General features: G+C 53.5%; 74 protein-coding genes and 1 non-coding gene across 75 annotated transcripts; 40 read left to right on the forward strand and 35 right to left on the reverse strand.

Moving 5' to 3' along the window:
- Window positions 1–837: 837 nt before the first annotated feature.
- On the forward strand, window positions 838–1,330 carry J4E90_006754 (uncharacterized protein; the record flags this gene model as incomplete). The annotated part of the gene is made up of 4 exons (XM_051436298.1): window positions 838–982; window positions 1,036–1,056; window positions 1,111–1,185; window positions 1,236–1,330. The coding sequence occupies 4 exons, from the start codon at window positions 838–840 to the stop codon at window positions 1,328–1,330; spliced, it is 336 nt and encodes a 111-aa protein (XP_051290092.1).
- Window positions 1,331–2,248: 918 nt separating this feature from the next.
- Window positions 2,249–3,752, forward strand: J4E90_006755 (uncharacterized protein; the record flags this gene model as incomplete). Its single annotated transcript, XM_051436299.1, has 3 exons — window positions 2,249–2,928; window positions 2,979–3,478; window positions 3,562–3,752. 3 exons carry the CDS (start codon window positions 2,249–2,251, stop codon window positions 3,750–3,752), a joined length of 1,371 nt encoding a protein of 456 aa, XP_051290093.1.
- A 279-nt stretch (window positions 3,753–4,031) lies between these two features.
- J4E90_006756 (uncharacterized protein) lies at window positions 4,032–7,269 on the reverse strand (the record flags this gene model as incomplete). The annotated part of the gene is made up of 3 exons (XM_051436300.1): window positions 4,032–5,182; window positions 5,239–6,187; window positions 6,964–7,269. The coding sequence occupies 3 exons, from the start codon at window positions 7,267–7,269 to the stop codon at window positions 4,032–4,034; spliced, it is 2,406 nt and encodes an 801-aa protein (XP_051290094.1).
- Window positions 7,270–7,610: 341 nt separating this feature from the next.
- Window positions 7,611–9,160, forward strand: J4E90_006757 (uncharacterized protein; the record flags this gene model as incomplete). The annotated part of the gene is made up of 2 exons (XM_051436301.1): window positions 7,611–8,027; window positions 8,078–9,160. The coding sequence occupies 2 exons, from the start codon at window positions 7,611–7,613 to the stop codon at window positions 9,158–9,160; spliced, it is 1,500 nt and encodes a 499-aa protein (XP_051290095.1).
- A 304-nt stretch (window positions 9,161–9,464) lies between these two features.
- Window positions 9,465–11,236, reverse strand: J4E90_006758 (uncharacterized protein; the record flags this gene model as incomplete). The annotated part of the gene is made up of 4 exons (XM_051436302.1): window positions 9,465–9,959; window positions 10,016–10,537; window positions 10,594–11,099; window positions 11,155–11,236. 4 exons carry the CDS (start codon window positions 11,234–11,236, stop codon window positions 9,465–9,467), a joined length of 1,605 nt encoding a protein of 534 aa, XP_051290096.1.
- Window positions 11,237–12,061: 825 nt separating this feature from the next.
- J4E90_006759 (uncharacterized protein) lies at window positions 12,062–14,844 on the reverse strand (the record flags this gene model as incomplete). Its single annotated transcript, XM_051436303.1, has 3 exons — window positions 12,062–13,589; window positions 13,647–14,615; window positions 14,840–14,844. The coding sequence occupies 3 exons, from the start codon at window positions 14,842–14,844 to the stop codon at window positions 12,062–12,064; spliced, it is 2,502 nt and encodes an 833-aa protein (XP_051290097.1).
- A 624-nt stretch (window positions 14,845–15,468) lies between these two features.
- Window positions 15,469–16,329, forward strand: J4E90_006760 (uncharacterized protein; the record flags this gene model as incomplete). Its single annotated transcript, XM_051436304.1, has 1 exon — window positions 15,469–16,329. One exon carries the CDS (start codon window positions 15,469–15,471, stop codon window positions 16,327–16,329), a length of 861 nt encoding a protein of 286 aa, XP_051290098.1.
- Window positions 16,330–16,589: 260 nt separating this feature from the next.
- Window positions 16,590–18,491, reverse strand: J4E90_006761 (uncharacterized protein; the record flags this gene model as incomplete). Its single annotated transcript, XM_051436305.1, has 3 exons — window positions 16,590–17,778; window positions 17,833–18,231; window positions 18,280–18,491. 3 exons carry the CDS (start codon window positions 18,489–18,491, stop codon window positions 16,590–16,592), a joined length of 1,800 nt encoding a protein of 599 aa, XP_051290099.1.
- Window positions 18,492–18,979: 488 nt separating this feature from the next.
- J4E90_006762 (uncharacterized protein) lies at window positions 18,980–19,540 on the reverse strand (the record flags this gene model as incomplete). The annotated part of the gene is made up of 1 exon (XM_051436306.1): window positions 18,980–19,540. The coding sequence occupies one exon, from the start codon at window positions 19,538–19,540 to the stop codon at window positions 18,980–18,982; it is 561 nt and encodes a 186-aa protein (XP_051290100.1).
- A 766-nt stretch (window positions 19,541–20,306) lies between these two features.
- On the forward strand, window positions 20,307–21,530 carry J4E90_006763 (uncharacterized protein; the record flags this gene model as incomplete). Its single annotated transcript, XM_051436307.1, has 1 exon — window positions 20,307–21,530. One exon carries the CDS (start codon window positions 20,307–20,309, stop codon window positions 21,528–21,530), a length of 1,224 nt encoding a protein of 407 aa, XP_051290101.1.
- Window positions 21,531–21,991: 461 nt separating this feature from the next.
- On the forward strand, window positions 21,992–26,618 carry J4E90_006764 (uncharacterized protein; the record flags this gene model as incomplete). The annotated part of the gene is made up of 7 exons (XM_051436308.1): window positions 21,992–21,999; window positions 22,066–23,786; window positions 23,838–24,134; window positions 24,186–24,247; window positions 24,838–24,854; window positions 24,926–26,555; window positions 26,607–26,618. 7 exons carry the CDS (start codon window positions 21,992–21,994, stop codon window positions 26,616–26,618), a joined length of 3,747 nt encoding a protein of 1,248 aa, XP_051290102.1.
- A 390-nt stretch (window positions 26,619–27,008) lies between these two features.
- On the forward strand, window positions 27,009–27,950 carry J4E90_006765 (uncharacterized protein; the record flags this gene model as incomplete). Its single annotated transcript, XM_051436309.1, has 2 exons — window positions 27,009–27,605; window positions 27,660–27,950. 2 exons carry the CDS (start codon window positions 27,009–27,011, stop codon window positions 27,948–27,950), a joined length of 888 nt encoding a protein of 295 aa, XP_051290103.1.
- A 203-nt stretch (window positions 27,951–28,153) lies between these two features.
- J4E90_006766 (uncharacterized protein) lies at window positions 28,154–29,856 on the reverse strand (the record flags this gene model as incomplete). Its single annotated transcript, XM_051436310.1, has 4 exons — window positions 28,154–29,076; window positions 29,124–29,635; window positions 29,701–29,727; window positions 29,777–29,856. The coding sequence occupies 4 exons, from the start codon at window positions 29,854–29,856 to the stop codon at window positions 28,154–28,156; spliced, it is 1,542 nt and encodes a 513-aa protein (XP_051290104.1).
- A 691-nt stretch (window positions 29,857–30,547) lies between these two features.
- J4E90_006767 (uncharacterized protein) lies at window positions 30,548–32,290 on the forward strand (the record flags this gene model as incomplete). The annotated part of the gene is made up of 2 exons (XM_051436311.1): window positions 30,548–31,007; window positions 31,329–32,290. The coding sequence occupies 2 exons, from the start codon at window positions 30,548–30,550 to the stop codon at window positions 32,288–32,290; spliced, it is 1,422 nt and encodes a 473-aa protein (XP_051290105.1).
- Window positions 32,291–32,481: 191 nt separating this feature from the next.
- J4E90_006768 (uncharacterized protein) lies at window positions 32,482–33,311 on the reverse strand (the record flags this gene model as incomplete). Its single annotated transcript, XM_051436312.1, has 3 exons — window positions 32,482–32,765; window positions 32,833–33,102; window positions 33,170–33,311. 3 exons carry the CDS (start codon window positions 33,309–33,311, stop codon window positions 32,482–32,484), a joined length of 696 nt encoding a protein of 231 aa, XP_051290106.1.
- A 781-nt stretch (window positions 33,312–34,092) lies between these two features.
- PFT1 (Protoheme IX farnesyltransferase, mitochondrial) lies at window positions 34,093–35,610 on the reverse strand (the record flags this gene model as incomplete). The annotated part of the gene is made up of 1 exon (XM_051436313.1): window positions 34,093–35,610. One exon carries the CDS (start codon window positions 35,608–35,610, stop codon window positions 34,093–34,095), a length of 1,518 nt encoding a protein of 505 aa, XP_051290107.1.
- Window positions 35,611–38,169: 2,559 nt separating this feature from the next.
- J4E90_006770 (uncharacterized protein) lies at window positions 38,170–39,685 on the forward strand (the record flags this gene model as incomplete). The annotated part of the gene is made up of 2 exons (XM_051436314.1): window positions 38,170–38,824; window positions 39,441–39,685. 2 exons carry the CDS (start codon window positions 38,170–38,172, stop codon window positions 39,683–39,685), a joined length of 900 nt encoding a protein of 299 aa, XP_051290108.1.
- An 832-nt stretch (window positions 39,686–40,517) lies between these two features.
- On the forward strand, window positions 40,518–41,471 carry J4E90_006771 (uncharacterized protein; the record flags this gene model as incomplete). The annotated part of the gene is made up of 1 exon (XM_051436315.1): window positions 40,518–41,471. One exon carries the CDS (start codon window positions 40,518–40,520, stop codon window positions 41,469–41,471), a length of 954 nt encoding a protein of 317 aa, XP_051290109.1.
- Window positions 41,472–41,739: 268 nt separating this feature from the next.
- J4E90_006772 (uncharacterized protein) lies at window positions 41,740–45,616 on the forward strand (the record flags this gene model as incomplete). The annotated part of the gene is made up of 4 exons (XM_051436316.1): window positions 41,740–41,931; window positions 41,978–42,065; window positions 42,119–44,893; window positions 44,943–45,616. 4 exons carry the CDS (start codon window positions 41,740–41,742, stop codon window positions 45,614–45,616), a joined length of 3,729 nt encoding a protein of 1,242 aa, XP_051290110.1.
- Window positions 45,617–46,112: 496 nt separating this feature from the next.
- Window positions 46,113–47,788, forward strand: J4E90_006773 (uncharacterized protein; the record flags this gene model as incomplete). The annotated part of the gene is made up of 2 exons (XM_051436317.1): window positions 46,113–47,480; window positions 47,534–47,788. 2 exons carry the CDS (start codon window positions 46,113–46,115, stop codon window positions 47,786–47,788), a joined length of 1,623 nt encoding a protein of 540 aa, XP_051290111.1.
- A 204-nt stretch (window positions 47,789–47,992) lies between these two features.
- J4E90_006774 (uncharacterized protein) lies at window positions 47,993–49,033 on the reverse strand (the record flags this gene model as incomplete). Its single annotated transcript, XM_051436318.1, has 1 exon — window positions 47,993–49,033. The coding sequence occupies one exon, from the start codon at window positions 49,031–49,033 to the stop codon at window positions 47,993–47,995; it is 1,041 nt and encodes a 346-aa protein (XP_051290112.1).
- A 6,517-nt stretch (window positions 49,034–55,550) lies between these two features.
- On the reverse strand, window positions 55,551–56,812 carry J4E90_006775 (uncharacterized protein; the record flags this gene model as incomplete). The annotated part of the gene is made up of 2 exons (XM_051436319.1): window positions 55,551–55,963; window positions 56,014–56,812. The coding sequence occupies 2 exons, from the start codon at window positions 56,810–56,812 to the stop codon at window positions 55,551–55,553; spliced, it is 1,212 nt and encodes a 403-aa protein (XP_051290113.1).
- A 1,741-nt stretch (window positions 56,813–58,553) lies between these two features.
- J4E90_006776 (uncharacterized protein) lies at window positions 58,554–60,255 on the forward strand (the record flags this gene model as incomplete). Its single annotated transcript, XM_051436320.1, has 3 exons — window positions 58,554–59,121; window positions 59,176–59,636; window positions 59,692–60,255. The coding sequence occupies 3 exons, from the start codon at window positions 58,554–58,556 to the stop codon at window positions 60,253–60,255; spliced, it is 1,593 nt and encodes a 530-aa protein (XP_051290114.1).
- Window positions 60,256–62,470: 2,215 nt separating this feature from the next.
- Window positions 62,471–65,380, forward strand: J4E90_006777 (uncharacterized protein; the record flags this gene model as incomplete). Its single annotated transcript, XM_051436321.1, has 2 exons — window positions 62,471–64,535; window positions 64,587–65,380. 2 exons carry the CDS (start codon window positions 62,471–62,473, stop codon window positions 65,378–65,380), a joined length of 2,859 nt encoding a protein of 952 aa, XP_051290115.1.
- Window positions 65,381–66,060: 680 nt separating this feature from the next.
- On the forward strand, window positions 66,061–69,404 carry J4E90_006778 (uncharacterized protein; the record flags this gene model as incomplete). Its single annotated transcript, XM_051436322.1, has 3 exons — window positions 66,061–66,221; window positions 66,272–68,886; window positions 68,941–69,404. The coding sequence occupies 3 exons, from the start codon at window positions 66,061–66,063 to the stop codon at window positions 69,402–69,404; spliced, it is 3,240 nt and encodes a 1,079-aa protein (XP_051290116.1).
- A 149-nt stretch (window positions 69,405–69,553) lies between these two features.
- On the reverse strand, window positions 69,554–69,922 carry J4E90_006779 (uncharacterized protein; the record flags this gene model as incomplete). Its single annotated transcript, XM_051436323.1, has 3 exons — window positions 69,554–69,733; window positions 69,786–69,866; window positions 69,920–69,922. 3 exons carry the CDS (start codon window positions 69,920–69,922, stop codon window positions 69,554–69,556), a joined length of 264 nt encoding a protein of 87 aa, XP_051290117.1.
- A 240-nt stretch (window positions 69,923–70,162) lies between these two features.
- Window positions 70,163–72,787, forward strand: J4E90_006780 (uncharacterized protein; the record flags this gene model as incomplete). Its single annotated transcript, XM_051436324.1, has 1 exon — window positions 70,163–72,787. One exon carries the CDS (start codon window positions 70,163–70,165, stop codon window positions 72,785–72,787), a length of 2,625 nt encoding a protein of 874 aa, XP_051290118.1.
- Window positions 72,788–73,692: 905 nt separating this feature from the next.
- On the forward strand, window positions 73,693–76,891 carry J4E90_006781 (uncharacterized protein; the record flags this gene model as incomplete). The annotated part of the gene is made up of 6 exons (XM_051436325.1): window positions 73,693–73,716; window positions 73,784–74,550; window positions 74,639–74,931; window positions 75,294–75,959; window positions 76,018–76,653; window positions 76,878–76,891. 6 exons carry the CDS (start codon window positions 73,693–73,695, stop codon window positions 76,889–76,891), a joined length of 2,400 nt encoding a protein of 799 aa, XP_051290119.1.
- A 1,747-nt stretch (window positions 76,892–78,638) lies between these two features.
- Window positions 78,639–80,183, forward strand: J4E90_006782 (uncharacterized protein; the record flags this gene model as incomplete). The annotated part of the gene is made up of 1 exon (XM_051436326.1): window positions 78,639–80,183. The coding sequence occupies one exon, from the start codon at window positions 78,639–78,641 to the stop codon at window positions 80,181–80,183; it is 1,545 nt and encodes a 514-aa protein (XP_051290120.1).
- Window positions 80,184–85,140: 4,957 nt separating this feature from the next.
- On the reverse strand, window positions 85,141–87,438 carry AMTR1 (Transcription activator amtr1; the record flags this gene model as incomplete). Its single annotated transcript, XM_051436327.1, has 3 exons — window positions 85,141–87,089; window positions 87,140–87,369; window positions 87,419–87,438. 3 exons carry the CDS (start codon window positions 87,436–87,438, stop codon window positions 85,141–85,143), a joined length of 2,199 nt encoding a protein of 732 aa, XP_051290121.1.
- An 844-nt stretch (window positions 87,439–88,282) lies between these two features.
- POB3 (FACT complex subunit) lies at window positions 88,283–90,945 on the reverse strand (the record flags this gene model as incomplete). Its single annotated transcript, XM_051436328.1, has 5 exons — window positions 88,283–88,552; window positions 88,603–88,675; window positions 88,722–89,327; window positions 89,378–90,106; window positions 90,899–90,945. 5 exons carry the CDS (start codon window positions 90,943–90,945, stop codon window positions 88,283–88,285), a joined length of 1,725 nt encoding a protein of 574 aa, XP_051290122.1.
- A 1,639-nt stretch (window positions 90,946–92,584) lies between these two features.
- Window positions 92,585–93,805, forward strand: J4E90_006785 (uncharacterized protein; the record flags this gene model as incomplete). Its single annotated transcript, XM_051436329.1, has 1 exon — window positions 92,585–93,805. One exon carries the CDS (start codon window positions 92,585–92,587, stop codon window positions 93,803–93,805), a length of 1,221 nt encoding a protein of 406 aa, XP_051290123.1.
- A 143-nt stretch (window positions 93,806–93,948) lies between these two features.
- J4E90_006786 (uncharacterized protein) lies at window positions 93,949–95,133 on the reverse strand (the record flags this gene model as incomplete). Its single annotated transcript, XM_051436330.1, has 4 exons — window positions 93,949–94,421; window positions 94,474–94,670; window positions 94,720–95,064; window positions 95,120–95,133. The coding sequence occupies 4 exons, from the start codon at window positions 95,131–95,133 to the stop codon at window positions 93,949–93,951; spliced, it is 1,029 nt and encodes a 342-aa protein (XP_051290124.1).
- A 3,675-nt stretch (window positions 95,134–98,808) lies between these two features.
- J4E90_006787 (uncharacterized protein) lies at window positions 98,809–99,340 on the forward strand (the record flags this gene model as incomplete). The annotated part of the gene is made up of 2 exons (XM_051436331.1): window positions 98,809–98,903; window positions 98,980–99,340. The coding sequence occupies 2 exons, from the start codon at window positions 98,809–98,811 to the stop codon at window positions 99,338–99,340; spliced, it is 456 nt and encodes a 151-aa protein (XP_051290125.1).
- A 4,205-nt stretch (window positions 99,341–103,545) lies between these two features.
- Window positions 103,546–106,011, forward strand: J4E90_006788 (uncharacterized protein; the record flags this gene model as incomplete). Its single annotated transcript, XM_051436332.1, has 1 exon — window positions 103,546–106,011. The coding sequence occupies one exon, from the start codon at window positions 103,546–103,548 to the stop codon at window positions 106,009–106,011; it is 2,466 nt and encodes an 821-aa protein (XP_051290126.1).
- Window positions 106,012–106,347: 336 nt separating this feature from the next.
- On the reverse strand, window positions 106,348–107,200 carry J4E90_006789 (uncharacterized protein; the record flags this gene model as incomplete). The annotated part of the gene is made up of 2 exons (XM_051436333.1): window positions 106,348–106,908; window positions 106,976–107,200. The coding sequence occupies 2 exons, from the start codon at window positions 107,198–107,200 to the stop codon at window positions 106,348–106,350; spliced, it is 786 nt and encodes a 261-aa protein (XP_051290127.1).
- Window positions 107,201–107,526: 326 nt separating this feature from the next.
- Window positions 107,527–108,897, reverse strand: J4E90_006790 (uncharacterized protein; the record flags this gene model as incomplete). The annotated part of the gene is made up of 3 exons (XM_051436334.1): window positions 107,527–108,474; window positions 108,527–108,753; window positions 108,831–108,897. The coding sequence occupies 3 exons, from the start codon at window positions 108,895–108,897 to the stop codon at window positions 107,527–107,529; spliced, it is 1,242 nt and encodes a 413-aa protein (XP_051290128.1).
- A 453-nt stretch (window positions 108,898–109,350) lies between these two features.
- Window positions 109,351–111,103, forward strand: J4E90_006791 (uncharacterized protein; the record flags this gene model as incomplete). Its single annotated transcript, XM_051436335.1, has 3 exons — window positions 109,351–109,365; window positions 109,411–110,256; window positions 110,306–111,103. The coding sequence occupies 3 exons, from the start codon at window positions 109,351–109,353 to the stop codon at window positions 111,101–111,103; spliced, it is 1,659 nt and encodes a 552-aa protein (XP_051290129.1).
- Window positions 111,104–111,478: 375 nt separating this feature from the next.
- On the reverse strand, window positions 111,479–112,615 carry J4E90_006792 (uncharacterized protein; the record flags this gene model as incomplete). The annotated part of the gene is made up of 1 exon (XM_051436336.1): window positions 111,479–112,615. One exon carries the CDS (start codon window positions 112,613–112,615, stop codon window positions 111,479–111,481), a length of 1,137 nt encoding a protein of 378 aa, XP_051290130.1.
- Window positions 112,616–113,873: 1,258 nt separating this feature from the next.
- Window positions 113,874–115,586, forward strand: J4E90_006793 (uncharacterized protein; the record flags this gene model as incomplete). Its single annotated transcript, XM_051436337.1, has 3 exons — window positions 113,874–114,230; window positions 114,281–114,569; window positions 114,622–115,586. 3 exons carry the CDS (start codon window positions 113,874–113,876, stop codon window positions 115,584–115,586), a joined length of 1,611 nt encoding a protein of 536 aa, XP_051290131.1.
- A 3,874-nt stretch (window positions 115,587–119,460) lies between these two features.
- On the reverse strand, window positions 119,461–120,299 carry J4E90_006794 (uncharacterized protein; the record flags this gene model as incomplete). The annotated part of the gene is made up of 2 exons (XM_051436338.1): window positions 119,461–120,165; window positions 120,246–120,299. The coding sequence occupies 2 exons, from the start codon at window positions 120,297–120,299 to the stop codon at window positions 119,461–119,463; spliced, it is 759 nt and encodes a 252-aa protein (XP_051290132.1).
- Window positions 120,300–121,775: 1,476 nt separating this feature from the next.
- Window positions 121,776–123,619, reverse strand: J4E90_006795 (uncharacterized protein; the record flags this gene model as incomplete). The annotated part of the gene is made up of 3 exons (XM_051436339.1): window positions 121,776–122,645; window positions 122,695–123,112; window positions 123,243–123,619. 3 exons carry the CDS (start codon window positions 123,617–123,619, stop codon window positions 121,776–121,778), a joined length of 1,665 nt encoding a protein of 554 aa, XP_051290133.1.
- A 594-nt stretch (window positions 123,620–124,213) lies between these two features.
- J4E90_006796 (uncharacterized protein) lies at window positions 124,214–125,086 on the reverse strand (the record flags this gene model as incomplete). Its single annotated transcript, XM_051436340.1, has 1 exon — window positions 124,214–125,086. The coding sequence occupies one exon, from the start codon at window positions 125,084–125,086 to the stop codon at window positions 124,214–124,216; it is 873 nt and encodes a 290-aa protein (XP_051290134.1).
- A 330-nt stretch (window positions 125,087–125,416) lies between these two features.
- Window positions 125,417–125,887, reverse strand: J4E90_006797 (uncharacterized protein; the record flags this gene model as incomplete). Its single annotated transcript, XM_051436341.1, has 4 exons — window positions 125,417–125,499; window positions 125,549–125,612; window positions 125,668–125,699; window positions 125,746–125,887. 4 exons carry the CDS (start codon window positions 125,885–125,887, stop codon window positions 125,417–125,419), a joined length of 321 nt encoding a protein of 106 aa, XP_051290135.1.
- Window positions 125,888–126,486: 599 nt separating this feature from the next.
- On the forward strand, window positions 126,487–127,472 carry J4E90_006798 (uncharacterized protein; the record flags this gene model as incomplete). The annotated part of the gene is made up of 2 exons (XM_051436342.1): window positions 126,487–127,117; window positions 127,174–127,472. 2 exons carry the CDS (start codon window positions 126,487–126,489, stop codon window positions 127,470–127,472), a joined length of 930 nt encoding a protein of 309 aa, XP_051290136.1.
- Window positions 127,473–128,502: 1,030 nt separating this feature from the next.
- On the reverse strand, window positions 128,503–130,416 carry J4E90_006799 (uncharacterized protein; the record flags this gene model as incomplete). Its single annotated transcript, XM_051436343.1, has 1 exon — window positions 128,503–130,416. One exon carries the CDS (start codon window positions 130,414–130,416, stop codon window positions 128,503–128,505), a length of 1,914 nt encoding a protein of 637 aa, XP_051290137.1.
- A 1,692-nt stretch (window positions 130,417–132,108) lies between these two features.
- J4E90_006800 (uncharacterized protein) lies at window positions 132,109–133,539 on the forward strand (the record flags this gene model as incomplete). The annotated part of the gene is made up of 1 exon (XM_051436344.1): window positions 132,109–133,539. One exon carries the CDS (start codon window positions 132,109–132,111, stop codon window positions 133,537–133,539), a length of 1,431 nt encoding a protein of 476 aa, XP_051290138.1.
- A 282-nt stretch (window positions 133,540–133,821) lies between these two features.
- Window positions 133,822–135,153, forward strand: J4E90_006801 (uncharacterized protein; the record flags this gene model as incomplete). Its single annotated transcript, XM_051436345.1, has 3 exons — window positions 133,822–133,826; window positions 133,909–133,916; window positions 134,063–135,153. The coding sequence occupies 3 exons, from the start codon at window positions 133,822–133,824 to the stop codon at window positions 135,151–135,153; spliced, it is 1,104 nt and encodes a 367-aa protein (XP_051290139.1).
- A 4,299-nt stretch (window positions 135,154–139,452) lies between these two features.
- Window positions 139,453–141,135, reverse strand: J4E90_006802 (uncharacterized protein; the record flags this gene model as incomplete). The annotated part of the gene is made up of 1 exon (XM_051436346.1): window positions 139,453–141,135. The coding sequence occupies one exon, from the start codon at window positions 141,133–141,135 to the stop codon at window positions 139,453–139,455; it is 1,683 nt and encodes a 560-aa protein (XP_051290140.1).
- A 386-nt stretch (window positions 141,136–141,521) lies between these two features.
- Window positions 141,522–142,812, reverse strand: J4E90_006803 (uncharacterized protein; the record flags this gene model as incomplete). Its single annotated transcript, XM_051436347.1, has 3 exons — window positions 141,522–142,040; window positions 142,106–142,437; window positions 142,761–142,812. 3 exons carry the CDS (start codon window positions 142,810–142,812, stop codon window positions 141,522–141,524), a joined length of 903 nt encoding a protein of 300 aa, XP_051290141.1.
- Window positions 142,813–143,429: 617 nt separating this feature from the next.
- J4E90_006804 (uncharacterized protein) lies at window positions 143,430–144,670 on the reverse strand (the record flags this gene model as incomplete). Its single annotated transcript, XM_051436348.1, has 5 exons — window positions 143,430–143,489; window positions 143,554–143,612; window positions 143,677–143,897; window positions 143,954–144,305; window positions 144,664–144,670. 5 exons carry the CDS (start codon window positions 144,668–144,670, stop codon window positions 143,430–143,432), a joined length of 699 nt encoding a protein of 232 aa, XP_051290142.1.
- Window positions 144,671–145,965: 1,295 nt separating this feature from the next.
- J4E90_006805 (uncharacterized protein) lies at window positions 145,966–147,801 on the forward strand (the record flags this gene model as incomplete). Its single annotated transcript, XM_051436349.1, has 2 exons — window positions 145,966–147,568; window positions 147,620–147,801. 2 exons carry the CDS (start codon window positions 145,966–145,968, stop codon window positions 147,799–147,801), a joined length of 1,785 nt encoding a protein of 594 aa, XP_051290143.1.
- A 911-nt stretch (window positions 147,802–148,712) lies between these two features.
- On the forward strand, window positions 148,713–150,692 carry J4E90_006806 (uncharacterized protein; the record flags this gene model as incomplete). Its single annotated transcript, XM_051436350.1, has 1 exon — window positions 148,713–150,692. One exon carries the CDS (start codon window positions 148,713–148,715, stop codon window positions 150,690–150,692), a length of 1,980 nt encoding a protein of 659 aa, XP_051290144.1.
- A 1,849-nt stretch (window positions 150,693–152,541) lies between these two features.
- On the reverse strand, window positions 152,542–154,121 carry J4E90_006807 (uncharacterized protein; the record flags this gene model as incomplete). Its single annotated transcript, XM_051436351.1, has 3 exons — window positions 152,542–153,045; window positions 153,099–153,744; window positions 153,808–154,121. 3 exons carry the CDS (start codon window positions 154,119–154,121, stop codon window positions 152,542–152,544), a joined length of 1,464 nt encoding a protein of 487 aa, XP_051290145.1.
- A 1,379-nt stretch (window positions 154,122–155,500) lies between these two features.
- J4E90_006808 (uncharacterized protein) lies at window positions 155,501–159,091 on the forward strand (the record flags this gene model as incomplete). Its single annotated transcript, XM_051436352.1, has 5 exons — window positions 155,501–156,644; window positions 156,697–156,980; window positions 157,030–157,197; window positions 157,250–158,079; window positions 158,128–159,091. 5 exons carry the CDS (start codon window positions 155,501–155,503, stop codon window positions 159,089–159,091), a joined length of 3,390 nt encoding a protein of 1,129 aa, XP_051290146.1.
- Window positions 159,092–159,857: 766 nt separating this feature from the next.
- On the forward strand, window positions 159,858–160,881 carry J4E90_006809 (uncharacterized protein; the record flags this gene model as incomplete). The annotated part of the gene is made up of 4 exons (XM_051436353.1): window positions 159,858–159,891; window positions 159,943–160,048; window positions 160,104–160,444; window positions 160,496–160,881. 4 exons carry the CDS (start codon window positions 159,858–159,860, stop codon window positions 160,879–160,881), a joined length of 867 nt encoding a protein of 288 aa, XP_051290147.1.
- Window positions 160,882–162,691: 1,810 nt separating this feature from the next.
- On the forward strand, window positions 162,692–163,948 carry J4E90_006810 (uncharacterized protein; the record flags this gene model as incomplete). The annotated part of the gene is made up of 1 exon (XM_051436354.1): window positions 162,692–163,948. The coding sequence occupies one exon, from the start codon at window positions 162,692–162,694 to the stop codon at window positions 163,946–163,948; it is 1,257 nt and encodes a 418-aa protein (XP_051290148.1).
- Window positions 163,949–164,779: 831 nt separating this feature from the next.
- Window positions 164,780–166,720, forward strand: J4E90_006811 (uncharacterized protein; the record flags this gene model as incomplete). The annotated part of the gene is made up of 2 exons (XM_051436355.1): window positions 164,780–166,057; window positions 166,115–166,720. 2 exons carry the CDS (start codon window positions 164,780–164,782, stop codon window positions 166,718–166,720), a joined length of 1,884 nt encoding a protein of 627 aa, XP_051290149.1.
- A 2,969-nt stretch (window positions 166,721–169,689) lies between these two features.
- Window positions 169,690–170,725, forward strand: J4E90_006812 (uncharacterized protein; the record flags this gene model as incomplete). Its single annotated transcript, XM_051436356.1, has 6 exons — window positions 169,690–169,777; window positions 169,841–169,905; window positions 169,951–170,123; window positions 170,186–170,513; window positions 170,572–170,638; window positions 170,694–170,725. 6 exons carry the CDS (start codon window positions 169,690–169,692, stop codon window positions 170,723–170,725), a joined length of 753 nt encoding a protein of 250 aa, XP_051290150.1.
- Window positions 170,726–172,610: 1,885 nt separating this feature from the next.
- J4E90_006813 (uncharacterized protein) lies at window positions 172,611–173,219 on the forward strand (the record flags this gene model as incomplete). The annotated part of the gene is made up of 2 exons (XM_051436357.1): window positions 172,611–172,652; window positions 172,875–173,219. The coding sequence occupies 2 exons, from the start codon at window positions 172,611–172,613 to the stop codon at window positions 173,217–173,219; spliced, it is 387 nt and encodes a 128-aa protein (XP_051290151.1).
- Window positions 173,220–174,709: 1,490 nt separating this feature from the next.
- Window positions 174,710–174,949, reverse strand: J4E90_006814 (uncharacterized protein; the record flags this gene model as incomplete). The annotated part of the gene is made up of 1 exon (XM_051436358.1): window positions 174,710–174,949. One exon carries the CDS (start codon window positions 174,947–174,949, stop codon window positions 174,710–174,712), a length of 240 nt encoding a protein of 79 aa, XP_051290152.1.
- A 1,089-nt stretch (window positions 174,950–176,038) lies between these two features.
- J4E90_006815 (uncharacterized protein) lies at window positions 176,039–176,785 on the forward strand (the record flags this gene model as incomplete). Its single annotated transcript, XM_051436359.1, has 1 exon — window positions 176,039–176,785. The coding sequence occupies one exon, from the start codon at window positions 176,039–176,041 to the stop codon at window positions 176,783–176,785; it is 747 nt and encodes a 248-aa protein (XP_051290153.1).
- A 202-nt stretch (window positions 176,786–176,987) lies between these two features.
- J4E90_006816 (uncharacterized protein) lies at window positions 176,988–178,295 on the reverse strand (the record flags this gene model as incomplete). Its single annotated transcript, XM_051436360.1, has 1 exon — window positions 176,988–178,295. One exon carries the CDS (start codon window positions 178,293–178,295, stop codon window positions 176,988–176,990), a length of 1,308 nt encoding a protein of 435 aa, XP_051290154.1.
- Window positions 178,296–178,618: 323 nt separating this feature from the next.
- Window positions 178,619–179,984, reverse strand: J4E90_006817 (uncharacterized protein; the record flags this gene model as incomplete). The annotated part of the gene is made up of 2 exons (XM_051436361.1): window positions 178,619–179,368; window positions 179,433–179,984. 2 exons carry the CDS (start codon window positions 179,982–179,984, stop codon window positions 178,619–178,621), a joined length of 1,302 nt encoding a protein of 433 aa, XP_051290155.1.
- Window positions 179,985–180,467: 483 nt separating this feature from the next.
- On the reverse strand, window positions 180,468–182,527 carry J4E90_006818 (uncharacterized protein; the record flags this gene model as incomplete). The annotated part of the gene is made up of 2 exons (XM_051436362.1): window positions 180,468–182,422; window positions 182,491–182,527. 2 exons carry the CDS (start codon window positions 182,525–182,527, stop codon window positions 180,468–180,470), a joined length of 1,992 nt encoding a protein of 663 aa, XP_051290156.1.
- A 1,141-nt stretch (window positions 182,528–183,668) lies between these two features.
- On the forward strand, window positions 183,669–184,970 carry J4E90_006819 (uncharacterized protein; the record flags this gene model as incomplete). Its single annotated transcript, XM_051436363.1, has 1 exon — window positions 183,669–184,970. The coding sequence occupies one exon, from the start codon at window positions 183,669–183,671 to the stop codon at window positions 184,968–184,970; it is 1,302 nt and encodes a 433-aa protein (XP_051290157.1).
- An 861-nt stretch (window positions 184,971–185,831) lies between these two features.
- On the forward strand, window positions 185,832–186,949 carry J4E90_006820 (uncharacterized protein; the record flags this gene model as incomplete). The annotated part of the gene is made up of 3 exons (XM_051436364.1): window positions 185,832–185,903; window positions 185,954–186,733; window positions 186,788–186,949. 3 exons carry the CDS (start codon window positions 185,832–185,834, stop codon window positions 186,947–186,949), a joined length of 1,014 nt encoding a protein of 337 aa, XP_051290158.1.
- A 510-nt stretch (window positions 186,950–187,459) lies between these two features.
- Window positions 187,460–188,191, forward strand: J4E90_006821 (uncharacterized protein; the record flags this gene model as incomplete). Its single annotated transcript, XM_051436365.1, has 1 exon — window positions 187,460–188,191. One exon carries the CDS (start codon window positions 187,460–187,462, stop codon window positions 188,189–188,191), a length of 732 nt encoding a protein of 243 aa, XP_051290159.1.
- Window positions 188,192–188,975: 784 nt separating this feature from the next.
- J4E90_006822 (uncharacterized protein) lies at window positions 188,976–190,790 on the forward strand (the record flags this gene model as incomplete). Its single annotated transcript, XM_051436366.1, has 1 exon — window positions 188,976–190,790. The coding sequence occupies one exon, from the start codon at window positions 188,976–188,978 to the stop codon at window positions 190,788–190,790; it is 1,815 nt and encodes a 604-aa protein (XP_051290160.1).
- Window positions 190,791–194,249: 3,459 nt separating this feature from the next.
- On the reverse strand, window positions 194,250–194,321 carry J4E90_006823. The gene has a single exon. It is a non-coding gene; the product is annotated as a tRNA-Met (tRNA).
- Window positions 194,322–194,685: 364 nt separating this feature from the next.
- On the reverse strand, window positions 194,686–196,901 carry J4E90_006824 (uncharacterized protein; the record flags this gene model as incomplete). The annotated part of the gene is made up of 6 exons (XM_051436367.1): window positions 194,686–195,287; window positions 195,338–195,457; window positions 195,511–195,637; window positions 195,740–195,940; window positions 195,994–196,415; window positions 196,466–196,901. 6 exons carry the CDS (start codon window positions 196,899–196,901, stop codon window positions 194,686–194,688), a joined length of 1,908 nt encoding a protein of 635 aa, XP_051290161.1.
- A 1,905-nt stretch (window positions 196,902–198,806) lies between these two features.
- Window positions 198,807–200,776, reverse strand: J4E90_006825 (uncharacterized protein; the record flags this gene model as incomplete). Its single annotated transcript, XM_051436368.1, has 3 exons — window positions 198,807–199,675; window positions 199,725–200,178; window positions 200,288–200,776. 3 exons carry the CDS (start codon window positions 200,774–200,776, stop codon window positions 198,807–198,809), a joined length of 1,812 nt encoding a protein of 603 aa, XP_051290162.1.
- Window positions 200,777–200,978: 202 nt separating this feature from the next.
- J4E90_006826 (uncharacterized protein) lies at window positions 200,979–203,975 on the forward strand (the record flags this gene model as incomplete). Its single annotated transcript, XM_051436369.1, has 3 exons — window positions 200,979–201,122; window positions 201,170–201,230; window positions 201,481–203,975. 3 exons carry the CDS (start codon window positions 200,979–200,981, stop codon window positions 203,973–203,975), a joined length of 2,700 nt encoding a protein of 899 aa, XP_051290163.1.
- Window positions 203,976–204,140: 165 nt separating this feature from the next.
- Window positions 204,141–205,012, reverse strand: J4E90_006827 (uncharacterized protein; the record flags this gene model as incomplete). Its single annotated transcript, XM_051436370.1, has 2 exons — window positions 204,141–204,893; window positions 205,004–205,012. 2 exons carry the CDS (start codon window positions 205,010–205,012, stop codon window positions 204,141–204,143), a joined length of 762 nt encoding a protein of 253 aa, XP_051290164.1.
- Window positions 205,013–206,681: 1,669 nt separating this feature from the next.
- On the reverse strand, window positions 206,682–208,337 carry J4E90_006828 (uncharacterized protein; the record flags this gene model as incomplete). The annotated part of the gene is made up of 2 exons (XM_051436371.1): window positions 206,682–207,715; window positions 207,767–208,337. The coding sequence occupies 2 exons, from the start codon at window positions 208,335–208,337 to the stop codon at window positions 206,682–206,684; spliced, it is 1,605 nt and encodes a 534-aa protein (XP_051290165.1).
- Window positions 208,338–212,270: the final 3,933 nt, after the last annotated feature.

Consider the following 212,270-nt stretch of genomic DNA (forward strand, 5'->3'; position numbering starts at 1 on the left):
GTACAATCCGAGGATATCAGTCTTTCCCAGTGTATGGAAACAGAGATAGTCCTGAACTGTCGCTAACAGAGGTTTTTCTGTCGGAGGTCCCAGGTCGAGGCATTCGTCACTTCCTACGTTGAGGCTCTGCAAACGTGAACGGGCTACCCTCGGCGATGAATGTTCGGGCTGATGACACAACATACCAGCCTCTTCCTTTCTCAAGCCGACCGACTCGATCCCGAGACGGGCCATGATCAATGACGGTGAGCAAAGATGGGAAACAAAGAACATGTTCGTCCATTAGGAGCCGTTGCCGTGGTTCATGCATGGATGGAGGCCTTGAGAACCCTGTAGCTAGCGTAGGCTGGACACGTCCGGTGGCTCCTGCCATTGGAGGACAGCACACGTGATGTACAACACATCGGCGCGGATTAGAAAGCTTCAAAAATTGCCATCCAGTCGTTGGATAATGGCTTTGAATAGTGTTGAAATAGGCCTGAAAGCGGCTAGCACTGGTGAGCTGGCCGAAAGAGGTCGCAGCTATAATATGTCATCGGGCGCCCATTGGTTTAGGCGTTGCAGCACAGACGCAGTTCGCGCGCTGCATGAGCGATTGGAGAGCTTCCACCATTTTATATCTTGACCCGACCCCTCCTCACATCCCACCGTTGCTCCATACCGAACATGAGTGGCCCGGGAGAAAATCGGTATGTCTGAGACAATGCGCACGCGAAGCTGTGGGAGCTCATGCATACTGACAACTGGTACAGCTGGCGGCGGCAGGGTCAAGCCAACCGCAACTCCAACTCGGGCGCAAACACCCCCACCAAGGACAATGCAGGCCGGCAGCAGGCCATGCCAGCGCCCACGGGGAACGTATGGGGAGCCAAACAGGGGAAAGGATCAGGCCCCGCGGCTGCACCAGCTCAAGCGCAGCCCGACCAGCACGTACCTGTGAAGGAATTCAATGCGAACGAGGTCAGGGACTTCCTCAAGAAGAGTACGTCTATGGCATTGCTGGTACACGATAGGGCATGAGCTAATCGATTGCAGAATACCTTGAGAGCACAGCTAGTATGAACCTCTCTATCACCCGTGCGTATGTCCAGAGGACTAACATGCATTCAGACCAACCCTCGGTATACCACAAGGTCCCCGGTGACTCTGTCCCGACCCGAAGCACTGGCGCATGGGGCAAAGGAGGTAAGGCGCCATCGAACCGCCACTGAGGCTGGCATACTGACAGAGATCAGGCACCATGACACACCTCATGCCGACCGGCCAGGACTTCTTCACACAGCTGAAGAAGCAGATCGCCAGTCTCGAGCAGACCAAACCCGCGCAATAATCGCATACACACCCGATATCTATTTCAGCGGCATTATGAGGGCATTACAGGAGTTCTGTGGGCATTGAATTGCATGGGCGCTATATGGCAGTACCTATAGCGGCATGAGTAAGGTCATGTTCAGGCGTCTTGGAGTTTGTGAGCGTGTTTCGGCCCAGCTTAGGATGATCGCACGCGATACCCATCTTGAAAGTGTTTGGGGTTCAGGTTACACAGCATTGGAGAGCGTTCGGATGTAAAAGGTCGTATTGTCTGACATGTGTCTGAGTCAAAACGTGCTATCAGCTATGAAGAATCCACAGTCGTTACTATATCAGACACAACTGCTGCATACTAGTATATGAGTGAAATACGACCGTCATCGTATCAAGGCCACCTGCTACCAGGATACCCATACCCCTTTCACTCGTGCAAAGAAGGGTCCACAAGCCTTCGCGCAAGCCACTAATTCCAAACAACCGGCAAGCGTCAACAAACACCAGGCTCGACGGCTGGACGGCAACCGAGGCTCCATCGTTGTCATTTTGCACGCCTTCACTGCACGCGCTCTATCGCTAAGCGGCACAAGCCACTTATCATCACGCATCATAGCACTTGGTACCTGAGGCGCATCTCCGCAGCCACAGCCAAGGCCGCACCATCGCTGAAGCTCTGAGGCCGTCAACACGCCGATACCCCGCCACAGGACCTCCTATCCCAGCGCAATTACATAGACTTTTGGCGGCTTGTTAGGGCAGAGCCGCGTCGTGCAGGTGCTGCGAGGCTGACGCGCATTGCGCGCCCTGGATCACGGTTCACTCCCGCGTAGATCTCCGACTGGGGACTCCTAATGCGGTCCGCCTTTGTTCATTTCCGCGACTTCACGAGCCTTCGACGTGTTCGGAACACCGGCGACTATCGCAATACCACGACAACGCCATGTCGTCCCCTCCCAGCACTCCCACCCAGCGGCCTGCATCTTCGCACCGCCGACACCCCTCCAGCCTAGACATGTCACACAACACCGCATCGAGACGGCAGTCCTTCACCCGCCGCAACTCTGGCTACTCGCCCATAACGCCGCGCTCATCGCATGAATTCGAACACAGCCCTGCGCACCAATTCGACGGCGGAGGAGACGGCAATGGCTTGGGCAACTTGGCCGACGAGCTCGGCGAGATGTACGACGATGATGACGAGGGCATGGAGGGCGAATACGGCGAGGAACTGGACGAGGCACAAGACGAGAACATCGGCACGGCTGTAGAACACGACGGCTCTTATGGAGTCGACAGCGCAGCTAGCCTCAACGGTGTACGGGATAGTGGGGTTGCCATGCAGGACTCGTCTCCGGCGCGCCTCAGTCCAGGGTCGGCCGTTAAGACGAAAAAGCACACAAGGCAACGGTCGCTGTACGATGGCTCCGACTACGGTGACGACTCTGACCTGGAAAATGAGGGCATCTCGCCCGCGCTCGACGCGCGGATGGCTGCTATCGAGAGTCTGGCACGGAGAGGCATGGAGGAGAATGGGAGCGCATCGGACGAGGTGGTGAAGAGGGTTACACAACAACTCCGAGATCTTGGCAGCCAGATTGCTATGGAGAACGGAGCGACGAGGTATGTTACAATTCGCAGACGTGTCCAGTCATATCGCTAACAACCCCCAGACTAAAGACTGCCCATGAGGCTCTGACAACGCATCTGACACACCAATCGCGTACCCTCACGTCCATCGCCGTATCCTTCTCAGGCCCGTTCGCCATCTTTCCCGACCCAGAGGACATCGACGAACTTCTCCCCATCATACAGACCACACTGGAGCTGCTACCCCACCCTTCCGCCGATCCGCTCGTTGCCATTTCCCACCTCACCCACTCCAGCCGCGAACTCATCCAACACCTCTCAAACGTCAGCGATACCCTACACATGTCACGGCAAACTACGGCGAATGCAGCCAGACGGCTCAAAGTCAGCAAAGAGCAACTGCAGGACTGGAAACGCGACAACGAAAAGACGCAAGAAGGACAGGAATACATTGAGCATGGGGACTGGGACCGACGGCTCAAAGAGAGGGAGGCGAAACGGGCTTGTGCAAACGTGCTGGATGGGTTTGAGGACGTCTGTGGACAATGGAGGAAGAGACTTTGTGAGGGTCTGGGCGTTGCGAGTGCGTAGAACCTCCCTGCGTGTCTCTCTGGGCTGTTCTACCTCAGCGAGTCTTTTGCAGGGCTCACGACTGACCCAGTACAGGCGCGGATGTCCCGGACGAGGACGCATACATTCGCCCTTATTGGCACCCTGCCTCCGCCAGCACAGTGCCGGAACCGCCGGCAGAGTCTGAGTGGTCAGACTGCACTCCGGTGAAGGCGGCGCCCAAGAAGCCGACTCAACAAACCAGCACAGACTCGATGTTTCCAAACTCTTCGGATGAGATGCATTGATCACCACTTCTTTTTCCTATGTTGTATTTGTTGCATTGATATGGCATGGCAGTAAGGTGTTTTTGGCGGCGGCAACTGATAGATGGAGAACCTGGTAATACCCCATTTATATCTATAGCTTCAGGACAAGCGCTTGTCTCATTTGTAGGAGTTGGGGGCCTTTTGATAGATGAAGAATGAAAGGCATTACAGTATTGCAGGTGGGAAGACGCTTTTGGAGTTGTACTTGGTGGGATTATGCTAACTATGAGATTTGATAACAGCTACAGACGATATAGCTCATGCTAGCTTCCGGATCGAGCTTACGTCGCTTACTCCGGTACCTTCGACGACCTTTGCCTCGATGACTTCATACACAGGCACCTCCTTAAGTCTCTCGACGATGTGATGCAGCGTTGGCAGCGCCTTCCAATCCAAAGCATCAAAAGAGATATCAGCCGAGCTCGCCTTCAACGTCCGCTCGACCTTCTTCTCCACCGTCTTCGCATCCTCCTCACCCGGCAGAAAAGCGGTGTACTCCACATCCGCCTGCCCGCGCTCCTTGCTACCCATGTTACCAGTAGCTGGTACATACTTGTGCAATAAGAGGCCCTCGTCTTTCGGAAGAGGAGGAGAGAGTCTTGGCGCTTCACCGTTCGTTGCAGAATGTTCCTGCAGCCCGGACAGTGACATGCTGCAGAACTTGGATGACATCCAGCCTGCGTCGAGCGTCCACTTGCCGTCGTCACTCTTCACATCGAGCTCTGCGAAAAGCTTGGGGAAGCCTAGTTCCTCCCTTCCACTCAGTATGGGATCAGCCAGGTTCTCGAAGAGGACAGGCAGGTATGTGCCCGTCACCGTCTCGCCATCCGCTTTCGTGTGCTGGATGCCATGGATGTACAGCCCGAAATGACTGTATCCTCTACCACCAAGCCACTCGAGATTGTCTAGCTGCGTCACCGCGAAACTCGCATAGCAAGCTGTATCGGCAGCCGCAAACTGCAACTTCTCCGTCGGCAAGAGGTTTTCCAACACAGTCCGGCTCGTCTTGAACTTGATACTAGCAGTCTTGAACGTAGCCTTCGACCCATCTCTCGGCCGTCCAGCGAAGTCTTGCCTCGGGCCCGGCATGGGACCAAAAGCAGTAGGCATCCGCCAGAACAGACCTTTCTTGTTCTCCCACTCCCATTTGCGGAGCATTTGGCTGGAGTAGTCCCATTCGTCGTGGCCGAAGTTGTAGTTTGTGAACTTGTGGGGGTCGACTGGTGGGCCGCTGCCGAGGTCTTTGCCTGCTACGCGAGAGTACTCTTGGATTGTGGAGGCGCGTTCGTATCTGCATTTTTCGTAGAGCTTGAGGCGTGCAGGGATGGAGTCGAGGGGTGTGTCTAGTGGGAGCATGACGGCGAGGGAGGCGGCGTCTTCGATGGCTTGGCCTGCGCCTTGTCCTTGGTCTGGGCTGTGGTCAGCTTGATTCTCGTTACGATGATGAAGCGAGGACTGAGCTTACGAGGTGTAAATGGATGTGCAGCGTCGCCGATAAGCACCAGCTTCTCATCTGTCCAGGTCGGCAGTTGGTCCATGTCCAGCAACTCCCACACCTTCAACGTCTCCTCGTCCGCCATACCCAGCAACTTGAGCACCGCAGGCTCGAAGTCCTTGTACACATCCAACATCTTGTTCAAGTTACCCTGGTTCTGCCAGTCACTGCTACCTGGCTCTTCCGGATCAATCTGACTCTCAGACGTCGGATGAATACAAACAAAGTTCAACAACGTGTTGTTCGACGTCGGGTACACCACCACTCTCCGATCCCGCGCAAAGATCATAATGAGATGACCCTCCTTCTCCGCAAACTTGCGCGTCGTCTCATCATCCAACGCCCGCTGCCTGGGAATCAGGAAACGGAACGCGCTCTTCCCACTCCCAAAAGTCTTGATGTTCTCCGCACCAGGGATACGCGGTCGAGTCTTGGAATGAACGCCATCTGCGCCAACAACAACGTCGCTCTGGATCTTCTCCCCATCTTCTAGTACAACAACACCCGCCTTAGCATCAACATCCACAACCTTCGCCCTCAATCTAAGAACAGCCGGCTTCCCCTCCCCCTCCTCACACGTAGCCAGCCTCTTCAACTCACTGTGCAGACTCACGCGATGCCCAAGCTGCCAGGGATGCTGCCACCGCGCTGCGTCATGCTCGAGCGGCACGGTAAAGAGTTCCTTGCCATTCGGCAGCATCTGCGTCATCAGACGACACGCTACAGCGCCTTGGGCTTCTGGGACCATGCCCATGCGGCGGAGGAGACCGTTAGCGTTGGGTGCGAGGTGCACGGCTGCACCGAGTTCGTTGGCGAAACGAGAGGCTTCGAGGAGGGTTACTGCGTGCCCGCGTTGACGCAGGAAGATGGCTGCGCTGAGCCCGCCGATGCCAGCGCCGCATATTGTTATCTTGAGGGGCTGTGTGGATGGGGGTGTGTGCCCGTTGGTACCGTTGGTACCGTTCGTGAAGTGCATGATGGGTGTGTATGAGAGAAGCGTTGCAAGATGCTTGAGGTTTGCAACAGCTCAGTATGAGAAGAGAGCAAAGAGTATGTCTCAAGCCCCAGAAGAAAGTTGTCTAGATAGCTCTGCCAACTAGATCCCCTCTACTTCTGCCGGTTCACAAATCGTGTTTGCCTTGATGATCGGTTCAAGATGGGGATGGGCCCTCCACTTCCCGGCGCTGTGGGTGGGCATACGGGTTAGTATGGGTGGGTTGGTGGTAGACTGATGCAGGGCACTGCGAAGGCACCTGTCGGAGTCCGAACGTGATTACTATCTGCGGAGTGAGCCGTCGCAGTTCGCAGGCTAAATGCGATATGGGTGGTGGTTGGTGGCGCATGCTGACTGAGCCGAGGATGCGCGTATGTGGTGTTGCTGCACGTATGTCATGAGGGACGCCTGAACGAGATCGACATGCGCTTTGGGTGATATACTCTGGAATGAAGCATAGAGCACTGCAGATATGATTTTGACGTTTCACGACAGATTGCAGCAGTATCATGGATGTAGAAAAGAATTGAGCATTGCGAGCGCCGGAAAAATGTTGGTCTATGTACACCAAGTCCCTCACCACTCCCCACCAATCTTGTATCCGACATTCCAGAATCGTCCCAGAGTATTCCGCCACGCTTTGGACATTGTCTGCGTGGTTATCAGCATGCATGCCCTTCTAACCAAGCTAAAATACTCACCGATTCCAAGAACACGCCTGTGAACATGACTCCGACAAATGCTTGTTCAATGCCGTTCAAATAAACTCTCCGCTCGCTCTGGTCGAGTTCGTGGTTGATCGGGCGGTACGCAGGCACACGGCGATGTTCCGTCGGCCAGTCGCTAGGATTCTGCTGCGATTGCGTTGACGACGAATTCGGTGCGGGATGCGCATTAAGGCTTGTGTCGAGTCCCTCAGTCTGTTCCCCGCTGTGATGGAGATCGTAGTCTGCGAGGGTGGCCTCGAGGTTGTAGTGGATCGGGTTGGTGGTGGTTGTTACAGACATGTTGACAGCGATAGCGAACTTGGTGGGACAAAGTTGGGCGACGACGTCTATGGTATCAATCAACAATATTACTACCCCGAGCGACGTGAGATGGAAGTACGCGTCCCTCGCGGTCCGAAAGTTGGAGACACGCGGAGAAGCTGGGGGCAGGGGTCGCAACCGTCGGAATGTGGGGGGTTCATCGCGCCCGCGTACTGTCGGCAGCATTGCCGGCGCAAATGGGCTGACTGCCGTGTCAGAACATCCGTACACCTCCTAGAGCTTACATTACATATCGCAGTCTGGAGGACACTTCTTCTGGAAAATCATCGTTGTTGTTCGGTCTGTTCCTGCCATTCGTAATGTCGTCGCCCATCACCCCCGAAGTTGCGCTGGCCAATCTCCAGGCGACTGCGCTTACTGCCCGCTGCCACAACGCTCTTTTCCGTCTCAAACAACTCAAATCGCTGCACGATGCGTTGCGCAACAACAGCAATGCAATCGCAGATGCTCTGAAGCAAGATACGCACGTGTCTGATGAAGAGGCGATCACCGAGGTTGCGCTTGCCCTAGATGTGGTCAAGGAGCATTATGGCTCGATTGATGCGGCCAAAGAGCTGGAAGCCGAGTACAGAATCACCAATGGCAAAGATGCTAGTGATAAGAGAGAACCTTGGGGTGTTGCGTATATCGAGCCTCAAAGAAGTCATACGCCATTCTTCTCGGTCATTGCACCTTTGAGCGCTGGTCTCGCAACCGGCAGCTGCATAGCACTGAAGGTCAGTTTGCTGCAGACTTCAATCCGGAACGTCATCTAACGATATTGCAGCTCGAAAACAACCTTCGCGCACTTCCTTCTCTGCTCCGAAAATTGCTTACCGAAGCCCTCGAATCAGATACCTTTGCTGTCATCGCCTCCGACCCTCCTTCAGACTCACTATCAGCCTGTCTACAGGTATTCCAAGAGACACAAGTCAGCTCGCCAACATACACACAACTCGTATCACCACGAAACAAGATCGTCGCAGTTGTGGACCGCACAGCAGATCTCGCATCAGCAGCCGAGCAACTAGTAACAGCACGCTTCGCATTCGGAGGAACATCACCATATGCACCCGACGTCGTCCTCGTTAACGAGTTTATCAAGAAAGAGTTCCTAGAGCACGTTCTTCGACACTCCCTCCCCTTCCTGGCTGGATCCAGTGGCGTGTCAAACGGCTCAACAAACACAAGAGAGCACAAGAAGTCTTCACGCGTAGCAGAAACCTTCCAAGGACTCACGGACAGCAAGTCATGGAAGCTGAACACCATAACACAAGGCGACAACGGCGCCGTCGTCGAGCTCTCCAACCTCTCCTCCCTACCATCCAAGTCCCCACAACCCGTCTTCTGCGTCTCAGCAATCACATCTTTGGAACATGCCATCAGCCTCGTCGAGGACGACCTAGACCCCCAACAGAGTCTGCTGGCTGCATACCACTTTGGCACCCCGTCTACGGGCAAGTACCTCTCACAGTTCGTCAACGCCGACGCGTCATTCACGAACAACATTCCCTTCCGTCTGCTTCTCGGCCCGGCTGCTCCGTCTTTCCAGCCCGTCGATGTGGAGAAGCGATACACAGCCCAGCACTTCACTCGTATCTCGCCTGCGTACATCGCAGCACCTGCTTCGCAAGCGACATTGTTAAAGGTTCTTTCGGGTAAGGACTCGAAGAAGGCGGCGGCAGAGCTTCTTAGCAAAGCGACGCAGGAGATTAGAGAGAAGAAGCGCGCTGAGTCAATCGCAATTGGTTACTTTGAGCAGGGTATCTTTATCGGGTTGGGTGTGTACGGTATTCCTATTCTGACATGTATTGGCTCGGCACTTTTCTTTGGTGTGCGGGCGGGCTTGAGGAGGTGGGCTTTTGTTTGAGGGTGGGGTGTAATATAGATTGAATGGTATTGCGCATTCTTACAGAGAGCTAGGTCATCGTGTTGCGTGATTGTCGTGATGCGCTAATTATGAAGTTGGCAGCGCGATGCTCGCTGGTCATCAAGAACAAGGGCGGCAGACTTAGGAGAAAGAGCTAGAATTACGGTTCACTTGTACACCACGAGGAAAATCAGAGAAGACACGCTCAATGAAGACATTAATCCGAGATTGCACACTACGGAATACAGTGAGCACTAACGGAGCTACTCAGCAATAATTACCCCAGGTCGGTCCGCATCTCTCACTACAAACCCGCGCCCTCAGGAACCCACTTAGCAGTCCAGATCCTCAACCGCTTCCCCCAGATTAACATGGGAATTGTCAACAACCCAAACACACCCATCAGCATACCAAAGATACCAAACGGCTCCGCAGCACCCTGATGCGTAACCCACTCGCCCACGAAGAACGTCCATGCGAAACTGATAATAGCCCGCACGCATGTGACAGCAACAAAGCAGTCGCCAGCGAGCACCCCGTAGGATTCAATCAGGTAGTTGAAGCCAACGGAGGGCGCTTGCATGAGCCCGAGAGCGACAAGTCCGAATCCGAATTGCAGACCAACCCAGCCTGTAGGCGAGGGGTTCTGCGCTACGAAGCCGAAGATCAGAGCGCCGATTGTGGCGAGAGCGAGAGCGGGCAGTGCGGTGACGAGACGAGACTCAGGCTCCGAGAAGCCGTGAAGGTCTTTCTTTGCGAGGCGCTTGGTTGCGAAGTCGGCGATGAGATAGGTGTAGACCTAGAGGTAACGTATTAGTAACCGCTGACCCTGATGGTAGGGTTGTAGGTACTTACGCATCCGAGAAGAGCACCAAAGATACCGCCGATGTTGATGAGTCCGACGTTCTTTCCCCATAGATAAGGCGGCGCGGCAACGAGTTGAGGTCCCACACTCGACATGGTGACGATGAGGCCGACGAGTCCGGCGTACCACCCTGATACTAGCCACACACCCGGTAATCTGAGAGTCTTGTATGGTGCGAGGAAGTTTTGCACGAGACCAGGGCGGTAGGACCAGAGTCGAAGAGACTTAGCGTAAGAGTAGGATGGGTAAGAAGATGGGGTAGCGGCATCTGCGACGACGACTCTCTCTTTGGTCTCAACGGTTTGCTTATCGGGATCGTCGGAGAAGGTGACGGTGGTTGATTTGCGGTCGTAGAGAGTTTCGGCTTGGAAGAAGAGGCAAAGGACGAAAGTGATAGCAGAGAGGAGCACGTTCATCCAATGGAGCCAAGAGAGGCCCATGTCTGCGACGATATAGCCACCCGCGACGGCGCCTACGAGGGAGCCGAAGGACAACATGACCGTGTATATGGCCTGTGGGCGTTCTGTTAGTGCCAGTATACTCGAAAGATGTGGAAAAAAAGACTTACCAAAGCACGTCCACGCTGATGGACAAAGAATATCTCGCCAACAACATCCGGGCTCACAGCATCAGCCGGCCCACCCCCGATACCCATGAAGATCCTCGCAGCCACCAGACTGTTGAAGCTAGTCGCAAGACCAGCCCACATACTCGAGAAAATCAGGAGCAACAAGCTGCCCAGCACGACCGGGCGACGACCGAATGTGTTCGCCAGCGGAACCCACCACAAGTTCGACGCGCCCAGCATGAGAATGTTGCACGCGATGAAGTACGTCAACTGCGAGAACGTCTTTGGCGGGAAGCCAAACACGCCGGTAGACGCGTAGATGGGCAATGCACTCGAGATGGAGGCACTGGTGAAGTTCACAACGAACGGATGTATCGACATGACGGCCAGAACTGCGAGCTTGCGCCACATGGGCAGGTTGAGAGGATCCGCTGGGTCGGCGGATGGCTGAGGCACGAGGCGGATTTCATCGTGACCTGTTTGCGACGCTGTCCATTCGAGATGTTCTGATGGTAGCTTCGTTAGCAAGAAAGACGTTCAGGGGAATTGGTGATGTCTTACCAACGAGCGTTGCGGTTCCTGGCGGTCGGGCATTCTTCACCTCCTCTTTCGAGATGCTGAACGCCTGCTTTAGAGAAGTCATCGCCATGAGTTAGTAACAATACGATGAATCAAAAAGTAAGCCCGAGAGCCACGGAGATGATTATGCGATGCCAAGGGTATACAACAACAGTGGTGTTTGTGGCCATAGTCCTCCAATCTAAATAGACCGCACGGTCGAACCGTTGAACAACACGCCTTTGCAAGGCACGTCGGTGTGTTACGCCTGGCATCTCGCCGTCGACAAATCAGACAGGCTTCATAGCGCCTCACAACACTCTCATTGGACGCTTGGACTCCATCGCATCCCCAGTCTGGGGTAAGTCGGGATGTGGAGGCGACCAAGACCATCTGGATACGGCCAAGATTTGCGGGGTTTGCATCTGGAGAAAGCTAGTTGCAGCGGATTGTGCAAGGGAGAAGCTAACATGACGGCGCGAGATCGAGTTTGGAATCCTTGGATTTGACCTTTTCCGCCTGTGCGGTGGAAGGATGCAGCGAGATGCATTGGCATGTGGAGAACGGGTGGGGAACGTGCGCGGCTTTGCTGCATGTGTACTGTGACAGTATTGCCTTGGCGTGATGAGCAAGCATTGGGTATTTACGGGCGTAAGAACCATCCAGAGCGCTGGGCTCGAGGTCGGCACCAAGGATTGATGGTCTTGATCGCTATTCACAGGCTTGAAGCGGGAGTCATCCATCCGCGTGGGCTGGCTCGCGGGCGCTTGAATTAAACCGAACATCCCATAGATGAGATATGATTATTACCAAATGTTGATGAAGTATAGCAATGCGCCGGCGCTTCATGAAATCCTACATATAGTCGTACATGCGCGAGTTTAAATTACCATCATACATACTGACTTGCTCATTTGATGGCAGATCGCAGGCCTTCCAGCAATTGCACCAAGTTGCCGACCAGCGGCGGAGAAGGTTCTGACGCGTCATGATGCGCTCGAAGCAGTTGCGTCAAACCGTCCATGACTCCGCAAACATCGCTCAAATGGGTGGGATGTTGTGATCCGGAATTCTTAATCGCTGGAATACCACGATCTAGAGTGATAAACTTGCGGGCGCTCAACGAGTCGTCCCCGTTGAGCACAACAGCCGTGTCGATCTGTTCGGTTGTTACAGATCGTCTGAGAAAGCCGTAGACCCATAGTATGAGCCCCGCGTGATACACAGCAATGGCGTTGAAGTTACTAAGCAGAGCTTTTGGTAGCACTTCAGCGGCGCGCAAGATCTGACCAGCGTGCCACAGTGCTTGACGCGCTGAGGGAGTCTTTGCCCAGTCTCGGAGGCCAGGGTACGCGCTGCGTGCTTCTTCTTGCCCTTCGATACCCGCGAAGAGCTGAATGTCATCGAGAGGTGCGTTGAGATGAACTAGCAACATCTCCAGTGTTATCTCAACGCTCTTAGTCATGGGAGGTGTGCTGAGCCTGAAATCTTCCAGCTGCTTTGTGAGCTCTTGGTAGCGCGATGACAGAATGAGGCTGTTGGTTGACAGCGACTGTGACCTAGATGTCAAGGCGCACATCTGACGATATTCCCATATTGGACCCCACATTAGATACAGATAAGTCGAACTGGCATAGTCATGCTGAGTGAGGTGTTCCAAATCAAGTAGGCATTCGGTCGCCGATGGTCGCTTCGCAGTTGCCGATGCATCATTCAGGTACGCCATTTTCCAGTTTGCAGCGGATTTGGCCTGCCATAATGAGTTCGAACTCGGCAAGGGTAATTGCATCTCCGCGTAGGAAAGCAGTGGTGGCTTAAGCAATGCCATCGACGACTGCCGATCGAACTCGAAGGCGCGATGAACCAAGCGAAGAAAGGACTCTTGGTTAACCCAACTCAGCCATTTGTCTTCCAAAACAGGGCCCTGATCGTCAGGAGACGGACTGATCTCTTTCCAAGTCGAACGACGAAAGCGACCACCACGGCGAAGCATCGTCATCAGCGGCTGGAGAAAGCTCTCTGCAATCTCCATCTTTCGGCTGATGCCACTCCACATGCCAACTTTGAGTTGCAGCAGGAACGTCTGCAAGTGCTGAAGATCCCTGATAGCTGTGTTGTCCTCTTCGAATGATTTGGACTGCCCTAATCTTGAAGCCTCATGCAGAGCGTAGCCCAGCTTTCGCAAAGATATGTCAGGAAGAGTGGCCGCTCCAGCAGACACGACAGAAGCAAGCAACTCCGGGTTCAACTTCGAGGGTGAAAAAGTAGGAAGGTGAAACCACGTTGGCGCGTCTATCGATGGCGATGAGAGGAAATACTGGATCAGACCGTCCAGTAGTTCCATACTAGGAAATGCCGATGCAATACGTTTGACGTTCTCTCGGCTACAGGTGTCGAGAACCAAAGCCATCAACCGGTCGCGGCTGGCACGTGGTAGTCTAGAAGGAACGTCAGTATAGATCTATTGTACGCCATAATCGCGGAGCTAAACATACTTCTCTGCCACGACGCGGCGGTGTGTGAAGTTTGAGCGTCTATAACCGTCCTTCTCTGTGTCCGGGACAGCCAGGTTGACTTGTTCCGCGGTGGGGTTCCTGGAACGTTGTGGAAGATAACGCCAGATGCTCTGCTTGAATGCTTCCGCCCTCACAGGAGCCGTATCAGTCTCAGGTACGGGTTGCTCAGCGCCATGAGCGTCCGTGGATGGTGTATCAGCAGCGAACGGGACCTGGAAGTTGTATTGATCAAGGAGACCGAGATCAAGGTCGGTCAAGCCAACATCCAGATCGAAACTGAGGTCCATAATACCCCGTGGAGTTGCCTGACCAGACAGGAACGCTTCAAATGGGGGCATGCTGCGGAAATAGTCTGGCAAGAAGGGATTGTGCCCTGGCGTGTTGTCAAAGTGCGCAATCGAATTATCGAAGAAAGGCATAGATGCGCTCGGGTCTTCGTAGTTTTGGTTCATCGCGACAAGGCCGCCGCCGTTGTTGGGCGGTGGTGGCTGCATGTCGCCCATACCTGCTGTCCTTGTCTCGAGATCGCCAGAAGCTACGGAGTGTCGGTGCATTGTATTCGCGTCGGTAACGACTAGGGTCGCGTGGTTGTGAAATGGTTCTGGAGTCTCTGAGGTCGTAGATGCAGATGTATTGACGCTGCCGCCGTGAGCCGGCAGCGATGAGGGGTAATCGAAGCCATTCGACAAATCGAGCAGATCCTGCGCCGCATGAACTGCATCAATCTCATGTATGTCGTTTTCGTCTGTAACCGGGACTTCAGGTACCCGGCAGGGTATCTTCTTCTTCTTGCATCGACTGCATGGCTTCTCGTCCTCGCAGCGGAGATGGCTTTGGGAGCAAGCTTCGCAGGCCTGAACGACTCTGGTATCGCGAGCGATCTCGCGCTTTTGTCGCTTGCTTGCAGGCTCTGTGTCGTGATTTGTTACATGTCTTTTGAGTAGATCTCTGTGACATGTCAGCGGAGTATAACCTTTTGCATGCAATGAAGCACTCACATTCGCGCAAAGCCTTTAGAACACACGGGGCAGATGTAAGGCTTAGATTTTGTATCTGTCAGTGCTGGATTAGCATGGCGAATGGGACATGATGAACATCATATGCGAACAAGATGTTCAAGACGCGAAAAAGCAGTTCTTTCGGCGCGAGTCAACGACGCGAACGCGTCTGACGCCATTATGACGGCCAACTAGCTTCAATTGCAAGTAGTCAGGCACACGGCTGACGGACCACATTGTTCACTAATTCTAAAAGCACTTACGCGCCCTCACGTGCCTCGTAAGGTGATCCGCTCTCGTGAAGGACCGTTTGCAGGTGCTACACTGGAATAGGCGTGGTGGTTCGGCTTCTGCACTGGCTAGCTGGACATTTGCTGATGTCGGGGCAGTCTGCATGCTGAGGTGCTATCGGGTGGCTTCGAAGAACGATGGCATCGGGACGGAGGGACAGAGGAAAGTGGAGGGAAGCTGGAGATAAGGTTGTGGGTGGAGAGGAATGCGGAGATCGACAGGACGCGGGCGTGCCTTCTTCCCCTCGGCTAGACGCTCGGCCTCTCCTCCAACCCTCCCCACATTACGACTTTTGCCGCCGTAAGCACCTGGGATTGCCTATACAGCGCTGATCATAATGGGTAAAGCTTCCAGTGAAGCCGCGTGTTGGATACGACGTTTGCCAATCTGGCCGTGTGATATCAATATCGCGACAAGTCCGCCACAACCTCGCGACACGGACATCTAACCTGATCATCTACTATCTTGGTCATCCCTTCCAACTCAGTCTACTGCTGAAACAACACACCGCAATGGCGCCACCCGTACACTTCTTCTCCCATGGCTCAACAATGATGCTGGGCGAGGAATCCCAATCCGCCACCTATTGGAAAGCCTGCGGCGACGAAGCCCTCTCCCACGGCTTTAAAGGCGTGATTATGATGGGCGCGCATTGGGACGCCCGCGGCGTGAACCGCATCGACGTAGCCATGAACCCCAAGCCCATCAAATCGCCCGTCGCATACGTCCACCCCCGCAAATACAAAGACTACGAGCTCGTCCCCGATCTCGAGAGCGGAAAGAAGTGCATAGCAGCGCTGAGGGAAAAGGGCATCGATGCGCGACCGAATGAGACCTTTGACTGGATCCACGACACATACTTGATTCTCATTAGGATGTTTCCTGAGAAATGCCCTCCAACAACGATCATCAGTATGAACTCGCGATTCGACCCACATCTGCACGCGCGTGTGGGTAACATCTTGGCCAAGTTCCGCGACGAGGGCTACCTGATCATCGGAACGGGTGGCGCGGTACACAACCTGTACAGGAATCACTGGGCACAGATGTTGAGGTATTCGGACAACTTTGCCCAGCCTTACCCACCAGAGGCTCCGATGCTGGAGTTCCGCCAGAGTGTTGAGGACGTCTTCGTTCGCTGCTGTAGGAAGGATGCGAAGAAGGGTAGTCTGACTCGTGGTATTACAAGGTTGATGAAACATCCCATGTTCAGGGATGCGCATGCCACCGACGATCACTATATGGCGGCGTGCTTTGTGGCTGGGGTTGTTGACGGAAGCAAGAGGGATGGCGACGAGTGTGTGCTTGGGGCTGAGGATTGGGAGTTGGTGAACATGTGCAACAGCCAGTTTACTGTCGGAAGATGGGAGTAGAAATTTTGAGTACTATATATATCCAATTCAATTCTTGTCGCATTATGACTATCACACAACATTGTTACTCCCAACGAGTTTGCGATCTCACGTCCTGCCATACTTGAAGACTTGGATCAACGCTGTTCTTCTTCGTTAGTGTTCCGCATCGTATGTTTGTGCTTATGCCACTTGCGTCAAACACATGATTCTGCGAAAACGGTGAAGACAAGTTGATGTAATAATATCTGAACTTCCATTGCAACAACATATCTACTGATCTATTGAGGTGGCACAATCGGCAGAGTGACATAGTTCACAGCCTTCTCGCTAAAATGCAAATGATTCCATCCCGCAAACTTCTCCTCGCTCCTGTCCTCCGGATGATTGTGTTGGAAGATACCACTACCTTGTGTATCACCGCTGCTGATCTCGAACACGATCTTGCCACCCTTCTCAACGATGACGTTGGTCGGCCAGACCTCCACATCCACGGCATATACGTCGCCGGGTATGACGGGCTGCACATCTGTGCTGAAGTAGTCTCTCCATGGGAGGTACTCGCGGTGCTTCGGATGGTCTGGATTGGTCTTGCGGAAGCTGACGCGCAGCCAACCCTTGGCGAGCGGAATAGGGTCGCCTGCTGTGCCGGTGTAGTAGACTTCTTTGCCTTCGGGCGAGATGTAGCGTAGTGTGAGAAAGAGGTCGATGTCGGATGGCGTTACACCGTTGGAGTGCGCTGAGAGGGAGACGTTCAGGTGTGCGACGATGTGGCCGGTGATCTCAGTGTCCTCCTCGAATGGCGCAGTGGTGAACTGGAGAAGCTTGGGGTTGTCGAGGGTGCCAAGCGCCTCGTACGACAGCTTCTGTGGCCTGTTGGTGATGGGCTGGACTTGCGTCAAAGTCTGGGATGGCGTAAGGTAGAACTTCGAATAACGTGTTCGTGCAATGGGCCACTCGTTCTCCGTTCGTCGTTCATACACCTTTTCTTTCTCGGCGTCGTTGAAGCCAATGTCGCCTTTACGCAGGACCATGTCAACAGGAGGAAGCTTGCCCTTGACAGACCACCCAACTCTGTCATCGCCCTTGAGGAAAGCATCGAGGAAGCTTCGCTGTATCTCCACTTCCTCCTTGTAGTAGAATGGCAAGTCGTGCCTTCCCGTGATCATCCGTAGGTACTTGAACTCAGAACCGGCATGTGCGTAGCCTTCGATGTTTCCGCGGAGATGGAGCAGAATGCCACCCCAGTTGCCGACCGAGAGCAGCGGTACTTCGATGTCGCTCATGTCGTACTCTTTGCTTGCATAGTATAATTCGTCGCGGTACTTGAATGCGGCGGTATCGATCGTCTGGTCTTGTCGGTTCTTTGCGCGCACTTCTTCCGAGAGGTTACCATCGACGGTGTCCGGTCCCCAATTGCGCTCGGCACGACCTGGGCGACCATATTGGTTCGTGATGACCTGGCGATTCCTGGTAAAAGTCAAGTTAGTATCTGAAGTATGGCAGATTGCGAGAAGTACTTACCACCAGAAATCGATGAACTTGTTACTCAAGATACCTCCATGGCGGCATCGATCACGGTAGTAATCGCTCATACCCTCCCAGGGAATAACCGCAGCCAATCCCTTGGGCTTGCGCGCTGCCACACGCCACTGGGATCCAGCATAGTAGCTGATACCGAGTAGGCCGACCTTTCCAGAAGACCATGGCTGCTCAGCGGCCCATTCGACGACATCGAAGAAAGCCTCGCTTGTTCCTCGCGACATGGTATCCAAGAAGCCTGGAGACTGGCCCAAGCCACGTTCGTCGGCGCGCACGATGATGTAGTCGTGCTTCGTCCAGAAACCTGGGTCTGGCGTTTCCCATGCTGAGTGATCGGAGTGATGTTCGGGGTTGACTTCGGCGAACGACTTTCCGTGAAAGCTGGTGATGTTAGCTGCTGCACGGCTGAGAACCTCCGTTTCGACTTACTCCTTGTAGTGGATGTCCTTTCCATACGGTCCGTACGTCACCAGCACAGGAAGCTTCGTGCCCTCCTTCGTGGACTTCGGCCGGTACACGTTGCATCGAATGATGCCTTTTGAGGATGTCTTCAGCGGCACTGCGACGTTCTGCTCGTACAGGTAGGGAAACGACGACTCGTCAATCGAGTAAGCATCTTTGATTTCTAGCTGGTCAGACATCTTGCGTATTTGGTACTTGGGAAGAAAGAAACATACTTCATAAAGCATTTGGATATATACATCATATTGCGACGCGTAGTGGATGCTTGTGCCGACAACGCGCCGCTGGTAAGGTGCGGCGGCAGTGTTCGAGGGGCACGTTCGGAATGTGGAGGTGCCACCTTCCAATTGGCGCTTCACCCACAGACACGCGAACAGATGGAACACGCCGTCTTACAGACCCAACATCTGGCACTCGATCTGAACTCGTACGAGCTCTTCACTTTTGTTTACCTCGGACAATTGATCGACCGGCGTCAGGTGAGCTTTCGCTATCTGTACTAGCAATGCCATTCTAATTTCGGTCATTAAGAACAATCGTATGTCGCCCTCATACGATGTCAGAAAATATATGGTTGAAGCTGTTTATGACACAGCACGGTTCAGAGTACGATGATGTATATGCGCGACGATGCGGTGGCTTCTTGTATCTACAAGTAGTACTGCGACTACGACGATGCTGGAACACCCTGCATGTTTCCGTAGTCCTCCTTCAGGGCCTCACCGCCGATCTCTACTGGTTTACATTCTTGTAGAACATACATCATGCGTCCCCAAGACGTGGTGCTGGTGTTTCTCCAAGCGTGCATTGTGCCCCTCTGAATCGCAACATCTCCTCTCTTCATCAACCTTGTCTCTCCCGAATCCAGCACCAACTCCATCTCACCTTCCAGCACGACACCGTAGTCAAGAGAGACTGTGCGATGCATAGGTGAAAGATGACCAGGTGCTACATCTACAAAGCGTAGCACTGTTCCTCCTCCAACGACCAGACCTGGAGACGACTCGAGGTAAGGCTTGTAAACCGCGAGGTCGGCGTCTTTGTTCAGATCGACGGGAAAGCCCTTGGTAACGTATCCAAGCCGGAAGTCGGCATTGGGAATGTGGTCGACCTTGGCTTCTTCTGGGACTGCATCGGAGAATATGGCTTTCTTGGTTGTGGGATCGTGGGTTGTGATGAAGCGGTTAACCTTAGGAAGGTCATTGGCGATTTGGGGTTTGGAGGCCATTTTCGGAGGTGATCTCGTGGTATAGAGGCAATTGATCGCCAAGATTCTCGGATTGTAGTGTATGAGTACAGACGCTTCGTGTGATTTGAAAGAAGATTCAAGACCTGATGATCATGAACATCTCAAACGCGTCGCGTGGAACCCGTCTAGTGAACTCATATACAGGATCCCGATGTGGAGGGCAGAGACCCTGCATCCGCCATCTGCCGGCCCAGGCTCGGTAAATCCCGTGCGGGGTTCTGCATAGTACGCAAGCTTCTCCAACTGTTTTGAATAGAGTTGTTAGATGGGTATGTACGAAAATCTTCGATTTGGAGTCAGGTGTAAGCAAGCAACACAGACTGCACTGCTTGGGAGCGAAGATGACGCGTGTCCTGCTTATCGATTGACGGACGCGCTTGCCCACTTCGGTACTAGACCGAACGCGTACGGCCGAAGGTTGAAGGTTGTCCCGCGAAGTTTGGACTGGACGCGATCAATAGCTGCATCAACGTCAGCCGGATAACCATGGAACGCTCAGTCTCCACTCTCGACCATTGCCGTGTTCAGCTCCGGACATATTAGCTTACAGGAGTTGATGGGATGTGGAGGAGCTGTATCCGAGATGGTAATCCCCACCTACACAATGTCTCGCGAGCTTAGGTTCGGGTTAATGTTGGTAACTGTAGTCTGGAATCTGAGTATTGCGAGTTGGATAACGTGTATCGCTCTTTGCTAACAAGTCGACCGAAATCTTGACACCAGAATACCTAAGACTCACGACACAATGGCAGACAATTACGCATCGCACTTCGGTGTCAACAACATCCCATACGGTATCGCAAGCTCTTCGAAGCGCTCTGCACCACAGTGTGCCACGCGCATCGGCGACGAGGTCATCTTCCTCGCAGAGCTCGCGGAGCATGATTCCCTCAAAACCATCTCAGCACCGCTATCCTCCGTCTTCCGCGAATCCAAGTTGAACACATTCGCTGCGCTGGGGAAAGACATACAAAGTCAAGTACGCTCTGCGATACAAGAAGCATACAAGAGCAGGTCACACGCCAATTGTTCAGAGAACATCAGCGATGTTACGCTCCACATGCCAGTCAGTGTCGGAGACTTCACAGACTACAGCGCTTCAGCGAACCATGTTCTGAATGCAGGAGAAGCGGTGCAAGGAGTTCGTGCCTATCCACCTGCTTTCATGAAATACCCCGTGGGCTATGCAGGCCGGTCGAGTTCAATCACAGTCTCAGGGGCACCCGTCACAAGACCTCTGGGTCAGTTCATCGAGGACTACACCGTTCCAGAGAAGAAGATCATATTTGGCCCGTCACGCGGCTTGGACTACGAGATGGAAATCGCGGCAGTCATCGGCAAACCCGTCCAGGCTGGGACGTATCTTAACGCAAAGGACGCGGATGACCATATCTTCGGACTGGTTCTGCTGAACGATTGGAGCGCGAGAGATATCCAAGGCTTAGAGATGAATCCGCTTGGGCCTTTCAACGGAAAGAACTTTATGACTTCAATCACCCCTTGGGTCGTTACGCTAGAAGCATTGAAGCCCCATGAGGTCTCGGCCCCGCCTCGTATAGAGCCTGTAGCTTCCTTCATGGACGATCCCAACAGCATCAACTACAACATCCAGCTTGAAGGTCAGATCATACGAAACGGTACTCAGACTACGACCTGCAAGGTTGGCTTCGAGACGATGTACTGGACCTTCAGGCATATGTTAGCGCACCACACTATCGGCGGCTGTGGACTCCGCACGGGAGATCTGGTAGCTAGCGGGACAGTGTCGGGCGAACAAGAACATGAACATGGATGTTTGCTCGAACTGACTAAGAACGGCAAGGCTCCAAGCAAACTGAGCGATGGATCTGAGCTACGCTACCTCAATGATGGGGACGAGGTGCGCTACACAGGCGTTGTTGGAGATGGAAGCACTGGTGTCGGGTTTGGAGTATGTGTTGGCACAGTGAAGCCCGCCCGGAAGGTTTAAGAGCTTTCGGATGCAAGTAGGCTGAGCAATCGTAGTCTATCCTCTGGGTGGGTGACCAGTGGTTGGGTAGCGCCCTGGTTAATAATTGGTCGGCAAGCGTGGTACAGATGCGAGTGGCTGCATACTACCACCGGAGAGATCATTGAATTCAAGCCTTCCAATGAATCTTCGGTCCTTTGGGCCTTGCACATTGGACCTTAAATATCTCTAGCCACACGAAGCCCAGCCTCGTGAGCTTTCTCGCACACAGCCCTTGAGTTTCAGCTTTCATCACACTCCTTGACGCTCTCAGATATTGCACTTTCAACTCTGCGTGAATTCTCCTCAACCCATTGCAGTTTCTCAACCATACGGAGGCCGGAAGAGACTGTTACACATGTGCTTCGCGCACAGCCTACCTAGGTAACCGTCTGCAGGGCTGAGCCAGCTTTGGACTCTGCGTAGACACAGCAACCACAACCATGGCAGAGTGAGTGCGATACAACCTTGCTCGAGATGTTGCATGTTTACAATCAAGTCTTAACATATCATCCAGATTCTCTCAGACTTACCTGCCGGATCGACCATCGAAGCTCGCGTTCGGGAAACGTCTTTCTCACAAGTTCAAGCCAAAGAAAGGGAGACCCAAACAGTCGATAACCGAGTCATCTTCCGTCACGCCTAATGCCAGTCATCCTCAAGTTGCACTGCCAGTGTCTTGCGCGCGAGAACCACCTATGGCTGACCACGTGCGCACGCGCCGGATTACGTCACAGCCCGCCCCACGATCGCTTCTGAAGACTCGTCCCCAAACACAACAAAGCGAAGCTGTCCAGCCTGGAAGAAGTCTCAGCATCGCTTCGCTTGTGCTGCCCGAGCCACACCTTGTATACCCAATCTCCGCGCAACCATCTTCGTACGATCCTTTACAGTCGGATGAACAAGGCGACGTGCCCCGGATACATAGGAAGGAACCTCCACAGTTGACAGTGAGAGACGCACTCACCGAGCAGTGGGGGAAGCTGCGACTGCCAAATGTGCCACTCGCACCTGCCGACTTGTCAACGTCTAGTAGTGCAACGAACTTCTCACTTCCCCTCCAATCTTCTACCTCAACCAAGACCGTAGCTGCCAAAGCAGCATGGAACAGAATGGCGGTCTCGAATCCCATCTTGCCGAGCTTTCGAGAGGAGCCGCTTTCACAAACGACACAGCCGGGTGTGAACCGCCCTCGTCAGGGCCAGACACATAGCGAACCCATAATGATCTACGATGACAGTGAACTTGATGCGACTGCAGGCTCGAACCGCCCTGGAGGCAATTTCGAAAACACAAACTTCTTCCAGTCAGGCGGATTATCACGACAGTCGCTGAATCGACGAAGAACTCGAAAGGCGAGGTTTCTACGAATGAGGCCTGACCATCGATGTCAAAGTCCTGATTCATCGAGCAGTGGCTCTGAAGATATGCTAACACCCGATAGCTCGGACAGCTCAGAGAGTTCGGAGTTTGACCTTGCAGCTCGTGTTGCGCAAATCGAGAACCAGAACCTAATCCGAGCCACTAGATGTACACAAGGGTGGGGGATTCCTCGGGGAGATACAGATTACGCAGCTCAGGAAGAGCAAGACCGTCTGTTGGCTGAGCATCTGCAACGGGAAGAGGATGCTACCTATCGAACTACAGCGTCGCGCATTGCGGAAGAGTCTGAACTACCCGCACCTCGAGCTGCGTCTCCTCGGGTACCGTCTCAAAAGAGTGGACGATTGGCCAGTTTGCGGCGGGCCATTACCAACATCGGCACACGAGAGCATCCTATCGATCTAGACCCGGAACCCGACGAGCCTAAAGTTATTATTCCCGAAAGGGCGCGAATCCAAGACTATGTGGCGCTATACGGAGAGCCTATGGATATTGATGGTGTATCGCCTTTCCATCAACACAACGCAAGGCCGGTCGATACACCACAGGCGACGAGCACCTACGTAGATGAGAGGACGCATCTGCGGAGTCGTGATTGCGTCGTCTGTGGCGATAGCGTTCATGTTGTCGACCTACCCTCTCTTGCTGAATGTGATCATCGACCGGAGACGTGTGCGGACTGTTACTCAGGATGGATATCCGCGCAGCTCCAAAGCAGTAGCTGGCGCGAAGCCAAATGTCCAGGAAACAAGTGCAAGACAGTGCTGTCATACCATGAGATCCGGCTATACGCGCAACCGGAGACCTTCCAGCAATACGACACATTCATCGCCCGAGCAGCTTTCAGCGAAGATCGTGAGTCGTAGCAAAAACACTTTTAGGTTTCAAAAGCTGACAATGGCACAGCCAACTTTCGATGGTGTCGAGCGTGTGACTCCGGTCAGATCCACATGAGCGGTGTCGAAGGCAACATCTTTACATGTGTAGCATGTGGACACAAAGTCTGTATCATCCACGAGAACACATGGCATGAAGGTGAAACTTGTGAGGAGTTTGAATATCGATCTTCTGGTCGCAAGGAGCGAGACCAGAGAGCACAAGAAGAAGCGAGTCTTCAAGCGATTGGGAAGCTGACCAAGAAGTGTCCCGGTCCCGGATGTACGTGGAATATTGAGAAGAACGATGGCTGCGACCACATGACGTGTAAGTTTCGCGTTGCTTTCGACTTCACTGATCGTTTGCTGACTTTCATAGGCTCGAAATGCCGCTTTGAGTTTTGCTGGATCTGTCTTTGCAACTACAACAACGTCAGGCGAGTGGGCAACTCGGCCCACACGACGACGTGCAAATACCACACAGGAAGACTGGTGTAGCGGTGATGGCGGAGAATTTCATTGTAGCGAACTTCGTACTTTCGCTAAGTACATGGCGGTCCTGGAAAACTTCTAGCATCATTTAGCATTTTAGGTATTTGCAACGATTACGACGTCATGTCACTCTCTCAGACTTCACGTCGCGACGTCAGGCACTGCAAAATTACATCCGTATAGACCGTAATTGCCAGTAGCGTCCCATGTTGATGTCACGGACTCGGGCCCTACGCGCTCCGATTGGCGCAAATTACCCCTAGCCCTGAGCAACTCCCCGAATTCATACTACTTGTCAACAAACACAAAGACTTCACCGCCGCTTTTTGTGCCATTGGTGATTCGCGCGGTGTACATAGCCTTTATGATCGTGCTGTGACGGCATTTGTACCTTTTTCAGCGGCAGTTCTTCCTCTTCATATCTTGTCATCTTTGCCAAAAATTCGGCTTCATCTTTTTCGCGTCTGAACCCCTTGAAACAGCGCGTCGCCACACCCGCACCTACATTAGCCATGTCAATGCGAGTGACACGGTCGCAGGCCGGCAAGACGCCCCAGTGAGTGAATGCCAGGTCGCGCGTGCATACTGTGCAGACATGTGCATTAGTTGCTGACATGCATAACGCAGAAAGCCTGACCGTCCTGGCTTTGTCGAGACCCCCGGGCGCAGAAAGTCGCAACGCAAATCGCTTGCGTCCGATGTCGACGACGGATACGAATCAACGCCCGAGCCAGAGAACTTCTTGAAGCCCCTCCGATCTGGCGACAGCGATGTGAAGCACGAAGTCGAGGAAAAGAGCAATGGCCATGCCAACGGAAACGGACACGCCAACGGCTACACGAATGGACATACGAATGGAAACGCAAACGGGCGTACAAAGAGCGAAAAGGAGATCGTCGAGCTGGACTACAAGATGGAGGCGGAAAAGTTCTTCTCGCCAAAGGACAAGTCCGGCCTGCACGAGTTCGGAGGCGCCATTGGTATGAGCAGCATGATGATCTGCTTCCCAGCGCTCATGTACTACATGTGGATTGGAGCGACCTTCTACGACGGCAAATTCCCTACACCGACCGCGGGTCAGAGCTACGGCGACTTCTTTGGACACATGTGGTATCTGGTAAAGACCGAGGCGTTCCCGAACAACAAAGCATGGCAGATCTACTGGTTCTTTGGACTCATGCAGATGGCCTTCTACATGCTCATGCCGGGTGTCTACCGCAAGGGCAAGGCTCTGCCTCATCTTGGTGGAAAGCAGTTGGACTACTACTGCTCGGCCATGTGGTCTTTCTACTCCAGCATTGTCATCATGTTGACCCTCCACTTCACTGGTGTCTTCAAGCTGTACACTCTGATTGACGAGTTCGGCCACATCATGAGCGTAGCCATCCTTTCAGGCTTCCTCTGCTCGACAATCGCATACGTTTCAGCTCGCGTCCGCGGCGCTGACCTTCGGATGACTGACAACCCCATTGTCGATTTCTTCCTTGGTGCGGAGCTCAACCCCAGGCTTTTCGGCATTCTGGACTTCAAGATGTTCCTCGAGGTCCGCATTCCGTGGTTCATCCTCTTCTTCCTTTCGCTCGGTACCTGCTTGAAGCAGTACGAACAGTATGGCTACGTATCCATAGAAGCCATCTTCCTGCTCTTTGCCCACTACCTGTATGCCGGCGCCTGCGCAAAGGGAGAGCACCTCATCATCACAACTTGGGACATGTACTACGAGAAACTCGGCTTCATGCTCATCTTCTGGAACATGGCTGGTGTGCCTCTGTCGTACTGCCACTGCACCCTGTTCATCGCCAACCACCACCCATCCGAATACCAACTCCCGACCTGGTTCACAGCCCTCCTCACCCTTGCCTACCTTGGCGTCTACTACATCTGGGACACGACCAACTCGCAGAAGAACCAGTTCCGTCAAGAGGAGCGTGGTGTTGTCGACGAGCGCACTACCTTCCCCTACTTCAAGTACGGACGCATCGCCAACCCCAAGACCATCCAGACATCGCACGGCAACAAGATTCTGGCTGATGGCTGGTACGGCAAGGCGCGTAAGATTCACTACACGTGCGATTTGTTCTTTGCAATCAGCTGGGGTCTTATTACTGGTTTCAGCAGCCCGTTCCCATGGTTCTACTCGGTGTTCTTTGCGGGTATGATCATCCACAGGGCGCTGAGAGATATTGAGAAGTGTCGGGAGAAGTACGGCGAGGCATGGAAGGAGTATGAGAGGCAGGTGCCTTATTTGTTCATTCCGGTAAGTTCAACATATCGCGTCTTGACTGAATCTTCGCTAATATATCTGCAGTACGTGTTTTAAGTACATACCGGACCGTCGCTTTGATCTTTTACCATCTCGCGAGTCTTCGGACACCTTTTGCGCGACGGACCATTTTGTAGTATACCATAGCATTCTTCTCGCATTTCGACGGTCGTGGCTAGGGTGGATAGCATTGTAATGGTTGTAATGGCTGTAATGGCAGTAGTAATGTATGATGTAGCAATTAGCTTGAGCAACAACTGATGTGACACGATGCGCCATCCAAGTGTCTGTCTAGACACGCGAACCCCTACGCCTGCCAAGCCTTGCGTCAGCGTGCGTGCGGGCCAAAAGTTCAGACCCTCACGCCTCGTATCCGCAAAGTGTCCTCCCCTCTCAGCCCAACCCAACAACCCGCCCAAGTCGCCCCCCAGCGCACCACCACCCACCATGGACGCCCTCAAATCCGCCATCCAACCCATAACGCACAACCTGCCCCAACCCATCGCCGACGTCGGCATCTCGCTCCTCGGCCCCAAATGCTACAAGACGCTCATCTACAACGTCGACATCACGGCCACGGAATGCGTCAAACTCGCCATCTCCAAGGGCCTCGGCATCGGCATCATCGGCGCCTCCTCCATCGTCAAGATCCCGCAGCTCCTCAAACTGCTCAACTCGCAGTCCGCCGACGGCCTCTCGTTCCTGTCCTACCTCCTCGAATCAAGCAGCTACCTCATTAGCCTTGCGTACAACGTGCGCCACGGATTCCCGTTTAGCACATATGGCGAGACGGCGCTTATTCTCGTGCAGAATATCGCTATTGCGAGTTTGGTGCTCAAGTACAGTGGACGGGGCGTGGGCGTTGCGGGATGGATTGGGGGGTTGGCGGCGGCGGGCGCGGCGCTGTTTAATGACCAGTGGGTTGATAATGAGAAGTTGAGCTTGTTTCAGGCGACGGCTGGTGTGTTGGGTGTTGCGAGCAAGGTGCCTCAGATTCTGACGGTGTGGAGTGAGGGTGGGACGGGCCAGTTGAGCGCTTTTGCTGTAAGTCTTCGTGTTTCTAGATTACGGGAGATGGTTTACTAATATGGTGACCAGGTCGTCAATTATCTCCTCGGATCCCTATCGCGCATCTTTACGACTCTCCAGGAAGTCGACGACCCGCTCATCCTCTACGGCTTCATCGCTGGCTTCGCCCTCAACGCTATCCTCTTCTGCCAGGTCGTATACTACTGGAACGCGCCCGCGTCCAAGAAGACGGAGTCGAAGAAATTGGAAAAGCCCATCGCGGCTGACAGGAAGGAAATGGCACGTGCCGTCTCCAGTGGTGCTACGCCGTCGTATGCGAATGCCGCGGGCAAGAGTCCAAGCACAAGACGCAGGGGATAAGCTCATTCCACTGTTGCTTCTTTCTTGGGGACGTGGCTGTTGAATTAGTAGTTGTAATACAGACTTCACTTGCGCGACGCCTTGACCATGCTTGGGTGAAGATTACACGTATATTCAATACACTAACATGCTAACATATGCTTAATCGCATGTCTAGAAAAAAACTCCGGGCGTTCTGCTAAATAAGGCTTTTCGATTTCCTATCAAATCTGCTGAGGCGCCGTACTTATAGCATGTGGCGGTGGCATCGGTGGAGCGCCTCTGCTATCCGCCAAATCTCCCGTAGGCGACATCGTCCTCTGCTGGTTTGGTATGATGGTGTTGACCGGAGGCGGTGGCGTAGGTACTGGGGAGAGACCCACTGGCGGGTGGTACCCAGTGTCTGTCAGCCTCCCAGATACTGGGTTGTAAACGCCAGTCCTTGCTTGCAACTCGTAGTTGTCGTCATCTTCTGAAGACGAATAGTCGTAAGTGTCCATTTGACGTTGACGCGCAACATCTACTGCGAAGGGATTCGTAGCTGGCAATTGATTCTGGTACGTGTGCACTTTCGACGTCATAGTGGACCCCATCGTGCCGGTTCGGTAGTTGCTTGATGCTGCTGTATCGCTGCGATCAACGCCATACTGCGATCCTGATTCCTGGCGTCTGCGTTGCGAATTGTGGATCTGTTGGCGGAAGACGTTGCCTGTGTGTTCGCCACTACCTTCAGGCACTGCCGTTGTGGAAGAGTAACCAGACGCCTCTCCGCGTTCCTCGTCCACCGGCTTGGCCATGCGCTGCAGCGGTTGTACATCGTCGTCGACCATGATCGTAGGCTGCGGCGGTGCGCGCGATGCCTGACCCCAGGCTCGGATTGGGTATGCGCGTCCCTTGCGCCATGTCTCGGAGACGGGAGGGAAGTATTGGCGGTAGGAGCCCCAGGACACGAGTATGCCGAGTAGGGCGCCGGACAGGACGTCGAATGGGTGGTGACGAGCATCCATGATACGGGTTCCTGTAATCAAAGCAGCTCCGAGGGCAGGAACCATAACAAGGAATGATCTCCAGACCTCGCCCTTTGCATCGAGGACGTGGAGCTTTCCGGCGAGGTAGATGGAGAGGTAGAAGAGACCGGCGAAGGAGACTGAGGGGCGTTAGTAGATGCTTTATTTGAGCGGTTATGTCGCATACCGCTGCTGTGCCCAGAGGGGAAGCTCTTGAAACCATCTTGCAGGATGTAATTGTCGGTCTGCTTGCAAATGTCGATGGTTTGTAATGCGTATTTCTCAAGGTTGAGCTTGGTTTCATCGACGATGCAGCGGCTGATCAGATCCGGCCGCGGCTTGCCGATGGCGTTCTTCAAGGCTCCTGTGATGGTGAAGGCGGCGCCAATGCTCAGGCCAAGGCCAAGGATGCCACAGTTCAATTCCCACAACCGATCCTTAAATCGATATCTCCCTGATAGGCGCTTGATGCCAGCCCTGCCTGCGGGCATTGTCGTCTGGTGTGAGAAGAGCCCATCGATGACCATGGTGTAGAGTGCGATGACCGCAGCGGGAGCGAGGATAACGTAGACGCATAGCCACGGGACGGGTACGCGCTCATGTTCGGCGAATGGGTAGTGCAGGGTGTAGTTTTCGAGGGCGAAGTGCTGGTGGAAGGGCGGGATCTTGTCGACAATGGTAAAGGTTATCATGAGAACACTATGGCTTTGTTAGCCGGATCGAGCTGGGAAGGAGGTCGTGTGACGCGGAGAGGGTGGGCTTGCAGTATGATGAGGTAGTCGCCAATATATCTGTGCTGGTCAGTTTCTACTACTCTTATGCATGCATAGTCGTACGCACGAGAAGATGACCTTCTTGGGAAGGCGCTTCTTGGAGAAGGGAAGGCGCTCAGGGAGCTGTTTCGAGGTCCAGTCGTCCATGATGCGCTACAGGACCCAGCCAATCGCGGATGCTTCGTTGCTGTCTCAGACTCAATGGCAGTCGACTGCTCTAGTATCGTAGTATTGAACTATGCGAAAGTGTAGGCGTGAATGTTCTCGGGGGTCCGCAAACGACGGCACCAGACATGCGACCCTCCTGGGGGATGGCGCAGGGGCGGAGAGGAGAAGGAAAGGGAAATGCAAGGTCAGCGAGAAGATAAAAGACAGTGGGGTTGGTCAGAATGCAGTGGTTGTCCCCGGGTCAGCAACGCCGTGGGCAGGGAGGATGTGTAGAAGTGCAGGGCCGACTACGCAGCGTCTCCGTGCTCAGCTTGTGGCTGTGAGGATTGAGCTGACGCGCTCCCAGACTTGGCTCAATCCACAACAGCAGGGCTAGCCGCCTCGAGATCAGCGCCAATTCAACTCGGCCTTGGTATGCGGAGCATTATTTCACGTTACGTCGCGATAAGGTTCGTGTGATATGCATGCGGCAGCGTCTCTAGTAGGGCCGGCCGCATGCACGGCAGGCGATGGCATCCGAACCGAGCTGTAAAAGAAATACGGTATGGCAATAATGGGCCTGTTCCATGTGGCGCATCCAGCGGAAGCGGCGATCGCTTAGCGCCATGGCGATCAGCTTATTCTTCCACCGCCTCAGGGTCCGACTCTCTACATCTATTCCTGTATCGCCATGTTTTCCTTATTCGCCAGCGAGAAGCCCCAGCCCAAAGCCGCCGAGGTTGCCATCCAGAGGGTCTCCAACATCACCGCCACCCAGCTGTCCCGCTTCGAGCGCCTTCCCAAGGTCCAGCGCTATGCCATCATAGGCGCTGCCTCTGTTGGCGGACTATCCATCCTGTGGGCTTTGACTTCATCTTCAAAGTCTGCCAGACGGCCTCCGGTTCCTTCTCCCAGGGATTCCCTGCTACCGGATCTGTCTCCCGAGGACGCTGCAGAACTTCCATACCATCCAGCTGCACTGCCCGGAGCCCGCGATGTCGATTCACCCTGGGGTACTATCCGCGTGTATGAGTTCGGCCCCAGAGATGGAGAAAAAGTTTTGCTCATCCATGGCATCTCGACTCCGAGCATTGCCTTGACTGACCTGGCACACAAACTGGTTGGCAGGGGCCGACGTGTCATGCTTTTTGGTGGGTCCTCCTTGCTGTCACTGCTAGTCTTTGCCCCATCACTTTCCTGTTTGCTGTTTCAAAGCCGTGAAACCAAACACCGTCTTCCTGAACATGGAGAAGATGGTTTTTCTGTGCAGCTTCTATGATCGCCACATCTGCATGCCCCACGTTGAACCGGGCGTACGACTGTGTCATGGGGTTCCTTGCTTTACCCGTTTCGGCAAGGGGCCCGCCAGCCCTACCAACGGTGAACCACGTGCACTACAGATGCGATTACCGAACTGCATCGTGGATAGTCCGTGCTATGCTACAAAATAATCATACTAACAATATCAACAGACCTCTTTGGTCGCGGCTACTCTGATGGCCCTAACCCGGACACAACCAACTATGACTCCAGCCTCTTCACCAGCCAGATCTTGCTCGCTCTACAATCTTCGCCCATCCACTGGTCAGTTTTCACCATAGTCGGCTACTCTCTGGGAGGTGCCATCGCCGCAGACTTCACATCGTACTTCCCCTCGCTGGTCCGCGGGCTCGTCCTCGTCGCTCCTAGTGGGCTCATCCGCAAAAACCACATTTCTATTTCCAGCAAAATGCTCTACAACAGCTCATGGATGCCGGAATGGATGGTACGCAAGTTTGTCGCAAGCAAACTATGGACAGGGCGCAAAGTGGTTGAGAGCGACCCTGAAGCAGTCGAGAATGCGGAGACTACCACGACTGCGAGCGAAGGAGACAAGACATATCTGAGCAGCAACCAAATGCTCTTGCCCGGCAACCCGCACTCTACCGTCTCTTCCGTCGTGGATTGGCAGATACAAAACCACAAGGGGTTCGTGCCAGCCTTCATATCGACCATCCGTCATGCGCCCATCCAGAATCAACAAGAGCGCTGGGCCGTCATCCGCGAAAACATCGAGAACCGCGCCGGCCCACTAAAGGAAGTCTGGCTCATCCTCGGCGAAACAGACCCCGTTATCAACGCCGACGAAGTCACCGAGGATGCAAGAGCAGTACTGGGTGAGGAAAACGTCAGGGTCAAGGTACTCGACGGTGTAGGCCACGAAGTCGCCATCGAGCGAGCAGATGACATCGTCAGGGCCGTAAGAAGGGTTGGTAGTAAGCCCGAGGAGGTCAGGGAGCAACAGGAAGTAGCACCTGAGGTGCCTGAAAAGGACCCGAAGCCTGAGAAGCCCGAGAAGGCTGAGAAAGAAAAGAAGGACAAGAAGGAGAAGGAGAAGAAGAGCTCGAGTCGGAGGAAGCACGGAAGCTCGCATGCTGGCTCTAGCGCGAAATAGGACTGAAGCCCAGTATTGAGATGGTTTACGAGGCCAAAGAATGGACAAGAATATATAACAAAAACAATTTCACAACGCTTACACGCGACACAAATTTCTCAACAAAGCTGAAAGTATCTGACGTGAAAGTTTCATTCTCAAGTATATACACGAAATAGAATCCTCCCCTTTCTTCCTCACCCCCAGTACATCTAACCACTCCACACAGCGGGGCCGGGAGGAGTGTAGCTAGTAGGAACCGGGTAGTAAATGTTGAGCTGAATGCCCTTGTCATCCGCCTTGTACGCACCGGGGAAAGCGACTTTGGGTCCCGGCGTTCCACTGCCACCGTTCTCAACCTTCAACTGCGCACACGAGATGTAGAACTGCGCACCGCCGATGGTGGACGCAGAGTGCACAGCAATGTGCTCAACGCGCATGAGGTATTCGCCCGAAGGAAGGGATTTGGGGAGTGTGACGTCGACTTCCTGTTTGCCTATTCGCACACTCATGTCAGCTTTCTATTCCGTACGAGTGCGAGGTAGAGATTAGGGAAGACATACCGTTGCTCGGCCAGTTCATCTGACCACCAGAAAAGGTAGCGCCCTGGCTGAAGATCTTGAACCACACATCGCCGCTTCCATCCCAGGTCGCAGCAGTCTTGCCCTCGGGGACTTTGGCGAGGTAAAATTGAAGGGGACCCGGGTGCGAGATGCTGGATGCGGCTGTGAAGCCGACGGAGTCGCCGGCGTTGACGGTGTAGGTCTTCGAGCCTGTGCCCGGGGCGAGCTCGTAGCAGCGGATGGCGTCGGCGGTTACGTCTGTTGTGGGACCTAGACGGGTGTTAGATGGGTCTTTGGAATGGGAAGTGATGGGATGGGTATGTATTGGGAGGCGTACCGTTGGACTGGTAGTTGGCGGTCTTGCGGACGTATTGCCACAGACCGGTCTTTTGGCCCTTGACGACGAGTTCGGGGAAGGTGTAGTGGGCGCTGGCCGTGCTGGCGACAGCGAGAAGGGTGGTGATGACGGAGCACTTCATGGTTGGTTACTGTGAAGAAGATGTGATGATGGGTATCTTGATGTCTATACGAAGTACCAAACCCCCCTCTATATATACGACCATCTTGCTGGCTTAGTAGTGGAGCCGTCACACATCCAGGTTACGCTATATTGCAGTACTATGCGCCCCAGACTCAGGCGTGTGGTACTTCATTTTTTCGCCGCCTTGCGCACGAGTAGGTCGATAATGTTCCGGCGGGTAAAAGAGATGGTAGGCAATGGGGCGTTGCCGAACCGAGGTGTTGAAACGCGAGACCCAGTACAATTAATTCATGGGAAACATATGGATGTTTAGATGAGGTTAGTGGCGCTAGCATGTAGTCATTGGTCGGCAGGCAGCGTCCCCCTGTCCGGTAGTCGAAACACATGACCCGGTTCCGATATTGCGACAGGCGGCTTTGCCATCCTGGTAGATTGAATGGCGTCTCTAGTTGCACCACAAGCGTACGTTGGATGGAGGCGTCTACTCGAAGCGATGCAGAGTGGCTGCTAGAATATATTGAGCGTGTGGATTGCAGTATCGTGGCGGCATGGAAGGACTTGAAGAAAACCCGGGACGAAGATGCGAAACACTATGGACATGAAGCTTGTTTTCGTTAAATCCGATCGCGACCTTCTAGATGCGTGATAATGACATATGATACAGTGGGGTATGGAAACATGTACCTGTTGATCGAGCGATCGTCAACGGGTGAGCGGGAACGGTGAATGTGCTTGCCTGACAGCGAGCATGCAATGTGGGTCTCCCAGGTACGCCAATCTCAGGCGTTTCGTCTGCTCTCGACGAGGGCCAATTGCTTCTGCTCCTCTGCCTCGAACTCGCCGGCTTCGTAGTACAGATCCTCTTCGTCAATGTCGGCATAGCCGAAAATGCTGCGGTAAATACGTTCTCCAAGTCCCTTCTTCTGGGCCATGGCGAGTACCATGACAATGGGAAGGTGCCAGATGCTAGCCCAGAACAGACCTCTAGCAGTTCCTTTCTGTCCCTCAGCCTTCCAGAACTGCCAGGCTTTGAGTGCCATCCAGCCGTTGACGACGCTACTCGTGGCTACGTAGCTCCAGTCGGTTACGCCGCAGTATGACAGACCGATACAGACAGGAAACATCAGAACAGAGTATCGCAGTGCGACACGTCCATTCATCCCAGGGTTCACCCAGGCTGTCATGCGGTAGCCCGCGTTCTTGTACTCGTCGCGGATGGCCCAGCTCAACGCATTGAAGTGGGGGAACTGCCAGGCGTACAACAACGCAGCGCACAGCCACCCTCCAGCCGAACCCTCACCAAACAGCAGTTCTTCCCAAGTTCCGTCATGGGCGTACTGACTCGCTGCAGCCGTCCAACCCATGAGCGGCGGAATGCCTCCCACGATGGCGCCAACCCAAGTGTTCAGTATGTGCATGCGCTTCATGGGTGTGTACACGGCCGCATAAAGGGCAATGTTGGCGGCGCCAAGGAACGCTGTCGTGGGGTTGACGCCATAGTAGAGGGCGCCGGTACCAAGCACCCCGCACGCGACTGCGAAGATGATGGCGCCTCGTGGGCTGATAAGCTTCCGGACGAGAGGCCGATTGCGCGTACGACTCATCTTGGCATCGTGTGCGGGCTCCATGATCATGTTGAAGGCGTTTGCGGATGCCGAGCACAGCGCAGTGCCGGATGTGAGGAAGAAGAGTGTGAGGGTCGAGAGGGACGGAGTGGCTGTTGCTGCGGGGGCGAGCAGACCTGGTACGGGGTATAGCGAGTATGCGGCCGTTGCACTGAGGACGACGAGGAAGGAGAGGCGCGGTTTCGATAGCGAGAGGTATGTAGTCATCATGCGCTTGAGCGATTGCTGCGGGAGGCTCGAGGATATGTGTGCCAGCTTGGACGACGCATCGTGTGGTATTGGGTATGCCGTCTCTGGGTTTTCTAATGCCTGCTCTTTTGCTTTCTTCCGCCGCCTATGTGGTAACACTTCTTCTGTGCCAGTTGTGCCATCCTCCTTCGCCGCTTGCTGCCCGCCTGCGTTCGCCGATTTGATAGACAGAATCGAGCTCTGTAACTCTGGCCCCGACCTCCAGAATGTGTCCTTTAGTAGTGGGTTCGCCCGGAAGTAGTCCTTGCCGAAAGCAGTACCGCCTCGTCCGGCTACTATGGCGTCGTCTCTATATGACGGATTGAAAGAAAATGGTCTCCGGGACTGCAGCGGCGCTTTTGCGAGTCTGCGCCAACATCGCAGACATAGTGAATTCGCATCCCGCGCTGCAATTGGCCGCGGCAGTATTGGTCGAAAGCTCATGGCGGCATGGGGTTGAGCTCCAGCGGGCAGTCGACTTGAGAGCGATAACTTTTGGATTGCACCTGCCAAGAGCCGAGGCGCGCTAGCCACTCAGACATCCCGCATTTCAACTCCACACTCGTCCCGTCTCCTTCTCAGCCTCACCGCGTCTTGATAAGCCACAATCATCAGTCTTATTCGCGCATCTCACCGGATATCGCAAGACTGCAGAAAACTTGAGTCGTCTGTTCATTTGCAACCATCCGATCAGCCATCAGCCAGTCGGCGTGAAGATCCATCGAGCTGGAGGCAGTAGCGAACAGCTCAACTGCTGGAAAACGCAATGCCTCGGGCGCTTCATGGTATCATTACGCCAAAAAAAAATATGTAGGCAGTGGTCAGCCTAGGGTTCCAGAATCAACTCAACTTTGAAGTAGTTCTGGGATCGGATCGGAGCTTCACACCAGTTTACATTTCAGGACTGTATGACATCGCTCATACCCATCCTAGCCGCATTGATGCCCCCGGTCCGTAGACGCAGTATGGCCCCCACATGTTCAGCTCGGAAGAGGCCAAATACCGCGTAGTCTGCATGGTTCCAGAAACCCATGGACGGTCGTCAGCCTGCAGCAAAGCGGCGAGGCTATGTAATTCGCTGAAGACGAGTTTCCTAGAGGCTGTGTAAGCCACAAGGCTACCTTCTCTGATGTCTTTTGCCAGCGCATCGCTCCTCGCATCCGCTGAACTGTCGTTCGCATCGTCTACTCTCAGATGGATCCTAATTCTGTCGTTGATTCGGCGTTTACCATCGGCGCAAGCGCAGCCCAGCTTTCGCTCGCTCTATTTGGAGTAGTTCAGACACTCAAAAATGCTCCCAATGAGATAGCGGAGATCGGTACGTACTCTACTTCTGTATATGGTGTAAACCGTACTCAAAAGAACTAGCGGATGAGATATCCTTACTCGCGGGTAGCTGGCAGACCCTCGGAGAGATTCTGGATGTCCATCGAAACTTGTGCAAGCCTGCATTACTCAACAACACTCACTCGATCATATCGCGATATGAGCAGGTTGCTGCAGAAATCCGTCTCCTCATCAATGAGCCTCAAAGTCTAGCGGGGCTCAAGTGGCCGCTAAAGAAACCCAAAGCAAAAGGTCTTCTGAAGAAGGTCGAAGGAATCAAGACTGCATTGATCCTAGAAATCAATATTGTTCGACTTGCTAGAGAAGAGGTTAATCGGTCGTAAGCTTGATCGATGATATCTTGTAGACTCTGCAGTCGCTCATGTCACTAGGTATCCCAACTCCGACTCGAGCGGTCAGCCCCAGGGCGCCCCAAGATTGAACCGGTTCCGTAGAATCGTCGAGAGTAGTGTCCAAGCGAACCGGCTCGTTGTAGAGAGCGCACAACAGGAAGATGAAAAACTCGAAGCTGATACACAACATCACACCTCGGCAGAACTAGACATATGGAAAAGTGGCTCTTCCGATACTGCGACATGGCTCTATCATCTTGTCTTTAGCCCCGATGAAGCGAGTTCCTCATCTCCGTTACCACAACCACGTCAGCTTCACCAAGCATTTGTGGCCGATGAAAATGCTGAAACGAACACGAAAAACTGTTACGTACAATCCTCCCAAGCTCCCATACCACCTAAGAGGCGACCTTCGGAGCCTGAAGACAAAGCCCTGATCTTATGGAGCAAACAAACTGAGCCAGGCTTAGTAGCGGATAGACTACTCTCCTCGTGGACCACGCTCTCATCAAGTCAGATTGGCCTCAGCTCGACTCGTCATCACGGCACCGAGGGTGCAGAGGATGATGAATGGAGGGAAAGCATCTTGAACATGGTAGAGGCGGAGGCGGAGAAGGACGACAACTCATCTTTTGGTGAGTGGGAACAAGAGAACGCTCCTGTTGGGTCAGATGACGAAGCATTCCAGAGTGCGGAAGAAGCCAGTACGATCGACACCAATGCACCCCCGTACAACTTCCGCAGCAATACCCAAAAGGCTCGTAAGAGGAGTGCAAAAACCGCTGATCGTTCTGATTCGTGGGCCTATACATACGGGTCGTCACCGGTTTACGGCAAACCCCCGGAGCCCCCCAGGCGAGATACTGGAGAGCCACATGTGTCATTCGGTACATCGCCTACCAGCCGTCCCCGCCGCAACAGATCCAAACAAAGAAGGCCTACCATGACTACCGTGAAACCACCTTTCTTAGAGGCCGATAGCAGGAGGTCTTCATCCCGAGTTCACACTATTCATAGTGATTCGATGGATTCAGCTCACAGTGCGCCCAGTCGCGATTATTTCGACAGTGACCATTACCGAGAGAGAGTCAGACCCGGGTTTTCCAATCCTTTCAGGCGTGGTCACATTCCGCCATCTGTCAGTTATGGGCACACTCCTCCGCCACGGCAGGGATTGTCACACGAGCAACCACCCCCCGAGTACTACCAAGTGCCACCAAGACAAGCATATGCATCCGACTCACACTTGCCATATCCGCGATCTCCTCCGAGTCCTCAACAGGTCGCCGCGCCTGTTCCGCCATCTCCAATACCTGCTCCACAGATGCCTGCTCCACCGTCGCCCGATCCACCGATACCTGATCCACCCGTGGAGATGCAACCCAAGACGTCTGAAAACGAGGCAAGAGAAGATGCGCTTCTCTCCAGGGTAGAGACACTGCTTCAGAAGCGCAACCAGGAACCTCGCGTTGTGTATGAAGACCCGCCGTTCTCGAGACTGGCGAAGGTATTGCAAGAGCGCGAAGTTCAAAGCGAACGGGAACGAGCCAATGCAGCAACTGAAGCGCGCATGAAGCAGATACAGGATGCTCATGAAAAAGACGAGGAGAGAATGAAGCAACTCGAAAGCCTCATAGCAGCTCAATCGGCAGAGCAAAGGCGTATGGAATCTATGTGGGAAATGGAAAGAAGGGCTATCGAAGCAGAAGCTGCAAAGCAAGCTCAAAGCGTGAGGGATCTGGCAGCGAAAGAGATCGCGGCCGCGCAAATGGCCAAAGAAACAGCTCAAACAGCACTCAATGCTGAGAAGCTAGAAACCGAGAGAGAAGCGAGGAAGAGAGCCGATGCCATGTTCAAGGCCGAAAAAGAACGAACGGATGAATTCCACAAATTGCAACTGCAGCGTTACGAAGAGCTACTTCATGAGCTACGAGAGCAGCTGCTGAACTCAGAGCATGAAAGCGATCGGGCTATAAGACGTACCCAAATCGCGGAAGGCAATCGCACCGTGGATGTAACAGAATATGCGACAAGCAAACGAGCCCCGCTTTCGATATCGGCTTCTTCTTCATTTGTAGACAATTTCGCACACTTGGATATGAGGCCCAGTCGGACTAGCTATCACGATCGGCCCCAAAGAAGTTCCGGTCGCCACAGCTTTCGTAGCACAACAGCCTCATTGCATGCTTCGCGTGCTTCATTGGGGGGCACAGGCATTTCCGATGGTACTTCGAAATCTCAGCAGGTGATCATCTTCCCTGCAAAAGCCGACCGACGCTCCCAGAGGATGCACAAGCTGCAAAAATCGTTGACTAGATTTGGGATTGATTCTGATTTTGAAGATCCAGAAGACTTACATCAATTGCACACCAGTCAGCTGGTACAGTATGACTACGACAACACGATTGATCAGACTGTTAGAAGTACCATCTTCTGGGAGGCGTCTGCGCTCAATCTAGGAAGTGAGCTTCTGCTCACTATGAGGCAAGCTGGATGGAGACCATCCTACACTCGCATATCAGGTAAAGATCCGTCCCCGAAGTCACTTGTCATCGTATTGACATTGCCTAGAGAAAGGTCAAACTCACTATCTAGGAAGTCAACCGGTGCATACCTACTTCTTTGATCCCGACTACGAACCGCAGTTTTCTCCATCCGAGACCGCACCAGGCAAGGAATCGATCACTATCCAGAAAGCCCTCGTGGAAGAATATGCGCTGATCGAACTGGGCTTCAAATTCCATACCAACGACACGGGAGTCTATGTTCTCGATGGCAGGTTGACATATGTAAAGAATGCCGCTCACTATCAGTACGACGCTCACGCTAACGGTCCGTAGAATGATATCGAAACTCTGATCGAACGGTCATTCCTGATGCGAGAAAACAACCATCGACGACTACACCGCCAGCTACAGTGGCACTTTGACAAGGATCCGGAGGTACCCTTAAGTGCTTATCCGGTTACGTATGCGCCATCAGTGCACTCCGTACCGTCTGTGTACTCGGGCGAGAACTCCACTATCTGCGACGATACCGACACAGAGACGCGAGACAAAAGAAACCCAAGCTCAGCAGGTTCTGATGCCGATCAATCTGAGATTGGCGATGTCAGTAGATTCCTTGTCCCTCGATCTGCGGTGTCAAGAAGGTCAGCAGCGCTGTCTTCTGCGGCTTCACGGACTTCGAAATCCACTAATCCGTATCGGAAGTATATGAACGCGGCGGAGGATAGCGGGACCGAAAGTGTGCCTAGGTCATCTCGTTCTCCAAGTCACTTCGACTGAGGGCGTATGTGTAGATATCACGTTAGACGCACAAAGGAGTATATAGAAGAGTACCACTGTCTATACAAAAAGAGCGTGCTGCTCCTCACTGCTCTCGTGACTATGTAGCCTTCGGCTCTAACGCAGTTGCAATTATCGTGAATCCATCGTGTAAAAAGAGTCAAACACTGGAATCCGCGTCTATCCTGCATAGTTCGTAAAGTGTGTTCGCGTCGTGAATAGTTGCCCACCTGGTGTTCCGCTAGCCCATGACGCAATCGGCATCCCGAGAATCGGTATCATTCCGAAGCAACACCCAAAACTTCCAAGGTTCGTATCGCAGCATCACGCCTTCTACAAGCCACCTTGACACGTCTGCGCTCTAATTTTTTTGCGCATCCTGTACATGCGCTTCAAGCACTTCCTCGCTCTATCAGACCCACGTCTTTACACCCTCACCAACTTCCGCGTCCGCTCCCATTGGCGCACCATGGCCGCCGCCCCGCCCCCAGATCGCCCGATAAAGCTGCTGATGCTCCATGGCTACACGCAATCAGGATCACTATTCCAAGCCAAGACCGGCGCACTGCGCAAGACATTACAGAAAGCCTTCCCCAAAGGCATCGAACTCGTATATCCTACTGCGCCCATTCGTTTAACACCCGCCGACGAATCGTTCCTCGCGGGAAACACAAGTAAAGATGGCGAGGGTAAAGATACAAAGGATGGAGAGGAGCAGGAAATCGACGCATGGGCTTGGTGGAGGAGAAAAGGCACAGGAGAACCATACACATACGAAGGCATGGAGCAAGGGTTGGAGCGCATCGCAAGCGTGTTGAAAGAACAAGGTCCTTTTGACGGTGTCGTGGGATTCTCACAAGGTGGAGCAGCGGCAGCTATGGTCGCGAGTTTGCTCGAGCCAGGCCGTCGCGCCGCATTTGAGAAGCTGTATCCTGAGGGCGGTATGAGGTTCCCAGAGTCTTTCGAAGAGGACACCGGGTACATGGAGGGCACAATACATCCGCCGCTCAAGTTTGCAGTCAGCTATAGCGGTTTCGCAGCCCGTGGAAAGAACCCTTATCACGCGTTCTATGAGCCTAAGATCAAGACACCGATGCTGCATTTCTTGGGTACGCAGGACGTCGTGGTTGAGGAGGCGCGGAGTCTGGCATTGGTCCAGGCTTGCGAGCACAGCGAGGAGAAGTACGTTGTGTATCACCCCGGGGGTCACTTTCTACCGAGCACGCAGAAAGCTAGTGTGAATGCGTTGATCGGGTTTATCAAGGAAGTTTTGCACGAACAGCAGGGTGGTGGAAAGAAGGAAGAGGAGAGTGTTGAGGATATGGATGTGCCGTTCTAATGTTGAAGGCGGACATATTCAGAGGTCTTGAGAGCGTTGATTTCTACACAGGAGCGAGGCGTTTAGGTAGACTCGCAATAGACAATAGACTAAAAACGGCCGCGAACGTGCAACTCTTAATGCCATGCACGACGCGGGGAGCGCTGTCACAAGACCAGGCGAATGCGCACGGGCCCTTCTACCCCATTGTTTGGGTTGGCGCCTTCCATGTTTACATGAGTGCTGTCATCGCGAACACCACCACCACACACCAAATCGCGACTCCACCATGGCGCAAGCAGGCAAAGAGAACATCGCCGACGGCCTAATCGCGAATGGCTCGTTCAAGGCGTCGACGCAGCCTCTGAAGAAAGCAGCATTATCACCAAAGAAAAAGACGCGTAGTAAGAGTATCGGCCCTGGAGGTCTGGGGGAATTGGAAGCGCCTCCGCTGAAGGAGAGTTTTGGAAACCGCAGAAAGGTATGCTTCATACACGCGATTGTACGAGTGAATGCTGACCAAATAGTCTGCGTTTATCCCCGCCGTCAAGTCCATTCTAGCCTCGAACGATGAAGATGAGAAGAAGCGGCGCGAAGCGCGCCGCAAGTCGCTGGGTACGTGTTTCGGGCGTGAAATCGACCCGTAGGCTTGACTAACCATTGTTTAGCAAGGCGACGCGTGTCTTTCGCCCCGGAAGCCACTCTACACACATGGGACGTAGTCGAGTACATGCGCGATGCGACCACCTCGTCCGCCTCATCGGAGGCCACACGCAGAGCCTCGAACGTCTCACAAGCATCCACACCGGCATCGCCTGCCCCTCCATCGGACCCCGCCGAGCCACCGTCTACACCACCAGAAGAAGCCGAAGAGCCTCAACCAGAGCCTAGTTCGTCACCTGAGAGCCAACGCGCGCAACATCAAAAGAAGAACCGCCGGAGTTCGGGCATACCGCCAATGAACTTCAACAACCCCGACGATGTTTACTCCTCAAGCCCGCTAAGCGGGGACAATGCTTCGCCTGGTGGAAACGATGACGGGAGCAGCGACTCTGAGGATATGGATATCGACGATGCCACAGAAAGTCTAGGAGCTTCACCTGATGTTGAGGACTCATCGCAGAGCAGCGCTCGACTGGATGCTGCGCTACGCGAGGCTGCAAACTTGGCTGGCACTCAGAAGCTGGATTTTGACGACGATGACGGAGACATGAGCATGGAGATCGCCCAAGACGAAGTCACTGCATCTTTCAAGCCCTGGGCAAAGAAGAGCTTCGTCGCACAATATGACAAGGAGAATGCAAGCCCTCTTTTCTCCCCAGCACGCACCGTAGCCGGCGAGGACGACGACATGAGTATGGACATCACGCGCGCAGTTGGCCGCATCGTACCCCCACCACCACAACAAAAGCAGCCGGAGCAGCAGCAACAACAACGCTCAGACGCAGCGAGCTCTGACGTCGACGACGATGACATGACCATGGACCTTACTATGCCACTTGGAAGCATACAGGCGATGGCGGCATCTTACAAACCAGCAAACAGGAGGAAGAGTCTTAAGAGGAGGGTCTCATTGCTCGATGAAAACCAAGGCAGCCCTGCAAAGCGCACTGCAAGCCGGCGTACCAGTTTGCGACAGCGTCGACAATCCGAAGAGCACGGCGAAGAAGACGCGACCATGGACCTCACAATGGCGATTGGAGCGATTAAGAAAGCGCCGCAGCCGGAGCCAGCTAGACGTGCTAGTGTTGGAAGCGTCGTTGATGATGCGACGATGGACTTCACGCTGGCAGTTGGCAGCATTAAGAATGGCAAACAACAAGTACAGGAAGATCAGGAGGATGAGGTCGAAGATGAAGACCTTTCCATGGAGTTCACCAAGATTGTTGGACCTGGTATTAGGCGTGCCGGCAGCTCAACAACGACACCACAAATACCCGTAGACGACACACCCGCTTCAGCAACCAAAACACCGACACCGCGAAAGTCTCCGAAGAAGTCGCCTGAACGAAGAAGGAGCTCCATTCTGAGGACCTCGGCTGAATCAGCACCTCAGGTCCTGCAAGACATCACTCCCAGTACGACAGGCGATGTGGCATATCCCACCCTTGACCCTGGTACGCCAGAGATCGTCAGGCAGAAGGATATTGAGGAGGTCGAGCCTTCGCCGTTTGTGCGCCGGACTCCGCTGAGCGCGACCAAAGAGAAGGAAGCTGTTGCGACTCCTTCAAACCCTACGCCGCAGAGGACACCCATGATGATTCCCGAGGACCCGATTGCAGCTACAATACTTGACCGACGACGTTCGTCACTGTCTGCAGTACAGTTCAGTCCTCTGAGTGCACCACGTCAGGAGCCTACACTCAAGAGCACCGCGCTTTTGAGCAACAGCATCAAGCTGTTATCCACCCCACGAAAACAGACATTAATGTCACCAGTGAAGAAGGGGATGACGCCGAAGAAGTCACAGACTCCTCAAAAGCAGCCAACGCCGAAGCAGCCGACACCGACACCCAAGAAGGCGAATCTCAGGCAAAGCATGAGCCCAATGAAGCGCGTCGCTTTTGGTGAAGAGCCAGAGGAGGAAAACAACGACGAGGCTGGTGTGGCAGAAGATATGTCGGATGTTGAGCGAATCTCGTTACAAGACTTCCTCGATATGACCAAGATCCGCTTCATGGATCTTAGTACGACCAAGCGACGTCATACTGCTGCTCCTTCCGCTTTCCACGATGTGGAAGTAGAGGAAAAGGAGGAATCGCTAGATCGTTACGTTGTGGCTGGAGCGTGCACCTTGCCTGAGTACGAGCTGTACCAGCATGCATGCCACGAGATGAAGAAGTACATCTCGGACGGTCGCCACTTCGTCCGTACAATGGAGGCCAACGTACTAGAAGAGAACCCACTGCTCTTCAGCGAGTACCTCACTGCACCCCCGGACCAGCGCGCTGTCATGGACAACCAGTTCAAGAACCTCAAGACCAACGCGCGCCTCGAGGCTCGTGGAGAGTGGTATACATGGCGAAGCACGCTGCTGCACGATCTCAAAGCTGGTCTCCTCCACACCATGGACGGTTTCAACCACGACGAATCCACACTAATTAAACAGGAGCGCCTTCTTGACGAGACATTGCCTCCTCTAGTCGAGAAGAAGGAACGTCTGTCCACTGAGTGTAAGCAACTACAGCAGCGTCATGATGAACTCAACAGCTGTGACCGGGAAGAGCTTGAGCAGACGAGAGAGAAGCTTACTGCTACCGATGCCGAGTTGGAAGAGAAGAAGTTGCTTCTTGCCCAGCTGCAACAAGAGCTTGTCGACAAGGAGACACGCATCGAGGCAGCTAAAGACCGCAAAGTCGAATGCATCCAAGAGATCAAAGCAGCGGAACGTGTACGAGAAGAGTGCCGCGGCTGGTCTACAAGCGAAGTCAGCAGTCTGAGAGGTATGTAATGCTCATGATATGCACGAGAACTCGACTAACAGCACACTAGCCAAACTCACTGCCCTTGAGCAAGCCCACGGATGGAGCATAACGTCCGCTTCCTCGAACAGCATCACAATGACACACATGAACGACCTCGAACTTTACTTCGTACCTTCTGCCTTCGCCACCGGCTCCAACACACCCAACGGATCCATCTCGCTTGCCTACATCGGTGATTCAGCAACACCACATCCTCGTGCGTTAACAACAAGCAAGCGCTTCTTCCTCCAACTTATCCGCGCACATCTTCATGGTATCCCGCAGGCGCAGACCCGCATCTCCTCACTTCTTTCGCTTGTCAAGAATGGCTGGGCCACCGCTGTTGCAGTCGCAGAGGGTGTTCGCTGGCTGGAACATAGCTACATCACTGAAGAGTTCATTCTTTCAGATGAGCGCATGGCAATCTCTGCGAACATGCTATTGCCGACTCTTCAAACAAAGGTCAAGGCTACCTTTGAAGTCGGTGTTAGTCTAGGCAAGGAGGGCATCGAGACCGACGTCAATATGAGAGCGGAGGTTGTCTACGGTGAGAAATACGGCGAGGAGAAGATGGGCGCGTTCTTGCGCGACTTCTGTGGGAACGAGATCAAAGAAGAAAGGGAAATGTCTGTCTGGGCGGACGGGATGATGGATCTTGCTGCACGGTTGAAGAAGACCGGAAGGAAGGGCGAGAGGAAGTAGGCGTGAAGCGTGCCTTGTATGGTTGGCATTACGATGTTACGACTTAGCTTTATGGGTTACGACGGCGTTGATAGTAGACAGCTTGAGCGTCACCTGGGCAATACATTCTTCAATAATCTTCAACGTTTGTTTCTTTGACATGATGCCGTTCAGATGTCGCGACTTCCACCATGCCACATCCGCTCTAGTCACATCAGACGGAGAAACCCATGATCGACGTCACACGGAACATCTCCAGAGTTGAGCCTAGCCCATTTTCTCAGCAAAGGCTCGGCGCAAAATACACCGAATGTCGCGATTCATGGACGACTGTTGTTGACGTTCATTCCATGCTATCCTGGTTTTAGCCGTCCCCGCAATCCGGGCGCCGGGAATGAGTTGCTGTAATTTGCTGAGAAGGGGCTAATATGGCATTAGACTAGTATCTCCAATTCTGTATATGTAGACACGACCGCACCTGTCAGATCATGAGTTTCGTTAAAAGACACTGGTTGCGATGTTACTGTCCGTCGCTTCTGTGATCCTCGCCTTCGTGGCAAGCGGTACACCCGTTTCTGCATCACCAACACAGTATCCCCATCAAAATGCATCTAACCCCATCGTCCATCTCGACTATGGTACCTTCCGCGGCGCATCATCCTCCCAGTACAACCTAACATACTACCGCAAGATTCCCTTTGCAGCATCCACAGCAGGCGAAAACCGATTCCGCGCACCCCAACCACCGCTCCACATCACCAATGGCACATACGACACCGACCAAGCCTTCGACATGTGCCCTCAGCGCACCGTAAACGGTTCAGAAGACTGCCTCTACCTCGGCCTCTACTCGCGCCCCTGGACAAAAAAGCAAGACCTGCGACCCGTCCTCCTGACCTTCTACGGCGGCGGCTTCATCCGCGGAAGCGCGAGCTTCAGCATCCCGCCTTCAGGCTACCCCGTGCTAAACGTCTCCAGCAGCAACGACTACATAGTCGTATACTCCAACTACCGCACCAACGTCTTCGGCTTCCTGCCCGGATCGAAAATAGCTGAACATCCAGACGTCGATCTCAACCCCGGTCTACTGGATCAGCAGGCTGCGTTGAAGTGGATACAAAAGTATATCCACCATTTCGGTGGCGACAAACGAAACGTCACGATCTGGGGGCAGTCGGCGGGCGGCGGCAGTGTAGTTGCGCAGACGATTGCGACGGGGAACCGAGGGAAGGGATTATTCACGAAAGCGTTGGCGAGTAGTCCGTTTTGGCCGAAGACGTACCGGTACGATAGCGCGTGGGCGGAGGATCTGTATAGTCAGACGCTGAGCGATGTTGGCTGTGCGGGTGTGGACGATGAGATTAGGTGTTTGAAAGAGGTGGATGTGCAGAGATTGAGGGACAGTGCGTTGAGGCTGAGTACGAGTCAGCAGTATACTACTGCTTCTTTTACGTACGGGCCGGTGATTGATGATGGGTTTCTGGAGGAGGAGTTGAGTAGTGTGGTGGAGAAGGGGAGGCTTAACGCGGAGATGGTGTTGACGAGTTATAATTTGCATGAGGGGGAGAACTTTATTCCGCCTGGGTTTCAGAATGCCAAGACGGGGAGTGATGGGTTCAATTCTTCGGCCGCGTCGTTTGATGGATGGTTGAGGGGTTTTCTGCCGGATTTTACGGAGGGGGATAGAGAGGAGGTGAAGAGGATGTATCCGGCGGTGGGTACGGCGGAGGAGATTAGTTGGAACTCGACCTACATCCGCGCTGGCTTGTTGTACCGCGACCTCGTACTGGCATGTCCGTCGTATTGGCTTTCGAAGAAGGCAGAGAAGGGCTGGTTGGTCGAGTACACTATCTCGCCTGCTAAGCATGCGAGTGATGTGCAATATGTAAGTTCATCTACTGCCTCTTTCATGACTACGTCGGGTACTAACTTCATTAGTGGAACACGATCGGTTCAATCCAGCAAACCGATGCTCTGACTTACCAAGGATACGCTGGCGCCCTGGGTTCATTCATTCAGACTGGTGATCCGAATGCACACAAGGTTACGAATTCGAGCATACCAGGCGTGCCGGGTGTGGAAGAGGGAAAGCAATTCCTGGTGACTGCGAGTGGGCTACGACAAGGTGGCATCGCCCTGCTAGAGGAGAGGTGTAAGTACTGGGCTAGTGTATCTCAGAGGGTTCCCGTATGAGCAACAGCATGTAGAAGTAGTGGTGTGGTATACGTCAGGCGTACACGAAAAGTCAAATTTCAATCTATCATACAGCCCCCAGGAGGTCCTCCATCATCACCACAGCGACACCACTCCACCTCTCCAGCCCACGTATCCGCCCGGCATACCTATACCGTCTCCCTCGCCCTCGGTTTGACCTTTGAAGGTCCCCACGGACTAGGGCTAGTCATCATGTACGATGAACTTGTTCCTGTGGAACACGCCCATCATCATCGCGCGGTTCGCCTCTCCAGTCGCCCCAAAAGCGAAGAATTCGCGACAGTATGGCAGCTTCCAGAAATTGCCCATTGGCATCTCTACACCCTGGAGCCTGTGCGGGAACTCCTTCAGGTGCTGCTCCCGCTCCACAATGAAGATGTATTCGTCTTCGTCGTGGTCGAAGACAATGTGGATGTCTTGATCGAACTTGAAGAGGTTTTCAAGAACGATGAGCATGAGCTCGGCGGGCAGGTCGGTCATCAATCGCGAAGCGATGTTCGAATGTGCGGGCCAGTCGGGGATGTCGTGGTATCCGATCTGGCCAAGATCGTACCATGGGGCGAAGATCTTGTTCTCCTGCCCTGGCCGCATGGTGAATTGGGTTTTACCACGGCCGTCCATCCCGATGACAGGGAAGTCCTGGTCGAAATTGTCTTGTACTTTGAAGACATATTCGTCCATCTTGTCCAGTCTTTCTTGAAATCGGTGGCCCTTTATGCAGCGAGCAATGTCCCTCTCCGTGAAAATGACCGGGGTCCAAGATTGCAGCATTATCGTCGCCAGATCCTGGGCGGCGGTGAGTCGGACTCCTCCACTCGACCACTCGGAGTGTAGTCGAGTACCTCTGGTGAGGATTTCGCGGAGGAAGCGGGGAGCTGCGAAGGCCTTGTAGACGATTCCGCGGAGGTCTTCCCACTTCACGACCTCCTGTCTCCCTGATGAGGTATGTGCCCAGAAGACGAAATGGGCTTCGGTCAAGGTCGCGGGGTCGTATACCCTGGGGGCGGGAATGTCGAAGTATGGATCCTCATACATCTCCTTGATGTACGCCTTAGCCATGCGGACGACCGCGTCCCTGCTATCAAACTCGTCCCAGTTTTTGCTCTTCAGCATCTTGATGATGAACTCTCCATACTGCGAAGCGAAGTGATCGCGCTCGCCCTCTGACGGGAACCAGTACTCGCGGCTTGCCCAGGGCGGAAGGAGGGAGGATTCTTGTGACATTGTGTATGATTTGCGACTTGCTGATAGACGCTGTGTGTGTGTGTGTGTGGTATGAAAGGATGAGAAGATGTGGTGGCAGGTCTGTACAGTCTGAAATTTTGGGGAGCGCGGGGATGTGAGTGTGCGGTCAAAGCTATCGTTGGGGAAAGGCGAGAAATTGCATACAAACAAAGGCCTTGTGCGCGCTGGGACCACCACGTCATACATATCCTCGGGCAGCAACAACAACATAACGACGGGACTAGGGGAGCCTGCCGCATACGTAGCAGCAGCATTGCAGATCCAGTGTTTTCTTAGACTCTCCAAGCACATACGACGCGTACTGTGACTGTCGGCTCTGGGTGCGAAGACACATGTCAGCTCCTCAGCTCCTTGGTCTCACAAAATAAAGCCTCTTGTACATGCATAAAGCACGTGAGACTGCTATATGCTCTGACACAAGACTGTCAATATCTTGTCGTAGGATCCAAGCTGTACCAGACCATCGAGAAGTGGCCGGCTCTACGATGCCAATGGGTTGGCCTCAGGTGCTTGGAGAATCGTCCAGACTTTGGCAGAAAACTGAGTCGGCAGTGCACCGCTCCTTGCACACCTGCGTCGCCACGTTGCCAAAAAGAGAAACTTGCAATACGCCCGGCGATCGTAAAGGTCGGTCGCTGGTATCGAACTCTTGAGCCTAAAAAAAACTGCAAAAAAATGGTTTCTACTCTTTGCTTTGAGCGTGTCATCCTTAGTGCAGGGGCCATGCTAAGCTTCTCTGTATCGTTACAAAATGCCAGATGCCCGAAGGCGAAGTAACTGGAAAATAGTAGACTTATATATCCAGGGCATTGTTGTGGTGAAGGGCTTGGTGGGCTGGAGGTCGAAATCCCATGTGCGCGGACCGTGCATGGCAATCTCCTTACGAGCAACATCATGATGACCAGAGGATGCGATTCAGAAAACATGCTGAGTCCCTGAGGTGGTTTGTCGTGCCGCTGCTGCTGATAGAATTCCGCGAAGATGGAGGAAGAAAGATGGGATGAAGTTCGAAATGGCGCGCGTATCATGTCGGAAGCCATGCCTCAACGGGGAAGGGCGAGGTTTACGTCAGTGCATTTTCGACGTCGTTGCATGCCTTGGAGATGGCATTTCCATCATTATCGCATCAATATTCATCTGTTTGAGGCTTGAGATCGCTCATCGCGGTGTTGCAGCTCGCGTTGAGGATGCACACGCGCCTCCTGAAGACATTCAAGGCTGCCACGTCTTGCGGCGACGCGGAGACTGTACGCAAGCAGCTCTTTCGCTCACAGCAGCAGCATGCAAGCGAGCGAAGTGCCCACGTTCGGCCGCTGATGATTATAGATGCATCAAGCGTGTGCTCATAGTACGGCCTTCTCGGGGGTGAGCAAGGGCGATTCTGCTCCCTCCTCGCTCGTCCGCCGCCGTCTTGCTCATCGCGCTATCACGAGGCACGCGTTGGCCCTCTGCTATGCATGCAGCCAGTGTGTTCTGCTGTCTTGCAGTGCTCGCTCATTCGCATCGATGTTCGCGGCGCCGCTAAACGACAGCTTCGTGGCTTCCCTCATCGCCGCTGCAACTTCTCCCCCACCAACGACATCCACACCACCGCTTTCACGGCAACGATAGCATCGTCTACAAGCAGTCGACACTCTGCTGATACGGCTTCGCGAGACCGTCGACCTGATGCTCGAAGTGTCAATTTCCCGCCCCTTCACAGGCCGCCGCAGCTTCGTTCGGATGCCCGCCGCAGACACGGGACTCTACACTATCCACACCAACGCCACGACGATCATACAAGGCAGAGGAGGCCTGGAAAAGGCGACTTGGACATTGAAGAGACTGCCCGGTTCTTTTGCAGCACCAGCAGCAAGCTGCGACATCGATTGCGGCGGCGGACAGAGCTCCGAAGGCATCTCCGCAACCATGACACGACCAGCGACACCACCACAGCGATCAAGACTTAGAAAGCTGGCTTCCGGCGACTGCGAACGATGGCAGCTTCCCTTTACTTACGACCAGAATGCTCTCGTGGGTCTAACATGCAGCCGCGATACCGTCGTCATCTTTGCCTCCTTCCTGCGACCACGACGAGCAAGACTGCGTACGAACCCCGTCTATCGATCGCGACACCAGCTTGCGACTGGATCTTCATCGCATCGACAGCAGACGACGACGCTGACATCGATCTCGACGGTCGGACAAATCGCAGCCCCTCGAGCGGAGCGTCTGCCTCCAGGGCGGACGGCTGACGACACGGCGAAAAGCTCACTTCCGATGTACACCCCCCACTTGGGATCACCGTTGGCCTTTACCACGACACGGTGCTAAGGCGGGCAAATTCAGCGCGGGTCGTCTTTTACTTGCGACTTCAGCACGATGTATGTACCGCGTCTTCAGCCAGGCCTGCCGCGAGCGCCACGACAACTCCCACCCCATACAAAGACGACATCCACTACTACCACAAGGAGTCCGGGATACATCTGTAGCTCGCAGTACCTTAGTGGGAAGCTGGCGGTACGATCTATGATCGGCGCCCGCTGTCAAGACTGCATGGATCGGGCATCGACACCCACCCAATACGACAGGTCTCCTTGTTCTACTTGGTACCGCAACGGAGGTCGAATGCTGTGACTGCCGGCCAAGAGCGCGCGCGAACGGCACTGCCGCGAATAACGACAAACAAGATACCTCCGGACGGCCACGGTAGACCCAGGGTTTTGATGTTGATGAACCAAGGTCAGAGTAGGAGAGGCTAGCACCAAGAACACCAGAAGGATGTCTTCAACCCCGGGCATTGCAAGAACAAGCATCCACCTGCTCGACTGCTCAGGCTAGCAACAACGTCTGGCGTTGTGTCGGGCTTCTGGTCGATCTGATCGGACCGGCCATGTACAACAGCAGCATGGCACGTCGGCCAAGGCTGCAAAGTTCTCTCAGCGCCGGTATCGAGGAATGTCGGATCGCTCCGTCTACTAATCAGCTGAGAGGATTCTTCGAGGTCTTGGTCTCGATGATAGGTCTTTTAGCCTTCCGACGATGACAGTGGGTATCTGGATCTCGTCGTCGACGAGATGGCCAATAAAGCATGTGTGCCTTCCCGGTCATAAAGGTCCACAGCCATGCATGAAAACGGCCTTCCCACTCTCAAGCGCCAGCGAGGGTACTTGCGAGGTCTAGTGCGTCCATGCAACGAGATGGTCCCCGAGATATACAGGAGTTGACAATATTCGTCAAGGATGATAGATGATTGTGAAGTAATGTCCTTTCATCCTTCGCCAGAGATACCATGTCAAGCAAGAGATGGATGAAGACGGGTCATCAACGTCAACGGGACGTTGGGGTCGACAGCGAAATGTTCCAGGACAGGCCGACCGACAGCGGCCTTCATTCTCAAGCCCAGTATGGAATTGCGCCAAGTTCTGCTGTAATGCAGCTCCGGAGGATAGAGCAAACATCATCGACAAACTTCAACGAAGTCTCCATCATGTTGCCTTTTATCGAGGCCGGTTGTGTCGAGTCCACTCAGATTTGCCCAACCTTGTACGCCTGGGTGATGTTCATAGGCAGGCAGCGCGACGCCGCCCAAGCTTGGAGTGGAGATGCGTCGCCGCGGGCTGAGGGTATCCCATACTCGAAATCATCCGGCCTGTCACCAGGCTTAGCATACACAGCCGCCGCTGCTTGTATACTTCGTGGAGGTCAAGCAGGCTGATGACCGGTATCCTAAGGAGCTTGGCTTGGCCGTCTACCCTCGTCCCAGTCGTTCATGGGCGATGTCCTCGAGATCATCTCAGCGCTCTGTATTCCTCAACCGGTTTATGTCTCAATGTTAAGACGCGACATTGTGGTCGTTGTAGCCATGTCGCTTCGTCAGAGCCGATCGGTCGAGGGTTTGTCGTGTAGTCTGGTTCCCTTCGATGAGCTGCGAAGGCGAAAGTCCATTGCATTGCAAGGTCTCTGATGATTCATTGTTCAAGGCGCTGCTTCGTTGTCCGTGCAGACATGCTGGTGGGGCGCTACTGGCGACTCGGGCTTCGGGTGTTTCTTGCTCGGAGAGGCGCTGCGATATGAGGAGAAGGACAATCGTCTGAGTCTCTAAGCACTGCCGCAGGAGCAGAGAAGATGGTTCCCGAGCTTGCTGTTCCTGCATCGCTTGATGCCCGCTCGTTGCTCTCAGGATGTTTCCAGGCGCAGCCCCCGAGGGGAGGTAAAGGCGGCCGCCTCATACCCACACGTTCCTCTCTGCGAATTGCCTGAAGGTCTCCGTCAAGCCACTTCATTGCGTTACCCTGTCGTCTCCGCCGGTATAGACAGTTGTCGGGCGCTGCGGGGATGCCTTCGGGGATGCGATAAAGTCGTCGAGCAGACACCTCCGCTTCGATGGCAAGGCTCCAGGGGTCATGCGGCTCGCGAGGAAGGAGGCCATGTTGCACAAAGGCTGCTCAATGGTGTTGCTGTCTAGGCGCGCCCGTCGTGCGATAGTACTGCTGTCGCAAGAGGTCCGCTGTTAAGGGAGCGCTTCCAGAGGCCTGGTCAGTCTCGAAGTCAGCGAGAGCAAGGCTGTTGAGATCTGCTCCAGCATCACAAGAGCTTGTCTGCAGTGGTCAGTAGCTCTGCCGTTGTCGGTTTGGTGGTGCTGGTTGCGGTGATCGTGGTGGTCTGGAGATGGTGTTGAGGCCGCGGAGGAGACCAAAGCCAGCGCCAGGCTCAACACCATGGCCATAGAGGCGGCAAAGGACAGGAACATGATCTCGCAGCGCCTCGCATTGTGAAAGCCTTGTTTCTCAATAGGAGCTCCGCAGCAGCGCCGCAGTGATTCTTCTTCGACATTGAGGAGTTGCAGCTGGCGGTCTGTTGTTGGTCGAGGCAAAGGGTTGTTATGGTCTGCGAGGATTATCATGAGATTTCAGGATCGCTCCACAACAAGCATTGAGGCGCTGCAAGCTTGCTGCAATGGTGCACGACCCTTTGGAAGCTCATTGTCTCAGGTGGCCAACCCCTAAGTGCTGCCAATGGAGATCAGACATTGCATTAAGCCTTTGCAAGAGTCTTAGCATCAGTTGAGTCCATCTCAAATGCAGTATTAGACTTAGAGAGCTGAAGGCCTCCTGTTCCATGGGGCCTGAAGTGCTCATGAGCCCTTGGATGCTCGTCGAGGCATGGGAGTAGAAAGGGCATGCTGTCAAGGGAGACATACGCCTACTGACACGCCCCGTTGCCGTTGCCGATGCTAGGGCCGCAGGCCAAACAAACTGGACCCTGTGTGCATGCAATCCCCGCAACGCTGCCGCCTCGTCGTCGTCATCGCCGCACAACTCTCTCGCTAAGATCCCACAAAGTCTCACCAACTTCTACACCAGACATACCCAATCTGAGGTCCTATCAAGATATAAAGGCCTGGATTGTACTATATTCCATCATCCCACCTCCGCGGTGAAGACGCATAGCGTAATGGAAAAGGCACCTCACCTCTTTCCGTGGTTCATATACCCAGGTTCGATCCTGACCGCCACCCATCAGGCGGTATATAAATATGGTGGGCTAAGGTGCGTCTTGCGTTTCATTGCTGTCACTACTAACAAAGAGGTTCGGCTGTGGTGGCTAAGAGGTATAAGAAAGATGTAGATCACCACGGGCAGCTTCAATTCCTATAGCTGTCCGATTAACGGTGCTTCGAACTTTTTGTTTTTTGCTTTTCCTTTTTGCTATGCTATGTACATGATTTCCTGCTTCTGTCTTCTTTTTGCCTCTACCTCTTTGCCGCTAAGCGAGCACACGCTGTTTTGCCACGCAAGAGTGTTCGCAATTCTTTTAGGTGAAGATGCTGTATGCTTATAATGTACGCATTACGCTTGTATTAGCATAGGTAAGAAGCTTAGAGAGTAAGAAGTCGCCGGAGTGTTATCGCAGCCTTGGGCGAACATGCCTTTGCTATCAATTGCTGCACCCGCGCTTTCTGCCTTGTCTAGCACGACAAAGACAGAGCGAGCATCTGCCTTAGACTTTGTGCGACGCAGCACGCTCTTATGCCTGCGAGTAACTCCTTTTTATGATTCTGGAGTACGAGACAGACGCAGTAGATCGCAGCACAACACTCAAAAGCGCGCGTTGAAACGAGTAAGTCAAGCTAATAGCAGAGCAATGCAACACCCATCAAGCCGCATTCGGATGGCGAGCTTTGGTTTAGTCTCACGAATTCCTACACTCCCGCGGATTCCAAGAAGCAATGCGAAGAAGACTTATGCTATTTCGCTGATAAGAGCCATCAGCGTAGGCAATAAGTTCATCCTCTCCTTTGAGCCACGACTAGTTTGTCAGGAATACAGCTTCTGAATCAACTCGGATTGAGACGTGCGTCTTAGTTCTGCTTCCTTTCCCGACGCATATCAAAGATGCGTCTAAACAAACTTCTTATGGATCGAAGTCACATAGTGCGAAAGATTCACCACAGTCAACACATTAAATCTTAGCAGGACCTGCATCCAACAGGATGGGTATCTTGGTTTCACATCTACATATGTTTCCACCCGGTCTCAATAATGACTTGCATCTCGTTGACAAGGCAAAAGCCGCCGGGCTCCGACTTCTTTGTTTCCGCAGTCCACTTTCCCAACTTCATACGTACGACCTGCTCCTTGAACAAGCTGGTTGTAGTCCACCTCAAAATGCGACTCCTCCATAACGATCGGAATATCTGAAATGGAGACAGTATGACTTCCGGCGAGTGTACGTCATCATGCGAGGTACCGTTGTAGCCGACTCTGACATTGGGGTTGAGAAAGACACCCTTGGTCGTGGAGAGAGGATTGTCGGCGTGTATCAGGCAGCACTCAGACGCTTCAACATGTGATGTTGCGAGGGAGTCGGGTATACCGCGGAAGCGTAAGGGTGGGCTGGCGAGGAAGGGCTCGATGGGCATAGCAACTGCGCATTGGTTAGTAAGTGCGCAGGAGGTCAGACAATAGCGGACTCACCTATTCCATTCCAGCATGAGGAGACGGGCACTGGCAATAGCTTCTCGGCTGCGTGCCTCGAGGCGTACGATCTGAAGTAAGGCCAAGTTTGCATCAAGGCTTCATGGCCGCTTGAGTCTCGGAGCGCAAAGGTATCGTAGAACTGCGGCGGCTTCTTAAAGTCGATGGAGCAGGCTGCCGCATAACGACCGCCATTGGTGTCCAGCAATCGCAGTACGTCTTCTGGGGTGAACACCACGTCGTTGAGAAACAATATGGTGTCGAAATGCTCGCCCTCCGCAGCCAGGCGTTCCAAGGGCTCAAAGACATGATTCCGTATGCTCGCCAGAAAGGGCATGCGCCTCAAGTATGTCTCCCCGTCCGATGCCTTGATCCATCCGTGGTCTGTCGGCGACTGCGCGATCTCATCCGTGTGCGATCTGTCGGAGAGTTGTATCGACCTCTTCACCTGCAGAGGTTCCAGCGCAGCATCGAGTTCTTCCAGTACGCCCTTGGTATAATCATAGCTGCCGCTCTCGTATATCGATACGAACACGTTCTCGACACCCAACTCTTGTACCAAAGCTACCAGCGCGTTGTTCCAATGCTCCCGGAGTAGTCGCGCGTTGTTCCAGTGCTGTGAGGCTATGTATATGCGCTTCGTATTACGAGGTGGAGGCGGGCCGGTCGTCGCAGATGTCTGGTACTTGGACAAGGAGAGGCAGTGCAGCGAGTCCCAGACAAGAAAGAAGAGGACCAGTATCCGGAATGCTGAGTATAGCGGATGGCGGCGGAAGGAGTAGAATCTATGACAGCGCATTAGGAGACTAGGTTCTTGCGTAACTACAGTGCCATTGAGAAGGGAAGGTTATGGCGCTCGCGACGAAGCAACGAGGACAAAGGGTGTAGTGAAGGCGCGCGAGTGAAAGAATGGAGCAGGTGCAACATACCACAAAAATCGTTCGCGCCTCCAATTGAAGCTCCTGACCTAGACGTTTGGGCGAAGCAAACGTCCGGGCCCTTGGTACAAACCTAGTGTGCTGCTAGGGACGGCATTTGGGTCGTATTGTAGTAAAGCCGAGATGGCCGTTTCATCGAGGGGGTACGATGGTGAACCGTGGATTTCACTCGGCACCTTTTTTTAGTCCCATCAATTTCCCTTCCGTTCCGTACAACCCGTGTAGAAGTGATTGCGCGAGGGTGATGCGACGTTTAAGTGCAGCTGGTTGGCCATCTTGTGGTAGTGTGCCGGGTGACTTTTGGGTGACAGCGACGGCGTCAGGGGCCAGACGCGACGGACGCGTTTACGTCAACGTCCCCGCATCACGTGGTTGCCCCACCCAACAATCAGGTAGCTCTCGAAGCCAGACTGGACGACCTGGCCTCGGACCTGTCCTGACTTCAACAATGGATCTTCTCACATCGACAACTTTCTTTTGCGACATCGAGGCATGTATGCGTTTGCGATAAGACATCATAGTGCTTACCGCTTACGCCATCAATGGAAGATTTGGCTCGACGAATAGCAGAAGCTGCGAGCAGCCACATCTGATAATGCAGCCTTCCTTTGTCAGCAGATCCGACCCTGCTTTTTCGCACACACAGTATCGACTTACAAATTCCGGAGAGTTTGTGGTTTCGGACGAAAACTATCGAACGTTTCCACTGGAGGACTGTCGATACCCTACCTAGGTGTATACTGACAATTGGGTTAGCCTGCTATCAGTAATCTCATCATGTTCGAGTACGCATTGCTTTCTCATGGCCACCATGATAGGATGACTCCGACCGGAGTCTTTAAGGCTGATCGGTGATTACTTCTTTCGGGTGGTACATGCTTACCTCGCTTCCTATCCCGCCAATCTGGTGTCTCGAGGATTCGCATCTCCGACCTCTCCGCACATTCGTCCGTCCAAGCGACGACCTTATATGTACACACTCTACACATGCCGCAGGTATTGGTCGATGAATCATCAGATCTGACGTCCGGTCACGTTTTATGTCCGCTGACTCCGCTAACACCAGAGGCTTTTCGTTGAACTAACGTCAGAGAAGTGTCCGACGAGTTGCAGCGCTGGAAATCTCTAGATCAGCCTAGTACTCACTGTAGCATGCAATGGCGCATCGGTACGTGGTCGAGAGTGAGACTTATCCTCGTAGATTGTTGCCGTTTTAGGGGCTATCGGGGACATATGCGAAGAGCACGCTATCGCCATGGCTCAACTCGCTGACACAACGTCCATATCGTGTCGTTTATTTTTCGCGCCAAGAGCTGTACCTTCAAGTTGCGCGAGAGTCTGACAAACCCAGATGCTGGGCGTGTAAGACGTGGAGTTAAGATAGCAGCCACGATGGAGGATATAAGCCTGTAGCACAGACTCTCAGTGTTGTGCAACATCACCACGTTTCCATACTTATCTTACAAGCCCGCCTTCCTCGGAAACCTTCCTATCTTCCTCACATCTGGCAGTCCAGGGCCGCTACTGCTACCTCTAGTTACCTCTTCGTTCTGTCTAGCATCTCCTCCCAATCGACAACAACCTTACGATAGCATCGCCAGAATGTCATACCTTTTCAAGCACTCCTTCATCGGAACCTTAGCCCATTACATCAAGCATCGAAAATTCGACTATGCGCGTACAAAAGCAAAGCCAATGTCTACATCTTCGTCAACTGACGATCTCCCTTTCCCAAAGGAAGCGGTCCCTGGAGCTGGAGATGCTGTTGGCACAGAGCTTAAACAGCACCAGACCACCCTCGTCGACTGGGATGGACCAAGCGACCCAAGTAACCCTCAGAATTGGCCTCAGTCCCACAAGATACTTGTGACTGTGCTACTATGCGTCTATACCTTTGCCGTGTACGTCGGCTCTTCCATATACACATCCTCACAACAAGCGGTCATGGACAAGTTCGACGTCAGCCATGTCGCGGCCTCGCTCGGCATTGCGCTCTACGTTCTGGGCTATGGAATCGGATGTCTGCTCTTCTCGCCGCTATCTGAAGTACCAGCCATCGGCAGGAACCCTCCGTATGCGGTATCTGGCTTTTTCTTCATCATCCTGTGCATACCGACTGCACTGGTGGACAACTTCGCTGGTCTGATGGTACTGCGCTTTCTCTTGGGATGTAAGTGACGCTCTTTGAATAACTTTTACGACACATACTGACTTCGACGTGCAGTCATGGCCTCACCCTGTCTCGCCACGGCTGGCGCATCGCTCGGTGACATCTGGACGATGGCTGAATTCCCATTCGCGGTTGCGCTCTGGGCGGCGGTCGCGACACTCGGTCCCGCACTTGGACCTACCCTATCTTCATATGCCGTCAAGGACTTGGGATGGCGCTTCTCAAGCTGGGAGCTTCTCATTATCGCAGGTCCAGTATACCTCGCCATATTGTTGGTACTGCCGGAGAGCTCCGGACCCACCATTCTGTACTACAAAGCGAAGCGCATGCGAGAGGACACAGGAAACCAGGAGCTGATGTCGGCCTCCGAGCGAAAGCAAAAGAACATGAAGGTCAGCAGCTTGCTCTTCGACGCGCTGGTCAAACCTTGGGAGATCAATGCCCTCGACCCTGCCATCTTGTTCACGACCGTGTACATGGGCTTGTGCTACGGCATCTACTACTCATTCTTCGAGGTAAGCACTCACCTTGCTCAAGCCACAAAGACGCTCACTGACGCATCCATCATAGTCCCTACCTCTCGTATATCCTGTATACTACGGTTTCAATGCCGAGTCGACGGGCCTCGTCTTCCTCTGTATCCTCCCAGCCTGCCTTGGCGCCTTCGCGGCACACGTGCTGTACCTCAAGTACCGCGTCTTCCCTCGCCTCATGAACGGGACGTTCGGTGAGCTCGAAAACCATCTATGGCCCGGCATGGTAGCTAGTCCCGTCATCGCGGTAGGGTTGTTCATGTTCGCATGGGCATCAAGACCCTCAGTCCACTGGATGGTGCCTACCATTGGTCTCAGTCTTACTTGTTTTGGGATCTACTTCATCGCGCAAAGCGTTCTGCTGTACATCCCTAACATCTATCCGACATACGCAGCCAGCATCTTTAGTGCCAATAGTCTTAGCAGAAGCGCGTTTGCGTTTGCGGCGATCTTGTTCGCCAGACCCATGTTCCAGGGTATTGGGATCGATGGTGGTGTGAGTTTGCTGGCGGGATGCATGGTGTTATGTTCGTTTGGCATCTTTGCGCTATACAGATACGGCAAGACATTGCGAGAGCGAAGCCGCTTTGCTGTCGCTTGATGAGGGGGAAGTAATAAATGGAGGATTGTGAGCTGCGTTACGTCAACGCCGACTGGAAATGAGACGACATGGACTGCCCGGGGCATGCTTTGGAGGGACATTAAGAAACTTACGACTTTTATAATCCATGCTTAGACTGAATAGATAGACACGAATTCTGTACAACTTCACTCACCACTGTCGTTCTCCTAGGCGATGTGAGGTCTGCTTAAGCTTGCAAAGAAGAGTGCCGCGCGGTCGTATTGGATGGGGATCGGCGAACGCAAGCCCATGATTTGCACTGGGCACCCACCCGCCGTGGGTCTGCACATCACCTCGCACCGACTGCGCAACCCGTTCACGTTGCAGACCCCGGACCCGTCAGGCCACGCATTACCGCGCATATATCCTCTTCTTCCGGCTTTCGCATTCTGACTTGAAGTAAATTCTCGCGGGCTCTCAAACAATGGCTCCAGCGATATACTTGCGCGCCAACTCCGACTCCTTCGCCCAGCAATCTGCGGCAAGCGCGCGCTCCGAGGTTACATTGCAAGATCCTGCGACATGCTCACGATGACGGAACATCGGCAATGCAGATGACTCAGAAGCACGAGAAGCTATCCTTACGGCCGATTCTGCGATGCAGCTTTCAATAGCTCCCGCCGTGGTCAAACCATTGGTCCCGCGTCAGCGCGTTTGCTAGCCCTTGGGCGTGTCATTTTCGCGATGCCAATGGGTAGCCACTGTCGCGAACCTCCCGCAGGAAAACTTAGTCTCAGGCTAGACCCACACACCTCTCCACCAAGAATACTGCGCCGTAAATCTTGGCTGACTGATGCGGCAGAAGAACGGTCAGGCGGATGATATGTATACGAAGGGCGCAGCCAGATGAACAAGGCGTAAGTGCTCGAGCAGACCATGTCTTTGTATTGATCGCTACTGTCACACAAGCCAAGACGGCTGAAGATAGACACCCTTGTTTGAAGGATGCGGTTCTGACAGGGCTGAAAGGGTCTGTCTCAAAGGGGAATGGTTAACGCTCGGTGCCCCTGACTTAAGCATCGCTTGAGCCGTAGCCGACGCCATCCCAACACCAACTCACCAATTTGTTCGGACCGGTACCCCCATTGGGATGAAACCACTGCAACCATGCAGCCATGAGAAGATTCCTGCAGGCAGCCACCGAGCGACCCGGTGTTTACACTGTCCACGGGTACCGACTGCAGATTCAGGAGGTCGATTTGGCACCAGGATCTTCTTCTTCCAACTCACCCGGGATTGCCAAACCAGCGCAAGACGCAATACCAACCCGAGCAGAGGTTGTTGGCTTTATGTGTCTATCCATACTATAGGCATGCAACAACGACGCCACCGGAAAGCTGGACCGAATGCCGTCCTGAGCCGTTCCATTATGCATCAGCAACTCTCCTTCCTTTTGCTGACGGTCGAAGGAGCACTCTCGACGGTTTAACCGAGATTGATGCTATCGATACTTAGACACGGCCCATTCACCGGTCTTGAAGCTAGTGTGAGGCATCACATGGAAGCGTTTCCAAAAGCCATGTTGATGGTTAGCGCTCGCCTAGACGCAGGTACTGCTGGACGCCCGACGACACTTCAGACCCGAAGCAGTTAGGATCCAGGCACCTCTACCAATGGCATGGAACTACGGAAGCCATCGTTCTGTTCCTGCAGGCACACGATGTCTGCCGTCTGAATCTGCACGATGGCCTCATGCCACCAAACGGCGCAGTCAGCGTCCGACCCTTCTCGCTCATGCAGGTACAGCCCTGTGGGCCAAGACTAGATATAGTGCAATCTCCCATGTCTTCTTTTCTCATCGTCAGTCGCACTGCTTTCCAGTTCGTCGTCAAGTCACTCTTTCGAGTCTACATCCTAATTGCAGCATTTTTGCTTGCGTCCTTTCGTTGAGCCCGCTCATCACGATCTTTACTGGCCCCGGCCATCCTATCATTCAAAATCGCATATTGTTGTTTATATCGTTAATACCATAATCATGTTTCCATCAACCTTCACTCGCGCTGCTTTCGCAGCTGGACTCCTTGTCTCTGGCGCTGTTGCGACTTACGACGCTGCCGCCAAGACGAACATTGCTATGTACTGGGGTCAAGGATCCAACCAGATCCCACTGATTAATGTCTGCACTGACCCGAACGTTGACATTGTTAACATCGGCTGTAAGTTATTCTGTCTTTCATCTATCGACTAGGAAGCGATGCTAACAGTTCTGGAACTAAAAGTCATCATCAAGTTCCCTACAGTGGTCGGCGCATACCCCGGAAGTAACCATGCCAACGCGTGTGGTGATGCTGTATATTACGATCCGGTCCTGAAAGAGAACAGCACTCTGTTCAGTTCCTGCCCTGGCATAGAGGAAGGCATCAATGCTTGCCACAGGAGGGGCAAGAAGGTCATGCTCTCCCTTGGAGGTGGCTGGCCTACGGACTACTACCTCAAGGACAAAGATGTCGCAGAATGGACTGCTGAGTTCCTGCTCGGTGCCTACGGCAAAGTCACACCTGAGTGGAAGGCTGCCGATATGCCGCGTCCGTTCGGCAACGCGTTTGTAGACGGCTTCGACTTCGATCTCGAAGCGCAATTCTATAACATGCCCGGAGGTGATGAGAAGTTTATCTACGCCAACTACGAACACTTCGGCAACTACGTCAAGACGCATTCGAACATGCTTCTCTCAGCTGCTCCCCAGTGTGTTGTCCCCGATGCTAGGATCTCCCCTATCATGAAGAAGTTGAAATTCGACATGATCTTCACCCAATTCTACAACACCTGGGAATGCTCTGCTGCCAAGGAGGTTGATGACAAGAAGAAGAAGCAGCCCAGCACTTTCACCTTCCAGAAGTGGATCGACGAGATCAAGGCCTCAGCGAACCCCGACGCCAAGTTCTACATTGGATTGCCTGCCGGTCCTGACGGCGTCGAGAACCATAAGGACCACTACCTCGAGCCCCTTGACGCAGACTTCTTGCTTCGATTCTACAAGAATGACCCCAGCTTTGGTGGTGTTATGCTCTGGGAGGCGACTGTGTCCGTTAGGAACCCGACATATGGCCAGTCGTACGGTACTTGGATGAAGAAGTCTCTTGAGGGTACCTTCATGAAGGATTTCCACCCGGTCGTGTCTTCCAGCACTGTGTCCTCTTCCACCGCTACCCCGACTTCGACTAAGCTATCATCCTCCAACACTCCTGTCTCGTCTACGATGGTCTCGTCTTCCACTCCCATCTCCAGCAGCGCCATGACTTCCAGCAGCGCCATGACTTCCAGCAGCGCCATGACTTCCAGCAGCGCCATGACTTCCAGCAGCGCCATGACTTCCAGCACCCATGTCTCCAGCAGCATGGTCTCCTCCAGCACTCCTACTCCCAGCAGCATGATCACTAGCAGCAGTGCTTCATCTTCGTCTGCCTACGTCACCTCGAGCTCGGCTTCCAGCAGCAGCTCTGTCCACGTTTCTTCCAGCTCATCCGTGGCGGAATCTTCTTCCGTAGCCTCCAGCTCCTCTTCCGTTCACGACGAGAGTAGCTCAGTCTACAGCGAGATGCCCACTGCCAGTGAGAGCGCCAGCTCCGTTGCTACCGTCAGCAGCACCATGATCGAGCCATCTACTATTGCTACCATCTCTGCGTCTGCCTCCAGCAGCGAATCGGTCTACGTTCCTCTCCCAACTGAGACTATCACTGCCAGTTCCGTCGAATCTGTCAGCAGCAGCATGGTCGAGTCGTCTTCCGTCCCTGAAATCACCGCCACTGTCAGCGCCAGTTCGGTATACGAGACCTCCAGCTCCGTCGAGACCGTCTCAAGCACCATCATTGAGCCGTCGTCCGTTGCCACGATCTCTGCTTCCGAGACCGCCAGCAGCTCCATCTACGTTCCTTCCCCGAGCGAGACCTCTGCTTCCAGCGAAGTGTCCTCGTCGGCCTCAAGCTCCAGCGACATGTACCCTACTGGTTCAGTCTCTGCGACCACACCCGAGGCCGCGTCTTCTACCCCATACGCGCCTTCCATGGAGTACAGCATGACATTCTCTGCCGTCTACCCATCCGAGGTCCACTCCTCTGTTGTCTACTCATCTGGTGTATACTCCACCGCATCGCCGATGTACCCCACCGACACTGTCTCTGCTACATACCCTGCTGAGAGCTCCAAGAGCTCTGTTGCATCCAGCACTGGCCACGTGAGCATCCCATCCGTAACGGAGAAGCCTGAGTACCCCGAGTCTTCGAAGGTTCCCGCCGGCTCCACCACCTCAGTCGTCACAAGTAAGTTTGCAACAAACCCGATAGCACACAGATATCACTAACATTTCCTAGCTACCTACGTCGACGTTTGCCCTACTGGCTTGACCACCGTCACCACCACCTACGTTGCGACCGTCTGCACCAAGTGCGCAAAGCCCACCGGCTCGACCGACGTACCTGAGGGCTGGACCACCAGCGTCTACACTGCCAGCACTGTCACCGTGACTATCACCAAGCCCATCGCTACCGCTACCCACGTGCCCGCATACCCATCCTCTGCTCCTTCCGTCGCATACCCTGCAGACTACCCGGCTAAGCCCGTGTCCTCAGGCAAGCCTGCATACCCTGCCGTCCCTGAGGCGTCTATGCCTGCGTACCCTGTTGCGCCTGAGGCTTCCAAGGCTGCTGAGTACCCCGCTGTTCCTGGAGCATCGATGCCCGCATACCCTGTCGCTCCTGAGGCTTCCAAGGCTGCTGAGTACCCATCCGTTCCTGAAGCTTCCAAGGGCGCTGAGTACCCATCTATGCCCGAGGCCTCCAAGGCCGCAGAGTACCCTGCCATGCCCGAGTACCCCAAGAAGCCCGTCGAGCAGGAGGCCACCAGCACGATGTACATGACCCTCACCAAGGTCGCAGTCCCTGTCTACACTCCTGCTCCTTACCCAACTGCTGGAGGTGCTCCTTACGTCCCTGCCGGCCCTGCTATGAACGGTACCAGCATGTACGCGCCTATGCCTACTGGTACTGGTAAGCCTACCATGCCCTCCCAGTACATGCCGCCTGCGGAGTTCGAGGGCGCTGCTAGCCGGGTTGGAACTGGATTCATGATGTTTGTTGGTGTTGTTGGTGCCGTTCTACTTCTCTAGGCTGAATGATTGAAGAGTGTTGTTTAGTAGTTGGATGTTTACGTTTCTCATGTCACTTCGTACGTTTGTTTAGATACCACTAGGTGTAGTTGTATGCCATGCGAGTACGCGCGATTATTCTTCCTGTTCATACTTCGTCAATATCAATTATGCCCGCCAACCTTCACAACGATGCGAGCCTAGAATATGCTAGAAACCACACGCTTCGTAGAGACAAGTGACAGCATGCGCGTCAATCCCAAGGTCTTTCGTCGTGATGAATGGATAGCGCAATATTAGAGGTATTGTTCGTGACTGTTGAGAATGTCGAGTGCTGGCCCCAGCCTTTTAATGATGCGTGGGGGACGGGTTTTGGGGATCGGCTGCGGGAGGCCGCGGGGGTGAAGCTTGGAGCTCCAAAACGTGGGTGGAGTCACCTTTCGTCATTCCCTCGCGGCCATTGAATACACGCGAACGCGCAACTTACACCAACCCCACAACCTCTTTGTCGCGATGCCAGTACAGAAGCGATTTCACTTGCGTATTGTGCCACCTGATTGAATTTACCTGCACAGCCTCACATCGTACTTGCTCAGCTGTTTCTGGGAGCATCGCCTCCGGTACCTCTTGCCTCTCGCGACTTCCTCGAGCTGCGCTTTCAAGATCCATCCAGCCTCTAGCAAACTACACAACGTGCCACGATGAAGTACACTGTATACGATCGCTTACTCAAGCGCGAAGTCGGACAGCAGCCTAGGAAATACTCAGACATTCGATCAATATACGGCGACCGCAAATGGGTGGACGACCTCGATATCGTGAACGAACTAGAAGGCCATAACGGATGTGTCAATGCTCTCAGGTATGTCATTATCCTCCTTGTACATCTGTGGCATTGTCTGACCCTACCAGCTGGTCAACCTCTGGCCGCCTCCTCGCCTCTGGCTCCGACGACCATCGCATCAACATCCACTCGTACCACCCCGAATCGTCGACGTCGCAGTTCAATCTCACCACCTCAATCCAGACAGGACATAGGTCCAACATCTTCTCCGTGAAGTTCATGCCCTACTCCAACGATCGCACAATTGTCAGCGCGACAGACGATGTACGGATATTCGATATCGAGCATTCAGGCCACTCCGCCCTCCGATCTACAGGCAATGCGGGCAGTACAGGCAGAGCACGCCGTAGACTGACGCTCACAGAAGGGGATACCAACGCGAAAGCATTCCGTTGCCACGCCGACACGGTAAAGCGGATCGTCACTGAAGACAACCCCTTCTATTTCCTGACGTGCTCGAACGATGGAGAGGTACGACAATGGGATGTACGGCAACCCTCTAAGGCGTATCCACCTCCGCGAGACACCATGCTGCCCGCATGGGCGAGAGATGAAGACGCCTCAGACAGCATCCCGCCGCCACTCATCTCATATGCTCGGTATGGACTGGATCTCAATACAGTGTCGTGCTCGCCTAGTCAGCCGCACTACATCGCGTTGGGTGGGGCACATCTCCATTGCTTCTTGCATGACCGCCGGATGCTTGGCCGCGATTTAAACAACGAGCGTGGATCTAGGCTTTCGAGTCCAGAAAATTGGAACGATAATGACGATGAGCTATTAGGGAAGGCGACGCAATGTGTGAAGAAGTTTGCGCCCAACGGAAAGCAGCGCATGAAGAGAAACGATGGTGGCCACATCACAGCATGCAAAATCAGTGATGCGGAGCCGAATGAGCTCGTTGTGAGCTGGTCTCAGGATCACATCTACAGTTTTGATATTCTACGGGCGCCAGATGCTAGAGAGAACGTGACGCCCATCAAGACATCGAATAGTGCATCTGGCCATCGCGTCAAGGACACGAACAGGAAACGCAAGCGACCGAAGTCTAGTACCTTGTCCCAAGAAGGCGTCGAGAGAGCCGAGTCGAGACAACGTACCGAGAGTGCCGATGAGGATCTGGCACTGCGAGTGACATATGGAAATGGCCAGAGCGAAGACATCCGCATTCATCCTCCTGCTGAGAACCGCATGACCCAGGAGGAGTTGAATGATCTGCGAGCATCAGACCATTACCGCATTGCAAGTACAACCGTCAAGATAGCGAAACGAATTTTCGAGCTAGGTGAGCTTGGAGAGTCTGGCATCCATCTCGCATGCACGTCCATTGTAGGTCTAGCGAACTCGATCTTGCCCGATATGGACGACATCGATAGGACGTGGGGCTACCCCATCGATCCAGATCCTGTGGACGTCGCAGTACAAAACAAGCTTCGCGATAGTAGGGCAGCGTCTCGTCGGTTCGTTCAAGCAGCCGGGACATTAGCACGGGTGCTAGGTGGACAACTCTTGACTGGATCCAGCTCTGATGCCTTGATCGCGCAGTATTTCGCTTCAATACAACCGGCGCCTCGTGAGCGCGATCCACCACAACACGAGCAATTTGGATACGACTTTCTGAAAGCCATACTGTTATGGATCGATAGTGGCCCTGGAGCAGTCGTGGAAGGATTTTCGAGCCGAAGTGGTAGTACTCGCTTCCCCATCCCCCATGGTTCGGATATGGATGCCATTCAAGAACGACTGATCCCATATCTGATCGAATTGGCAGACGACACCAAAATCATCAATGTCGATGCCTCCAAATATGAAACAGATAGCACTCGAGTCTTGTACGACTCTGAGTTTGAGGCTGTTGATGCGTTCGGCCATGCAATCACGATACCATTTGCGGATCTCACCGGCGAGACTGAGTCCACATCGGAGTCGGCGTTTTCTAGCGAGCCCACACAAACCCGAGCTACGGCAAAACGAAGATGGGTGTACTATGTTGGTAGGGGTGTTTTGCGCAATGCCGCCAAGGACATCAAGTTCGCTTTCGTAGACCGCGCTTACGGCGGCCAGGGTATATCCGACAAGACGATCAGAGCTGAAGAGAAAGCGTTGAGAGAGAAGCAGGATGATATCGATCCCTCGGTAGACGAAGGTCCGGTCCGCGATGCAGAACTTATCAGCACATCAACACGAGAGGGAGGCGATCAGGAAGAGGCTGCCTCGAGCTCTGCTCATGTGGACGAATCGGCTTCCGTGGCTATTGAGAGTGCCGATGAAGAGAACGAAGACGGGGATGAAGAAGAAGACGACGATGATGACGATGATGATGATGAAGACAGTGATGGTGACATAGAATCGGATGATGGAGAAGAAGAGGACGACACTGACGACGAAGACGAAGAAGGCTTATCACGCACAAGATCTGGAAATATGTTATGGCGATCAGACTTTGGCCGCAGTCGCTACGGGCGATGGAAGGTGGAGCGCGATGTACCTTGTGTGCCTCATACACGTGTCTACACTGGACATTGCAACGCCAGGACAGTCAAAGACGTCAATTTCTTCGGACTGCAGGATGAGTATGTGGTCAGTGGAAGCGACTCTGGCCACGTGTTCATCTGGGATCGCAAGACAGCGGAACTTGTAAACATCCTGGAGGGAGATGGAGAGGTGGTCAACGTCATTCAAGGTAAGTCTAAGTACAACTATACGAAAATGGCGACTCGGGCTCTAACATGATCAGGTCACCCTTATGAACCTACAATGGCGGTTTCCGGTATCGACCACACTATCAAAATCTTCTCTCCAGATGCGCAGCTCCAGCGTAACGCACGAAAAGGTGTCGGAGTGCATTCGTCCGATCCGGCTGCTTTCTCCAGTCTGAACTTCGGTCGTTGCCGTCGCAACCGCGCTGCCGAACCTGAGGCTGAAAGTGAGCCTGCCGTCGATGCCCCTAGCGACAGTGACGATGAGGTTGCCCCCGGAGGACTCAGCAGTCGACGAAGGATGCACCAAGCTTATCAGATTACGAGTCAGAACGACATGGACAGGAAGGGTGGAAGAGATGACTACTTTATCAGCCAGGCTGTCTTCGCGCAATTGGCTCGGCATATTGCCCGTGGGCAGGGTGCTGGTGGTGGAGGTGATGAGGAAGGGGAGGGTGGTGGACCAGTTGTCATCACAGAAGAGAACTGCAATGTCATGTAGGCAAGACTGAACATCTGAACGACTTCATTATGTCTCTCGGCTCTTCAGCTACCGATCCAATTATATTGACGCAACTTAAATATGCTTGCGCCGCTCCAAGCTGACCCCTTTTGTCGAAAATTATTACCCGGACCCAATGCCGTAAGCGTTTATGAGGCCTTCTTCTGCTTGGCCTTGAGTGCCTTCTTTCGATTGCTCCTGATCATAACCACTGAGAGGAAGCTGCCGACGACCGTAGTGCCCAGAATGAGGAGGATGACGGGGATGCGGATGGCCCAGACGCGTGGGAGGAAGAGGGAGTGGAGGATGTGATCGTCGTCTACAAAGGGCTTTATAGAGTCAGTATGTGTACCAATACCAAGTGATCGTACAAAAGCATACCATGAACAGAGTCCAGACAGTGTAGTAGACGAAGATGGCAGTCGCTGCAACGAGCATGCTGAGGCCTACGAGGCGATCGGCCTGTGATGGTTGGTCAGTGCACAGCCATGAATGCTACACGTGTGAGGGCATACCATTGTGAAGTTTGGCGAGAGAGTGAACGAGTGTATTAGCTTGGAGTAATGGTGGTTACAATCACCTCGCTGGCCCTTCCCCCCAAAGTCGCGCCAAGCCAAGACCCCTGTCGGCGAAACCGCGGCCCGTTCGCCGCAACCTTCGATCGCCCAACCGCCTGTAAGCTAAACTTTTGCGAAGCGCGTCACTCTCCGCCTCAACACTCGCCATCCTCCACCTCCAACACGACCCACTGCGCGACGATGGAGGTCGCATCAGCCGTTCGCCTGCCCTCACCGGAGCCCGAGATCGACGCCCACGAGGTTCCGCGCAAACGCGAGCGCTCCCCATACGATGGACCGAGTGCTGGGCCATCAAAGCGAAGCAGGAGGGACGAAGAGGAGGACGACCGTCGCAATGGCGGTATTGGCCGTCGCCCGCCGCCAAAGCCTACGACCAACGACCTTCCCGATGACGACTCGCGGTTGAAGCTTTTCCAGAATGCCTTCAGCGCGAACCGTAAGCTGCCCGTTGACGACTCAAAGACACGTGCTGGAGGCGCGTACATCCCGCCGGCGCGCCTGCGCGAGATGCAGAAGTCGATTACGGATAAGAGCAGCCCCGAGTTCCAGCGCATGGCTTGGGAGGCGCTCAAGAAGTCGATCCAGGGTTTGATCAACAAGACGAATACGGCGAATATCAAGATGATTGTGCCGGAGCTGTTCTCGGAGAACCTGGTGCGCGGACGTGGGCTGTTCTGCAGAGCTATCATGAAGGCGCAAGCGGCGAGTTTGCCTTTTACGCCCATCTATGCGGCTATGGTCTCTATTGTCAATACGAAGCTGCCTCAAGTTGGCGATCTGCTGGTTCGGCGCCTGATTGTGCAGTTCAGGAAGGGTTTCAGGAGGAACGACAAGGCCGTGGCGCTCTCGAGTACCATGTTCCTTTCGCACCTCGTCAACACGCAAGTCGTCCACGAGATCTTGATCGCCGAGATCCTGCTCCTCTTGCTGAACAAGCCCTCTGACGACTCTGTTGAGATCGCCGTCGGTATCATGAAAGAGGTCGGCGCTTTCCTCGACGAGATGAAGCCTGCGATCGCGAATGCCATCTTCGACCAGATGCGCAACATCCTCCACGAAGCCGACATCGACAAGCGCACACAATACATGATTGAGGTTCTTTTCGAGGTCCGACGCACAAAGTACAAGGACAACCCGGTTATCAGGGAGGACTTGGACCTGGTAGAGGAGGAGGATCAGATCACCCACAACCACACGCTCGAGGGCGATTTGAAGGTTGAGGATGGTCTCAACCTCTTCAAGGTCGATCCCGACTACGAAGCGCACGAGGTAGAGTACGCGAAGATCAAGGCAGAGATTCTAGGTGAAGAGGAGGGTAGCGATGACGATGGATACACGGATGCCTCATCTGAGGATGAGGAGGACGAGGAGGTGAAGGCCATGGACGTCAAGGATCAGACCAACGCGGATCTCGTTAACCTGCGAAGAACGATCTACTTGACCATCAAGAGCAGTGGTGGATTTGAGGAGTGCGTGCACAAACTCATGCGCATCAATCTGCCGCATGGCTTGGAAAACGAGCTCACCACGATGATCGTCGAGTGCGCCAGCCAGGAGCGCACATACGAGAAGTTCTACGGCATGATTGGAGAGCGCTTCTGCAAGCTGAACAGGATGTGGACCGACCTTTTCGAGGAAGCATTCGCGCACTACTACGAGACTATCCACCGCTTCGAAACGAACCGCCTTCGTATCATCGCACAGTTCTTCGCGCATCTGCTAGCATCCGACGGTATCGGCTGGCACGTCTTCCAGGTGGTCAAAATGACGGAAGAAGACACCACCTCTAGTTCGCGTATCTTCGTCAAGATCTTGTTCGAAGAGCTGCTGGCTTCTCTCGGGCAGAAGGTCGTTGTGGAGCGCTTCAAGGACCCCATGCTACAAGACAGCCTTACTGGACTCTTCCCCACCGATGCCGACGACCAGAGCAAGACCCGCTTCTCCATCAACTACTTCACCGCGATCGGTATGGGTGTGCTTACTGAAGGCATGCGCGACTGGCTCAAGAACGCTGCGCCCAAGCCGAAACCGCTGCCCGAGCCAGAGAGCGACTCCGACGACGACCGCAGCGTTTCGTCAAGATCAAGCTACAGTTCGAGCAGCTACTCACGCTCCCGGAGCCCGGTTCGCACAAGGCGCGACTCAAGATCCAGGTCCAGATCCGACTCTAGAGGACGTTCGTACACACGCAGCCCTACGCCAGCCCGCAAACGTGGAGGCCGCGGTAGAAGCGACTCCTACAGCTCCGCATCCCGCTCTCGGTCTCGCTCCCCGGCACCACGCAAACTCAAGAGCAAGCGCTCCTACTCAACCTCCCTCTCTCGATCACGCTCCCCCGCGCCCAGGAGACGCGGTCGCAGTCCCTCGTCCTCCCGATCCCGTTCTCCGCCCCCGAAAGCCAAGTCAACACGCCGCGGACGTAGCCCATCCGGCTCGCTGTCCCGCTCTCCGCCTCCGCGCCGCCGGAAGTACACTTCATCCCCTTCGCGTTCGCCATCCCCGCCACCGCGCCGTCGTGGTCGTGATTCTAGCACTCCGCCGCCCCGGCGTAGACGTGGCTCGAGCAGTGCCCCGCCATCGAAGGGGAAAGGCAAAGCGAGGGCGGATAGTCGTAGTCCACCTCCGCGTCGCAGTCGCAGGAGGGATGATAGTACCCCGCCGCCACCGTCGAAGGCTAATGGGAAGGCGAGGGAGGTTGATGCTAGCCCGCCGCCGAGGATGAAGAGAGACGATAGTGGGAGTCCGGCACCGAGGGTGAAGAGGGATGGTAGTAGTCCGCCGTCGAGGAGACGGAGGGATTCGTAGGTGAAGTTGAAACGGACTTGACAGCATCGTGGGGTTATGGGAATTGGCGTTACATCGTTTGTGAAGACAGAGATTGAATGGAATGGTAGCATTGCGTTTTGTCTGAAAGCATAATCGCGATGATTGGGTGAGAGTGGTATGTGGGATAGTCTCAGCGTCAGTAGACATTTACATAGCTACATCAAAACAGGATATTACCTCACGATAAGAGCCTCTCCTTCCGCCTGTAATCGCATTTCTCGTCACTAGCTCAGCTCTTCCACACAAACCCCGAAACCCTTCAACTTCTCAATTCCTCACACCCTCAGATCAATCCCCAAGCCGAGAACTACGTTCAGGCCTCACCGCAGTACTTGCCGAAGTAAACACCATCAGCACAGCCGCGTAAGAAGCCGTACGGCTGCAGTCGCATGCATGGAAGCTGGACATCATATTGAACGGATCGACAGAGGCGCTGGCTTGCCGGATGTTCGTTGGTTGCTCTGCCGTGATCTCATACTTCGCGTTCACCGGTCATCGTGCTAGCGTCATTCCTATGGCATGTGGCTGGCGCTCATCGCTTACGTGCTTTGGAGGCGTCCAATTGGGTTTATACACAACACAACCGGTCGCAGAACGCTAGTGCTAAGAGGAGAAGGACCTTTCCAAGGTTCTGCTGTGCGACAAGAACGATCACACCTGATTATATTGAGCCGGTCGAGGTCGTAGTGACCGCTGCCTGCGCGAGTGAACCTACGTTTTACTTCCTGGGTGAAACTAGGTCGAATTTACTCTGTTTATGGTTCTGGAGGACATTCTACACCAGCGTTGAAGTTGCGACGTGATCGTTCGAGTACGGACTACCCAGGTGTCGTACTGTGACGTACCTTTGGAAGACGAGGAGGAAAGAACACACATCAGAAGTCATGCCGATCGTCAGCGTATACACTGTTAGTGACATCAGTCTCTTCTTGTTTATCGCGTTACGTAGTTGTCCAGATACTAACTGGCAATCAGGGTTTCAAGTTCCGAGTTAATGAAAGCGTTTACATCAAGAATACCACCACCCAAAGCCTTCGTGGGCCTTACCTAATTTCCGAAACTCACGATGGTCCGAAATACACGCTCGAAGATGTCAAAGGAGACTTGGCAGCAGGCGGAAAGAAGTTCGATGAACACGAGTTGGAGCACGCTGGCCTGGATTTTCATGAACACAAGCTGGAAATCAACAAACAAGAGTCAGAGACCACTGATCACGAGTCGGAAAGGATCCGCAAAGGAGAGTTGCAAATTGTCGAATCTGGTTTGACTCCCGCTGTAGAAGAGTTGGATTTCGATGAAACTGAGCCGCATCTTAAAGACCATATATCACCAAATACTTTGCGAGACGACGTCATAGACTCCCTTGGCGACATGAGCAGTCAGAAACAGCCACCAATGTCTGATGATATCGATCAAACTCAGGATAGAAGTGCGACCACGTCGGATACATCTATCCCTGGTAATTCGAGTGGTAGGATTCCCGCCGGAAATATTGCGCACGTCGACAGTCAAGATATGTACTCAACGGCCTCCGTTAGAGAAGATACAGAGAAAGATCTCATCGAACGATTTACCCGTCGCTTGGTGGCCGATTTGACAAGCACAGCCATTCTTGAACGCGTAGCCAGTATTCCATTACCGGAACTCGAAGCCTTACTGAAAGCATTTGCGGGGCGACTTCACGAGGAGTCTACAGCTCCGTTTGGATGGAAAGCATCCGTAGATCTATGTCGGGAGAGCGGGTGAGTTCTGAGACCATGCCCAAAGTCGATAACTTACAATCTTCTCGGATAGTTACTAGTAATTCATGAGCTTACACATACTTTGCAGAACGATCATCAACGCTATTACATGGATCGAGCCTCTGATTAGAGATGAACCGAAGGAACCGTCAGCGGAAGAAGACTCACCGGAGGATACTCCGACACGTGATTCATTCTTCGAGGATCAAAGCAATGTCAGCGACGGGCCAGATGCCGCAGAACTATCGCGATTCGACCATGATCCAGGCGCGCAGGTAATCCCACCCGGCTCAAAGAGCTACAAAGAGTTCATATCGGAATCACAAGCGTATCGTTGGCTTCTTTTGAAGCTACAAACCGAAGCAGAAGTCCACTATCCCGGTCAACACACTAAATGTGATATCGGCCAAAAGATACTTAACGAATCTCTTCAATCGATGACCAGTCAGAGACCAATGCCAGCCGTTCATATGAGTATTGTTGTCGATTGGGAGCTGGCAAATTACATCAAGTCGCTACACCTGTCGCTCTCTGAAGACATTTGGGATCATGTACTGTGTTTGACGGGGTCAGACAGTGATCTTCAAGCTGTCACTGTGGCCACATATCTACGTATGACATGGCCACTCACGGGTGAACGTCTGGGAGGTATGCTGCTGAAGCTCTTGCAATGCCAGTCAGATCGTGCATGCTCATGTATGTATTGCCTAAACTCCTGCGTCTCGTATACTGATGCAGGGCAGACGAACTCTCGTCCACACTCTTTGTTGAGTTTAATATCATTTCCACTGGTCACTGGCAAATATGGGTTCATGGCGGCCCATACACGGTGTCTGAGTTCGCAGAACAGATCGCATGGCTAGCAACCACGTTACGGCTGTCGCCAAAACAGGAAACACTGGTGGTGCTGTCACCGCAACTGTCGATCTTGCCAAGAGAAACACCAAACGAACAAGACATAAAGGAAGTTACGATATGGAGTGAGCTCGCGTTCAACATCAATGACAACGATAACACAGGCACTTCGAGTGAAGGCACTTGCTGGACTCAGTTGTTTACGAACCCTGTCTTGGTCAGCGGCTATCCTATCCTCCGAAAGTTTACACCAGCTGCTGGTCTTGAGACATCATTGGACATCATGGCGGGCCTTGTGAAAGCCCACCAGGTAGTTAGTCTCGAGAACAGAATTGTGATGAAAGGCTTCAGTTCATTAGTAGTTGCTTCTGCAATTGATGGCGCTTTCATACGGTGGCATGTTTTCACAAGCGGGAAACTCGGCGAACGCATATCTTATTTCGACCCTCGGGTAGAGAAGTCGGTTACAAACGAGGCTAACGTGCCTCTGATCAGCTCATTGAGTAGCTTTCGTCACATCATAGGATGGTGCTCAAAAGTGACAAGCTTTTGTGGTAAGTTGGGCGCCGGCGGTGCGGTTCATCTCCCAAAACGATTTTGACATTTGATTAGGACATCCTCAGGCTACGCTCGACGTTTTAGCATCTGGTTCCAATCCATCCCCTGCGCACAGCGTCATCGAACGTGGATACATTGAATTCGGTAATTATGTCATAGCCGGACTGAGCGGTCAATTCAATCAGCACGAGCCACCAGTGTCTTCTGGACGAATGTATGATTATCCTGAGCTACTTGATTGGGTTACTCAACAGTTTGTGGTGTTTTACGACGTAAAAGACCATCGGGCTTGGCTAGTAGACGGAGCTTCTGCACTACTCCACCTCGTGCGAATCTCTTTGTATCTAGACAAGACCGAACTCAAGCTCACACATGACTGGGTGTACGAGGAAGACAAGCTGAAAGAAGACTGGGAAAGCTGCAGTGGACGCGATGCAGCGATGTCAACACTGAAGAAGTGGAAAAACCGAGACTTGAACGTATACGTTAGAAACCAGACCTTCTACGAAAACGGCCAGCCTGTCAACGAGTTCTCTAAGTTCGGAAACAGAGTGGACAGGATAATACATACGCTTGAGCTTGTCATCGAACACCAAAACCGGGTGAAAGACGGGATAGAAGTCCCTCATACTGTCGATACTCGGAAAGGCATCGTGGGCTTCGATATCCGAGACATTATCAAATCCCATCGTAAGTTCCGCTCTCGCGTTGAGCGTATTAGCTCACCGGATAAGGGTTGGGTCGATCTTCTGCCTGCTTTAGGCATACTTACGATACTTGGGAATAATTTCGGAGACGTCCTATGCCCTTCCGATCCTGATGCATGTTGCTCTGCATGGCGATCTGTTCCTAAGGATCAGAATTATCTGGCGGCTTCCGTTTCAACGCTTGCACTGTTGCTAGAGCACCTACAGCAGTCGAGTCCTGAGTTGGGCATTGGAGAATTCACGTCCGAGCTTTCTTGGAGGTCACCTTGCAAGCCTTTCGAGTCTTGCCAGTGCATCAAGGGCAAGCACGTCGAAGGATCAGCTCATCACGACCCGGGCCAATACATTGTGTCCAGTTCGCGGTGGCATCAGATTAGGCTGAAAGAGGCGAAGCCTTGTGATGTTTCACTTTTGGAAGGAACCGGCGCTGTTGTATTCGCCAACCTCACAAGTCTGGGTAGTCGCCCTAAAGCTCATAATGTAGAGGCGACTGCGAACGCTCCCCAAGCACCCTCGGCGGGCCTTGTGACGAACGGAAACCACCAGAGCTCACCAGAGCTCACCAGACCCAGCTAGCCAGTCGACCACAGATCAATCGTTAGGCTCGACGGATCCAACAGAAACAAGCCTACAGGTTGCGGGCCCCGCATTGAACAGCGGCGATGAAAGCTTGCCAGTATCAGCTAGCCAGCCGGCCTCAGCTCAGTCATCGAGATCCATGAAACCAACGCAAGCAAGTATACGGAACGCAGGCTCAACCAGCTCTGGAGATCAGACTAGGACTCATAAAGACCAGGGTACATTCGCCAGGCTGAGAGAAAAGTGCAAGGGTAAATGGACACGAATAACGTTTGATCTGGCTCGAAAACGCGCAAACACCTGACCTAACTGACCATGGTTTCGGAACAAAAGACGCCAATGTTTGCCTCAAGGAGTCAGGATGGTTCTTGAAACCGTAAGGTGAAGTGAACGATGTCATGTAGCACAACATTAAAATCTCATAGTCGCTCTCTTCGAATAGTGGGGATCATGTTGAAAATGCTCGGCTCTTTGTGTTTGAAGTATCCGTTAGACAAGCGGTCTGGTCCGGGTCGTGTCGAAAATCTGCATTGTGTTGAGATTGCGGATGTTTCCGATGACGTAATTGCCGCCAGTAGGATGCGGTGTCTTCCTGATCACAGAAGCGTAAGGTCTGTGTACTGTCGCAGCTCAAAGATGATGTGAAATGTTAAGGTGATGCATGTGCGCGACAAAATCCAAAGGATGGCGGCCGGCGGTGTGGAGCGAAGTGAAGATGAAGCATCGCAATTGCTGTTTGTGGACGTGCAAAAAGGGGACTACCGACAGGGATTATCGATAGCGAGGCAACAACGATGCGGTTGTTCGGAACAACAAAGTCTTGCGACTTCAATCCTATTGCTCCTCTTTCAATGCGTCTCTTGCGATTGTCGCTCTCACATAATACGACACTTGTTTGCAGAAGCGTCAAAGGGCGACGCGCGCTCGTTGTAGACGTGACATCTCCGCAGTCGCGTCTTTGTCTCCATCACCCTCTGTTTACTCACTCCACCACGACTACAATCAGTGCGCTCCCACATATATGAGTCAAATATAACTGTGCACGCATTCGTTACTTGTCGACTTCGCGAACTTCACGTCGACGCCTTGTCAATCGAACGCGCTTACTCCGGCGACTCAACACCTTCGTAACTCAACGCCACCCGGATGGCCACCAAATACGACTCTGTAAAGTGCAAATCATGCGCTAGAGTCCTCGCTGTGGTATCAGCCACTGGGCTTGTACCTACGACCTCGCCTAATGCCTCCCATGCAGGATGCAGCACATGTCAGCGATTTGACTCTCTGTATGACGCGATTAGAGAAGCCGATACTGAATGGACTGTACTCGAAAACAAGCGCGACTCAATTAGTAAATCATTCGCGCGAGACAACCACAAGCGGGCTCATATGGAGTTCGATAACTGGTTAATGACCGTTGAAGCACCAGGACCAGCAAGAGACGCGCAAAGTGAACACCCCGAGGACAAGGACCATGGAGGAGGGGACTTTATCAACGACGACAAACAAGATATAGCTGGTCCCAAGCGTCGAAGATCACACTCGCCTACTACCCAGCGGTCTGGAGAATCATCCGATACAGCACCACATGGACAGCAAGGCATGTCGCTGTCTCTCAGGCCATCGCCTAAACGATCGCACAGCTCATCAGCCTCGATATCACGCAAGCGACTCAAATTTTCCGATTCAGTCGAGTTCCATGAGAATTACAGGACCAGTGAGCAGTATCACCGACCGAGCGAAACGTACGCGCGAGGGAGAAATGCGCCGCCTGAGGGTTCCGAGTACATGGACACTAGTGGATCGGGTCTGACCTTCCTGAAGTTCACCGGTATGAAGAAAGTTGGCGCCAAATGGGTTGAGCTGAGCGAGGAAGAGCTTGCAAAGCAGAGCGAAAAAGCAAAGACTTGGGCACAGCTGCGGAAACTCGCAACTGCAGGGAAACCGCAAGCTGATACACCGGAGGCCGATGCAGAAGTAGAGGTGAGGCAGGATGACGATGCTCCTCAAGATGCTCGTGCAGCAAGACTTGCACGAAGAGCTAAGGGAACAAGCGCGGAATCAGTGCAAGCTCGGGGCACGACAAGTAGACGGGGCCGGGGCACCCTGCGAAAAGGGAAACAACCATCGCTTGTCAGTGCAGTGGATGATGTCCCAGAGACTGCGTGTGACTCTACCCTCGTCTCGAATACCACAACAACAACACATGGAAATGATCATCATTCGGACGGAGATCTAGGTCGGGTGGAGATCATCGCATCTGGAGACGACGGTCTGGAGCGAAGACATGACGCTGTTCCCAGAACAGAAACCACAGCGGCAATGTGCGCCGATCAAGTACGAGACCCAGCCACACCCCACGAGGAGCCCCACAAGGATATGCAAGTGACTAGCGAGGCAATGTGCCAGAGTATTGCAGCTCAGCCAAACACCGGTAGTGTGGAGTCTCAACCAACAGTCGTATCTGGATACGACCAATCGCAACTCGAGCCAAGGAAGAATGCCTTATGCACAGATCATGATGCACCGGAAATTGAGATACCTGAGGCGTCGTCTGGGTCTCGAGTTCTGCGACCGACCTCAGGTAACCTTGAGGATACCGGCATCGCAAGTACGCGAGACCTAGACCATCTCTCAGATGCTCGCCCCAATTTTGAGAAAATTCCGGTGCGAAAGGAGGATGCTGTGCGCGATGACCCTGGAGTGTCAACTCAAAACACGCCTACTGCTGCAGAGAAGGCTATCGCGACAGGAACATCTCTGCAACAGCCATCCGCGGAGCGTGAAGACCTCGTCACGGAGCTGAACACGTCTACATCAGCTGACAACAAGCTCCAAGTGCAGGGTCACTCCAATGTGGACATCGCTAGCGCCACGATACCGCAAGACCCTGATCGCCCTCCTGCAGCCAGAATGCCCACAGAAGAAGCGTAGATCCTCGCAGGGGGGCATGATCGACGAAGCTGGAGACGCTGCGAGTCAATATCTAGGTTAAAGATGCGTCCCACAGAAGGATCCAGCCTCTCTCGTGGCCGTAGAATAACAGAGTAGGGATGGCAGAGGTGGCCTCGTTTGAGCAGGGCCCTTATGTGGGTACTACAGCGTGATTAGCGGCGAGTCCGTGGCGGACACTTGCCGCCGGTCCACAGTTCGGCGTACATGCCGTGCCGCAAGCGCCGCAACTCTTGTGTATGATAGCAGTAATAATTGTCGGTCTGTATACGCCGATGCCTATGCGATTCCTCTGATGGTGTCCTCAAAATGCCATGTGTGTCTGTGCGTTGACCACACGAGAGCGATACTGGTACTGTCACTTGTACTTCCATGGAACAGGTGAGGGGGAGGAGCATCATCATGACTCCGCTCCATCGAATGGCTCCTCTAACGCAGCTTCTAACGCATCTTCTATTCCTTCTCGAATGCAGCTAGAGCGCTGTGCTAGAAAACAGCAAAGGACGAGCTAGGTTCTGTGCCCTTCCCGTGGGACCATTACGTCGCATTCGTCTCGAATGTCGCATTCAGGAACATGATGTATTCGAGGAAGACCCACCACCTATGGCCTCAGCTGCACCTCTACCTGACCCAAGCCTCATCCAGAAAACAATTCTCCTTCTCCCAGCGTACGGGATAACGCTATGCCTTTTCGTATCGTGGCGACAACAATTTTCCTCACCGATCAATGCGCAAGTGGAGCGATGACATGGCCCAAAGAAGAAGGATTGATTGCGGCGGAAGGGCCGTTCCAGCTCTGCCGGTGTGCGTAGCCGTAAAACGTACGACTTTTCTTCTTTGTGTATGCTGCGAGATTGCCGATACCCGGTGTTGGCTTAGATCTAAGGTATGGTGTTGATCAATGCTTGGTACTTCAGGCGGCAACTAGCCTTTTTGGGCAGTACATGGGCGGGCTATCACGATGTGGTGATGTGATGTTGTATGTTTTGCGACTGGGTTGAAGAATGAGATTGCGAGAATGATAGAAATTCTCGTAGGGACTTGGAACTGATAGCGAGAGTGAGATGTGAGAATGCGCATTGTTGCATCTTCTTGCGGCTTGAGCTCTGAAACCTTCTGCATCCTACTCTTGCTTGCTTTTTTTGGGTCAGATAACTCCTACGTCGAAGTGACGTTGAAGGCCTAGTCTTGGGGAGAGGACTTGAAGACAGAGATAGTACGAGGCTAGAAGCTGCTACGAAGTACCTAAATTGTGTTCGACAGACTTGAGTGTAGGATTAGGAGTAGAACCTCCTCTTCAGTTTCGGTGTAGCAGTTTTCGGATTCGGGTTCGCATACGTCTTCTCAGCCTTGCCCGCCTTGCTCTTGCCCTACCTAGATCTTCTCGAAGTATGGCAACACATACTGGACACGACACTATCCAACGCCTTCAAATCCAACCTCAACCCTTTGAGAACTTCTCTTGCTTCATGGGTGCGAAGCTCCAATAACCTTAAAGATCCCCATTCCGCCGAACGGCTCGTCGAACTTCGGCAGCGTCCAGCCGCTCGACCGCTGCCGCCTCGCAATATTTTCGGCATCGGCCTGAGACCGGCATATACCGTTATACCAGCTCAACGTCTTCATCATGGCGACAGGAACTGCGCTGCAGCCCAAGGATTGCAAAACGAAAGCTGCACGTGGGGAGCTGCGGAATTCCTTGCAGTGACGTCATGGGACCCCTCGCATCCATGGATGGATCTCACCAACGTCGACAGGGTTATCGTGTGACCGTCTCGTCAATACTTTCCAGGTATCAAGCGGCGCGATTTACCTTTGCACCCACATCCCACGTCTCAGATACCGGGGGAGGGGATGTTTTCCCTCGAGGGTGAAGATTGCCCCCCTCAAGGTTCGGTCTTACTAGAGTATGTCATGCATGCCCACGGTTGATTCCGTGACAACGGCGAAAACACTATGAGCCCGCGACATTCCACCCACTCCCCTACCCCGGCCCGGTTCCAAGCACATGTCAACAGGACAAAACATTTTTGGCTGACGCACGCACGGTCCTCCGGTTCCATCGTTCCGTCGGATAGATCTTTCCAACCAGCTAACTGGGATTCAGGGACCCGCCAATTTACTTACCGCGACCCCAAGATCAACACCCCTCATCAAATCATCGATTTGCGATGACATCGCCACCCCAGTCGCAGACTCAGACCGAGGTTGGCCGCTCTCTCTGCCAACAAGGTCGGCGATAACAGCTTGCGGTTGATACGAAACGACCTCAGCCTGCCCGCGAAGGTGTAATGGATATTGGCAGTCGGCTAAATCGGAAGCAGGTAGCCGTTAGCGCGACAACGTGTTTCTCAACACCACCAGGGCAAGCGGGATGTGGAGGGGTGGCTGGTAAAGCTCAGACCGGCTACCGTGGCCGTCGTATCGCACGCTGTCGACAGCGCCCAGCGTTGCGGCGGTCAGTGAAAGCGAGAGCTGAGGCAAGATGCGACATGAACCGAGGCGCTCAACAGCATACTTTGATCCGCGTACACAGCCTCGTGTCTAGTTCTCAAAGGCCATTCGGTTTCCAGACTGCATTTTGAATTCGACTATCGGCAAATGCCTGCATGGGCCATCGAGATGCCGTGGGGGATTGCAAAAGCTGGTATCGGCGATGGATCGGCAGCAAGCATAGTGAGTACTCTGGAGCAAGTGCAACTATCAATTGCTTGGACAATGTCTTAGCTCGAGCCCAACCACGAGGTATGCACGTTGCCATGCATCAAACTATCTCGTGCATTCTTCCACATACGGCCTAACAGGGTGCTGAGACACCTTGCGCGAGCGTCTTGACCTACTGTTCCGTTGGCCGAGCTAGAGATTACTAGCGGATTGAAACTCCTGTCACACTTTGGAACGAAGTTTACGCAAGATTATTCGAGACATATCACAGGACTAGGATGCGATGGCTATTTCGGCTGTACAGAGGTCCGCAAACAATCATCTCAAAGCTCAAAGCAGTAGATCCATACGTCATAATCAGACCACAAATCTCACACCTACTTTACGCGTGTTGCGTTCCATCGCCCAACTCACGGCAAAACCCCGGAGCCGCAGGTGCTGGCCCCCAAAAGGGGAATCCGGTGATCCCTACACCATCAGCCTGCCCGCGCACTAACGAAATGCATGAAAACCTGCAGTAGCGTGCACTACGCGCCGTTAAGCCTCACTAACCTGCAGCAGGAAATCTTCGAGAAGCCCTTGTATCCTATCCTTCGCTTATCCATGGTTTTCATGGCTACGCCATCGTGCATAGTGGGAGCGGTGTCTTGCTTGCATGTGCATAGGTGCCGTAGCTGCAGCTTTAAGATTAGGAGACCTGGGAGACGCAGCCACCGTCCGGTCAGGTCAAACATCGACCAGCTAGCGTAGTCACAGCGTTGCGGTGTACAAGATGCATAATCTTCACGCTGTAAACGCGCCGTGGGACGCCCACAGTGCTCGTCGGCCATACTTTACACAGCGAAGGATTCAAGGTGCATGAGAGTGATGTCATGGAGGCAGTTCCCGCTCGCCAGCCAGCAAACGCGTGCATATTCAAGGCGTGGAGTTATTGTGCATCATCAGACTACCAAGCATCCTCCACAAAAGCACCCCGCCAAGACACCGAGCAGGGATACCCTGATGCTAAAGCCCCGACTCGTTACGAGGCACGCACGCACCTCGTCTGTTCCCGTCCCAGGCGTTTCCTCTAGGGACCAAACTCTAAACCACGTTTCTCTATTCGCCGAGAGAATATCACCAGAGAACGCGTCCGAAGCGATCAGCGACGCCTGCCACCAACCTCACAATTACGTGTCTTGTGACAGCAACCGCATCACGGATTGCCTAACAAGGTGACGGATAAGGTGACCTGTGATATAACGATCTTCGTTGCGCCGAAGCACCGCCACATAGGACCGCGGGCAAAGTCTCCGATTAGCAAATTGGAGCACAACAACCATGGGTGTCTCAGACATTGCCAAGGTATAGCACGCATGTATTCAGGCGTGCGTCATACATCGCCAATCCATGCTCGAGCAAATTGGGCCGCCGTGATTGCAAAGAAGTAGGCCAATATATGCAGGGCTCTCGATTGTGTCTCGCGCGTAAGTAGCCATCCGGTCGCGAACCGGATCCGCACTGGCGGCGAAGGCGGAAAAGTGGGGGTTCAGATGAGACTTGCGCTCGTGGTCAAACACCGACCGGTGTAGCAGCGTTTGCTAGACAACCACAAGTCTGTCTTCTGGAAGGAAAACTCGTGCGTATAGTTGAAAGTGGAGGAGCTAGAATCGTAGTTTACAAAGTGGGTATGGGGTACGGATCAAGCTACCCGGGTAGAACGGCACAGGCGGTAGCGGTCAAAGGGTTCAGCTTCGAAATGATGTTGTCATGTTGTTTGGTGCATCGTGACTATAGGGTAGGGTTGAGCGAGTTTGCAGGTCACACGTGCAGACAAGATACGTGGGCAAGTAAATTGGTGTAGAGCCTGATAAGCTTCTGTGGTGATTTTGTATATGTGTTATCTAGATTGGAAGGGGCTAATACCGCAATCCTGATTTCTTCTAGCTATCTAACCTTCTTTCTACACGTCTCTTGAGTAATCTGAAGCTTGCAGCCCGTGCGGTCGCATTGCAGCAGACCGTCCGATCATCGGCGCTGCGCTCAAAGAGGCCTGGCAACATGTGTCGGCTTGGAATGACAGTTCGTGTTGCTCTAGTCTTCCGATAGTTCCCGCACCATGGACAAGGGCCAGGCGCACGCTAGTGGCTCCTCGTAGCAGGTACTCTGCATCCCAGACTAAGCTGTCGGGAGGTACCTAGACTCATGGCTGAAGCTGACAGCAGGCTGGCGGCGGGCTTGCTAAGGGCCCAGGGGACAAAGTTTGTGGCTGGTTGGATGCCTCCAAGTGGAGTGCTCATGGTACCAGGCCCTCTGATTCTTCGCCTTGCCACTGCTCGAATAGCTGGCGCACGCGGTAGTCGGTCGCCCAACCAATGTCCGACTCAATGTCTCGTAGGAGATGTAATACGACTTGGCGCTCTCGAGCATCGCTGAGGCACTGACCCGCAGTGAACAGGGGCTGCACAGAGTGGATCCGGACCGCTTCATCTGACCGAGCGAGCGAAATGCCAACAATTTCGCGGCTGTGCTTCTGGCACATGGCCAGAACGGACTGGTACGAGTTCATGCGTGCGACGACGGTGCTGCGCCCCTGGGTGGACTCGTGTGGCTTGTTCATGAACAGGAGAATCTGCGACATGTGGTATGTCTGCATCGTCGAGGCGCACATGGGAATCGAGTACCAGACCTCTGCAAACATGGAGGCATTATCGTTGTTGAACATCGGTCCGGACGTTTGGGCGGGTGCCACCCTGGCAGAAGGTTTGAAAGTCACCGGTAGTCCGTCGTGCCACACCTGGAACTGCTTGCGGAGACTAAACCAGTAATCCAGAAGGGTCCGCTGAGGAACGCCAGCCCAACTCATGCCGGCTTCGTTTGAGACTTCGTCTCCCGCAGCCATGAAGTTGACTAGCTTGGCCATGAGCCAGACCAGGGCGTTGCAGATGAGGTCTTCCCTCATCACCTTCTCCTCGTCGGGGTAACCGGTTGCTGTCGTGTTGCTAGGCATTATGTAGCCTCGCTCGTCGATCATGAGGCCAGCCTCTCTCCACAGCGTCAAGTCATCGGTGTCTAGCCTTGTGTTTGTCTTGTTGATGAAGGCTGCGAGCATGTCTTGTCTGGCAATGTTCCAGAACGTTGCTCGCCGAGCTTTTGATGTGAAGTTGAAGTTTGCGGATGGCATCGATGATGTGGGTGTTGGTAGTTGTAATGGCATAACATGCTCTTGTGAAAGGACAAGGAGGGACTTTGCACCATTCAGGTGCTTCGCCCAATCCGAAACGGAAGTGTCTAAGAACTCATAGACACAGAGAATAGCAGAGGCGGCCAACAGTTCGTCGGTGTTTGCTACGAATGAGGTGTTGCTGGAAGTTCGTCGTCGTTTGTGTGCTGGTCCGTCGTAGGCGGAGTTTTGCTGTCTTTGCTCGCACTCTGACTCGTCGGGAGAGGAGGCGACGTCCATCTTGAGAGCGTGCAACAGTAGTGACACAGCAGTATCATAGTATACCGCTGCCTTGTGCTTCCAGTCGACCAGTGGTGCCTCGGGGTACTGCTCCATCCTAGCTTGACGCGTTACACTGCCTCCCATAACAGGCTTACGACCCTGAACACGAGCAAGAGCCTTCGCCGCACAGGCAACAGCTGCGTACTTGAGTAATGGGTTGTCACGCGCCTGTACGGGGACGTAAGACGCGAAGTAAGTGCCAAGGTCGAATAGGTCCATCCAGTAACCGGGGCCTTCTGAGAACCACCGGAGAAGGAACGCGATTTCGTGGTCATCTTGAGTGGACATGCTGACGTCCGAGCGAGGTGGTGATCGCCGTGAGCTTGATATTGAAACTGAGCGGTGCATGTGGTCGGCCGAGTCGTACGGTGAGTTGAGGCGAGGGTCTATGGGCGGCGACGCTGTGGAAGCTGGGAATTCCATCACGGGATGTATTCTTCGGTTGCATAATGATAGAGGAGGCGAGAGTGGGGTGCCTACAACAGATGCGGGTGGTGACTGCATCAGTGGTGGTAGACTTTCTAGGTCGGGGGTATAACAGAAAGGAACGCTGGTAGGAGGCATCTCGGGCCCCATGCTCGATGGTGTGCTGGTAACTGAATGGAAGTTGCTGTGTGTGCGCCATGAAGGCAAAGAGCGAGCCTCGAATGGGCCAGGCGACTCCATGGAAGCTGTCGACATTGTGTCAAAGTCGGGTGTCCCGGGATCCAGGTACGGGTTGGTGGTGTTGATGAAGGTGACTGGGTAAGGCGTTAGCCAAGCTACATGGGTTACGTGAGACAGGACCTACCATGCTTGGGGATATCCATCCAGATGGCGTCCTCATCGAATGTGTTTTTGTAGGCGTAGAAGCCCTTCAGCGAGTTCTCGTCCCCTGAGTCTTCGCCGTTCATGGAGGCATTGTGTTGGTGGCGAAAGACGATGCCTGAGGATGGAATGCATTCTCTTGAGGCCTTGGTGCATTGTCCGCACACGGGCTTCTTCTCATCACACTTCAGCTTCCGCTGACGGCAAGTGAGACTGCGGGAGGCGTCAGTGGGCGACGACGTGGAAAGACAGGTCGACATACCATCCGGTTCGTGATCGCATTTCAACGTAGTTCAATCGTGTGGGTCTTGATGCGAAAAGCTTAAGATATCATAGCCTCGAGCCGAGGGAAGTGGGTAAGAAAAAGCATCCACATGAGTCGGAGAGAGCTGCCCTATATCTATACCAGTATGTCGCGGGCGATAAAGCGTTTGATACTCGATGGTTAGATGCGGGGTCTAGCATGGGTTCGCGCCAGTTGCGGATCCACCGTCACCATGAGCAAGGTTACGAAAATCGACGAAAGGCTTGCTCCTGGGCTAGTGCAGTAATCTGAATCGCGCTCGCGTTGCTCAATTTAGCTGGTGTGTGAGAAGCCAGACCTCAGTGTAAGGAACTAACCTGGGCCCGCCGCGCCCACGCCAGGTCGCGTCAAGCGCCGCAGTCAGCCGAGCCATGGCCGAGTTGCTATGCATACACCACTTGCAGACGCTGCAGACGTGCGCTGGGGGAAGACTAGCCGGATTATGGACGCTAACTTGCCACTGAATTTAAACTTTTCTCCTGGTCGCTGCGCGTTCGGCTAAGGATGCAGGTCGGCCCTTCTACCTGGACTACCAACGCATTAGGGGCGGTTTTCCCTGTCTTCGCAGCCGGAACTTCACTTCCTACGACCCCGCCAAGAAGCATAATAACCTATGGGAAATGTCGGAATAACCTCCACGACCTGAGCGAGCTTTGACGATAAGGCGCTGGAAGCGTTAACAGCGGCAGCGCGATGAACCTCTCTCATCATCGCATTTCCCAATCTTCGATGAGCACGCAAGCATCGGATGCTGGTGCGGCCGCCTTCACCGCCGCCCACCCGTCCACCCGTGCGCGCTTACGGTTATTGCAAGGGCTGTCGCTATTGCGACACCTTCTGCTTCTTCTTGGGACGTTCTGGTACCGCCTCGCCGGCGTCACTCTCCGCATCTTCCATTTCAGCATCGCTGTCGGACCCGCTGCTCTGATGGTCGGAGTCAAATTCTTCGCCAACCTCCGATTCCGAATCGGCCTGGAAGTCCTCGTCGACACTTTCGTCATCTTCGTCGGCGCTACCGCGGTTCGCTGGAGCTCCATCGTCACTGGACGCGAGGTCTTCGTCTTGGAGAGCAGCTGCCAGAATGGCTCCAGACTATATCGTTGCGTCAGCACGTCTCGAGCAAAAGGGACAATGTTACTTACGTCGTCCGCCATCTCGTTCTTAGTCTTGATGCCCTTTGCACGGAAAAAGTTCTCGAGTGGCTGTTGCTCCTCACTACTTGGTGTTAGCTCAGCTTTTCGGGTTGTGGAAGTAAACTGACCGATTGATGTTCGAGAACTGATGTTCAGCCATGCCGTTCTTCATGCTGAAAGTGATATCAAATGTGCGGCTGGCGGCCATGGCTCCACCAACACGCGACATGGTCACAGAGGCAATGTTGTCCATGCTGATATATGTCGCAGGCTTAGGGATGAACATGAAGGCCTTGTCGAGGCAGAACAGATGACCCTCGTTGGCCTTGATGGAACACTTGACACCCGACTGCTCGTGGTGGCTGATGAAGTCGCGAGACGGCCTGGTGATGCGCTTCCCACTGAGTCCCCTGAAGATATCTGCCACAACTGTAGCAATCGGGGCTTCATAGTGCGACTGAAGCTTGTCCTTGTACTTGTCCTCCAAAAGGTCTCCCTTCATGTTGAGGTCGAGATTAACTTCCTCATCGCGCTTGAACTGCATTACGAGGAATGGGTATCGCGTCTGACCCTGGCGGAGGGGAGGATCGAGACCGACGGTGATCAAAGTGTGCATGTCGTCGGGTTTTGGCAAAACCATGAACTTCTTGACCGAGTCGAACTGAATCTTGTAGTCGTATGTTTTACCGCGTAACCGGAAGGAGCTCTCGTACATGTCGATATCGAATCGACCTCTGCCAATGGGTCAGTACTTCTTCCAAAACTACAGATGCGAGTGCCATACCTGGGAGTGAGATGTAGGATGTCCAAGAAAGTGGCAAATGTGTCACCAGCGACTTCTCCAATCTCGGCCTTCTCCATCAGCGTCTCGTAGAACAGGTTGGCGGCATTGGTCTCCTCGACGTCCTCAGCCCCAGAGGCGTCCTCGCCGTCCTCTGTCTTCTCCTTCTTCGACGCAGTACCGGGTATGTAGAAGCGCATCTCGACAAGCTGGTCGCGGGCGCCTGCCGACTTCTTGCCTCTGAACCTTGCGCCTCCCAGATTTCCGTTTGCGCCAGCGTCGCCATCGGCAGGCAACGAGAAGTCGACGGCGACTTCGTTCTTGCCCGCCAAGTTCGTGTTGGACACTTCGGTGTAGGGGACTTCGAAGGCGGGGCGGTTGGCTACGTTGAAGGTGAGTTCGGCCTTCCCAAAGTCGGCCTTTCCCCAGTTCCAGCCACGCAGCGCATGCTCCCGGTTGTCCAGCCCGATGCCGTACCAAGTCTTGAAGACTTTGGAGACGCGGTCGAAATCCTCCTGCTTGAAGCCATCGAGTTGTATCACGCCGTCGTTGCGCGAGAGAATCTTGACTTCGTATCCGCGTGATGCTCGGCTCCACTGCGCTTGCTGGATCTGTGACTGGTCGCAAGTGTAGGTTTCGCCGTTTGCGGGCTTCCAGCCAAAGCCAGAGTCGGAGAATCGAGTCGCGCCAGGCTTCCGCGAAAGGTTGAGGTAGATGTCGTTGAACGCCTCCCTGCGCTGTGTTAGCTTCGCCTGTCAGGTCTGTCGCGGACTTTGATTTCTTACATGTTTGCGGTCGCGTCAGAATATTGTAATACTTGTGAAGCAAGACGACCACGGTAATGGGGAGTTGAAGGCGCGACGGAGGGAAGTCGTTACCGGCAAGTTGGTGCTCTCACTTCGTAAACGCGCTGTTTGCTTACCTAAATCCGCTAGTTGCAGATCGCACGTGATAGCGCGATTTCCCTCGCGTCTTATGCAACCAACTTCACTTGCTACTTCCATCTCCATGATGATGGCACGGGTACCAGAGAGTCATTGCCAGTCTTGCCTGGAGTTTTCAGCTCTTTTGTCCCCCCTAAATGCATTCGCTACTCCTCATCGATCGAAGTAGGCTGCACCTGAACAAGCTCTTCCCACATTAAGCAACCGCGAATCCTTCATTCAGCTGTATCATGAGTTCTCCTGGTGTCATTGGTGCTCGATACCGCGACCCAGATCATCTTGCTCGTCGACAGTTCGAACGCATGAGCTCCTTTCTACTATCATTACGCTTCCAATATTCACGATCGCTTCATATCTTTGAGGCATATGATGTAAGCGTAGATACTGCGATTTTTATTCCTGGATCGACACAACCCGAGACAAGCTATGAATTCTTCGCCCGGGTCGTTGAGCGGTGTTTTCACCAGCGCGCTACAGCTTTTCAAATGACTGGCCAACGTCAAGGAAATACTGCCGCCTCAGCGCCTCTGTCCAAGCAAGCCATCCCGCGAACCATCATACCTTGCGCATTTCGCCTTACAATCGACTATCCGCACCTGATCGCGCCAAATCGCTTGACTTGTCCATGGTTCAAAGGACTAGACTCTGCTTCGCCACAGAGATCAGGCTCCTTCAGTCTGAAGACAGCATATTATCGATTCATAGTTTTGTAGTCCGTATCGCAAATGTCAATGGCAGCAAAATTGGTCAACCCTTGTTCACCCTCTTCTTCGAATCAGTTTGTCCTATCAGTTTGATAAGGTTGAGTCATTTGCTGAAGGTTTCACATCACGAACTGGATCGTCGACCTGTTCTGGACTGTTCACTGCTTGTGGCAACATGCCACGTCAATTGCGGCTATGCATCCCCTCTAGACTACGGACCGCAGCTCATTTCGCCTCAAAGCTAATGTCATCACATGTTTCTAGCTGCATCACCTTTCCCTATCTCCAGCCAACAATCCACTTGTTTCGTCGCGCACAAGGAGTTTAACTTTAGGAAGGATGGATACTGCCTCGCATGTGTACGCTCTGGTCATCAGTGTCCATTTCTCAAGGTCGCAGTCATTGAGTTTAGACTGACCACTGCGCTGAAACCTTCAATCACTTGCGTCAACGTGAATATGCAATCTCATCACTTCGGCTGCGGAGCGTCTAAACGCCCTGTACACTAGCTCCTGAGCTGAGCTGTTTAGACGGAAGTTTGAAGACTTCGTAAGTGACGCATGCTGAACTCGGTCCGGCTGTACCTGACGCAACTCATCCCTATCTGGCCTTTGGAAGAACGAGGTCTGATTCGTTGAATTCATCAAGACGTTACAGATACGTCGTTTCAATGAAGCGGCTTGGGTTCTGGTCGATGGATACATGGACTGTAATATCCCTGGGCGTACGTGTGCACGCCACTAGAATGCACGAGATTAGCCGGATCAACGCACCCTTCGATTACATACAATGCTCTTCCAGCCCCCACAGCTGTTGCGGTCAAAGTGATGAACATTCGCCCGAGCATTTGCCCCAGATTAAGGTGTCGACGAACGACAGTAGCGTACGGCAGGAGTATACTCCGCGAGGTGGTAAATGTCGCACGGGAACTCAAAATCTCGTACGTTCTGTAGCCGAAATATCCAATCCTAATTAGGTCACTAGGTGAAATGAGTCCACCTTCTCGGAGTTGCATCCGGATGCTCTTTTATACTGTTCCGCCTCGAAACGAATTCTGTTCATTTTCGGGAATCTTGAACCGAGGCTTCTCATCTCGTATCGGTCACTGCCTGGGCAGGTTTTGGGGAATGTACAATTCATCGCGATCTATGTTCGTCATATATTTGAATATGCCGTGCGGAAGTGATGGACACTCGGGAACGGTGTAGTTGTTATGAGCGTGCACCCAGGTACGTAACGAGCTGGGTGAATTGCGAGCACTAAACAGCTGCAGGACGCTTCGTTAAGGGAACGGGCGCTTTCCTCAGATTCAATGCACATAAGTTCTCGCAGTTGCGATACTTCTCATTCGAGAGCGTCTCCTTCCGTATGAGTCGTATGAACTGCGGAAGGTGCGGTTGGCTCGTCGTCTCTAGTTCGCCTCTGGGCCATCGCAGTACCATGGGACGGCGGCTGAACGCATCTAAACAACGATGCAGAGCAAGGAAACATTTACGATGATGTTAATTGAAGCATCTAACAGAAAGCTCCTATGACGTTATCTGGTGCCTGTCTTACTCAGCATGCCCCTCCAGGTGAGCTCGGAGCTACCCCGCCATGCCGGTACTTCGCTCAGCTCCTTCGACACGACCGAACACCCCCATCATGACACCATGACGGATACGAGCGCACAACAGGCTGAAAGCCACTATTTTGCCAATGAGCCCCCGCCAAAAGATCTCAAAACGAACACGACACTTGCGCGCGAGTTCATTACGCGTCATGCCGACGAGGGCCGTCGTGTCGTGCTTGTCACTTCAGGTGGCACTACAGTGCCTCTAGAGCAGCAGACAGTCCGCTATATCGACAACTTCTCGGCCGGTACTCGGGGAGCCACCAGTGCTGAGTACTTCCTCCAAAATGGCTATGCCGTCATCTTCCTGCACCGACAGTTTTCGCTGTTGCCTTTCTCACGACACTACTCGCACAACACGCGCTCATTCCTGGACTACATGAAGGAGGAAAATGGACAGGTAGTGGTGGATGAACAGCACCAGGACCAGATGTTGCGCGTGTTGCGCCAGTACACGGAGGTCAAGCGAGAGAACAAGCTATTGATCCTGTCATACGTGACCATCACCGAGTACCTGTGGAATCTGCGCGAGGTTGCGCAACTCATGCGTCCACTTGGGCCGAAAGCCATGTTCTACTTGGCCGCCGCCGTGTCTGACTTCTTCGTACCCCAAGACCGCATGGTCGAACACAAGATACAGTCCAACGAAGAGTTCCACCAGGGCCCAGATGGCGCCCGTGGGGGCGACGTAAAGCCACCGGCTGCGCGTACTGAAGGAAAGAGTCTGATCATCGATCTCGAGCCGGTACCTAAGTTCCTCAAGCAGCTGGTGGATGGCTGGGCGCCCGATGCGATGATTGTGAGCTTCAAGCTGGAGACTGACCCTGCCTTGCTGGTTACCAAAGCCAAATACGCCCTGAACAAATACTCGCACCATCTTGTAATCGGAAATCTACTAGCCACTCGGAAATGGGAAGTCGTGTTCGTGTCCGTCTTCGATGACGAAAAATGGATACGCGTACCCACCAGCCGTAGAACGAAGAGCTTGTCAGGAATGCCATCACTTGTCGGGTTGGCCGATCCCTTGACCAAGAAGGACGTTCAAGCAAGCGAATCACTTGCAACAGAGAAAGGGGTACCGCAGGGCGAGCCTTCTCTGGAAATCGAATCTCTTATCATCCCCGAGATTGAGAAGATGCACACCAAGCTCATAGACAAGACCCCTGCATAGCAATCCCAGACATGATGAGCAAGCGTTGTTTGTACTTTGCCTTCCACGGCATGTGTTCCGATACGGGTCATTGGATCGCACGGCATCTTACACGTGTTCATCAGGCTTTCAATCTACATATTACATTGATTTTACCGCATTGCTCACTCTAGGATGACCCTCCACTGTGCCGAAGTGTGGCGTATGCTGGCGCCCCAAATAACCAACAAGACAGCACCGATGCCGACTATGCCAGCGAAGACCCCAGCCAGGGTACCGAAAGCTCGGACAAAACCCGCCTCTTCAGCCCAAGGGATTACACCGAAGAGGAAGCCAAATGCCACGATGTTCTTCAGCCCGTTCACAAGCAGCAGTACGTCCGAGTTGACTGGAAATGCGCAGTCGCTCACATACGCTATAGTGATCGTTGGCATGGCTGTGAGCGCGATCGAGATCATGCCGTACCCAAAAAAGAGCGAAACCCACGACATGGCGTTCTGAACACCGTAGCCGAACACAAGACAGCCTGCTGTTGTGATCACCAACGGAATGCCCACCAGGTATAGTCGTGTTTCTGGCTCGTAGATGCCGAGCATTTTCCTTGTTCGCCACCTGCACCACGCGTCCACGAGGTCACCTGTATTCAATCAGCACGTTTCCTGGCTACGTGGTGCTCAATTGTGACTTACCTCCTGCCCAAGCCCCGATCACATTGCCCAAAAGGCCTGGGATATTGATCAGGCCGTTGATCTGTGGGCTCCAATTGTACGGAGGTGCTTGCAGCACGAACGGATTGAGAATGTTGACCGCGATGGTAATGACCAGGGATATGGAGTAGCAGAGAAACGCGTATATGACCGCGGGATACACGATCATCGGCCACGGTCTGCTAGACGTTAGCATCGGCTTCCCCGCCCCGCTGAATAAATACATACCGTATAAACAGCTTCACCAGACTCGTCTCCGAGACGCCACTCCACAGGCTCAGCTCCTGCCTCCATGTGTTCTTTACCTCTTGGTGCAAGATGCGGTTACTCGATTTTGGGCGAAGATGTTTCTCTTCCGCCATGACGATCTTATCGTTTGAAGGACAGATAGCCACACCAGCGCCTTTGATATGCTCACGCGCGTATCGAGTCTCAGGGACTAAGAGCAGTATCGTGAGGAAGTTGAGTGCGGTCAGAATTGCAGCAATCCACTTGTGCCATCGCCAGCTGAGGTTCGTCGCGATGAAGCCGCAGACCAACGGTCCCACCGTATTACCACCTGCTATCGCGTTCCTGATGCACAGTCAGCGTACTGAAAAGGGTACATAGGGAGGGGATATATGCTCACATATAGAGACCCATCTTGCTGCCTCGTTCATGCAGGAAGAACAGGTCCTGGGAACACTCAGTCAGCTCGTCGGTCAAGATCGCTCAGCCCATTGCCCTTTGATTGGGTTTGGATATGAGCAAGTAGTACAGGATTACTCACATTGACTATTGCAGCACCCAGAGCTTCTGTAGAAGACCCTGCGAACGCGGCGACAATATTACTCCACAAAAGGCTCTTGAACGAATTCGCCATGGCGCCCCAGACGCAGCATGCGCACAGCAGGGCACTGGCGAATACGAAAACCGGTCGTTTCCCGAAATGATTGGCCATTGGTACCCAGAAGAAATTGAACACGCCCAAGACCAAGACGGGGTATAAAAGTAGATGCGCAGTCTCGTCCATCGGCTTATCAAACTCGAGCGAGAGAATATGGAACGCTGGCGCTAACCCTGCGATCGAATAGTTTGTCAGGAAAGTAAAGGCGCACACCGAAGCGAATGCGACATGTTTCTTCCATCGTGGCCAGCGGAGAGGGTCGTTCGGGTCGGTTGGCGAGGGTTGTGGGAAGAGGACGATGTCTGCCGGTGCACTTTCACCATACCCAGCTGCAGGCGCCGAATTAGCTCCGCATTCGAACGGACAAAGACGAGCATCACCGTACCTTGTTGCAACACCACCGTACCGTCAGTGCGATCTAGAGCCCTCAGGCTGGTGAAATGGAAGCCCATCATAATGTCAAGAGCCTTGGAACCAGCAGTAATCTCGACCTTGGGATCCTTTACTTCGGGTAGGAAACTGCCACTCAGAACCAGGACCAAGCAGGTGCGTCGCTATCGCTTTTAGTCTTGTCTTTAATGGGCGACATGGGGAGCACCCAGCGGAAGGTAAACATTGTTGACATGTGGTCGGACGCATGCTATGTAGGGCTTACGGAGTTCCGTGCAAGGCAAGATTACAGGTGCAGACTAGTCAACCAGGAAACTTTCCAAGGTTCTCACGCGCAGCAGGCGCCAGATTTGTTGATATACACATGCGGTCGTGTCTCCATGCTTGCTTATTTGGTTGGCTGAATGGAGATGGCTAATATGGGTATGGGGTCTGTCTGGTGCTGACATGCTGGACGTTCATGCAGTCCCGGGACATGCGGGGCCGGTCGAGATCCCGTGCCCACCATGATCGACGGCCAGACTCGATTCTGAAGGCCCTTCTCTACAAAAGAAACGCTCAAGTGCCATGGGAGATGCCGGACTGAAAGGCAGTAGCGTATATTCGTGCTTCGACTGCCGACTGCCACGATCCCGTTGCGTGGATCAGTCGATGGCAATGTGAATGTCGATTATGGTGTCAACAACCAACTTTGGCAGCCGTGCCAGTCCTTGTCGTACACACGATCGGTGGTAATCACGACTTCGTGAGATTGCGTCGCCATGCGCTCATCTCTTTGCTTTGTCAACCTGTGAGCGCCCTCAATCGCTGCGCCTGTCCCTCATGAGACGACCTTGGAACGAGTCAAACATTCTCCATGTTACTGCGGATGGAGATTCCCCGAGGTCTGAGCTAAGGCATCTCCACCGCGCGACGAGAGGAGGCTTGCGTCATGTCGGAGACTTATCGATCACTTTAGTGACGCTCAAGAAGCCGTGCATGATTGTTGTTGCGGCGTCATCCCGTCCCGTCTCGCTAATCATCGCGCCAAGCCTACCAGCGTGAAGGCCGCGGGGGATGCGACCTTGGAACCACAACTTCAACTCTCCACCCAAGCATCCCAACTAGCACACCACAGTGGATTGACTCGGCTTCTACCGCTCACGTTATCAAATCACGTTGCTAAGGTGGTGGTCGCGCGGCCAGTGCTCAGACGCTCGACGATACGGATGGAAGCCGAGCTATGCTTCCCGAATGCAACGTTGGACACATCGCAGAACATGACACGGAGGGGCAGTTGAGATGGATCGTATGGCGAGTGATCGATTTCAGTGTGAAAGGTTTCCTTCTCTGATGACGCTGACGTTCGCATCTAAGGCTTTATCTGACGCGACAGCTCGTTTTTCCTTACGCCACAACGTCTCGGATTGCGCGCCCAGTCGTCATGAAGCTGTAAATTCATCTTCGTCATATCGTCCTCTTCAGATTGCGACACGAATCATGTGCGGTCTTTTCTTCTTCCCTCGAACAATGAAGGGTCTCAGAATGAACATGGAGTTACGTTTCAATGACGCCGTACGACAAGAACGAGATCCAATACAATACCCCACGGCCATGTCTACGACCGCACAAATGAGTCCAAGTGACACGACTTCTTTGCTAGCTGAATTGGGTGGATATACTGCATTTGTTCCGATTCCCCATGGCGTCCGTCAAGAGGATCAGCAGAGCCATCAACGCGCGCTGCAAAGCATACCGCATGCGCAGGCATATTTGCATCGTTTTAGAGCGTTTCTCGACAGACGCCATCGCATGCTGACAAGACAGTGCTTCCTTGCACCTTTGCTTTTCGCCCATGAACCCTGCCCATCGGGTCCACGGTGACGCCTTGCGTTGCACGGCGTGGCGCTTATTGGACCAAGCACATATCGCATTCCCGCTAAACAGCCAAAGAGACGCGGAGATCTTACTGCTACTGCACGTTCATCGACCGAAGATCAATAGAGTACAGCGCTGTCGAATCCGCGGATGCGGCGCAACGTGACGCTTGATCCTAGCCTACACCAAAGTCTCTCTATCGGAGTGTATCCCCGCCACCGCCAAAGCATGGTGACTTATTTGGATTAGACTTATAACCTGATAACCACCCTGTCTCACCGCTTGGCCCCGGTACCCTGGACTCGCACCAGTATATATCGTCTACGAACCCAGACTCTTACCAAAGTTTCTTTGCATCGTAGGCCCAACACCTCCCTTTCCTCACGCTATCACTCCTCACCATCTCCAACACTGAAACATAGTCGCTATATGGCTACATCGACAGTGGCCAGACTCGCGCCCCAGAACTCTCCAGCCCTAGCAAGAAACCCATCACCTCTCATGGATCCCCGACCACCACCAGGAAATCCAGCGACGACTGCGGAGATGTGGGATAGGTACGAGAGGCAAGCTGTGGAGACGGCCAGAACGAGAGAGAGGACTATGCAGCCACCACAGCCCCACCGCATAGTGATTCCAATCAAAGACAAAAGGCATAGACCAAATGACGTTTCACCGACAATACCAAGCTTCGACTTCAGAAGACGTGGCCACACAACAGCGGTCTCGACTACACTAGCTACCTGCAAGACCTGTACACTTCCTATCACCTATGTCTCTGGAGTTTGCGAAAGTTGTACAAGAACCATCATCTTGCCATCTTCCAGCGGCGAAACCACTCCGCCTATCAGTCCAGCCTCTCGGAACTTCGCCTCTACTGACCTTATTAAATTGCGCAAGAACTCATATGGGGAAGATGTCAACATCCGAACATCAACAACATCATCGCGACGAACGTCGTACTGTCCACTACCAGCGCACCTTGCAGACCCCTCATTCCGGCTGTCCACACTACAGCCACCCCCCGAACTGGAAGCTTTCTCCAACGACCCCATACGAAACAGAAGAAAGACATCTCTCACAGACCCCAACGAGCCATTCCTCCGTTTACAAATCGCGCAACAAGCACCTTTACCCCGGTCTACAATGAACTCACCACCCATAACCCCTACATCACCACCGCCATGGGCAACCCATTCTCGCTCTTCCACGCGACGATCCAGTCTAGCAAACGCGGCAATACTGCCAAAGCCCGCCTACCCACACGCGCGCACCGACAGTGTAGCTTTATCAGAATACAGCACCCTCTGCCCCATCCAAACCACACTAACAACCAAACTGGACAACACAACCAGCGCCTGGGACGACTGGGATAGCGACAACGATGACGCGGATAGAGCGGGTCTCGCGAGCTGGATGGGCCGGCGCAAAACCAAGGGTCGAGGTAGTGGGCCCAGGGAAGGCAAAGGTAGCATGGACAGCACTGAGAGCGACAACGACGCCACGAGGCCCAGTCTGTGTTTGCGAGAGACACCCAAGAAGGCAAAGAAGAGCATGAACATCAGTAAAGAAGATCAAGGTTTAGAACGCGCTAGGATTGAAGCTGCGGAGAATGCGAGGGCAAGGCGGCGAGACGCGGAACAGAAGCTTGCGAAGAAGAAACCGAGTGGGTTCATCAGGGCGATTACCTGTGGGAAGAGCGATACTGATGGTTAAGTTTGTTTTACGCGGTTACTGCTTTCCTTGCGTTTTGGTTTGAGCAGGGCGTTTATCATGGGCGATATTTTTAAGGATGATACCACGCAAAAAGGTTGGACTGGTGTTTCGGTATTGGGCTCTATGGTATACATGTTTTACGACTACATAGGCGATTAAGCTATCTTAACTCATAACGTATAATATATTATTCAGAAGAAGTTCATATTCGTTCGTTGTCACTTGCATTGTCATCGCTTTCGCGATCTCACTCAGCGATACATTCCCACTTCTCCCAATAACAGCGCGGAAGTATCATCACAGACCCATCCACCCCATTCATCCCGAAAAATCCATCCCTACATTCCCAACCCCATACTCGAAGCCAACACACACACCCTCCACCGCTAAACGCCCTCCTGCACATTCCCGCACCCGCATCCGCATACCTACCTATCTACCTACCTTCCTATTCCCGTACCTGCTACCGAAGTCGCGTACACCCAGCCGCGCGCTCCCGCCCAGTCCACCCGGTAAGAGGTGAGAATGCGGGTAGGCGAGCGGTGACCCCATTGCTAGTCTTCACAGGGTCGTTGGCCGAAAAGCCGCGTAGGGGGTGGTAGGGGTAAGCGAGGATGCTGTGGGAGGCGGTGATGTGGCCTGGGGTACGACTGACGAGGCGGATGTGTTGAGGTGGGGTGGGGGGTTTAGAGGTCCGGTCGTATGGTGGAAGGTGAGTTGGGGGATATTTGGCAGTGGGGTGAACCAGACGGTGGAGTGGATTGCGATGAGCTGCTCATGACAGCTTAAGACATCATCATGGCCCTGCTACAACCTCATCCACACTACCCATCACCATCATCATCGAATCCCTTCTACCAAGCCCCTAACACCACCTAACACCCTCCCACGCAATGTAAAACCCATGTATCAACGTCGCTCCATCGCCCGCCTCGACCGAGGCCGTGGACATCTGATCAAGCTGGTAGTATGTGAAATGCGGATGTCGTGGCTACGCTTTGTGCTGCAAAGCATCGGTGAGGTCACCATACTGAATTAGACGCTCCGTTGTGTAACGTGTTGCGGGGCTGAGCGGTTGTAGGCGAGCGTTACACGAAGGGGGCGGGTGGGCGGTCTGGGCTTCTGAGGTTTGGGGTTGTTTGTGCGTGCGTGCGTGCGCTGTGTGTGTGGTTAAGAATGTGCGCTGTATCTGGATGGTTAGCTGTAAGTTGGCGCTGAGGTAAATGATGGTTTTGCGCAAGAAGGTAGATAGCTGGACAGGCTGCGATGTCGCAACTTCGAGATCGTAGTCCACGCTCGCGCATCACAAGTGGCGGTGTGGAGGCACGATAGGCGTTGGTCACGTCTAACAACTCGTCGCACTGTGGCGGACGCACCTACAATCGCTTTGAGGTTGTCGGTGCACATGTCAGCTGCCAGTTAGCAGGGCGAAGATGTCAGTTGTTTCGGATATACCGCCTTGACCTTGGCTTCTAGGAATCTTGACTGAGCCCACTGCAGGGTGTGCTTTCGACGACAAATTACAAGTGGTGATGAAAGGGCCAGCTGCATGTTTCTGTTTTCTTCATCTCCTGACATGCGAAGACGGATAAATCCGCGCTGTAGAGTTTCGAGGTTGAAATGTCGTTCTTGGCCGCGTGCGACATGTCGAAGTTAAAGTTTGATCACACTTCAATCTCCATATGGTTTGATAGGTTGACAGCGGGAGAAATGAAGTGATCCAAAGCTGTTGTCAACTCATCAGGCGACAGGCGAGGGTTGGAAGTTGCGAGCAAGTCGACTGAGATTGTGTAGCTTCGCACGAGCGGGTAAAGTGAAGGTTGGAGGTCTCGGGCGGACCGAATGTGACTAACAGTTAACAGTTACCAAAATCGTCTTCGGTTCTGCACCCCCTAGTCATGACTATGATATTAGCAGTAGGAGAATGCGAGGACCACGTGATGCTGACCGTTGGGTTTTGGGTTGAATTACCACGCCGGCATCCGGTCACTTGGCCCAACGTACTGCACATTGCTACTCCTTTTCAAATGAGAAGACGTCATAGTCCACAATCGATACGAGTCGGAACTCACGAGGTCCGAAATTTCGACGAGACAGAAGTTGCGGTGGTGTTGGCAAGCTCATGCAAGCTCAAAACTAGCAGCAAGCCTTCCAATAGTTTGGGGCCCATCAACGACGGGCTGCTGGCTACTTCAACCGATGCTGCCGCGGATAGAAAGGTACCTGGACTACCGACAAACACCACAGGGCTTGCGGGAATAATGGCGCGGTGCCATGAAAGCCCGAGGCGTGAAGACAAGGAAGCATGGAGCTGTTTGAGACGCTATTCTAAATGGGTACAGCTTCTGACTTAGCCCTGCAGTATGTTTTGATGAGCTGTCACAGATCACGAACAAAAGAAATCGCTGAGCGCAAATATGTCAGAAGAAGTCGGGTGTCGGCACACAATCGGGAATTTGTGAAAAGAGGGGTAGGCGACGAGCATGGAGGTCGTGGCGGTGCTGGACGAGGTTGGTGGCTGCACGCCTTGGTGAAAGTTAAGGCGGTCGGTCAAATCTCAGTCCATCGGTGTTGTTCCGGCATTGGCAGTCAGCAAAAGGCGCGACGCCTGAAGCATGGTGGATGCGATGGCATTGGCACGGTGGCGTGAGCGTCTCTCGTGATCTGCCACGAGGTAATTTCCTTACGAACTGCTCATTAATCGATACGCGGACGGGCCAGAGATAGAATTGATCGTCTTGCATCATCGTTGCCTGTCGTTGCTTGTAACCGACCGCGCGGATGTCACCAAAGCTTGTCGCTTCGTGTCGGGTCCGGAGAACGCGGCACTGGTGATAGTGATGGCCCACCTTGTGGGCTAGAAGGATGGCCGGTGTGTGTGGGAATACGGGAGCGGCCAGGGTCTGAGAAGGCCCGCCGGAAACTATGAAAGCGTTGTCTGTGAGGACGGCGTCAGCAGCGTCAGATTTATGTTTGTTGACTGCTTGAGCGCTGCTGGGCGCAGGGTTTTCTTTGACCTTTGACGCAACACGCAGGTGCGTGTCTTGGTGTTGCCAGTGTGTTGGTCGCACCTTACCCCTGACGCAGGTTGTTCTGTCAGACTAGCCGAATCGGGCGGATCTGTGGGGTCGCTTGTTACCGCATCGGGACAGGTGGCTGCCAGGCGAGCCGTGGGCGCAATCTCTTCGACGCCAGCTGGCCAGCGCCTGAAGCTTATCTGGCTCTAGCGAAGGCTTGAGTTCTTCCGTCTGCTTGGTGACAGCGCGACAACGTTGGCAGGACGATCCTGCGCTGGCGGTTTAGGCCCTGAGTTCTGCGTGCCTTATCAATAGCGCCGCTGTTGCGTTCCACCTTTTACGAGGGCACATGTGGACGTTCAGCATCACCATCCCCACCACATCATCGGATCAGGCCCAGCGCATGCCGCTTGCCGTGCTCCCCTCTCGTCGTGTAATGCGAACCAATCCATGCGCCCAGAAATAGAAGCTCGACGAGGCCAATCCCCGCGATGATCTTACCGCACAGTGCTCGCATTGGCTGCGCTAGGGTGGAGATTGCCGCTCGTGCCCCTTAGGGCTGTCCTGAGCAATACCGTTATTGGTCGATGCGTCCAATGTGTGCCTGAATTTTCCTTTTCCAGTCGCAAATGGCCGACGCGATGACTAGCATGGCTGAACGTCCTTCGTATACGCGGCATCGTCGTAGGTACTTGAATCTGGGCGCGCCCGCTTCTATCCTCCTCACCTCCATCGCTGTAGGCGCATCTCAAGTACCTGCCTTCAGCACTCCATTCTTTACCACCTCTCGGCCGCTGTCACTCGTTTCCAGCTGCCTTGACCCCATACAGCAAACCTCTAGTAATACTTAATTTGTTTTCGCTAGGTACGTACTTTCCTTGTGTTCTCGCTACCGCGCGGGGCTCCGCAGCCGCTTCCCAAAATACGTTGTTCTGCATGCTGGTGTTGGCCTTCTTTTTCGCTACACCAACCTCGCCATGCGACGACGTCCTACCCGCCCGCCAAAAACCAACTCCATAAGCGTTGTGCCGCCGCCCCTGGACTATCAATGCTATTCATCACCTACTTATACCCCTGCTATCCTCATTCCATAACGACATCGCGGATGATTACCCGGCCACATCTGTCGGCTTACACACTCTTTCTACCACACTCGTTTCTAACACCCTGCCTAGGTGAACCCTCATAATGAAGGCTTCTCTCTTCGGCCTCGGCGTCCTCGCCGGCCTGGCCAGCGCAAACATCAACTTCCTCTGGGTCAACCCCACATGCGACCACCTAGACCCCAACACCCTCTGCCTGACTGGCCAGCACTGCGACGAAACCGACTGCTGCGTACCTGACCTAAAGAGCGAGTACTCCAAGCTCGTCTCGCGCTCATCGCGCTCATCTCTTCGCGTTGTTCCCGCCAAGAGACAGGCTGCCAAGTACTCTCAGGACGGAAAGTGCGGCCCTGCTAACGGCAACCTCCTCTGCGACCCAAACAGCACTGTCTACAAGGGCACATGCTGCTCGCAGTACGGCTGGTGTGGAAGCACCGCCGCTCACTGCACTCAGGGCTGCCTGTCTGGCTGTGACAACGGTGCCTCCACGCCCGCTCCCACCAAGGCTGCCACTTCAGGTGCTGCTAAGCCCAGGGACGACGGCAGGTGCGGAAAGGACTTTGGTGGCGCTACATGCGATGCCAACGGTGCTTACGGCGGCTGCTGCTCGTCTTACGGATACTGCGGTTCCACCGACGGTCACTGTCTCGCTGCCAACGGATGCCAGAACGGATGCAAGGGCGCCACTGCTACTCAACCCGCCAAGGGCAACCCAGCCCCTGTCAGCAGCCGTCCTCCCTCTACCACCACCTCCGGCGAGCCAGTTCTTGGTAAGCCCTCGACTGCTCCCGCTTCCAAGCCCACCGGCGTCGCCACTACTGATGGCAGCTGCGGTGCCAAGTTTGGTAACACTGTCTGCGGTAACTGGGCCCAGGGAAGCTGCTGCTCCATGTACGGCTACTGTGGTAACACCACCTCTCACTGCGGTGAGGGTTGCCAGAACGGTCCCTGCCTTCGCGCTCCCTCCGTCCCTGCTCCTGCTGCCAGCCCTGCTCCCCGCGCCGCTAAGCCCGGTAGCATTCAGCTCAAGGGCCGCTCCGGTGTCCCTGCTATGCACGCTGGTCTCATGCCCAACGGCAAGGTTGTTTTCCTTGACAAGGTCGAGAACTACACTGAACTGAAGCTCGGCAACGGCCAGTACGCCTACTCTTCCGAGTGGGACCCTGTCACTGACAAGCTCACCCCCTTGGCCTACAAGACCAACGCCTTCTGCTCCGGTGGTATCTTCCTTGCTGACGGCCGCTTCGCTTCTCTCGGTGGTAACGCTCCTCTCGACTTCATTGACCCCACTGTCGGTGATGGTTTCAGGGGTATCCGTCTCCTCAAGCGCTCTTCCTCCGATGCTTCTCTCGATGGCCAGGCTTGGAACGAGCCCGGTCCTCAGCTCGACACTCCCCGCTGGTACGCTTCCGTCCAGATCATGCCTGACGACTCCATCTTTGTCGCATCTGGATCCAAGAACGGCCTTGACCCCTCAAAGCCTGAGAACAACAACCCTACCTACGAGATGCTCAACGCCGACGGTTCTCCTCGCGGAGTGAGCAAGAACATGGAGATCCTCAGCAAGAACCAGCCCTACTACATGTACCCCTTCATGCACCTGATGAAGGACGGTAACCTGTTCGTCCAAGTCTCCAAGTCTGCCGAGATCTTCAAGGTCGAAACCGGAAGCGTCGTCCGCATGCTGCCCGACCTCCCCGGTTCCTACCGTACCTACCCCAACACCGGTGGATCCGTCATGCTCCCTCTCTCATCTGCCAACGACTACAACCCCGACATCGTCATCTGCGGTGGTGGCCCTTACCAAGACATCACTGCCCCTGCTGACCCATCCTGCGGCCGCATCAGGCCTCTCGATGCCGACCCAGAGTGGGAGATGGACTCCATGCCCGAGGGCCGTGGTATGGTTGAGGGAACTCTCCTCCCCGACGGTACCGTCGTCTGGGTTAACGGTGCTCAAGAGGGTGCTCAAGGTTTCGGTGTTGCTCAGGACCCTGCTCTCGAGGTCCTCCTGTACGACCCCAACCAGCCCAAGGGCAAGCGCTTCACCACTGGCCCTGCTTCCACCATCGCCCGTCTCTACCACTCTGTCGCTCTCCTCCTCCTTGACGGTACTCTCCTGATCTCCGGCTCCAACCCCGTTGAGCAGCCCATCCTCAAGCCCGACGCCAAGAACCCCTTCGTCACCGAGTTCCGCAACGAGATCTACACTCCCCCTTACCTCCAGGGCAACCCCACCCGTCCCTCAGCCGTCCAGATCTCGCAGAAGGAGCTCAAGGTCCAGCAGCAGTTCAACATCAAGTTCAACGCTCCTGCCAACGCTCAGAACGTCAAGATCTCGCTCTACTACGGTGGATTCGTTACCCACTCCGTCCACATGGGTCACCGCATGATCTTCCTCGACAACACCGGCTTCAAGGCTGGCGCCACCGCCCAGAGCTTGACCGTCACCATGCCCCCTAACAAGGCTGTTGCCCCTGCCGGTCCTTACGTCATCTACGTTGTCGTTGATGGTGTTCCCGCTATGGGACAGTTTGTTCACGTTTCGTAGAATGGGGTCTGTGAATGAGAATTGGATGAGACGAAGATGTTAGCTGATTGCGATAATATTCCTTGTATCATCCTTGAATTGAGTGGTTTATTTCGCATTCGTGCATGTGTTATGGTGGATGGCTATTGAATAATTAGCGATGCATGTCCTATAGAAATAAAGAATTGTCATGATATCACTTGTTGGCTACGTTGATGTTGTGTGTTGTGAAGAGTTCATTAGGTGGGTCTTTGAGGACTACATACAATTATGACAGTGACTTCTCACACTGTCCCACGCCCTTGTCGTCTCCAGGCATACATATGAGCCTTACGCTCACACACCCAAACCCCCCACTTAGCCGTCCAGCTCCCCCTCATCCTCACTCTCGACCCTCGCCCTCTTGCTGTAGTCCGCAAGCGGACTCGCGCCCTTGCGCTTGCGACCCACGACGACGTTGTCGGCCCTCAGGCCACCCTCACTCTTCTTCTCCCCACCACCACCACTCTTCTTCTCACCACCACCCTCCTTCCATCCCTTCTCCTTCCGGCCGCCACCCCCCTTCTTCCCCCCCATCCAATCCACAGCATCGACAGTCATACTGCCATGATACATATCTCTCAAGTCCCTCGGGACGTGAACGCGGCTATCACCAATGATCTCCCACATCCACGCCATGGACTCCCGCATCTTGGGTGCTTCCCGTCTCATCTCGCTCAGGGCGTCTTCCATGACCGCAACCCGGTTCTTGAGGGCCTTGATAGTGGCCTTGGCGTCGGCGGTGGCGGAGACGGTACCGGTGGTGGTGACGGCGTCGGCCATGGTGGTGTTTGAGGACGACGATGGCGTGGTAGATGTAGTCACGACGGGAACGGGGAGGTGTGTAGGCACCACAACACTCTTCTTCACGCTCTCCAACTACAAACGAAGACATGTGGTCAGTAAACATAGTCTCAAATATTCCAGACAGTAGTGTTAAACAAACCTCCTTCCTCAACTCCGCGTTCTTGCGGCAGACACGGTATGCTTCTTCGGCAATCTCCTGCGGAGTAGCGTAGTTGTCGAGGCGGGCGCGGATGCGCTGGGTGTCGGGGTCGTACTCCATTGGTGTTGAGGAGCGGAGTTTGCGGGTGTAGGGTAGCGATTTCTTCCTGTACTGCTTGAGTTTGTTTTGGGTGAGGCCGCTGCGGGTGCGACGACGGCCGGGCATGTACTGATGAGGTGTGTTAGGAAGTAGGCAGTTGATCACGGCAGAGGGCAGCTGAAGAGGTTCGGCTGGTGTGAGGTGGTGCGAGGATGGAGGAGCGCGAGGAAGAGATGTAACTTTAGGCTGCGATGCAGAGATTTTTGAATTAGTGCGTTTGCGCGTTTGCATTGGGCTGGTTTTCACTTTCACTTTCACTGGAACGTGGTGGAAGTTCAGTGTTGATGTCAGAGTGTAGGTGGGCGGGCGCGGTGGGAGGTGGATGTGCAGAAACCGAACATCAGACCGCCTCAGGAGACGGTGAGACGGGGTTGATTCTGGGCCTCTTATAGCTACTCAGTCAATGGTTCATTGCCAGGCCTCTCCGCCGGTTCCTTCTTCTCTGGCTTCTCCATACGCCTCCATAGACCCAGGAAGCCACTTCCGACAACCATTTGGCCAGCTTTTGGTCGGCACACCATGACCCATTTCTCCTCCTGTTTGCTCAGATCTTCTTTTAGCTCGTTATCCCGTCCTTCTTGGCCTGATTCCGAGTCTGTGCTTTCATCGCTCGAAGGCTCGGAAGGTTGCTCTGGCTGAGCCTTCTTCATAGGCGCTCTCGGTCTGACTGCACGAACATCCCACTCGCGAATTGTACCTGCTCCTAGCTCAATGACCTGATCAAGAAGGTAGGGCATCTTATGTTCCCGAATAGCTTCGACACATTCAGCGATCTGGGTGATGCTTGGGTTGAAGACGGCGAGCATGCCATTGACGTGCAACGCAGGAGCGACATTAGCGAGGTGACTTGTCGCATTAGGAAGATCCAGGAACACGTGAGTCAGGAATGGCTCCTCGGTCTTTCTCGAAGCTCTCTGTTTGGCGATCCACTCAGACACGTCTCCTACGTGGAAGTCGACGTTGCCCGCGTACATGCCATGTCGGAAGCCTTCGACTATCTTCTTCGCATGTACTGAATGCTTATTGGATATATCCAGGGTATGTATCACAGCGCGACGGTTCTGCTTCCACGACGATAGTGCTGATTCCTGTAGGTCTGATATGGACTCGCCGAGGTATACTGCGTCTTCGGGTTCTTCTTGGGTAGTGACGTAGGACGGCGTTCTTGGAACTGGAGGGTTGCCGGCATGTACAGCGCGAGAGAGATGCAGCGTCAGCGCTCCATGGCCTGTGCCGGCTTCGAGGATCTCAAGAGGTGGTTCGGTGCTGGGGGTAGCGGATGGAGTATCTACATGGATGTCGAGTAGGGACACTATGAGGTTGGTATCTGAAGGGTAGATCTGTATTATGTCAGCATGAGTATTCTGTCTCGTCGTGGCATGGCATACACACTGGAGTGACAAGGCGCGGTGTCAATCTGACATATTCGGCCAACGTAGGCTCGTAGATGCGGAAGGTGTCACCCTTGTGGGAACGGACAATTTGCCGTGGCTCCTTTCCAATAACATCTGCATGCTTGACGACGCCTCGATGTGTGCCGAGGGTCTTGGTCGCCTGCAGTTTCACGAGACGTCCATCCTGAGTCTCCTTGCTCTCGCGCAGGAGCACAACATCGCCTTCTATGCGCCTGTGAGCGGGGTCGGGGTGGTGGAAGCGGAGGTCTTGCCTTGGAAAGCGCGATGGAGGCAGGAGCTACTTGTAAAGTGTCGCGCACGCGGTCGGAGTGCAGCACGGCGTAGCTGGTGGAGAGAGGATGATCGCATGGCTTTGTAAGAAGAAAGATGTGCAGATGCGGAGGTGACGCCTTCTCCGCACCAAGCGAGCCGCGACCGCAGGAGGGCACCGAGTATGCTCTGCAGGCGTGTGAATGCAGTAAATTTGACATAGAGAACTAAGTCCTTTCCACATAGCTTCTGCCTCTGCTACGTCGTATATCAGTATATTTACTCTACTTTACTGCATAATGCATAACGTCACAGCGGTGAATCTAATCCCTGCATCGCCATTGACGATCCGAGACTCCAGGGTTCGGCCAAGAACAACATGGAGCACCTGCACACTTCCAACGCATGCGCCTCGCCCAACACGCTTGACTTCACACCCTCAGCAAACGAGCCCATGTCATGGAGATGAGATCGCGTTGCTGCGAAAGACACATATCCTAAACCCGACGCTGGCTCTATGCGCCACTACTCACACCTTCGGGAGCCTCCACCATGACGCGCCGTATAGTACGTACAGCATATCGCTTCTTCCGCCAGTACTAACAGTCCCAGGTACGGACGGGCATTCAGCTCATAGCCCTTACCATCGTCGTCTCCCTAACCATATTCTTCCTCGATAACCGCTACCGCGTCCTCCCCCAATCTGTCCACAGTCACATGCCACTGCACCACGATGGCCTCGTTATCACCGATATCACCGTACAGACATGTTCGACCATCAATCCACTCTCCAAGTGCATGCTAGACCAGAAGAAATGGCATCGCATAGAGAAGGACCTGTACCTCGGCTCCGGCTGGGTCACCAAAGGATACGTCCACATCAAGCGCAAGCGGGAAGAGGAGCTCAAGACAGAGGACAAGGTCATTATCGACGTTCGTACAGGCAAGCTTGATCCCTCTGTGGGAGAGAAGGCCCAGGCGTCGGAGAAGTGGGAGTCGCGCCCAGCTGGCCTCTGGATCAAGCGCTCGTTGAAGCGTCACGCGAGCGACGACAAGAAGGCAGTGACGGCCGTAGACATCCTATTCGGCGCCGACGCAGTAGAGCCACGCCCTGGCTGGGAGCTGGTCAAGAACGGAGCCCTGCATCTTGAGACGGGCAAAGCAAGCACAGATCCTCGCCTGAGCATACGAAGAGGCCCAGCAGCCAAGCTCGAGAAGCCCGTACCCAAGATCAGAAAGGATGGCAAATTCAAGATTATGCAGATCTCTGACCTGCATCTCAGCACTGGTCTCGGCCACTGCAGAGACGCAGAGCCGCCAGGCCACAACGGCGGACACTGTGACGCCGACCCCAGGACCATAGAGTTTGTGGAGAGGGTGCTAGACGACGAAAAGCCAGACTTCGTAGTTCTGTCTGGCGACCAAGTCAATGGCGATACAGCACCTGATGTGCAGAGCGTAGGGCGCCTTCTAGCTTTTACCCACCACAAAGCTAACCGTCTCACAGGCCATGTTCAAGATAGTCGAACCCCTCGCAGAGCGCAAGATACCGTACGCAGCCATCTTCGGCAACCACGACGACGAAGGCACCCTCTCCCGCCACGCACAAATGGACCTCTACGACTCGCTCCCCTACTCCGTCAGCGAACCCGGTCCCAACACAATCGACGGCGTAGGAAACTACTTCGTCGAGATCCAAGCCCACGGCAGCAAGCACTCCGCCCTAACCCTCTGGTTCCTCGACACGCACGCCTACTCGCCAGACGAAACCCACTACCGGGGCTACGACTGGCTCAAGCCCAACCAAATCGACTGGTTCAAAGCCACCGCCGGCGGCCTGAAAGAAGCACACAGCCACTACACGCACAAACACCTCAACATGGCCTTCATCCACATCCCCCTCCCCGAATACGGCAATCCAGACAACGACCGCGTGGGCAACTGGACCGAACCCATCACCGCACCTGCTTTCAACACGCACTTCAAAGACGCCCTCGTCGAATACGACATCAAAGCCGTCTCCTGCGGCCACGACCACGTAAACGACTACTGCGCCCTCTCCAAAGAACCCGAGACCGGTGATCCAGAGTTGTGGATGTGCTATGCGGGTGGTAGTGGCTTTGGTGGCTACGGGGGTTACAACCACTTTCACAGGAGGTTAAGGGTGTTTGAGATCGATACGAATCAGGCGCGCATTGTGACGTGGAAGAGGTTGGAATATGGGGATACGGGGAAGAGGCTCGATACGCAGATTATTGTTGATTCGGGGAATGTTATGCCGATTCAGGTTGCGAATCAGGAGTGAGTGAGCGACTAGGGATGGGGATGGGAGTGGTTATTGCACGGTTTGGCGTTTGGGTATAGGGGTATGGAAGGAAAATCACCGCTTTTTTGTTTGGGATGTGTACAGCATGGGCTAGGACGCCTTGTTCGTCTTCAACTGACAGTTCAAATCCATTTTACGTAATCGTGCTGTCCCGAGAGTACGTGTATATTGCTGTTTACCTCGTATGTATGTAGCTCTTAGAGCATGGTAAGTGACATGTTTCAATCGCTGACTTCAATATTAATCCCTTGAAACTTTGCTCAATTTTTGCTCGGTGTCAGTCAGCATGTGAATTCACGTGAGAGTGCCATGTTCTTCCATTGACCATTCAACTCTTCTATCCACACACCATCCCTAGATGAATGTCCTCATAAACTCTCCCAATGCCATGATAGCCATAGCCTGCCCATACGGCATACTCGTAATCTTGATATCCTTATAATGCTGCAAATCATGGCCCATACCCGTTCCAAAACTCGTCTCCGTCAGTTCACCCTCCGCACTAATCTTGCCCATCACAGCCTTGATAGCCTTCACCGCGCTCTGCAGATACACATCCCCACTAATATACCTCTTCCGACACGCCTTAAGCATACCATACGCAAAGCCTGCCGTAGCAGAAGCCTCCTCGTAGCTACCTTCTGACACGGGGATATCGAGAAGAGTGCGCCACATGCCATTCTCGCCCTGCAGTTTCAACAGCGCTTGACATTGCGACTCGAGAATACCAATGAGGAACTGGCGCAGCGGATCCGTCTCCTTAAGGTCAAGCAATTCAATGAAATCCGGAATCGCAATCGTCAACCATGAGTTTCCACGCGCCCATCTTGCTCGCGCAAAATTATGCCCGACTTCCAAGCCGCCCTTGTCTTCCCATTTCCAGCCGTGGAAGAACAGGCCTGTGGATGTGTCGCAGAGGTACTGGCAGTGGAGGATGAATTGGCGCTTTGCTTCCTCTACGTATTCCGGTCGGTTGAGCACAAGACCGATCTTAGCGAGGGGCAGCGCGCTCATCATAAGCGTGTCGTCCCAGAGTTCGTCCTTGTTGAACGAGTTGTATGTCTCGTGTTGGAAGCCGCCGAATTTGGTGCGGGGCAGACCGTGCATGACCCATTCTGCCCATGTGTCTAGCCAGGGCACGAAGGTCTTGTTTCCTGTCTCTTCGTATAGGTATGCTAGTGTGAGGAAGGGGCTCATGGTGTTGATGTTCTTCGTTGTACCTTTGCTGAGCTGCTTGGTGAACCAGCCTTGCATGATGTCCATTGTCGCCTTGCTGCCTGTCAGCGTGTAGTAGTGCCATAGCCCGTAGAGACCGATGCCGTGTGTCCACTCCCAGCCGTCCCAGCCTTTGGTGTCGATGATGCGACCATCATCGAGTTTTAGCAGGAACTCGCCGGTTGTGTCGTTGACGTTGATCAGGTTGTGGGTCAGGAGGAGGATCTTCTCGTCTATTTGGCCTTTTGTGAGGCCGTGGACTGTGAGTGTGGACATGGTGGGCGCGTTTTTTGGGTACGTCGCGGTCGCAGCGAAGGTATAGTGGGATGTGCTCACAACTGAATGAGGATTACAGCAACAAGCAATTGAGGAATGTAACGCAAGTATTAGAAGAAGACAGCAAGAGAACAGATGTCATCACACGCGTAGTCTAGCAAGTGGGTATTAGATACAGGCCGTCGGTCACACGCGTCGGTAGAGCTCAACCCAGGAACAGAGCGGGGAGCAAAAACTGGGGAACGCTCAGGGTCCTCAACCGCGTAGATTGCATCGATGCTGCATGTCACTGCCATATTTCGTGCCCTGTTGCACCGACTCGTCCATCTCTACCCCGACTGGGCGCTGGGCACACGTGGAGTCGCTCCAGCAGATGGGTTCCTGGAAGGCGCGGCTCTTTTCTCGTGTCAAACATCAACACCGAGACCACGGACGCCTGCTGCTGACATCCCACTCTAGGGTTTCTGCCGCGCTCGCATTGCATTGCACCGAGATTCGCTGATCAGTAAACTGACAATACCGGCGTGAAGGTCACCAATCGCTTACCTCTTGGAGGGCCGGAAGACACCGTGGAGGGAAGTGCGACCGCCGTGAAGGAGCTTGGCCGCCTGACACGACTCAGCCTGGGAAAGCCAGCCGCCGCCAACTCGCTGCAGGCGGACGAAATCTTCCACCAGCCGCCTTGGGCCCAGCAACGAAGCTTCGCATGACACTCGCGCGAGCTTGACCCATCACATGCGTTCACGAGGGACGCGGGTGGCCTTTCGGCAGCATCTACGCCGATGTTTTACCACAAACGGACCCTCGCCAAGTGGTGGCACTCTCCACACTGCTTGATCCTACTCCGCATTCCCAAGCACTCCACTATCTGTATGGACGGCATGGTGGCGGGGTTGGCGAACCCCAGAGGCTAGCGACTCAAGATGCAGCGTTGGCGCCGACAGGGTCGCGCTTGCAGCACGCCTTTCCAGAATCCTACCTCGAACTGGGGTGCGGAAACAAGGAGATGATCACCAATAGTCAATACCGGCTAGACGTTGAACGTGCAGGTTCTTGGATCCTAGGATTTGCGGAGTAGCCTGCCAGCCTGGGGTAGCTTGAGGCCGGGGAACGCTTGGACGGAACAATCTAAAATCGGGTAGAAATATCAACTCGACCGCTCCTCCATCCTGGCCAGCTCACTCGCGAGTCCTGGGGTTTCTTCTTTGCAAACCTCATTCCTTCTTCCGCTGTCAAGCTCTCGGAAGTTCTTTTCAAGATGGCTACCACCAGAGCCAGTGCCGATGGCGTGCACCACACACCCGAGGCTGTTCGCCATTCGGACGATAAGCAGGACATTAGCCAGGTCGAGCGCGTGTTCTCCGAAGGGGGAGACGAGAAGGGCGACCATGCCGACTACGATCGTATCGACAAGGAAGTCGCCAAATACGCAAACGCTTCTGAGGTTTTCATCTCGGAAGAGGAGAACGCCCGGTTAAAGAAGATGATCGACCGTCGTGTACTGCCTATTATGGTCATCACGTACTTCCTGCAATCGCTGGACAAGGGTACAATGTCCGCTACCTCCATCATGGGTATCCGTGAGGATATTCCCGCACTTCTTTCCAAAGAGACAGTGAGTTGCAAAATCTGTGGGCACTAGTATCATGCACTGACTCATGACAGTTTGGGTGGCTCACCACTTGTATCTACCTCGCTGTACTGGTCGTCGAATACCCAACCAACTGGATTCTCCAACGAGTACCAGTAGCCAAATACCTCGGATTCAACATTCTTGCATGGAGTACCGTACTTGCCTGCCATGCAGCCTGCTTCAGCTTCCCTGCGCTCGTCGTTTGCCGAACACTCCTTGGTATCTTCGAGGCTGTCTGCCAGCCCGCTTTCCTCATCATGACTTCTCTCTGGTACAAGCGTGAGGAGCAGGCCCAGATCGTTACGTACTGGTACATGATGAGTAAGTTATACAAGATCAAAGACATGCAGCACCAACTAATCCTTACCTACAGACGGCATGCAACAGATTGTCGGCGGTCTCCTCGCATACGCTTTCACCAACATCAGACATCCTAGCTTTTCTGCGAACCCCGGTAACGCTTCTATCCGATCCTGGCAAGCTATATTCATCACATACGGTTGCTTCTCCTTCATCTGGGGATTGTGGGTCATCTTCCGCCTCCCCGACAGCCCCATGCGCGCCAAATGCTGGTCAGAGGAAGACAAGAAGCTCATGGTTGAGCGTGTACGCTCCAACCAAACCGGTCTCCAAAACAAAAAGTTCCGCGCCTACCAATTCAAAGAAGCCCTCCTCGACCCCCAAACCTACTGCTACATGGGCATTCAGATCTTCACCACTTTACCCACGTCAGGCCTCGGCGCCTTCTACAACATCATCATCAAAGACCTCGGTTTCGACACTCTTCAAGTCCAACTCCTCGCCATGGTCCTTGGTGTCGTCATCATCGCCACACTAATGGGTTCCGCCTGGATGGTCAAGAAAACAAAGCAAAACCTGCTTACCATGGCCGTCTTCATGATCCCTGCCTTCGTCGGCACAATCATCATAATGACCGTTAAAAACACAAACAACGCTACCAAAGCCGGTCTGCTCATCTCCTACTGGATCGTCTTCACCTTCTGGGCCGCCCAGGGTCTCGGCATGTCCATGCTTACCCGCAACGTCGGCGGGCAGACCAAGAAATCCGTCTGCATCACCATGAACTTCTTCGCGTGGTGCGCGGGTAATGCGATTGGACCCAAGGTGTTTTTCGATGGCGACCCACGCTATCTCAAGTCCCTGGCTATTCATCTCGGGTGCTACAGCGCGCTGCTGTGTGTCATTGCGTTTTTGAGGTTCAACCTCACGCTCAGGAATAAGAAGAAGGACAGGGAGTTTGGAAAGGATATTAGCAATGCGCATGGCTTTGATGACTTGACGGATAAGGAGAACCCTAACTTTAGGTATGTTTACTAGGGGGGTTTTGGTTGGAGGGGGATGTGTAGTTGAGATAGTGTCGTATGAGCCATTGAGCATGCGTCGAATGAGCTATGATATGACTTACTTATCATGTTGCATTGCTTCTTGTTTCTTTAGTTCTGGTGATAGGTTACAATCTCTGCCCAGTACTTGCTTTTCTTGTGAAAACGTCGTTAACACCAATTCGACCTGCGCCCGTGGATGTGAATGGAGATGTACCGATTCTGCCTCTCTCAGCATATCAGCATCATTATACACTCAAGCGACCTGTATGCAACACCCAGAGTAATTGTAATCGGATCATCACGAGACGAACGCGAACGCAACAAGACCAGTTCATCCCCACATGTTCAACGGACACCTCCACCCGTGCTAGCGTGAGAGCTACGCGATTGGGGCGTTGGCTTGGCGTGCGCGTCCCTGTTACATCATCGCTCCGCGGCGAGCCATGGACCAGGTCTGCCGTGCCGCAACCATGCATCTTCACAGCTGATCAATGTCTACGAATTCCATGCATGTCGCGTTGTGGATATTGTTATCTTTGTACACGGTTTGACCACAGGTAAGTCAGTATACTCGCCCTATCTCTATCGATTCACTCCAGACGGCGAGATGCTCGGACTCCCTGGTGCTGACAAGCTTCTAGTAAATTCGCGCGCATTGAATGAGCTCCTATATACCACCACCGAACCATCGCTCCTAGTACTACACGAATACGCGATTCTCCGCGATACACGTCCCATCCTCCAGCGCCCTGAACCGTGCCCTCGACTGTTGTCGCCTTCTCGAACCGCGTGCGACAATGTCCGGGAAAAGAAATTATCAAGGGGGAGACGACGATGCGGACAATAAACGGCAAAGAACTTCTGGGCTCCAGTACAACGAGGATGAAGTACGACCGGGTCCGGAATCAGGAGTAGATGCCCAGACAGGGAGATTCATTCGCTCCCAGCTGCACGTTAGAGAGTGGGGACTCCCCGACGACCCTGTATCAACAGCGAAGAAAGGATAATTCTACGCAGCGGCTGGCGGTCACGTACCTGGTGTATATGGACATTGGAATAGGATTAAGTTCAACAACTTCATTGGAACGGACATCCTCGCGGGCGGCCCGGGTAACAAGCAAGAGGGTGGTTTCAGGACTAGAGATGCAGCTTGGGACCATATGGAAGCGCACAGGGCTCTTATCGAGACTGCGCTTGATGCGGAACATGGTCGCGCCTACTTAGAACTTCAACGCAAGAAGTCTCCGGACCCTGCGACGGCTCAACGTAATCGCCAGCTGGCTCAGCAATTTGCAGCGATGCAGGCTGCTCGGTCTCAGCCCAGGCCGACTCAGCAGACATCGACAACTTCCGCTCCTCAGTATCAGCCCAGAACAATTCAGCAGACCCCGACGATCACCGCTCCTCAGTATCAGCCTCAAGCACACCAACAGATACCGATGGCCTCCGCTCCTCAGTTCCAGCCTCAAGCGCAACAACAGATACCGACAACTTCCGCTCCTCAGCCCCAGCCCAGAATAATGCAGCAGATACCGACGACCACCGCTCCTCAGCCTCAGCCAAGAATCATTCAGCAGCCACCCACGCAGTTCGCTTCTCAACCTCAACCGCAGACCCCTCAGCGCGCATCCACCTCGAGCTCAAGACCATCTACAGAGTCTTTTGCCACCTCTTCATCAAGCCAAGCAGTAACGCCGGGCAGCCATGATACACCATTGACATCTCCGGATAATTCGCAAGAGCCTGGCTCTGCCGACGCGTCCTCCACTGTCGACAACGAGAGCACTGAGCCCGAGGTGACTTTAAGTTCTGAGCAGGAGTGGGTGGTAGATCGTATCATGAACGGACATAACGTTTTCTACACCGGCTCTGCTGGCTGTAGAAAGTCTGTTGTGCTTCGTACATTCAAGAAGAGATTGGAGAAGATGAACAAGCGAGTATTCGTAATTGCACCCACGAACCTTGCTGCGCTAAATGTAGGGGGCATCACGACATGGGGTTATACTTGCTGGGCTCCGAAGACCAACATGAAATCTGTCAATACACTACTAGAGGAGATGGAAGATAAGATGAACGGAGAGGGAGAGGGATTCACGTGCAAGTTCACAGAGACTGATGTCCTTGTCATCGATGAAGTCAGCATGATGGAGAGCAACTTCTTCGAACGCCTCAACTACGTGATGAAGCGTGCTAGAAACAGCACTGCAGCGTTTGGTGGCGTACAGATGGTTGTCACAGGAGGTGTATGTTGACAGGCCCACCTCAGTGAGATCACCCGCTAACGACTGTAGTTTTGTCAGCTCCCACCAGTCAAGCCCTTCGAACGTTGTTACCGGTGCGGATTCGAGCTTAAGCCCAACCGAAAATTCAACCCTAGCGAATATTAGTGTGATCGGTGTAACAGGACGTTCCTCGATGTCAAGAAATTTGCTTTCCTTAGCAATGCATGGAAGGTACATAGATCCCGCCCTCACCAGCTCGATCGTCACTCTGACACGAACAGGAATGCGATTTTGAATGTATTCACCTGACGCAAATCTTTCGACAAGGTGATCCAAACTTCCAGGCTATCCTCCAGCACATCAGACTTAGTAAGAGCCTTTGCCCTTTATGAGTCCAGACCTATGCATCATTGGGGCTTGTTCAGACACGCACAGAAACGTTGCTAACGACAACTAGATGGATTTCAACTTACCAACGACATGCGGGCCACTTTGCTTGAACCCCGTTCAGGAATGGACGGAGCCATCGAGTTGTTTTCCCATAATGATGATGTCAGAGACGCCAACGACGAAAAGATTGCAACCCTACCGGGCGAGGCCATAAAGCTCACAGCAAAGGACCGGCTACAGCTTAGTGATGATGACAGAGATAACGAACACTTACAATGGCTCAGAAAACGGCCGAAAGGGTGCATAGTAAGTGAGAAGTTCTTTCCAAACAACATCCGCTGACGGCCACGCAGGGTGATGATGCTCATCGCTACGAACAATTCGTGACGCTCAAGCAAGACATGCGCGTCTTGCTGCTCAAGAACCTCTCACCAGGCCAGGGTCTCGTCAACGGATCACAGGGTCGGATAGTTGACTTCGAGAAATACGATGGCACGAAGTTAACAAAGAAGGCGCTAGGGTTGGGTGGTCCCCATGCGCGCTTATGTGAAGTTGAGATCGAGGACTTTTGCCGAAGGAACCGTGTTCAAGTGTGGCCAATTGTCGAATTCGACAATGGCCAGCGCAGAACTATATACCCCGATTGTTTGGTTACCGAATTCGGATCCGGTGAAGGAAGCAGCCGCCTTTCGCGAGCACAGCTCCCACTGATGGCTGGCTACGCCATGACCATCCACAAAGCCCAGGTATGTCACTGAGAGTCCTGAAATCTCACATGCGTTCTAACACGTCTTCAAGGGTATGTCACTTGATCGCGTCAAGGTGAATTTGAGAAGGGCCTTTGAAGAGGCAATGGTATATGTGGCTCGTAGGTGCTCCCTTAGAAGATATTCCAGCCTGCAGCACAACGCTAAAATTTCCGAACAGTCAGCCGAGCGAGGATGCTCGAACGTCTTGAAGTCGTCGCACTTCCTGAGAAGAAATTGAACCTGCTGGATGCACAGGTCAAGCAGTTTTACCAAAGCATCACGAGCGCCTAGATACTAGGAATCTTGGCCCTGACATTGATACCCGCATATGATCGATGGCTGTTGTTGGGAACCCTGCTGTCTTCGGCGTTTGGGGTATGGTATCTTGGAGTTCGTCTTTCTGACAGACTGGCATGCATGTTTCGTTTCATTATATCAGTCCTAGGTAGAGATAGCGACATTGCCGCCATTACTATCGTGCACGTGTCTTGTACAATACTTCCCATCATCGCATGTCTTCCCCATCTACATCCCCCACCCTATCCAACCTCTCATTCTTCTTCGCACTCCCCTCCAACCCCGCTAAAATCGCCTTGTCCTCCCCCGGTATCCGCATATCAAACGTCTCCCTCACAACCGCATACTCATAATACCCACACCTAGCAATCGGCTCCGTCTTCCTTACATCGATCTTGCCGTCCGTCAAAACGCGCTCATCGATGTGCACACCAACCACCTTCCCAATCACCACATCCGCCGAGCCCATAGGCGGATTCCCAGGAAGGCGTAGGGTGGTGTAGTACTCGCACTCAAACTTCACCGGACTCCTCTTAACCATCGGCACCATCATCTCCCTCCTCCCTTCCTTCCCATCCCCACCACTTCCCCCAACAACAACCCCACTCACCCTACTATCCTCCTTCTCCACGCCCGCCATCTCAAACTCATCAACCCCATACTCTTCCTGCACTGCACTTCTATTCACTTCCTCCCTCAATTCATACGTCGCTAGATTCCACACAAACTTCCCTGTAGCTTCGACGTTGCGGACGGTATCTTTCTGGCTGTTGCTGGGTGTTTGGTTTGCGCTGAACATGACGTAAGGGGGGTCGAAGGTTAGGTTGTTGAATTGCGAGTAGGGGGCTAGGTTTGCAGCGCCGGTTGGGGAGAGGGTGGATATCCAACCTATGGGGCGGGGGAGGACGCATGCCTAATGGGTGTTAGTCTCTTTATTTAGTTGACAATTAGGGATTTTTGGATGTATCCGGAAAGACTCGTAGATATGCATACTTTGAATGGATCGTACGGTAAACCGTGGTCTTCTTTTCCAGGTTGATAGAACATCGTGCCGGCAAGAGCTACGTCATGCAAAATGCCATTTAGCACTTTCTTTCAAATACGGTCGAACTTGTGATGATCGTTGTACCACGACAACATCTCCAGATAGTTCTTATATCCTTCTTCAAAGCCAAATCCGTCATGCGGGTCGTTACCCGTTTGCCGCCAACGGGTAGACTGCGGGGAACCATCGTCACCTCCAGATCGGCAAACCTAGGCGGCATGGACTAGGACCCTGAGGCTCTTCACCCCCACTACTTCCGACGCCATGACTTGTTGTAGTATAGTTTCCTTTCAACAAAATTGCCACATTGAGATATGAACTGTAAATCATCGACGGTGTACCTACAAAACTTCCTTTAGTCGCCTGCCTACCTCAGCCTCTTAACACACCAACACCACAAACCCTAACACCACAACCCAAAATGCCGCCAGAAACCATCCTAATAACAGGCGCATCCTCCGGTCTCGGTCTCGCATTCGTTCAATACTATGCCTCCCTACCAACACCGCCAATCATAATAGCCATAGACAACCAAGAATTCCCTCTCCCCGCCCACCAACAAAACACCATCTCCTTCCACAGACTCGATATAACCTCTACTGAAGGACTCAAAGAATTCGCTTCAAACATCTTAAACACACCGATATCCCTTATTATCCACTGCGCCGGCATCAGAGGACTCGTTCCGGAAATCGTCGCCCAACAGAAACAGGGCGACAAAGATGTCGCCGCGACCGAGACGCTAGAGGCCATGGACCATGCGACTATGATGCGGACGTTTGAGATCAACACTTGGGGCACGCTTAACACTGTTAGAACGTTCTTTCAGAACCTCGAACTCTCTGCTGCTCAATCCGCATCGAAACCTAAAGTTGTCATCTTATCTTCTCGAATGGGCTCCATATCCGCGAACACGGCGGGCGGCGGGTACGCGTACCGAGCCAGTAAAGCGGCGCTCAACGCCGTGGTAAAAAGTCTGGTTATCGATATACCTGATGTGCAATTTTTGATGCTGCATCCTGGAAGAGTAGAAACGGGGTTAGTGGAGTGGAAAGAAGAAGGGGCGATTGGGGTCGAGGAGAGCGTGAAGGACTGTATGAGGGTTTTGGGAAAGATGGATGAAGAAGGGTGGGAGAGTGGGAGGTTGGTCGATCGTTTCGGGGTGACCATTCCTTGGTAGGATGGCGGTGGGTATCCGTCGAGGGAGGTGGAGGGGGCTGGAGGGGAATGCGAGAGAAGAGGTGAGGAAAGATGATATATTTTCGCACGTATATGTCCGCGCCTATCTGGCATTGTATTTTGAAATAAAATCGCTGAACCTCTGATCTCCCGCCTTTGCTCATCTATCCGTACATTCTCTCCCGCCTCAGATGTTCTTCCATAACGCCATAATATGCATGATTGAGATCGAACCACTCTTGTTCAACCAACGAGCTAAGACATCAGCCGCGTGCTCGATTTGTGCTGATGGCCACAACTCAAGCCACAGCCGAAGCAGTGACGGTGGTGTAGTTAGTAACGCCATCCATCGTTGTGCCTATAGGCTTCGTAGATGACGCCCCAGGAGTCTGTACGGTGGTGTAGTTGGTAATGCCTCCGATCCTTGTACCTGTAGGCTTGGCAGATGTAGGAGTCGCTGACGGATCGTAACCGCTGTAGTACTTGCCACCAGTCGTTGTGCCCACAGGCTTGGTAGATGTCGCCGATGATGCTTCGAATACTGGAGCCGCCTCGGATGCCGTCAACAAGAGACGTTTGTTGTGGAAGGTGATGAGAGTCGTGGAGGATTCTGAAGGGTCATATGGACTCATGTTCTTACCGCCAGTCAGAGTGGCAGGCAGTGTCATAACCTTCGTTGACGTAATGACCGTTGTTACGGTAACTACCGCAGGAGCTGCCTCTGGGGCCACCTGCGAGGCACGCTGGCCATAGAGAATCTCAAAAGTCGTCGGAGCTGTAGGGGACGCCGATGGATCATATGGACCTTCGTTCTTACCGCCAGTCAGAGTCGCCGGTAGAGTCATGATCTTGGTTGAGGTGATAACGGTAGTCACTACTACTGGAAGGGGAGATTGTTCTCCAGCCATCGCTGAGAGCGGCTCTGCTTGAGAGGAGGTGAGGGACGCTTGAGGCAAAGAAGGTGGGAGGCAGTTGTCCTGGTAGCCAGCACCAGCGCCGTTTTGATAAACTCTCACCGAGTTGATGAGATAGTACACTTCATTGAACTTGTCGGGGTTGGTCGCAACGAAGTGAGTGCAAGATTCGTCGTGAGTCTCCGCTGCGCAGTGTGTGTAGCCAGACCAGGCATTGCCTCCAGCCATGGAGCCGCAAAAGGTAATGTTGATGATCTGTCCTATGTTAGTAGGCACTCGCATCCACGAGATCGAATGTACTTACGATCTTCATCTTCTTGAACGTATTGCGAATGTCGCAACCATCCCCAACGAAGTTCATCACAGGCTTGCCCCATGTGTTGGGGTCAGGATTCGCGCTATCCCAACCCGATGGCTCGTGACCCCGAGGAAAGAACCATGCCTTGATGCCATCTTCCTCGACTTGGGCTGCCCAGACACCGCCTCGGTTATCGTTGAAGGGTTGGCCGAACGAGCCCTCGGGGCCATTGACGCCGCAGTCGCGATGTTCCATGCATTCGAGGTCTGGGCGCGTCTCGCCTGATCCGCCATTGTCTCGCATCTTGCATGGCGTGTGACCGGTATGGAGGCTGAGCGAGTTCCGCGAGTTCATGGAGACACCCTCGATGATGTCGAACTCGGAGTACCATTCCTCTTGATGACCTGTGTCGTGGAGCAGCCAGCTGCACGTGGTTAGCCGATGTACATGTCTGACGTGCCACACAAACGATGATGAGCACAAGAGAGGATGCGAGAGTCAGTACTAACTCGAAAGTCCGAGAAGGTGAGGGATAGTTGGGAAGTGAGACTTACAAAGCAGGCCACATGCCACATCCACTGGGCAGGTGCTCAAAGTCGGCAATGAAGAGTCCGTTGTCGAACGTCTGCACTCCTTCTAGTCGGACGCTCTTGCGGCCATAGCCTTCACCGGGCTCTTGCGGAGGGAGTACTTGAGTTGTATCGACTCCTAGATGTACCTTGCCGTCGTCGATGCGAGCAAGTCCAAGTGAAGTTGCCTCTTCCTTGGAGACGTAGAGAGCCATGCCTTGGGTGAACTGGTCCCAGCCGTTGTAGAAACGGAAGGAGCCATTGTCGAAGAAGTTGCTCGCGTTGTATTCCGCCTTGAGCTCATAGCCTGTGGTGAGGCAGAGCACTGAGGCAGCGACGAGGAGGGTGCGTAAGATAGCCATGATTGATACTTGACTGTAAAGCTAGGGAAATGATAGGAAGTGGAGGTAGGAAGTGATGAGGAAGCTTGACGCAGAGAGGTTTGAATCATATAGTGGGTGCCCGTGCCCATACCGTCCCGCCCCGCTTGTAGTGAGAGAAGGAGGGAGGAAGGAGCGACCGGCAACCCACCCCATGGCGGTGAGCAGAGTGAGAGAAACCGTGCTGAGGTAAATAGCCTGTGTCTATTACATTGCGGCATCAAGCAATAATAATCCATGCTGCTTGAATGATGAAGGGGCTCACACTATGCAGCTCGCAGTCTGTGATGGGTATAAGTATACAGTAGGTGAGGAAAGACGGCATCGTGCCGTGGAGTCAAAGCCAGCATGCGAATGTCGCTCCTGAAGCTAATGACTGGCTCTTACAGAGGCGTATATGACTGTTAGATGTTACTGCGAACATACTGCAGCTGAGCAGCCAAGAACGCCACCAACTAGAACCCGCCTCTGAGTCAACGCAGTTGTAGTAGCAAAGAAGCGCGTGCTCGATACATATGCGCACTGAACGGGGAGTGTGACCTGGAGCCACTTGCGAAACGACAGAGCATACCAGCATCATGCTTCATCACCCACCGTCTTTTCTACATCGCCCTCGCGGACATCAGTCAACGTGCCCTGGTCTTCCTCTCTTGACCGCGCGCCTGAGATCTTGCTAGCAGTCTCCAGTCCTCTTTCAACATCCTGCACTAGCCCATCCAACGCGTCGAAGATGTCGCCTTGCTGTTCTCTCGCCTCAGTCAGCCTGTCCTGCCCAACTTCACCCTTGCCTTTGCCCTTGCTCTTCCTCGGTATGTCGATGCCTTGTATGCGCAGCATGTATCCTTGATCCGGCGAGTCCTCATCGAACGAGGGAGCTATCCGTACATCCGTATCGGTGATTTGCCACTCTGACGAAAGCGACTGCGCATCTACGACTGTACGCCCGTCTGCGCCGACATCGATTATGAGGTAATGCTCCTTGACGCCCGGTATGGGCGGGGGCAGCGGTGACTCGACTGGTGAGTCTTGTTCGTCCCCTTCTTCGCTCCCTTGATTGCGTCGTCTCTCCCCTCCACCCGGTGCATCATGCGGGAGGTACTTTGTATCATCCAGCCCCAGGCCTCGCATCGATGCAGCAGTTATGATGGTCGGGTCGTCGTCGGCAAAGACATAGTGTGTATACGGGTGGTAGTGCTCGCCCGACGTCGTGTCTTCGATCAGGGTGAAGAAGGGTCGGAAATTCGGCGGTGGTAGCAGCGGTTGCTCGTCACTAGGCTCAGGGTAGGGTATGTCGTCCTCATCCTCGTCTTCTGGCGCATCGCCAGGGTGCTGTTGCTCGGGGAGCTCGTCGTCGGGAGGGTCTTCGGCGCGCTCTATTGACTTTGATCGTGGGGAAATCGATGCGCGACGATCTGAACGGTACTCTGTAGTGTTAGGGTAGCTAGACATGTTGTGGGAGTTGATGGAAGACTGGAGTTAACGGAGTTCGGGAGCTCTAGTAAGGTGCATGATCGATAAGGGACGTGGTCCATGCACACTACCTCATCAACCGCAAGGCAGCAAGTCAGTTACGGAATGCCGTGAAAGGCCCCTAGCTCAAAGGCTAAAGTATGTAATGCAGTCCTTAGGGTATCATCCAAATCCAAACGCCGATAGTAACATCTGTGTGCAAGCCAAGGTATGGAAGCGCCGCTTTCCCAGCTTCCATCATATGCCTGCAGATCGAGGTGACGACAAGCTTCTCAACGAGTTGCCGTAATCGATCGCGTGATCCGAAAGCTACAGCGGGCTTGTATCGGGTTCTTGGGTCGGTGCCGGGGTTTCGGTGGCTGTCGGCGCGTCTTGACTCTTCGACTTGAAAGCTGGATGTACAAGTTAGCTGAAGATCTGGTAGGTCGCTTGCGTACATACGTTGTCGGCACATGGGACACTTCTCTAGAGAGCTCTCTTGCTTCAACCAGGAGAAGATGCAGTGCTGAGACGTGTTAGTCTTTATGGCCCAGTGTGACCTCGTGGGTATGGAGGCGTACCATGTGGAACGAATGGTTGCACTCTCCCAATACTATCTCACGTTAGTCTAGACCCAGCATCGTCATGGTCAGACATACATAGCGGACACTCATCGCCAGGAAACTTGCACTTGGAGCAAGTGCTGTCGTAAGGGTTGCGACAGATACCGCAGACATCGTCGTCCGGCATATCCCAGCGCCAGGCGGCGACGGCATTCCACTCACGTATAGTGACTTTCATCGTATCTTTCGCCGCTTGGAAGGTAGAATTCAAGGTTGGCGCGTAGTTTGGGCGGAAAACAAGATCAACAGCACCAAAACATGCCGAGGCGGCAGTTTACGGCGGTGAGGGGCGGCGATTGCGCGTTAATTCTGCAGGGGTCTGAGCTCAAGCTGGAGCTCCATGCTGCAGAGCGACTATCACGCACCACAAATACACAATCACGCAATTTCTGTTATACAGACACGCCGTGCTATGGTGCATCTATCATGGCCATCTGATAGAGGCTACGCGACCGATTGCTGTCATTAGTCAATATAGGGGGCAAGGAGATCAGACCCTCTTCAGGTTTGCTGCAGTTCCCCGCACTAACGCTGAAGCTCGATGCGGACCCTCTACTCTGCACGAGGATTGTAGATTAGGGAAGCTTCACCTCGCCGTCTAGCTCCACAAATCTTCGTTCCTTCTTCCTTCCTCGCCGACCAAACAACACCTTCTCATTCCATCGTAGCCATCAGACAAATTCCAAAATGTTCGTCTCACGCTTCCGCTGCTCTTTACGTCCGCTCTCTTCTATCCCCTCCATCAGCTTCCCCATAGCTGTAAGCAGCAGAAGGACAATGTCTTCTCAACCCGCCTTCTCCTCTTATCTCGTCACGCCATCTGAGCTCAACTCGGCATTGAAGCACAATGCCAGCAAACTTTCCACAGAACCCCGCATTGTCCCACTTTGCGCTTCTTGGTTCTTGCCCAACGACGGTCGCAATGGCTACGATACCTTTCTTGCACAGCGCATTCCGCGCGCACGCTTCTTCGACCTCGATGCCGTCAAAGACATCCATTCGCCGTACCCGCACATGTTACCCACTCCCGAAGATTTCGCAATCGCCATGAGACATCTTGGTATACGACGGGAAGATAGCGTCGTTGTCTATGATACAAAGGAATTGGGCATCTTCTCTGCGCCGAGAGTGGGCTGGACTTTGCAGGTCTTTGGTCATCCGAAGGTGCATGTGCTGAACAACTTCCGCAAGTGGGTTGAGGATGGCTTTCCAACGGAGAGTGGAGAGCCAAAGGACGTCGAGCCGACTGAGTATGCGGTGCCAAAGTTGGAAGAGGAGAGAGTCGTCGCTTTTGAAGAAGTGAAGGACATTGCGAAGGAATTGGGCAAGGAAGGCGCAGACGAAGTGCAGATACTGGATGCCCGTAGTCTTGGGAGATGGAAGGGCGTTGACCCAGAGCCCAGAGAAGGTATCTACTACCCAACAAGATGCGATCACGGCAGAGCATCATACTGACTACACCAGGGCTTTCCTCAGGACATATTCCCTACTCCACCTCCGTCCCCATCACAGACCTCCTCGACCCGAACGACAAGACCCTCCTTCCTGCCTCCGAACTCCAAGCCATCTTCAAGTCGAAAGGCGTAGATCCGTCCAAGCCAATCATAAACAGCTGTGGAACTGGTGTTACGGCAGCAATCATTGATGCTGCGTTGTCGGAAGCTGGATTTCCCACAGAGCAGAGACGGTTATACGACGGCAGTTGGACCGAGTGGGCACAGCGCGTGAAGCCAGGTGAAGGTCTCATCCGCAAGACGGAGTAAAATGCCGCCTGGAGCGCGAGGTTGGTCATGGCTATGAGACATTTCCTTGCAAAGTTGATACCCATTTCACTTTCATGTATGTAGTTTGTACCAACGAATATATGATGCTTTTCCGCCTTTATGACCATGATGAAGAATAGAAGTGCATATTAAAAGTACAAATGTCGTATCCAACGATCATCAACAAATGGGGTATATGCAGACACCTAGATGGCTCAGCCAAAAGACTACCATGTCCACGAATGGAAACGCGCAAAAGGCGGACGGTTCTCAACAAAAGAAAAGAAGTGAGTGATACGCGTCATAGGAACTGTGGTATAGCATGGTGCGCATGCTGCGGTGGAAGTTGTGTGTGCTGTAATATAGGGAACTGCGTGTGCCGTGGTAGGGGATACTCCGAATGTGGTGATGTAAACTGTGGTAGATGATACCCCGGATGCTGCGGTATGGGTTGTTGCATGTACCACTGTGGAGAAAACGCAGGAGCGGCAGCAGGAGAGAAACTATCCCTTTGCCAATGGAAAACACCATGGCCGTCTAGACCACTCCTCATAGCTTGAAATGGTCAGCTCATCCTTCTAATTGGAGAGAGGAGGCACCTACCGGCGGCCATGCGATCATAATCGGAAGGCTCATGACGTGGGCCATCATGCCATGCCATGGTTCAAATGGCCGTCTTAACGAAGCATAAAGAATGGAAGACAATAAGGATAATGCTATATGGCTGAATGAAAATGACCAATGAGGGTAGGTTGGTACGATGCGTGGGGTGGCGCGATGATGAAAAGTCGCGCTTCGTAAGGGCCCGACGCGCCAAATCGCGAGGCTGGCTGTCGCGCTAGCTCATTTCAGCATAGCTCCCGCACGAGATCATGTGGGGTACGTACCTGGGTATATGTGCGATACTGAAAGGGACTTAATGCTAGCGATATGATAGTAGTGTAAATAGTGTCATTGGTACTATTGCTGGCTCGAGTTGATGATCCTTCAACGTTGCTTTGCAACGAACGCGTCTCTGCAACTGGCAATCCTATTCCTCCCCAGCACTCAAAGCCGCTTCTGAAACCCCCCGACTACTACTCTGCCCCGTCCTCGCCCTCTTGCTAACCTTCCCAGCCTTCGCCCTCCCATTCCCAAGCCAGCCCTGCTTCGCCGTAATAGGCCGTAAGAACCCATCAATATGCACACCACCAACCGTCCGTTCTTCATTGTCCGAGTCATTAGTTCTAGGGTCGTAGCCGTGTACTCGCATGCAATGCTCGACGACGCGGTAGGCCAACGGGGCGTCTTCCTCGTGCCTCCAGCAATCTGCGTGCGGGCAACGCAGTGTGCCGATTTGGAAGAAGGGTCGTTTGGGTGGCGGAGGCTGTGAGATCGAGGGGATGGTCGGAGGCGGTATGGTCAGAGGTGTGTAGGATATGGGTTCGGGGGCGGCTTTTGTTGCGAGGGCTTCGTGGAAGGGCATGAAAGACATGCCCTCGCCAAACAGAGTTGCGCAGCGCTGGGCTGTACGTGCGATAGCTCCTTCGTTCCAGCCTTGCACTGCTGCTAGTCCAAGCACTTCACTCCAGTCCAAAAGCCCTTCCCGTAGTATCCCTTCTTCTCCGGAACTATCGCTATCGCCCATGCTGCTTGAGGATCTGCGGCGCTTCCGTTCGCGAGGGATCTTGTTAGACTGTTCCCAGTCAGATCCTCCGCTTGAGATGTCATCGTCATTGGCGGGCTCTCTTTCATCTGTTGCCTTTCTGGCGGCTTTTGTCTTTTGTCGTACTGTGCGATCAACCTCTCTAGACGTTGCGCGCGAAGGTGGTCGAGTGCTAGATCTGCGGCCTGTCGCACTCTTCGATCGGGCTCTCGATGTAGACCTTGATCTCGGACCGCTCGACTCGGCACCTGAAGTGTATTCGCTCATAGAAGAATCGCCTAGCTCTCCACGACCAAAGTGATTGACGCGCGTTCGGCGGATGGCTAGCGCCAGCTTGTCTAGCTTCCCCATCATGTTCTGTATTGTCGGCTGGAGAAGTCGCTGTGCCCTAGCGTCGTCTGCTAACAAAGTCGGCTCCACGAGTATCTCTATGCGAGGTTTTCTGCCACGTTTCTTTCCAGTCGTCTGATCGCGTTCGGTATCATTGCCGTCCTCGACGTCGTCCATCCTGGCTTGTGCCCTGGGCTTGTTGTTCAGTTTCGCAGTATCGGCGCTTTGTGATCGAGATCTGCTTCGCGAAGCTGATATGTGGTCTCCAGCGTCGGAGTCAGACAAGGGCGTTTCGCGTGAGTTCCACTTCTCTTTAGCCAGCCGCAAGAAAACAGCTAGGAGTTCCTCTCGCAGCTCATCTCCTGCATCTTCGGTGTTTGCACTTCCAATAGTCCATTCGTCCACATGGTTGCTCGGAGGCTCTTCGTCTGGAGGGATTGGCCATGCCGTCCACTCTTTGGAAGGCACAACCGCCGTCTGCGTAAATCCTGCCGCATCCACGTATTCTAGATCCTGCCCAGTCTTGAGCCAGTTGTCCCTACTCTGCCAGTTCTTGAACTTCGCCGTGTCTTCTGGCGCTCGTCGTAACCGGCGCTTGAGCGCATACGCGTTGTACAGATGTACTGCAAGATCTGTCTCTTGCAGCTGATCGAGGGAGTCGGCTATCTGGCGATCCGCTTCTGTGTAGCTCTGCCATGTTTGGGGCGGTCCGTCAAAGCGATTCGGGCGCGCCGGTACCTCGTCGTCGTCGTCCTCTTCCTCGGACTCGTCGCGTGCCGACTCGCTATCGGTATCCAGGTCATCGTTTACGTCTAAAGAAATCGGGATAGCGGGAGTGTGTGCTTCTTGCACGTTGCGCGGGTCCGGGATCTCCTCGACTGACGGTGACGAGCGCGCCGATGAAGACGATGAGGTTGTAGATTCGTAGGAGGAGGGCGGTGGCGGAGCGCTACCACCAAACAACGACATCTTCGTTGCGGTAGATGTCGAAGCGGGCTTGTGGTTGTCTTGGCGTCGACATCTGCATTATGCGATGCAGCAGTTGTGGGAGTGTGGAGGCGCGCTCAAATTTTGGTGGGGTTCCAAGGTTCTCGAGAACGACGCGCCGTCACGTTGTCGTTACCATTATCCCTGGTTCACAATCTGCTACCCATCTGGGCAGCATCATACCACCAATTTCTCATCTAAAGCCATCTTGCTAGTCCCCAACTTGATTTTGGGATTTCCATCTACATGTTGAAATTGCTTCAGGCGGTCGCTGCAATGACATCTTAGTGCCGGCATTTGTTAGGTCTTACACCCTCGAACATGGAAAGCAGGATCTAGGCACACTCGGATGACTACAGAGAGCGACCGTGAAGCGATCGTCATCTTACACGGCGTCTCGGTAGCTTGGCTTTATCTTCGCGCTGTGATGTACCGGCACATTACACTTGTGATCTGTTGACGCACGTGCCATCGCTGGCAACTGCCCAGGTGGGCGTGGGCGTCAGCGAGGCTACCTTATTAACCCTCTCTTTTGCCGTAGCCTCCAACGATCCATCAACACCACGAATCCACTTTCACAGCCACCTTTGGCTTGGCCACGCGTTAGATGCGTCCCAAAATGAGGTTTGGGCGTCATACTTTCAGGAGGCCATCAGTCGGCATACATCAAGCTTTGCGCTTACGTATCAGAACAAGCTACATTCTGCAACTATCATTGGTGGATGCTATCCAGGAAACTCATCAATGCTCTATATCGGATCTCTGCGGAGGCTTCATGAATCACGGGACAGGAGCCTTCGCAGAAAGTCAATTGCGCACGAAACATCGAGAACGAACTCTCTCACAGACATAGTGTAAGCAAAAAAGGTGCCGACTTCCGCATGGCTGCACAAAGACTGAGGTGTACCTCTCTCTGTTTCCTCACCAATCGTCAATGCTCCAAGTGCTCCAAGAATTTCAAGGAGAACCCAGGTAGTGCCGAGAGCCTCAACGGCCCATGAACACGTCCTAAGCGCGGACGAACGCCCCGAACGCGGCGCTTTGAGCGTGGTCAGCCTCAGCCTCAACATCAGTACAGTATCTCCACCAGCAGTGAGCTAGCGGCGAAATTTATCAGGGTGTCGACTCCGATCCGGGGAAGTGGTCCTGAGCCAACACCACATGGTGATCAACGGCGTGGCAGGACGCCCAAGCTGGCGCACCGATACTAAGCAATATCACCACAAACCATGAATCTCATGGAGGCTTCTGGGTAACGCCATGTAGCCGTCGAACGCCTCGTTCTTCTCCAACGTCCGGCTCACATGATTTTAGGTCAAGCCGACGACTAGTAGGCTATACGAAATCCTAGTACTCCTTTGTTGTGCTTCGGATTGCAGTAGCTCTACAGCGCCCATCAGCACTACAGCACACACCCTGGACTTTTTCCCTTGTAAATGGAATCTTGACGCCCCATTGAAAGCTAGTAGCGATGCTTGTCGTCGATTCTTCCGAATGCGCGGTCCTACTTTGATTACACCTCGATCCACACAGTAGGACCGAACTGGAAGAGCCATCGCACATACATCGGCCTTGCTTGTGGCAATATAAATATAATAGGTCTGGTATGCCAGACGATCACCAACCACAGTCGCTCTTTTAGCTTTCATATTCTCTTGCAAGACTAATTCAATCATGCGTTCATTCGTTTCAATCACCGCCGCGGCGGTGGTCGCCCTTCCTTTCGCTATGGCAGCGCCCAGGTCGTCCAAGATGGAGGCCAGGTACTACAACCCGGAGCAGGTTATTGACACTGATGTTGTCATTATCGGAGGTGGAGGTATGGGTGCTTACTCTGCCATCCAGCTCAAGGACATGGGAAAGAGGGTCGTGGTTGTTGAGAGCTCGCACCGCCTTGGAGGTCACACCGAAACCTACATGGACCTCGAGACTGGATTCCCCATCGACATGGGAGTCAAGCTGTACCATGACGAACCTTTGGTGCACCAGTGGTTCGCACGCTTCAACCTCACTCTGGGCCCAGCAAGCCCTTTCCCTACCGGCCCAACCCAGCAGGTTGACTTCAGGACTGGTCAGGTGTTGCAGGGCCTCCCTCCTGCCAACCAAACCGCCTTGGCTGTTGCTCTGGCGAAGTACGGCGCCGTCCTCGCACAGTACCCTCAACTTGAGGGTGGCTTCTACCTCCCCGACCCCGTCCCCGAGGACCTCTACATGCCGTTCGGCCAGTTCGTCCAGAAGTACGACATCGCAGATGCAGTGCAAACCATCTTCGGTCTCACCTCCGCCTTTGGTGACATCCTCGAGCTTCCTGCCATCCAGCAGATCCGCACCATGTCTCTCGGTCTCCTGAAGACTATGCAGAGCTTCAAGACCAGCTCGGTGATGAACAACAGCATGCTCTTCGAGGCACTCACTGCCGAGCTGCTTGCCTCCAACTCTGTACTCCTTTCCTCCAGGGTCCGCAAGACCGCACGCGTGAGCAAGGTCGACGGCGGCGTCAAGGTCCTCGTCGATACCCCCAAGGGCCAGCGTCTCATCCAAGCCAAGAAGATCCTCATGGCCATTCCCCCCACGCCCGAGAACCTCACCCCATTCGATCCCAGCGGCGATGAGATGAAGATCTTCAGCCAGTTCACTTCTGTCGGCTACTACACCGCCATCATCAGGCACGCCGCTCCTACCAACGTCACCCTCAACAACCTCGCACTTGACAAGCCATACGCGCTGCCACCTATGCCCGCCATCTACAACGTCTTCCCCACCGTCAACCCTACACTCAACCAGGTCTTCTACGGCACCAAGGTCGGTCAGCACCTCAGCGACGAGGAGGCCCAGGCCGCTATCCTTGCGGACCTCAAGCGCTTCCACGCTATGAACAACATGACCGGTCCCGAGCCCGAAATCGTCGCTTTCAGCAACCACAGCCCCTACAACATGATGGTCGGTGGCGAGGCTACCAAGAACGGCTTCTACAAGGACTTGTACGCTCTGCAGAGCAAGCGCAACACTTTCTGGACTGGTGCTGCGTGGAGGGCGCATGATAGCTCCAGCAGCTGGGCTTACACTAGCAGGAGTGTGCTGCCGGCGCTTGTCGCTAGCCTGTAGGTTTGCAAGCGGTGGTGGTGGATCATTTGGGTTAATTGATAACGGAGCGGTCGCTCCCTTGAACGGTCAATGGCGATGTCTTCCTTGGTACCTATGCTGTTTTACGATACTTTCCATACTTGTATTAGTAGATGACAATAATCGAACGCCATTGTCCGCACTCGTCGAAGATTTTGCTAGTCTTGATGATAGCCTTGTTAAGCCCATGAAGACCAAGCATCTGTCCGTGCCTCCACGTTGACTGAGGGACAATCTGGACACCATAGACCTCGGGAGCCTACAATGACGTTAGCTTACCTAATTTAAACATTTTTGTCTTGATGTAGTCTGCAGACCTGTTCATTTTTGCTCTTGTACGAGGCGCCTCAGAGTCGATGGTGAGCGTTGGCTAGCTCACTTCTCAACCTTGGTTCGCAGCAAACATGCACATTTACTAGATTTTTCATTACATACTGCCGCTTATGTCTACATAGATGAGAGAATGTAAGAATCTGCACACACGCTCATACTCTAGCACCTCTAGCACCTCTAGACCCTTCCTTAACACATCTCACCGTCTTGAAACTCCTGCACTCTACGATGATATCTCAGCCACCTGCTAAACGTGTCCGATTTGGAGGCGCACATACTCTCTCGACGCCCGTCCGCTTCCTCATACTCTCAGATACGCATGGTGCTGAACTACCGGAAAACCTCCCGCCATGCGATGTACTCCTACACTGTGGCGATCTGACAGAAGATGGCACCCCGGAAAGCGTCTCTGCGGCCCTCCAGACGTTGGGCAAAGTCAAAGCCAAGCTGAAGCTCGTCATCGCTGGTAACCACGAGATCTCGCTCGACAAGTCATACTGGCTCTCCCAGGGTGAAACGGAGACTGATTCAGAGCGGGCAGAGGCGCTTGTGAGCTCAGATGCAAGTTCCGAAGCCAGCCTGAATGGCATCACCTTCCTAAGAGAAGGCACACATACCTTCACGCTAGCATGCGGCGCGACATTCAAAGTATATGCCTCACCATACACGCCTCTCTACGGCGCATCAGCATTCCAGTACCCGTCGAATGAAGATCGCTTCAATGCCTCAGGCACTCCACCGTGGGCGAAGAACGTCGGTACCGAGACCGAGACCATCCCCAACGACGTCGACATCGTGATGACCCACGGCCCCCCAAAATACATCCTAGACACGACTTCTGACGACCAAAGCGCAGGCTGCGAGCACTTGCGCCGCGCCATCGCAAGGGCACAGCCACGACTGCATTGCTTCGGCCACATCCACACGCCGCGTCGCTGGTTCTACCAAGCACACGTGCTGGACTTCACCGGCAGAGGAGGAGCAGAACTAGATGCAGGTAGCGACACTAAAACAATAACCAAAGTCTGGATAGGAACGAACTCAGCGCATAGGAAGGGATACAGAAGCCTGCCACCAGGCCCCGCCCAAAAATTTCGAGAGAACAAACAGCAGACGCTCTGCGTCAACGCGGCGATGGAAGGCACTGAACCCGGCGTTCTCGAACACCCACCCTGGCTCGTTGAGTTAGATTTGCCCGTCCAGAGAGACGAGAGAGAAGTGGAAATGGGAGATGCCGTCGGTGAGGAAACGCATCTCACGTAAGCGCACCTGGGCATGCGAAAAGAGGGATCGCGTATTGGGTTCGGTGATGAGGGAGCGGCGCTGCAGCTCGGCGTCCGCGGGTCCCGGTCAGGCGGGCAGCTGCCGTAATCTGCATCTCGCGGTCGGTGGTTGGGAACTCCGAGTAGTTAGCTTTGCGACAGCATCGCGCAGGGAGTTTCACAGCTTATCGGCGTAGCGCAATGGGTTGAAGTATTAGGCAGGACGCCGTGGACGCCGTACAGGAAGATGAGGCGTACAAATGTAGAGGTTCCGCTGCTTGTGCCTCAGGCTCCACTACACATCCCTTCAGCGAACTCGCAACGGTACTGCCTCCATAGCCATCCATACCTACTAGCAACAAATTCACCATGACTGTCTCATCATCCCTCAGACTCTACCGTCCAGGGCCGTCAACCTCCCTAACAACACGCTCGTTTTCCAGCTCCCTCATCTCCTCCCACCTCTTCACCCAACAAACCGGCACAGCAATCCTAACCGAGCTCGCCTATCGCATCCTAATCGACATCATAAACCGCTTTATACACTCCTTCCAGCGCCTCGCCTCCCATAGCCTCGATTCCGCATCCTCCTTCATAGAGCGCAGGCTGCAGGAACGTCGTAATCGGCTAGATGCTGCTACGTCCGGTACTGGGAACGAGGGTCTAAAGATCGTTGAAGAGGTGGGCAAATTGGCGGAAGAGAGGGGTTTTGTTACCTGTCCGTTGACGGGGATGGACATGGGTAAAGAGGAGGGAATGAGGGGGCCGCCGAGGTGGGTGAGGGGTGTTTTGGATGGGATTAATGAGGGGAGGATGAAAGAGAGGGATTTTTGGATTCATACGCATACGGGTTGAAGTCGAGACGTCGATACGCTTCGTTCTTTCTAGGAGTATAGAGATACCCGACGATGCTTCGATGGCTCAGCAACATGCCGCTTCAGCTCGGGAAGCGACAGCTTGCGCAGCAATGGCAGCGTATGCAGCAAGCTCCACAAGCACAGCAACATTGGAAACCCTCAACCGCAACGTATGCCGCAAACTCCAGAAGTGCAGCAACTTCAACGGTCGCAGACCCCACGTATCAAGCAAACACAGCCGGCGTCTCAGCTGAGTCGCCAAGACGAATCGCACCGCTCCTGTCGAGCAAGCTCTGCTCCAGACGATACGCCACCTTGATCCGCTTCTATCTGCCCTTGGATCTGCTCTTGAATGGACGCGCTTCCGCCTTCTTATAGCGACCGTATTCTCCATGCCCGCAATTCGCCTGGTCCCGACACCCAGCGATGAAGACGTAGCTGTACCTCAGGCCGCGGGATAGCAAACCAACACATCAGAGTGCCACATCACAAAGCCTCCATTAACTCTAGGGCGGCGCTCTGAAGTATACAGGCTCTGTCTAGCAGCTTCTGACTGACCGCCGGTGCCAATCAGGCGCTCGGGTTCTGGTACAAGGACAGCGTAGGCCACAAGATCATATATTCTCGCTGTCAACACATTTGCTGTCCATGGCGCTCTGCTTCTCCCACATATTCTACGACTACCAATATGATATTTTTCTCAATTCACATCTGTGTTCCTACGTTATCCTCATTGCCTGCTTGTCTTCCTAGATGTGAAATATGGTCTCTCCCTGCCGCACAGGCCCAATTGCGTCTGGCCGGTGTCTCATCTCGTATGCTCGCCCTCCGTCTGCCGAACCAATTCCGCATCCCTGCAGCTGCTTGTCTCGTATATGAGGTGAAAGTAGGCGCCGCGTTTGTATGTTGCACGAAACAGCTTCGACGACATGCTCTTGGTCGGCGCGAGTGAGCAGCAACTATGCAGCGCTGGATTGTGACTTGACTCATCGAAAGCGACTGATACTTGCATCTCTAGCGACTGCTTACGGCACTCAATCTTGTCGCTGCTCATTCTCGACTCGGATCGTGGATGCGTACTGATCTCGTCGGCCGCAGGTGAGTACCGGCGTCGCGGAAGCACTCAGTCACATTCCTGGGCCATGAGTATATCGGCATTGATCCTGCGCATTCAAAAAGTGTTCTGCTCGCCGTCTCGGGCGTGGACGATCAGTCTGGCTCTGCTGTCGTCACTAAAGACTCACCCATCGAGCACGGCAAGCTCAACTCCTTCTAAGCAATTTCTAACTTCGCTGAGCTTGCTCTGAGGCGCTCATGGCTCACATAACACAACGAGAAGCATCTAGGAAGCATCTTAGAAGCATCTAGGAAGCATCTTAGAAGCATTCTCCGAGCGGATGCCACAGCTTTCGCTCTCGAAAGCTCGCCACGTACTTTCACGGTTGCTATATCAATAGGCTGGCCTTGATACGTCTTGCGCACTGAGCACGCTGTCTTCAAGATTTGCTACAAGAACAGCGCATCATCACTTTCCAATCTCGAGTTTGGATGTTCTCGCGTATCTTCACGTTCGCTCAGTCAGTCGATACCTGTGTACTATCGCACTGCCCGTCAAGCACACCCTCACTGGCTTCATACATGTCAGCAAACCCATTACATTACTCAGTCTCTGCTTGACCTGCTGGAATTTCGCGTTCTCGTTACCTGATGAGGCCGCACGGGCCACTCCACCTCGCGTATTTTGACTTGGTGGTTTCTCACTCCCGCCTGGCAGCGCCCGCGCGGCCTTCCACCGCCAACGAAGCCCTTCTATACCCGCCTTCACCTGGTGTTTCCGACCTTCCTGTCGCCGGCAGAACACCGGCCGGAGCAACAGCGCCAGCTCCTAGCGCCTGTCTGTGCGCGGGCTCTTGGCAGGCACATATAAACCCCATTTCCCCCCTCCGACCTACACTCTTTTACCGCAAACCCCACAATCTTTTACCCCAACCCGAAGAATTCCAACTTCCTAACACTCATTTCCTCAACAAGCTTTCTTCCTTCACTCACTTCGACCATGGCTCAACACTTCATCATTACTTTGGATCACTTCCACTTTGTCACATGACATCATACCTTCACTCACTTATGTCGACCACTTCCAACCTTACTGAGCTTCACTCTTCCTCAATCAACATCACTGCTCAACAATCTTCATACCTTACTTGGTCATCAACACTTCATCCAACCTTGGTCCAACATCACATCCATCGATGATCAACCTTCCTTCACCATGAGCCATGGTCATCCTTCCAACATCCTCCTTCGCCATTGAACATGGTAAGTATCTTCCTGGCTTCTTCTTTATTCAGTCTTCTAACCTTTTTCAGCTTGCTGTCGCCTTCTACCACACTCACTTCGCTTCGGATCGCTCCAACCTTCGCTCAACATCGTCGCCAACCTCCTCAAAGCCCTACACTCTAGGCCACGATCGAGCTCTTCAGCATCCACCTCAAGCCCTCTTTAGGCTAGCATAGCATGTTCACAACACCCTGGGTCGCACGAAAGTCAAGTTGTTTGGATGGATTGGATACTTTGGTGGAGGAAACATACTGGTGGGAAGTGCAGGGTACAATGGTCAAAGACAGTAAGAGACGGACATTACAGATCTAGATGGGATCTCGCTTTGAGCCTACAAGGCTTGCTTCGGCAAGGCCCCATGGCTGGTGGACATGATCTGGAGGAGACTTCATTCTCACATCAAGGTGCTGGAGGACAGACAGTCCATGGTGCTTCGGTACTAAGCTGGGCCTACCTTGGAGATTTGAAGTTCTTCGCCAGTTTGAGCTTGCTCGCCCAGATCATTCCCCTGCACACTTCTCGATGGCGGCTCTTAGGAGTTTGGATCAATTCGAGGAATGCAGCATGCGAAAGGTATGAGAGACTTGAGGTGAGAGTGCCTGCAGTCGGTGGTCGATGTTTGGATTGGGTTTTAGATTAGCTTTGAGGTTTTGGACATTGGTTTGCTGATGGCTGGTGGATATGGGATTCATCTGGTGGTCGCTTCTTGGTTGGACTTTGGTTGGATACTGGGTTGGACTTCTTCTCAAGGATACTTCAAGGTTTCGCCTCAGTATCAATGAATCCATCAAACTTCACTTTACTTCTTCTTTGACTTGACTTGACTTCTTCTTTGCTTTACTTGCTTCTTTCTTAACTTAAGTTTTTACCTACCTTCTATGTTTGGCTTCTTCCTTAACTTGCTTTAGTCGAACATTTTGCTCCTTCTCTGCCTCGAGGTCTTGACATAGCTCTTACTTCACTTACTTCTCTCTTAGACTTGTTACTTGCAATAAACATACTTAATAACATAGACTTCTTGCAACTTTCTATCTGCTCGCAGTGCATATACTACTATACATCTTGAACAAGTCTCTCTCTTCACAACACCCTCTCTCCCTACTCTACACATGCCTCCTTCTCGCCCACTTGGTGAGAAACTCTCTCCCCTCAATCCTCCAAACATCCTCCTCAACATAACTTCCATTATACCCCCTCCCCTCCGCCTGAAGAACAAGATCCAGTCCCCTTCCACTCTTACCCCCGTCATACTGCGGCCACCTAGGCAGAGCCTCACCATTTGGATCTCCCTTCGCCACAAAGCGAATCCACTGCGCACTTACCTGCTCAGCCAGCTTCTTGTACTCCTCCCAAGGGCCATAGAAGTTAGGGTTCGCAAAGACAAAAGCCACCTCAGTGAAATGCGCGACGCCCTTGTAAGCGCGCGGATTGCCGCCTTCGCTGGCGGTGTTGCTGTTTTGCCAGGGGAGCGTGTTGAAGCGGTAAATGTACGTAGGCGAGTACTTGGAGTAAGCGCGGGCGTCGGCGAGGCGGGTCGCGTGGTAAAAGACGTCGCCCATGATGGCGGCTATGCGCTTATACTGAAGGCCTTGTTCGGCGAAGAGCTCGACGCCGGTGTTGAGCGGGATACCAACGGTGGGGTCGTTGGGGTAGAGTTCCATGATGCGCTTGATGACGGCGTCGGGGAAGTCGAAACCTGTGCTGTTGGTGAGGAAGGCGTATAGGTCTTCGTCGGTGTTGATGACGCCGCCGGCTGGCGCGTTGTCGGTGCCTTCGTCCGAGTTGGTGCCGTAGAGATGGGGGATATGTGCGAAGCGGCCCGAGGCGAGGAGCTCGGTGGGGTAGGCGGGGATGATGTCGCCGTCGACGATGGGGTACCAGCCGGGGCCTTGGCTTGGGGCTGCGAGGAGTGGGAACATGGCTTCGTATGGCAGGGTACGTAAACAGGCGAGCGTGTCGACTTCATCTGTGCAGTTTGCCTTGTCGACGATATTGTCATAGATGGGCTGGTACCAGTCTGTGCCATTGTACCATGCCGTCGCTGCAGACCCAGACTCTTGGATGCTGCGGTGAAACAAATTGTCTGTTCGGCCGCCATACGACATGAGTAGCTGGCCTACTGCGAAGCTCCCAGCAGACTCGCCCCAGATAGTCACACTGTCCTTGTCGCCGCCGAATGCTTCAATGTTCTCTGAGATCCAAGCAAGTCCTTTGCGCATGTCTCGAAGCGCAAGGTTCGTCTGGCCGGTACCTTGGATCTCTCGCGAGTACAACATACCCCATCCGCCTTTGCGGTAGTTGATGCTGGCTGCAATGATGGGCTGGCCGATTTCCACGCTTCTTTGAACAATGTATGTCAGGTTGTAGTTCGCAAGCGCACTGGTGCCGACTTGGTAGCTTCCTCCATGGATCCATAGCGCAACAGGCAGCTTTGCGTAGTCGTTGTGTGAGAGACCCGCTGGACGAACGATGTTGATGCTCAAGCAGTCTTCGCTCATGCTGAAGTTGGCAGCCGAGGGATCCGGGCAGCTGTCTCCGTACGATTTGGCAGGGCGCGTGCCATTCCATGTCGTGTTCAACGATTGTGGTATGCGAAAGCGATTCTGACCTCCCGTATCTTGCGCATATGGGATGCCTAAGAAGATGTCTTGATTGAACGAAGGGAGACGTACGCCTTCGTATGTTCCATTCAGCACTGTGACCGTGGGTTCAGTAGCATGTGCTATCGTTGCCAGAAAGAACGTTGTGAGCGCCCCCACTTTCCAAGCTCTTGCAATAGCTGCCATGATGCTGGTGACTACCCGTCGAGATGAATGCGCGAGAAAACGAAAGCGGGGAGAAGCTCTACTTGTATATTGCAGCTGGCAGTGTTCCAAAAGTTAGCAATGATAGGGCGTATCTTGAGAAGCACCGAAAGGACCCTGAATCGTGACGTGATGGCTCTCCCACTCTTGTGGTGGATATGCATGTCCGTGGTGATCGGCAGAGGTGCACCTGCACGTTCGGCTGTGCGCGCCAATCAGGAAGGTAAGTACGGAGCTGCATGTGTAGTCGCACCGACGAGGATGCCGGCACATGTAAGCTGCGACTCTTGCTCGCTATCATACAGCATTATGAGATACTGGAGATGGTGAGAAGCGAGGCGGAGTTCAGCAACATTAATGATGCTGGCCTAGAATAGCTTGGACAAGAAGCTTCTCCTCTTCTTCGCTGGTTCCTTCTCTGGTACACTCGCCATCGTATATGCCGGGGAGAACATTGCTTGTCCAGGAAGTTCTACTGGTACATCGACAACACCATACTCCGGTGTCTTATCCACGGGCGCGATGTCTGGTAAGGCGTTCTGTTGTACAGGGCTGACGTACATCGGCGCCGGCGTACTCGGCACTGAGGTCGGCGACACCGGCATGGCCATGGGTAGTCGAGAAGCACTGACAATGTGTGTCGACTGCGGGTGAAGATATGTTTGCGCTGGCGATGGTTGCGCATGCACATACGGTTGTACCTGCGGCTGATGCCAACGTGGCGCGTTGGCAGTTTGCAATCGTTTGCTTTCAGCGGCCCATAACTCGAAGACTTGATTCATAAGTCGCGTCCATTCCGAAGGGCCTCCCTGGAAATTGTAGTTGACGCGGCGGTCTGTGAAGGCGATGAAGTAGTGCTGCTTGTTGTACGGCGATATGGCGACATACTGGGTTGCATCAGCGTTGTACTCATGTACTCATGTCATCATGGAGGCTTGTTTCCTGAACTCACACTGACGGCACCCGGCGCAGTTTCCATCAAAATCTTGTTCAATCCAGTGTAATAGCCGTTGAAGTTCCAAGCCAGATGTCCATCCGCAAACAGAACGAACCAGGCATCTTTCATCCCAAGGCCAACACAAGTCGGCGTGACCAGCGACTTCTTCACTCTATCCTCGAGACCTGAAGGTATAGCAGCCCATATCGAGCCCTGTCCGGGTGCGCACGCGAAGTAGCTGAACTTCTGGCCAAAGGTGACGAAGCACAAGCTGGCTGCATTCGGGAACGACTTTAGCCACTGCGCGAGATCGGGATAGTTGAGATCAAAGTAGGTCCGTGAGTGGACTGGTTCTGATTAGCTTGGTAGGTGCGATGGGGCTGGCCCGCGCCGTCATCGCCATGCGTTTCATGGTCGCGGAATTTGGGCCGGGGTGCTACTTACAGAGCTTGTCCTCCCCATCTAACGTCTTACACCCGATATACCAAATCGGCTCCGGAGAGTCTCCCTGAGGAGCAAGCGCGAGACAGTAAGGGCTAGCGACTCTCCATGGATTGCTCATGGAGCTCTTGAACAACTGACGAAGCGTCTGCGGTATCTCGTGGCTGCGCCCTGTTAGCCGCGCCTTCCTCACCAGCATGCGCAACTCACAACTTCCATGTTTGGCGACAGTCGAAGAAAAAGCTGTTGCGCGGTCCAAACACGAATGTGATCTCCGGCATCTTGTTGATTATACGATGAAACTGTACATGCGAGGCAGAGAAACGGAGGTGGGCTGCTCATCAGCAGGCGTGCGGCGTACGCCCAAGGACGTGGCGGTGCGTTGGGGGCCGCAATCAGCAGCACCAATTGAACGCGACGTGGAATCATCAATACTGCCGTTCATGTGTTCCGAGTCTCTCGATCTTCAAGCTGCGCATACATGAAACCATCATCTGGGTGTCTAAAATCACAGGAAGCCTAAGTCAGTATCCTCGTAGACATCGCAGATGCTTGTCCATCGTGCCTACCCAACTAGGTAAGCCCGCGGCATGTCATACAACAGCGGCACGCTTTCAAGATGCGACTGTTGCTCATGCGGTATCATTGCCACAGGGACTAATAGTCCAGCGCAGACCGCTCTACGGCATCACAATCTCCAGAAGCGACCTGAAAAGGACGAGCACATGAATAGACTTCTGTCGTGATCATGCCATTTCATTTTCGCATCTAATCGTAGACTGGCCTATCTACCATGCCTTCTCGTTATCCAATCTCGCCCAGCGTCCACCGCTACAAGACGGGTATGAGCCCTAGGGCTATCTCGTTTCGTGGTGTCGCGTCGTCGGTATCGGGCCCTCTAAGCAGCGGTGGTCTTCTCCTTAGGGAGAGGAGTGAAGCGAAGGTAAGGCTTTACGATCTGCAGAGGTAGAAGTACGAAGTCAGTATATGTCTCACATGCACTTCGTACAGTCAGAACTTACCCGGATGTCAGGGAACATAGATTTCGCGTCCTCAGTCTTGACGGCTGGGTGGACGATGACTGCAGAGGGAGAAGTACGAAGTCAGTATATTTCTCACATGCACTTTTTACAGCCAGGGCTCACCATCGTCACCAGGGATCCAGTTAATTGGGGTGGTAATCTTGTGCTTGTCGCCAGTCTGCAGGCTGTCGAGAACGCGGAGAACCTCCGCTGTGTTGCGACCGGTGCTGGCGGGGTATGAGAGGATGAGGCGGATGGTCTTCTTGGGGTCGATGATGAAGACGGAGCGGATGGTGAAGGCAATGCCCTTGCTGTCGACGTTGGTCGCGTCCTGGTGGTCGATCCTGTTTATGTCGTTAGCAGTGTCGCGAGTCGTAAGTCGCAAAGATTCGCTACCCACATGTCGTATGCCAACGCGATCTGGCGGTCCTTGTCGCCAATGATGGGGAACTTGAGCTTGCTGCCGGAGATCTCGTCAATGTCCTTGATCCAGCCATCGTGCGAGTCGACGGTGTTGGCAGAGAGACCGATGAGCTTAGCACCGCGACGGCTGAACTCAGGCTCGAGCTTTGCGAAAGCGCCGAGCTCAGTTGTGCATACTGGGGTGTAGTCCTCGGGGTGTGAGAACAGGATGACCCAGTTGTCGCCGATGAACTCGTGGAAATCGATGGGGCCCTGGGTGGTCTCGGCCTTGAAGTTGGGGGCCTTGCTGCCCAGGCGGAGAGGCTCTGGTCGGTCGCTCATGGTGCCTTCTGCGCCCATGTTAGCTCAGGTCCCAGCGATTTGCGCAAACATGCGGGGTGGCGGGGTAGGCGCAAGCAGCCAACATACCTGGTTGTGTGATTTAGTGTGTGAGTACGGTCGCGGAAGATATCGAGGTATCTTGTAGATGCAAATTGGGATGTTGGAGCGGTATTATGAGGGAGGGAGGAAGTTGAGGGGTCGATGATGCCTTTTTGTCCTCTTGTAAGGCCATACACAACATTGAACGACCAACACTTCCAGCTAGCGTATATTGCGCAATCGTCACCTATCTCACGTGAACTCCACCAGAGCTTTTTCTGCCATTGAATTTGCCCACGTCGTTTGGCCACTGGGCGAATCATCGACGCGACATCTCCGGCGGTATCGCATGCCAATTGTTGCCCCTCCTGCCGAGCATTCGTCGCAACTGGAAGCAGGTAGAAGCCAATGATGTTGTTGTTGGTGATTTCTCAGCGATATCCCTACTTGTCAGAATTCGAATAGGCTCCGAATCCATGTCAGAGCGTTTGCAGACGTTCCAGCGACCGATTTGGCGTTTGCTTGATCCAATCTCTCGGTAGCTTTGTGCATCAAATGCGCGCATTGTCGGTTTGCCGTGTGAGATTGGGTGAGCCATATGCACTTGCGACATTGGGGTACAGCAGCCTCCATTGATATCGAGGCGGGATGTTTGGCTGTGTGTCGCCCAACCGAACGATTGGGGAAGTCGCACTCTTCTAACAAAGTGCGCTTTCACAAACATTAGCACCAGCTGGCAGTGCGGAGGTTACGCGAAACTCTTCTGAGATGGGTAGCTTCATGGCGGCAAGAATTCCGTGACTGCCCGCCTGAACACACACGCCGTTCCCACGCGTCGCGCGAACTCTAATGTCGCGACGTCACGCTTGTGGCAGACACAGCGAGTAGCCACCTGACTACACCTCCATATGTTACACACGCGTCCAACGTCGCTACTCCCTCCTAGTACAGCTTCATATCGGCAACCTCGGCAGGGTCCTCTTTCTTCTCGCCTGGAGCCTCAAAGTGATTTTGGGCCGAACTTCCGAGCTGGCTCCCTTGCGGCGACTCATCAAGGACACGATGCATATCTGTGCTGGTTATCGCAGGATCGAGCGACGATGAGGCTGCTTGCTTTTGCCCAGGTGCCGATACTTCCCGCCGATGATGTCGGGGAGCCATATGCTTGTCCGAGTCGAGATGCCTTTGCTTGAGGCGCGCCAGACTCCTTCCCGCATGACGCACCGGATCTACCCTGTTCTGCACGCGCTCCAGCAGCCAGAGACTTCGAGGCGGCCTTGGCATGTCGGTGTACACGATAAATTCCCAAGTTTACCCCGAAGCGGGACGCCCCCATGCATGTGGGCCTGGAAGATGGAGAAGGAGTCCTATTCCCGACCAATGCAAACGATTTCTACGAATCCCGTCGGGAGAGAACCGGGCGTCCCACACCGTCCAGTTGTTCGTTGGGATGCATATCGGCTACGCCTGTGGGTTAGCGGACCAGACCTAACCGCCGCTTAAGCTATGAAGGTCGCGCTTTTCAGCGTCACCGGGTTCACGCTTGCTTTTAGACTCTGACGCGTTCATTGCGAAATCCTCGGCGTAGCTCTTCGACATTTCAATAGAAGAGAAGGACCTTATGGCAGCATGAGTGCAAATCCGGAGATAAACCTCCCGAGAGACTCTGAGCTCGGAGAGTGCGCAGATTCAAAAAGCCAAGCGGGAATAAGCATATTGCCGGATATGCGCAGGCCTTCCGCAGAGGAACCGAGGGATCGAAATTCCACAGCGGAACCAGATAACGACCCGGAGACAGACTCCCACTATGGAAAACAAAGCACCAGTAGCGAGTTCATACCGCAAGAGAACGTGCAGGGCTCTGAAATCGTTTGGCGTTATCTCACATTCGACACCGAACTCCCACACGCGACCACGATATATCCGACTCAAACCGACCAAGAAGCGCCACCTGAACCTCCGAACCTCGTCAAATACACAAATCCTTTCGACTGGTCAGAGACAAGAAAGAGATTCACGATATGTGTCTCATGCATCATCACCGCTCTCACAGCGTTCTCGGCTGGCGCTTACAGCCCCGGTGTTGAGCAGATGACGCAGGAATGGGGCGTCAGCAGTGTTGCAGCGCTGGTCGGGATCACGACCTTCACGACAGGATTCGCTATCGCGCCGATGGTTCTTGCCCCGTTTTCTGAGATCAACGGTCGCCGGCCAGTCTTCCTCGCTTCAGGCATTTTGTTCGTCATCTGCCAGCTGTGCTCTGGCCTCACGCAGTCATATGCTGGAATGCTCGTCGCGCGCTTCTTCTTGGGCGTGGGCGGATCTACCTTCTCCACTATGGTTGGTGGCGTGGTCTCAGACATCTACCATGCTGAGGATCGGAACACACCCATGGCCCTATTTTCAGGTGCTGCTCTCTTTGGTACTTCATGGGGGCCTCTAGTATGTGGCTTCATTGCGCAAAACACGACTTGGAGATGGATATTCTACGTACAAGCCATCTCATGCGGAGCGGTGGTGGTGCTGATCTGTGTCGTATTCAAGGAGACCCGCGGCTCAGTTCTCCTATCCAGGAAAGCTAAAGCCTTGAACAAGTGGTACGAGGCACGCGAGAAGTCTGGCTACTATGGCTTTAATGTCCACAAGACCGAAAAGCCCGGATCGATGGAGGCTTTACGTTTGAGGTGGAAGGTGCGATCCGATGAAGAACGAGCTTCACTCGGCAAGATGATAGGCGTTTCTCTCTACCGCCCATTTCATCTTCTCTTCACCGAACCTGTCGTGTTCTGGTTCTCCCTCTGGGTAGCCTTCTCCTGGGCCGTACTCTACCTCACATTGGCAGCAATTCCGCTAGTGTTTCAGAGCAACCACGGCTTCTCGCTACAACAAGCCAACGCAGTCTTCGCATCGATGGGTATAGCCAGCATCCTGTCGACCATATTATCCATCTACCAAGAGAAGATTGCGAAGAAGAGCGGGAAGTTGACCGGCACACCAGAAGGTCGCCTTTACTTCGCTTGTATAGAAAGCGCTTGCATGCCCATCGGCCTCTTCATGTTCGGATGGACAAGCTTCCCCGAGATACATTGGGTTGTACCCGCAATTGCGATCGGTATCGCTACCGTTGGCATCTTTAGCATCTACCTGGCGACCTTCAATTTCCTCGCAGACACGTATCATCGCTATGCGAGTTCGGCACTGGCGGCGCAGTCTTTCTGCCGGAATATGCTTGGTAAGTCATCTCCATCTCATCACGACTGGATGCATACTGATATCATCTTAGGTGGCATATTCCCACTCATCACGACCCAAATGTATAATAAGCTTGGGTATGGTCCTGCGAGCAGTCTGCTCGGTGGGATTGGTGCGTTGTTGACCATTGTGCCGTGGATTCTGGTGTTCTACGGACCTAGGATTAGAGCAAGGAGTAAGTTCGCAAGTGAGATTATGGATGTCACCTCTTGAGAGGCAAGATCGTGTTTGATAGATATATCGCATAGCAATTCATTGTTCAAAAAACGGAGAAATTCAAACGTGATTGCTGTCGCCAGATGCAAGTAAGCCTTGGTAGCCGAATCGGGTTAGTCAGGCCAGGTGTTGCATTATCGCAGCTGTGACCCGGCAAACTGCAACACTTGCACAGCCTCACAAGTCAGCCCTGCCAGCTGCCAGTATCCACAGGAAGATGCGCACGCACACCTCACCTTCTTCAGAATCCATAGAGATGCATGCGCCTTTCCTTCCGGTCTCCACCACAACCTTAAGTGGCGACTAATGGAACTTACCATAACAGTGAGATTTAGTGCTACTTCATCTCACTGATGACCATGGACGATCTTCTTCCATCCTACGAAAGCGTAATGCGACGCGATCCTTGGGTGCTAATCGCTCCCTATTTACCTTCGCAGGACCTCTGCTCGGCAGCTTTGGTCAACCGGCAATGTCACCAGACCTTCACACCGAACCTTTGGGGTAGCCCGGCATCGCACTTTGGGGTCCAGAATGATACAGTATACGGTGTGTTACTATGCCACAAAAGCGGTGGTGTATACTGATGTCCAACAGTGGCGCTCACACGGTTCAAGCGTACATTACCTTACGCCCGAGCAGCTGTACGAGAGCTCACACATACTCTACGTTTCCCACCCGCTCATGCAGAGCTGTATGATGGACCGCACGCAGAATGGCTTCGAGACTGTTTGGAACACCTACCTCGTCTGCAGTGCCTAATTGTGGACGGCCTGCCCTTCTTCGATCACGCATGTCTTCTGAGCCTGCGACACTCAAGCCTGCAATGGAGGTTGACTCGCCCCAACACATATCCGGTGTTCAGCCTACGCCTACTAGATGCCTCCAGCTGTACAAATGCTACATCGATGGGCCTTGCAGAAGCTTTACCGCACTTTCCAGATCTTGTCTCGCTGGATCTATCAAAGACTGCAGCCGCGAGAGACAAGGCGGTTCTTTCGACCTTCAAGTACCTCCGAAATCTGCGCGTGCTGAATCTTCGTGGAATCGGCATCAGGGATGAGGAGTTCTCAGTAGTTGCGCATGCAATCAGCAGCCGCGTCAGAAGCCTTGATATCAGCAACAACCTTTTGACGGACACTAGCGTGCGACTCCTTCTTGAACTGTGCTTGAAAGAGAGGGTTGTTGTGACGCATTCTTCTCGTGGACCACTGGCGCCTGTCGAGAACGCGAACCCAACCGATAGACCAGAGACCTTTGAGTCTGAAAACCTCGTTGGCCATCTTCGCAAGAAGCTTACGGGCGGTTTCATCGGCAGCCTAAGTATTGAGGAGTCGAGCGATGTCGGAGTCTCGCACTTGTATCTCTCCAGTAACGCAATAACTGTTGAAGGTATATCGGCTTTGCTGCGATCACGACGCTTGCAAGTCCTAGATGTGGGTATACTACCCGCTGTAGTGACGCATCCTTCTAACCCCACGCTCGAAACACCGAATGATGACTTGGAACTACCTAGCGTATCAAAGCTTACTCCAGTACTTGCAGAGTATGCTTCATCTAGACTGCGATACTTGCGGATCAACTACGAGTTGGTGACAGAAGACGCCCCTTTTGAAACGCCCAATTCGCCGCGCGCGGAACTCACTGGGGATCTTGCTATCTACAAACCTTCAAATGCGCATGAGCTCGAAGCTGTAGAGCCACCGACACCCGAACTCGACTCAATCCCAATAGCTGTACACGAGGTTACAGGGGACTCATCATATCCGGTTGAGCTTCCCGGCTCACCTGTAACGCCTCAACTCGCTGAAAACGACAGGCCGGAATCAGAATTTGCCGATGGTGAAAGGCGAGACGCCAAAAGCGTTCCTAAAATATGCATTACTCCGCAATCACTACAAATTAACCGAGATCCTGCCTGCGCTCCGGAAGTCATACCTGTGGACTCGCCATTGAGCCCTCTTAGCCCACTGGGAAACGGAATCTACCAGCCTCACGCAGCTACAAACAGACATGATTCTGGAGGACGCCTTTCATCATCTACGCCGACCTACGGCAGCAGTACACTGGATCAGCCGATCACCAAGACTACGACAAGGTCACGAGGCAATTCGTTCTACTACATCGAGGACAGAAAGGTCCGACTAGACTTTCGCCAAGCAAGTGAACCTCGACTACATCCTGGGATGCTTCCTAAGCTTCACACTCTCGTTCTGACGGATGTGCCGACCATGACCAGCGATAGGAAGATTGTTCATCGGATTATACAGTTTATCAAGGATGCAGCCGAGGAGGCTTCAATCGCCAAGCAACGGGCCAGGCACACTTATGTGCTACCGCCAGGACGTAGGCGTGCCATAGCGGAAGAAGAGTACGCACGAGACCAATTTGCCCTTCGGAGAGTAGTACTTGAAATGGCGGCCCCACAGTCAGCGCCTAAGAAAATCTCTACCAGTTGGCGGGCTTATCCAACAAAGTCAACTACCGAAGATGCGGACTCTGAAGCATTTTGGGAGGCAGCAACGCATGACTTCTCCTTCTTCGACGATGAAGAGTGCGGACAGCCTGGTCGTGAGCCAGGCCGCACTCTGCCCTTGGCAGCTATGAGCGGATTGGAGCTTGCACCTAGCAATCATGTCTCACCAGTGGACACAAGTGAGAATGTTCATGATACAATTCCGCTCATCGATGTGGTGGGTGAGATTGGCAAGTTTCGGCGAGAAAGGAAGGCCGCATACAACAATTCAGTGGAGATGGGCAAGGCTGAACCCGATGTAGAGGGGTACTGGCCTGGGGATATTACGGTTCTGAGGAAGCCGGTGAGTTCAGAAGCTGGGGAACTCGACTGTTACGGCAACCGATATGAATTGGGTTGGTTCTACCGTTGAACGCGATAGCGTGGCGCAGCACTAGCACGGGATAACGCTTTTACATTCCGAAGTCACTCAATAGGCTGATCGGCTATCATGGCACATGTCTGAGTGTATTAGAGACTGTTTACCAGCCTTGTTGGAAGTATACAGTCCTTCAGGGTGGATAACCAATTACCGACAAGCTTACTCACCGGTTTGGTGACCGGTTCCAAGGGTTGCAGTGGGCTGACCCCGCGCACAATGACATCCACATCGACACACATCTGCCCACTTGTGCAACTGCTCTCGAGTCCTTATTTATTAATGCAGTTCATGGGTGCCAGAGCACCGCCCGCCACGACGTGACCGCAGACTTTACCCCGGTCTGGATGCACCGCCACGCAAAGGCTTCCTACGCTCATCTGAAGCACTCTGTTCCACCGATACTGGCTATCGAGCAGCGCCGAAGTACTTTCAGAAACGCTCAACATTCTTATCCGGTCTCTTACGGCTGCTTCGTACATCAGATATTATCATGGGCCAGTCGTGGAGCGGTCAGCGAACGATCCAAGCAGCTTATGAGCGACGTGGAAAGGTAGTCGCCTTGAAGTCGAGACAGTCAAAATCTAATAAAAGTTACAACAGAGGCCATAGTTCCTCTTCTGACGCAGACTCAACCGGACAACATCGGTATAGCCAGGCAGTTTCCAACGGCGTGACAGCCAAACCTGGACGCGGAGACCGCAGGTCGGCCTCTTCACATGAATCGCATCCTACCCGAGTAACACCCATAGGCAAAGCCAAGAAAGAGCGTACATCAACATCTGACAAGCATCGAACGAAGAAAGAAGCTCCACACAAGCCAAAGTCCAGCAAAAGAGCCGAAGGCGGTAGGACAAGGCACAAGTCGCTCAATCGAGTAGACAGCCATCACCACCAAAACGATTCACATCAACCCAAGAAAGAAAAGAAAGACTGTACAGTGTGCACAAATACGCTCTCACTGCACCACTTCCCCGACCGGCCGCCTACCAAGAACTGCAAGCACGACGTCGACGTATGCCGAAAGTGTCTTCGCACATGGATCGCATCTGAGTCCAGCGCAAAACTGTGGAACGACATAACATGCCCTGTGTGCAAAACACAACTGCGTACAGCAGACATAAGAGACTTTGCGCCGAAAGATATTTTTAAACGGTACGATCCCCTTTCCCTACTCCCTTTTCACACCCCGCACATGCCCATCCAACCAAACACATCACTAACAACACAACCAGCTACGCCGCCCTCTCCTCCCGCGCCAAGCAAGAAGCCCGTCTCGGCTTCCACTGGTGCCCCCTCAAAGGCTGCAAAGCAGGCCAAGTCCACTTACCCAACACCCCCAAATTCCGGTGCAACACCTGCGAAAAGACGTCTTGTGTCGTCCACAACGTAGCCTGGCATAAAGGAGAGACGTGCACAGAGTACGACTACAGAACAAATGGGAAACTGAAGAAGGAAGAGGAGGAAGCGAGTAGGAAGGTGGTGGAGAAAACGACAAAGGCGTGTCCGGGGTGTAAGAGGCCGATTGAGAAGAACAAGGGGTGTGATCATATGGAATGTACGTATATATTTCTCGTGCCAGGAGAAGAGGTAGGATTTTCGTTAAATGTGACGTTAAGGCTGATCGATATGATAGGTGCGAAATGCCATGTCCACTTTTGCTGGAAGTGTTTGAAGCCGTATTATGCGTCCAGCACACTTGCGCGGAACACGGGAAGCCACTGTGTTTGTCATGGAGGACTTAATGAGGGCTGAATTGCTATACGCGGCGGAAGCTGGAAAGACAGTATTTGCGAAGCCGACAACAGGGAAAGAAAAACTATTACACTCAATTCGCAACGTTTTACACAGTCAACTTCATCAGCAGTGCTGGTACCCCGGCACGCGCCATATACGCAGCAGTCACCCCCACAACCGATGTCAAGACCATGTACTTGAACCAACCACCCTTCTTCCCTTTCTTTATCTCTTGCGTCTCCATCCAGTGCCACCCCTCAGCACTCTCATCAATCGTCCTCGTCGGCGCATAATCCAGTTTAGGCGCCACCGACAACGATTCGATGAGCCCCGCTTTCTGAGATGGCACAATGTACTTGTGCAAATACCCAGCAAAGAAGTAATTAAAGCGTGACTGGTAGCTGTTCATACGCGTGAGCTTGCCGCTGGTCTCGACGTATTCTTTTGCTCGTGCGTGGCGACCGGCTTGGTATTCGGCGAACAAGGCGGCGAGATCGGGGGTGAAGATGCGACGAGTGGGGTTGGAGGCGAATTCGCGGTGCAGGATGTTGCAGAGGTGGACGGCGGACTCGACGGCTATGTTGGCGCCCATGCCGAGGTCGGCTGTCATCTGGCATTGCGTTAGTGATGCGCTTTGATGATGATGGGTTTGAGGGTGTGTACTTTGTGTGCTGAATCTCCTACGAGAACTATACGCCCGGCATGCCATTTACTCAGGACGCCTTCTTCGACATAGAGAAGACCGTGTCGCTCGTTTGTCTTCCATACATCGCCCAGTGTGATGTTTTTTGTCATAGGAAGATCGGCGAATCTCTCCGCCACCGCCTCAATCTCTGCCTCAGTAGCTTTACCTTTCTGCTCTGCCTTTTGAAATTCGTCTTTGAAGGTGATACCCCACATAGCCCTCCCCATCTGCGAAAAGAGAAGCATGGTAACGTCTTGGCCGAGAATCATATTCGTATTGGAGGTGCCTAGTTGAGCATTGTCCGGTAGCGTGCTGACGCCGAACAAACCTCTGTATTCGCCGAACGACATTACTTCTTTGTCGGTTTCGGGTATGCTGCCTGGTTCGAACTTGTCGGCGTGGTCCCACATGAGTTTCCGGACGTGACTGTGTACACCGTCTGCGCCGATGACCATGTCTCCTTCTTCGGTAGAGCCATCGGCTAGGTGAACACGTACACCCGTATCGGTTTGCTCGATACGTTCAAGGCGCCTCCCGGTGTGAACTTTGGACTTGTCAGGTAGTCCCTCGTATAGGTGCGACACGCAAGTTTGGCGATCGAACAGGATACTCGGTATTTTGAAGCTTTCGTGGAGTCAGCGCGTGATGCACCCATTTCACACATATCTCGAGAGTATGGGAACATACAGTTTGCTCACAGCCTGCATAGTATCATCGCGACAGATCAAACTCCCGTCTGGCCATCGTTTGTAAGAGGCATCGACGGGCGACGTGGTTTTGGTGATTCTATCGAGAATACCAAATTGGTCGAAGATGCGTGCGACAGCCGGCCAGATAATCAGTGCTGCGCCTTTTAGTGAAACAATCTTGTCGTGCTTTTCGAGGACGACATGTTTGATATTGGCTAGTTGTAGAGCGTGTGAGAGCGACAAGCCGACAATACCGGCCCCAATAACAATGACCCGAAATGGCTTTGGGGATGTGGAATCTTCGTCTGCCATAATGAATTCTCCGATGCTGATGCAAGGGTTGCGGTGGGGAACACTGGGTCTTAGGTGCGAGGCCTAGAGCAAGGGATGGTCGTGACTCGAATCACTGCCGGCTTTACTATTGTTCTTGGATGACGCCTGTTGGGCCATTTAATTTAGCCTGCTACTGTATGAGCCGTGTTGTATTGATCTAAATGGTTATGATTTGCAAGTATCGGGTGGTGCCACAAGGGAGGCTTCCAATGTTGGTGCCTTATCTCAGTTTCGATGATGCTGACACGAGCGCCTCGGGCGTCTTCTTACTTTGTAGACAAGTCATATCGTAGGGCTTGCGCAATGTATTCCATGTCTTGAATGCAGTACAGTCAGATCAGTCGGAGTTGATCCAGGCGCTGTCTATCTGGTGGTGTGGAAGTGAGGATCTTGTTTGTACAGCGTCGCGCCTACATAGTCGATATGGAGACAGCCTTACGCGAGAGATGCGCGATGAGCATCGATCTTGCTGCAGTGGAAGAAAACCATATACCCCGTTCAAACGACGGTTGCAAAAGATTTGTACTCCTTTCCGATAATGGTACGATGCGCATTGTGAGTAGACGTGGAAAGATCGGCAAAAGAATACTCCGGAACTTGTTGTCAACATCGTAGCCAGGGTGGTTTAGTGGATTGGTAGCACTGCTGACACCTTTAGGTGATGAAGTTGCCGAACAAGGCCGCAATGACTGTGTCCATGCAGGAACCAGCTCGCTTGTGACGTCGAAAACCTGGGGTAGTGGGATCTGCAGCCCTGGCCCGACACAAGATGTCGTGTGGAACTCACATGTTCCCGGCTACGCGACTCATGAAATGAGGTTGAATGCGAACCTAATCTAGTAATGTATGTGAATCGGCTCACATTTCCTTGTGCGAAAGGCGGCTCAGTAAACCTTCGAAATGGCTGAGTGGAATGGGAGGAACTCCGGTAGCACGTGAGGGCAAATCGGACTCGGGAAACACCTGTTGTGATAGTCACTAAGGTCGGCAGAGACGACTGGATTGCCGAGCTTGGTAGTGACGGATCGGCCTTAACACGACGCGGTAGGGTGCAGTGAACGGGAGCTGCGACGAACTGCCTAGGTAGCCCACATGTTGCTTGGCACACTAGCTGCATTAGTCGACCCCAGCTCGCACCTTCAAGCAGGCGCATCACGGTATCGCGCCTGTCTCGCAACCAACGCCCCTCCGCCCATCGCCCACCGCTGGCTCCCGAATCGATGAACGCAGTGCACTCGATTTGCCGGGTGAATACGCGCTTGCCGTAGCTTGCACCTGACAGGACCGGCGCCGGCGCGTCATTTCGCGATCGCCCAACCTCACCCTTGCGGGTCTCTGGACACATCCGCACTTTCTACATGGCGCCTGTTCTTGACACACCACTACCACGCGTGAGAAGCACACGACCGCCCCGGCGACACATATCTGACTCAGCGCCAGCCAGCAAGCGGCGCAAGTACGTTCCAGGCGGACCAGGAGGCGGGGGACGATACGTGGATGACGAGGGGCTGGAGACGCCCGTAGGAGGAACTGGACCTGGAGGATACGCGTATACTGGTCCCCGTGGCCGTGTAGGACGCATCAACGCCGAGCGGCAGGGCCTGCCCATATCAGCGCCTTCACCCTCATACACCAGACCCCGACGCGAAAGGCCGCCAGCTGGACCGCGTTCCAGTTCGGCCGCCGCAGTCGCCGCCGCCGTGGCTCAAAACGATGGATACAAGCCGCGCGAGGAGCGGAGCTGGGATGAATTTCATCCGGAACTGGACATCGACGCCGAGTTCCCCGTCTTCAGCGCAGACCAGATAGATGGCATCAGCCCTGCAGACAGCGCCCCGGGGACTCCGCTCAATGGCTCATCGACGGGCCAATATGCCGTCGACAGCGGTCTCTCCGCGGTTCTTGACGGCCTACGGACGCAACAAGCAGAGGATGTCGCGCAAGAGCAGGAGGACGCAAGCTTAGCCGTCAACGGCTCAGGCGCCTTCGTCACACCAAAGCGACGCCCAGGTCGACCGCCTCGCAACCGAGACTCTATGCTAGCTGGGCTCGGATCGCCGCCTCGACCACGAGTCAACCCCCTTCCGACTATGAATCCAAGGGAGAAGCTCAATCTACCCAAGCCATCAGTGCGCCAAGTCGACCCGTTCAAGGAACACGAAGAAAGCGAGGGCGTCAAGGTCAACTATGTCGACAAGACCATGGCGAACATCGGATACCAAGAGAGCGAGATCTTCACAAGGCCATCGGAAAACAGCCTCATTAGGCTACCAGAAGGCTCCATCGAAGAAGATCTGGATCTTACTCTGCAGACAGAGGCCGAAGGTACTGCAGGCGCAGTTGCTGTAGGTCGCGTCGAGTACGACATGGATGAGCAAGACGACCGATGGTTGGAAGCACTCAACGTGCAGCGAAAAGAAGAGGGTGTCGAAGGTATCAAGCCTGCGATATTCGAAGTAACCATCACCCAGATCGAGAAGGAGTGGCACGCGCTGGAAAAGCGTAAGTTTTGTGGTGCTAAAACGAAGCGAACGCAACGACTAACATGTGAAAGGCATACCCAAACCCAACCCGAAGCCACCTCAGACACATCGACCACGCTCGAGCAGTGCAGCTGCTGTCAACGGAGAGCCTGCTGGCCAAGGCGAAGAGCAAGATACAAAGTGCGCCATCTGCGACGACGGCGACTGCGAGAACACAAATGCAATAGTATTCTGCGATGGTTGCGACTTAGCCGTCCACCAGGAGTGTTATGGCGTGCCTTTCATCCCAGAGGGACAATGGCTGTGCAGACGGTGTCAACTAGTCGGGCGCGGCACCCCTGTCAGCGAGCTTCCGGTATGACCTGTCGCTCCCTGCTTCACCAAATGCATGCTGACACTCACAGGGTTGCATATTCTGTCCGAATATAGACGGTGCATTCAAACAGACAACGACAATGAAGTGGGCACATCTGCTGTGCGCCATGTGGATACCAGAGGTATCACTGGGCAATGCGACATTTCAAGAGCCAGTGCAAGACGTTGAGAAAGTACCCAAGACCAGGTGGAAACTAGTAAGTGATCAAGATTCCTCATTGGTCGAGTAGCGCACTAATTGCTTTGCAGTCTTGCTATATCTGCAAACAGAAGATGGGCGCCTGTATACAATGCGGCCACAAGTCCTGTTTCGAAGCTTTCCACGTCACATGTGCACGGAGGGCTAGACTATGCCTGCGCATGAAGTCTTCGCAATCGTCGAACCCGCAGGATACGACTGTGCTCAAGGCCTATTGCGATCGACACACTCCGTCCGACTGGAAGCGTGAGTTTGATGTGGAGAGTGCAATCGCAGATACGAAGGCCTTCTACCGCCACACCATGCGTCACATTCGCTGGCCGGACAGCCAAGCCTACGCGCTTTCTATTGGATCTTCGCACGCGATGCCTTCCATCGAAGGACCGGATGACGACACCCCTGGATCCAACAAGCGAAAACGTGGACAATCTACCAAGTCTTGGAGACTGCCATCTGGAGCTCCGGTTGTGCCCCAGGCTGTCTACCACAACGTTGAAAACACGCTGATCAAGTTTAATGTACGTAAGCGTAAGGAATTTGTGCAAGAAGCCTGCAAGTACTGGACGCTTAAGCGCGAGGCACGACGAGGTGCGGCCCTTCTCAAGCGTCTTCAGCTCCAAATGGAGGCCTTCTCTTCTATGGAGATCACTCGCCGCAACTTTGCAGGCATGGGAGCAGCTGGCAGACCCCGACTCCAACGACGCATTGAGTTTGCAGAACGTCTTGAAGATGACATGGAGCAAATCCGTGTCCTCTGCGAGATGGTCAAACAGCGAGAAGCTGAGAAGCTCAAGGACGTCTTGATACTGCAGCAGATCGTCGATTGCATCTACTTCCCGATACCTCAGCTACTGCAGCCTATCCTGGTCCGAGCACAAACGTAAGTAATTCACCTCTAGATCTTGAATCCCTACTAACTTTGCATTAGACTCGATAGTAGAGGCTACTTCAACGACGGATTCAACAAGCTTCAGACCAAGCTCGATGAGAAATACTACACTTCGGTGCAGACATTCAACGACGATGTGGCCGCGGTCTTGAGTGCTGAGCTTGGATCTGCCGCTGTCCCCAACGTTGGCGATGCTGAAGATCAGCTGAACAGGAGTGCGCACAGCAGTCTGAGCTCTGAGCAGAAGGAATTGAAGAAGGTCGTTAAGCGAATCACCAAAAGCCTACAACCTTACTTTGAGGACGCGATCCGCAAGGAGTCTGAGCTGGCTGGTCGGCCTTACGAAAAACTACCGGACCTGGAGACACTCCTCAACCAGAAGCTGCAACGCAGGCCGAGCGTCCTGTCTCACGACGAGACTGTGCGACAAACGACGGAAAGCGACCCGACAACTGTTGAGGAAGCTCAGGAAATTGCAGTCGATGGGGAAGAAGCTGCTGTGCTCACTCAGAAACCAGAGGAGATGCAGCTTGCGCCCACACCGGACGAGAACGCCGCAGACGCACATCACACACACCATGCACATGACGAGGCGGCAGACGAGGCGGCCATTGCCATTCAACTTGGCCAAGATGCTCTTCGCGTGTCCAGCAACCAGCCCGAGAACGCAGTGGTGGAAGCCCGTGTGGAGACCAATGGCCGACCCGAGCCCCTCACGCCCCCAAGATCCGAGAAGAACTTACTCAACCCTCTGGGCAATGGCGGTGTTCCCTGGTACTTTGAGCACTTCGATGTACATGGCACAACCGTATACGAAGAACGGTACACCGGTCGTGAGGTACTCCGAGACATGAGCGAGGAGCTTAGCGAGCTAGACGACGACGAACTCGACGGCCTGGCCGACTCTGATCCAGTTCGGCCCACAGACACGCCCGAGTCGAATGTCGCCGCAATCAAGAAAGCGGTGGCACGCAAGAGGCAGAAGAGATCGAGGGGATGGTAGATGATTGGGTTCACGTTTCTTTTATCTTCTTCTTTGGCATGTGCTCCCTGAGCCATGTCTTGTATTATCATTGGCATTTGCAGCATACCTACCTTGATGGGTAGATGAGGTGCTACTGGCGCAAGGCGTTCACATTCGGAGTTGGAACATGATACCGCACTTCGATGGATTGTTTCGGCAGAGCATTCTGGCAGGAGTAATTGGAGGAAGGCTGGTCGACTCTGCATGGCGTCTAGCGGGGTTCGGTCAACGAAGCGCCCATTGCGATTGGATTGATTATGAATATACTTGGTGGTAATGCGCATCATCGATTCTCACTTGACCCAATGTTTCACTCCGTTCGTGAAGGTCCTCTGCGGGCGGGGAGAGCAGAGCCTCACTCGTAAAGAAACGGCGGTGCACTAGTAATATTGACGCACGTTGACGTTGACGGCTTAGACAGGGCGACCAGGGCGCTGCTCTTGCCCCTAGCAGTTGCCTCACTCGAGCCTGCGCAGCTGCCGTCAGGACAGTCCTTACAGTCCTTTGACAGAACGAACATCGCATTTAGCTACAAATAGCATCTGGCCTCCGCTCACCATCACCTTTTCCACTTTTACTCCACTCACTTGCAGCGCAGCTGTCCTTAGCGCGACGCTTACTAAGTAGGGACGCGGCTACCGTCGATCAGCCCTGCCAAAAAACTGCCCAAACTCGCAGCTTCAGCAAACACCTCTCCTCAACCAACCAACTACCAACTCCCCCGACCCACCACAACATCATCACCATGGAGTACGAAAACGAACAGCGCGGCTACGATGGTTTGTCTCCCGCCCTGTGTGATGCCAGCGCCCTTACTGACTGGTTTGCAGACGAGCCTCGCAGCTATGAACGCGACCGCAGCAGGTCTCCGCGTGGTGACCGTCGCGACGATGGTGCGCGCGCCCGCAGCGCCTCACCTGGCGGTCGCGACAGCCGGTACGTATCTGCTTGCTTGCTCATCTAGATGGAACTGTCGCTAACGAATGCCCAGTGGCCCGCCGCCAGAGCGCAGGGACGATGACGATGAGAGCCGCAACTCAGGCTCCAACCTCTTCGTCACCGGCATCCATCCTACTCTCAGCGAGGAGGAGGTCACTCGTCTCTTCGAGAAGTATGGCGAGGTAGAGCAGTGTAACATCATGCGCGATCCTCACACTAAGGAGTCTCGCGGCTTTGGCTTCGTCAAGATGGTCACCTCCGAGCAGGCTGACGCAGCAAAGGAGGGTCTACAAGGAGAGGTTCACCAGGGCCGGACACTCAGCATTGAGAAGGCTCGCCGTGCGCGTCCTCGTACTCCCACCCCGGGCAAGTACTACGGACCGCCCAAGCGTGGTAAGTCTGCTCGCTGTCTGCAGCGTACATGCCGTGCTAATTACATTGCAGAGTTCGGTGGACGTGGCGGCCGGGGCGGCGGCCCTCGCTACAACGATCGCTACACTGATGACCGCCGCGGCGGTTACGGCCGACGCGACGACTACGGTTCCCGCAGCTCAAGATACGACGATCGCGGCTACGGTGGCGGCCGTCGCGACGACTACGGTCCTCGTGGCGTCGACCGCTATGCTTCTGACCGCAGCTACGGTGGCAGGGACGGCGGCCGCGATGGAGGACGCGATGGCGGACGCGATGACCGCCGGGGTGGTGGAGGTGGCTATTACGACAGGCCCCCGCCCCCAGCTGCTGGCGCCTACGACGCCCCTCCTCCGCGCGAGGCGTACGGCGGTGGAGGACGCTCGTACGAGGGTGATTACGATCGCTCATACCGCTAGCTCTCAGCTGACACAGGCAGAACCCAAGCGGTACTAAGTTAGGGTTCGTATGGCTTCCTCGGTTTGTCGCCTCTCTCAGCACTTCATTCCTGTAATCCCATGGCTACTTCACTGGGTTCAGTTTAATACGGCTTTCACACGCACACAAAGGAAATGTGGTCGACAAAAGTTCTTCGATAAGGTTCGCAGCAAGGTGGGATCATACCATGATCTGGCGTCTTGCAGCTCGACATCGTCTTAGCCCTTCGTCGGCTCGGTATTTCCTTGGAGAAACGGTTCAGCACTTCGGTAAATGCTTTCGGGGCAACGTCTATAGCCCTTGGGAGCACCAGTCATCTTGATCGACACCAAATTGTACTTCTATCTACTGCCTCACGATGCAACCTGGACGTCCAGTAACCCGTCCACACCACCTTCCGCATGACCAGCACTGTCTAAATACTCTTCCTATCATCCACCATGACCGCATCCATGTCAACGCAGCCCCGACCCAGTAACATTAATGGGCTTGCCCGGCTCGACCCCCGACCATCACAGCATCTCGCAATGTAAACTCGCTCCGATACGTAACGGATGCTTGAGATGTATCCACACAGCATTCCAGTTGCGTGTCGGTGTCGCGCAACTCAAACAGCATAGTTGGGCAGCTTGCCTGAGGTCCAAAGTCGACGCCAGAGCCCGTGATGATAGCTTGCAGACGCGTCGCGATTGCTCCATGCAAACGAGGCGGTGTGTGCAAGTCTATGCTCCGGGGGTAAGGTACATTCGAAGGTGCGTGCCCTCCAATCTCGTTTGTGTTACTTCCTTTTTCGTCAATCGTGCTTTCCTCACCATGCCACTCACAAGCTGAGTCGGAGTCATGCAAACGTCGACTGCAAAACAAGGTAAACTGGTGAACGCGACACTTACTTGATCTTGGCGACAGTAGGGCGGAATGTTGGCATCGTCACCAACTTGTAGATGTGTGTGCTGCAATGAGCACACGGTGCAAGGCGTTGCGCAACGGCTACGCCGCAACATCACACTTCATGCTCCCGCGACCAAAGAGATTCAGTCATCTCTGTCGCACACATGTTGTTACCATTAGAGGACTCTGAGGCGTCTACAGTCGCTTGATTAATCAAATAGCCAACGTCAAACCTAATGCGCGGCTAATTCTACCCAGCCCCTGCAATATTTGCAGTTTCCGTAGAGCCATGTAGAATGCCAATCATGCCAAGTTCACCTTTGACCACCTGGGCATGCAGATGCCAAAGTGAGATACACTTCGACGCTTGTGCCTGGCTAAAGAATTAAGCTGTTCTTGGAGATCCACGGCAGCCGTGGAGCCGCGGGGTGCCCCGACTGAAAGGCCGATGCAGGGTTGGATGCAGCCTGCAGCAGGTAGCGGGCCGTCTCTGGCTTCTAGCACGACCGAACCTCAGCCCAAAGTCATCCGTCGCCATCGCTGCGGCGTCCGTAGCGGGCCACAGGTGCAACGCCTGTGTCTTGTGCATTGTGACTTGGGTGTAGCGTCAAAGTCCATGGTCTTGTATATGTGGTCTTTTCGCGATGCCTCGCCTCTGTACTCATACGCGCTCCGGTGGCCTATGTCATTCATTCGTCGTTCCACGTTCGTCACTGCGGAGCTTTCCTTCGACCAACCCCAGCTGCCGCGCGGCGACTCCACCAGCACCGTGAGCTTGACAAGTCCGATCCCAAGTATGCCCGGCTAACAATGCGACAGTATAAGACCATCCGGACCTCACGCTGACCTTGGCGATCTACGCCTTTCGCCCCCTGCCAGTCGTTCGCTTTCAACTCACGCAGGATGACCCGACGAAACGTCATTCCAGTCCTCGCGCTAATCCTCACACTATTCGTAGTCGCATTCTTCTATTCTGGCATAGACTCCAGCCAGGCATGGCGGGTTCTACCACAACATATCGGTCTAGGAGACCACATTGGCAGTGACGAGCGGCCACCTCTGAGTACCGGTACCGTCGAGCCCTCGAAAGATGCGACCAAAGACCCAGATTATGCGAACTGGAACCCGACCCCCATATTCAAGCCAGGCTCGCCAATGCCTGCAGAACACAACTATACCTCGACACTGGTGATTGCCAAGACGAAGCATGAGAGTGTTGACTGGATCCTAGACAAGATGCCGGAGCAGCAGACAGCCGTCTACGTAGCCGACGACCCCTCCGCACCGCTACATCCACCCAAGAACAAAGGCCACGAGGTCATGATATATCTCTCATGGATAATTGACAACTACGACAGCCTCCCCGACGTCGCTATCTTCATGCACGCGCACCAGTTGTCCTGGCACAACGACGAGATCCTCGGCAACAACGCGCATCTGCTTATAAGCCGACTCAACCGAGCCCGTGTTTGGAGAGAAGGCTTCGTGAACATGAGGTGCAGCTGGCATCCCGGCTGTCCCGATTGGATGCACCCGGCAGCAACCGAGCTGGACCCCCAGAAGCAGGAAGAGGTCCTCCTAGCCAAGTCGTGGAGCGAGCTCTTCCCCCTCGACGAAGTACCCACCGTCCTCGCACAACCTTGCTGCGCACAATTCGCCCTCTCACGAGAACGCATACAAGCAAAGCCCTACGCGCAATACGTCTGGTACAGAGACTGGCTATTCAACACACGTCTGGAAGACCGTCTCAGCGGACGCATCTGGGAGTACGTATGGCAATTCGTCTTCACGGGCCAGAACGTCGTCTGCCCCAAGGAACACATCTGTTTCTGCGACCAATACGGCTCCTGTTTTGGCGGCGAAGAGCAATACGCGAATTTCATTGCCCTCAAGAACGAACTCGGGGACCGGGAAAGGGATCTTAGGGAGTGGGAGGAGAAGCGAAAGGCGATAGAAGAAGCAACGCGAGACAACGATCAGACTAAGTTGCAAGATCTGGAAATACCCGAGGTAGGGAAAGACGCTGAGTTTAGGCGAGAGATCGATCGGCTGAGACCCATTGTCGATCGCTTGAAACATGATGCTGAAGTGAGGGGACAGGATCCGAGGATGAGGGCTGAGGAGTTGGGGAGAGAGTGGCATGAGGGAGACGGTTTTTAGATATTCTTCTTGATACCCTGGGTTTCTAGCCGGCGTATCGTGTCGTGCTGTATGGCGTTGATTTTCTATGGTCTTAGAAGGGCGTTTTAACATGCTATCTAGGGGTGGGATACTGTTGTAAGAAGGTGAAGAATACACTATATGCTACGTTCACATCACGCTTAAATTCTTTAATGTTACCATTCCGTCACGCAAAGAAATTAGGTTACCTCTCTCCTTTCATGTTCAAGTGCGCGTGTTGCGGAGGCTGGCTTATCTAATCGCCTCAACCCAAGTCACATGCGCGCGCGTCATCGTGCAAACAAAGCAAACTCATCCCCATCCCGAGTTGATTTGGCCCGCTGGCCGGCCCGCTTGTCGTTCTCACACGACAGCAATCAGGTGTGTCTGCTGATCTGATTCCTACCATCTCGCGTCGAACCAAACCACGATCCTAATCTCCGCACCTCGATGCCAGCTTACGTCGCCGAGACGGATCAAACTGCACTCCACCCTCTCCTCTTGTCGGGTCAAAATATGCTTTGCCCTCTCCATCGAATCGCAAATGCTGCCCTCTTGCGCCCAAACCAAAACATGTCGCTGCTTCGGTGTCAAACCAAACCTCGTGGGCGCTTGCATACAAAAGAGATTCGGTGTCGCGCTCGCCCTGTAGACGTATCGAGTCGTTTTCCACTCGCAGTCCAAGTTGCATGAACTCAGTTGCTGTCTCCATCTCAACATTTGACCCAAAAACTTACCATCTGTGCATTGACAGCTCATACGACCGATCCCTCCCAGCCCTGTTTGGCTCCTACCGTCTGGCCCGTCTGATCTCGGGGGATACGAACCACGATGCGGGCAAACGTCGACGCGCCATACTACCAGATGCGCCCCGGCCAGTTCGTCACCACGCCCAACAGTACAAACGGTGCACCGCCCCCATTCGTGTCCGACGACGATGAATATGACTTGTCTGCTCCCGCTCCCCTCGCATCGCCGCCCCAACACCATCTCAACCCACACCTGTACGCCGAACACACTGCCCGTCAGACGTCAGACGATCACACACTGGAGGAGAACCATAACCTCGTTGAGTTGCTGGAGGCTGCGACAGCTGCAGGTCAGGTGACACATGCTATGGATACTGGAGATACAGGAACGGTGACTCTCCCACTACAGGATAGAGGCAAGAGAAGAAGACGTACTAGCTCCCCGGCCGAAGACGCATCGCATCATGCGGATAGGCCTGCCAACTCTAAGCGATGTAGAATTGGCGGATCTACCGATCCTCGGCTTCAGGACCATGGCCATAATATGCATGGTGACTCTGTCGACGACCGTGTGCCGCCTTCCAGTGAGTCTCTATTGAACGATGCCCGTGCCGCAGGCGTACACTCTGCCGCCGCTCTCTTCCGCCGCTCCTCCGAAAGAACGTCTCGCAAGTACACACGACCGCCAATGTCCAAGCTGTTCATGTCCCTCCAGCTAAGCCCAGAGAACTTCCTTCAACTACAAGCTTTAGCAAAAGGCTACATGCTCGACACATCACATCCTGAGCGGCAGAGCTGCGTTGGAAACCGTGGTAAAGGTGATACCGACATGGTCAAGTTGCGGCTCTTCAACTGCGTCCGGGACTTCTTGAACGAAGGCGTTGGCGAGCAGTTCTTTGGCGAAGATGTGGAGAAGCCGGGCGAGAAGGACGCGATTGAAGCTGCACGCGCACTAGGAGAAGACAAAACTCCTGATGCTGGGGAAAGACTGACATGGCCAAAGGACGGGAACAAGATTATTAGCCTCGTTACTCCGTTGATGCGACGAATGGTCACGAACGAGCGGCAGCGACAGTATGCGATCGAGACTAGGAAGGGTGGCGCGAAGAAGAAAGACAAAGAAGGTAATACCGAAGCTGTGCTCCAGCAAGGCGATGACGATGCAGGGCGTGGAGTCGAGCAGCATCCACAGCCGGTCTTCGATCACAGTTTGGAACAACATCCCACGCCGTCACAGCAGACAGCTCCATCGATACGACTCACAACCGTGACGCCGCAGCTTTCCTCCCGAGGCAAGGATGAAAAGTCGGATTCCAGAGAAGCGGTAGAGTCCAACGCAACCACACAGCCGAGTTTGAAGGTAGGGTCGATTCCTTCATGCTCTTAGTATGATTGACGCTGCTAACCCATCAAACAGTTACCCACGGCCAGCCCTACCGAACCCAATCTCTCGCACATCAACATCTTCCTCGTTCTTGCCTCATCGAGCGGCAGACCTGGCATCAAGCTCGACGAGAAGCGCATCACAGCCGAACCACAAACACACCTGGCATGGTATGACTACAACGACTTCATGAGAGACGTCATCCTCCTCCTCAAAGCCGCCAAGGACAGATACCCCGAACTCAGCGTTAGTGTCGGATTTCGAGACGTTGAACCCGGCATAGACAATCTTCGTGGGCTCGCTGCTGCCGCAAACGCACTGCAGACAGAGCATGCTTTCCACGGAACATCGTCTCCATTCAACGGTCTCCCTCAATCATCCGAAGATGATAACGCTTCTATCCTTCCCACACCCACTTCGGCAGTGAGCACTCACCCCGTCTTCCCTGTCGACAGTCATGCGGAAACCAAGTCTCTTCCCCGTTACGCTATCAAGTCTGTTGGTCCGCAGGGATGGCGTGATATTCGCAATGCGGATGATTGGTATAGTGTGCTGAGGGAAAAGGCGTTTGCTGTTTGGGCTGATGGCGTGTGTAATGTGCTTGTCGAGCTTGTGGACTTTGCTGGGGTGGTGGGGTAGATTGGGATGTGGAACTGGGTGTTGTGGAGTATGTATTCTATAGGGATATGTGTTACCTGTTTCTATTGCTATGGAATACCATACATGATTTGACAACCACCTTCTTCCTAGCACTTCACTCAGTAGCTGCGGGCATCACGTACTTGGGCCTAGGCCCTCGATCATGGCTCCTCTTCCCACCCTTCTTACCCGGCTCAAGCACATCCTCCACCCACTCCTCCCGAACAACAGGACACTTCGGACACCATCTATGACCACATTGTCCAACCGCACGTCTAGCTTCACACTGGTAGGCCCGATCAGGATTGTGTGCCGTTCGCTTGATCACCATGCCATTGTTGCATTGACAGCATTCGTAGCTCACACTAAAGCACTTCTGGACATGCATAGGGGCAGTCTTCTTGTATGGACGTACAACATCTGGTTTGACAGCGGGCTTCTTGGCCTTTCCCCACTTGCGGCGCGGGTCTGCGGCGCTGTAGCCTTTTCGGAGGGGGTAGCTGTTATCAGCTTGTTCGGAATGGATGTGACGGCGATGATTGAAGTGGTTGAGGTTGGATGGAAGTATGCCTCCGCGAACTCCGTTACGGGGAGACTGAGTGGGGTGAAGGCCTTGCTTGGGTGCGGTGGGGTGTGGAAGAGGATCTTCGTTTCTTCCAGGCTTGCCGGATGGCTCCTGTATAAGATGCTCGTGCTCATACACAGGCTTCAGCTTGCTACGTAGCTTACGCGTGCTGGCATTGGTAGATGCTTTTGGCTTCTCTCGATGGGAAGATTGTTGCTTGGACAGAGCCATCACAATTGAAGCAAATGGGTTATGATGGTGGAAAGTCTTGGTGAGCGCGCCGACGGGCTTTTCTTATAGACGGTGAGTGACGGGAGATGATATGGGCCTGATGATGATAGTCAGAAGAACGAGATATATATGAGCGTGATGGAGATCTTGTGATAAAGATGAAAGCATGACTTTGTTTGTTTGAGCTTATGAGACAGTTTAGGTGGTGTCTGGTGGTTGTGACGGTGTTCTATGATCTTCGCATGCTTGAAGCAGCGGTCTTTGGGTTGCATGGAAGGAAGTGGTAGTAGCGACAAGTTGAGTACTGTCTTCTGGAAACAAGACATATGAATCATAGTCGAGTCTCGTCTGTGTCGAAAAGCGTATTCTCTTGACTGCTGCGTATATGGCATATCGCGTTGCATCGCTCCACGCTCGCTCTCCAGAAGGTCTACCGGTGTCTGCCAGCCGGATCAGCTTGTGTGCAGGTTAGTCAAAGGGCACTTTTGCCAGCCCTCAGTTGTCTGACTACCGGGAGAAACCGCAAGAGTGATGACAGACCCTAATACCTCACTTCCACGCACGTCCATTCCATCTCATGTCCCCCCGTGCCCAAAACTGCGATAAGGTGTGTATCCCATACCAGGCGACGTGCGCTGTCCGTGATAGGCAGGCGGGTGCGCCAAGCCATGGATTGTAGCGAACGTCGTTCGCCCAATTTTACCCCTCCTTGTCAGGCACACAATAAGCTTTCGGAAGATGGTAGCGCGCGCACCTGCACCCTTTTCAACGTCTGTGGTTACGTCAAGCGTGCCCCGGTGTTCTGGACTGCGGAGCGCGAGATGTGGGGACATGGCCTGAGGTTTGACGTTGGGCATGGCGGCGTGGTTCTGTTAATGACTCTGGTCTGCGCATGCATCCACCTGAGCTACAATCCGATCTCGAGCGCACCGATACTACCCGCGGTCATAGCACATATGACGTCGGTCCTCCTCCGGTCTACTCCTCCTCTCGTCGCTCTCGACCGCTGGTGTCTTTTCAGAACGTCGGCACTGCACTGTGATCTCGTTCATGTTCGTCAATCCTCGCGGTGAAATCGCCGGGGGGTTAGTACTATACGAGACACCCGTACCATGCCAGCCGGTACCAATCAGTTCCTTACATGGATATTCAACGGCCTCTACAGTGTCGCTGACATGACACCGATCTTGGCAGGGTGCCACGAACCGTAGAAACTGGATGCTCATGATCCCATGGAAGCTCCTACAATGCTCGAGTGATCGGCGGGAGAAGTCTCTATCTGAGGTACCAAGGCTACTCGTTCGGGGGTGACATCTGCCGTATATCACCTCTGCGACTTCAGCTCTTCATGACTTGTCACGCGCGAACCTGCGTAGCAGGGAACTAGAGTGGCCGTTGAAGGCATTTGGAGAGAGCGAGTGTCGGTGCGCGCGGTATTGCTACACATGTCCTCCTCCTCCGTCTATCTAGCCGTACGCTCATTGACGACATTGTGCGCGATTCTCACCTCTCTCTACAATGCGAATGGCGACAATCTCCCTGTCCGTTCCAAACGAGAAGTGCCGTGCCTCTCGGAGGTTTACGCGGAAGACAAGTGCCGAAATCTGGAATTGATTGCAATGGTGTAGCACTGTGGCTAGGTCTTCAACATCAACGCGGGGATTTCTCAAAGTCATAGCCGTTATTGGTCACACGCAGAGGTCTTTAATCAACGGATAAAGCATATCCACACCAGACACCATCGATGCCATGGAGCAGGGTTGACAACAAGATACCAAGACTCGAAGCTATTAACAATCCTTCAGCTTAAGATCGTGGGCGGTCCTTCGCGCACCTTTCAGCAAGAACACACCTACAAGAACCATACAAGGATACACGAAAATGAAGTGGTACCAGATTGCCGCTCTCGCAGTGCCTGCTCAGGCCGCACTACGCTTCGGATGCTCAACCTTGAGCATCCAACGGCTTGACCCGCTCGTTGAGCCAGGCAAACTTCCTTCAGCTCATGTTCATCAAATTGTTGGTGGCAATGCTTTCAATGCCACTATGCAGGAAGACCCATCTACCTTGGCTACCTGCACAACGTGCACGTTCTCAGAGGACTTCAGGTTTGGTAGCCTGTTCACGTCTTCCAACTGAAGCTGATAGATATAGCAATTACTGGACCGCCGCGATGTTCTTCAAACACACCAACGGCTCGTATAAGCGAGTGCCTATCATGCAGAACAGCGCTTTGCCGAACGGTATCAACGGTGGCATGAGTGAGTTCTAACCTACTAGACGCAAGTGAGACACACACTGACTGGGTATCTACCTCTTCGCAGCCATCTACTACACACAGCAAGACTTCAATGGGAATGGTAACCAGAAGATTACTGCTTTTCCCAAGGTCAGTCATACTGCGGCACATGTAACACACTACTAACCCACTCAGGGCTTCCGAATGACTGTAGGTTCGCCTACAACCAACACGGTAGAAGACGCGAAGAAACACCCAGGTCTTCGCTTCGTGTGTCTGCAAGACAAGAACACCCGCTTCCCCGAGAGCCCAGACTTCCCACCCAAGGCCTGCAAAGGTGGCATCATGACTGTGCACCACTTCCCCTCGTAAGTGTCTGCCTCGTGAACAATTCAAGTGAGAGGGTACTGACATAAACATCAACATCCAGTTGCTGGGACGGCAAGAACGTCGACTCGCCCAACCACCAAGATCATATGTACAACACAGCCAAGGAGGCATTCGCGGTTGCCGGCACATGTCCGTCTTCGCACCCAGTGCGCATGCCACAGGTTGCCTATGAGACACTCTGGGATACTACTCAGTTCAGCAGCATGTGGCCCAAGGATGGCTCCAATCCCTTCTTCCTCTCTTACAACGACAACAAGGGCTATGGTACCCATGCGGACTACCTCTTTGGCTGGAAAGACGACAGTCTACAGAAGGCGATGGACAACAACTGCATGTTCCAAGCTTGCGAGAATGGAAGACCTTTGAAGGTATGTGATGCAGTGTGGGTTCATGAAGCATGTTGTGGCTGCTAACGAGGAGTTGTAGAGTCAGAATGTTCAGGCCATGAACCAATGCCAAGTTAAGAGCGCTATCAAGGAGAATATCGATGGCTGTACGTTGTTCTTCCAATCGTGCTGTGATGTTCTCATACTAACAATCACTTTTAGGGCTTGACCGTATGCCCGGTATGGCGATGTAGATGAGCGGTAAGGAGAAGCACGAGTCAAGGCTCGTACTTTCGGCGATACCAAATTGTGATCTACTTCATCTGCGGACTTCGTATCTACACAAATTCAGTCGTTTCTGAGTCGCGTTTTTCCGTCACTTTTGCCATATCCTCGGAGATGTTTTGTCTCTAGAGACGGTGTTGATGAAGACTGTCCCGCGTCGCAGTCTAGACTCTTCGGCAAGCGAACCCGCAAGCCATCATGTATGCTTTTTCTCCCATCCAGACTCTCAAACGCCACATTTCAGCCCATCCAGACATACATACCATGCAGTGCTCGCCTCCTCCATCGTGAACCTCAGATATAGACACAGCTTACGCACTAGATCATGCGCGCGACACCGTGCAGCTCGATGCATAGCTCAGCGGTTTCACCACCAGGATGGTGCTCCGATGCAGCCCGACCTTTGCGCTGGCTCCACCGCGATGCCATGTGCCAGGAACCCGCAATTGTCAGACAGCGGCGGGCCGTGCGTCCACGGAAACCACGTTGCGGCCACGTGGTGAGCATGCATTTTCATGCAGGCGCTCGGACGTTGGATGAAAGGTTCTGTCGTGCTGCCGCTTTGGGGAGCATGTGGGGTTGGGCAGGCGATTGCGCATGTGAGGATGTGGTTGGAAGGCGTATGGGTTGGTGGGCAATGGGGGACGGGGTTGAAGCTTGGGGGTTGCTTTGGCTACTGGTGGGTGGGCAAACCTTATCGGCGACGCATCTGCAAGATCAGTGTGACGTGCATTTCCTCACATGCGCTCGCCAAATGTCAAATGCGGTGGTCGAGATTAACTGGAATGGAAAGGGGGCGGCACTCTGTGCCTTGACGTTTAGCTGCTCATTGCCAGACTGCAGCGCCCTCCGATGCCCAAACGCCTGGGCGAGCTGATGAACTAGTGCGAGGGATCAGCTGCAGTCACTTCAAAGAAGCCGACGCTACATTGATTAACCTAAGGACTTCGGGCTGACGGATGACGGGGCATGCGATACTGTCGATATTCACTGCTCCCGTTTCGCGAGGAATGGATGTCTCATAGATAATGCAAGGAGTTCTTCAGTCAGGGAACAAGTGCATGGCTCATGGCAGGACCAAACCAGGAGCGGCAATGCGCGGGCACCGGTGGAGACGAAGCTAAACCTAAGCAACACGGGGCCCTGTAGCGGCCAACGTGGGTTCTGGGTTCCCGCAGAAAAACGTGGCATAGGCGATGCAAGCGTGGGCGGTGGCCAAGGGGATTGGTCGGGTGTCGCGGTCGGCGTGAATGGCTTGAGTGGAGGCTGACTGCATGCAACTCACTCAGCACTTTATCGAAATGCAAGTATCCCTAGATGCAGTATCCTTACGTGCGGCCGTTTCAGAGCCGTCTGGTGGTTGTCATGATGCCGGTGGTGGGAGTGGTAGAGGGGTCGCTCTTTCCTTGCTTACAGCCGCCGCTGCCTACATAATCGCGTCGTGTTCGTCGGCGAGACTCCTGCTACGCGTCTTGACCACGCACATGCCGCTGCTTGTCTGCAAGGCTGACGTCTTAGAATCCTACCAAACATCACCGCCGCCCGTTGCGACTCGCTAACCGTGGTGCCCCTGCGCGTGCATCTTGCTACTCACGACGCCCCTTGCCGATCTGGGCCCTTTGAAACGCGCAGGAGTAAGGCAGGCTGAGCACAGGACTTCTACCGACTACAACACCCATCTCCTCGCTTTTCTCTACAGACCCAGCACGGACAACGGCCGCTGACTGCTCTGTTTGCGTGCGCCCTCTCTTATACCCTTCAATCGCCGTCGTACGATTGCAGTTCCGACGACCTAGCAAGCAGCACGCTATCCCCGCCCACCTACTAACCACCGGACTCGCCGTGGCGCGCATCATGACAAACTCTCTTGAGTCCTCGCGGCCCATGCTTGCCAACGTAAGTCATTCTCCCGTATCCACTGCCCGTTTCAGACGTCCCCTGCGTGTGGTCGATGCTCGCCGAGGAGCACCTGCACTGCGTGCTTGACATTCACTCCTTTGCGCCTTCCCTTCCCTTCACACTCACCACGCAAACACCTGCCTTTGCGCTCCAACACGCCCGCACCAACACAAACACGCACACCCCTCGGCGACCATGTCGGAACAAGCACAGTCACAGTCTAACGAGAAGAAGTCGGCCGCCAACCGCGCATCCACCCGCATGTCCACCTACAGCGCCACACCCACCCTCACACCCTCCATCGCGCCCTCGCACCTGTCGCAAGCCTCGTCAACAGCCGGCGACCCCAAGTCACACGACATCAAGACATGGAACGCAGGTTTTGACCGCCTCGAAGACAAGCGCCTAGTCCAACAACGGTACGCCCTCAACGAGCGCAAGACAGACGACATGAGCAAGCTGGCGCTGGGAGCAAAGCTGGACCGCGCACTCGCACGTCGCATGTCAGGTCAAGACGCCGTCTTCCGGCCAAAGGGCGCAGAGAAGAAGGAGATTCAGACATAAGCTATGAGGATTGTCGCGAACACCACTTTTCATCTTTTTCGTTCAGGGAAGCCGCGATTCGACAGCTGCTCGCAGCCACAGCCGGCCATGCACACGGTCACATTCCTTATGGGGCACGGATTTTGGGGGTTTAGCATGCGAGATATCTGTTCTCGCGCGGGAGGGAGCACACGCAGGTACAATCGAGGGGCCAGGCGGCGTGTTGTTAGGCCTGGGCGACAGCCGGATCCGCAGCAGGACACAAGGGCTGCGAGTGCTGCTAAGGAGGACCATTCATCACTCTCCGAGACATGACGGCTTCGGATTGAGAGCTTTCTTCGACACTACTATACCAAGGCGTTACATTTCCTACTATTAATTCCATTTCCCGTTCCAATGCTGCATGTTATACTCTTCACGGGCTTTGTACGTCTCCTAGCGCCTGCCTCCTTTCTCATTTATCTACTGAAATGCGAATGACTACGAAACTCACCTCCTGTCATTATCTTTGCACGTGAAAATCGCCTTTCCAGTCTGAATCGCAAAACGCGCGTCTCGCAATCAATCCCACGCCAACCCGTCCCGCACCACACATCATCATCATCATCATCATCATCATGCCAGCCTGCCGCGAATTAATCACCTGCACGCGGCACGTCAAACGTCAGTTGTCAACCCACGCGGCTCGGCACACGCTGCATGCGTGTTGATCCCTTTTGCACGGCTTTGTTTGTTTGGTGCGTGCTGATCACCATAACCTGCATTACTGTTTCCGCGCCTTGCTGGCGTCATTGTGGAGAAGGAGGATGGGTAAGGGGTTTTGCTGGTCCGCTGGTTTGCTGGGCGGAGGGACCCCTCCCCCCCCCTAAGATCGGCGCTCGGAAGGGCTGTTTTTGGGTTGGTGGACAGGGTGGGTTTAGGACGGATTGGATGGACCCCGAGTGGCGGAGTTGGGTCCGCGTTTGACAGACTTGACAGGAGGGAGGGAGGGTAAGCCGTTGGTGCTATTGGAAGGGGAGAGTTATCGATGGGATGGAGTAGTTTATTGTGTGCGAAGTTTTTTTTTCTGCGTTGTTATATGGGCTAAGGAAGGTTTTCGCGGAGGGAACGGAGGTGGTATTTCAATAGATCATTCGCTTTCGTGAACTTTGTGTTCGCTCCATGTACTATTGGCTGCGTCTGCGTGTTTATTCTCAGATACGCATAGGACTTTCGCATGATGGTGCCTCATCCTAGAGTATTGGGCATATCTAGTCACGTTAGGAGCGCGTTGCTCCGTTTGCCATTCGAATGTGATGCCGTCCTCCGCGTAGCGACAACAGGATGGGGTTGGGATTTGGACAGGTGGTGTGTACAGGTACTTCCAACATCGTTCGTATGTTTTTGCTTAGCTTTGTAGCATGTCCCGTCCGTCTAGATATCCCACAACCCATTGCGTTCTCCATTTCCGCTCCTCCTCCCCCTCCCTCAGCAAAACTCTCCCTTCTATCAATTCCTCCAATCCTACCACTCTACCAAAACTTCCCAGTCTTCCTCCGCTCGTTGGCCAACTCCAATTGTTCTCTAATGCCCCTCAACTCTCCCCTGTGCCTTTCGTGCGTCTCCTCCAGTAACCTCGCGTGTTCTTTCTTCAGTTCCACGAACTCTTCTTCTAGCTTTTCATGCCACGGGTAAAGTACGAAGATCTGGAAGCAGAGGGCTGACGAGCCGATGAGGAAGTTTGTGAGTGAGAAGGTGCGGGTTATCAGCATTGTGGTGGGTTTTGTTGTGTTGGGAGCCAGAAAGGTTCGTCTGAAATGAGAAGTTGAGAAAGAGTCGAATGTGGTCTGGCGGTAGAAGTGCGGGTTCCCAATGTGTGTTATTTGAGAAGCAGGCGTTATTCTGTAGTCAGCCTATTTCGCACACCTTGTTCCGAGTGCTTTTCTGTGCTTCGTGCTCGATCTTGGAGTCTCTGCGCGAATAATCTCGGTTCTATACGGTGGAAGTTTGAGTTTTCTCCAACGGTGATTTGCCAGGCTGTATCGCGAGTTACCCGAATGGTAGATAGACTGCAAGGTCACAAAGCTGTGGAGAGTAGTGTTGCGCGATAGAGAAGGAGGGAAGAATGAATAACGAGGAATGAACAACAGAATTACGGTAGAGGGAGTAGGACCGTCGCCTCCACATACAAGCAGTATTTCAAGCCCCGAAAGTCGCTCAACATCGGTCACATGCAACGGTCCCTTACACACCTATTGGATCTTGCTCTCAAAAGTGGCATGATGGTTGCTGTTTTGGGCCAAATGGGACTAAAGCCGAAAGAAAATCAGACCACCACGCGAAACGAACGGCATGGCTATGCATCGGCGTACCAGTACATTATCGGCGATCGAGAGATATCCTCTTTGTTTGAACCTGCAGCATAGAAGAGAAGGAAGGAGTTCATGTGTCACAAGAGATCCAGTTCGGTGTTGCGTCGTGGTGATAATGGTCGCGGGAGGCACGCGACACCTGAGCGTGGACTAGCGCCGCGCTAACCCGAATGCCAACGCGCGTTGAAAGTGGGAAGAGCTCTCCACTTCTTTGTTACATTGCAAGCTGAACGACTGCTCTTTCAATTCGAATGCATTCTTTTGATGGAAATATTCAATTACCTTCGGAATGCTAGCAGTCAAACAGCAGACCCTAATGACGTCTTCTTCAGCTATTTCAAGCATACGTCATCATGATACGAGCCCACGGGACCAGCGGTAGTGCGGGTATAGCGCATCTATGTAAGCAGTGATACTGCAGCATCGATGCCTCCTGTTCAAGAAATCTCACATACCAGAGACGCTGCAAAGTGAGAGAAAAAACACAAAATGACGACCCCCAACATCGAGCTGCTCACAGCGGCCACACCCAACGGCCAAAAGATCTCCATTTTCCTCGAAGAACTCGGCATCCCCTACAAGACCACCGCCATCGATCTATCCAAAGACGAGCAGAAGTCCGCCTCCTTTCTCAAAGTCAACCCCAACGGTCGCATACCCGCGATTGTAGACCACAGCCGCGACTCATACCCCGTCTTTGAATCTGGAGCCATCTTTCTGTATCTCGCCGAACACTATGACAAAGACTTCAAGTTCAGCTTCCAGGATAGTGACGAGCGGATGGATATGATACAGTGGCTCTTCTTCCAGAACGCCGGCGTGGGCCCAATGCAAGGACAAGCGAACCATTTCGTGCGCTACGCACCCGAGAAGATTGACTATGGCACAAAGAGATACAAGAACGAGACAAAGCGCCTCTACTCGGTACTAGAAGCGCGACTCCAGGATAGAGACTATCTCGCAGGCAAAGGCCGCGGCAAGTACAGTATTGCGGATATCACGACTTTTACATGGGTTCGGTGGGCACCTTGGGCGGGGATTGAGATGACCAAGTTTCCGAAGCTAAAGAAGTGGTGTGAGGAGATTGAGGAGAGAGATGCGGTCAAGAGAGGGCTTTTGGTGCCGTCGGGCGAAGATCAGATTGAGAAGTTGAGGAGGAATCCTGATGTGCAGGATCCGTTTAAAGCGTGGGTGAGGAAGGGCCAGAAGGAGATCGCGGATACACATGGGAACTAGTAAGCCCATAGCGCAAAACGTTGCTAAATATAGTACCCAGGCAAGTGTACACTGCCTCAGAAGCTATCTAGTTGTCAACAATTGATAGTATGTATTTGGCAACATGCAACACGAGTTCTAGCCACCCCTACTGCCCCTATGGCATAACCCTACGCATGATCCTCAGTATACTCCCATTCGCGTGAACAAGATCGAAAAAACCTTACTCACGGTTGCAGGAAATGTCATGAAGGAAGGCAGGACTGAGTTCCCGAGCTGTTAAGGTTCCGTCCTTCAGAAATCGAAATATAGTGCCATTTGGGAGATTGGGATCTAATGGACATACCGAGGTGTCCTCCTTTATGATCATTTCATAACCACGATCGATGCGTCCAATACCAGTTCGATACGGCTCTGCATCGGTGGGCCGGAAATACTGTATTTCCAATAAGTCATGCTCGCCGAAGCCCTCGGTAACACCCATAAGGTGACCGTAAGGAAAATTTATCTCGAGTGGGGGTTGGCTGGCGAAGAAGGTCGGTGATGCCCAGTGCTTGATTCCTCGGTGCAGCATCTTACGGAAACGGACCAGCTGGAGCCAGCGGGCGATATTTGTTCCTCGAAACCAACAGTTCTCATCAGTGCGTCTGCGTCCGGTTAATAGAGAAGTAAGAACATGGTAGGCAATGAGCCAACGAGTTTTACCCTGCAAATCCTCGACGTGTTGGGGGAAGGCAGACTGGTCGTAGTATATGAGAGCAGCGCGGATACATTGCATGACAATTTCGCCTTGTTGGTGATCTAGTAGCTCCGTAGCCTCTAGATACAACTCTTCGATGTCGGGTTCGTGCGCAAAGAGCGCAGTGATAGCTGCGCGACCTTCATCTGTGAGACGTGTAATCCTGCGAGATGGTGGCTCGCCATTGCCAAAGAACACAGTAACCACAGTGCGACCCACATCCACGATCGACAGTGGTTTCCTATAGCTTTTTGTCTGCTCGATAATCTGAGATGCATTGCGGTGGTGCCATTCGTCCAAGAAACGGGGAAGAGTAGACCAGTAACCGTCTTTCTGCAAGGCGTCCTCAATAGTTGGACCAGAAGGATACAGCAGCTGTGGATCTTCGGTTTTGTCGTCGTTGTATTCAATCTGGATATGAAATGCCACAAGGTTGTCATAGAGTTGGACTGTTTGCTGATAGGTAGTGTTCGGATTATGCGGGGGCTCCACAGGCGGCTGTGTGATCTTCTCGAAGAGCTCGCGACGGCAAAATGGACACAGATTGCTGACTTCCTCTCCGTCTTTCGTTGCAAAGGTTATGAGAAGACAGTCTTTGTGGTGAGGATGTCGAGAGCAGTGAGGGCTTGGCTCGACGACTTCCTGGGCCGGATACTCCCACTCACCACGACATATAGCACATGTTGGCTCGTCCGCTGGAGGTGCGACTGAGCGTAGGTTGGCAATATATTCTTGTTTCGGCGGGAGCCATTCGAGCTCAGCAACTGTTTCGTCGCCGTATTCTGTAGGCATCCTGGTCTGGCGATACGCGATCGAGAAAGTGGTGTGGTGGGTGAAAAGGAAGTGAACAATCACTTAACTGTCCAGAGTAGGAGCTCGTGTGTCAACAATGCGCAATGGCTATGTTGTGAAAGTACAGGAATCGAGATGTAGGAACGTGTTCTGCCGACTACATTAGTGTACAAGATGAGTGGATAAAATCCTGAGGTAATGTGAACTTTCACGACATAGATGTTCAGTTCTTTTCTTGTATGAGATGCTCCATTAATGGAGTCGCCAAAGCATCTAATTTGAACTCACCATGGAAATCCTATGTCTATCGCTTGTGACCGAGTCTATGCCCATATAATATGTCTTCTAACCAGATTCACGTCTTCGAAGGTCGAGTTTGCACGTTCGCCACCCTTCCAACTATCGATACCCAGCGGCGAGACTGCCGCACTTTTCAACGACCTTTTCTCCGCGCAATCTGGATCTTCAATGGGCTCGGGAGGTTCTGTCGGGGGCGCTCGCTCAACCTTTACGAGCATCGAAACCGTATTCAAATCCCCATTCGGTATGAAAACACGGATCTCAGTAACCCATCGATTGTGGCCAAACCGAGTCTTGTGTTGGAGGAGGAAGAACATTACTGCTACAAGGTTCGGCGATCCTAGAGACTGGTAGTTAGTGCATATCCTGTAAATGTTGAGAACTCGAGAGCTTCTGGTGAACATATCAGAGAAAGCTGCAATCGTATACATACCCAGCAGAGCGATGAAGTTCTCATTCCCAGCTCTAAAGGTGTATCCTGGCGCATTCGGCACAGCATTTTGTCCCATGGCTCTACTGATGATCTTACGCGTTTCCGGGTTCGCAACTGCCACCGTGAAGAAGTAGTTGATGTTGGACAGGCTTTCTTTGCAATGCCTATTCCAGAGACCCCAGGCAATATCCGAGCTTCTTTTGAGGGCAGGCATTTCGTCCGGCTTGACGGAGGGTACATTCCATAGCTTTCTCGCCGCGTACGCGGGGCTCTCACGAGTCAGAAAGAAGATGATACCAGCCTTTGGATTTATTCCAATGGTGGAATCCGCGCCGGTAACCTAGAGCAATGTCAGCTGCATTGCGTCAAGTTTTAGCCATATCGATTTCTATGTGCTCACATACCCTGTATCTGCGCCCTTCAACTTTGTAATATTGTTCCCTAGGATCTTCTGGGACTTCACCGTTCTCATCTTTCTCCAAGGTAGGCCCGTCTTGATGTTGGATTGTGTGACAGATGTTGTCCCCTCCATCACGTGAATCTCTATCATCTGCATGTAGCTCTTTGAGCATATCTTGAAGGCCGTGGTTTTCTTTCCCCATGACACAGTTTTCGTCAGAGTCTTCAACTTCCGGGTAGTCAGGTTCCGAGTAGCCCCAAAGTGCTAGTTCGCGTTCGAGGGTTCCATCCCAGGGAGTTTCCATCTGTTGATAGACCTTGGCAGCCTCTGGAAGGTTCAAGCTCGTGGCTAGTATCAACATTCGGCCTTTGCTTAACGCAGCATTCCATAGAACGTCATCGGCGGGTTTTGTCGTGGATGTGTCAGTTAATACGGCGATTTCGATCCTGCCTTCGTCGATAGCAGCGCTGGAGACATTGGAGTAAGACGAGTCGAAGACGTTAGCGGTGGCAGAGGCGAGAAGAACAGCACCGAGCGCCAAAAGCTTCGAGATCATCAGGGTAGAATCTAACCCTGGTGGAGGTATTTGCGAGAGTTAAATCGTTTCCAAAGTGGAGCTCCCTGGGTACATATTTAAGTAGCTGGCGCGTAAAGGCCACACAGGTCCGGGCTTTTTCCGTTGGTAGCAATGAAAGGTCGACCAGTGCGAAAGAGCAGAAGCTTTTTTATTCCCTGTCGGAAATTTGATACACGAACGAAATGAAACGTTGTAGCTACCGAGAGTCACTATATCTCACACCGTGTGGATTTACTTCCTCAACCGGCGTTTTTGATCCGAGTACCCCAAAGATGAATGCTACCTAGATACACGTACATGTGCGAATGGATCACTCTGAGTAGACAAGACGTCGTCGCAGCCTTCGAGATAGTTTTCAAGTAGAAGCGTAGACAAAGATTGTGAAAGAGGCTGCTGGATTGAATGCGAGCAGATGAATGCAACATGGAGGTCATGGCCAGTATCTCCACGACGTAGTTAAGCCTAGTAAATCTCGCCATCGCCTTCCTCGTCATCGTCATCTCCACCTTCATCATCACAATCATCGGATGCCCATGACGAGTACCACTCGTTATCCATATCGCGCACAGTATTGGTACCGCAGTGAACCTCGCCGCCGAAGTTGTGATGTGTGTTCCAGTCGTCGATGTAGATGACATCCATACCCACACTGGCGTACAGCGACTTGAGCTTCTCGGCAAGAACATCCGTTCCGTTCACAACGGGACCCCAGGGGTTAGGAGCAATGTATGTGTCAAAGTCGGTCAAGACAATGCCGTTGATAACACCGGGGAAGAGCGCACCGACCTTCAGCTCATTTGTCGCGTTACCGGAAGAGTTTCCGCTAAATGTCGAGCCACTTGCCGCATTACCGGAAATGATTGCGGAAAGGTCGCCGAAAGGATTTCCGTTGAACATCTCAGGTAGGCGAATAATCTCGTCGTCGGTGACTCCTGTTGCTTCCTTGAGGATCTGTAGATTGCCCTCGATACGCCCGGCGCAGCGCTTCTGCACAGACATGAGGTCCTCATTGGCAAGCAACTCATTGATAGTGATTGGCGGAACGGGAATAGCAGCACAGGAGAAATCGGAGGTGCAGTTGTCGAATGATTGGCTATCGTTCTTGCGCGAAAAGGCGTGCTCTGAGCCGTGTCCGCTGTCCTTTAGCTGCTGGAGCATTTCGACGCCCATCATGGGATCGGTGACCATAACGACCCAACCACGAGGCGAATCGACAGGGATGAACTGGATAAATTCGTCAACGTGGCCGATGACGAGCCAGTCTGTATCGAGAAGAAGGGGATCTTGTGTCTCTTGAGCTTGGAAGAAGGGAAGCATGAAGTGTTTCTGCTCGCCATGGTTGCCAAGAATCAGACGACCGGCGGGCCAACTAGTGCCGTTGAACTCGTAGGGAGGAATGGTCTCGATGTTACCACCGGAGTTGATCTCATCGCGGGCACCACCGAGCTGCTGGACAGCGCCGATACCAGTGTCGCGGTAGTATTCGAAGAGCTGTCTGCCGGCAACGCGCTCGTCCTGGGGAGAACGGATCATGATACGCAGGGTGATGGGTCCGTCGGGACCGGGCATTGAAGCGAAGCCAGGCTCCATGAAGTCCTGCGCCCAGATATCATCGCTTCCGGAGAAAAGGTAGAGTTCCTCTTCGAGGCCTGACTTGTTGACGGCTGTCTGAAGGGCGTCGGTGAAGCGGAGGATCCATGGATTGCCAGTCTCGTTACCTTTGACAGCAATAACCTGCTGCACAGGGTCGAGATGAGTATGGGTGAGGACAGGTGCAGTGCGAAGCATGACATTGTCAGAAGAGACACCGATGGAGCTCTCGACATCGAAACTAATGGTGACGCGGCCGTCCCAGCCATTGGGTCGGCGGGTGTCGCGTCCGTCAACACCGAGGACAAGACCCTCACGCAGAGCGGCTGCGCTGAAAGTGGAATTGCCGTCGACATAGCTCCAGGTGCTGTTTTCTCTCGCCTTGTGGAAGATGCGGACATACTTGCGCTGCACGGGATCTTTGATGTAGATGCGACCATGAGCGTCATCGGGAAGCTCAGGCAGTGGAACTGTGCGGAGCGGAGCGAGATATTGCTCGGAGCGCATGACATTGTCAGAAGCATCGTTGCAAGCATCAATTCGCTCGTTGCTGACCGAAGGACCGTCGAGGAGGGCGTTAGAGCAACGCTTGTTCGTGTCTCCAATGTTGGGGAGAAAGATGGCTCCATAGTCGGCAGTCCACTCGGTCTTGCCGTCGCAGTCCTCGCAGTCTTCCACGTCTGTGATGTCGACCGTGCCGTCCCGATTGGTATCAGCTCGGATATCGGCATTGACCTTGCCGGTTGTAGATGCATTGGTTGGTGTTAGATCGATTGATGCTTCTGATCCACGCGAGACGACTCCGGCAAAGGCGGGACACGCAAGGCCTGATTTGAATTAGCTTTTGTCCATCGAACAACGATTGAGTAATGGGTAAGCTTGGTCTGATACTTACAGAGGCCTGAGAGAGCAAGAAGCGCTTGAGAACGCATCTTGAAGCTTGCTCGAAACGATGGATGTAAACTGTTCCCGACGCTTCACCAGGTGTTTATAGGATGGCCGTTCTGGAGCGAATCTTAGATATAGAACGAGATGATCTTCCACTCAGTTAAACGTTACCTCTATATACAGCTTCCCGATAGCGAAGACGTCACCGGCCGATGCCAATCTTGTTGCCATGACGTTTCCGAAAAGGGCGTTCCGTCGACAAGACCTTGGGAGGCTGTGTTCTCTGTAGATAGGCATCATACAGCCGGCGTATAGCTTGCACAACGTTACCCGAAATAAGTCGACTCCAGTAGCTTGTTAACGAGATCAGTGGATGTTGTGGATGCCCAGGTGTTGTCGCAGTGGAGACGGAGGTGATGACAGTCAAATTGGCGTTTCCGACCGGCGGATTATACGCTGGAGCCAATCAGGGTCGTCGTGTCGGGCCGATAAGATGAACTAGAACGCATGATCGGGACTCCCGTCTCCTTGTTCTTCTTCCTAACAATTGCGCGTCCTCTCAGCCCTTACTTTGACTGTGGCTTCTGTGAAAAATAGCACCGCCTCAACCATTTTGAGTTTTGTGGGTGAACTCGTACTTAAAAGGTGAAGTACCCGACATACGCCACAGCCAATAACATGATCATGGATTTGCCGGTATTGACAAAGGGCCCTCGAGTGCGCACCTTCTCTCCCAAAGTTCGCACAGGATGTAATACTTGGTACGTTCTCCAGAATCGTGGTGAAGTGCAGCTGCTTTCTCTTCTTTCGTTCCCTTTTCCCACTCTATCGCCTCTGTACCTGCCATCCTTAAGAAACACCGTGTTATACACCGAAGATGACCTTTCTGCGCGCGACAATTTGGGTGGTTGACACAACGGAACTTTTACTAATGTGCTTTCGCAGCAAGTAAGTGTGTTTGGGTGTTGTCTCGCCATTGCACCATCTCTTTCTTCATACCGGGATTTCTGTTCCGCGATTGAGTATGGAATCACTGTGGCATCCAAGATCGCCCAACATATCAGGTTCAACATGCTGACATGCTGCGTGTTGATCTACAGAATACGCCGAAAGAAATGTGACGAAGAGAAGCCAACCTGTCGTCGATGTAGAGAGGGTCAAGTGAAGTGTGATGGATATGCGCCGATGCCACCTCAAAAGAAGAAATCACCCACTGGAGAGAAAGCCGTCCAAGTCTCTCCAGCAAGCAAGTGCACCGTCGCTCGTCGTCAGACGCGTAGCATATCCCCAGACGTCGGATCTGGCTTTGGCCTTTTCGGTAGCGCGCGGGAACGGCTCTTCTTCTACCATTTCTGCTCCATCACCATCGTCGATTTCGTCCGTCTCGCCACTCCGAAAGACTTCTGGTCCCGAAGAGTGCTTCCAATGAGCCATAACGAGCCTGCGGTGCGTCATGCAGTGGTTGCGCTCGGTGCAGCCCATCAGCTCTACCTCCAAAAGCTTTCAGCGCCTCTTCTGGAAGATACAAACGCGTCTATGGCTCGTCTAGAAGTCATTGCCACACAGCATTACAACAAAGCCATCGGAGACCTAGTGAGTGTCAAGGATTCCCAGACGTCAATAACCATTGATGCTGAGGTCACAATTCTGACCTGCTGCTTACTCTTTGTTTGCTTGGAGAACTTGCTTGGTCGCTTTGACGAGGGCATTCGTCACATGCGGGCCGGCGCACGCCTGTTGGAAACATGTAACCTGACGGCCGCTTCAAACGACTCGAAACAGCTGATGCAGGAGATCGGGACCGTGTTGGTTCGCTTTGGTGTGGACGCAGCCATGCTTCTCGACGACGAAGACGTCATCTCCGACATTACGCCATACGCCACGCCATTGATCGAAATTGACGAAGAGCAGACTCCATTTCCAAGCGTTCCAGAGTGCAAAGACGCGCTATGGGACCTGGAAGTCAGGGTCTTTAATAACGATTGTGGCTGTGATGGAGATGAAGAGGCCACGGCATATCGTGGTCCAGACAGCGATATGATAGAACTTATCGCGTCTTTCGGGCGTTGGAAGAATAAGTTCGATCTGCTCGTCTCAGATTTAGCTGACTCACGGAGTTTACCGAAGGAAATTCAGCGCGAACTACTTGTCCTCATGCTTCGCAGATGCGCACTGGAAATCATCCTACTTCCAGAGACTGAAGACAACGACGAAGAGTTATCGAGGCTCAACTATGAGCTCCTGGACATGGCAGGGCATCTGTATAGTATGGAGGCATCGTGGTTAGGACGGCCAATGTTCACGCTCGATAGCGACACGATTCCTTCGCTGTTTTTTACAGCGACATTCTGCGAGGACCCCATCTTGGTTCAGCGCATCATCGTTCTCTTACGCCAATCTCGACGACGAGAAGGCCCTTGGGATAGCTGGGAAGCTGCGAATAAGCTTGAGTTGGGGTCAAAGAAACTGTGTAGTGTTAGCAATTAGCAGGCTTCAATCCAACATACTGCTCCAACTAAGCTTGAGAAAAGCCATGAAAGATGACTGGTCAAGGCCGTAGTTCAGCGTCGAATAGGGTCTTGCGCAATCAGTTGCGAAAGAAAAGATGTAGTGGTGGATCCGAGGTGCTCTTCTTCTGCTTCAGCCTTGTGGTGGATTTGCCACAAAGACTGGATAAAGTTCCGTGGAGAGTGTATACGCATTATATAGATGGTATGCAAAGCATGGTGCATTGACAAGTCTGGTTGGAGGGTATAGCAAAGGAAAAGGAGAAACGCGCGATGATGCGGGTAGCTGTGCGGGGCTGCCAGCCATCAGGCTCACAACGCGCCTGCCATCTCCGCCTCCTCACACATAGTCTTCTCTCAATATAACATCACCACCACGTCCTCAACCATTTCGGCGAATATCATGCATATCGCATTGATCCTGTTCAGAGCGGCAGCTGTCTTGATGCTGGTGTAATATGTGAGAAAGACCTTGTGGCACTTTATGTCAGTGCCACTAGGATCCGTATCGACCGCGGAGCGCGTCTCAACCCTCCAGGGCTGATGTCTCTTACCAACACTTGTTCGCCATCCATGTCCACGCAGCCACATGTGAAGAGCGGTCATTGATCACTCTTGGCTCGACCGACTGATGTCATATTTGAGTCTACTAACGCGACATGCACACGCCGTAGCTACTGGCGGAGAGGCGCAGCCCCATTTCATTATGACGACACGATGCGCGACGCGTTCTGGGGCAATGTGATATATCCTTAGGTGTCGCCTGGATTGGAACCACTGTCTACCATACAGATAAGAAGAACAAGTAAGGTATTGAACAGCCAGCTAGACCTAAAGCATCATGGACACCATCAAGAAAGCTATCGGCAGCGCCTTCGACCCCAACACAGACATTCCCGACCTCAGCGGAAAGGTAAGCTTATCCCTCCGTCTACATGTGCAGGTTTCTAATGCCTCTTTCAGGTATATGTCGTAACAGGCGGCTCCGCTGGAATCGGATACGGCATCGTCGCGCACCTCCTTCAGCATAATCCCGCGAAAATCTATCTCCTGTCGAACAAGGAAGAGCACGCCGACGAAGCTCAGGAAGCGCTCAAGGAATGGGGTGACATAAGCAAAGTGGAGTGGCGAAAGTGCAATCTCGAAGACTTCAAGCAGGTCGATGAAGTAGCCAAGTCGCTGGCAAAAGAGCTGGACAGGCTTGATGCTTTGGTCTGCAATGCGGGTTTGGGCGTTGGCGTATACAACGAGACTCGGGATGGTCTGGATAGCCACATGCAGGTCAACATCTTCTCGCAGGCCCACCTCACGCTCATGCTATTGCCTATACTGCAGAAGACACCCGACTCGCGCATTGTACACCAGTCTTCCGACCTACACAGGGGTGCCGACTCGAGCATGAAGTTTGAGTCCATCCAGGAGATCAACCAAGACATCGGTGCGATGAAGCTCTATAACCGAACCAAGCTAGCGCAGATCCTCTTCCTTCGCGAGTTGTGCCTCCGTATCAAGGCTGGAGAGTTCGGTCAAGTCACAGAGAGCACGGGCTTGCCATGGATCAACGCGACGCACCCTGGTGGCGTAATAACGGATCAGCAAGATCAGGCAATCGAGGCCTATGGCACTGCTGGAAAGGTTGGCGTCAAAGCCGTGCGACCGTTCATGAAAGACCCAGTCGCGGAGGGATGTCGCCCAGCTTTATTTGCTGCAGCGTCGCCTGATATTGCGAAGGAGCAGATTCAAGTGAGTTGACCCTGGAAGTTCTTTGCATCGAAAACTCAAGCTAACTGCCGCCAGAACTCGTACATCGTCCCTGACAAGAAGGTCCAAGAAGCATCCAAGCAGGCTAGAGATGAGAAGTTGCAGAGAAACCTGTGGAGGCTAACCAAGGAAGTCCTGGAATCGAAGATTGGTAGCTTGCCGTACGAGATGAAAAATGAGGTTGTCAACACTGCGTAGACCGAGGGTAAATAACGGTCCGATTCTGGATGGACAATGTCCGAATATGACTCAGGTGTCTGTTAGATGCACTCCACAGTTTATCGCACTTGCGTCTAATCAACGATCCCGCATACATATTCAAGTTCCATGGAAGGTAGACGAACTAAACGCGACTCACGCGTCAGTTATGTGTATGACGCGTTACATAACCCAAAGCTCAACCACAAAGCAAGGTCATAACCCACTACAAAGCGTATGCAGCGTCTAGATCAAGACCTATAAGCTGCTATCACAGTCTTGATCGTCGCAACCCCCAGCATGTAGTTTGAAGGGCGTGTTGTGGTGCCCCGCTAACGTCATAGTACCAAGTGGGGTCCCAAGAGGCTCTAGGCAACTTCAACTGTACAGTCATGATGCGGTATATAATCGCCAACATCGCTTTCAGAACCATCATTACAAATCTCAGTTGTCTCAAGTGTCTCAAACCCAAACACAATTCCATCTTTCCACAACACACCAAACACCATCATGTCCAAGCTTACCGACTTCAAGCTCCTCTCCTTCGATGTGTACGGCACTCTGATAGACTGGGAGGCAGGCGCTTTGACCGCCCTCCAGCCCCATCTCAAGAAGTCTGGTCAAGAGAACATGGATCGCAAGCACATTATGCAAGTCATGCACAAGATCGAGGCAAGGGTCGAAAGCGAACACGGCCACCTCAAGTACTCAGAGGTACTCACCATGGTGCTTCCTGAGTTGTGCGAGAAACTCGGGTTGGAGAAGCCCAGTGAAGAAGAGAACAAGGCATTTGGAGCGAGTATCGGCCACTGGCCTGGATTCTCTGATATACCATCTGCTTTGGAGAGGCTGTCCAAGTACTTCAAGCTTGTCGTTCTGTCCAACGTCGATCATGATTCATTCAAGCTCGGAAATGCGAACGGGCTCAAGGGATACAAGTTCGACGCCGTCTACACCGCCCAAGACATCGGGTCTTACAAGCCCGACCTGAGGAATTTCGAATACATGTTGGCCAAAGTGAAGGAGCAATTTGGCGTCGAGAAGCATGAGGTATTGCAGACCGCGCAATCTCAGTACCACGACCACCACCCAGCAAAGGACATGGGAATCAAGAGTTCATGGATTTACAGGCCGGGCGCGGTCATGGGAAACCGCGATGATCCTGTATATAACTGGAAGTTCGACACGTTGGCCGACATGGCGGATGCCGTGGAAAAGGAGGCCGCAGAGCAGGGAAAGTAGGCAGAGATGGGAGATTGTGTGGTTGTGTGCATTGACACTGGAGGTGGGGGACGCTAGAAGTACTCCAACTTTTGTTCTGGATTCAACAAGGAAGATATCAATGCAAAGCGCAGCCTTGGCGCTTGTTACTTTTCGGACCCAGATAATTTGCCGCGCGAGGCCTCCTACATTGTGATTAGTCTGCGTTAGCTTGCGGGGTGCAGATGCTTTCTCCTCCTCCGGACGCCACAATCTATTGCTTCGCTGTGAACTCAAAAAGCTTTTTCCCAATAGAAATGAGCTGATCATGCCAAAAGCAGACTGGGAGGGTAGGGTCTATGTGCGATCTTCCTGCGCGATGCAGTTCTGTTCAGCAGCTCTGTTCTGCAGCCGTGCCATACTAATACAGGCACGTAATCGTCATGAATGCCCAGCTGCGTCCGGTGAGCGGGCGACGAGAGAAAATTGCCTCCACGGACCTTTACTCAAGCGCCTTGGAGAGGGAAAGTAATCTTTATGGGGGTAAGCTTCGGAGGAAAGTTGAGATGAAAGTTCACAACATGGCTCCAGACACCCTTGCACAACCGATATCTTGACTCGGTAGTGCCCTATCGTGGCTCGGCAACGTCATTATTCGCCAGCCACGTGCCGTTCTCACCCTTCAACACCAACGTTGTACCCATCACGACCGCAAGCTAGCGCCAACACGAATAAGCGCATGCGAGATTATCCGTAGCAATAGTCACATCGCCTGCATCCCCGCAGTCTCTCCGCTATCCGTTGCCGATAGCGCCAGTCGGCACCCATGGCGGACCGACTCCCTGCACCGCCATCGGCAGAAGTACGGGAGCAAGAAAATACTATGAAAGCAACCCATTTCTCCCCACGATGGTGGAAGAGAAGGCTAGCCATCATCATGATTTTCTCCGGTAGCACTGCTTTGCTATTCTGGTACTTTGGCGCTTTCAGCCAGGCCAGGCCATACCAGCCTGGTACACCCCAACGACCGGACCCTCCGAGTTATGAGACACCAGACGGTTCTCTTCTCGTCACCTTGCCGGAGTATGGGTCTTTCCAGGGCACACAGCTTCTCATGAACCTGAAGAAGACGGAGACTTTGAGTCGGCCAGTGGATGCGTGGATGAATGTTGAGTACTCTTCGCAGCCTGTTGGTCACGGAAGGTTTATGCCAGTAACATGGCCCGAGCCATTCGATGGTACAAAGGATGCGACATCAATTGGACCAGCTTGCTTCCAGAACATGTACGGCTCCCTTGGGCAGTCGGAAGCTTGCCTCACCATCAACGTATACCGACCCTCGGGTATCCCTATGGACCAGAAACTCCCGTCAATGGTCTTCTTGCATGGTGGCTCATTCGTCTCGGGTTCTCACCGCAGCTTCGACGGCCCGCTATTCGTGGAGCAGAGCCCCGAGCCTGTCATGGTTGTCACCGTTCAGTACCGCCTGGGTGCGCTCGGCAGCTTGCCAGCCAAGTTCATGCAAGAGGAGGGTCTTCTCAATCTCGGCATTCGCGATCAGAAGATGGCATTGGAGTTTTTGCAGAAGTACATCGGCGACTTTGGAGGCGACAAAGACCAAGTCACGCTCGCCGGTCAAAGTGCTGGCGGCCACTCAGTCGGTATCCATCTTTTCCACAACTACGCAGAGGATGCCGGAAAGCCTTTGTTCAGCAAGGCCATCTTGTCTTCGGGCTCACCAACCGCTCGCGCCTTTCCAGGTGTTGACTACCCTCTCTACCAGAAGCAAGTCGCAGACATCATGGACTACCTAAACTGCCCAGAGTCGCCCAGCTCAGCCGCTCTGGACTGTCTCCGCGCCGCAGAGGCCGATGACATCCAGTTCATGTCTTCTTCGCTATACAACGCTCATAACTACAACATCACTTGGCCATGGCAACCCGTCTCTCCTGGTCCCCTCCTCGAGAAGCGTGGTTCAACGTCCGGCCAAGACGGCACGTTCTTCAACATCCCGACGCTCATCTCCTCCGTGACCGACGAAGGCACAGGCTTCGCGCCCCAAGATCTCCGTACCAACGCCGAGTACCTCAACTTCTGGAAGACCCTCACTCCAGGCCTAACACCGGAAGATCTCGCCGATCTCGAGACCTTGTACCCAGACATCAAGCCCCAGCAGGGCGCCCTTGGTTACGTCTCCGACCAATTCGCCCGTGTATCCGCAGCTTACGGCGACTACTCTTACATCTGCCCTGTCCAAGACACCGCATCGGTCATGGCCTCTACCTCCGCTCCCGTGTACAAAGCGCGCTTCAACACACCAAACTGGGCGCCGACATACCTGGGTGTACCGCACGCAAGTGACTCTTCCTACTTCAACGGTCAGGCGAACACTCAATACCCTGAGATTGCAGACATGTACAGTGCCTACTGGGCCAGCTTCGTTGTCAGTGGAGACCCAAACACATACAGCTTGGGATACAGCCCCAAGTGGGAGCAGTATGAGGGTACTGGCGGCAGGCAGCTAGTGATTAACCCTCCGACTGAGGGTGGCTCGATGATGGAGGATGAAGGCACGGCTATCAGGATGGAGCAATGTGCTTGGTGGAGAGACCCGGAGAGGGCTAAGAGGCTTAACAAGTAGGGCTTGTTTTGTTTTCATCGTTGATGATGTGTATATATGATGATGATAAATGTTTGATCTTTAAATTATCACTGTTACATGCTTGATGACGATTCTTTTTATGATGATGATGATCAAGAAACGGTTTTGCTAACGTGAAAATCAAATAATCCCAGACTGTATCTACGAGGAAACATTTAGGCCTGGGGCAATTGTACTACTCGGATAGATGACAGCAGTAGATCCATGCTAAAACGACTGGTCAGGTCGTACAAGGAAGTCGCGTGGGAGGCGCTGAGAGTGCAGGCATCTACGACTCCGCACATGTGTCCCCGGGTCTTACGCACTTCTCTTATCCTTTTGCTGTGCCGCATTCCTACATCTACCGCCACGTCACCATCCACCTGTCACACATTAGCTATGTCGCGCACTTGCGTTCCTGGCGATGTTGTGCCCATGATTGTTAAGCTCGCATCGATTTCACGGCGAGCCTGGAGCACAACAAAAAGACCCTCAAACGCCCTACATCGATACCTCCTATCAGTACTCAATCCGCGCTCGCGACGACCGTTTCCAGGATGCTTTGCGATGTTTGCAAGCGATGTCTGGAGGGGATGCACGACCCCACTGTTACACCGCGCCTTCGAGCCACAGAACAAGGGGAACACAGATCTCGTCGCACACTGTTAGACATCGAAAAACACGTGTTTGGGCATCACCGTACCCGTGACTCTCTGGTACAATCAATGGAACAGCAGTGTCTCCTTTGTGTTAAGTTCAAAGACCATGAGCATGACCGTATACGTGCCGACGATGACTTCATCACGAGTTTCAGTTTAGTCGTCTGGGAAAAAGAAGAACGGGTATTTCTATATCTTATGTGGGGCGCCGGGGGAGTGAGAGCTGGGGGATTAACATTCCTGCTGCCCATCGAAAGGATGCAGGAAAAAGCAGATATGATCCTCGAGTTGAACGACAACACAGATGGCCAGCACTCTCGAAAGCTGGTCGACGAATGGGATCAAAATTGCCTCGCCAAACATCCACGATGCGCACGAACTGGTGACCCTGCCTTTTGGCCTACGAGAATACTTGAGTTTGAGGATGGCGGTAACCCTACCACATTTAGGCTGGTGTTACGAGAAGAGCTACAATCTAACTCAAGATACACTGCATTATCCTACCGTTGGGGTACTGCACAGAATTCAAGCAAGATGTGTCTTTTGCAGTCAACCTTCGATACCATACGCAGTGGATTGCCTATTGGGTGCCTTCCAAAGACATACATCGATGCAATTCACGTCACTTCAAGACTGGGAATTCGACACATGTGGATTGATGCGCTTTGTATAATACAGGATTCTCCTGAAGATTGGCGTTCTGAAGCTGCTACGATGCAAGCCGTTTACCGCAACTCATACCTTACTATCTCGGCTGTCGCAGGTGCTCACGATGACTCTGGTCTATTCTATCCACGAGACCCAGTCAAAGTTCAGCGCACCTTGTTCAATATCATGTACACATCACACCATAAGCCCAAGCCTTTCATATGTGGAGGTGAGAACCTGGCGGTGGAATTGTCTTTCCAACTTGGCAACGTCACGAGAAAGCGTGGCTGGTGTCTTCAAGAACGCCTTTTGCCATCTCGTGTTTTACACTTTGGGTCGCAGCAAGTCTTCTGGGAGTGTCAAGAACAACACGCGTCTGAAACAATGCCATGGTCTATGTATTACGGTCACCAGGATGGTGATGTTCCTAGAAAAAGACTATGGAAATTTCTAATCGGCGAGGAAACCTCTTCTGACCCAGAAAACCCTTACAAGAACCTATTCCTCGAGTGGTATGCTACGCTATCCACCTATAGTAACTGCAAACTCACTTATGCATCCGACAAGCTCGTGGCTATATCTGGCTTGGCCGACGATATGAAGTCAGCGTTGAACATTCGTCGACCTCATACACATCATAAATATGTCGCTGGCTTGTGGGCGGAAGACCTTCGCTTTGGCCTGTGCTGGTTATTAAGAGGGTCGGGTAGAAGACCAGAAGTTTACCGAGCTCCCTCTTGGTCTCCAATGTCACTCGATGGATCGATATACTGGGAGGGATCGCCAGAGAGAGGTGAATTCACATGTCATGTCGCCGATGCAGATTGTACGGCGGTAACGCTTTGTATCAATGATTTGGATACGGGCGAAGTCACTGGCGGACAGCTCAAGTTGAGAGGTCCTTGGATGGCCATACAAACAACTACAGCAAGATATGAAGATGACGAGCCCAACGTTCGCCGCCTAGCGTATCTCAAACACTACGACCCAGATTCAGTGCCCGACAGATCTCAAGGTATTGAGGTGAGTCTTTCGGTGTTCTATGACGCCATGGACGATATTATGGAGCAAGCATTCTGCATGCCTATGTACACAACGTCGGTCCGGGAGACTAGTAATAGTTACTTTCGTGGCATCGTCCTAGTACCAGTAGAGGATAGACCCTCAACATACCGCCGCATCGGTTTTATGGTGGGTGTGTTTCATATTGAAGAGGTAATGCGGACCTATATCTCGGAATTAGAGATACGAAGCGTCATAGTTATATAGGGTCTTTGATTTGCACTGTACGGTATCTAGACAGCATACGTTTGCAGCATACATGGACTTTATATTAGTTGTACAAATGACCAAGAGTCACCGTGGATATACACACTACTGATCGCAAGAACATCGAAAGGCGCAGAAGTCAGCGAACACCTTTCGGCTCTGTTCAGTCTTGCGTCTCAATGCAGCGAATACCTACAGGATAGGTCTTGATTTTGCGCAAAGCGTGTAGAAAGGCCATGTCTTCGCACAATAGTTTCTTTGCGCTCTTCCAAAAATGCCAGAGCTACCTAGGTACTGTAGGCGGGTGGCCTGCCACAAGATCGGGTAAAGGCCGCGACAGTTGAAGATGGGTTGGGTGAGAACCTCCAGGCAGGGCAATGAATGAGCGTGCCATCTACGTTCGCATCAGCAATATATGCTATGTTGCGAATACGACTGGCGCTAAAGGTGCTTCCCTTCCAGCTTTCTATACTTCAAGCTAGCTGATGAGGGGATTTCAGATGTCGTCTGAACTCGCCTTTCTTGTTGAACGTCTTTGGGGGTAAGTCGATGCCTTCGCTTCATTGGAAGGGGTGTATACATGTCGAGGAGGTGTTCATCCGCAAGGGTCTCAGCGGCCACCTATGTCTGTATCTTCGACTATGCTTGGGTATTTAAAAGCTGTTTAGTGTAGCGGAAGCGCGACAGGCGAGTAACAGATTGTACAGTTCAGCCTTCTGTGCCTGGATCTTATCACAGAATGCAAAACATCTAGGTAACATGTTAATTTCTGCGCATGAAATTGATGCAAAAAGAATTTCAATGGAGAGAAGATCGCATGTGTGAGATGGAGTGAATTGATAGCTGCGCAAGGCAAAAAAGGGCAAAAAAGAAATGATCAATCTAGCTGCTCTCGGTTTCGATCCGAGGTCCTCCGGGTTATGAGCCCGGCGCGCTTCCGCTGCGCCAAGCAGCTTTTGTGGTTGATTGGTTGATGGAAGAATTGTAAATTTGATGCAATATCATCGCAGGCAAATTACTGACGGGTTCGCAATGCACTGCATCATCACAATCAATTCTCGAAACTTTTGTGTGGGAGTTCAAGCGAGTGGTGGAACGTAGCGTGAAGATTCTGCTGTGACTCACAGAGAAGCGAGTGGTTGTGGAGATCCCTTGCTAAACTTCGCAACACCCCAACTAAACCCTACCTAGGTACTAACAAAATCCCAAAGCCTAACCCACCGGACGCCGCGCTAATTTACATAACTGAACCTTACACCAAAAACCTTACACCAAGATACACTCATAATCGTGACCACAACTATAATCACACAACCCCCTCACCGCGAAAACGCGCCCTCAGCATCATCCCCCAGCCCCCTAAACGCAATCCGCCCATTACTCCGCAAAACCTCACAAACCGTCTCCGCACTCAACTCATACCCACTCTTCCGCCATCTCGCATTAAGCCAATCTGCCAACGCATCCGCACTACAGCTAAACCGACGCGTATCCCACTCATGCAGAATCAAATCCACAATAGGCTGATCGGGCAACGGCTCCGGATGCGGATCCTGCAAGGGTACGGAAGAAAGAGGCATTGGCAGTGCGCGGGGCGGAAAGATGTTTTCGTAGGCGGTCAGGAAGTGAAGGAGGGTGTGTTCGGTGTGCGGGCGGGAAGCGAGGGTTATGCCGAAGGGTTGGCCATTTAGTTTGAGCGCGGAGAGGGGGCAGGCGGCGGTGGGGTAGCCGGCTGCGGCTGCGAGGGCGGAGAGGGGGGCGTCGCCGGGGGCGACGATGAGGTCGAGGTGGAGGGTTGTGAAGAGGTAGTCGAGGCCTTCGGGGCCGCCGGCGGTTTGGAGGTGTTGGCGTGCGGCGTTTACTTCTTCGCGTTTGGTTGTGGATTGCAGGGCGGCCATTAGGTCGTTTTGGTCTGGGCAGGCTGGGGGGTGTTAGTAAAAGGAGGGGATTTGGTGGGTTGGAGGGACGTACTGGGTGGTAGGCAGAGTTCGGGGTGGTCGAGGTTGAAGTTTATGATTTCGGCCAGCGAGTGCATCTTTGTGACTTTGAAGTCGCGGATGAACTCTGCTAGACAGTCTTTGAACTCGGAGTCTGCGTTGTATCAGTATCACTATACACTCAGCGCAATAGAGGAAGATACTAACAAACAACAGGCTCAAAGCAGTTCTTGCCATCAATCGTCAAACTGGATTGGTTCGGCAACTCCACTGGATACACGACATCAACGCCCATCTCGATCATGCTCTGAACAATCATATCGTATTTCTGCGTCTGCACCATGTCAGCACTGCATAACCCAACCCAACACCAACCCCTGCACCAAAACGTGCGTTCTATACTTCCATCTGTACGCAGAAGTAAGCGCTAACTCACCATGAATCGCTCGGCGTCAGCATTGATCCGCCCGCTTTTACGCCACGCCTTCCAAATACTCGGCTCGCAGATACCGATGCGGAGCGTCCCGAAATCCGGCTTGATCTTGAACGATCTGTGTGGACTGCTTGCGTGTTCTTCGCGGTTGGTGGGGACCATCATGGCGTCCATTAGCGCTACGAGATCTTTTGCTGATTTAGCCTATGGTGCCGTCAGTGCGTGGAGTACGAGCTGACGCATCCGTGTGTGCTTACCATGCCTCCGACGGCGTCGAATGTCTTGCTTAGGTTGAAGATGCCGTCCATTGGTATTTGCCCAGCTGTGGGTTTCAGAGCGTAGAGCGCGGCTCGGTTTGCGGGCGTGATTAACGATCCGATCGTGTCTGTTCCGATAGCTAGGGTGCTGAAACCTGAGGCGACTGCGACTGCGGATCCAGTTGATGATCCTCCCGGTGCGGAAAGCTCCCAGTGTAGCTTCCTTTTCGCGATGTGTCTTGAGACGTAAGGCGACTGACACTGTCCACCGACTGCTGACCACCCCGGAGGCATTGAAGGGTTCTTGAGACCGCAGAACTCAGTCAGGTTCGATTTTCCGATGATGATCATGCCGCGTTTGATCAGTCTTTCGACAATTGTTGCGCTTTTCTTGGGTATGCATCCTACGAAAGCGTACGATCCTGCACAGCAGTAAGTCACTGGCCTGGATCCAAGTTAACTATCCACCTACCAACTGTGGTATCCATGCCTAGCTTCTCATCGGTCATGATATTGTCTTTCAACACTATCGGGATACCATGTAATGGGCCTCTTATCTTGCCTCTTGCCCGCTCATCGTCCAGCTTCCTAGCCATCTTGATCACTTCATGCTTTGGCGCAACCGAGATCAATGCACGTAATTGTCTTCCTCTTCTGTTGTGCTGTTCAATTTCCTTCAAATACAACCGCACAATCTGTACACTCGTGAGAGCTTGCGCATTCATGAGTTCGGAAAGCTCAAAGGCCGAAATCGTAAGTGGATCAAAGTCTGGCAGCCATGCATCGTCGGCCGAAGATGTGAAGGATGCTTTGCGCGACGCATTACTGTTGTCGACAGACTCCCGTGGTTGTGCGTTTCCGATGTTTGGCGCAAGGGCCGTTTTCAGATATCTGAAAACCTTCGGCATGGCTGTGTTGGGTTTGCGACCGTCGGCTGTGTCCAATGCGGGGTGCGGGCGCGTGGGGATGGGAATGCCGGGATGCTTGTCGATCCGGGGTGATGAAAGCGGAGCGTGAACGTTGTTTGGAGTGAGAGTACGTGCGATCGCAAGACTGAACAAGCAGATCGTCAATGTAGGGAGATGAGACAGCCAAAAGCGTCTGCAGGGGACGTGGGCTCCGCTAGATTATGAGTGCTTGCCATGGCTGCGTCCGAGGCTCTAGACATCGCCAGTGGCTGCGGGTATGATCACTCCTTCGAGGCCTGACCGAACTGAACGTTCGCCTTCTGACATCCCGGTCCATGGCGTCCATAGACTGTGTGGAGTAATAGGGTTGGTGGTTCCAGTGAAGCCAATCGAGGACAAGTATTTCCGGTAATTCGTACTTTATGTTCATCCTATTCGCAGATGCGAAAGCCCCGTAAGAACCACATGATGCGTGATCAGGTTGGAGTTGCACAACACTTTACCCGGAACGCAGGGCCGCACGGAGCTGTTGGCGGTTGACGTCTCGCTTACGGTCAGATGGTGGCTGCTCACCCTGCTCCCATCCAGCCGGCTGGATATTGGCACTCTTGGGTTCTGCGGAGTCGTGGTGCATTCGGTGTTTTTACCTCAAGAGTGTACCTGCTGCCTGGTGTTGGATGAGCTGGCTGATCTTTACTACAACTGCTTCACAGGACCCTGCGGATTAATTCCAGTCACTTCATCAATACCACCGAGGTTCATTGTTCATCATGAAGGATTTCCCTTCGTGATCTTCACCAAGGTCTGTCCCAGTGAAACTTAGTCGTTGCTCGAGATCTCTGCGCCCTGGAGGCACAGCGATATACTTCGTCGTGAGACGATAAGAAGACTTACCCTCTTAAACTCGAGCAACCATGGCGTCCTTCGTGTATACCGGACTGGGTAATGTTTGGGAAACCTAGACCCCTGTCTCGCTTCCAGACATAGGTTTGCCGTGTTATGCGGGGTACCGACTCCTACACCTTTGGTGGTCTGATATGAATCGAACATGGTTGCTGCAGTCGCAACACGTGGAATATCAAAGCGCTACGACGAATCGCTCTTCGATCGAGGCTGACTGCTCGGCCAGGCCCGCAGCACGCACGCGGAAGCAGCTGTCACTGTCACAACGAAGGACCGATCACGACGGCTGGCGCCGTGGCACAGTTCTCGAAGAGCATTCAGGCGGCGCGGCTAGTCAAGCCTAGAATAGCGTCAGCGCTTCAACCTGCCGCCGTGCGTCCAGATGGTCAAGACGCAATATGCAGCCCCATACTTTGCAATATACGACCGCCACGCTGTATAAATTACTACCCAGGTCAACTGATGCTACTCGAAGCCGCGATTGCCACTGGGTTAGCACAGTTGTGCAGCTGCCACCTCCAGCTTCCCGCCAATCTGGACTGTGGGGTTTCTCACTGCCGCAGTACGATGTCAGAAGCCGAGGCAGGTCCCGGTACTGCATGCTGGGAATTTAATCAAAGGGTGAATGTAGTGCCAACCTGATGCGTCTTTAGCGGATGCGGAGGAAGATGTCTAGTCATTGTACCGGTTCGGGTGCTCGGGCCTGACACGTAGAAAGATCGACTGCATTCATGGCCAAGAATGGAAAGTAGAACGCATCAAAGATGGGATGCAAAAGGTCTCGTGGTGGAGATTGGAAAAATGATCGTTTACTACCGCTAATTCGACGCCAGCTTAAAGCATCTTCTGCGGAGAATGCGACCTCTGCTGTCGAGTCGCAGACGCGATAGTGAATACCGTTTGAGACTGACAAATAATTAGAGGCAGGGACGTATAGACTGCCATACAAGGATCAAGTGATGCTTGCACAGTATTCTTCGACTACCACAGACGAGCATGTCCCTAGAACGTCGTCGTAGCCAGTCTGCTCGCCGCATTCTTCGCGTCAATGCGATCATCATCCTCTTCAATCCCCTTCTGGCTGCCTGCCTTGCTAGTCGCACGTTTCCTCCCATTCACAGACTCTTCCTCATTCTCATCGGCCTCGGGTAACGGCGCCACGATACTGCCGCTCATGCTACGATTGAGGCCGTCACCTGGGCGCCGTGGTACACCAGACCATGCATCGCCCTTGGGACCTTGTGAACTGGCCATGGGAGTACGGCGCTGAGTGGGATGTGCTTCGCGACCCAGCCGGGAAAGGCCACCACTACCGTCGATAGCGCGGATGTCTGGTCGTACCGATTCTAGTGTTGCAAGTGTACGGCGCTCTGCTTCGATTTCTCGCACGACGTATTCGCGGATCGCTTGCCTCATATCTTGTGTGGTTCTGTTGAACCATTTGCGTTGCTCTTGTAGGAGGTTGGCTGTGACGCGCTGGGCTTTGGTCGTGAGGTATTGTTCGTGGCTTCTCGCTTCGTCTAGGGCTGCGATAGCCTCGTCGACCTTGTCCCGCTTAACGCTCGAGCTGGCCTTGAGCCTATCGGCTGCGGACAGCTTGGACTTTGTCGCGGATTGTGCTTGTAGGAGCTCGCGAAGGAGGATGTGTCGGTTCGTGAGGGTTTCTTTCGCAATAAAGGCGTCGCTGCTGTGGTATTGGAGAGGGTCGCCGAGAGTTGTAGCTTCGGCGGTACCCTGCGCTGCGTGGAAGTCGCCCGTGGCTTGGATGACCTTCCCGAGCTTCTTGTATGCGTGTGAGAGACCGACGTGTGTTTCTTGGACATGTAGCGCTGCGAACTTGGCACCGAGGTCAGATTCTGCGACGCCCAGATCTAGATTATGTTAGCCACGGACTGAAAGGTGTGCCTAGGAAGCGCCTACTTCTCCTGTGCTTCACGACCTTCTCTAGCTTCTGCTCCGCCTCCATTGTGCCTAGGTAGAAGGCCTTGACGACTGGTCGTGCCGCAGCAAGTTCCGGCGTGTCGTCTGGCGGCGGCGCAAACTGCTTGATCATCTTGCGACGCACGCCAGTCGCAGGCTGCTTCCTCCGCACCACAGGGCTGTAGCCAAAGTCGCTCTCCACGAAGAAGACCATCTCTTCGTCGCGTATCAGGATGTCATTGCTGCATACAATGTTCAGCCACCGTTGTAGCGAAGTCTTCAGGCGTGCCTCGTCTTCGTCGGTGCCTGCGCCTGCCGAAGTAGTCGCTGGCGGTACTGCAGGCACAATAGCTTCGGGGCATGCTGAGATGAGATGCTCGCCCAGCTTGACAAACTCGGAGTGCAGGCGTCGGACATCGCGGAATTGGGTGGTGCGGAACTTGGGGAGGTTCGTCTGGAGACACGTCAGTAGGAGTTGGAAATGGGGGCCAGGCGTGCGCGATATTGGTAGGAGTAGTGAAGGTATGCAGTCCGACTGAGATGCCGGAGAAGCACATGTCTACCTTGCACCACGCCTCAATGTCCGCTATGTCGCGCGCCTCTAGCCCGGTCGTGTCGATGTTGTGGAGACGTACGTAAACATCAAATCGCAGTATCGGGTCCTTCTTGCTATTCCGCTCGAGTCCCGTGACTTTGGCCTGGAGCTTGTAGTGCTGCTGTTGCCGCTGCGGCCTGTTCCCGTGATATCGCTGCGGCTGCTGCTGGCCCTGCTGCGCATTGGGTGACCGCGGCGCATCTTGGCCCGGCATCTGTGGTTGCTGCAGATGGTCGCCGTTCTCTGGCGCCGTGCCCGGCCGGCTTTGCGCATCTTGGTCGCCCATGTAGCCGTACTGCTCACCACCTTCATGGTACGGGGAAGCCTGCGGAGGCAGCGGGGATGAGGGGATGTCGTTGGTCGGCGGCTGGCCAAACGACGTTCGGTTGGCCTGGGGCGACGATGCCCATGGGTCGCGGCCGCCGGGGTGGTCCGGGTCGTGGGCGCTGTAGTCCATGGTGTGTGGTGGGGAATTGGAGCTCTGGACAGCTGCACCGAGCTGTCGAGTGATGCGATGATGTCGCTCGAATGCCCTGACCTGCCCTGGAACTAGCCGAGCTAGGCAAGGCGCGAACCTTGACATCCTTCACATCACGTGCGACTGCCAAACAGCCAAACGCTGTCAATTCGCCCATCTATCGCACTGAGCAGTACTGGGCATGAGGGTCGGATGGGTTACGTCTACCCGTCGAGTCTTGCGACACCATGTGAAGACTCCACGGCGCTTGCTGTCGACGCAACCACACCATGATCTGCTTTCCAAGGCCACCCGCAACATTGGCATCATCGCCCACATCGATGCAGTAAGTGCTGTTTTCTGATAGTTAGATTTCTTCTGACGACTCGGTAGGGGAAAACGACGACGACTGAGCGTATGCTCTACTACAGCGGAGTGACAAGGCGAATAGGAAGTACGTACATGCCATGTCACTTTGGACGATATGCTTTCTTTTCGCTCTCAATTGCTTTTACTCGAGGAACATGCGCTATTAACGAGAGCCCTTTTCTATCCCAATCACGTCCGCCATGTTTTGAAATCTTGACCAAGTATCTCACATGCGTCGGCCATTCCCTCATCCAGACTTTGTCATTCACCTTTTCAAGTTTCATCGTGCAGAAAGATCAACAACGATACAACGAGTGGTATCTAACGCCATACAGATGTCGACGAAGGCTCGACAGTAACCGACTTTCTCCCCGCTGAAAGAGCACGCGGCATCACCATTCAATCCGCAGCCATCACGTTCCACTGGCCTCCTCTACCGCCAACTACCCAGACTCCGCCACCGCCACCACAGCTACCAGCCTCATTCGAAAATGTTCTAAGATCTTCAACATCCCACAACATCAATCTCATCGACACGCCCGGTCACGCAGACTTTACTTTCGAAGTGCTGCGCTCGCTTCGTGTACTAGATGGAGCCGTATGTATCCTCGATGGAGTCGCCGGTGTTGAAGCCCAGACGGAGAAAGTGTGGACGCAAGCTGGACATTATCACATCCCTAGGATCATTTTTGTCAACAAGCTGGACCGTGTGGGCGCCGCGTTCTCACGAACCGTTAAAGAGATAGGCGTTAGACTGCACGGATGGCCAGCCGTTTGCCAGATCCCATGGTGGAAGAACGGCAACGGCGATTTCGTTGGAGTCGGTGATGTTATCAACTTACGCGGTATGCTCTGGCAAGCCGGTGGTGATGGCAGAGACATTCAAGCTTTTGGGCTGCAAGATCTGAGTAAAACCGACGAGAAGTTTGCAGAAGAGATCAAGAAGGCGAGGATAGCCCTCGTTGAGATCTTGAGCGAGCACGACGACGTCATGGTTGAGCACTTCTTGGAACACGATGAAGACCACCTGGCTATCTCTGGACTACAAATCATGCAGTCATTACGCCGAGTCTTACTACAGGCACCACAGAAAGTCATCCCAGTCTTCGCCGGCGCCTCTTTCCGCAACATCGGCGTTCAACCGCTGCTCGACTCGGTCGTTGATCTACTCCCTTCACCCCTCGAACGACCAGATCCTGAGATCAGCATCTCCAACCAAAGCAGCACACTATCATCCCTTCTCGGTACCACAGCAGCAGCGCCAACGAAGACCACCAAGCCATCGAAGAAACAGCAGCAAAACAACGGCGAACTAGCCATCGCAGAAGTCAAAAACCTCAGCGCCTGCGCCCTCGCCTTCAAAGTCGTCAACGACGCCAAACGCGGCGTCCTAGTCTACGTCCGCGTCTACTCCGGCTCCATCGACCGCGGCGCCACCCTCTACAACACCAACCTCTCCCTCGCGGAGCGCGCACCCCGCCTGCTCAAAATGTACGCCAACGACGCCGTCGAAGTCGACAGCATCTCCGCCGGCCAAATCGGCGTGATAACCGGTCTCAAGCACGCAAGAACCGGAGACACGTTAATCGTCTACCGCGGCCTCCAAATGAAGGGCACACCGCCCGGCGGTCTTCACACCCTCCAATTGCGTCCCATCGCCGTCCCTCCCCCCGTCTTCTTCACCAGCATCGAACCGAACAGTCTCAGTGAACAGAAACACGTCCAAGAGAGTCTGGCTATCCTACTGCGTGAAGACCCCAGCTTGCACCTTTCCATCGACGAAGAATCTGGGCAGACTCATTTGGCCGGCATGGGCGATTTACATTTAGAAATCGCACGAGACAGACTACTCAACGATTTCAAAGCCAAAGCACGGATCGGAAAGATAGAAATCGGGTACAGGGAGACTATCACTACGATGACGCCAACGGAACCATACACATATACACTAGATAAACTCGTTGCGGGGAAACAGACGAAAGCAGCTATAACCGCTTCTGTGGAATCCGTGGAAGACAACAGTGTGATCCCGCTTTCCCCAGTCCAAAACCAAGTCGACGAACGACACGCCCGCTCAAACCCATTCGAAACTACATACCCCCTCCCAGACAACAACCACCTCCACATCCACCACCCCCCGCTCTCATCCCTCGACTCTTCGGCTCATAAACAGCACATCCCCCCACACCTCTCCCTCCCCGGTATCCTGCACGCCCTCCAAGCCGGTACATCCGCAGCCCTCGCCCGCGGCCCTTTCAACGGGTTCCCCGTCGCAAACACACGCGTCAGCCTCACACTGGATGCGAGTGCGCATCTCTTCCCCGAAACAACGTCAACAGCGATATCGATGGCTGCGCGCGCGGCTGTAGGAGCGGGGTTGAGGCAGGCGAGTGAGGCGCAGCCGGCTACGCTTATGGAACCGGTTATGGATGTGACGATTTTTGTTAATGAGGGGAGTATGGGGGCCGTGGTGCAGGATATTACGAGTTCGAGGGGTGGGCAGATTTTGTCGCTTGATGGCTCAGACTCTTCGTCCCTATCTTCTTCTTCCTCATCATCTTCTGATGACGCCCTTCCCCGCATCGACCCGCACCTTATTTACACGCCTCCCGACCCCTTTGCGTCGGGGACGGGTGATGTGGGCAGCGGCTTGAGCGATAGCCAAAGACAGATTGTAGCTAGGGTGCCGCTGAAGGAGATGGTGGGGTATTTGAATCAGTTGAGGGCGTTGACAGGCGGGAGAGGCACGTTTGTGATGAGTGTAGATGGGTTTGAGAAGATGGGAAGCCAGAGGCAGAGGGAGGTTTTGGATGCGTTGAGGGAGTTTTAGAGATCTAGAGGGAGTGAAGAGAGATGAAGTGTATGAGTAGCTAATGTAGTATAGAAAGTTGTGTGTATGTGTTCCAAACCATCTCAATGCTATGCGCGCAAGACATGCTATCTATGTATCGATCTATAATTTCCACTCATATCCCCCCTGTACATGATGACACACTCACGCCGTAAGCGCACTACTCAATCCCAGTATCCCCATTCCCGCAAACGCACTGACAAAGCACAGGCGTCTCGAATTCGTCAAATCCAGACTCTCGCCCAACAGCTGCAAGCTCACCATCGCCATAATCCCCGCAGTAACTGCAAACATGCAACCGTAAATCGTGTCCATGCCCTCGTCAGCGCCGTGCTCTCGACCCCTACCTTGGATCTTGAACCACAGTGCTGCGACACCAGCACCGAGGGGCTGACTGACACCACCCAGGACGGCAGAGATGAGCATGGCTTTCCAGCGGGAGCCGATGGCAAGGTATAGGGGCAGAGCGAGAGCGAAGCCTTCGGTGATGTTGTGGATGAAGAGGGCGAGGAAGATGGAGAAGCCGAGGGTGGGGTTGGCGTGGTTGGTGGCGTAGGTGATGAAGCCTTCGGGGATTTTGTGCAGGGCGATTGCTGTGCTTGTTTGGAGACCGAGGGAAAGGAAGGCGTTTGTTGGGACGTGGTGGTGGTGTTGTTGGGCCTCCTGGTCGTGTTCGTCGTGGCTGTGGCCGTGATGGTGGTGGTGGTCAGTGTGCGATGAGGTAGTCGAGGATGAGCGGCTGTGTTTTTGGAGGGGTCGGATCTCGTGTGCTGCGTGGCCATTGGTAGACGGTAAACTTGCAAAAGAGCTTTCCATGGTGGCTGGTCCGGACTTTGTAGGTACTAGAGGTGTGGTTTCGTTCACATCCTCCAACGCTGTTCGCCGATCATGGGGTCCCTGCGAAGTTTGGCTTCTGCTCATCCCAGATGGTCGTGTAACACTCAAACTGCCTAGAGACTTCCGTGACTGCAAGCGTGAAGGCCGTACTTCACACAGATCACCATAACATTGCCCATTGTCAGTGTCGTCACATGCTTTTTCGGCACCGACAATTAGTTGCGAGACTTTGGATGACAGCGTCTTGTGAAGCGATGGTCTCTGAGGTAGGGCGGCTTTCGAGTTCACGCTACTTGTTCCGTACGAAGTATGCTCGTCATGTCCGTGGGCGTGCGGAAGACTGAGCGGCTGCTCCTGCATCGGTTGGTGAGAATGCAATTCCTCTTCTTGAAATTTCCCCTGTTCCTCGTCATCGTGTTTGCTTTCGCAGTCGACAACTGAGTGTGGAATGTATTGGTGCAGTATTCCGGAAAGGACTGAGATGCCAAGAGCACCAACAAGGAAGCACCCGATCAAAGTCAGTATCGCATTGCGCGGTGACATGCCTCCCTTTTTCAGATAGTTCTTCGCGGAAGGAAGCATGCTGTATAGTGATGAGAAGATCTTAATCTAGGTCAGCAAGAATCGAACGAAGCCCAGCAGCTCCACTCACCATGACACCAAAAGAAAGACTCAACCCGGTCGACAAGAACGCATTACTCTCTTCAATCTTAAAGTTCCTCTTGCCAGGAAAATATCGCACAATGAGGTCGACGCATATTATCGAAGCTAGCCATCTTTAGCATCTCCCCAGTCTGAAGTTCTCGGAATCCCGGTCGATGGGATCAACCGCGGGAATAAATCTCACCTCCAAATGTACATGCTGTTTACGCGTTAGCTCATGTGCTCCCCGTGAAATCCATGCAGCTTCCCGCGCAATCGTCAATCATACCTATGCCGCTGACCGCAGTCATGATCCACCCACGCGTATCGTTATCGAGAACCATGGTGCCTGCCTGCAGGTATACACTTTGGGAAATGACGTCGTTATGCCAAGCTCCTTGTCGCTTTCACGGGTAGGGGATAGTACGCGGAAATGCAAAGGCGATCAGATTGTTCTAGAGAGCGGGCGGCAGGCGGATAAGAGATGATGAAGTTTGTATGTACAAGAGGGTCCTGGTCAGATGAGGCGTCTTCTTCGCACCGTGTTGGCCTCCTAGCGCGTCTGTTCCAGTCAAGGAAAAATCGGGTTTAGCGGCTTGGCGATCGTGTGATACTCGCGCGTGGTCATTGGCTGGAGCGAACGAGGCCGGGGTATCGCGTTTCGCCTCACGTTGGATGGCAGCTACAAATGGACATACAGAGGGAGTGTCAGTACTCGAGAGCACAATCTGAGGGTCTCAGAAGGACTCTCAAAGGACACGAAGAGGGTCCTGGATATAAGTGGAAGAGTGCATGAGAGGCAGACACACTAGTGCCCAACAAGGAGGCGGTGTATGAGATCAGACACGTGAAGTATGACATCTGACTTTGTGTGGCTGACAATCATGAGGCTACTGTGACTGTGACTTTGAAATTACGACTAGATGAAAGAAGAGAACAAGCCTCCACCTTGTCGATGAACACGTATTAAAGTGTTAGACCCAAAATACTCCTAAGCATCCTTGACCAGCCCGCGCTGTGCGGCCAAGGACGTTGCTCCCTATCCGAAGCATGTTGGTGACCGTAAAGGTAAAATTCTAGAAAGCTCGGTGAGCTGCCAACGCCGTGTTTCCCATCCATCCCGCTATGCATAACAAAGGAAAATTTTGAAGTACTAAATGAAGGCCGTGAGAAAGAAGTCGTCGTCGATGGTCGTGTCTCTAGCGATCAAGACTGAGGAGGCCTCGGAACAAAGATCTTGCTCCACGAACCAGGGCCGTGTTCGGGCTTCTCGTTGATAACAAGGAGATTTGGCGATGAGCAGTAACCGCCGGGCTCTGCTCTCCTCTCCTGCTCAACGTAGTGGCCTGCACGATCGGCTTCTGTCGCATTTTGTGCAAAAGCCGCAGCTGGGTGGTCGTAGATCCAGACTTTGTCCGTCACAAGCTCCCCTGGCTCCTCAGCGAACCGGGCTTTCTTATCAGGAAAGCCGACGAAGTAGTTGAGGATGTCGTGAATCGGAGCGTAAAGACGTTCCGGGCGACGAATGAAAGAGAGCCAGCTCAGCGTCTTCTCGTCGTACGCTACTCGAACGAATGGATTCATGTATATCCTAGATTCCGCAGGTCGGCCTCTTCCAGACATGCGATACTGTAGATCCGCGTGGATCAAACAGCACTCGGAAGCCTCCCAGAAAGTTTCGTTGTCATGACGGAAGCGGAGCGGGAAGATGCTGTGATTAGGCGTCCCATTTTGCGGGTTGGCGGGTTCGGGCTGGACTCCGGTCTCTGACTGGAACCATTTGGCGTCAAAAGCCACCATGCCGCCCCAGCAACTCCGTACCCGTACCGCGTCTTTCCCTGCGAGCACATCACTTCTGCTGGTCCCTGTTCCAGCGCTGGTGAACCACGGGAAGAAGGGTAGCCCGGTGATCATGCCGTCGAAATCGCGCGTCGCGAAGCGGTCGTAGAACTTGAAGGGCATGATGTGGTCGACAGCGCATGCTGCAGCGTAGTCTGCCCGTCCAGTCGAGTCGATGTTGGTCGCGAAAAGAAGCTGCGCAGCTTCAACGGGGTCGAAGTTGACATCGTTCAGGTACAGGACCTTGTCGAATCTGACCCCAGGCTGGTCGATGGGCGCAAGGGCTCGGTTGCGCACCTCAGCAAGGAATGCGATGCGCTTGAGGCGTTTCTCGCCGTTGGGTAGCGTAATGTGGGGAAGAGAGGCGAGGTCGAGATCTTCGGATACAATGGTCGAGTTGCCTGGGGGTTGTTAGCGATCTTTGCACGGCGGCACGAGGCGAAGCGTCTCACATTTGACCTGGTCGCGGAACGAATCCAACGACTGCTTCGTCACCAAATCTGGGTTATCCTCATATATGCTCAGATGGACATTCTCTGGTCCCAGCAATTCCACCAGCTGCAGCACCTCTCTGCCCCACGCGCCAGACGTCAAGTCGCCCTTCTTTTCGGCGAGCGAGGCGGCTATGAAGACCTTCTCGTTGTAGGGGTTCGCGCGCCCAGTGTCGGTCGCTCGCTTGCGTAGCTCGTCGTAGTGCGGAGGCCTGACTGTGTAACTCGGGAAGAAGATGCCGGCAACTAGCACTAGGACGATCAAGAGGTACGGTACGGAGAATAACGTCCAGTACAGGATGCGTAGAATGGAGCGCTTTCGGCGGCGCGGGGTGACGTAGTGGGCGTATACGGCGCGATCCGAGAGCTTGTTGACTGCATTAAAGCGACTGCTCAGCCGGTTGAGCCAGGAGCGTCGTGTGTTTAAGCACTGTTCATCTTGACCGACAACAGCTTCCTCGCCATCAACATCGAGGGATTCGCGCGGAACCAGCTCATACTCGTGTATGGGCCGGCGGGAGGGTTTAAGCATCGGAGGGTCTTGGGGGGTCGAAAGGGGCCTAGTTAACTCAGGTCCGCGGGCGCCATCAAGCGATGATCGGGCGGCAGGGCTGCAGTGGAGGCGTTTTGTAGCGTTGACTACAACCACAGCGGAAGTGAGTGTTTGTATATCGGAATGGGAAGCGGCGGGAAGTAGTGAGTGACAGCAGTCGTGCACAACGCAGCGAGGTTCCGCTTCTTGGGGACGCGCAATTCACACGGACTCGCGACTGTTTGGTTGGGGTCACCCATCGCACAGGGTCCAGCTCCCTGACGACAGCCCTGGAGTGGAGCAGCGCGAACGTGCCTCGTCTTGCCTTGCCTTTTCCAGCCGCCAGCACCAACTCTAATCACGACTCAGGCCTGGATAGCCGTTTCGAGCGCCCGACCCTCGCTGGTCTGACCAGAGGCTAACCCTCCGCGCTGCGAACTGCCCACATCACAGTCGCACCACGCCCCCAGAGCAGAGCATGTCGCGAACCCTCTCACTGGCAACCCTCCTCGGCCACCGACACTGCTGCATCATCATCAACATCATCAACAAACCTTAGCCCATCCTGGCGGCTGGGCCTTCTCTCGGTGATTAGTACCGTCATCAGAATCTGCACATGGGTGGCTTGGCCAGATGCTCGGCCTCTTGGTCTTCGGTCATTTGGACCATGGGACGTCGATGCCACAAGCGAAGATCCATCTCCCGGAATCGCGCGGAGCTTTCCGTCGTACGACGCTTGCAGCAGGCGCGTACCTGGCAGCGTATCGATATACGAACGCGTGTATACATTTGCACTGCCTTACACTACTCCACAGACCTCAAACAACTGGCGCATGCCGTTGCGCAGACGCGTTGTGCCTCACAACCCATACTACCGTGATTGCTAAAGCTTACACAGCATACTCGTCACATCGCTTGATGCCCGTGTCTTACGACGTACGTGATGATATCTGATCCCACTATTGGTCGTCCCCTCATGCAGAAGAGCATCTGCCACGCTAGCGATGCAGCAACCCTGGCTTTGATCCTCCACGCTCGCAACACTATCCCCAGTCCCATCCCACCACTACTCACCTTTGTCCAGACTCGACACGGCTGACCTAGGCGAGCTGAGTAGGCTTCGTAATTGCGAAATAGGAGACAGTGGCGCAGACGCAGGACTAGCCTTCGGACGACCAACACTGCCGGAAGCCGACGGTATCTTTGGTGCATTCAGCTGCCCCTCGGATGATGGAGTACATGGTTCCTCAACTACCGGCACCGTCATGGGGGAGTAGCGGGGTACGTCTTGTGTTGTTGGCGAACGTTCCTGATGTGGTTTCTGCTCGGACGGTCGATCGTTCCATCCGCCGAGCTTCGGTTCGTCGTCTCGGGCGCTAGCTACGACCCGTTCCCTTTCTTTCTTCGGACATGTGTCGTCGTTTAGCTTCGTATTGGTCTCTTTCGCTTCATGTCCTTTTTCTCGCGGCTCGTCCTGCCTTCGTCCCTGGTTCCTCGGGCTCGTCGTCCGCTGTCTCCACCGCTCGTACGTCCGAGACCGAGGTACGCTAGAGCCTATTACAATAATTGTCAGCATACACTCCGTGGCACAAACGAGACTTCAATCTGCAAACGAGCTGCGGGATCAGGGTAGCATTACTCGGTGCGGGGCGCATTCTGCTCGTGTGCAAACCCCATGGCCTCGCTGTATACCCGCTCATCGGCGTGAAAGGGGCGTACCTGGCTTGATTATCTAGTCCATCCGCCCCCGTTGTTTCGCGCATCCATTGCCGAGGATACGATCGAGGCGTATTCCACGCTCTCGTCGTTGAGTAGGGGTGTGGTGGGTACTCGAAGGGCAACGTATCTGCGAACCCAGGCGTTGCTCGCGGTATTGACTCTCTTGGGACTTCTTGCGTGGCGCCAGACGGGTCGCTAGAGCATGACGACGATGATGACGACGATGGAGGCGCTGCTTTCTTAGGTGCCGCTTCCTTGAGCGCTTCCAGCACGATGGGTGGGTATTCATCGCAAATGTGGATGAAGTCGACTTTCTCGTGTCGATGTGCGCGTTTAGCCGGGGATTTTGGCTTTACTGGAGGAGTCCTGCGGTGGTTGGTCTTTGGCACATCCGTACTCATCGTCTCTGCGTAGGGTTGTCGATATGGATACCGATCTCGAGGCTGGTACTGAGGCGGATACTGGATCGGCTCCGGCATCGTAGCGGCCGTCTGCTGGAACGGCTGTTGCGGCACTCTTGTCGGCATCGCATAAGATGGCATCTGAGCCGCCACTTGGTTTTGCCATGGCACTGGCATCCGTTGCGTTATACCCGGATGGTGGCACACATAATTCGCGCCGGACCAGTCTTCATGCAAATCGCCTGGAGGATATAATGACTGTCCGTACGGTTGCTGTTGTTGTGGCCCACCAATCTGCATCACTGGCCTAGCTCTCTCTCCATCTCTCTGTCCCGCCCAATTCCCATTACTATTCCCATAGCCCACTCTCTGACTCTCCACGTCCCTTCCTTCATAATACTTCCTCGTCTGCGATCTCTCACTCCTTCCTCTCTCCCTCTCTCTCTTTGCAGACCTTGACCGGTGTTTCGACGGCTCTCGGTATCTCTCCAACTCCCGCTGCTCCACTTTCTCAACATAGATAACTGGCGGCGGTCTCGTTCGATTGGGAAACAGGAAATGAAACCAATGTTCGAGTTCGTAGCAGCGCTGGTGGATGTAGCAGTGAACGTACCAGAGACCAAGATAAACGAGTGCTGTGCCGAAGATACCGGCGAAAACGAGGGCGATTATGAGGTTAGTCGTTGCCATGGTTTGGCCGTACGCATCAGTCCCCTCGATGAAAGATGAGGCAAGAGGGAAAGCAAAGGAGAAAATGGAATTTCAAGCAGGAGAAAAGACAGCCTAACACAGGAAACGCAGAGTAAAATGGACATAGGCACATGTTTGCATTCACTCATGATGCTGAGCGTAGTCGCACAGACTAATTCATAGTAAGTTTGTCGAAACTTAATACCACTAACGATGCAGCAAACATCCAGGATGTCGTGCAACCAAGCATCCTACCCATCAATCATGCCAGCACAGTAGTCATACGCTCCTGGAGAATCCCTCGGCCCTCTAGCTCTGTAAGCTCGTGTCGTCTCATAGTTTGTCCCGCAACGCTTGTAGACTTGTCTAGCTGCAAAAGGGGAGTGTCCCATGCACGTTCATATCGGAGGTGTAGTACGTGCAATGCGTGCAAGAGGGACAAACGTGTATGACGGTAATAGGCGCTTGTGCGAGCGTGGTATGTTGTACGGAGGAGGTGAGGGAGGGGGTTGAGTAAGTGGTTTGTGTTGGGGTGGGTTGAAAGTTGTTGAGTGGAATGATGGCTGTGTTTGTGGTTAGTATATTTCTTGGTATCTCCGTAGTGATCGTTGACATACCTGATGTTGCCCAGATTGACTCTACCAGTTTCCTTTGACGTCGTTGCCACCACCTGCGTCCCATGCTGCTCCTCCTCCGCTCGTGTCCCATCCTCCTGCTGCTGCTGCCTCTTCTCCACCTGCTCCAGTGTCGTCCCAAGCAGCAGCGCCTCCATTTCCACCGCTATTACTCTTCGCTCCTCCGCTCTTCGCCTTACTCCCTCCAGCATCTCCAATCCCACCCCCATCCTTACTTCCTCCACCTCCACCTCCACTTTTGCTCTTCGCGTTACCGCTCTTCCCCCCTCCACTTCCTCCGTTACCATTTCCTCCCCCACCCGCACTCTCCCCCGCCCTTATCTCCCCACCTCCACTCTTACTCTTACTCTTCCCTCCCACGCTCTTACCACCACCTCCTCCTACTCTTATCCCAGCCTCAGCATCCCTCTGGTACCCTAGTTCGTGAACTTCCAGATCGATAGCCCGCCGACAGCTCTTCATGAGGTAGTAGCCGAAGAGACAGCAGA

Source organism: Alternaria incomplexa (genome assembly GCF_024043165.1).
Source record: "Alternaria incomplexa strain BMP 0042 chromosome Unknown scaffold_9, whole genome shotgun sequence".
In the NCBI taxonomy this organism is placed as follows: Eukaryota; Fungi; Ascomycota; class Dothideomycetes; order Pleosporales; family Pleosporaceae; genus Alternaria; species Alternaria incomplexa.